The sequence below is a fragment of the Camelus bactrianus genome, chromosome 14, assembly GCF_048773025.1.
Source record: "Camelus bactrianus isolate YW-2024 breed Bactrian camel chromosome 14, ASM4877302v1, whole genome shotgun sequence".
In the NCBI taxonomy this organism is placed as follows: domain Eukaryota; kingdom Metazoa; phylum Chordata; class Mammalia; order Artiodactyla; family Camelidae; genus Camelus; species Camelus bactrianus.
The window spans coordinates 44,427,024-44,715,381 of record NC_133552.1 but is presented as its reverse complement, the minus strand read 5'-3'; the positions used below and the strand labels follow the sequence as shown (position 1 = coordinate 44,715,381).

General features: G+C 39.2%; 1 protein-coding gene and 1 non-coding gene across 26 annotated transcripts; one reads left to right on the top strand and one right to left on the bottom strand.

Annotated features, from left to right (window-relative positions):
• Positions 1-88,802: 88,802 nt before the first annotated feature.
• On the bottom strand, positions 88,803-278,709 carry LMO7 (LIM domain 7). 25 transcript variants are annotated; one of them, XM_074378343.1, is made up of 34 exons: positions 278,573-278,709; positions 277,811-277,881; positions 211,691-211,761; positions 201,182-201,251; positions 178,786-178,892; positions 148,723-148,753; positions 147,845-147,958; positions 144,092-144,290; positions 139,570-139,822; positions 138,931-139,215; positions 138,322-138,600; positions 137,842-138,042; positions 136,275-136,994; positions 135,261-135,290; positions 127,481-127,598; positions 125,207-125,349; positions 123,236-123,668; positions 121,273-121,581; positions 112,382-112,496; positions 111,002-111,163; positions 110,032-110,219; positions 109,000-109,060; positions 106,858-106,914; positions 104,975-105,000; positions 104,596-104,700; positions 103,904-103,996; positions 103,164-103,495; positions 102,052-102,117; positions 99,898-99,950; positions 97,311-97,524; positions 94,164-94,430; positions 92,162-92,270; positions 90,924-91,026; positions 88,803-89,594 (listed from the first exon to the last, which is right to left on the bottom strand). In XM_074378343.1, exons 2-34 carry the CDS (start codon positions 277,868-277,870, stop codon positions 89,572-89,574), a joined length of 5,397 nt encoding a protein of 1,798 aa, XP_074234444.1. In that variant the 5' UTR covers positions 277,871-277,881; positions 278,573-278,709; the 3' UTR covers positions 88,803-89,571. The 25 variants fall into 25 exon arrangements, with proteins under 25 accessions (XP_074234444.1, XP_074234445.1, XP_074234439.1 ...); XM_074378344.1 differs by lacking the exon at positions 278,573-278,709 and adding an exon at positions 278,292-278,307; XM_074378338.1 differs by lacking the exon at positions 278,573-278,709 and adding an exon at positions 89,725-89,772.
• TRNAT-AGU (transfer RNA threonine (anticodon AGU)) lies at positions 111,396-111,467 on the top strand. Its single transcript has one exon. It is a non-coding gene; the product is annotated as a tRNA-Thr (tRNA).
• Positions 278,710-288,358: the final 9,649 nt, after the last annotated feature.

Genomic DNA, 288,358 nt, shown 5'->3' with positions numbered 1-288,358 from the left:
CTTCATAGATACTGCTGGCCAGATGGATTATTTAATCTTTTCTTAATTAATTAATTTCATATTTTACCTGCTCAGAAGGATCTATTTTTAAAAAGACAAGGTGACTTGCTATCTGTTTTCTTTCCAAGTTAAGAGTATACTTAGAATGTACATAAAATCATACAGTGAATTATGCCTATTGTTTCTCTTCTTTTACTAAACTTTGTGAGACAATCACATGATTTCTTAGCATCCTACAATCTTGTTATTATTTTGAAAAGATATGTTTCTATTATGGCTTAGTTCTTTAAAGATAACTGACTAGCATTCAAAGGGAAGCATCAATTTTGGGATCAGAAGATGAAGATTAAGACCTAAGGATAAAATCTTCAGAAGGAAGCAGAAGTAATCGCAACCTAAATTATCCTGATCCCTCACATTTCTGTAGTGATTTCCCATTTTTAAGGCATTTTCAGATATGTCATCTCATTTGATCTTCACAACTACCCTATCAAGTAGATGGAAGAGAGATTGATATCTCCTCTTCGTAAATGAAAAACCTGACCTGCCTCAACCAAAATCACACAGTGAGTGACAGAGCTGGGCCTTGAAATCAAATCCCTTGATTTTGCATCCATAAGACTGTCAGGATAAAACAGAAACCTTAAGTTAAAAGTCAGGGGGAGTGGGGGGGCTTTATAAACAGCCATTAAAAATGTCTGTAAATCTAGGTAACAGAAAGTTAAACATTTCATCACTTGACAAAAGCACATGCCCTATAGGAAGAATTTTATAGAAGGATAGATCTATTGTCTAAAATAAAGAGACGATACTTAGTTATATTTCTAACATGTTTCCCTTTAATAAATATAAACAATATTTTTAAACATTCAGGAATATTTTCACTTATAAATGAATAACTCCTTTCTCACTGACCCAGCATAATTAATTGGTTTTATTTTTGCAAATTCTGATCTTGACTTAACCACTTTCATAAACATTTTACATTGCCCTAATCATAGTCAACAAATCATTTCATGTTTTCATTTAATGTTAAATGGTATATATTTCCATGTTATTCTTGTATTGTTGTAACAATATTATAAATGGTCATGTTTATAAACAGAGCCTTTTCCTTTTATTAAAAAAAATCAAAATAGGACCAGTGGTTCAAAAAGTATGAATATTTAAAGGCTTGCTACCTTGCTTCTCAAGAAAGACTGTGAAGTTTAAGAGTCACAAGCAATGTAAGATCCTACCTCTTTCACCACAACTCCATGCTTTCAGTTACTCAGGCCAAAAACCTTAAAGGCATCCTTGATCCTCTTTTTATCTCATCAGCAAATCTTACTAGACTTACCTTCAAAATGTATCCAGAATCTGACTCGTTCTCACCACCTCTACTGCTATCTAGCCTCTCTTTAGGTTTCCCTGCTTTCATCCTTGCGATCCAGAGAGTCTACTCCCATTTTGTTCACTCCCCACTGTGCTGACAAAACGTACAGGGGGACTGACTCAGAAAGACCAACTATGAGGCTACTGTAATAATTCAGTGAGAGATAATGGTGGCTACAGACCAGGGCAATGGGACTAGAGGTGGTGATGAGTGATCAGATTCTGAAGATAATGAGTATCTTTTCAAGATAAAGTCAAAATAATATTCTAATGGATGGAAGTGAGATGTGAGAAAGAGGTCTATGTTAGAGAGATACCTTTGGGAGTTGTTGACATATAGAGAGTATTCAGAACCATGAGACTGGACAAGATCCAAGAACATGAATGTCAATAAAGCAGAGAACCATGAATAAGGCTCCCTTATTAGGGTACAGGGAACAGTAAGGGAACCAGCAGAGAGCATGAGAAGGAGCCATATGTAAGGTAAAAAGAAAATCAGGTGAGTTTGGTGCTCTGGAAGCCAGGTGGGGAAAGGAGTGAGTGATCAAATGTCAACAAATACTGATGATAGGTCAAGTAATATGAGGCTAGGAATTGAGCAGGGGAATTAATAAGGTGACCTTAAGAATTTGACAGGAACAATTTGAGTAGTGAGGTCAAGATGAGACCCTGACTGAGGTAAGGTAAGAGAGAATCAATGAGCAAAGGTAGTATTTTTGCAGAATTTTGCTGTAAAGCAGAGCAAAGGAATGGACTGGTGATGAGACAAGTATTGAAGGAAGATGTTTTTGCTGCTGCTGCTGTTGTTGTTTTTAAGGAGGGAAACCACCACATATAAACGAGTGTGTTCCAGAAGCGAAAGAAAGAAATGATTCTTTGAAATGGAAGAAGTGAAGTGCTTGAGTAGATGATAAAAAAAAAATGCATCCAGTGCACATGGTGGAGGGATAGGCTTTAGACAGGAGCATGAATATGTATCTCTGGTTGTAGTCAAGAAAGCACAATATATTGTGGCAGATACTGATGTCAGGTAGATGGATGGAGTCTGTGGAGGGTCTTCTGATTTTCTAATTATTTTAGTAAGACAGGAAGCAAGGAGAGAAAGATGGAGAAAATATGTTGCAGGTTTGAGGCAGGACAACAAGGTGATAAATCATCTAGGATGGCGGGAGCAGGAATGATGACTCATGAGACTATAAGGCCTCATAGGATTGCATGGAGACACAGCATGCATTTGAGGTTCAGAGTCAAGGTAAGACCAGTTTACAAAGAGGTGCTTTATCCTCCTGCCACATTTAGCTGCACCAGTTCAGGTGTGGAGTGTGAGGAGTTGAATTTAACCAGGATTATTATTTTGCCAAGCAATTACAAAGAAAAGAAAGAAGGGCAAAGAACTTTTGGGTGTAGTCAATGGAATGGTGTGACCGACAACAGGACCTCACCAGGCGACGAAGTAGGAAGAGAACATCAAGGAATAAGGGACAAGAGAAAAGGGCTGAGATCAATGGACTTGAGGTCCAGGTCAGACTGAAGAATCACTGAAGTTGGGTATCTGGAGGAAGCAGACTGGAAAGATAAGAGGCAGTAGTCAGAGAGTTGGATACATGGAATTGAGTTTCCATGTATTTAGTTGGCAATAACAAGATCTTGACCACATCTCGCATCTGATCAATAACCACTGGAGGCTTGCGTTTGCGAATAAAATAAAAGCTATAGACTTCATGTAAGCCTCAAGACGCCACCCTCAGCTTGCTTTTCCCTGTTTGCCCTGCACCCTCACCTTCCTACTTTTCCATCCTCATCTCTTAAACTCCCCTAGTTCATTCTGCTTCATCCATTCTGACCTCTATGCTGCTCCTTGAGACATGCTTTGAAGTCTTTATATTGGTTGTCCCCACAGATTCTTCCTTCCCCACCTTCAAAGTCTTTGCCCAATTGTCATGTCTTCAACAATACCTTCCCTGACATCCAAATTAAATTTATAACCCATCTCAGGTCATAATGCTCCTTACCCAACTTCCCTGCTTTCTTCTCTCCATAACATTTACCATTTTCCAATACTATACGACATACCTTTTTGTCTATTGTCCACCTTTTCCCTATTGGAATATGAGTTCCATGAAGGTGGAGACTTTTCTTTGTTTTAATTACAATTGTTTTCTTAGCACCTAGCATATAGTAGGAACTCAGTCAATATGCATTGAAGGAATGAGTTACCTTTATTCACTGTCATTATTTAATGTTTGCTATATTAATAAGTATGAAGCTATGTTCTTATTTTAATTTTCTGACAGAATGATAAGAATTGCCTGGGTATCTTCAAGAGTTGAAAAAATTGCCACTTACTAAGAGCTTGGGAAAGGACTGGTCTTAGAGATTACAAATGGCACAAATAACTTAGAGGCAGGTATCACATAATATAGATAAAGAGATAAAATATAGACATATAGAGATATAATATAGATTAATATCCACTATTTTGAAGTTTTCCCAAGGAGCTGAGTTCTGTTCAAAACTGCAGTTGCAGTGAATGTGTGGGTCATTTTGATTTACTAAGTCTATAATTGAGATCTAAAATGTCTATGATAGAATGGGCTTCCCCTTCCAACTTAATCTGTTGCTCTGAGACTTCATAGAAATATTAATTTTTGAGCTGATAGTAGGAAAAACCGTGAAGTTAAACCAAAGTGTCTACTTCTAATTATGAAACAAGCAAACTTAGGTAATTTTTTTTTCTTTCAGATTACAAGCATCTTTGTTATCAGCAGACAGTTTGCACATCACTGTGTTCCAGTGATAACCTATACCACAAAAAAATCTATTGGAGTGATAATTATCTCACTATAGCTGATGCTAGAGAAGGTCACCTTGAAAACTAAATTTGCGTGGAAATAAAATGTATTATCAAAATAAGCCTAGATCCTAAAGACAAAAAGACCTATATATAAATATTGCAATCTAGTCAGTGTTTCTCACAGAGGCATGAGTTAGCCATTCTGAAACTACCTTATATGTATGCTAGGACCGAACAAATAGATAAATATATTGTCAATGGTTGAAGCCAAGTTTCTTACTGTCTGGGAGAAAGTTACAAATAATAAAAGGGGAGCAGCATCTTATTGTGTTAGATTGAAATGAGAGGTATCAGTATACACTTATGAATTTCAATATTTATATAGGTAGATATGAAATAAATATAGCTCACATGGATACACGAATGAGTATACACATACATATTTCCTAGTTTTGTCCACTGAAAAGGCCTAGAAGTAATGATACCCAAATAGCTGTTAATACACCTAACTCCAAGATTGGCTGGTTTCTAAACATCACTCTCCAGCAAAGGAGATCAGGACCCCTTAAAGAAGGCATAAATTAGAAGAGTTTGGGATTAGCAGATACAAACTACCATATACAATATAGATAAGCAACAAGGTCCTACTGTATAGCACAGGAAACTATACTCAACAGCCTGTAATAACATAATGAAAAATAATACATATGTATAACTGAATTACTATGCTGCACACCAGAAACTAATACAACACTGTAAATGACTATACGTCAATTAAAAAAAAATAAAAAAGAAGAAGTAGTAAGTTCCAGGACCGGGATGGGTAAAACATAAGCCTAGATGCAAGAAGCAACCTGAAGGGGCTTCTAATGACCAAAAAATTTTTTAATGAGCAATAAAATCGATAATGATAAAATTGGATTAAAACCCATGGTATAAAATAATTATAAACTTATAATTAAACTTAATACTAATTAAATAATAAACTTATGATAAAAGTTGAATAAATAAATGGGAGAGAGGCTAGATCTCTTCCTTGCTTCACATACAACCACTGTCACTTTCTTTCTTGAGACAACAAACAATATCTTGAGGTACTCTCACCTCCCAGAATTTCTTAAAATTCTGCAATAGAATTCTGGAGAGCCAACAGAAAAGTCTATTTTATCTCTGCACCCAGAGACCTGCCCTCTCTCCTTTCGATGGGCACTAGCTCTGCTTCCCGGGTTGGATAAGGTTTTCCAGGGAATCACTGGCTGGTTTTATCTGTTTGTCTCTGTCATGCCCAAGCAGCATGAGCAGAACTTAGGGAGTCGATCCAGGACGTGGCATGGATGGAACAAGTCAGAGAAAAGGAGAAGCAAGAACCCTCACTCCTGCTCATGGTTTGCATGTCACCTTTCCCTTTTGTGCTACTGTTTTCCAACAAGCCTGGAAAACTGCTTCAGTCTCCATTTGATTTTCTCTTATGCTTTCCTCTATTCTGGTCTTATCCACTAGCCAGTAAAGAGGCCATTTTTCCATCGTCTCACTGTTCTTACAGCATAATCAAGGATTGCCCTGATCAGACCCTCCCTTTGGCTTCCCAGAAGGCCAAAATCTGCCGTAGCTTGAGATGCTCACAGAGGAAGTCTCCACCCAGATCCCTTCTGAGGAAGCTGTCATTAGAACAGCACAGCAGTAGAATGCCTCAGGATGCACATAATTCACCAGAACAGACACAGAAAACAACAGTATGGTGTCCAATCGAGTGGGTTAATGGTACAAAGACAGATGGTCGTAAACTGACTAACGAGCTTGAGGAAGCACAGAATATGAGCTGCGGACCCAAAACTCCAGCAAGGCCAAGGGGCAGCAGGGGAGTCTTTTTTGCTTATGCTGCAAAGAATGGCAAGCTGATCACTTGGAAGCAGAAAACCACCATTCCATGCAAATACAGATTTTGGTGAGCATCTGAATGGCTGGCATTAACTCACACCCAGAGCAATAGCCAGCAATAACAGATTGTCCCAACAGCCAGCCAAGACTCTGAGCCAAAAATGAGAATCAGAGAGGCTCAGTCCTCATACGCTTTCTAATCAGACAACGTATTAAAATACTTCAGCAAAAGTGAGAGGTTCATCTCAAGCAAGAGGTTCGACTCTGGAAAAAGAATCATTATTGTTAATTTTCATTGTAATCAATGTCCTGTAAAGCATTATAAAACTCTTCTGCCTTGGGAGGAAGTGCTTTGGAACAGCTCCTTTTCCCAATGCAGTTTGAATGTATTGTCCAGGTTTACAGAGTGCTCCCTATCCAAATGCAGGGTTACAACAGTTTACTCTTGAGTTCTTGGTCCACTGCTTATGTTTAACACTAAGTTCATGATTTCCCAAGGAAAGAAGCATTGAGCTTATTCCAAAATTCAAGCACATAACATTTTTAAAGAGCTGGCCACACTTACTGTAATATACCAATCAGCTACATTTTGCCTGTACTACAGTGTCATTGTGTTTCTAGGGTTGCTCATAAAATTACTAATCTAAAATTTTCAGTTTCATGCTGCATTTTAATGATGAAATTCTAAAACGCTATGGTGTTTCAGATTCCTGACAGATGGTTCTTTTGCCTGTTACCAAGTGTCTACCCGCTGGATGGGCACTAGGGTGGATTGCACCCCACCATCAGTCATGTCATAAGGCATCTGGTCTTCAAGAGTATAAAGGGATTTGGGTCTTCATTTTATGCTTCTTCAACTATGTTGTACAGAGGTAGGCAGATGGTCTTTTAAAGCAAAATGACCACATACCTATATGGTGTCTTCTGTTGTCAGGTATTTTATTCCATGTCATACAATGAAAATAATAAAAATTGTTACAGATGGATGTTCTTATACCCCTAATACATGATCAGATCAGAACTGCATTGTTTTGACAAACTTCCAAATCAGAGAACAGATAACAGATAACCTTTCAAATTAGTATGAAGTTAGACTGTATTTCCAAGCATGGAAATGGCATTTCTAAGTCTGGTTTCATTTATGGATTTATCAGACAAATAAATATAGCTCCACAGCAATGCCCTGTTGGGTGCAAAATGACTTCTGTTCTATGTGCTCCCTCAGAGCAGATGCTATGTCTTGTTCTGCATTGAGGGTCTAACTAAATAATGCAAATAGTTGTTGTTAGACACATTTACACTTTTTTTTTTTGCTCAGTTTGTGTAAAACAGAAAACTACTTGCATTTACAAATACAGTTGCATCAAGAAAAAAATATCTTCAAGAATTGTTGCTCCTTAGCTGCTTTGGGGAAATTTTGTCCTTTCATAATGAACTTTCAGACCATCTCTCTTTGCTAGAGGTCACTTCTTACATCCTCCATTTCTGATTTGGAACAGTAGAATAATTTTGCACATCCTTAGGTGCCTCTTGGCAACAGTCTTTCATTTTTTTTTTCTATATCACTGTAATCTTCCTCCCAGGACACTAATTATCTGCAAGAAGTAAAAGTTCACAGATTCTATAGCTTTAACTCAAAATCCTGCCAAAATATTCTGATATACTATTTCTCATAGATTAGCTAGTAAATATTGAAATATTGTTCTCATAATCCAGAATTTCTTCTTTCTCCCTACTCTTCATCTTGAAGTACTTAAAAATGATTGACATTTGACTTTCTCTCTTATAAAGTCAAATTTTAGGAAAGTCTCTATGTTAATAATAGTAATTTTTTACTATTATCATTGTTTTTATTATTATTATATGGATGTTTCATATGTGTAAGACAATAAATCAAGCATTTAGCATATATTATTTAATGTAACACAAAGAAAGTCTTAATATTATTCCAATTTCGCAAATGAAGGAACTAAGGCTCACAGAACTTTAAAATTTTGCAAAGATAAGAGAGCTAATATGGAGCAGCAGCATGCTTACAGCCCAGATATGCCTAAATCCAGAGCCCCGTAAGAACCCACATGACCCTTCTCTAGTCCTTCTCCTGTCGGCTTCTTATCCTACTGTTCTTCGTACCTTGAGTATCATGGCCCCAGAAAGCTGTCAACATCTTAGTGAACTCCTCATTTTGACCTAAACCTGCCATGATTGTATCATTGTCTGATTTCTCTGTCCGTAGGGTTGAGACCCTATATATTCAGGCACACGTTTTACCATTCTAGGTTATCATTAAAAAATAGTTTCTTTCTGAGTGTAAATGAAGAGAAATCACCAATTTTACCTGAAAATTGACTGTAATTGTCTAGTAGTGTCCAATATGAACATTTTTCTCTCCATCGTTGTTAATGAGAGCAAGAAAACCAAATAGTTCTTTTCCTACATCTCAGGAAGACTATTTCTAGGATGGACCCCAGTCCCTTGACTCTGCAGATAAGCCATTCCAGCGGTATTTGGTCACTTACCGTGAACTCAGACTCACTAGGAAAACAGAATGAATACATAAACACCTGTGCAATTTGTTAGCAAAAGGACTAAATCCGTTTCTCAGTTTATAAAATAATATTTACCAATACACATTTTGCTCATAAGAAATAGCATCTAAGTAGTAAAAATATCTACCTATCTTTGAGAAAATCCTCAATGCCAATCAACTCTTCTAATAAACAGTAACTCATGGAAATTAAAGAAGTAAGTTTTAGATGAAAGATCAAAATTTGCAGTGAATTGTCTATATTCAGTGTATTTGCTAGAGCAAAAGCTGAAGTGTTTTTCAACAGGATAAACATGTTTTTAATACTCTCATTAAGCAACAAAGGGCTCAAGCTTCACTGGTCAGAGTTCAGAGGTATTCTGAACCACCACTTACTCGGTTTGCAGGAAGTTCTGATTTTCCTAAGATTATCCTCCCCTGGATCTGAGTGTCCTCAGGGCTACCTACCTGTGTAACACAAATATCCCTCACGTTCTGCCCACTGAAAGATCCTAATTAAAGGCCTCCAATAGTCTTTAAAGCTGTATGAAGAATACTTACATTTTAAGTAAATAAACTGTTTCCCCCCTTTTTTTTTTAATGTCACACAGTAAAACAGCAGAGTGCCTGTCTTCATTTTGGCTGCTGCAACAGAACACCACAGACTAGGTGGCTTATATAAAACAGGAATTTATTTCTCACAATTCTGAAGACTGGAAGTCCAAGATCAGAGTGCAGTGTGGCTGGGTTCTGGTGAGGGCTCTCTTCCAGGCTGCAGACTTCTGACGTCTGATTGTATCCTCACATGGCAGAGAGAGGAAGCAAGCTCTCTCATGGCTTTTATAAGGGCACTAATCCCATTCTTGAGGGCTCCATCTTCACAACCTCATCTAATCCTAATTATTTCACAATGGCCTCACCTCTTAACACCATCACAATGGTGGGTAGGGTTTCAACATTTGAATTTGGAGGGACACAAATATTTACTTCATAACAGTCCCCAACAGGTGAGAAGAGCAGCATCTCACACAGAATGCAAGTCCCTAAACGATGGCTCTACAGTCCTTCTCTTTTGACTAAAATTCTCCCTGTGTTTCTGTTCCATTGTCCAACCACTGCTCTACTTATCTCAAGTCTTGTGCAATGTCTTTCTCTATCAGAGTCTACATTCTACCTAGAACCACTGATGTCCTTCAGGGAGTGAATGATCCTCACTCTCCAGTGCTAATGCCTTGGGCTTTCCACCATCTTGCTGTCACATCTCCAGTTTTTACCTTCTTCAAATGTTCAGCCTTGAAAAGGGAATATTCAACAGCAAAGAAACATGAATGTCTGTCTGCTAGAATCCTCTTTATCATTCCTATCAGCGGGGACAGCAATCTGGGAGTGCTACACCAGTTCGCGGTCAAGTGTAGCCTTGTACCACACTTGGAATCATGTTCATTCTGGCCAACCCTATTATGTTTCTTCGTACACTCATATGGTTTTTCTCTCAGGAACTATGTTGCCTCTCCTTACTATATGGCTTTGGTGGGGGCCAGGGCCCTAGAAAATCAGGGAAATGTTAGAGTCTTTTCTCCAAGAATTTCTTATCTTTTAAATGGTTTGTCTTCCCAAAGTAGACACAGGAGCCCTAGAAAGAGTGCAACGCTAACTTTATGTGCCTATATGAATCTCAGCCAAAGCCCCCTCCTTCACTTCTAGTTACTAACACTGCCTACAGAGAACTTTTTCATTCCCAAGTTTTATTTTGAGAGAGAAATGTCATTAATATATCAGCAAAAACTTTTTTATTATAGTTGGGATTCAAGATATAGTTTTCTCAGGAAAAACATACACATCAAGAGAAAGGACTTAAGAGAGCAGGGAGATATAATAACTCATATTCATGAACACATCCCATCAGATGTAATAATCAAAATTATTGGTACATGTCTATAAATTTTGATAAATAATTTGGTTAGGAGTGGAGCTAGGAATAATTCACAAATGTCTCCTCATGTTCCCTCTTCACCAATAACAAGAGAAATTGTGTTCTTCACTTTTGAAGATACAGTGCAATTTTCCCAGTATATTAAAATTAATTAATCATTCTTCTATGTCTAGTCATGGTAGACCAACCCTTTGACTGAGTATAACCAGAAATTCTGGACAAAAAAAAAAAAATGCTTGAAGGTATCAGAGTACTAAGTCAGTTAAGACTGCCTGGCAGAAGAAATAAACTCAGGTTGTCAAGCCTTGTATTTGAGATGACATTTCCACCAGGGGTATCTACCAGTTCTAGCAGAGGGGCTGAGAGTATGGTTGCTAAATCATCCTTTCAAAAAAAAAAAAGTGAACTATTTCTAGCAGATGATAACATTATCCTAGATTTCAAAATTAAGTTTAAAAATTTAGATACAGCATCCATTATTCACTATAAAATAGTCTGGCCCATGTGCAAACAAAGCAATGTTACTGTAAACCATAGAGACACAAACAGACAATAGGAGCAAACACACAGAATATCCAAATAATGGAGCTATCACATAAAGAGTTTAAATATACAATGAATATATGTATATTCATGTATAACTGAAAAATTGTGCTCTAAACTGGAATTTGACACAACACTGTAAAATGACTATAACTCAATAAAAAATGTTTAAAAAAAGACTTAAATTATAGTTATCACAGTCATGAAGATAAAAAACAAGACTAAGGAATTTTTGTAGTAAAGTGTCAATAATAAATAAAACCCAAATAGAAATGCTAGCATTTAAAGAACAATAATAATAGTTAATAAGTTTCACATCAGATTAGACACAGTTGAAAGGAGAACAGCAAAGTAGAAGATAGCTCAGAAAAATGCATAGTTTGAAACATTGAGAAAAAAGAATAGAAAAATAATGTAAGAGACATAAATGTTACAGTGTGAAAGTATACCATATATGCATTGAAGTCTCATTAAAGGAATGAGAAGAGGAAAAATTGGAAAAGTACAATAAAAAAAAATCAAACCACAATTTCAAGAAAACTTACACACCACAAACTGTATCAATACAGAGAGAAGGACACCTCAGTGCAAACTCTTTTAATAAAAAGATAAAAAGGAAACTTTAAAAACCACCACAGGAAAAACTGACAAATAACCACAAAAGAAGCAGCAATTCACACTTAAGGGCTGACTTGTAAACAAAACCAGTAGAAGCCACAAAGGAGTAAAACTTCCATACACACACAAAAAAAATAAATGAATAAAGACAAATTTTTTAATTTTCAGAGAAATATAAACTAAGGATTTATCACCAATGGGCCATACTACAGAATATACAGCAAAGGCAATTTTTCAAGCAGAAGGAAAATGATCCCAAATGGAAGATTGGACACGCTAGGAGAAAGGAAAAGCAGCTTTAGAAAAAGGCAAAAGTTGGATAAACCAAATGAATATTATCTGTATAAGACAATAATCATAACAGAGTTTATTTACTTAATAAACATAATTATACTAAAACATTTGCATTAAAATGCATGTTATGATAAAAAATAAATTTATGCATGGAATATTAAAGCAGAGAGAAGAGAATGGCTAATTCACTCATTTAAAAGACCCTGAAAATTCATCATTAAGAACATAATACTTGGACTGAGTTTGGAGGGATAAGTTTTTTCAGTCGGGTGGATTTAAGAGGACTTTTCAGGCAGAGGCAGTAACCTGAGCAAGGCACATGGACAAGAGACAATCTGGAGTGTAAGTAAACTACATGTGGAAGAACATGAGAACAGCAAAAAGGTATGAGGGTATAAGGCAAGAGGTATAGTGACAAGCCAGGGTGTGGAGGGCCATGTCTTCCACCAAGACATTTTGGCTTATTCTTAACTGGCATAATCTACAGCCTATCTTTCCTACTCAGTCTTCACAATAAAAGACTGCTTTTCACAGGGCATGTAAGTGAATGTCATATCTTTATGAACATGACTGACTTCTTTAGATACATGGCCAGGTCACTTTAGACAATGAAGAACCATTAGCTTTGTGTTCCACAAAGATTTCCCAGCAGTGCAGATGAAGCATGGCAGGGATGGAAGGCAGAAGCTAGAAGCATATCAATTGGGAGACTATTACAAGAGTCTCGGTGAAAGGTAAGGAAGAACTATGAGGAGAGAATCCAAATTGCTTTGAGTCCTCTGTTGGAAGAGTTAAACACACACAGACACACACAGAGACCATTACCACTACACTCCAGGAGCTTTAGGGGACTGCAACATCAATGGAGAAAACACAAGCTCCCAGGAGGTAAGATGTCCACTCACAAAAGCCACCAAGGAGCCTTCAGCCTTGCATTCAGTAGAAACCCACCCCATGGCCCATGAAAATTCCCCAGTTTAATACACAGTAAAACTCTGCAAGGACATCTAGAATTTGCAGTTAGCAGAAATAGTAATAATTAGCTTGGCTCAAATCCCACTTTCAGGATGTTAATTCTGCGTATTTCCAACATCCCATATTAATAAGGGCTTCCACTTGTAGCTCACTGGGGAGCTCATTCCTACCTTGTCATTGCCTGAAGAGGCTGCTGGCCACTCAACACATACAGAATATGATCCAGAATCCAAAAAGCAGAGCCAGGAGGCACTATATGGGAGAAAATCCAAATTAGTGATACCATCTGCCTCTCCATCTAATAATGTCATACCACCCACCCTGCTTTTTTTTTTTTTTTAAATGGAAAAATACCTTTTAAGTTTATTAAAAAATACAGAGCTAATTGGTCCTACTGGATTTCTATTTCTACTTCTCCCATCCAGCAACTCCAGCATCCACCTTCCCCTGGTTCTTTCAGCCTGTAACAGAAAGCCGGGAACTTTGGCTAGAAATTGAAATGATTTCCCAAGACCCACTATCAATTTTCTTCAGCTTTATTTGATTCTGACTCAGTTGGTTATTAATCCAATAAGATCTAAACTTTGGGTCAACTCCAATTTCAATTCCTTTCTCTGCCTTCTCCAATTCTGCCGTTCATGAATTTTACCTCTGCTCATATCCTTGGGTCCTGGTTTCCTAAACTCCATTCTACTGCCCTCCGTGAGGGGAAAAAAAAAAAACATTCAAAATAGCAGAAGCCACAGGGAGCCTAGCCCACTCCTGTCCAGTTATGGCAATCATGAATAAGAAAGTTGAATAATCTGAGGCAAAATACAATAATCCTACAGGATATACGATTTGGGATTTTCCCCTTTTGATAAGGGAAAACAGAAGAGCAAAATATCACTTCTGGCTGCAGCTATCAAGTTTCATGGAGCTGGTGGTATTTGTCTGGATGAATAAAAATATAATAGAAAGACAGCCAAGGAGAAAAGAGTTATGTGAACCAAAGCTTTGGAGCAAGTGAGTGACTTGATCAAGTTCTGTGCAACCATATAAATCTAGGAGGATTTAGGAAGTGACATGAGAAAAGCAGAGAAAAAAACTTGGACTGGAGTAATGCAGAAATCCACTAGAGTTGTTGGGTCACAGTTACAGACTAGCCACCAGTAATTGCAGTACTGAGTGAAAGCTGATTTCAAAATGAAAAACATTTTGCTGTAAAGAATAAGAGTTCAAAAATGTTGCAGATTTCATATCCATAATGAACACTATTGGTATGAATGTATTATATCCTTTTTGTTTATTTGTTTGTTTTTAAAGAATTCTTGAAAAAAAGTGGAGTGTGAGATTTGGCATAAGTGCTTGACTGAATGTCTGAATTTTAATGTGAAATGTCTGAATAGGCAACATTCTGTTTCACAGGCTTTTGTCTGCATAAAGACAATCCAGGGCAAAAAGCAGAATAATTCTCCAGGCGATTTAATGTGGTCTATACATTTGGGTACCTTAAGTGTGAATATAAATATTCCAAATACAAAATTTTGGTATTATAAAAATGACTGCACTAAGAAGAGTACAAATGGCAGGTTACTATTTAGTAAATCACTGAATCAGTATATCGTGTCCAGTGCATTTGTTCTAAGTCTTTCTAGCTGGTCCAACTAAACAAGATGATAATATCAAGCGAGGCTACTCTTCGTGAACACTTACTGCCAGACTATGCATATGAGTCCTCCATAGGCGTTATCTCCTTCATTCCTGTCAGTAAACAGGAGGTCCCCCTTTAACAATGAGGAAACTGAGACACAGAGGGATAAAGCTAGATACAGAGTGAAGAATAAAACAAGGATTGTTTCGAAGCCCGTGCTGCTAAGCCTTCCACTACACTGCTTACATCATATTGTGGTTCAGCCTCCTGGGAGACTGTTAACGAGTAGTGAGAATGGCAAGCATAGGACAGAAGCATAAGGGAGTATATTCATCAGGATTAGACTTGATTTATAAATATAAGAGAGAACCCAAAACAGTGCTTTTTTTAAAAAGACAGAAATGTATTTTTCTCTCATGTGAAAGAAACTCGGAGTTAAACAGTCCGGGGCTAGGAGGGAAGCCTCCCACTGGCAGGCCACCACTCTCCTGTCTTGCTGCTCCACTGTCCTTAGGAGGTTGCCTCATATTTCAAAATGGCTGCTTTGGCTCCAGCCAGGAGCACATAGTAGGAAAGGAGAAAAAAATGTGAAAAAAGGTACTTATATTTTCTTTTAAGAAGCTTCCTAGAAGTTGCTGCATAGCACTTCCACTAATATCTCATTTGTCAGAAATATGACACAGAAACACATGAAGCTGTAAGGAAATCTTGGGAGATGTACTCTTTGTTTTGCACAGCCACACAGCCAGTTAACAAGTGGGTTTCATTACTGAGATAATAGAAGGGAACAGGTGTGGGGGAAGCAACATGGCAAGATATGATTTGACCAATGACCAGACTTGGAGTTAAAAGAAGGGGAGGAGCCAAAGGGGCCCCCAGTGTTCAGATTGTCCCTGATTAGAGGGAAAGTATTTAATCCCTTGAGCAGAGATGCAGTAGGAAGCAGGAGAAGAAATAGTCTTGGGTAACAGCAGAGAGAAGATGATGAAAATGACTTTAGAATTACAGCATGGATGAATTATGGACAGAAATTAAACAAACCTTTGTAACAATTCGTTTTTTCATTACTGTAACTGTAGAAATATGATAGCAACTGAATCCCCTGAAATATGTAAATATTAAGCATTCAAATGAATTTAAGTATTTTTTCCATTGGAGTACTTTTTAAAAATGTAAGTCATTCAAAGCATCGATAAATATTCCAACCATTATTCTTCAGGCTTAATGATTACTGCATTTTTTTTAAAAAATCTCCTTCTTTAGTGGATATTGGGAGGATTCGGTTTCATAAAGAAGAAAAATGAGCATTCTTAGAAACTAGGTATCAAGTCCAGAGTCACTAAAGTCAGCAAAATAAAAGCCTGAATGCCATTTGCCCAAGTTCAAGAAGACCTTTCAAGGAGACCCAGAGGAGTAACACGAGCATGGAGTGATTAACCAGCTTGAATGATTGGTTAACTGAGATTCAGTATTTTGCTCCAGTTCCACCTGGATAGAGAAAACAGCCTGCTAGAGACTGATCTTTGGCCAGATGCACAGGATACTGTCTTCCAATAGATACAGGAAACATAAAGATGCTAAATCAGATCTTTCTCCATCTTCAGTGAAGAAGACTTTTCCAGGGCAGGTGTCATATCTTTCACATCTCTGTTGCCCTTCTGCTTGGCTCAGCAGTTGTCACGGAGCAGTTTTTTAGTATATGTTTGTTGACAGATATTATTGAAGTATTTTGCTGCAATCAGAATTTTGCTTTGTTTCGAGGACCTGAATAGCATCACACCAGCATGTGTATTCCCAGACCTGAATGGAAAGAGGATGTAAAGTTCCTCAGCTCCTGCCTATTCAGACACACCCACCCTTCAGTGCCACTTCTGCATTGAAAGCTTCGCTGTATCAATCTTTCTGTCTTTGGATGCCTTCAGATTAATGCACCTTTGGACCATGCAAGACATTCTCTCGTTCAGCAGTTCCAGCCCAGGGTCAGTTTCACACTGGCTGAGCAATCCGTTGTGAAAACCAAATGTAGACTGAAGACTATGTGATTTCTTCAGTCCTGTGAAAAAAGCCCGTCCTCTGACAGCTTCACTTTGAATTACCTGGTTTTCATTTGTTGGTCTCGTTTCGTTGTCTAACCTGCAAGCTCCATGAGGACATAGACTGAGTCTTAGGTCTCCTGGCTTTTCTCACCCAGCACCTAGCCCAGTGCTGTGTGCAAGGAAATCTCTCTATAAACACAGTAACTGTGGGGAGCAGTCACTACAGTGGAAGCTGGAAACTGTCACCACAGTGGTTTTTTATTAAAGGGCTTAAGATCTGGTGGTTTCCAGACAGGAAAATGACCCAACATACAGGCAATCTTCAATTTCTCTTCCAAGGTACATTCATCTTTAGGGGGATAAAAAGCATCCTGGCCAGATTGCTCAGCAACAAAGTTTATGAGACAACACAAACGATTTCAAGGAACCATGGGATTCCTGGAGCAGTGAAGGAGCTGGTCATTCACTTAGTCTTTGGTACCTTTGTCTGTAGTCTTTTGCTTCCTTTATTTAAAAAGGGAAGAACAGTCCTGATCAAAGTTGCACAACAACGAATTTCTATTAAATTAACTTTAAACCTGCCCCAAACTATTAGGTAAATTGTTTCATACACTTTACAATTACAGTGTATTTGTACTCTACATTTTCTCTAAAAGGAAAATAAGACAAAATAAAAGTTTAAAAAGGCTAAAAAGGATCTAAATGTTTTAGGAGGGGCGTCTCACTAATTAATTAATGTTTAATTCAATAGTGCTTCCAAGACTTCTGGTATTTCAAAAAGCCACTGTTGCCTCAGTAGTCGGCAGGCAGCTCATAAAAGAGAAACCTGGCAGAAGGGCGACAGACAAAAGCCATGACAGGGAAGGATGGTGAGAAATACTGGGGGAGTAGCCAAGCCATCCTATGAGGAGGCTGGAATACATGTACAGCTTCTGCAGAGGTAGTGTCTGATCTCTCCTTGACATTCCACGGTCACTACCCTTGTCCTGGATCACATCATGCCTGGTAGGAACACTCACAATAACAGCCTAAGGAGTTTGCAGTCTCCTCCTTCTCCGAATTATTCTTCATCCTGCCACCAAAGTTGTCTTCCCAGAATATATGCTTGCTCTTACTTCATCACTCTTCAAAGCCCTTGACTAGCTCTTCACTGCTTAGTGGATACAGTCTGAACTCATGAGGAGCAACATAATGCTCTGTGTAATCTCATCCCAAGCTCTCTTTCAACACCTTGCTAATGTCCTTTCTCCTCTCCATCCTCTCTGCCTCCCAGCCTTTCACACAAATCCTAAGCACCAGGCACCCAATTACACTTAACCCAAGCAAACCATAGTGTTCACACACTCTGTCTTGCAAATTTTGTTACACCAATTTACAATGCCCTCCTTTTTTTCTTGAACACTCTACATGTCAGGCATTGAACTGAGTGCTTCCGCAAATCCTCCAGTGCCTTGGTTCTTTGATATGAAAAGGGAGAATAGACAAAATCCTATTCTTTGTTTCAAGACCAACTCAGATATCCTCTGTGACCCCTTCCCCTCTCCTGTCTCCCTCAAGTTAGAATTAATAGAGCCTCTTTGCGGACTTTCATAGTATTTAGTCTATCTACTGTCTAATACTCACTTCAGTCTGACCAGAGTAAATTATTTTCTGAAAATTTTTACACTCTCTTTCCCATGCTAGCCAGAATATTTTCTTTGCATCTAATAACTCTATTCTCTTAGTTTATTACATGAGTATTTTTATTTTTAAAACAGCATGTTATAAACAGTTTGGTTTTAAGTCTTCCAGATTTGTTTCTGAACATATAAAAAATTTACATGTTTGGGACAGACAGTGTGTGAGAGTGTGTGTGTGTAAACAATCATATACTTTAACAAAATTCGCCTAATACTCTATAATATTCATTATTTTATTCACAATTTGTAACTAAACTATTTATAGTATAAATTTGTAAAATGTATAATATTTATTTATATGTAATACTCTTTCATCTAAGTACATAGAGGGCATTTCTACATACAGGAACATACAGAGCTACCTCGTTCTATTCATGGCTGTGTAGTATTTTTGTTGTATAGGTACATATGTAAGTATATATACATACATACCTGTATGTATGTGTATATACATATACATAAAACTTAATTTAACCAATCCCCTAGTAATAGACATTTATAGTTCTCATTTGGAGTGAATTATAAATAGTCTTGTGATTAATATTTTACATCCGAGTACAACTTTGTGTGAAGGTAAATTTCTGGGTCAACAAGTTGGCCTATTTTAAATTTTTATACATTTGCCACATTTCTTGCCAAACATCTAATGCCCATCTCTGTTCCATTCAACAGTGTGAAGAAAGCCTTGTGTCTACTCTTTCATAAACTTTGACAGTACAACAGGTAGAAAATCATATCTCAATGATGTTTTTGATTTGCATTTTTTACTAGAGAAATTAAGAAATTGACCATCTAGTCACATTTTGAGTGGTCATAGCATTCTTTCTTCTTTGAATTGACTTTTAATGTACTTTACTCATTTTTATATTAAATTTTGTTTTTTAAAAATTAATCTCCAAGAGTTCTTTAAAAAGTCCTTCATTATCAATTGGGTTTCAAAATTTTCCCAGTTGTCACCTATTATTTATTTTTTATATAAAAGTTTTCTTTTTTACTATAAACTTGTTTTATTTTTCTTTATGCTTCAGAATATTTTGTTATTCTTTAAGATTTGTTTTCAATTATGAACTTTTTAAACATTCTCTTGTTCTTCTAATACTAATTTTTTTATCTGCATCTTCATGACATTAAACTATTAGTAATTTATGCTTATACTGTGAAGTGGTGAAATCATTTGAATTTTTTTCCAAAACTATCAATAATTGCCCCCAATTATTTTTTAAAGTCCATTTTTATCCATTTATTTGATTTTCCACGTTTATCCTATATTGGATTGTCATTTATCCGTTTTACAGTTGTACTGTCTAACAGAATATTTCTGATGATGGAGATGTCCTACATCTAAGCTGTTAATGGAGTAGCCACATGTAGTATTGAGCACCTGAAATGTGCTATGACTAAAAACTGAATTTTTCATCTTATTCAGTTTTAATTAATTTAAATGTAAATGGCCACATGTGGCTACTGGCTACCATACTGGATAGTGCAGATATAAACTACCTAGTCCTGTACCAGCACTAGACTGCTTCCATTACTAGAGCTTTGTTGTTTGATTTGATTTATAATACAGCAAACAACATCATTATTCTTCCTGTATTTTTAATTTTTGATGTTTGTTTTCCTGGTGCATTTAGTCTTCCAATCAAAAATTAAAATCAGCTTGCTAAGTTAGCAAAAAAGGGCAGGGAGCATTTATCACACTGGAATTAAATGTATGAATTAGTTTGGGAAGAACTGACATCTCTGATATTGAATCTTCTCATCTGGCATGTAGCACATCTCACCATTAGGAAGGTTTCATAGTTTTATAAAACCATCAAGGAGGTTTTATAGTTTTCTTCCCAGAAGTTTGTGAGGTAGGAAGATGAACTGCACATCTAGGAGAAAATGCCTAAATCTCTTGAACCTTAGAGTCTGACCCATCTTTGCTGTGCAGCCATCTATCTTCCCCCTGTTAACATTTTGGAAGCAAATGGTGATGAGATTAACCTCATTATAATTGCTGAGGGAGTGCCTTAAGTGGGACTAAGTTCTGTAGGAACACACAGTAGATGATGTCAAGCAGGATATGCAGAATACACTAACGGGAGCTCGTATTTTTGTGGCAATCATGATGTGGCACACAGTTTTAAGGGCTTTATGTGCATTAACTTATTTAATACTCCACAACAATCTTATTAGATAAAGGTAGTTACTAACCACATTTAACTGATGAGACCATGAGGAGCAGAGCTTGCCAGCAATATGCCTATTACATCAAATCTAGGCAGCCTCCCTCCAGAACATGTTCTCACCACTCAGCTTGCTGTCTCTCTGAGCATGCCCACTGAGGTGGGATTTTGAGAGCTACCCAGCCTTGGTACCACCGAGCTGCATGCAGCAAGGGGCCTCTCTGGTTTAAAACTAAAGGAGAAAGCTGACATCAAATTGAAAGGCTCCTGGATTTTATCCTTTATTATTACTTCCATATTACAAGCATTCTTCTATTGAGGTTAGAATTTTTTATTATATTTTCTAACAAGTATAATGTAAGGTTATAAGGCAATGCTGCTGGCTTTTATTTATTAATCTTATATTTACTAGAATCTTTTTATTTATAATGGGTTTTCATGCCATCTGTAATAAAATATTTTATTAACTTATTAAAAATAGTTAATTTTCACGTCATATGTAATAAAAAAAAAAGTCATCTCTTCCTTTCTAATATATATAGCTTATTGCTTTTTCCTCCCTTTTTATGTTGACTCGAAGCACCAGAAAGATACTAAATACTAATCATCCTATGTGTATACTGAGTGGAAGGAAGGGTCATTTTTAATTATCCATATAAATAATTTGTTCCTTACGTCTATTTGCTCTGTGAGAGTACATATACTTTTCTTCCAGGAGCCTCAAAGCCTCAAACTGGACCTAGGTCAGCCCCATCAGCATGCAAGCTCCACAAATATGGGGTTTCCAAGCCAGCTCCAACTACTCTTTGGACCAGAGGCTATGATGGAACATTTCTGCAAGGACTGAGCACAAAACAGAGCTCCAGCCCAGCGAGCTTTAGTCTACCAGAGGAAACCAGGAAGGAGCATGTTCACACTTTTCTGGGAATTCCCTATGGCCATCAATCATGTCGTTGTAATTGCATGCTGCCTTCTGGATGCAGCAAACACATAGTGAGTACTAATACATACCCAGCCTTGCAAGCTGCTTGGCACGTGCAAGACCCAGGGTTGAATCAGGTATGAGTCTTGACTTCAAGTTATTCACCATCTACTAATAATAACCAATGTAATGCCAGGTATGCTAACATTTTACATGTTTTCTCATTTCATTCTCAAAACACCACCATTTTATGCCCATTTTTACAACAAAGAACTTTGTCTTCATCGCCTTCTACTTGCCAGTGATATTATTCAGAAATCCAGTGATTTTCAGTTACACCCTTTGAACATATTCCTTTTTAATTTAGAAACATTTATGATCTTTTCTTTAGTCAACGTGTTCTGAAACTTCATGGTAATGTGCATATATTTTTCCCCTGTTTTTGAAAGGGGGCATTCATTGGGCATTCAAATGACTTTCTCAGCCTTAGAAACTCATGTCTTTTGGTTCTGGGAAAAGTTTTGAGAATATTTCTTTGATGATTTTCTCCCTTATTTCCTCCTCTTTCTTTCTGAAATTCTTGTTTGGATACTTGGTCCCTTAATCCTTTAATCCTTTATTTCTTATTTTCCACCTCTGTTTTCTTAGTCTACCTTTCTGGGAAATTTTATCAGCTATGTCTTTCGAACTTTTCTTGAACTTTTAATCGCTATGTATTTTGTTTCCAAGAGCCATTTATTTCTGTTCCTTTTTTACTGCACCCAGTTCTTATTCTACGGAGATACCTTTTGTCTTTATGAAGATATTAAGAATATTTTTCTGAGGTTTTCTTTAGCTTTGTGCATTGTTTCTTTTATCTCTGAATTCCTTATTTTGCTTGTTTTGCCTTATCCTTTGTGTAGTCAGGGCTTGTCAACTGGCATCCTTCATTTCAGCATTACTGGGCTGTACCATTTCCTGAAAATATTTAATGTTCAGAACCTCTAAGTCTTTCTTCTTGAGCTGGTCACCTTCCCCAGTAGAAAATCCTAATGCCCTGCCTGAACGGCATTAACTTGGCTGCCTGATTTCTCAGAGGCAAGTGGAGTAAGTTGGATGATGCTATTACGATTCAGCGTGCAGACTTGCAGCACTCCCCTTGCTGTCAGTGTGACTACCCAAAGCCCAGCTCTGCATGGAGTCCCTGAGCCCTGAGTTTCTCTGACTCAGCCCCTTTACAGAGCAAACAACCAGTCTCCTGCTTGCGGAAGGGGGAAGCAGTAAGCCAGCACTGTGGAGTGAAACAGGGCTTCTGGGGCTCTAAAGTGCTTCCTGTGCAGACCTGTAACCAATCTTTCTATACTCAGTCCCTTCCTATCCATGCCCCCAAGACTCCCACTTTCAGGGATACTCTGGGGTTCTGCTGCATGAATCTACATGAACTTAAGTTTCCCTCACTGGTAGCTTTCTCTAGTCTGCTGAGTCTGTTACCACTCCACCATATGCTTTCTAACCTCCAGATCCTAATACTGTGCTTTCTTCCCCCTTCTCATTTTTGTATCATTGTCTCTTTTTATTCATTTTGTCATTTTAATTGGATTTGGTGTTCCAAGGACATTCTGAAGGACAGCCATGACACACATTTACCTCTGCTGTCTTCTAAAATCCCAATATATATTCAGAGGATGGAGATTTCTTACCTTTTCCTTTTTATTTTCTCTCTTGGGTAGAGCATGACAGGATAGCCACGGAATAAACTTTTTTGAATTTAATATGTGTGTTTTAACTTTTTGTTTTAACATAATTTCAAATTTACCCAAAAGTCACAAAACTAGTAAAAAGAACTCTTGTTTAACTTTTATCCTGATTCACCAAATTTAACATTTTGACACATTTTATCATTCTAGATAGGCAGATATATGATAGACAGATAGATGTATAAACATAGATACGTGCATAATTTACTTTTTCTAAACCACTTGAAAGCAATGCATAGATTATGACTCTTTTCACCTTTCATATCTAAACATGTATTTCTTAAAAATAAAACAAATTAACCTACATGTTCATAGTGTGATTATCAAATTCAGGAAATTTCACATTGATACAGGACTGTTATCTAATACACACCCCCTACTCCAGTTTTATCCATTGACCCAATAGTGTACTTTATAGCATTTTTTCTTTCCTGCAGTACAGGATCTAGTCCAGGTTCATGTATCTAATCAGTTATAGTGACTGTTTAGCTTCTTTCAATCCATAAAATTTCCTTAGCCTTTCTTTGTCTTACATGACATGGACATCTTTGAAGAATACAAGTACGACATAGGGTCACTCAACTGGGGTTTCCTTGCTAATATTTCCATCTGAGTTAACTGAGCATCTTTGGCTTGAACACCATTTAGGTGATGTTTGTCGTTCTCAGGGTAAATGATCTGGAGGCACAAGACATGCAATTACCACCAATCAGCTTTGTTACTTTTGATCACTAGGTCACGGTGCTGTCCAGTTTCTGCACAGCACAGCCGCAGCTAAGCAATGTGTGAGGAGACAACAGAGATGATGCAAATATCTTGCTCCTTCTTGAACCTTCCTGCCTAGCCTTAACATTCATTGATAATTTTTGTTTGACTCAATCTTTTAATATAATGGTTTCAAAATAATTTTTTCAAATTTACCACTTCCTCCACATTTTTATTTTAATTCTGTATAGTGTACAAGAAATAGATCTAAATTTATACTTTTTCAAAAAGTTATTCATTTGTCTTAACACCATTTATTTTTTAAAGTTCATCTTTGCACCAGTGATTTAATACATCACTTTTGCAGACAGCTAATTTCCACACAAAGTTGGTTCTATTTCTGGAATTTACATTCCGATGGTCTATTTACGCACCAATACCACACACATTTAATTATATATCTTGATTTTCAATGTCTTCCTAGCTATTCTTGCAAGTTACTTTTTAAGTGAACTTTAGTATCAACATGATCAGCTCCAGAAAAAAATCTTGTTGGCATTTTTATTGAGATTACATAAAATTTATATAATCTTAGAAAGAACTGACATCTTTAATAATACGGAGACATGCTAACCAAGGACAAAGGGTATCTTTCCATTTATTCAAGCATATTTTTGAATTTTTCAGGAGTATTTCCTAGAGGCTGTGAACACTTAAGTTTTTTCTTATATATGTTACCTTTTTGTCACTACTGTAAATGAGATTTTTCTCTTCCATTTTAACTTCTAACTAGTTATTATTGGTGCACACGTCTGCTACTGGTTTTGCATATTAATTTTATATCTTGCTACTATGCTGAATTCTTTTTTTAAATATTTAAAATACTGTTTATTTTTAAAATCATTTCATTAAAAAAACAAGTATCCCAAAGAAGATTTCACAATTAAAGAGAATAGTATCTGAGCTGACCATATTGTCTTTTAACTTTTAATAAAGGCAAAAATACCTGTTCTCTTGCAGCATATGCCGGATTCTTTTATTGTTTGAGTTAGATTTACCTTGATTCTCTAGAATTTTTCAAGTATACTATTACATCATCTGCAAATAAACCTGCATTTCTGTGGAAAAATTCAGATTCATCTGGTCACCAATTTCTTTCAGATTCAGAAGACACAAACATGTGGTTTGGATAATTTACTAAAAGCAACAGAATAGTAATTCTGGGTGTTACTTAAACACACACACACACACACACACACACACACACACACAAATTTATTTCCTTGAGAAAAAGTAGTTCTGAAAAGAAAGGCAAATGATAGTGCTGTTAATAGAATTTTATTAAGAAAATGATGTCTCATAATTTCAGTCTAGCTCATTACAGAATATAGAATTCTGAAATAAATTAGAGAATGACTAGTTCAGCAGTACTCACGGCTATAAAGTGAATAAATCCATGATACATCTGTAGAGAAATGGGCAGAAAGCAATTCATGATGTTTTGGCTACTGTTCCAACCAGTGGGAAAATTACCTATCAAGTAAGAGATAAAACTACAAATTGAGTAGCTTCACCAATGCATTTACCACCAAGTGCCTCACAGAAATGCTTGTATAGCTTTGTCACTTACTTACCAAACTGCATATCTATCAAACTGCTCATCCTCACATCATTAGTCAACCAACTTTCCACTTTTGGAGAGCCTGGCATTAGTTAATAACGTAAGGACTCATTAAGAGTCTAAAGAAGTAGAGGGAGGGTATAGCTCAAAGTGGTGGAGCACGTGCTTAGTGTGCACAAGGTCCTAGTGTCAATCCTCAGTACCTCTTCTAAAAAAAGTAAATAAGTAAATAAATCTAATTATTTCCCCCCAAAAAAACTTAAAAAAAAAAGAATTTTCAAAAATAAAAAAGTCTAAAGAAAATGCCCATATACTTAAGTACTTTTCTTGCATTTTATGTGAGAAACTTATACTTCATTGAAATGTATAATATGAGAGACTCTTGAAAAATCTCAGGATAGATCCCTTAAATGTCAATCATCTGGGGTTTTTTCATCTCATATCTACTATTTTTAAGCTTCACAGAAAAACCTTATTCCTGGTGTATTAGAACTTGAGGATGACCTGTTTTATCTTTACCCTCTTCATATATTTCATGGGCTTTGATTATAATCTCCTTAAGCCTTTTTTCCCTAAAGTGGAAATTTCTCCTTCATAGAACTTTCTCAGACAGTAATAAGATGAAATTAGAAGGGGCCAGAGCTAAGGCATTTAAAAAATTAAAGGATACTCTATCAGAGAGAAAAATATAAAGAGATTATAAAGGGAAAATGAGGAAGAGAACTGAAGTGAAAGGATTAGAAAAGAAGGATTTTTAAATTGAAGGAGAGGGATTTCCCTGCTAGTTTCTTAGTTGTATGGATGATTTCCTTTACTTCTTTCTCATTTCTAGAAATGCAGAGCTATCCCCATGTTAGTACTTCACTAACTACTTTCCTAATATATTGACTGAGACAGAGAACAATTACTCACACATGGCAGAAGAAAACTCTGGAGACTTAACCTCTGATGAGAAGGGATTCTTGCCAACATGCTTTATACCATCTGTTCTGCATGTGGTCACGTTACTTACATACCTAACCAGCATGCAAAAGGCCAGTTTTGATTATTTGACTGACGTATACGTTGCACTCCCATCACTCCCACCAGAAGTGCATCTGATAGTGTAACCCTCTCAGTTCACTACAACCTGTCACTGAAAATGGATTGCCTCCTTCCTGCAAAACTCATATTCAATTCATTACCATAAGAGTAACAGCAACAGCTGATACAAAACCATTCTGGGAAGTGACAGACAACATGGGAGTGGGGTGGATAGCTGAGGAATAAGGTAGGTAAACCAGGCAGGTTCTTACACAAATAAGATCCTTTTACAAAATCTGAGTCACATTCTGGATGGTTTCAGACTTTTCTGAAACAGAAATGATGTCCTACTCAGGTTAAGCACTCAGCCATGATCAGTCTTTGTACCTTATCATCATCCACTCTGATTTGTTCTGAAACCCAGAATGCAGGTGGCCAGTCTCTTATTACAGCTATGGACCACAACATCTTTCTGCTTTCCCATTTCCTACTATCAGGACACCAATTCCTTGACGTCATGAAGTGTTCCAGTCTCCTTAAACTTCTCTCCCAAGCTATTATCTTTCTGGCATTTAACTTGCTTCTAACAGTATCTAGCTAAAATATAATAAAATTGGTTTATGTCACTGAATTTATTTTGCAACTGCCTTTTGTTTATGATACTGAAAGTAATACTGAATTTATGTTTAGAATAATGACAAACAATTTCTAAACAAATTTACTTGGGTGAAAAAGAGTAAATATAAAGAAAAATGGTAAGAAAAATAATAGGTAGGTGTTATGTGGCTTTGGGAAAAGTTGTGAAGATTGCGCTCAACGACAGAAACTTTGAGAACACCTGTCTAGGGGAAAGAACTATGTACTGATGTTAGCAAACCTGATTTCTAGTCCAAGTTCTGTCACTTGCTACCTGGAAGATATCAGAAAAGGCATGTAACTTCCATGTACTTCTGTTGCTTCGTCACAAAAAAAGAGGAAGTTGACCTTCAACAGTCTTGCAGTAAATAATAATAGCCACTGTTATGTGAGTACCTTTACGGCTTGGGCTGTGTCAAGCGCACTACATTGGCACTCCCACTTGATTTAACCCTCATGACCACCTTGCAAAGGATACATTGTCACTCTTACTTTACAAGTCAGAAAACAGACTCAGAGAGATGAAGTAACATTCCCAAGACCGCACAGCTTGGACTCAAGGCCAGGTTTGTCTCATTCCTATGCTGTTTCTAACCTCCTGAGGGTAGCTCATATCTCGAACCCTATTGCAGTACTAATGGCAACTATCATCCTGCAAAATCTCTCTAAGGGACTCAATTCAAAGGTCACTGGAGCTGTGGAGCAGAAGGAAGAAATTACAATGGGCAACATAGTTTTAAATTGCTTTTTAAGAACAAATTCTAGGATTGAAAAAGTAACATATTTATGATATAAAATGCAGGAAATACAAAAAAGTATAAAGGAGAAACAAAACATGACTTCTAATTCTACCACCCATAAATTACTATATTTGGCTATATTTCCTCTCTGCCCTTGTCTATGAATGTATGTTCAACTGTCCTCAGTAAAGGATGAATATAATTTTAGCTGGTATCTTCCGTCGTCCTACTATCCTCTCTGCCCCTTTAGCTAATAGAAGAATAACAAAGGTACATTTGCTTGAGCACCAACTTTATTAAGGTATATTGCTAGATCATTTCATTCTCATGACATCTTTATGAAACAAATACAGTGTTTTTATTACTACTGTTGTTTATACTTTATTAAAAAGGAAACTGAGGCTTAAAAGGAAAAGCAGTCACCTTGCCCAAGGTCATACAACTAACACACAAACTCAAATCAATATCACGATGAAGCCTAGAATCTCTAGTGAGTACCACCTGCATGGCAGTAACTCGTTTTAGGGTGAGCACTTAAAGTCCCTAAAAAGCATCCCTAGTATTGCATAGAAGTGTCCAAACCTAGGTAATCTAGAGCGTTGGCAAAAGTTCCAAATTATTTTTCTCCTAATTCTTAACTGGAGAATACTAAGGTCCCTGCATATCATTTGAATCTTAGGAATAATCCTGGAAAACCAAACCAAAGATTCCCATGTTAGATAAGGAAACTAAACTCTAAATGGTGACAGCTAAACAGCTAAATTGGATTAGCTGTACATAAAAATTGACCTAAAAAATTATAGAACAGAAAGAAAAACTAGGAAAATTACACACCAAAAAAGGGGTCCCAAGGAAATGTCAGAATATGGGTCCAGTTTTGTTGTCACGAACAAAATGACATCTTTTTTTGTTTTTCTTCAACTGTGGACTATCACTGATAAAATACAAAGGTATGTCTCTTCATTTAAACTGGCCTTCTATCCACAAATAGACTGAATCAAAACACAGACACAGAAAATCCATCACTATGCAGTGATGGTTAATAAGCTCTTCAGTATGAGCAGGTGCCGTAACACTGCAACTGATTATACTGAAGATGACTGTCAGAAACAAAGCACTAAAGCATCACAAGCAAAAACTAAAAGAATACAGCAATACTAAACCTATCATAAAAGAAATATTGAAAGGTCTTCTCTAAATAGAAAAGAAGGGAGAACCTATAAAGAATGTCCAATCAGTCCAGTATATGTCGAGGGCAGGTTCCTGGGACAACCCAATATAAATCACCAAACATTCTAAACGTTAAGTCATTAAAATTTTAAAGAATAAATTATATATATAAAAGTTTATATATCTCATTGTCAACATTAGGCTTCTTAACTACACATAGTACAAATTAGTCTAATCACTTATTCCAATGTTGAATCCAGTTTGGGTTTTAATATATGTCAAAATTGAGGAGAAGAAAACAGATTTTTATCAATATCCTTGGAAGTAGTTTAACGCTTGCCTGATTCTATAAATGAATAAATTACTTAAGATTAGTTGTCTCTGAAAAATGAAAACTCACTCTGAATATTTCATTAGATCGTACAAGTGAAAGTCAACATAATTCAGATACACTGATATTTGGACACAAACAGTTCTCGGTGAATTGTTTGTCTTTCTTCATTCCAAATAAAGGACCTCAGTATTGCTGAGAATTAAATTTACTTTAAAGTCATGCAATGAATGATTTACAGGAAATCTTCCAATATCCTCCAATCTAAGTTTTATAACGAGAGTTCAATAAATCAACGGTTGAATGTGCAAAGATTTTCTGTCAAGCATCTCTCTTAAATAAGAGGCTTCTATTTATTTTAATGAGTTCAAAGAAATATGCTCAATATAAAACACCCAGATAAAGTTCCTAACCCAGCCTTGCTTTCTGAAAAGGAATAATGTTTATCTTTAAGATTTAACTGTAGAAAGAAATGTGGTCAGACATGTAACAATAAAGTGCAAGGGAAAAAATGCACAGACTATTTTTTTTCAAACTTCCACATCAGATCTCATTGTGATTTGAAGGCAGTTTTAACTTCTCAACAGTCTGATCACTGTTAGACCAACTGGATTGTCTGTCAGATTCTGAAAGCTGTCACCTAACAGCACAGAGCCGTCATCACTCACGGATTTCAACTTTTCAAGTCTAATGCTAAAAGGGGAAGAAAGCCTATGAGTGCACGTTTTCAAAGTCAAGTAAATTCTTTAAATGCTATGTCAGAATAGAGATTTTTAAATGATTATGAGTTAGGAAGCAAGAGAATTTGGACCCAACTGAAGTTTCAATGTCAATGAAATATAGGCCTTTTAATTTGAATTACACTACCCATTCAGTTGCCTAACTGAAATCCCAGTTTTGATTCCAGGCTGAAATTGATTGTCCCAGCATATCATCATGTAGTAGCTAGCTAGCACTCATGGTCTTACCTCCTCATCAACAAATGCTTGCTTTGGGGAAGATGTGCAATAAAACCCATTTTTGTAAGAATGGGTGTTCTGTGATAGGTTCAAGTCCTTTGTACCATTACACCCCATAGGACCTTGGGCAATTTCCTAAGCCCTCTTAAGCTTCTTTTTTTAAGTCTCTGGCCAAGGGTTTGTGAAATAGCAATTTTAGAAATCTACTTTATAATGTGGTTGTGAGGATTATGAGATCAAATACATAATATAAATGTTAATTTTTATTATTAAATTTTACTGATTTATGAAAGTTTAGTTGAATGTTAGAAAACATAATACTACGGTCTAATACCACTTCCATTTACTGCCTATATGACCTTAAGCAAAACATGTCATCTCTACAAGTGTATTTTCTCATCTCTAAAATCAGAATAAATCAGAATAATAGTATCTGTCTTGCCTGTATCTCAAGAGCGTTGTTGAGAATCAAATGAAAAAAACATATATATACATACGAAAGTGCTGTATAGATAATAAGACAAGTTTTAAGATTTTTTATATGAAACTTTATATATAAAGTCTTTAAATGTAAATCACGTAACCAAATGAAAGGGACAATAGTTTCTGGGGCCCCTCCTCTCCAGACTTTTCTCTCAACCATGCCAAAAGTAACTTTAGAAGATTTTCGAAACACTGTCTTAGAGCATAAAGCCAAGGAATCTTTGACTACTGCTCCTTGGTACAGCCAAGGATAATTTTTAACTGATTTATAATCTAAAAAAAAGGCAGACACAGCATACTTATTTCCTAATAGCTAGATACACATTTCCTTGAATAACTAACTTCAGACAAGTTGTTTTGATCTGTACTCTTCCTTAGAGACATAAACAAATAATAAGGTTTCTTATGATCTGATTCTGTAACATTACTAGTGACCAAAATCTATCTAAAGAAGGGAATTGAGTGGTAATGATGAGAGCAGAAGATGCCAGACGTGCTGAAAATGTAATGGAGAACAGAGAAAGGAAAACAATGATTTCATCTTGTTAAAAAATGAAGTCAGAATACTACACAGGGAGTATAATCTTCAAAATGTTAAATCAGTGAAGGGAGAGAAACAAAGAAAAATAGTCACACTGCTTCAGTGGAGGGCAGAATAGCATAGTGGTACTGGTTTTGGAGACAAATCCATTTGAATTCCTATCAAGGTCCACCTCCCACTGGAATAGATTCAACCTCACCAGTTCTCAGTCTTTCAGTGTATGCACATCAGGAAAAATACTGCTAAAATCTCAGAGTGGCTGTGAGGATCGAATCAGGTATAACATTATGCTTACCCTTAACCCACTGTCAGGAACACACTGGGTGCCGGTATATTGACAAGATTACAACTGAAGTGACAACGGTGATAAATCAGGAAATGGTTGAGTCCCTCTATTTGTTTCCTTGGCTGCCGTAACAAATTGCCACAAATTGCGTGGCTTAAAATTACAGAAACTTATTATCTGACAGGTCCAGGGATTAGAATTCTGACATCAATAGGCCTCTAGGGGGCTGAGTCTGTCCTTTGTCTTCCTCTTCGCTTCTGGGGTCCCCAGCTATCCTTGCTGTTTCTTGGCTTGTGGATATATCACTACATCTATCTGTCATCACAGGCCATTCTCCCTCTGAGTTTTCCTCTGGGTATCCTCCTTCATACTATGACACCAGTCACTCTGGATTAAGAACCCATCCTACTCCAGTATGACATCATCTGAACTCGATTACATCTGCAAAGACCCTATTACCAAATAAGATACCAGGGGTTAGGACATCAACACAGCTTTTCACCCACAACAGTCCCTAAAGAAGAAGACAGAAATGAAGGGTGCACTCTTAGGCTTTTTCTCCAACCCCATTCTGTACAATCCTGGAGAATACTGCATTTGATTCTGGGAAGTTCCTAAGCATAATTAAGCTAAACATTGGAAATCACTCATTATAAATTTCAGGATGTGAAATTTAGAACTGATTAATAAGGAAATCTAGCAAAAGTGAAAAAAAAGGTATGAAGGATGAGCAAAATCCACAGGGAAAGACTGAGAAGTCTGTATCACTCCAGAAATCCAGAAAGAGTGTGATATTATTCAGAAAGGATTAAGAGTAACAAAGGGGATGAAATTAAATGAGAAGATGATTTAGGATAAGTACCAGGTGACTTGTCAGGCTAAGGATAGTTGTAATGAATGATGGTCAGACAGAGGAAGCAGTTAAGAGTATGATTTTTTAGCCATTAAAAATGGGGAACATGGCATAGGAATTAATTATGACTCAGCCAGCAAAAGACATCAATTCTCTTTTACATACACTTCTCTATGAAGGGAAATCCCAGTGATGTGTAAATGCGCTGAGTCTTCCACCATTGCTCTGGGAATGGGGGCCCTCATCTTCAGGATGAAGAGAGCTGGAGTGAGGTAACAAGGAGGAGGGTGAGAATGCTTTACCTCTTTTTCAGTCCACTGTCTTCCAGACCTCACCAGAGCACTAGCTGCATATCCTGGCTCCATCACTGACACCTCATACTGAAAAAGGAGATAATAATAATATCCACCTTCACAGGTTCTTCTGAGAGTAGTGAATCATCCCATGTAAAACCCTTAGCATGGTGGCAGTCCCACGGGGAGGTCTCCATAAATGACAGCTACTAGCTTAGTCTGTGATCTTCATTTTCAAAGCCTATGGTTGTTTTCTTTATTGTGAGAAAGTAAGACAGCTCTTCTGTGCATCAGTCAAGCAACATGTGCTTGCTGAGTACATGCTATGTCAACCAAGAGACCTACTACGTGCCCAGCACAGGGCTGAGCTGAATAAAGATTTAAAAACCAGCACAATGAACGTGCTCTATCTCAGGAAAGTTCATGTCCCCACCCTACCCCTGGCTGCAGTGCTAGCCATTAGAGGCTAATTTTATTGCTTCTGCTGCTGTTTCAACATGGCCTTAAAGTATGTTTTCTGTTTTTGGCAAATTGCCCCATCTTGGCAAACAAAGCAGTGCCAGAAACTTTTTATAATCCATCTCCCTCACGATAAGCTCAGCTAAGGACATCCAAAGGTTCTGAAGTCATTAGGCAAGGCCAGCTGTCTCTCACCCAGAATACCTCTAGAGGCTGGTCCCTCCGCAGTGGCACTGGATATATTCATAAGTGTATGGTGTATGAGAAAGGATCAGGAATTAGGTTTGAGGAGGGAATGCTCTCCATCTATGGTTTGAAATCTTAGGAACTTCATGGGTAAAATCTGAAACTGGTCCCCATACAACCCGAACAAGAAGAGACAGAAGAAAGAGACAGATCACTCCAGATTGGTAGGTGGCAATTTTAACAAGCAAAAGAACTTATGAGACTTGTCTCAGGCAGCTGCAAGACAAGTAGAAATCCCCATGCACCCCTCAGAATCTTAAGGATTTTTATAGAGGCCCTAACTGGGTTCAGCGGGGTAGACCATCCAGATGGTCTCAACAACACATTGCATCTTTGAAGTGACTTCTGGCACAGGAACAGTGGGTGGAGCATACATCCCAAGGACAGAGGATGGGATGAGGACCCTCCAGTTGCCCTGGTCCAACTTGCAGATAAACCAGCAGTCACAGCCTCTACATGCTGTCCTCCAACACACTCTCAGAAAAAATAATTGTCTGGGATCATTAATCCTATCTTTATATGTAGCCCTTCACTGCAGTACAGGGCAGGAAAAAGAGCACAGTTTTTTATTCAATTCTTAATTTGACATGATTACTGCTTTGACCTTAGGCAAACTACTAACCATTTCTTTGCGACAACTTTCTCATAAAAAGGGAGATAATAATACACCACACAGGAAGCATCTAAAAAATGTAGGTACTAGATAAATGTTGTTTTCAAGCAATTCTGACTTAATCATGAAAAAAATCACATGGTAGAGATATTGGTACTGAGAAAATTTCTAGGAGAAAAAGCTCATTTTCTAATTCTACTTTCTGTAAAAAAGAGAATAAAGACAGGAGCATATCTCTAACTCTTCACATTTCCCAACAAGTAAAATTCCTTTTAAGAACTCATTCAGATAGTATGAATACATTGGCTTTACTTTTTTTCCTCAAACCTCTGAATAATAATAACATGAATTTGGTTGCATAAAATAACTGTGATCAGTTTGAATGAAATCAGAAATAGAACAATACAGTTAATCTTTATTCTCTGTATAGAATAATGGAAGTCTGCTAACTTCTGAAATGTGCACAAAAAGATTGGTGCATAATGCCAATTAGAGGAAACTAAATGTATTCCAGCAAAGTACATACAAAAAGGTTACAATTTCTCTAAATCGTTTTAGATTTTTCTAAGAAATTACAGTGGGTTTACCATTTTTTGAAGTTCTGTAATTTAAAAGGATAGAATTTATTAAACAAATATTGTTTTCTCCTTTTTTATTCCTTCTCTTCACATGGTTTACTTCTCATCCCTAGCATAATTCATATTAAGAACCTAGTATATATTTTTCCATATTTTCATCAAAGACCATAAAATCATATGCACACATATGTACATACCCACAAGTATATTTATATGCCCCAATTATATCATATAATTTTATACAATGATGAAACTCTCCTACATAGAAATTATGTCTGTCCCTAGTGGTTTTTCAAAATAATTCTATCAACCATACTCATGCACACAGGAGAAAGAGATTACATAGTACTGAATTTAAAATGAAAAACAATTATTTACAGTCTCATCTTCCCTAATTGCCAAGTGTGCTGGCCAAAAGCAATTTTTTCTGTAAGTTACTTTCACATTTTAAAATAATAGGCTTATATTACTATTTTCTTGATTTATCAGTTTTAGATATCATCAGACATCGACTCTGGTTACGACCGATAGGGATTAGTTCTCTTACATCCACCTCTTACCTTGTGTTCCCAACCTATAAAATTGCTATGTCATATTACTTCAGTTAATTCAGTAAGTGGCCATTATAACTGTGCAAATACTTCTCACTAACTATCAAGCAATGTAGTGTGAATATTTTGCACATCTTATAGAGTTTTCTGGGTTTTGTTTTTTCTGGAGTTTCTAATTGCCTTTCTTTTTTCTGAGCTTTCTTTTCTCCCTCCCCTACCCTTTTTGAACACATGTTTTTCATTCTATCCAACCATGGGAGCACATCTGCTGTTCTACTAACTATCCTTTTTCCTCAGAAATTCACTTCCTAAAATTCTCTATCCTTTTGTTCCAATCAAGACTTTGGGTCCCTAGGGTTGATGCACAGTTGCTTTCCAAGGGCTTTCTTTTGTCACCTTCCTGGGTTTGTTTTCTGAATCCTTTCTCTTCCTCTTTCTTGCTTTATTCTCTTATTTTTCTCAAGCACACCCCCAAATTGTTTCCTAAGAAAGAGTAGCTGGACTTTAAATTTGAGTATTTTCCTCCCTGAAAATATCTACAGTCTCTCTTACACATTATATATTAATTGCTTGGTTAGTGGGATAATTCTAAGTGGAAAATTATTTCCTTTCTAACTGTGAATGTTTTGTTCCACTATACTATAGCATGTAGTTGTAACTGCTGAAATATCTCATGTATTCTAATTCTGTCTTTTTTGTATTCAACTGCTTTATCTTCACAAAAGATTTCATGTTTTATCTTCATCACCAGCGCTTTAAAATTCCAATAAGCTCCATAATATACTTTTAAATTATTATTAGAGATTCTTGTTTGGCCCCTTTTGGTCCCCTTGAGGGCTCAAAATTTTTCTTCTGTCATTTGTCTAAAATGTCCATCCCTTTATTTTCTCTTCTTTCTCTTTCTGGAGCTCCTTTGCCTAGAATGTTTAGACCTCTTAGATTCATTCTCATAGCTATTTTATCTTTCTCTTCTTCCTTTGTGCTCTAGTTTCTAAGAAATTGGGTTGACTTACTTTATAACCCTTCTGAAACTTCTATTTTTGATTTCTAATATTTCCTTTTAATTGTATTAATCATTTTCTATTCAGTCTGTTCATATAGGGTAGGTATATTTCTCATATCTCTCTATTTTGAGTTTTGTGATTATTGCTGTGGTTCCCTTTCTCGTCTGTTCCTTGCATTATCTGTGATTGATGTGCATTTGTTTTTCTCCATTTGCTTACTTATACCTCTCTTTTGCATCTGAAGTATTCTACAAATATGTCATGATCATCGAGTGTTCACGTATAACACTTGGAAGGGTTTGGAAGCTCTATGCATTTGAGCAGAGCTTCATTTTAGGATAATAAGGTAAGGGGTACCTATTTTATAGGGGAATACCTAATGACATTTTGTAAAGATTTTGTTTACTTTCCACCTTGGGACCATGCATTCGTAGAGAAGAACTTTCCAATTTCCTATCTGCCTAATACAGTGGAGGTAGGGGGATTTCAGAGGCAACTGGTGACTGATAATGGTCACCAGCCCATTGAGTGCATTTTGTGATTTAGAAAAAGGCCCACCTTCCTCAAAAAAATGTATACCCATTATTGGAAAATTCTCATAGTAACCTGATTTAGTAAAAGAAGTCACTTTTATATCATCTACTGAAAACCATCATGATAAGCATACAGTGCTGTAATGTGAACGCGGCTCCTAGCATTGAACAGTGCACATACAGGTCAACATGCATGGTGGCCTCACTGCTGGTATTTTAAATGTGGGTCCTCCAGGAAGAAAGGAAGGCAGCAGACACAGACTTCCAGTTAATTTCTCCTGTTTTAGTCCCATGCCCTATGTTCTTCTCTGCTGAATCTCCATGACCCCTACTTCTGCAATCCAAATTTCCTAGGGAAGTAACTTCTGCTCTCCTTAACCAAGTAGAAAACTGGTGCTGTTCTGATTGCCTAGGTAGAGGGAGAGGAGTGAGAGAGGATGACTCTTCTGATTTTCAGCCAGATCCCCTGTTTTTAGCCATGTAATCTCTTCTTTCCCAGTTTCCAAATCCCAAACCTCTCTAAATTTGGGAGAGCAAAATTTCATTTCTTTTGAAAATGTATTTTCCTGTATACATTTAAGGGTGTGGCTTTTTCTACCCTTCTCCATCAATTATTCTCCTCTACCTTATTTCTGTCTAAAAAATAATGTTAAAATATCTGTTCCTACTGTCCTTGTATTTTTTTCCACCCACTTGTGGTACTCTTATTTGTATTTTAAGATGAAACAAACTGAAGCCACTTAGGAACAGTAACTAAACTTCCCCAGACTTACACAAATGGTAAATGGTGAGCAAAAATTTATATTTAGTTCTTTCAGACCCCAAATTTGATACATGTCCCACTAAATCACACTGACTCTTTTTTCCTCAGGTATATCCGGAAGTCTCTGTTATATTCAATCCATAATTTGTCTCAATTTTCAGTGCTCTAATTTGATACCTGAAATGTTTAAGTATGGCCATGAGACACTAAGTTAGCCACAATGTTCAAAATATAACAAGATAATACAAAATAAAATATAAAATAAAATAACCCCCCAAAACCAATTTCAACCACTTATATTAGGGAAGAAAAATAAGACAGTGATTTTCAGCAGAAAGTTCGAGACTAGCATTATCAACTTAATCTTTCATTATAACAAGAGAACTCAATTAACCAGAACATTTAACTAACCAAGAGTTCTGACAATAAAGATTTAGCTGTAATTCTGTAGTTTGTAATTCTTCAGAAATATGATAGAACTATCTGGAGGCATTCAAGTGAAAAAAATGATTATAACTGACATAAAACAGGAATGAGAATATAATTTAGGTTTAGTAAGTCATCTCAGAAGGCTTTTTTTTTAATCTTTCCCTCAACTCCAATGCTAACATGAAAAGTACCAAAATCATCAAAATCAGGTGTGATGAATCCTATTATGACTAGAATTATCATAGAATAATACAATAATGTGATTCAATGCTGATAGCTTTCTCTATGTGCCAGTGAACTCTGTAGTCTTCTGGAATCTGTTCTCCCTTTTGAGTAATTCATAAAGCAAAAGTTTTAGACCCCTATGATAATATCTGGCTAGAACAATTCCTGACACATAGTAGGTGCTCAATAAATGTTTATGGACAAATGACTGGCTCTTACAACTGATACTAGCCAGAGAACTAACTTGTTTTTCAAAACTCCATAGATACATAGGACCTTAAGTCAATCATCGTTTAATCTTAACAGACTCTTTTACTGGCACTAGCAAGATTACAAGCTAAGGAAGATAATGAGAGAAGAGAAGAATTGGGAGTGATGGAACACGTCTTCGAACTCATCAAACTGGGAGTCTTCACCTTCCGCCCTAGGGCAGAGCCCATTTCTTACAGGCTCACAAAAACTAACCTTAGGGATGGCAAAGGGAAAATGTGATACTAATTCAAACCTGAGCTGAACATTAGTGTTTCATATCGTCTACTTTTGCAGATGAGCTTCTCAGAGGACTAGGAATAGTCCAGACCTGGCTGGGGACCTCATAACAAACCTAAGATGTAAGTAGGAGTTACTATTTTCTCTATTTTATCAATAAAGAAGCTGAGCCATGGAGCGGTTAAGCAGCTAGCCCCAAGTCACAGAGCTAAAAAGTGGTCTACTCTGGATTCCAACCAAGGAAGACCAACTCCACTCAGAGGTCTGTCAACCCACGTGGCTGGAGCACAAAGTACAGCTAAGCCTGGTGGGAAATGTTGAGAAAAGCACTTGGGGACCAAAGTGAAGTGGCCTTGGCAGTAAAACAGAAGGATTGTGATTAACCCCACATGAAAGGCTTAGCTAAGGAGAAATTTTTCAACACATGGGAGCTCATGGGACATACTGGGTCGCCAGCTCTCTGCATCGTCAATGAGATGCTATCCGTCTCCTTGTGGTTCATCTCAAAGGAGCAGGCTCCTCTGGCTAGGTCAAACACAGCTCATCCCCCTGAATCTCAGGGACTTTTCCCTTCCCCCCTCCTCTGTCTAGGCTATAGAAGCATAGAAGATTACAGGGTGATGAAGGCTCAAATATTAACTCAGCTTCTGTTTAAAAATGCATAAAGCTATGAGAAAACCTCTTTCCACTCTAATCACTAGAAAAAGTCTGATGGTCTGCAAAATCACAAATTATCTTAAGGCCATCAGAGAGCTGGGGTTACAAGGCACCAAGTGAAATACAAAAGGTGAGCAGCTCCTCCAGGGAGGAAGAGACGCATGACTCTTTCACCGTTAGCAGAGCCTGGGAGGAAGAGTTAGCCACCATGAAATCGGGTAAGGAAAATGCAGTTAAAATTTTAATGAATTCTCAAAAGCCAAATGTGTACTACCAGGAATCGGTTTAGAACAAAAGCTTGAAAGGGCATGGGGAGGGTCAGGAAAACCTCCCATCCCCAGGGCCCAGGTAAAATCTGCTGTTTTTAGGGACAGGAAGAGGGAGAGGCAAAAGTCACTCCACTCATCCCTGGGCGGGATGTCCTTCCTGTCCCCACCCTGAACCTTGCACTGACTAACAAGCACTAGGAGTCTGCTGCTAGGGGAGGGGGAGGGGCGAGGGAGGCATAAAAGAAGCAAAAGCCTTTTGACCTGGGGGGATGGGAGGATGCTGGACTCCAGGATGCCACACAAATAGAAGGCAGAGATGTGATACCAGTGAGACGTGAAGGGGGAATAATCTCCCACTCAGCCAGGACCCCCTCAGAAACAAGGCAGGGCTGGCAGGTCAACCATTATTGAACTGTAATTTAGCCTACCCAGACTTAATCCTCCTCCTAACCTGAATCAACGTATGAGGGAAAAAAAAGAGAACATGAAGCCAATCTTGGGAAGAAACATCAGATCTGCATTTGCTTATGAAATATAGATCAGGCCAACTGTTTCTATAACGGACTCGGGGCTGAGCATCCATGGTGCGACTTCAGTTCCTGACCTCATTCCTATGATCCTACTAGTGTTCTGATCTTTTGATTCCCGAGCAAAAATGTTCTATAATGCAATCTTAATAGCCTGGGTGTTTTGTTTTATTTTGTGGACAAAACTCACCCTTCTGAAAGTTTGTTGTGTAACATTAAAATAATTTTTACCTAATGAAATTGGTTCCATTGGAGAATTTTTGGAACATTCCTGGAACAAATCACTCCCCTGTTCAAATTTTCTTCTTCTGGATTCTGGCTTGCTTTATGACCTTTCCTTAACCTGGAAAGCACTGAGATAGGGTGTGAATAAAGCTGAAGTAAAGTAAGCTTTGCCAAGACCTCCCCAGCTCCCTGCCTCAAACTCACCAATCAACAATCTCGGTGAGAAACTACAGCTAAACCAGGTTTTCAGTTTCTTGCTGTCTCACCCACAGCATTCAGAGCTACCATCAAATATCCTTTGCCCCACCCTCACATCCCTGGCATTTGCAAAGAGAGCAGTTGTTTGTAGTGCAAATTTAGCCAACTTTTTTGTTCCTTAAAGTATACCAGCAACAAAGTATAATTTTTTTTTTTTTTTTTGCTAAGTGAAGAAATCTAAACCCATTTTTTGCAAACTATTTTCAAATGTGAATTTGAAAAAGGCTTAGCGAACATTAACACAGTATCTTCTATATTCGACTCGGCAAGTATTTTGAAATGTGAAATTTTTAACAGATTTAACAGATACTTAACGTAATACAGACAGTCTCTGAATTATGACGGTTCACCTTAATGATTTTTCAACTTTGGTGTGAAAAGAATATGCATTCAGTAGATGCCGTACTTCAAATTTTGAATCTTGATCTTTTCCCAATCAAAAAGATGATGCAGAGAGATGCAGTATGATGTTCTACTGTGATGCTGGGCAGTGGCGAAGAGCCGTGGCTCCTAGTCAGCCATGTGATCACAAGAGTAAACAACCAATATGCTTACAAACACCCTGTACCCGGACAGCATTCTGGTCTTCACTCTCAATAAAATATTCAATAAATTACACAAGATATTCAACACCTTATTATAAAATAGGCTCTATGTTAGATAATTTTGCCCAACTGCAGGCTAATGTACATATTCTGAGCACAATTAAGGCAGATGAGGCTAAACTCTGATGTTCAGTAAGTTAGGTGTGTAGACGAATTTCTAACATACGGCATTTTCAACTTACCTTGAGTGTATTTGGATATAACCCCATCTTAAGTCAAAGAAAATCTGTGTTATAAATGCACCAGACACTGTATAAATATTTAATCCTCCTACCCACTGAGGGCAGGAGACAGATTATTCCTTATTTTACAGATGAGTAAACTGAGTGTCAGAGGGGCAGAGAAACTTACCCAAGGTCCCACAGCTAGTGAGTAGGAGAATCAGGATTCAAACCCAGGCCACCTGGCTGCAGAGGCTGCACAGAAACATATGGAGGAGGGATATGTGGAGGCTCTGCTGGGAGAAACAGCCACAGTTTCATAACCTTTGTAAGAAAATCAGTGAGAATCACAGTGATATGAATAAATTCGAGCATCAAAGCCAAAAGAGTCTCCATTAAATCCTCAAAAACTCAAGTCCAAAATCTCTGGCTTCCCTCAGACCTTGATTATTTGTGATTATTGGTAGAAGAAGAGGTATGAAGAAATACTAGTGGGAAATAAGCATTTCTTGATATTTAGACATAAATGTGGCAAGTAAACTTCAGTCTTATATGAGTATGTATAATTTACGTTCAGGTTAGATCAAAGATAAACTAGTTATGACTTATAGAAATAGCCAATTAGATAAGTCATCCACTTACATGGAAAATTGTTATTTATTCCTGATTTCCTTACAATCACTTGGTGCATCCAAGATGGCAATGTTCAATCTGGAGAAGGAAAGAGACTCTGTTGTGCGTTTTTACTGACCACTCGATGCCAGCATGTCCCCCTGTGCCGGGGAGGGCATTCAGAGATGACTTCCATTGTGACAGCTCTAACAACCTGGGGTTTCGCTACATAGTTTTATCTCCATACATGTTATAAACATCAAACTAATAAACTGTAAATGAGTAGCCTAAATAAATGTGAATTCATACAATAACAAATACACATCGGTATCCATAATCGGAACACACACACAGTAACTCTCAGTGAACCCAAGAAAGTCAAAATTTTTGAGAAATATAAAATGAATCATGTTTGTTCCTAGTCCCCCAAATTATGCACAGCTTTCAGTCTAAATCAACAGCTAATTCACTGAATGACCTGAAGCTAATATCTGATTAACGACTCTTAATTACCAGGAAGCACTTTAAAAACATGAAGAGCTCTATAAATGTTAAGGATATTATCTTCACAAGTCTCTTAAGTGCTTCCTTACAGGCAGGGCGAATAGCTCTTCATTCCCAGCTGCCTCTGCCTTTCTTTTCACTCACCAAGAACAATTCATTCTGTCCTGTGATTTCATTTTTGCAACTCAGAACTAATTCTATGCAGAACTAATTCTCTAGGAATGGTGTCTCCACACTATAGGGGACTGTTTTGATAGCTTGCCAAGTCATGGATTGTGCTTTGAAAAATTTCACAAAACATCCAACTCAGTAGAGTGAGCAAGAGATTATCCACAAATGGTATTATCTGCCAACAGGTAATCAACCAGCTTAGCCTTCCTGGAGGGAACCACCCAAGATACCACACAAACAGGAACAGGCGGAATCGTAAGCGAGGCAAGATGAAGTTAAAGACTCTAAATACAAAGTGCAGTATTCTAAATTACAAAAATATGAAGGGCACTGTTTCATGTAAGTTATTCTTCTCACGCAGTAACGCAGATGTCAGCTACCCCAGTATATCCCCACCTTCGACTCAACTTTGATCCAAACACAGAAAGGAATCTCCTCAAATATCCTCAAAAAGAATCCACTTACACTCCTGTAAAAAGAGAAGTGAGTAAAGTCTATTTCACTGAAGATTATTGTTGGGAGTCCAAGGGCAGAAGCTGAGAAGAGAGAGTTAACTAGAGCACAGATGAAAGTCAACTTAAAAATTCACGGAGTGCATTTTACTTTCCCCCAAACCTCCCCTGGAACTCCCAGCTCTGAGTCTTCCCTCTGCCCTACCCCTGTTTTGCAGGCAACTTTCCTTTCTCATCTGATAATCATGTGGTTATGAGACTACCTTTTCCTTCCTGGGCCTGCACTTTGGGAATCACTCTCCAGACAATTTATTGAATTTCTCCACCCACACAACAAAGTGCTCTCCCCAAATGAAATTCTGGCTAATAAACTTCTCCTTATCTTGTTAACTTTTTTTTTTTAACCCAGACTATCTTGGGTATACACTGATTTGCTTCTATGAGGCTGAAAAGAAATTGAGCCACTATAATATTATTTGTAAAACAGGGATTATTTCTGCTTTGTATATCTCTCACTATTCTCCCATCTTCCACTTCCCAGTGGAATTAAAGAAGATGTATAAAAAAAAAACCACCACTATGGGATAAACCCTAGGCAGCTTGGCTAAAGTGCAAGTGAAGCCAGTAGCCACTTCAACCCCTAGTCCTTGACTTCAGAAGAGTCTTATTTTAAGAACATGCTTTCCCCATGCAGAATTAAAGGAAGACTGCTATACTGTTGGTTTCAGGGAATCATTTTGGAAGAGAGCTACTTTGCAAAGCAAATGCCATATATTATTATCAGATTGTTAGTAGAGTGTTAGTCTGGCATTCCAGTGGGCAGCATGGATCACTTTTGTCTCATAGTTGTCACACTAGATGGGAAACTACCCACGAGTCCTTTATTTCCACTTGTGCATCACTCCATTTGGCCTTCACAACGAATCCTCAACTGACTCAAATCTGCTTAAAACAACCACCAGGTATTACACACACACACATGCGCACACACACACACACAGTGCCAGGAAAGACCAACCTGTAGCTCACAGTCCATGGCAGGCTCAGAGCCGCTGAGGTCTACAGAGTCTGTCTCTGGTTCCTCTGCCTCCTGGGCTGGGGTCCCTGCACCCCTCCCAGCCACACCTCCACAGCAGAGCCTCTCTCTGACTAGCTATGGGCAAGTTTATTAATCTCTCTATTCCTCAGTTTTCCCAAGCATCTAACAAACATTGTACTATTAAACTCACAGGGTTGTACTAAAGATTTAAAATGTGGCAATATACATAAACTACTTAATAGTGCCCCCAAACATAGTGGGTACTCAATAAATGCCAAGTGCCATTATTGTTGTTGGTATCAACTGACTCCTTCCAGATCAAATTACAGAGTAAAAGAGGCCATGGGGGAATGGTTCCACCAACTCCCCTTCAAAATCATACCCCCAGTGAAGGAGCAATGGCCTACCTACCCCAACCTATCAGGACAAAATTCTATATGGAGAAGACCAGCTGACCTAGTTTAGCACACTCAGAACCTTGTGGGCTCCCATGAGACTCAGATGTCTGCATCTGTAACAAAATCTAGAGGGTTTCTTTAACTCTCAGGAGTTCTCAAGTTGACTTGAGAATAACTGAGTTTACATCTTTGATACGTATATTTTACTACTCATAGTTATAAAATGTGAATTACACAAGGCAAGGAAAAAATTGGTATTAGTCAATAATTTCTCTTTATTATGAAATTAAAGATTTTTTTTAAGAAAATTTTAATCTGCTTTAGGCTGAATTCTCATCTAGGTCCCAGATGGTTCTCATCCTATGCGTCCATGTTGAGAATTCTGCTTCTTAATCCCAACCCCTTATCACTAAGTCAACATCTTTGTATAAGCCTTGACTCAGAGTACTGAGTTCATGGGCTGATTTCAACATATGAATATTGTGAGCTGCTGCAGAGAAGGGTATAAATATGGGAGGGTCTCTGCTATTAATAGCTCATACCAAAGCTGGCTCAAGCCTCTTCTCATCAGCAAAGCTGGTGTCTTCTTAGGGTTCTCCCCTCTTCTGGAGTAGACTAAGAACTCTGGGTAGTCTAAGGGTAAGAGGTCAGTCCAACTTCTATATACACATGTGGAGAGTCAGAAAATTCGTGGGCTACTGCCATTGCTTCTCCCCAACACAAAGAGCACTGACCCCCTTCTGACTCAGAAATCCATCAGGGTCCTGTGGATCTTTGAGGGACGATAATCCACTGCTATTCATCTTCAGCAGAGGGCAATTCTGCTGATGGGTTCTTTCAACAGATACCCACTGAGCGCCTCGAGATAAGGAGGAAACAATGGTGAAAAGGACAGCACTGTCCGTACCTCTCTTGCACCAACACAGGACAAGCAGAGTGTCCCCATGGAGCCCTGCCATCTGGGCCTCAGCCACCAAAAAGCAGCAGGGCCAACACTTTCAGGAAAAAAAAAAGTCGTCTTTGATCTCATGTCCTCTCTCTTAATGTTCCTCTGGCACTTTTCCTAGATGGATTAATTTTATTTTATTTTGTTTTGTTATGTTCTATTCTATTTTATTGTGGTAAGAACACATGAAATTCGCCCTCTTAAATTTTTAAGTGTGCATTACAGTATGGTTAACTATAGGCACAGTGTTGTACAGCAGATTTCTAGAGTTTATGCATCTTACTGGATTGAAACTTTATGCCCTTTGATTAGCAACTCCGTTTCTCCTTCCCCCACCAGCTTCTGGCACCACCACTCTACTCTTTGAATCTATGAATCTGACTATTTTAGACACATCATATAAGTGGAATCATGCAGTATATACCACCCTGACCACACCCAGTCTCATCCGACTGATTTTTTAAATTAGCTTAATTTAATTTTCTTCATTTCTATTTTTTTGTATCACAACCATTACAAAACAGGACACATCTGTGTCATCCAAGCATACAATACATTCACTGTCACTTGAAAACGAAATACTGCCCACTGCTGAGAAACATTTGGAACCATTCAAGCTCGACCGATACCCACTGGCATCATCTTATGAAGTTTTACCCACATGGCCTTATCCCTCACAGCTTGTTCTAACTCAGACTCCAGCAAGAACACAGGATGATCAACAGCATCTTCCTATGGAGGCCTGATGTGCAGAGGTAGCAGGGACTATCTGCAATCCCATGGCCCAGTTAAAACATAATTTCATGCCCACGTGCCTTTAAATTCAGAATCTAATTTCATCCAAAGAACCAATCGGCCCTGCTAAATAGTGCAGTGGTGTGAAGGGTAATTACAAAGAAAGGCAGCAGCTCCCCACAGGCTCTGGAAATGAGGACAGTTTTGAACAACTCATCTCATACATATTGTCCTGGGAAGAACAGAGGCACAGGGGCCATGGAGGTGGGGCTAAGCCTGCCCTCCTTAGCGCTCAGTAGTGGCTCTACACACCATCCGCCTGCACCATCTGGGGAGCCAGCTGGAGAAGGGACCCTGAGGTTTTCCTTTGGCTCCTCAGGCCTTGCACACCTGCCAGGTTAGACTCCATGGGAGGCAAAGAGCAAAGAGCCTCGTCAACAGAAAGCAGGCATTATGAATGCATCTGTTTCCCCAGTTCAGCATGGCAGCTGGACTGGGGATTAAATATATTGGCAAACAGTACGACAACTGATGTTACCACGTAGGGACACGGTAGTGCTTGAGCAACATGAATAAATTACTGAGACTTTGAAAATGTAGAGTCATAACTGCAATGAGGCTGGTCATGTGACGGTGGATGGCAGCAGTGACTGAGGCGAGCTCAGGAGCTCACATTTTCCAGTACTGAAGAAGGTTCTTTTCCTCCTGGGAAGCTTGGAAGAAACGGAGCCGCAGGAAGGCCATGGTCTCTGCTCTCTGCCCACAGCCAGACAGGCTGTGCTGCCAGCCGGAGCCTGGGCTCTGAACTCCAGCAAAAGGCGGGGATGAAAGGCCTCCATCTCCAAATCCCAAAATAGGCCTTTCCATGTGCTTAGGCAACTTTGTTTCTTCTGAACATTTGCTTTCCATCTCAAGTCAGCTCCCATGATACATGCAGAATTTTGCAATCTTTCTTTGAAAGGCAGAGTTCACACAGAGAGAACAAAGATTCAACATGGATAGATCAATAGGGTTTACACCTCACTGAAGCCCATTGACTAGATTGATGGAGTTTGGGGCCCACAACCTAAAAAAGTTGTGGTGTGTGTGTGTGTAGCCATGTGTGTGCACATGAGCGTGAGCCTGTGTGTTTACCCCCACTCTTCTTATTGAAGCAAAAGAAACCCAACTACTCAGATCACTGATAAAGTAGTGAAATCCTCTTATTGAGAGCAATGGCTGCTAGATTCATCATAGGTGAAACTATGCATCTTTTGCGTTTCAGAAGGGAAAGTTATAGAAGCCCTTCACTCTGTTCAGTGCCCCACAAAAGGGCTTCAAAGTTATTCCCCAGGACATCACAGGCTCCCTTGCTGGAAGCTTTTTTCCGCCTAGATTCACTAGTTTTCTTTGGGAATGATACTGCAGTTGCCAGGGACACCTGTTTCAAACCATCTACTCCTTGTTTCTGTTTGCAAAGGTGAAGGACTACTTATCTGGAATGTCCATCACCTCTTGTTTCTTCATTCTTCCTGAAATTTCACCTCAACAGTGTACCTGACCTCTCCACGCCTTGACTTGAAACACCAGTGAGCCCAGTTCGTCTCAGGAAGTTTTATTCTCTGACACCTACCAGTTACTGTTAAGACATGTGACATCTTTTATCTCTAATTATCTGAATTTAAACAAACAATAGAGTAAAGCGGTTAAGAACACAGGCCTTAGAATCAGTTTTCCTGGCTTCATAATCCCAGTTGTCCGATTAGCTAGTTGTGTGGATTTGCATAAGTAACCTCATTTTCCCTGTGCCTCAGTTTCTTTATCTGTAAAATGGGGATAATAACAGCACCTACCTCATCAATTTTTGTGAACATTCAATGAGTTAACACAATGTAAGATGATTAGAAAGAAACGGGCACAGAGTAAGTGCTCAATAAAAGTTACCTTTTATTATCCGCACAATTTTGCCAGGTGTGCATGATTCCAGTATTCTAAGTGAGGAAGCTAGCCTGGAGATGTGTCAAAGCCACAGAGTAAATGGCAAAACTCCATCTTAAATCCAGAAATACCATTCTCCAGAGCCTATGCACTTGCCACACCACATGCTGACTCTCAGCTCAGTGGCATTTACAGTCAGGCATTTGTTCTAAGCCTTGATCAACTTCCAGGAATAATTAAAAGTAGGCAACCTAATAGTCAATTGACAATGGTTTGGTAACAGTTATGGTTATAACAGCCTTTGTTTCTCTGCTCTAGTTCCAGCACAACCCTCATCCCCCACCCCCACCACAAGCCGTTCCAAGAGAGAAATGCATATTTTTCATGGCTTCTGCATAGAAGACATGCAGGGAAAAAAAGAGCAAAATAAGAAAAATGGGTAAGGAGGCTATGTGGAGAAGACTTCTCATTTTCTTAAGAGAAAAAGTGTCTTATATTTATTTTTTTTTAATCTTTCCTTATGAGGCTTTTTTTTTCCATTTTGTTTCTTATCCGATTTCTCTCTGAAAATTTGGAAGAGTTACACAATACATTTAATCCTTTGTTTCTTTGGAAAAATAGAAGCTTTTCGAATTATCGTAGGTTATAAATCATTCCTTTATGGTTTGTGCTGTGGGGTCCTCAACAAATCCTTGCCTACACAAAGTCACAGGGGCATATTTTTTGCAGTATCCATTAACTCCACTTTGACCAAAGAGAAATTAGCACATGTATTTTGCTTTCTCTTCTCCTCCCTCTATTCTGCTGCCCCATTTAGCTGATGATATTATCTTTTTAGTGTTTGTTTACCAAGTCCATAGGAGCAGTCCACGCCAGGTGCTAGCAATAAAGACATGCATTGTTCTTGAGAAAATTTTAAAACAATAATAAAACCAACTGGAAGTCAGTCTGGTCATTATTACCACAATGCTCCAATAATACAAGATCAGTGATAACATATTCTTTCTTATATGAAGAGATCACCCCACTGCCACCTACCCCTTTGTATGCCTCTACCAGTTATTTTATCAGGTTTACATAGTATCTTTAAACATTTCAATGTAAAAGGTGAGAAAACCAGCCAAATAATATAATAAACCATTCTTCTCTCTCATTATCTCTTTCCAGTATTTGTCAGGGTTTACAACATTCGTGTGGTGTTCTATAGCCATATTCTTCATATTTATTTTTTTGTGCAATTATACAGATTCCATATATACCACATTTTTCCATATTTACCACTTATCTCCTGATTGGCTGAAGTTTAGCCTTAAGTAATTTTTGAAATGATACATGGAATCAGAATCCCCTGCATTCTAACATGCTCAAAAATGTCTGTTGTCTTAATACAGGAATAATATTTTAGCTGGGTATGAAATTTTTAAATGCTAACCACTATTTTCTGTAAAAAAAAACTCTGAACTTGGACTGTTTTTTTTTTTTTTTTCAACTGAAATTTTTCTTTTACTTGGCACTTGTATTTATCATTCTAGGTTAAATGTTTCTGGAACATAGCATGACCTTTTAAACTGTAGATTCTTCTTTTATCCACAAAATATTCTTGGTATTTTTCTGAATTATCTCCATTTTTCCTCCTTAGAACATCAGTGATGCATATCACTTCTGTCTATTATTTTTTCACTAACCTTTTAAACTCTTTGCTTCCATTTCAATGTGCTCATTTTTATCAGGCCTCTTACTGCACTTTCATCATTGTCCAGGCTCCGTTGGGCTGCTAATAGATTTGCCTTTAGTTCTAGAGTAGTTTCATTTATATTCTATTTCTTTTTTGCTTTGACTCTTTCTTGAAATCTGCCATCTCACAGTTCATCTTCTCATACTCTCTAACCACCTCTCCTTGACCTCTTACATTTCTGCTTTGTCTCTTTTCTATATTAGAACAATTGCCTTGTGACATTTTTCATGAATGGCGAAATACGTGGTTACAATTTTCCCCTGTAATTTATTTCTAGTGAGTATTCTTTTATCAACAATTTGTTTCTCATTTCCTTTTCTTCTCTTTTCTAGTAATGACTTCATATATATATATGTATATAGGCTGGTTTTTTAATTTTTTAGCATTTGAATGAGGTAAATTTTTCAAGAACTGATTATATGAATGAGGATCAGGTGGGGCAGGAGCCAGGCCATGTCTCCTAGTGTTCCATAGTAGAATCCATAGGATCTTTGAGAATTTACTTTTCCCTAGCTGTAGAGACAGCTGTAGGCATGTTGATAATGTAAAGACCCCTACAGTGCCACCCATCACCACAAGGAGAGACTTCCTGCAAACTGTATTCCCTATGTAATTTCTTGTTTTGCCCCCTTCTTCATTTCTGAGAACAAAACTAAGCAGGGGGAATATTTCCACACCAACCAGTGAAGCTTGTTCCCAATTTCCTGGCAAGGGTCTTAGTCTCACACCTCTAAGTGAGGTCCCACCTTAGAAAAGCACACTGATTTCTGGGATCTATCCAGAGGGACATCAAATTCCTCCCATCCCTCTGTTTGAGCACCACCATTGTTACATTCCTTCACCTACTCTGTTGTTCCAAATGTATGCTAGCTTTCACTTTTATTTAAGATATATGTAAGAGAGATATCATGTTTCCATTTCTCATTCTTTTCTTGTTGCTTTCGGATAAGCCAAAAGGAGGAGAGGGAAATGCCAACATTAAATGGAAGGCACTGGATATTCTTATGAAAGAACCAATTTTGCAACTCAAAATGACATTTAGAGAGCAATCAAAAGAAAGAGAGAAAAAGGAAATTCAACATCCCAGCAGAAAATCTGTTGTTCATCAAGAAAACCATAGTAGTCACTACACACTCTTGGGTTCTGGTTTGCTTTACAGACTGTTTGCTATTTCTATCAAGATGACTATATTATCTTCTTTGGCATAACTTGTTAACAAGGAAGTTATGTGACTTCAGTCCCCCATATATGTCATTATAACAAATACTGCAGACCCAATAGCAATTGCCATACATTTTAACTCATAGAAGTAGAGAATAGAATGACGGTTGCTGAGGAAATGGGAAATCATTGATTAACGTGTATGAAGTTTCAGTTATGCAAAGTGAGTATGTTCTAGAGGTCTTCTGTACAACAACAGTATCTATAGTTAACAATCACGATTTATGCACCATTAAATATGAAGATAGTTTTCATGTTAACTGTTCTTATCACAACACACACACACACATACATACACACACAAACACAGGACATTTTTGGAAGTGAAGGTTATGTTTAGTACCTTGGCTTTGGTGATGATATTGCACATGTATGCATCTATCCAAATTCATCAAGATGTATACATTAAATGTGTGGATTTTCTGGTATATCAATCATACCTCAATAAAGCTAAAACACAAAAATAAAGCTTTCTTTTTTAATAGCAATGAGACTATGACATATGTCATGATAGTATTAAATATACTGATTTTTATTTAAAAATAAAATTATAAAGTGAGGACAGAATCATTCAACAGGGCAGAAGAATTAGCTGACACCGACTGACAGTCAGCCTTTTTTCATTTGTGAGTGGCAGGAATGCTAGTGAGATGAGAATTTTCACTGCTGAAAGCATCACAAAAATAGCTGTCACACTTGACATTAATGTTAATTGTGGGCACGCTGAATCTTCTGACAGATTTTCTGCAGCCAATAATTTAGTAAAAGGTGCTCTGCTTTGGAAAGCCAAGAATGTCAGCTAAAGGTGGGTCCCCAGGGCACTGCAATGCCCCCTTTCTGTAACAAGATGTTAAAATTGGACTATTTCTGCCTCAATCTAAAATTGAAGAAAGCAGACAACAGGTACTATGAACCCTTATATTACAAAGTGCAGGGCAAGACCACCTCTGCAGAACTTGCAAAGCAAATGATAAGACATCAGAATTGGCATGGTTCACTTACCAACCCTCCTGAGGGTAAAAAGGATTAAAGTTTAAAGGGATTACAAAGCAAAATTACTGCAGCCAGTTCTGAAAGACTGTAATATTTTTCTCTTTCCACGCTAGAGGGGTAGAAGAGCACAAGTAAGGGAAGCATCTAGTGAACAGCTAAGAGCGTTTGATCTTGACTGCCTGGCTTATCTGGGGTCCAAGACTGGTGTCAGAATCATGCCTGAAAAAGTCTGAGGCAAGAAGCTGACATCCATGACTACAAAGTAAAACCCTACACTGGAAACAAATGGCAATTCTTGATGGGAAAAGAATTTGTGAGCATTTTCGGTGATGAGATGTAGACTATATGGGGAAGAAAGCTGACCTGGAGCTGCCTTAAAGTTAACTCAGCTCAGGAGATCCCCTGATGGAACCCTAAAAGAGAGAATTAGCATGGGATGAGCCACTGGATATGCAGGGGCTGAGACTCAAATGATGACAATTACAACTAGAGAGCCCCAGCAGAAATATTTCTGGGGAAGCCACAAAAGCAGCTGAAAGAAAACTAATCAGTGTTGGGGATCCTGCCATAAACAGAGGGAACCAGTGACAGAATTTCATCTGCACAGAGGCAACGACTGTTCAGTATTACCATAGATTAGTTTTGCTGGTTCTAGAACCTCATATAAATGTGTTCATATAACATATACTCTTCCATGTCTGGCTTATTTTGCTCAGAAAAATGTTTTTGAGATACATCCATGATGTTGCATGTATCAGTAGGTTATTTTTCTTCCTTATTGCTGAGACTATCCCATTATGTAAATACAGTCTGATGTGTTTTATCTAGAAGACCTATATACTTTGTTTTTACATTTGAGTCTATCCTCCAATTTGAGCTACTGCTTTATATACAGTGCAAAGTATGGACTGAAGTCCCTTTTTTTTCCATCCAGATATCCAGTTGTCCTTACACCATTTCTTGAATAGACTCTCATTTGCCCATTAAAGTACCCAGCTACTTTTGCTGCATAACAAATTACCACAGAAACTACTGGCTTAGAACAAGGCTTTTACTTTGCTAATTTATGGGTCATGGATCCAAGACAGGCTCTGCTGGACAGTTTATTCCTGGAGTTTCTCATGTGGATACATTTAGACACTACATGGGACTGCAGGAATCTGAAGGCTCAATTAGGCTCAGTATCAAATATGGTTCATTCACATGACTGGTGTGCTGGCTGTCTGCCGGGAGCTCAGCTGACAGTGTCAACCAAAATATCTACACACGATCTCTCCAGAATGGAAGCAACAGGATAGTCAAACTTCTTACATAATGACTGGTTTCCCACAGAAGGAGTGTCCCAGGAGAACCCGGCAGAAGGTGTGCTGTCTTTTACGACCTTCTCTCAGAAATTATACAGTGCCATTTCCATCATATTCTTTTGGTCAAGACAGACGCAGTACCATACAGATTCAAGTGAACCCCACATTCTGGTGGGAGATGTATCTAAGATTTCATAGTCATCTTTAAAACAATAACATCATGTATGTGTGAGTCTATTTATGGACTCTTTTCTTCCATTTTATTGATTTGTCTATCCTTACATCAATAATAATATCTGATTATAATAATTTAAGGTAAGTCTTGAAATTAAGTACTGTAAGTTCTTTATTTTTAAAATAAAATGGCTATTTTTATTAAAATAAAATTGGCTATTCTAAGTCCTTTGCACTTTCATATAAATCAGTTTGTCAGTTTCTATTTTAAAAAACTGCTTGGATTTCAACTGGTATGAATCTATAGAACAATTTGGGAAGAGCTGATTTTTTTAACAACATGAAATCTTGCAATCCACAAATGGTATATTTTTCAATGTATTTAGGTCTTTTATTCCCTTTTGCAATTTTTTTTTGTATTTTGTGTAGAGGTCTTACACTTCTTTCATTAAATTTATTCTTCTGTATTTTATATTTTTGATATTATTGACAATGTAATTGACCTTTAATTTTCCAATTGTTTCTTCCTTGTGTATAGAGATGCAACTATTTTTGTATATTGACCTCGAATGCTGCAACCTCTCTAAATTCACTTATTAATTCTAATACATCCAATACAATGTTGAAAAGAAGTTTAAGAGTGAACATCCTTGCCCTTTTCCAAAATTTAAAGATCAAATTTTAAACTTTGCTTATTATTTAATCCTTGTTTTTCTGCCTCAATGTCACTCTTCCTTCTTCTGGGAACTCCAATTACACATAAGTTAGACTAATTAATATTGCTCCACAGATTTCTGACACTTCGTTTTTTCAGGCTCTTTTCCTCTAATTCAATTTGGATAGTTTACTCATATTTTCTCCTAAAGTATTCAATCTTCTCTTAAGCTCATCCAATGACTTTCTCATTTCATATTTTTTTCAGTTCTAATTTGTCCATTTGACTCTTGTTTTATAATTCTAATTTCTCTATTGAGATCACCCATCTGTTCATTAAGTATAACACTATTTTTCTTTAAATCATTGAATATACTTATAATAACTGTTTAAGTTCTTTCTGCTAATTCCAACATCTCTGTCATTTCTGGGTATGTTTCCACTGATGTTTTTATATTGGTATAAGGCACATTTTCCTACTTCTTTCTTTAAAGCCAGAGCAGCCCAGCATCTGAGTTGTGGCCCTTCTGGGGTTTCAACTAAATACCTGGAGTTTCAGCAAGTTCTATTTTGGTTGGTCAGAATACTAATGCCACCCTGAACTCTGTGATCCCCAAAATCTCAGCTCAGCCCATAGTTTGCTAAGCAGCTGCTGGCTGTCAGGCTTTGCAAATTCTCTCTATATACATACAGCTTAGTATTTACCTAAAGATTCAAGGGGACACCTATGCAGATGTCTGAAGCTTCTTTTCTGAGCAGCTGTCTCCTTTTAGATAACCATTTCTACAAGTTCCAGCCTCAGCAGTCCCAAACTCGGGCTCCTCAGTTCAGTATGACTGTCATACTTTGCTAGGGTTCCAAATTCCTATGCCAGGGTCTGAAAGTGCCTTCAGTCAGAAACCGAGGGTAACCATGAGGATTATGTGTTTTCCTTCTCTTGTGGATTACAGCCATTGTTCCCTGTTGTCCATCACTTGAAAACAGTCGCTGTATATATATTTATACATTTATAGTTGTGTATGATGGAAGAGCTAGTCAAGTACCAGTTACCATCATGGCTGGAAGGGCCACTGACATTTTATAATCTAAAATTGCCTGGAGACATCAGCGGCTGGCTGAGATTTTAACCTAGTTACAGAGGTGAAATATCCACAATGTTGGAGATAATGAAATAAACTGGTTTTCTACTTGCACCCTATAGCGTTCGACTAATTCAACATACCAGTTACATTACCATTTAAAAAATTTATATATGTGGGATAAGAAATAGAGTCTGTTTGTGGAGCACCAATACTGTACTTTAATTAGGGAACAGAGGAAATGCTGACCCGTAAAGCATTGATTGTAAAGGAATAAATCTGGAGTGGTTCAGGGCAGGGGTAGCCCTGAGGTTGGACTCAGTCCCAACTCTATTCCTTATTAGCATTATTGAGCAAGTCATTTAACCTCTCAAAGTCAATGTCCCCTACCATTACAGCTGGATTATAATACTGACCCCTCCATTTACTCATGAGTAGCAGATGTGAAAGTATTTGTAAAATCTCCAAAAATGCTAGTTTTCGTTGATAGAATCTTGACTTATGAACTATACAAGGTAGAGAAACAAAAGCTGTATCCTAGAATGAGGATACAGATTCTATTCCCAAATCTGCCTTCTCTCAGCATATATAATACTAGCAGGTCCCATTTGTTCAGTGCCTACTACATGCCTGACATTATTTTGGAGATTTTAGCATATTTATTTTCCCCAATAGACTTGAATGACAGGGATTAACATCTTGATTTTGCAAATCAGGGAACTAAGACTATGCAGTTAAGAAACTTGCTCAAGGTCAAATGGCAAGTCAAGAAATCAAACTCAGACCCTTGCGTCTACAAAAGCTAAATTTCTGCCGTTATATCACACTGACCCGCGACAATCACTATTTCTGTAGGCCTCAGTGCTCTCCCCCGTGAAATGAGGATTTTGAGCTACCTGGTAAGTATTACTATCCCTTCTCATCTAAATATGCAAAACTGCAACATCATTTTCTAATCTTACTAAACCTAGAGAGTAAAGAAGTCTAATCTAATTCTAAGTGCATATATTCAGAAATGCTGAATTCTAGGAGTATGTTTGACTGATTTTAATATGCAGCTTCTGATCTGTTATTAACAAAGACTTCAACTTGAACAATAATTTTCTTATCTTATTCTAATCAATCACACAGGATTTGGGGCTCAACTTCTTTTCTCCTCTATGCCGGTCACATACACAGTGCATTTCTAGCTGTATCATCTGTCATTGCTTGTCATGGAGGAAATATAACCTAGGTGGGTATATTTGAAGAAGAGCCCCCAGATTTATTCTGATATGCCCTCTGTCCGCTGAGATAATCTGAATAGTATTATTGTGCTTTTGTGCACAGCTCAGGTCATACAGCAGACATATATTATTTTATACTATGATCATTAGTACTAATTACCATTTTATCTCTTTGTTTTTTTCATGTATACAATCCATGGCAATAATATTACTAATCTGCAGAGTTGGTCTGAGAAGGGAGAAAAGGGAAAATATTCATCTCAACGTCTGCTTTGACAAGATTTGAAATGGGGACATGGTGGGAGGAAGAACACACTTCTGCCTCCCATGTGAAAATAAAGGGGCCAGCCTTTGAGACAGCAAGAGGTCACTCTACAAGCATCAGTGGACAGAGGGCATATTTGAATAGCACATCAAAACACCCACCAAAGAGACATTTGCTCCCTTCCTTGACAATCACCATACTCAGTGACAGATGACACTGCTGGATCTGCACTGTGTATGTGAGAGCCATTAAAGAAAAGAAAGCATTGAGCAATGTGGCCAGTGAAACTGATTGTATGACAGGTTCAGGAAGAAGACAGAGTTGTTTCCAAATGTTTCTGCTATGTGTAGGGAGGTAAAGAAGTGCTGACAGCTCCTCATTGCAGACATTCTCCCAGTAGAACCTGGAGATCCAATGGGGACCTAAACTCCCAGGTTTTTCTGGTCTGAAGAGTCCTTAATATTCTCTAACTTTATTCTCCAAAGATGATGAGAAACTGACCAGCAGTGATGCACTAACTTGGCTGTCACCTCCAAAGCAATCATTTCTTTCTGAATATCAGCCACAAGGGTCACTCACAAATCATCTGGCTGAAATGCAGGCTTTTAAGGTGCTCTGCCTCCTACAGAAATTCAGTCAATCTCTACCTCCAAGCTGACCTCTTTTTCAATCTCTTGAATTTAAAATTAATGCAGCATCACTGTTTACTGCATGATTGAAGATTCCAAACTCTGAAATGTAATCATATGCAAAATGTTAGCAGGGCAAAAGATCAAGGACATGTATAAGACAATTTGACACATGCAGAGGCCAAGTCAAAAAGGCCAAGTCGCAAAATAAATTGCAACTGGCAAGAGCATGAAAGAGCACCATGGCCATGCTTTATAAATATATTATAAGTGTGAGCAAAGTAAAGACTCCTTAATTATTGTGGTGGGAAAGAGAACAGAACAAGAGACAGCAGCAAATTGTTGAAGGTATTAAGCACTGTCACCATCATAAGATACATATCAAATGCTTGTGGAAAGTATTACTTTAACTTCAGTTTTGCCAAAAAAAAAAAAAAAGGATTCCAATAATCAGAATTTCTTTCAATTACTATACTTGAAAGAAAAAGAAAAGTCAGCTTGATTAGAAAGTACTTTATCAACTGCTTACTGGACATTTCCGGATGTCTCAAAGTCATTGAAACTCTACCTATACAAAACAATAATCATCACTTTTCCAACAAAAATTCTTCTCCTGGGATCTGGAACAGGATGGTGGAGTAGAAGATTCAGAGCTCACCTCTTCCCACAGACACACCAAAATTACAACTGCTTACAGAACAACTATCTATCTCTCACAGTGACCTGAAGACTAGTGGAAAAGATGTTCCACAACTAAAGATATGAAGAAAGAGCAACAACAAAATGGGCAGGAGAGGCAGAAACGTGGTCTAGCCAGGATCCACACCCCCAGCAGGGTGACCCACAAGTGGGAGAAAAATCACAATTGTGGAGTTCTCCCAAAAAAGCCAAGAGTCTGATTCCCACAAAGGGCTCCCTGGCCTGGGGATCCTGCACAGGGAAAATGAGGCCACAAAATGTCTGGCTTTAAAAACCAGCAGGCCATTGATTTAGAAAAGCTTAAGAACTGTAGGAAATCAATACACTGCTCTTAAAAGTGTGCACACAAAATCTCACATGTTCTGAGACCCAGCTCAGAGGCCGCAGTTTGAAAGGCACCTGGGTCAGGCCCATTTGCTGAACCTAGAGAGCCTCCCAGAGAGGCAGGAGGCAACTGGACTCCCCCCGAGGATTGAGATGCTGGCAGCAGCCATTTGGGGGATCTTGTTCTACCTTTCTGACAGCAGCACTAGTGGGCACCATTTTGGAATCCTCCATCTAACCTATTAGCATCAGGGGCCAGCCCCACCCACCAGAATGTCCAGTTCACTCACAGAAGTCATACACTGCCAGGATGTCCGTGCAGCCCACACCAGGGGCCTACCCCACTCACCAGAATGCTCAGAGCAGTCATGCACTACAGAGCATCACAATCAGCTGCACTCAGTGCCTGCCCCACCCACCAGTACACCCACGACAATAATGAACCACCAAGCTTCCAAGCCAGCAATGCCAGGGTCCTGCAATACCCACCAGCAAGCCCACAAAAGTCACATGTCACCAGTCCACACAGTCAGCCAGGTAGAGGGCCAGCCCCACCTGGCATCGAACCTGCAGTAGAAATAAGGAAATTATGAAAGGAAAACTCTCATTGTAAAGGCAAACAGACAATAAACGCAGTGGATCAACCACTTATTAACCTAGTAGGAAGATTAAAAGAAATATAAGTTAAATATACAAAATAAAAAGATATATAATATGATGTCAAAAACATAAAATGGGGGGAGTAAAAAAATACAGGGTTTTTAAAATGCATTTGAATTTATGAGATCAACTTAAAATACATGACTATATACTTAGGTCATTATATATGAATCTCATGGTAGCCAGAAACCAAAAACTCTTAATAGATTCAAAAAAAATAAAAAAATAAACCAAAAGGAATCCAAACATAACACTAAAGACAGTCATCAAGTCAAAACGAAGGAGGACAACAGAAAAAGAAACAGAGAAGAACTTCAAAATCAACCAGAAAACAATTAACAAAATGGCAATAAATACATACCTATCAAGAATTACTTTAAATGTAAATGGACTAAATGTTCAAGCAAAAGACATAGGATGGCAGAATGGAGTAAAAAAAATTTTTTAATTAAAAAAAAAAAACAAGACCCATATACATATGCTGCCTACAAAAGACTCACTTCAGAGCTAAAGACACACAGACTGAAAGTGAAAGGATGGAAAAAGATATTCTATGCAAATGGAAACAGAAAGAAAACTGAAGTAGCAACATTTATATCAGATGAAACACTTTAAAACAAAGACTGCAACAAGAAATAAAGAATGGCATTACACAATGATAAACAGATCAATCCAACAAGAGACTATAACACTAGTAAATATCTATGTGCCATTACTTTTATTCAACATAGCACTGGCAGTCCTAGCCACAGCAATCAGACAAGAAAAAGAAATAAAAGGAATTCAGATTGGAAACGAAGAAATAAAGCTGTCACTGTTTGCAGATGACATGATACTATACATAGAAAATCCTAAAGATGCCACCAGAAAACTACTAGATCTCATCAATGAATTTGTAAGGTTTCAGGATACAAAATTAATATACAGAAATCTGTTGCATTTCTATACACTAACAACAAATAATGAGAAAGAGAAATCAAGGAAACAATCCCTTTTATCATAGCACCAAAAAGAAGAAAATACCTAGAAATAAACCTACCTAAGGAGCTAAAAGACCTGTATTCAGAAAATTATAAGGCACTGATGAAAGAAATTGAAGATGACACAAACAGATGGAAAGATATACTGTGTTCTTGGATTGGAAGACTCAATATTGCTAAAATGACCATACTACCCAAGGCAATCTACATATTCAATGCAATCCCTATCAAACTACCAATGGCATTTTAACAGAACTAGAACAAAAAATTGTTAAATTTGTATGGAAATCCAAAAGATCTTAAATAGGGAAACAAGCTGGAGAAAGAAGAACAAGCTGAAGCAATCAGGCTCCCTGACTTCAGACTATACTACAAAGATATAGCAATCAAAACAGTATGAAATGTCCATTGATAAATGAATGGATAAAGAAGATGTGGTATGTATACAATGGAACATTACTCAGCCATAAAAAAGAATGAAATAATGTCATCTGCAGCAACATGGATGGACCTAGAGATTATCATACTAAGTGAAGTAAGTCAGATAGAGAAAGACAAATATCATATGATTTCACTTACATGTTGAATCTAAAAAAAAAAATGGTACAAATGAACTTATTTACAAACAGAAATAGACTCAGATATAGAAAACTAACTATAGTTACCAAAGGGGAAAGAGGTGGTGGGAGGGAAAAATTAGGAGTTTGGGATTAACATATACACACTACTATATATAAAATAGACTTAGACATATATAAATATGTAACAAGGATCTACTGTATAGCACCAGGAACTATATTTAACATCTTGTAATAACCTATAATGGAAAAGAATCTGAAAAAGAATATATACATGTATATGTATTATGTATAACTGAATCACTTTGCTGTACATCTGAAACTAACACACTGTAAAGCAATTATACTTCAATAAAAATAAAAATTAAAAAAAACAATATGGTACTAGCAGAAAAAAATACTCATAGGTCAATGGAATAGAACAGAGAGCTCAGAAATAAACCCATGCTTATATAGTCAAATAATCTATGACAAAGAGGCAAGAATATACAACAGGGAAAAGATCTCATTAAATAAATGATGTTGGGAAACCTGGACAGCTACATGCAAAAGAATGAAACACTACCATTTTCTCATACTATGTAAAAAAAAAATAAACTCAAACTGGATTAAAGATTTAAATGTAACGCCTGAAACCAAAAAACTTCTAGAAGAAAATATAGGAAGTACACTCTTTGACATTAGTCTTAGCAGTAGCTTTTTATATCTGTCTCCTTAGGCAAGGGAAATTAAAGCAAAATAAACAAATTAGACTATATCAAACTAAAAGCCTTTTGCACAGCAAGGGAAGCCACCAACAAAATGAAAAGGCAACCTACTGAATGGGAGAAAATATGTGTAAACCATATTTTCTGTAAGGGGTTAATATCCAAAATATATAAAGAATTCACAAAACTCAACATCCAAAAAACAAACAATACTATTCAAAAATGGGCAGAGGACCTGAATATACATTTTACAATGAAGAATATACATGATCAACAGACACATGAAAAGATGCTCCAACCTCACTAATCATGAGGGAAATGCTCCAACATCACAATGAGATATCACTGCACACAGGTCAGAACTGCCATCATCAAAAGACAACAAAAATGTTGGTGAGGTTGTAAAGAAAGGGGAGCCCTCATGCACTGTTGGTGGGATTATAAATTAATCTAGCCATGAAGGAAGACAGTATGGTGGTTCCTCAAAAAATTAAAAGTAGAACTACCATACAATCCAGCAATTCTACTCCTGGGTGTTTCCTTGAAGGAAACAAAAATTCTAATTTGTAAAGATATACGCACTCATATGTTCACTGCAACATTATTCACAATAACCAAGATATGGGAGTAACCTAAGTTTCCAATGATACATTAATGGATAAGGGAGATATGATAAATATATGCAACGGAATATTACTGAGTCAGTAAAAATAATGAGATCTTGCCATTTGCAACAACATAGATGGATCTAGAAATTATTATGCTAAGTGAAATAAATCAGAGAGAAAGACAAATACCATATGATTTCACTTATATGTGGAATCTAAAAAACAAATAAAACAGACACAGGGTCATAGATATAGAGAACAAACTGGTGGTTACCAGAGGAAAAGGGATTGAAGGGATGGACAAAGGAGATGAAAGGTATTTAGAAGTACACGCTTTCATTTCATACAATAAAGAAGTCATGGAGATGTAATGAATCACTATGTTGTACACCTGAAACCAATAATGTATGTCAACTAAACGTCAATAAAAAACAATTATGCCTCCCCCAAATACTTGCTGTCACTGCCTAATGGCACTACCATTTATTTTCTCAAATCGTCAAGCCTTGAAATTTTTAAGTTACCTTTAACTCATCTCCCTCCCATCTTTAAAGTGTATCACCAACTTTTGTTTTATTGCCTTCAAAGCATGTCTTCGTCTATCCCTTTCTCTGCATTCACTGCTTTTGATCTTTCACCTCACAAGTTAACTCTCACATTGTCTGTGCTCGCCTCTCAGGGTCCCCTCATTTTATCCACATTTATTGTGGCATTTCTTTTCCAAAAGTACAAAAATTCTCTCCTTTCCCACCAGTTTTTCACCCACCAGCATAGTTCAATACGAGATATGAAATCTTACCTGATGTGATTTGCCATCTCAGTTCTCCCATCTTTTTTCCGGTCAATACCAAACCTCTCTGAATTTACAAACCTCTCTCCCACCAAAGGCATGCTATTTTTTTTAAGGACCCAAATAGACACAAATGCCGACTACAAGCTGTTCTTGACCTAGACTCAGGGAGCTGGTGCTTTGGCTCTTGGTTCTGGCGTCCAAGGTCTGATTATCACTAGGCACATGGACACCTTTGAGTTCTGGTACAGAAAGTAAAAGGAGAGAACAGGCAGAAAACCCAGTAGCAGCACTGATGCTTCCAGGAGAATTTAGCTTGAGCCCCTGTGTGCGCTTTTCTTATACAATAAGTAACACTGGCTTATATAACCAAAAGCCCCACATTCTCAGTGACTTAACAAAGTTTATGTCTCTCTCATGCCACAGGTCCAACCTAAGTCAGCGAGGCAGGGTGAGGATGGACAGGCTTGCAGACTCCTTTATTCTTAAAATGCAATGACTTTTTTTTGTTTTATTTTAAAGAGTGGCGCTGGGCCCCACTATGGGGCCGGTGCACTCCTAAAGCGAAAACGAGAGGTTCTGCCCATGCGCCGTGACAGTGGCACCGGCAGCTACTGCGCCCTTTATGGGGGCGGCGGCTAGGGTTCCGGTACCCCAAGCCTCCTTCTCCGATCACTAGGAAAGGCTTTCTCTCTGAGGGTGCGTCGTCGCCCATCCATCGTCTCCCTATCAGGCCCACAGATGTACTCCGAGCGGTGCTGGTTCTCGGCTGCGCGGGGCTGGGTCTGCGGCACCGGGACCCGTGTGGCCAACGTGCGCGTGCGCGGTCAAGGCCGGGAAGGCCTCACGTTCCTCATGAGGAGGTTTGTTGAAAACGCCGCACAGACTCTCATCACACCGCCCAGCTAGCCACGCTCCTCACACGCCCGTCTGCAACCCCGGCTAAGGGGGGAAGCCCACGGCGTGCGCCCAACAACTCAGCTCCCCGCGGCTCGCAGTGAGGACGGCCACGACGAGGCGGCACCTGGCCTACCAGGGGGTCGGCCGTGCCTCACTTACCGTCTGGACCCCCAAGAGAGCTGCCCTCTGCACACGCCACCGCAGTGGGCACCCGAGGGGCTCGCTGGGGACAGATTACCATGCCACCGCTCGCCTCAGGTACTTGAGGGACGACCTGGAGCGCTCCTGGGGCACCAACGCCGAGGGCCGGGCGAGACACGCTCACGCACGCACGGGGGCGCGTGGCTCTGCGGCGGGACGCACTCCCCGCCCCCGCCAGGGGGAGGGCTGCTCCTGGGAGGCAGACGCTCGGGAGGCGAGCGGTGAGTGTGTCCGCTGCGTTCCAGGACCCTGAACCCCGCCAATGCGTGAGCAGGGGGTGGGAAACCGACGGGGCCGGGTTCAGCACCCCACCTTGCACACCACCTACAGACAGGGAGGGGAAGCGAGGGGCCATGGGCAGAAGGAGAAAAGCAGGCCCCGTGGACCATGAACGTTCATCCAGGTGGCTCAGGCTGGTCTGGGAGCGCGCGATATCGCCGCATGGTTTTAAGTGCAATTACAGGCTAAAATGTAAAACTCCACAAATAATAAATGCTGGAGACGGTGTGGAGAAAAAGGAACCCTCCTAGACTTATGGGAATGTAAATTGGTGCACCCACTATGGAAGACAGTATGGAGGTTCCTTAAAAAACTAAAACTAGACTTACCATAGGATCTAGCAATCCCACTCCTGGACATATATTCTGAGAAAACTCTTAATTCTAAAAGATTCTTGCACCCCAATGTTCATAGCAGCATTATTTGTAATAGCCAAGACATGGAAGCTACTTAAGTGTCCATGACAGATGATTGGATAAAGAAATTGTGGTGTATGTATATATATGTGATAGAATACTACTCAGCCATAAAAAATGGTAAAATAATGCTATCTGCAGCAACATGGATGATTTTTTGCAGCAACCTGGTGATTGTCATAGTAAGTGAAGTAAGTCAGACAAAAGACAAATACCATATGATATCACTTATATGTGGCATCTAAAGTATGATACAAATGAACTTATTTACGAAACAGAAATAAACTCACAGACATAGAAAATGAACTTATGATTACCAGAGGAGAAGGAGGGGAAGGATAAATTGGGAGTTTGGGATTTGCAGATATTACTATATATAAAATAGACGTTTATACTGCATAGCACGGGGAATTATGTTCAGTATCTTGTAATAACCTATACTGAAAAAGAATATGAAAAATAATGTACATATAACCAAATCACTATGCTGTACGCCAGAAACTAACACAATACTGTAAACTGACTATACTTCAAAGAAAGAAGGGATATTGAAAAGGGACAACAAAAGTAAATAAAGTGCAATTACTTTTAACATGACTTAACACAAAACTGTCACATTAGTCAGTTGAATCAGGAGGCCATTCTTGCATTGTCTAGTTAGTGACAAATTCTTAATAACAATCAGTAGTAGTATTTTAGGCAACAGCAACAGGCTGACGGAGGAGATGTTTGGAAATTAGGTAACAACCTAGGAAGATTTTGTTATAATCTGTTATAAACCACATATCTGAAACTGCTCTGTTGAGAACAAAAACAAAAAAATCTGCTTTCATGGAACAAATAAATGTATAGCACAATATTAGTTACTATAGATACCATGATGGCTTTGTAATGTATTGATTTGGCAGGACTTAACTACATTTTCTGGAATTCCATTTCTTGTAGCTTTCCAGTTAGACCACAGAAAGATTGATGCGAGGAAAGCGGCAGCCTTTGTGTAGTCATTGACTCCTGGGCCAGGTGTGTGTGTTTATCTCCCTGATAAGGTGCCTTGTCTTCTGCAGGATGCCCTTGTCAGCAAGGCCAGAGGCAGAAAAAATGGACACTGGTTTTTAGTCCATCTTCATGGGGTTCCAGCTCATGTTTGTGGGTTCCAGCCAACCCTTGATCTCCCCACTCTACATCCATCTTCTCCTCCCTGCAGACACTAAATTCCAGCAACAGATGCAGGTGCCATCTATATATGTATATATTTATACGTGTATGATTTCTCTGCTTAAACCCTGACTGATACAGGTACTACGATTTTTAAAAAATCAGATCAGAACATGGGAAGAGGTTGTTTCCAATAGAGTAGTCAGGCAAGTCTCTCTGAGGAGGTAACATTTGAGCAAAAACCTGAATGATACAGTAATTGAGGACTGAGAATATCTGAAGGGAAATTATTCAGGCAGAGAGAACAGCAAGTGCAAAGGCCCTGGGTCAGGAGTAAGAGTCCGCATGTCAGAGAAACAAGAAGGCTGATATGACTGGGTCAGAGAAGGAAACGCTCTGGCTGCTGGCTGGAGAATATACTGGAGAGAGTTGAGATGGAAACAGGGAGTCTGGACAGGGGTTTGGACTATGTGGTCTTAGTAGAAGTTATAAGAAGTATGCAGATTCAACACATATTTTGAAAATGAAGCTGATGGGAATTGTTGATGAAGTGGATAGGAGTGTGAGGAAAAAGAAAAATCAAGACTGATTCTTGATGTTTTGTATTGAGAAAACATATGCTAAGCCTAGGAGGATCTAAAAATAAGGTATTTTCACTATCCTCAAGGAAACAGTCTGCTGTGCTCCATCGCTCCTGCACAGAACCTGTACTCTACATCTCCTGCTCCTCCGAACACTCTTCCCAACCCCTCATTTGAATAATTGTCTGTTTTCCATCTTCACTCAACTTTGCACCCATAGGAGTGGGGATTCTTCATCGTCGTCTTTGCCCCAGTCCACACAGTGCAGTGATTTGTGGAGAATAGGTTTTATTTAAATTTCTTTGTTTGTATGGATTCTGCTTGAAAAAGATTTGAAACACACAATTAGTCATAAGCTTCCTTAATTCCTTCAAATCACATCACAAAGTGGCTTTAAGGATTTCTTTTTTAGAAAGCCAGTATGTGGATTTGTTTACATGTGCTGATTTCTTTTATTTTTTGGCAAATTTCAAGGATTCAAGGATGTACCAGGGATCAAGGATTACAAAAGAAGAAATCCCTTTCTTCCTGCCATTACTTCACAAAAGAATTAGAATTTCCTTTAACAAAGAACATTTATATATTAGACAGATTTTAGGCAACTAAATTCTAATCGAGCCAACCAAAGCCAATTCAATATCTTACATGTGTTGGATATTAATTAACACAGTTAATTAAAGCGATTTAAAATCACCCCTTTCCCGATTCCATTAGCACTGGCTTTTTGAACTAATAAAGAACTGTTCTTAAGTATTATAAATTGTTATGGAAATCACAAATTGCAGAGGCATTTATGAAGGAGAAATAATTTATTCATTAATTACCAAAATTCACTGACCATAAATTTGTCACTGAAATAAAACTGTGGCATTTATGCCCAGATGCACTCATAAATAACTAAATAATTAAACTCACAGCCTCAGAACAAAAGCCACACAATGGGTGCAATGAAATTCAAATAAGTATCTCACAGGATAAAAATAGAGCATGTAATAAAAATTATGCTAATCTGCATCTGACCCCTTCAGAGCTGTTATGCCAGCAGTTTCCAGAAATTTGACTTCACTTTCCATAACTTACTTCCTATTCACTGTCCCTTAAGAGTGACAAAGTATTTGGAACATCCCAAGGCAGATAATCCCTGTCAGCACTGTATGGTTTGTGACAATGAGGATTATGGTCTTCCAGCTCCCAAAGCACATCCTCTCCCAATTTCTCATTTTATCAGCATGGCCACAAGCCTCCTCCACTGAGCATGAAGCCTGGGGAAAGAAAGAGGGAGAGAGGAGAACCAGCATTTACTGCACACCTACTATTCAGTCCCAACTGCCCAACTCCTGTTCTAAACACATTCACTTATGCATCCCTGGCGATAATTGTTTCCTCTACTTTCAAACAACAGAATTGATATTGAAGACTTAATTCGATTGCCCTGGTCACCTAGAACAAGACAAGATGTCAACTCTTTCTGACTCTGAATGCCATATTTTGCCTTCTGAATTTGGCCTAAGGATAGATAGCACTCCAAGTTTCTGATTTGTACCCGTGCTCTGAGGCATCTTACATGGACAGCTATAATAAGGCCTGCAGCTCTGTGTGAGGTCCACCCTGGAGTGACCAGTCTGCTCAGAAGACAGCAGCATCCTTTTGCATCAGGCTGTTTTCCTCAGCAACTTCTTCTTGTCTTTGGAGAGCAGATCAATGTATTGAAGGCAGCCCAGAGACTTCTGACATACCAGAAGCATGTCAACTATAGGCTATTACACACACGTACTGTGTTCTGTAATATTGTATAAAAATACAGGGAGAGGGCCACCCAAATCAGTGGAGGAGTCCTTGGATGATGAGTTAGATATGAGAAGAGTGAGTAAATCCCAAAATAATTAGCTATCTCTGCCCCTTCTTGCTCGGCTGTTTTTTTATTAAAAATAACTGCACTTAGGTCTATAGAACTTCAGTTTCTTATCCTTAACTTTCCCTGTTTCTAAGTTACTTTGTCCAAGACTTTTACCTTACTGAGCCTCTGTCCCCTCATTTGCCAAATGATGTCAATAAAGTCAACTTTGAACAGTTGCTAACGCTCAAATGAGATTGTGTGTCTCTGAAAAGAAGTCAACAGAGTAAATGCAGCCCATGTAGATGTTTCATTTGAATAGCACAGCAGTTTTTTTAAATGTGAATTTGAACTTAAGAGGGTAGTGCGTATCCTCGTTGGCCACAGTCCCCACCACCCCCTAATGTCTTATAACAGGTAGCACCTCACATTAACACTATCTGCCTGGCCTCTGAGGCATTTAAGTTCGCATCTTATTATGTTTGTATGTTTTCTGTGAACTCTAAGGAATTATATGAATGTTATAATTACGGTGTGTTTCTTTGAAGACAAGAAATCATATCTCAGTCTCCTCACAACAATATACAGCAGAATGCTAGGCAAATGTTGAACTCTAGATAGAAGCTTCTGGAAATGAAATCATATTGGTGGTGTCTTGATAGAAGTTGTGGCACTCTCTGTAGAGGATTCATCCCCACAAAGCCACTTACACTGCGAAACACTGGTTTCCAGGGTCCAACACACTAACCAGCCTTCCTTTCTCCATCCAGAGAACACTCAGATTCTCTTAAAGAAAAAATCTTCATGTGCAGCTTGGATTGAAAACCTGTGTTTATATTCTGCAGCCGTGGTTCAGGTCATGGACGTTTTACAAGGAAATCAAATAAGTAAATCAATAGTACTAAACCCGTTTACCCCAGAGCCCAGCTGCTACCCTGTGGTTCATTACAGTACTTAATATTGCCATGATTAGTGTTGCTCCCTTGTGAATCCAGGGGAAAAAACAGTATTTTGAATATATTAAAAGTTATTATGTATTCATCTAAACAGCTTCCAAAGAACCTGTACACTCCACTGACTGTTAGGTGCTGCATGGCCCTGGGGGTCACCCGGTCCCCAGGGCATGAACTGAAGGGCAGGCTGGTTACAGGGAAGGGGAAACAAGAAGAATAGCCATTTCAGCCCACTGCTCCCAATGTTCTCTTGCAGGCTGGTTGTCTTTATTTCTATCTACTAGTGAAAGAATAAAATACATGTAGGAAAATTGTATGTTCTAGACCTCTTACCAGTAATTTACATAAGTAGAAAAAAACCCACCAGTTCACATCAGTGCTATTTCCTTGTCCGTAATTGGACAGTTTTCTCCAGTGGCTTAAATAATACCTTCCAGCCAAAGCTTTCAGATTGTTCCTTCTTATTAACTTTATTCCTCTCCGTCCCCTGTGAGCTGGGTTAATAACAGGAGTACTGGAGTCTTTATGTCGCACATAAAAAGGGAGTCAAAATGATTAACCCCAAGTCCCAACCCAGCACTAGAAACTGGCCACTCTCCCCTGGATCTCTTTTCCTAGTCCCCCATCACATTGTTGAGATGCAGGCTAAAATTGCCAAGGATGGTAGTCAGCAAGATGGGCTCCACCAGATGTAAACACTGGTCGACACAGACATAAGTAGGAAAGAATATGTTTCAGGCAAGAGGCTTTTGAGACAGTGCATCTCAGGGAGAGTTTAATAAACCATCCACTATTCCTGCGTTCACTCTGTGAAGTAGTGATCCCAAATGTGTGGGCCATGGAGCACCTGGAGATTTGGAGAGTTAATACAAAGAGGGTGGAAGAATCTATGTTTTCGAAGTGTGTACCCTCAAACATCGTCGGTAGATTGCATAAATCTCTTACACACATAGCTGCTACTATTTCTAATCTTATATAGAGTATGTGTGCTGCTTTGATTTATGAAATACCACTTATCTGAAGTTCTGTTAGATTAATAGGTCTTGAAATTATGCATTGCCAGAATTACTCTATGATAAATGTGCGAATACTATTGTGTTGAGTGTACTGGGGAAACAAAATGAAGTTTGAAGCATTTAAAAAATTGGGATCCACCATCCTAAATGATAGACTCATATTTATGTTATAAAATACAATTGGATACAAGGAACCCAATTTCTTTTTGAATAATGAACACCTTGAAGGAAACTCTTCACCATTTTTATTCTTTCTACATTTTACTATTTCCATCTTACCTTCATGTGCCCATTCTTTAAAAGATTTGTTTCCCAATGAACATCTATTAAATAATTTATTATTTCATGTTTTTATAGTAGACCTATGCTTTTTATTAGAATTAATATTTTTTTAGAATTTTATTAGTAGACCTATGCTTTAGAATTTTATTAGTGGACCTATGCTTTTTATTAGAATTAATATTTTATTAGAATTAATTTTTTTTCATTACAAGTCTGTTTTCTCCATTCATTAGTTTAGAGACACCTGATTGGGAATTGCAGCTCTGAAATTTTTTAATTTATTTTGTGTTTATTTATATAGTGATTACAGACGCTCCATCACTGGTTTCTCTCTGTTTTGGAGTCTCTGATAAACACAATGAGTATTTAATCCTCTATTTTTATCACTTTCTGACAATAAAGAATATTCTGCATCACTTAGTTTAGAAACAGTACTGTAACCAATGAGATAGTCCTTTGTTTCAGACTGGCTTCAAGCCAGAGAAGTATGATTGATTGTTCTGCAGAAAGAGTTTTATTTCCCAGAGTTTATTGAAGTAATCCCTAAGCAAACTTACAGGCACGATGCTGAGTTCGGCATAGACTTCCCACTGGCCAATCTATTGATTCAAAAACTGCTGGCCTACATTAGAAAACCTGGGAAAAGGGCAATTGTCATTAAGAGAATTGTACTGGTCTTTTTCTATCGTTCAGAAGCCTATAACAGACTAAAAGTTAAGGAAGAGAATAAATCGCAACTCTCTTAACCCAGAAGAAAAAAAAAAATCCTAAGGCTGCTCATGGGATTAGGCGGAAGTCTACCCGCAACAGCCATGAACTTGGCAGCAACGCACCATTGACACTATTGAAATGGTTTATATGGATCATCATTTTTAGTATATATAAATATTATATGTAAATATTATATATATATTATACATAAATATTATATATAAATATATTCTATAATGATGTATTACATACATCATTTTTATTATAATCGTTATCATTTTACACAGAATGAAACCAAGGCTTAAAATTTCACATCTTTGTTGGGCTTACTTATAAAGTCGTACTTCAGGTGCATTATATACACACACAGACACACATACACACAAGGGTGGCATAAATCCTTCTGAATGCCCTCTCTGTATGTCACTTTGCTCAGATAATTGACCTTTATAACCAGAGAAAGAGTCCTGGGTCTCAACCAGGAAATTAGGGAGAAGTCTCACAGAAAAGTAAGACAATAATGGAATATTCACTCCAATAAGTTATTTATCAAACTGATTATTAAAGTCACCCGGAGAGTTTTATTTTAAGAGTGTAGCTTCTTGTGCCCTGTGACTAAAAAGCCAATATGCCTTAGGCAAAGCTTAGGATCTTTAATTTTTTTAACCCACAAGGTAATTCCAGTAACCAGCCAGCTGACCTTCTGTCTTGGGATGCCACATATAACGTCATTACCCCCTCGTATTTTCCTGAGCGCCCACCAGACTTGCCAACGGTGACAGCCATTCCCAGTCTTCTCTGCTACCTCAAGTCCAGGCTAGAGTTAATTTTGCCACCTCGTCCTTGTTTGCTAGCAGTCAGAGAAACAGGAAAGCAAGTGCTTGGACCAATCATATCCAACATTTAATTGACACTTCCTGTCTACATGAGTTGTTTATAATTATCATCTGTTCTGAGGGTCACTGCCTGGGCCAGTCCAGTTGTTCAGTATCTTCCATGTTCATACCCATACTAACCAGTGAGTAAGGGACCTGGGGCCACATTGCGTGGTGGGCTTGCTGTTCTGCAGCGGCTATAACAGGCAGAGAAGCAAAAGAAAGGGTAAAGGGGCCTTTGCTTTTCCCCCTTGGCTGCACTCCCAAGGCTGTCCCCACAGGGACCCTGCAGCAGTGAGGAAATCGAGAGAGGGCTTGGTGAGATCATGGCAGCCTGGTGATCCTCAGCTGGGAACTCACTTTTACTTGGCAGAAACACATCCTCTGGTTGAGTCATTTTAGTTCAAGGCGATACATATTTTTTGTTGTTTGGTTTGGTTTGGTTTTTGAGACTAAAGGCCAAAAGAGTAACATCCGTTCAGACTTTAGCTGAGGTGCCCACTTCTTCTAGAGATCTAGATAAAATCAGCATTCTCACCATGATTTCCGATTCTTCTCAAGCTAGTATGCCTCTCCCCAGAGTTTCTGCAAAAACTCTGGTCTCAAACATTTCATGTATTTTAGCAAAATTTCTTCACGATGTTCAGGGTTGCAGGGAGAGTCACACCATGGAAGAAGACTTCTACCAGTTTCCCCGTTTCACCTTCATCATTCTCACCATCATTGTTCCCGTCCTCCCTCCCACACCCCAACTCTGAAGCCTCAAGGCCAAACAGTACCAGGGTCTGGATATAAGGCAGATAGAACAGAATAAGGCAGGAGCTCTGGAGTCAGACTGCCTGGATGCAAATCCCACCCTGCTCAGCCCTCTGCCTCTGGGCAAGACTCCTGACCATTAGAGATGTCATTTGTTAGCCAAGAATGATCATGGTATCTACTCACTGGGCTTTTGAGTAATGATACCAGACCACACCTTCAGGCACAAAACACAGAATTGGGACCATTGTCGGTGCTAAATATCCCCCAGCAGGCATACTGATCAGCCCCTGTGCCACTGAAATGACGCACCCGATCTGATCCCTGCGTTGAAAATGAGGATCAGAAATGGAATCCAGCTCAGTGGGCACTTATTCAATTCTGGGAGAAATCAAATTCCGGTGGTTTCAAGGAATTTATAGTCCAGTTAGGAATATTCTACAAACACATGAACGGGGAGATCCGAGCAGCAATATACAGGGTGACAAACTTAATAAGACAGAAACTGAAAGCTAAGCAAAGGCATATTCAGAGTTGAGTAGTGATATTCAAGGAAAGTATTTCAAAGGAGACATTTTCAACTTGATGTTAGAAATAAAAAAAAAAAATCCTGATATGTGGCAAATAAGAGAGACGATATTTCAAATACTGGGTATTGTTAGGAACCATCCAGTGATTTATGTGGTTGGAAGGAGCAGGCCCTAAGCTAAGGTGAGCTCAGGGAGGGGTAGGCGGAGAACAGTGGTGGCTGATGGGAGATTCCGTAATGAATCCTGCAGCATTTGCAGCTGTAGGCTCCCAACAGAGAAAGCACAGAGCAACAGGCTGTCCCCTCCCCTTTGGCACCATGTGGAGAGAGGACAGGACAGGAGAGCCTCCAGGAAGCAGCAGGCCATGTGGGAATGTGGGGTGAGGGCCTCCGGGCTCTGCGGGACCTTCTGAGGCAGAACAGGTGAATCCAGCGATGCTCCAGAAATAATGTCACGACTAAATCTTTTACATGCTAACCATCTCTATGGTTTTATGAAATCAGACTCACACAAAGAGGGAAATGTTTCCACACCATCACCGTGCCTCTGGGTGACTGCGGGGGTGGACACAGGGGCATGTGCACCGCTCAAGCAGCTGTGGGAGGAGGGAACTGTGGGAATAGAAGCAGGGTTGGCCTGAGGGGCAGTGAGACCTCCGTTTGAATCCTAGCTTTGCCAGTGGCCAGCTGGGCGATCTTGGGCAAGCTACCTAAACTTGCTGAGTTCCAGGGTCCTTCCGGGTAAATCATGAATAATGCCCACCTTGCAAAGCTCCTTGTGCGGATCACAGGCAACCATGCCTGACACAGTGCCCTGCACACAGAAAGCACTCTATGAATACCAGCCATTATTGTGACGTGCAACACAGGCAGCTGAACCCAAACAGCATGAAAAGTGTCACCTATAGCTGAGAGTCATCAGAGACCGTACCAGAAACCCCGTTTAGTATTTTATTTTATTTTATTTTATTTTATTTTATTTTATTTTATTTTATTTTATTTTATTTTATTTTAAAAACTTTAAACTTTTACATTAGGACTTCTCATTGTTTACTCCTGTGTGTAGGCACCTCAGGGGTTGTATTTGCCTGCCCCCTAGTGGTAAGACAAGCCCACTTTCAGTGTGAGGCAAAACAGCTCATTTTATTGACTAGAACCCAGAGTTTGGAGAGGTAAAGTGACCACCCGAAGGTCAAAAGGTATTAAAAGGTAGAATTGGAATCCAGGTCTCATCACTGCTCTCCATGTTTTGTTTTGTTTTGTTTTTTTCTCTTAGCTACCACTGGGCTGGAGAGGGCTGAGGGAAGTATAGGCTGGACGTTTAATGAATACAAGATACTGGTCTCCCTTTGCCTCACTTCTCTTAAACAACAAGGCAAGTTTCCTTTGGTCATGAAGGAGTTTGGGGAGGCCCTCCGCCCACCTGGCTAACCTTCAATGGGCTCAGGCACGGTGGCTGTTGGAAAACAAAAGGAAGCCTACCATGCTTCAAATGGGGCTGGGCTCTCAGGGGCAGAAGCAGCCAAGTGTACACATGCTATGAAAACCCTGATTTAGGAGTCACCAAGAACACTTTCCACCTGCAAACTGGCCAGAGGAGGACAGAAAGGATAGAAGCCTCCTGCCTGGGTGATCGGGGGTCAAGGATGGCGCACTGGGCTTGTAGCCAGATGAACTGGTTGGAATCCTGACTGAGTCTCTTCTTGCTCTGCGGTCTTAAACAAATCTAAGCCTCATTTGAGACAAATAATTCGTAGGGAAGGAACTATATTTGAGCCCCACATGCCAACATTTTCAAGAGTCAGAGTATTTCGCACATAATAGAGATTCTCATAAATACAAGTTGTTAGCATTTTCCCATCACACTAGAAGGTGAGTATAAAATCTACAACCTTTTAAGAAATGTCACTAAGTCATTATGTTTCTGAGGTGAGGGAGGCTCTGAACCCCTCCAAGTCTCACTTTATTCATCTGAAAATATTCTCACTGGTTACAGGTTAATAATGAGAGTTTATGGCATGTCTGGGTGTTCAGCAAACGTTCATTGGATCTAAAATGAAAACCGACAGCCCTCAGTTTTCTTCCTGTCATTGTCCACCCCCACCCCCCAAACCATAAAATACCCAGAGCAGGAACCAGAGAAGAAACTCAAGTCAGTCCACTTGACAGTTTGGTTAGAAGTGTGGTTGGCACACAAGATAATGATTCTGTGGATTGATGAGTGAATAAACAGCCCTCGGTAAGCCTGGCCCCATTAACATGACAAAGAGTCATGGCTGTATTTAGAAAAATATCTGCCTCTTCTTTTGAAATTTAGGAAAGAGAATTTGCTGATTTCTAGGGTTTCCAAATGGTGTTCTATGAAACAATACAGTTTGGGAGGGTGTCAGGACTCTGGAAAAGAAGGATAGTAATAATATAGGGCAAATAATGGGCTTCTGTGCCCCATCCCTGGTTCAACCTGAACAGGTGAATTTATATGATTGTATATGGAGGGGAAAGTTTCTGCTGTAGGACACTTGTAACATCAGGTAGACTGTGGCCCTGATGAGGCCTGGTGGCAGGTCCCGTCCTGATGAGTCGGGCCTTCTGGCATGTTCCAGAAGGGGCACTCTGAATGCCAATAACTGGTCTATCAGTGAGGACTGATGAGGCAAAGGGTAGGGCCTGAGTGGGCGAACCTGGAGAAGTCAGTCAAATGGCTGACGTGCGCTACACACTTGCTTTGTGCCAAGCAATGACTAAAGCCCAAAATTAACTCAGTTAGTTCGCGACAACTACATGACTTCTGGCACTGAAAATCTGCACACCTACCCCCTGTGCTGTATTGCTTACCCATACGAATGCATAATCGTGTGAATAAATAAAACTATAAAGAAAGGCCGTCAGCTCCAGTGTTGTCAGGAGTGTCACACTGCTAGACAAAGGGTCGTAGGCCATTACAGGATGGAACCTTTAGTCTGAATACATTGCCTTCAATTTCCTGCATTGAGGAAACCCTCACTGTGAAAATATGGTTGCTGTCCCTACAGCAGATCACTGCAAGGGAGAAATTCTTCTGGAAGCTTATTTTAGCCTAAAATTTCACATGCAATCAGCATACTGTATAGATGGGATTTACATATTTTAAAATAGTGCAAAATTAAAATGACTGGTAACAGGGAAACTACATAACCCCACCTCCCGTTCACCCTCCACCACCGTACATCCAATAGTCACCATCCCAGAAGCTGCCATGTTCATCCCATGGTCTCATGTCACTCCTGTTGGTGAAACATCTGTACAAAATGCAAAATCTGTCTGCCGTGGCCTGTTGGTTATGTCTGGGAACTTAGTTGTATTAAGTTATTCTCACAAACAAATCCGACACTCCTGGACCTCTTTTCCCTTCAATGATCTAACACTAGGGCAGCGCTGTCTTCCCATTCTTTCAGGCATGGCTTTTCCATGGAGTTTATCAAGGGTAAGGATCAGGCCCTTTACTTGAACAGTAATGTGTCAGTGTAGTTATAAGGTTTGTAAAGCCTGCAAAAGAAAAATAGTTTAACCACAATCAGTTAAGACCTCTGTCCTGTTTTCCCTCTGATACATTGCCCCTCTTGTCAGAAGGCAGTGGCGTGGCCGTGGGCATTTTGGGGTCTGGATAAGGGGAAGTAAATTCAAGGATGTGTCATCTGTGTGAGGTGTGTCCATGTGCCTTGCAATCACTTCTGTGTGTTGCAGCTGTCTTGATTCAGGAAGGGCTTCTAGGAAATGCCTGCCCTCCTCCAGGCTGACCTGCACTACAGTGTCCCGATGTGAAGATGAGGGCAGAAGTCAAATGAGACAGGAATGTGGTTCCACAGCACCTAGTTTTGAAAGTTTTCAGTAGTAGGAAAAAAACAAGTTTGGAAGTGAAGGTCAGAATATTCTCTGTGGAAAATTCCTCCAGATCTTACAGATCATATTTGAAAGAAACTTTTGAGATGTTTTCCAATTTTAAGAATCTTGGAAATTTACATGCATAACCAAAATGAAATATGAAGCTAAAAGAAGTTTATAAACTGTCAGTAATATTTTGCTCAACCATGCTAGAGGAAAGATTAAATTACCTATTATCGCCATAAAAATTTATTACACCATCAGAATCCTATGAAGAAGCAATCAAAAGTGTGTAGCCAAAACTATAGGAAAAAATTATTTCATCGGTGTATTGAGCAGTTAAGGAATATAAATGCCTTTATTGGGCTTTGATGCTTGCACAGTTTGTCAGCTTTTACAATTTCATAATTTCTCTGGATTTTTTATTTTACATATTCACTTCTATATGTAATTCTGTATTCTCTCTTAAAGAGGGTGACTATTTTTCATCAGCTTCAGGACCCATTTATATGCCCTCGCCTCTGAAATATCCTTACCCTAGAAAGTTGCCTGTTTCACTCCCTCACTTCATCCGTGCCTTAGTCTGCCTGGGGCTGCTGTAACAGAATACATGGGCTGGTGTCTTATAAACAACAGAAACTTATTGCTCATCGTTCTGGAAGCTGGGAGGTCCAACATCAAGATAGCAGTAGATTTGGTGTCTGGTGAGGACCTTCCTGGCTCTTTGATGAACGTCTTTTCACTGTGTCCTCACATGGTGGAAGGGACAAGGAGTCTCTGCGGAGTTTCTTCTATAGGGCACTAATCCCATTCCTGGGAGGCTCCACTCTCATGACCTAATTTTCCCCCAAAGGCTCCATCTCCAAATACCGTCACGCTGGGCACTACGATTTAACATATGAATTTGGGGGAGACACGGGCAATCTGTAGTCATTCAGATGTCTGCTCAGACATCACCACACTCAAGAATCCTTTCCTCGCCACCCTATCTAAAACAGAATCCCCTTCATATCCCATCTCTCTATCCCTTTTCACCACCATTACAGCACTTACTACCTGCCACATTTGTGTGTCATCACCATAAGTTCCATAGGAAGGGCAGCCTGTGTGTTTCCTTCACTGCTTTATCTGCATTGTTGAGATCAGTGCCTAGCTCACTGTGGGCACTCAAGACATATTTGTGGGTTGAATGAACAAAAATTGTGTGTGTGTTTGTGTGGATTTAAAGAAAGAGACAGAGATAAACAGAAATATGCCCAAATCCACTGAAGAGTTTATCTCCCTAATGGAAATTCTTTGGGCTCAATTAACACTGAAAACCCAATTCAGGGGAGGAGCAGGAGGATTCGTCATCTTTCTGCCTTTGCCCAGGCGTGTCAGTTTCATTTTTCATTTTAACAGATGATAATCTACCCTCATCTTTATCAGAGAAGCTCTCCTGGTTTAAAAAAATAAAATAAAACCTTAAAACAATTTTTAAAATGTATTTTAAAAACTAGTAGTTTTTAAAGTCAAGACCCCAAAGTCCTGGCAATCACTGGCCTCTCCCACAGAGTCGGTAAGGGCTGCAGCAGAATCTCCACCGCAGAGTGTAGGTGGCTCATTAGCTGAGGAAGCGGATTCCTGGGACAGGACCGCCTCTCCAAGCTGGCAGCGCCCTCTAGGACGGGCACGGACTTTCTAGACCACTGCTTAGTGAGTTAAAGCGTTCCTAAGTCTATTCCTGGCTGGGTGGGGGGGGGGGGGGGGTAGTTTAAAACAGGGTGTAAAGACCCGATAGAGAAATAAGGACTTCTCTTCTCCAGGTTGCAACAGCCGGGATTTGCTCCTTACTTGCATTGATCATTGACATTTCCTGTTAACCCTTCAGCCGCTGTCCTGTAGGAGTCAGCGCTGGGGTGTGCCCAGACTACTAATACTGGACTGATCGGTGATTCAAAACCTACCAAGAAAGTTATCAAACCGGAAGGGGAAAGGGAAAAAAAAAAAAAAAAAAAAAAAAACCTGGTGGAACCTGGTGGATTTTTTCCCCCCATCTTGTGCCAACACTGCCACCTAGTGTTAGAAATACATAAAGGGCACCCACAAGTACATAGTTGGAAAGAAACGCAGAATTAGGAACGTAGTTGCACTCTCTGTTATTATTTATTGTTGATTATCATCTCAAAAGATGAAATAAAGTTTTTAGAAGATTGCTTACTTATTTTTTCTTCCAACACTCAGCATCTGCCATTCAGCTAAGAGTTAACGTGCATTGTTTATTTCTATTTTATCAACCACTTTTCTAAGAGCTTTACATAAATTGATTAATGACTGTTCTTGGTCCCAAGGAGCTCATGAGATATGGGCTATTAGTAATCCTCACATTATTTATTTTCATTTTACACTTCAGAAAAGTGAGGCACAGAGCGGGAAAGTTACTCAAGGTTATAAATCCAGTAAGCCGCAGAGCCACGGACCCTGTGACTCAACACTGTTGTCTTAACCATCCTGCCCCTCATTCTAAATGCTAATTGCCATGAAGGTGATGCAAAATACTTAGAAAATTTGGATCCAACCATCAAAACATTGAGGAACAAACAAATACAGCTCTTAATGGAAAAATAGAAAATTCAGGGTGAGACCAAGTACTTTATCTGATCACCTCGGCTTTTTACACGGAGGTTTGTGTCTCTGAAAGTTCAAGTTTCTACCCCAGGTGTATTATAACCAAACAACAGAGTGAGTCCCACTGCTAATGCTCCAATCCTCCAACAGATGTTAATGTGTTTTAGTGCAATCCCCTTCACCTAGAGAAATTTTAAAAGATTTAAGGTGGGAAAACCCCAAACAGAACAAGACTCAAGTTCCAGTTCTGGTCTGAAACACGTCCATCAATGTAAACATTTTTAATCCCAACTTTTAAAATAATACACAACCTCAGCTTAGAAAATAATTAAAAGAGAATCACATAGGTCCCAATATTAATATTTACATATAAATCATATATGAGCACGATAATAGAATGTGTACATTAAAATATGCTAAAATGGAAGGTAAAAATAAATATGAAAGCAGTATTTTAAACTACTTAATTGGTATTAAAAAACTTTCCTCCCTCAAAATGTTTACTTTTCTAGATATTTTTGTGAACACAATATTGATTAAATATTCTGATTTTACAAAATATCATGGTGATAAAAGATTGGAAGACTTGGTTGTGGACTAGTGTACAGGCATCCTTGGTTTGCAGGGCTGGCACAAAGGGGCAGGTGGCAGGAGTCTGTCCTTGCCTAGTTTACTGACTCGGTTAGTAACTGACTAAGCCACTTCTCACTGCTCAATGCCACCTACCATTTTAGGCAGAAGTTTCGTTAAAGATGAACTAGTTAAGTTCCATCCTATGACCGTCACTGACTCTTCCTTTTATGTATATTTAAACACACTGGTTCAAATTCTGCTAAAATATATCATTTGAAAATATTGTTAAACATATTAGTTTCTGATGAAAACATATTAGTTTCTAATGAGAATTGTTATATGTGAAATATTTACAGGGCTTTTTGCAACAAAACCATATAACAATGGAAACATTTTACGCATTGATTTTCAAACTATTCTCTTATGGCATATGTCTCTTTTAAAAGGAGTTATATATTTTCTTACTAACTTTAAAATTATCACCTTTATTGTACAAGATTATTAAGGGCAGGGAGAGAATAGCTGAGTGGTAGACTGCATGCTTAGCATGCACAAGGTCCTAGGTTCAATCCCCAGTATCTCCATTAAAATAAATAAACAAAACCTAATTAACTACACCCTCCAAAATAAATAAATAAAATAAAAAATAAAATTAATTTTTAAAAAAGATTATTAAGTTTGTTTTTGTATTTTAAATACCTACTAGGAAAATTACAGGCAGCCACTTACCAGGGAAAAGGTCAACAAATTTGGAAGACTTTTTTTTCTTTTTGCAAATGAAAAAATGCTGAATATCTTCAACTACTGCCAAACAACATAATGAAAACAAAGCCATCAAACATTGTTGCCATCAAGTGTAGCAAAGAAAATACTTGCGTGGTCATTCCCTATCTCATTATAAAATGTTATTTTATTCTGGTAAAGATCCTGTTTTTAGAGAGTAGAAAAGTGGCTGTCAGGGGCTTTGGATGTGGAAGTAGGGAGAGTCTGGAAAAGGGTATAAACTTCCAGTTATCAGATGAATAAGGTCTGAGGATCTAATGTATAATATGGTGACTGTGTTGATAACACCGTATTGTATGGCTGAAATTTGCTGAGGGAGTAGAACTCAAATGTTCTTATACACATACAAAAAGGACAAATATGTGGGGTGATGGATATGTTCACTGACTCCATGAGGGAAATCCTTTCATAATGCATATGTGTATCAAATCATCCCCCTGTATACTTTAAATATTTGGCCATTTTATTTGTCAATTATACCTCAGTAAAGCTGAAAAAAAAAAGATCCTTTTTCTATAAAATAATCCACATTTGCTAATTTCTGACTACAGTTTCTTTGAGACTACAACTTGCAATAAATGATGCAGTAGAAATAGTATGGTAATAATGAGAATATATGAGACTTTATTCTGCAATCTTTTTTTCTATTCCAAAATAGCCATTCCATCAATGGGTAAATGTACCCAGTTTTACCATAAATTATTGTTTTTAATAAAGAAGTAATTTACTGTTGAGTATCTGTCTTCTAAAATATTCTTGATGGCTCATAGTCCTTTTTGTATGTCATCACTGAAACAGAATTTAGGAAATACCATAGGCTGAGATTTGGTGGAGACACCTGTATTGGGTAGCAGACCTCCCGCGAGCGCTCTACCACTGAGCCACACCGATCCCACCCCATCGTCCTTGTTCCTTCTTGACTTCAGTGATGCTCTCTGTGCTTTTTCAGCACCGAAATTTGCTGATGAAAGAATACGCTTATGGCAGTTTGCATGTTATTTTCAGTATATTATTTCAGCCATTTCAGCCTCAGTAGGAAGAGCAGGGGGACTTGCCTTTATATGCATCTGCTATTATGTTGTGTAAGCTCAAAAGATGCTTCTAAACATTTATTATTGTATATGGTACATAAAGGAGAGATTAAATCTTATTGAGTTTAAAACATCACTGAACAAACTGTAGAGGTTCTTCTCATGCATACTTTTTAAAAATCTCACTTGCAAACTGATGACACGAGGAAACTGTAACACATCACAGTGTGCCAAATGGAGGCGCCGTCATCAACCCCGCCATAGTGTGGGATGGCCCTTCACTCAGCCCTCAAGACGCCCCGTGCTACACTGCGTGTTCTCTGTGCTACGTGCCCCTAACAGCCACAAAGACAGGCATGTGTGTCCCTTCTAGAAAATACTAGAAATGCTTGCTTAAAATTTTCCTTTTCAAACACGAAAACACATATAAGTAAATGCTCTAATATATTATTTCTACAACACAAGGGATTCTCCTGCCCCTCATTTTGGAGACGGTGCCCAAAGAAATGAGGCAAACCAGGCAATGCAGAGGTTGTTGGAACCACCACTGTCTCGCTGAAAATTAAGTGCACTGAGATGACAGATGCCATTTTATTACATCTTTTAATAAACTTGAGGGAAAAAACCCAGTATTTTTAGTTAGCATCTTCCTAATGAACTCTCTTTAAATAAACAGAGACATGAGGGGGAATATTAATTTCTGGTTTTAGTTGGTAGGTGAGTATCAACGTGACTGCGGTATGCCGGGTAGCGCCCCCATCCTAATTCCTGGAAGCTGTGGGTTTGTGACCTTTTATGAGAAAGAGACTCTGCAGATGTGATTCAGGACCTAGGGGTAGAGAGGACCTTCAGCTGATGGTGCAGGCCTACTGACCCAAAGGCGTTGCCTGTTTCAGATGAAGGGATGGGTGCTGATGCTGAATGCGGGTGGGCTGGGCTGCACAGGCCTTCCAGCCATCGATCAGATGGGGAAGTGGACGCCCCGGGGGATCAGGTGCCCATCATGAAGGGCAAGCCAACCAGGAAGAGCAGACAGGACAGAGGTGCTGCAGTGGCCATGGGCATGGAGGCCAGTGAGAACAGGTGCTTCCCCAGGCCCACCACGGGGTCACGACTCTGTCACTGTGTCAACAAGGCCAAGGTCAGAGACCAGCCATGGGGAGACTGGACTGATATCTGAAAAAGCAGGGAGAAGAAATGGACAAGACTAGAGTTTTCTGCCTTTAGATGGAACGGAAGGGGTCTAAGTAGATATTAATTTCAATTATAAAATTGTAAGTAATTCTAATTATAAAAACGTTCCTTCTCACAGCTGAATTCAGTTATTTTATAGAAAGAAAATGCCACACTTGCTGTCGTGTCCCTAGTAAACCGGCCACACAGTGAATACTCGGTAAACACCTATCAAGGTGAACTCAGGTCGTGGGAGAGGCGCGCTCTCTCCACTTGCGTCTGGCCTCTGGCTGTGAGCCATGCTCATGACGCTGGAACTTAAATGTGTTCAGAATGAAGGCAATATGGACAGCCTAGACCTCACCATACATCCGGACATCCACTGACACACACTCAGCGGTTACAGGGTGAGAGGGCAAGTGAGCTTCTGACAAATGTAAGAGGAACTCTCTGTTTAGCCTGAAACGGCAACAGGAGATCGATGCCTGCCATGCAGGTCTGTGACACTAAATTCACTATGGATCCAATAAAGCTCTAGCCCCACCACAAATAAACAGATTTTTAAAGGCAAGCAGCATACAAAAATATGTAAGTTGAAAGCCTGAGTGTAACCTCAAAAGCACTGCTGCCTCCTTTTCCTGAGTCTGATCCGTCTCGCCCATGGAATTTCAAATGAATCTTATTTTTTTCCAATCTAATTTTAACAGCAAGGAGTTTTGATCATCTTTCACAGGACTGTGTTATAAAATTGGTGTTGAGAAATACTGTCTATGAAGCGCTTGGAGGCTCTTTATAGTAAGCTTTAAAGAGCTTCACACCAAATCATCAAACAGAATCATCAAGGGAGTTACTGGGTCAACTACACATGTTAAACAAATATCATGGGATTACAGTACTTAAAATCCACAACCTTAAGTTTAAAATTTAATCATAAAATGAGCATTTAACCCATGATTTCTTTTCATAAACTTTTATATAAGAAACCTGAAAAAGTATGAGACTATTTTTCACACCTTATATTTACAAAGTATTCAGAAGTATTCAAAAATTATCCAGGTTACCAGAGGGAGGGTGTAGCTCAGTGGTAAAGTGCATGCTTAACGAGGCCCTGGGTTCAAGCTCCTGTACCTCTGTTAACAAAGAAACAAGTAGAATAAATAAATAAACCTAATGACCTCCCTCCCCTCAAAAAATCACTGTAAAAAAATTATGCAGGTTACCAGTTTTTTCACCTCATCACCACCATGAGCTGATCTTTTATATTTGCTTGAATGGATCAGACTTTCACATGTGAGCACTCCCTCACATCATCCTTGGTAGGTTGGAAATATTCGAAGGAATATTCAAAGGAAATATTCTTGTCCCTCCCCTGTTCTCCCTATATTGTTCCTTAAGAAACTCGCTGACTTACAAGGTTTTAATTTTGAAAGGCAGGGTCTTACATAATGCAAATACTCAATTTTTAAGAGAATTCATGAAGACTGATAACTGTGGTAAATGTTGGGGTGTCAACCCAACATTTTGTGCTTGATACTCCAACGTTTACTCCACCAAACCCCCATTAGTTAGCAAGAGCATGATTGGGAAGTTGAGCTTCACTTAAGGAGGCCCCTTGTTCAAAGATGGGCAAAAAAAAAAAAAACGCAGGCAGGACCAATGATAAGACAAGGCTTCTGTAAAGTTCCCCCTACGTACTGAAGGGCAGTGAAGGATCAGTCTGTCTTCCCAGGGAACATGAACAAAAAGCCTGAAGCCCGTCAGCCCTCTTGCAACCATGGCCGTAACCAGGCCTTAGGATCAGCCAGCGCTGTGAGGGCCAGACAGCCGGAGATGAACAGTGTGGGTCTTGGGTAACACTACTAAACTGCAAGATGAACTGACCCTCTTGACTTTCTCTCAGGTGAGGAAACAGGCTTACGTTTAAGTCAATTTGATCATGCAAACGAACAAACTTTAAAGGACATTTCTTTCTCCTATAAAGTAAGGGAGGCATTTTGGTGGGTAGTGGGTTGATCCCAACTCAGAAGTGGTATTTTGTTCCTTCTGCACACTCCATCTGCTAAGATTGCATCTGCCCTTCAAGATGCGGTTCAAATACCAACTCTGCTGTGAAGTTGCTTCAGTTCCCTTCGTGTAAATGTCTTGTGGATTCCCACATGCTGCACTTCTCTCATAGCCCTGGTCTTTTCTGCCAGGCACATGTGCCTTTCCCTCCGTGAGTGCATTCATCAGATATACTCCCTACATGTTTCATGACAAGAATCTGAAAGCTTTCTACCTGTCCTATACACGTGAATTTTAAACACACATTAGGTTTCTTTTAAATGCCATTTTTACTGGCATAAACCGGAACTTGCCTTGGCATAGTCCTTTTAATGCCTCTTCCGGATTGCAAGGATTGAGGTTCAACTGCTAAAAGAGACAAATAAAACCCCGACCCTGACATACCCTATTAGATATGTCTCTCAGCTCTGTCGGGCAGAACTTATGACTCCATGCCTGTTCATTGGCATCCAGCTAGTTTCTTTCTTTCCTCTTTTTTTTTTTTTTTTTTTTTTTTTTTTTGGCTAGTTCGCACTCCATGATCTAAATGAAAATTAAGTAGAATACCAAGATTACATTCTTGAACAGGACAAATTTAATTTTCATGCTGAATTCAGCACTGCAGAGGCCCCGGGTTTTCATGGCTATAGAGGGTAAAACCATCCTCTCCCCTTCTCTTCTGTCATGCCTACCCAGAAAATAAAAATACTTTATTTCTCAAAAATATTGAAGAAATCATCCCTTCTCTACTCTGCTCACTCACTCCTCCCCATTGGGGGGAAGAGTGAGAAATACTACATCTTTGGAACAGACTGAATGTTAGAATTTGCCTTCTTTGACCTTGGCTTTTGACTGCTTGCCCACAGGCCATGCATAGTCCTCTCCCCTCTGTATGGTTCTCCCACAAACATAGAGGACAAAGATCTCTTCTCTTGGCTACTCAGTGGTTAAGCTCAATTTGAGTAGGAGGAAGTAGGGTGTTTGCCAGCAGAAATGAAGCTGCTATTTTTTATCCCTGCCTCTTGTAAAGGTTCCCAGTGGACCCAGCACTCTGAGGAAAATGGGGATTATTCCTCACCATACACACACATACGCATACACACACACTTCTCAATGTGCAGACCAAAGAAATCAGTGGCTAGAGAATATATCTGTACTGACTGCCTCTTTAAGTCAAGGACATAAAGAGGTAGTTTTCAAGAATATTTATGAAATTTTTAAATGTAGAACTTTCTTATGTCTTAATCTGGCATCTAGACAGCAATTTCTGACTTGGCCTCTCCCTGCTTCCCACAAAGGATACATGAAGACACTGAAAGTGATGAAAATCCTTAAGACAGAGATCGAACGCTGGCAACACTAGACTCTGGTGGTGTGGGGAGTGTGTGGAATTTCAATCAGCTACTCTGACATTGAACTATGGATCATATTTAAGAAACAAAGCTTGTCTGTAGCGTGAAATAAGGCAGCATGACAATGGCTTGGACCTCAGCTGAGAGACCCAAAGTCTGTGTACCAGAACTCGGCAGAACCGAACTGCCACCCAGTTGGCTGGCTCTGCCCCTGGAAGTAGCCCGTGTACTCCAACCCCAGCACCTTTCTGTCCATGACCTTCTGAGGGTCCCCTAGAAACTACAGGGCAGGTGGTGAATGGGAAGCACCACGTGGATCAAGGGAACTCACAACATACTGGGCAGCACAGTTCTGGCTCCTAACGTATCATGGGGAATTTATACCCCTAATACAGAACATGCCCTGGGGATGGCTTTCCAAGCCCTCCTTCAGTCCATCCCTCTGGGTAAACAGACAGAAACATCAGGACAGTGAGAGGCTGCTAGGCACCGAAAACTGGGTTAGGAACTGTATGCATGAAAGCCCCAACTGAGTATCTGAGGTGGTCAATCCACCAACACCATAATGTGGTGAGAATGAGGCACTGGCAGATTATATAGCGTGTCTATGTATCTCAAAGGTGAAGCAACAGAATTTGGTGATGGATTGGATGTAGCATGAGAGAAAGGGAAGAGTCAAAGTTTAGTGTTGTCCTGAGGAGCTGAACGTGGTAAGGTGGCGGGCAGACAGCCACGGGGACAGATCTGAAGCTTGTCTAAGCTGGTAGCATCTTTCTGGAAACCAATTTGGCAATATGTATCATGACAGCCTTAAAATGATTAATCCTGAGCCAATCATCGCATGCCTATGAAAATAAATATAAAGAAATAGATATGATCATGGGGAGTCCATCATAATTCACATTAGAAATATATATATATAACTATATTCTATATATTAAAATGCTAAGTATTAGAAACAATTGAGATATACACAGTAGAGGAATTATCAACTAAGTATTAATAGAACCAAACAATGGAGCAGTATGCAACCAGTAATAAAAATAAATAGAAATGATTTTAAGAACATGGAAAAATTTACAATCCAGTGTTAAGTAGGAACACAGGAACTATGTATGGAATGAGTTCAAACAGAGCTCTTGTCTTTGAAGTCTGGAATTGAGAATTCTACTCCTTATGCTGTAGGTACTTGATAAATTTTCATCAAAAAACACACATTACCTTAATCATCAGAAATAAAGAATACTGAACAAAAATAAAAACAAGATGGGGGAGGGATATATTGGGAGTTTGGGATTAGCAGATACAAACTACCGTATACAGAATAGATAACAAGGACCTACTGTACAGCACAGGGGACTATGTTCAATAGCTTATAATAAACTATAATGAAAAAGAATATAAATATATGTGTATAACTGAATCACTGTGCTGTACACCAGAAACTAACACAACATTGTAAATCAACTAAACTTCAATAAAATAAATAAATAAAAATGGGAACTAAATTTTTAATTGGAGCTTCATATATTTCTAACCTATTCCAGTATGGTTTTCATATCCTGAAATTCTCTACTCCAGTTTCATTATTATAAAGGATCCAAGCAATTTATGTTTTTGCTCAAAACACAGAAAGTTTTATATTCTTGCACACTCACTCCAGATTTCTAAAACATTCGAGTATATATTTTTTTGCCCTATAGATTTTCTAAACTTACTGTTATAGTCTCCTTTTATCACTGAAGAAACAAAAGAATATGTAAAGATTCTATGCACATCATCCAACAATTTACCATTCACTTTACCTCTTACCATAAAAATTCATTGCATTCAAAAACAACTTTCCAGCAAAAATAAAAATAAAGTTCCTTGTTAAAATTTTCCCAGAAAAACAGTATCACGATTACAGTGATACTTTCCTGGATTTCATATATATATATGTATATGTGTGTGTGTGTGTATATATATTATATGTCACATCTTGTCATTGTATAATTCAAATATGTGCAGTTTACTGTATGTCAACTTGTACCTCAGGAAAGATGCTAAATAAAATATAATATCCAGAAAAGTCACACACTGAAACATGATTAAAAAGGTTGGAAGGATAGTCAGACAGACACACAGAAGAAAAGGAACCACTCCTTGAATGCATCAGCAAGTTTATTTACAAATGCAGTTGAACAGAAAGGCTCACTAGTTTCTGGAGAAAGCCTCTGGCATACAAACCATGAAGATCTTCCATGAATGAAAAGAAGCAACTTTCTACTGGGAACTGCTTAGCGACAATTCTGGTGAAGAAAACAGAGCTCCCCTCATCAAGCAAGTAAAATGTTAGGTAAGTTAAAAAAAAATTGTAATTGCAATATTACATAGATGAAAAGAAGGATACAGAAAGCAAATTTGGGGGTGGATCTCAGTGAAATTTTCCACATGGTCCTGCATTAATTTAGCATACATGACAATAAACAGAGCAAATGCAGTGACATATTTATATTAACTATTTCAAATAATGTTTCAGAACCAATAAAAAAAAAAACAATAAAATAACCCTCTTCAGAACACCACTAGAAAGTCAAATTAGATCATTATCGGCCTCAAAAATATTTCGATATTCTTATTTTTTTCCCTGGTGCTTTGAGGATGCTGAATTCAGAAAGGAAATACTGTACTTCCCCCAACACACACACACACACACACACACATAATTACCTTCTTATAAATAAACAACAAAAATACAGGTTCTACCAAGAAAGAGTATAATGCTCTGAGGTACTCTAAAGAGGCCAGGAAAAGTGTTATTTCTTAAGGAAAAAAAAAAGCAAAAGGACATACAATAGACATTTATAGATCTAAATCAGCAGCAACCACCTCTTCTTCTATCTGCAACAGTGCTTTCGTGTGGAGGCTTACATCACATGGCGGTTGGCCGTCCAGCTGATCAGGCAAGGAGAGAAGAAAGAAAAGTGCTTAGATTCAGAAACACTGCAATATCGCCACCTGCGATAGGTAGCAGTCACCACGCAGAGAACAACCCCACGAGGTAGAGAATAACCCTGTTACTCACTTAGGCTAAAGTGAGGCAAAAATCACAGCCTCCCGGTTTCTGGAAGTCCTCATTTGCAAAAAAAAAATGGAGAGAAAAATGAACTGCTGATATAGAAACAGGTTACACTCAACTCTCTGTTATTTGTACTGGAGGAGAGAAAAGGCATGGGCAGATTTCTCCATGATGATTCCAAAAATCAATTCTATTTGGCTTTGGAATGTTGACTCGAGAGAAAAGCCCACACACATACACACGCTCCCCGCACCCCTGCTCCACGCCCAGCCTTGGCACCCTCCAACCTCCGTGGTGGCATCCAGGAAGGCACTGGATCACTGGGGTAAGAAGGCTCAAAACACGCCAACAGATAAAAGAGAGTTGACTGGGCTTAAGCCACTTCCAAAGCACTCTTCACATAAAGGCCATACAAATACCTCAGAGCTCAAAAGCATATGGTTTTGCTGATACCACTTGTAACAAACACCCTTTCACAATAAGGAAGAAACACATGTTACCAGCATCAAGGATCAAAATATAAAGAGTAATGGTTTTCTTTATGTAGCTATGAACAATATGCAGCCTATGTTTTACAACATACTTAGATGAAAACATGCTTAGACACAAAGTAGCATGTGAAGTCTTCAAAAAACTAAATTTTTCCAAAAATGACACTGAAACACTGAATCAGAATTAATGCTCTCCTTTTTAGAATATTATATATATTGGTGGTCTGTTTTATATAGCAAAAAAGCATAAACTTACTATTATCTTTTTAAACCACTGTTTTCAAAGTTGGTCATATTCTAAATCATATAATCAAAGCCCACTGGTAAATAACAGAAATCAGCTAATGATGAGGGGCCAATCCTTAGCCAAGAAACAGATTAGAGTCTATACAGAAGATTCATTTGAATGGTCTGTCTCAGTTTATTGGTCTCTTTGAGTCATTAGAATTTTCTCCAGACCCTGAGCAGACAGCACCGTGCACTGTCCTGACTCTCCAGTTCCTTGTCCCCACAACCCCTCTCTCATGTGGCTGGAACCCTGAGCACTGACCCACTCACGGGACCCTCTGTGAAGAGGACACACTGAGGTTCCTAAAACCTGGACTTCTAGGGCAGGGAGCTTGAAGGGGAGAGGGTCGCAGGCTCAATGAAATGCATGGGAGCCCGCGGTCTCCGTAAAAGGCAAGAAATTTTCTCCCTGATTTGCTCTCTTACATTTGAATCTGAGATAGCAGTCATTGCAGTACAGCTGGCTGTTTCGGATTCTGACTTCGGCTCCTGAGGAAGAGCCTCCGAGGTCCCGCTCACAGGCCGTGCACTGGGAGACAAAAGAACAGAAACAAGAAAAGGAAACATCCATACTTAGCTCAAGAAATCTTGGGGCACTCCCAGAAAGGGGGAAAAAAAAAAACTGAGCAAAATGCAGCCTCTAAACTCTTAGATATATTTCAGCAAAGAAATTAAAAAAAAAAAAAAAGGCCAAAGGATAATTAGATTAAAATGAAGCCTGCTAGATGAGACATTAAAGAATTCACAAAGCCGATTCTCAGAGCCAAGATTTCATTCTAAATATACCAGGAAAGTAGAAATGATTCGTTGATTGGCTTAAAGAAATTGAGTCTTCCTTTCTCCCAAGAAACTGGCAGAGGACAAAGCGCCCCAGGAAGTAAGCAGCAGAGGGAGGGCGGGCGGGAGGGATGGCAGGAAGACTGGGTTTCTGGCTCTCCGTCTGGGCTGGGCATCCCCACAGCGCTGATGTGACAAGTGTTCACATGTGCGCTTTCCCTTCGAGGCTGGGGAGTTTGATTCCACGTGCTCAAACAGTAATTTGCTCTGCCTGGGAACAACCCAAGCCAGAGACACACAAGCTTAAACAAGCTGAGGTCCGCAAGACTCTGGGATCAACAACTGGACCAGCCCAACACAAGTTCAATAAACAGATGTGTTTCTAAAGACAGATACTGCAAAATAAGGTCATTAGATAGCCTTAATTCTTTCTTATGTGCAAGATCACCTCAGGTGCAAGCAGGCTGTGCAACTGAAAAAGCATTTGCAAAATTTTCCCTTCCCTGCTCTCCCTATTCATAGCTAGACTTTTGGACACTTTTAATTGCCCATCCCCATGCTGTTAATCACCTTGGTGAGCTACTTGTTAAATATGCCTATGATGGCATCTTAGAGAAAGCATTTATGCACCATAAATTTTACTTATAGAATCTTAGCAAATGAGATAGGAAGTGCACAGTGCTTCCAGGCTTAATTTTTGAAACCAGGTTCAAGGTTGGAGGACACAGCAGCAGTAACAGGCAGTGTGTGATTCCAGGTGCAGCACAGACCAACACAGCCAGCGCCTAGCTTGTTAGTGGCATGTCCACACCCAGCGCTCGCCAAGAAGCCATGCGCTCTCCCAGCCAAGCGGTGCGGGGCCTGCAGGCTGTGCGGCTTGGTCTCACCTTAAAACAATGTAAATGATAACAAAGACCCAGGGACTCGATGATCATGGCGGCTCCTCTGCCCAGAATGTTATCGCAGTAGGAACACACGCGCTTCCCACTGACCGACCTAGACGTGGGACAAGGACAGGAGGCTTTCATCGGCGCAGCTCAAGGTTCTTATTTAAAAGTCACCGTCTGGTGTTAACATGGATCATGGTTCTCCAGGAAGTCTTTATGTATCTGTGGGAGGGAAACGTCCACCAGCCAACCGAAGCATGCCCTGGTTATACTGGGCCTCGAAGGATCTCTGTGAAGGCTCTGGAACCCTCGACACCTGTTCATACATGTGAACAGTTCCAGCGGCATCAGTCCCCCCTGCACTTCATGCCACTATCCCGTTCGGACCACATCTGTACTCAGCAAACCTCCCTCTCCTCTCATCCAGCCGATGCCTTCTTGCCAGGTAAATCCACCAAAGCTCAACCCGAATCGTGTCGTTCTGCCCATCAGAACAGCAGCCCCAACCTCTTCCAAGAGGCACTGCAAGTCTGTTCAACCTACCATCTCAACCTTATTTTCTCATTTACCAGATATTCTAGTTAAGCGGAAGTTATCAGTGCTTCCCGGACTGTGCCTCTGGCTTGCAGGACTGCCTCTGTGTAGAACAAAATGAAAACTGCCTGCTCGACAGCTACCATTGAGACAGGGAAGGTGAGTTTCTCCTTTCCTTTGTTTACAAGTCTTATCTCCTCTCCCAGGTGGAAAGGTGAAGGCTACTTCTTATCTTTGCAACCACAGGACTGGCACAGCACTTCAGTGACACTGGAAAGGGCATAGGTGTCTCATGGGCACCATGTGCTCTAGACAGAGACCTTTTCAGGGCAGAAAAGCCCCCAGCCCCTTCTTTCTGCTTTCTGAGGGTGGGGTTCTCAGTAAGGAAATGGGTTCTCTCTCCTCCCTCCCCTCCCCCATCTCTATGGCCCTCATCTTCCCTCCAAATTTACCCTAAGTCCCCATCCCTTCTCCTAATTCAAACCCCCTGATACATGTTCTATATATCTTGACACAGTAACATTTTAGCTGGATATAAAATATCTTCATGTAACAAAATCCTTTAATTGATAGCTAAAAAAAAAAAAATCCCAATATTAATCATTGTGTTTCCACTTTGCAATATTTCATTGGTGACCAAAGGCAGGATATGCCAACAGAACTCCCTTCAGGTCTCAGCAGAAACACTGCTGTATGTGGCTTCGGGAGGCATCACCGATCTGTGGAGAAGCCACAGAGATCTAAAGCTCTGCACACATTGATCATCTGAGCTTTAGTCCAAACCAAAAGGCAAGTGTCACGATCATTCACTGTAACGCTTAGCGTTCCCGCAGCATATGACCTGCAGAATTCAGGTGAGGTTGTCTGACCAAGGTGTCAGCAAATCAGATAAGAGACAAACAATGGTTTTGGAATTCAAAAACCCCCCAAAGCATTATCTGGCTTAAGACTTTTTTTTGTTTGTTTTTTAATCTGCCTCCTTAAAAGTTCCACAGATGATGGAGCTTGGTGATAAGGTTTTCCTTCTATGCTCAGTTCCTATAAAATGAGTTATAACATAGTCTCATTAAAGCTGCCAGACCTTTTCTAATATGGCTTTTACTCATAAATTTGTTATACATTCATGAGCCACTGTGTATTTTTATGATTCCCCAGTGAGAACTATTCAGGTACGTCTGCATCTAAGACACTGACCCCAGGCACAAGCAAACAAGACAGTGGCAATGATCTAAACATTTCTAAGGCCTCCAGTGGCTTCAGGCGACATCTATAAATGCTCTTGGGTTGGCATGGGGTGATATTAAAGAAGCCTTCTTCATTGATTTGATAAAGGAACACTGAACTTGACACATTCAAAAAGGCTTGTTTTTCTTTTTCATTGGAAAGCTGGGACAAGATTTTGGGAAATTTTGAATGAAAAAGTACCCCGAGACTAAGGAAAGAAGTGCAAAAACCCAAAGGGCCTCACCTGCTGCGTGGCTGTGGAGCCACAGGGGAATGGCTGCGCGGTGTCGGGGTAGGTGGGGCGGTCTTCACGGAGCCAGCTGCAGGAGGAGGTACGCCGGAGGATGGGTTTCGCATGTAGGCACGGTTGGATGTGGACACCAGCTGTGGTGGGGGACGACTGAAGTCTTGGACAGAGGAAGAGGCGTAGACCCCTGAAGGCTGATTGAGCCAAGAGGACTGTCTCCAAGAACTAGTTTTTGGGGAATCCAGGTTATCCAGAGATTCACCTCTGAAACATAGAAAGGATTCATCAACATTATAAAACACATTCAATTAGACATCTATTTAACACCACGACAGTCATTAAAATATCCATGTTATGTATTTTATGAGCAGGTATGAATCTAACAAGTCCAGTTACATATAAAATTACCTTTAACCACTAACGTTGCCTTTCATGAGAGGCATCATGTTTCATACTCAGTTAACCTTCCTTTATTTTTATTTTCATGTACTTGCTGCTCAGAAAAAAAAAAAAAGATGCCAAAGTAGAAAGAAAAATACTAAGAAAAATATTTTAAGACAAAATATTAGGATAGAGAAGACATACACACATCCGTTAAATCTTCAATTGTTTAGACTTATCAATCTTAATTTTTTAAAACCCAACCAAAAAAACACCTTTTTAGGCATTTACATATGTCAGGTATTAAAACACTGTCACAAAAATATTAAGTTTATTTAATCTTTACAACAGTACATGATTTTTTTTTTTCAGATCTCATAGAAGGTCCCTTGCCCAGTTTTACTAGCTAGTGAAAAGAGCTGATCAGTGGTGGTATTGGCTCTCAAACCAAAGTCTCCCTGATCCCAAGGTAACCCTGGTCATTCCTACTGCGCAGCCCTCATCCACTCTCTGCCCTAAACTGGGAAATGAAACAACCATTTAATGTCCACAATAGAGAAGCATTCTCCAGCCACTTCTCTTAAATTGAATATGCAGGTAAAATAGCATTTAGCTCACTAATTGATTTAAATACAACTCTGGAAAACCTCTCTTAAATGAAGTTATGTGCTTAACATCAATTCTGATCTACAAAGTTTGACTCCAAATTACGTTTTTTTTTCCCTACCTGGTCAATTTTGTTACTACTTTTTAAACCTTCTCTCTTATCCCAAGTTTGAAATACATGTTTCTTTTCAAATTATAAAAGTACTATATCATCATGATGAGAAAGAGCCAAGCAATACAGCAGGGTATCTGAAGGAGGAGTAAGGTTCCCCCACCTCTTATTTACAATTTACCTGCCCCAGCCCCCCGAGTAGCCACCGTTAACTGTGTATCCTTCTAGACTTTTTTCATATATGCAAGCACATATTTGCATATACATACAAATTTAAATAAGTATAGCCATGTCGTAATATACATACATAACATGTTCGTGTGTTTTTCTTGAACAAAGGGGATTATTCCACAACACAGATTCTTCATAAACTTGCTTTATTCCACATAATATGTGCTTTCTTAGAACTGTCTTCATGTCAGTGCAGGTGACAGATGGTACTTTGGTGGCCCCCAGTGGATCATCTTCCTGGTATCCATACCTGTGTGTGGTCCACTGATTGTGGGCTTGGCCAGGCGACATGTTGGTTAATGGGACATTAGCAAATGTGACACAAGTGGAGGTTTAATAAACACTTGCACGTTAGGGCTGATCCTCTTGCAAGGTTTCCTCCGAGTCCAGGTGCCATGTTACGAGGGAGCCTGAGCAGCTGTGTGGAGGGGCCTATGTTCCCAACCAGCAGCCCTAACTGAGCTCCCAGTGGAGCATCTACACCAGCCCTCTGCCAGGATACACACAACACATGAGCTAAGGGCATTTTATACTTTAAGTCATAAAAAAATAACAACAGAAAAATACATGACAGAGACATATGTGGCCTTCAAAACCTAAACTACTTACAGTCTGGTCCTGCACACACAAAAAATTTGCCAACCTCAGCTCTAAATATGCCCTAACCAATACCAGGCAAAGAACTGCCCAGCCATCACTCAAAATTGTAGGAGTAATGAATTGTTATTTTAACCTACTCATGTTGAGGGGGTATACTATGCAGCAATGTCTCTTCCATTCCTTAACATCTGCGTAGCGTTCCACTCTTCAGTGTGCTGCTGCTTACTTAATGAGCACTAAGTACACTCTTATCAGTAGATATTCTGATTGTTCTTTTTTGCTATCGTGTATATCCTTTGAGATATCTGTGCATACTTATCCAAATATACCCAGAAGATAAAGTGCCAGAAACTAAATTGCTCACATGGTATAGACAAAAATTTCTGCTTAATAAATACTACAAAAACCAAAATCAAAACAAAAAATGTGTTCCCACCCAGATGGGAAAAAGAACCCCTATTTCCTTATACAATTGTCAACGCTAGATTTAATCAACCATTTAATTCTCTACACATCCCGTAAACCAGGTATATCATTGTTTTAGGAGTAGTGTTGATCTGATACATGCTTATTGACTTTGTTCCTTTTTCTATGAACTATCTGTTCCTCAGTTTGTCAGCTGTGGAAACACTAAACAAAAGTACCTCCAGTATTCATTCACCCAGATGCATCTGTCTAGTTCAAACCCTCACCTCTGTTTAATTTATATCCATATATTTTCCTTATAGTTACAGAGATTAGGTGTCCACACTCTGTCATGATTCCAATCTGTTATCTCGTTATAAACAGAGGTTTAATTTTTTAAGTTCAGCATCCAAGAAAGCACCGAGAGCTGCACAAATTATTAAAGTGCCTGAACCCCACCCCCTCCCTTCAGAGTTCCACATCCAGCTTTGCAACCTCTTAGCCATGTGGTTTTGTCAATGCATTCCTTGCTCGAGCCCCAGTTTCTTCATATGGAAAAACAGAATTACTGTCCCTGCCTCAAATCATTTTTCCCGGATTAAGTGAGATGATGTGGGCAGAGCGACTGGCGTGTGTCTGGCAGCTAATCAGTGCTCCAGGACACGCCCAGTGACACCTGCTCTCCTCTTTCTCCACTAAATCTTACACAAGAGAAGAAATGGTGACAGCTCTTCTGTCCAAAGGAGCCAGCACATTAAATATCTGCCCCACAGCAGAGAACAGGAAATAATTCCGAGGACGTCACACACCTTCTCATAATTCCAGGCAGACAGATAGGCTCCTTATTGACGCTGGAACTGCGCTGTCGGATCCAGCTGTTGTCATCGTAAAGGGATGTTCTCTTCCTCATTTCTTGAAGGATCTGTTGTCTCTCCAACTCTGCTCCTGATGGAACTTGTTCCTTCTTGGAGCTCTTCTGTGATGAGATACTGCTCCCAATTCGGTCCACATATCTATTACTTCCTAGATTAAAAACATAAAAAAACTGCAGGATTAGCATATAAAAAAGGAATAGTGGGTAAATCTCCAAATACAGTGGAGCAAAAAGTTTGACATTGTGCATGTCATCAGTTCTCAATGAGACTGCTGCCGAGGACCATAAAGTAATGGGCTCCCAGCCCTGGAAATTCCAATTCCACACCCAGAGGCGTACTAGGGGGCCCACTCCGGGATACCAAGGAGGTCGCCTGAAAAAGAAATAGCCAGCCTCGACTTCAGCAGTATTAAATTACAAAATGCTCATCTAGAATTAGTTTCTCTTCCACTATGTCCTTATTTCCTAAATTAAAATCAACCAAGCACATGCTCACTGAAATGCCTGCTGTGACAACTCTGCAAGGGAACAGGGAGCTCTGTTCTTTCAAAACACATACCTTCCCCCTGGGGAGAGACAGAAGACATAAGCGCATGCATCTCCAGCTGGCATGACTTGAGTCTTCATGATTTTAAGTCACAGAATAAGTCATGACCAAATCATAGGAATGAGAGCATGTTCCATCACCAAAATGGCTTTTGTGAAATTGAAAAATAGCTAAGTAATCCGAATGATAACCAAGGAGTAGTATCAGACTTATGTCTCCTCTAAGAAACTGACATATCTGTAATTTGAATGTTGAATTTATGAATAACAGTTAAGTCAGGTTTTATCCTGAAGGCTTTGTCTCCTTAGATTTTTTTAATGATTAATTTCTGATTTTGGTAAAACATCCATAACTGCGAAATATCCTCCCCATCTTAATTAGGGTTAGATTAATTTTATCTAAGGATTTATTTTCTTTCACTCTCAGGGTTCACTGCTATTGTTACTCTTTCAAAATTTATTCTGCCTTAGTGTATCTTCTAGTAAGCAATGAACAAGGCCACCAAAGGTTTATTATACACACCTATGTTTACACTCCTGTATTACACATAGCTTATCAATTTGGTCAGATTCTCAATGTCTTCTATTTTAAAGATGCCTTATTAGCATACTCAGGTTTTTTTCAAGAAAACGTTTGATAAAGTCTAGTGTCTGCTATTCAGGAGCTTACAGTTAGTAAAGGGGAGGAAACAGACATGCAAAAATAAGCAGATTAATAATGCAAGCCACAAATATTAACAAGACTATTTCAGAAAGTTACATTTGCTATTACAAACAGGTCACGTGTTTAAGTTCAAGAGAAAATATGATCACTGCAGGTTAAAAAGGTTTCATGGCAGGTTGAAGTACTTAAACCTTCATTTTAATAATAGCTTAGGGACAAGTTCAGGAGAGGAAAAACTGGAACTCCAAACAGGTGAGACCAGAGGAACCAGATCAGAGAGCATCTGGTAAGTTGGGAACTGAGAGAACAATTTGGCTACAGTTAAGGGTTCCTAATGGGGAAAACAGCAAAATAGGCTGAAAAGTTAAACTAGGGCCAGATAATGGAAGGTCCTATGAGTTAAGGGAAAGGGGTGGTCAGAAAACCTATCAGGAACTATAAATTCTACAGGTTTCAGCCGGAGGTTATAAACTAGCTGCCCTCAGAACGCTGGGGCCTGTGGATATTGTTTGGCTCACAGAGGGTTATAAAAATTTTTTAATTCCTTGTCAAACACTCAAAAGATAATATAAAAATCCAGACTTTTTTTTTTAAACTTCTATGTTACAACAGAAAGAGCTGGCAATCACAGGTCTGCATCTTCCCACACGGAAGTGACAGGCCGGAGCAGGGGAGCAGCCATCCACTTAAATGGGCACGTCCACCAAGTTCACCTCTATCCTCACCTGCATCACTGACCAGCACCCTACTTCCTCAAACCTGGTATGCAAACCCTGCTGGAAATGGTGTTTTTGATTACTTCTCCTCTCTCAGTTACACATCCCTGTAAATACAAGTTATACTAAAAATACCAGGTTCCAAATTGTTTTTCCCAAGTTTAATAAAACCATTATCATTCTGAGTTCTTTGACAACTCATTTAAACATACAGTTTCAGGTTTATATGCCATTTCAGATTTATATACAATTTCCCTAATACTCTGCAGAAAACTTTTCTGTCCCAATTCTTTGGCAGCAAGACGAACTCCAGCAGTAAACTCTAAACGGTATCAGCATCACTTTGCAAAATTTCCACATATTTTCTTAGCTTCTTAAAACCATTTTAATCTCTCAGCACTTCCTTCACCATAAAGTAAAGCCAAAACAAGCACAAGATAATTTTGTTCTTGTGCAAATGCTAAAAATCCGTAGTATTTTAATTATGTGATCTTAATGAACCTGAAATATCTTGACCTTAAAAATACTAATCATAGTGTGCGATAGCATAATTAAGCAACCGTGCAGAGGAGTTTTGAAAAAAAAATCACATTTACCATTTTTATTTGTGGGGTAATCATCCAGCTCAGTAGTGGATCTGGATTTATTCCTAAAACACAGAACATATTGCATACGTCACATTAAGAATACCCTTTTCATATTTATTAAGTAAGAACACCAAAAAGATTACTTTTTAAAGCAGTTGATTTATTTCACATGCCTGTTGAAAGCTGAATTTCTTTTCATACCAAGGAATTTTTCATGTTGTACAAACTAGCAGAAAACAGTGATATATCTAAAGAGAAAAGAGCTTGATGGTAGAAACAGAAACATGTGAAAATCCTCTCCAGTCTGATCCTGGTTAAAGTCTACGATTTTTAAACAACTTGAATGCTTTCACTCTCTTCTATTTCAGATCTCAATCTCACCAGGCTGTATGAAGCCTCTGTCATCTGATCACCTCACATCAGACTGTCAACACTTCCTTCGTGCTGCTGCTCAAGGGTCAAGAAGTCAACCTGTGGGGCTTTTGATCTGAAACAGCCACTCCCCAAATGCTATCCTAGCATTCCAAAGAAGTACCGGAGCACGCAGACACAGGCAGCTTCTGAAAAGGGCTGACTTTGTAATGATAGACCTTAGGTCTATCTGTCAACACTTGCTGATCTCACTCTCACCCTCCTAGGCACAATAACTACAAATAGTAGTAATAATGAATAATAATACATAATACACATTACCACACATGTGCATATATGCAGACAACAGACATAATGTATCAATATAACATATAATTATATGCAATATACAATGTATCACAATAGTCATGAAGGTTTCATGTGTATTAATGTAGAAGGGAATACTTTTAACACATGATGTCCAACTGCACTCCTTAATGCCTCTAGTGCATGCTTAATCACAATTGCCTGGAAGTGTTTCATATTTTCCAGGATTCCTTAAGTTTCCCTTCTCCTAATCTAATAGTTTTCTCAAAGTAATGAGCTAAAAAGCTTATTTGAATATATAAATAAACCCATAGCTTTAAAAAAAAAAAAACCTATACACATTTTAATGATCTACAGTTACCCAGAAACATTCATTATAAATAAGGTCATCCATCACTAGAATTTTTTTCTAGCTTAATGTCAGCCCATTACTAGCTGTATGTACATTCCTGTTCTTTTCCCTGTCTACTCTGAGCCCTAGTCAGACACCTTGATGGCCTATATAAATGAATCTTTCCTTATCTGTAAGGCAAACTTCCTAAAGAAGAAATTTTAGCTGTGAAAACACAAATTAATGGTCATACACTGGATGTATATATAGACACACTGTTTAGAAGGCCCAAAGTCCCTAGTGATTTTGAACCTGCAGAGCATTTTAAAAATTACTTTAAAGCATTAAATTGAATGTTTTAGGACATTTTAATACATGTGTAACTTTTCAGGTATCTGAAATTCTATCTTCATTCTCTGAAACTGACCAGTAGTCCTAATCAAACTAAGAGAAAGGCTATTCTCATTTCGGATGTCCACATGTAACTTTTGGTAAGTTTACGCCACTGCTTATAACTTCTTTAAAATAAACCTTAAGGTAGATGACAGAAATGAACACAACCCTTCTGTGTCCATTGCCCTTGCTCTGTGACTTTTCCCATAAAGAGGTAGAGGTTTTCCTCCTCTCTGTGAACTTGGGCTGATCTTGTGACTTGAGATAACAGAATGTGGCAGAAGCAGTGGTGTCTGTGCCAGTTCAGACCTCAGACTGCAAGGTGCCTTGCACACTTCTTCTGTTTAATTCTCTCTCTTTTCTCTGTCCAGCCACCATGCAGAGAAGACTGCACTGGCTTGCTGGATGTTGAAAGACACATGGCCTGTTGCTCTCATTGGCCCAGCTGACAGCCAGTCAACTACCCAAAGCAGAACTGCCTAGGACACTGGTGGTAGATGTACTGGGAACCCAATCAACTGAAAGAACCACCAATTGAGTTTAGTCGAAAGTGCTGACCCACAAAATCATAAGTAAAGTCACAAAGTTTAGGGGTAGTTGGTCACACAGAAAAAGCCAATTGATAACAAAGTTCAACCAGCAGGAACTCTTTGTATCCCACAAAAGAGCTAAAGTAGTCCCACAGAACACCCAGGCAATCCCTTAAATATTCATCTGAAGCCAACTACTCCAGGCAAATTACAATTAAATGCTCCACACACCTGTCACTGGGAAGCAGCCCTGAAGATTCTTCCTCTCTGTTTGGTATATCATAGGAATCAATAGGCCTAAAAGATGAAAAAAGAGTTTATGGTCAAAATATTAGACTTTAATGCCCTGAGTTTAAGAAATCGATATCAGAATAATTTATTCTACTCTCTTTATGAGAATAGTCTGAGTTAAAAACTAAACATAGAGAAGTATTTCAATCAACCCCTGCAGAAAACAGACCTACTACCACCAACAGACATTTGCAGTTCATTCAGTCACAAATACACACTGAGTGCTGTACTGTTCCAGTACTGTCCTTGGGCTGGGCTTCCGAAGTAAACAAACTTATTGTCCTCATAATACATTTTAGTGCAACAGGCAGGTTAACAGATAAGAAAATAAATGCATAATGGGGAGGATACAGCTCAAGTGGCAGAGCACATGCTTAGCATGCACGAGGTCCTGCATTCAATACCCAGTACCTCCTCTAAAAAAATAAATGAATGAACCTAATTACCTCCCCCTTCAAAAAAGAAAAAAGAAAAAGAAAAGAAATGCAAATGCAAAGCAGGGAAATATATACTGAGAGAAGGAGTGGGGAAGAGGCAAGTATTTCGGATAAGGTATTCTGGAAAGTCTGAGCAAGTGATATAAGAAGCCTGAGCAGAGACTTAAAGAAAATGAGTAAGACATACAAATACGTGAGGGAAGACTTCTCTGGGCACAGGGAGTAGAAAATGCAAAAGTCCTGGGGCAGAGTAGTTGGACATTTTCATGGAAGGAAAAGGAGGCCAGTGGGACTGTAAGTGACCAAGGGAGAAGAGTGGTCGGAAGCCGGGTAGACCAGAAGGCCGAGACCCAGCTCATACAAGCCTTCCAGCTGTGGTGGGGGCTTTGGATGGTGTTCTAACACGACAGGGAGCCATATGGAAACTGAGCAGAGGAGTAAGGTGACAGGATCAGACTGACAGCGGGATGGCTTCACTCAGCTCGTGTTCCTCTGTGTAAAGTGAGGGTAGTGGGAAGCGGCAGGACAAATCCGGTACCTCGGACGTGGGGAACGGATACAGCGAAGCCACGCCAACTGAAAAACCCCACCCGCCCTTCGGCCGTGGGGATAGACCTTCTGTACTGGTATATTTTGATGGAAGTTTCCCTCTCTCTCTCTGCCTGGCGCTTCTGCTCGTCGGCCTCGGCCTCTGCCTGATGCCGCTTCTGCTCCTGCTCTTCCTGGTACCGCTGCTCCTTCAGCTTCCTCTCTTTCTCAAGAGTGAGCTGTTCCAGCAGCTTTCTGCTCTGGTCCTCATTCAGGCCTTCCTCGTGCTGCTGCTGCCTGGTCTCCTCCTCTGCCCGCGTTCCCTCCGTGTCGGGAGCCTTGGACTCTTCACCCCGGCTGGCGAGGGCAGGGTCCCGGGTGGAGAGAGACAGGCTGTTGGAGTTCAGGACCATCAGTTCCTATGGGACCAGGGAGAAATGAAACCCATCTAAATCCGTGCACTTCTCTAATTTCATAGAGCAATGTCTAGGTTCGGTTTTAAATGATACTTATTGTTGTTGGCCCAGGATTGCACTTGAAATAATGGTAACGGTATTATCGCTAACAAAGCCACCCGTGGCTGGTGGAGCCGTAACACAGAACAGGAAGATGCACTTAGGGCCCACTGACAGAATCATTTAGTGATACTGCAGAGAAACTAGGAGGAAACATCAAAGCAAAATTCTGACAAACCAGAGCCTGGTATTTTCAAAGCGCTACATAGGTGATTGTGTGACAAAAGCCAAGTGAAACGGTGTAGCTCCCATTGTACAGCCAATTTCACCAACGAGGCAGAGAAGGGAGAACAGGGTGTGGTCCAGTACTACCTCATTCAAGTACTTGAAATTCTCTCTCTCAGCCTCCTGCTTAGCCCTCTGCCACTCTTCCCTTAGTTTCTCCTGTTCACGTTGATATTTTTCCTATAAGACGAGACGGCAAGTTAATTAATTAATTAATAAGTTAATGATGTTAATCTCCCATTCACATTTCTGCTAGCTCTACCCTTTACCCCTATCTTTAAAGAGAGGGATATTGGTTTACCCAATCAGATTGGCATCCCGGAAGAAGAAAATAGCTTATTCTGAGCTAAAATGCAGGCTTAGAAAGGGCAGGCACTCAGGATTGAACCCACATCCAACCCTGTAATTCACCGACACCCCTAGCTAACTGTAAGGGGCACTGAATTCCTCTACAACGGACCTAGTGTACAGTTTACACAGGTGGAAGTGCTTACAAATCCGCACACCTCTCCTGCATAAGAAAATCCACAAAACTAGAGAGCCACACACTCAACCAATCTGCACGGGCTAATAAATAATTTTAAATGGAGGACTCTGGAAATCTTCAAGACGGCAAAGTCATCGTTTCATATAAGATGCGCTCCATATCAAAAGATTTGTTAATCATGAGGTTATTGGCTTTTTAATTTTTTAAGTTGCTTTCTCAACGCAGGCTGACACAGCAGGAGACACAGTCAAAGCCAACCCAGTTCCTGCCGAACCATCCTGTCCTGCTCTACCTGCAGCAGGCGGTCCTGCTCCTTCTGCCACCTCTCCTGCCTCCTCCGCTCCTCCTCTTGATCCCACGCCCGGCGACTCGGGGCGCTGATGGTTGGGACTGGAAGCTGCCGGGTTATAAGAGAAAAGATGCAAACAGAGAACATGTTACTTCATACTGGCTGGAGCACCTTTGCACACATACATTATTCATGTCACCCTTGACCTACGCTGTACCAAGAGTTGGCTTCATATTTCAAAATAGGTCTCTGCATCTCGGAAAGCTTACTCCTGGAGAAACTCTTATGTAGCTTAAAACAATGGTAAGCAATGCTACTCTGTGCTAATTCAGCCCCACCGAGGCCTCCTGCTTTATTCCAACACCAAATGAGTAGGACTTACATCAGGCACCACGGAATCGGAGCTTCCTGTAGCACATGGGCAAAGAGAGAGAAAAAAAATACAGCGTAAGTCTTTGTTTCTATGAAATCATCCTTTTCAGAAAGTTGTATCACTACCTATTTCCATGCCAGTATACTAAGTGAAAATACTTTTTTCAAACAACAGTCAGTTTCTCTCCTTAGTTCCACCTGTTTGCTATGTATCTTCCAAATTCAAAGTCAGTAAAAAAGAGTAAAAAGAGATACTGAAGTTACACCCCAGCTCTACATGCTCAGCTAGATCACTGGTGTATTTCTAAGGGGTCTCAGGGTTCTTTTATTAATAAAGTGCATAGTATTCTCAAAGCTTGGCCTAATAGAAGGAAAAAACAGAATTATAAATGTCACAGTATCAACCAAACCCAGTTTTTTCCTTGCTGCTACTCAGTTACCTTGTGACCCCTGCAAATAACATTTTTTTTCAGGTCTTAGGGCCAATGAGCTACTTTTCTGAAATAAGCCACCCACCATCATGTTCAAGGAGCATTTTCCTCTCCTCTATTATTTAAAACACAAATATTCAGACTACGTGTGTAAACTTATGGGCAGAGTGTTATTTTTTTATTCTTAGCGGGTCTACATAATTGTGTGTGTTTGCATGTAGGACAATGATTATAAACATGTAAAATAAATGTCATAAAATACACTAACATTCAGTATTTTTTAATTTTCCTGAAACCTCAGCTATCAGACAAATTTTTCACTTACACATATTTTTAAGAAAACTGCTTTGAGATTTAGGAAAATATTCTTCCCTAAAATAGCCTGTTGAAGAGAAGTAAGTGAAAATTAAGATGGAGAAAGAAAAGGAATTGCTTTATTTTAGCCAATTTGAGCTAAGAATATTGTACTGTTTCAGTTAAATGACCACAAAAGAACAGTTGTTTAACCAAAAAATATCACAAACACTAAGGCACAAATAGATCCTTGCACATGCTCTTTCCATGTATGGTCAAAAAGAGATCTTAACTCACCACAGGAAGAATATCAGGAGATTAACACAAAATACATGAATCCAGTAAGTATCATGTTATAAAGCAAGTTTGTAAATATTTCTGATAATCTTAAAAGTAAGGAAGAGTAACATTTCAGACACCAGCAGCACACTCCCCACTGCCCGTGCCACTGCATCTCAAATGTTGGCTATTACTTTTAAGTTCTTGATTGCGAAACACAGAGGGTGAACTGCATTCACGAGACAGAGCATTAGACAAACGTGAGCGAGGAGAAAATGCCACGTGCACACAGCACACCGAAAAGCAGCGCTGCCCAACTACACCAACACAGAGGCTCGCAAAACGCGCTTGTTCGCAGGTGCGGCCACAATTTACTTTTAATTGACTTCAAAGTCAGCAGAGCAGTCCTGTTAACACTCCAAAGCCATCATCCCAGTAGCAATAAACAACTCTGCTCTTTACTAAGAGCATTTTCCATAACCGGAAATTTGACTCTTTAAAAGCCGGCCAATTGTATGTTGGTGTAATCTAATCTTATGCAATTTGTAGGAAGCAGTAAGGTATAAATGAAATTCCTCATTTCTTACTGTCACCCAGTGGCAAAAAGTGTGTGTTTAAACAGCATCTCAATTTTGTTTAATTAAAAAAAAAAAAAAAAACTTCAGAGGTATACAAAGGCACGCAAAGACCCATTACCACAGAGGTAGACCCATGAACTGTAAGAAAAGCTTGACGACCCTAAGGAAAGAAGGGAGATGGGTTACGTTGCCCAGTCGTAACGACAGCCCAGCTGAAGAGGCTCAGCGCCCAGCACCACAGAGTATGAGGAAAGACTGGAGAGTGGGAGCAAATCCATGAAAGACCATGAATTCTTAGCTCAGTAGTTTACCTTGTTCAAAAAATTGTGATCGCCTTTTTAAGTTTTTCAAAGAAATAGGTTCAGATGCTAGTTGAAAAATACAAAAAAAAAAAATTATCAATACTATGTCATTCATTTTAATCTCTCACCACTGGAAAACTAAATGATACTCAATACATCTTTCCAATCTGTAGCAATATTATTTTTAAAATGACAAAACGAATAGCCATAGAAGATAGGGATTATTTCAATGCATAAAGACACACATAGTTTTAGTAATCTATACTACGTTCCAATTAGTAAAAGGAACTAATATTTTGATTAATGAATTTTAGAAAATAGCATCATAGTTTCATAGAAGCTGAAATACCTAGATCACGCAGCTTTGGGGAAACAGAAATTAAATTTTTTTTGCTCAGGTTAATCAATTCAAATTCTCTTTTAGTCCAAGAAGAATTGTTTGTAACTAAGAGCCTGTAACTAAGAAATGTTTGTAACTAAGAGTTCATAAGTGAAAAAGGAACTAAAAAATAATGGGGAAGACGATAAGAAAATAAATAATACCCAGAAAATGATTTAAAAATGCTAAAATTAAAACTTTCTTCTAACTAGACTATTTTGCCCTAGTTTCCAAGATCTTTCAGCCACTAATTTTAAATAAAGCAAACAGAGTTCAATCAGATAAAAAAGAAAAAGAAAATATTCTGACTTCTACAGATCTGTCTCAGGATTATGGCAAATGATTATTATACTTCCGTTTATTCATAAAATGTAAATGCAATTATTATTTGATACTAATTGGTATTTATTTATCTAAACAAAACCCTCAAATGACAGGGCCTGTGTCCTGCCCTATAGTTACTAACGGGGGCTCTGCCTGAGTCACTGGCAGAACGGGACCTGCATGTCTTAGATTAAAACATCATGAGATAAACAACAAGTTCATACTGAATAGCACAGGGAACTATATTCAATATCTGGTAGCAACTTATGATGAGAAAGAATATGAAAACGAATATGTATGTTTATGTATGACTGAAGCATTGTGCTGTGCACCAGAAATTGATATAACATTGTAAATTGACTATACTTCAATTAAAAAAAATACATATATAAAAAAAAGACCTTGGAAATAATTTAATATCATTCTTGCTGATAAAAGTCAGTGTTAGACCATGTTAACCTCGACAAAACTGTTCACTCTCATGGCTATTAATGAGTTGAAATAATGCAATGTTATACCTAGGTATATGATGAGCCTTAATCATTAAAAAAAAAAAACTCATGAGGGAAAAATAAGTCATGTTCACTTTTAAAAACCCTTTTGATAAAGAATGCTATGTCCAACAGTTAAAACATAGTCCCCTCTATCAGAAATTAAATACAAAGTTAAGTAATCCATAAAGGAGGGGAAATGTATACACTCGGTTTGACTTTGATGTAAGGTATTGCTGAGAACTGGCAAATGCAGATTCAAAGCCATCAGTCTGCCGTGAAAACCCAGCCCTGTGCCTGGCAGCCTAGTTTCACGCTGAGAGATGTTTCTTCTTCTCTGGGTCTCTTTCCCTGCCTGTGTGGACCAGATCTTTCTTATTTATTTTGTATGCCTAAGGAAAAGCATGTAGTGTGTGGTAACTAAATCATTTAGAGAGGGCCAGGAGGAGAAAGAGAGGGATAACTCCATAACACAAAGCTTCCCTAGATGTTATGTCTGCTTTTTTATTACAAATGGGTACTTTTACAACAACTGTTATTGTCATTGACAGTTCCCTCTTACAAGCTGCTTCCAAGCTTGTCCCTTTCAAAACAATAAAGGGGAAAAGGAAACCTCATTCGTTGTTTTGTATTGAACTAAGATTCCCTTTGTCAGCACACCATAGCAAGAAGGCTCATGGCCTCAGGAAAACCAGTCTTAATTATTTGGCTTAGACACACAAGCACTCAGAGCTCTTGGACACACTGCCAAAGCTTTGTTTGCAGTTCCTGGACTATGCAACACTGGAACTGAACGCCCTTCCACCTGGCTGCAATTGGATCTGTGTGCTAACCTTTTAGTTTCCACTTGCAGTGGATCAGTTTTGCTTTCACTCATAGCTATTAATTTTTACAACAGCAGAACCTGAGTACTGTGACTTCTATATTATAAATGCAAGTTCTAGTGGTACTGTTTACCTTTTGATTCAAAAGTATTGCTTTCCTCAGGAATGCCATTGATTTCCTTGGATTCAGTTTTCTGGAGAGGATAAAAATGACAGTTAACAGCATTCTCTCCCTTTGGACTTTGGGCTTAATAATGCATCTTCCCTTGGTGAAAATATCTTTTAACAAGATGAGGTTTTCAGGATACTAATATATTCCTGACAGCCTTTTACAAATAATAGAAACTATTTTTTTCATTGTTCTTTAATACTGGAGGAAGGATTAATGACCAGCTGCAAGCATGGATGGCTGTAAGTTAAATCAGTCAGTAATTTTCCAAGAAACATGATGGGCCAAATAATCATTAGTCCATTTGGCTTATATTTATGAGTAAGCAAAACAGTCACATAGGACCCTCTAACATTTAAACTTTTCTTACATTGTAGCAGCATCTCCTTTTTGGATAAAAGAGAGGATCTCAAGATAACAATTGTATGTAGAGAATCAATATAAACACTTATTTAAACATATAAGTTTAACGATTGCTTTGATACTTAATGTCTACATAATTATTTTTATCAATTAATGTAAACTATTTCAACCACATATGTAAGTCTACCCATCAAACTCACCTTCACAAGAACTAAAACCCCTTCATGAGGCTTTAAATTGCACACAATTACTATACTTATTTCACCAGCGAAGAGTAAAGAAAGCATAGAAAAGTTATAGTGTTTAATTTTACATAATTACTACTTCTCATCCACAAAGATCTGAGAGATGGGTATAATGATGAAAGACTGGTAAGGAACACCTGCAAAAAAACACTATCAGATCTTTTGATTTTACCATTATATAACTCACCATCACTCTAAAGTATTAATGAGTAATGCCTTATGATTTTTCAAAAATATATTTCACTCTCATTACTATAAATTACCTTATTCAATTATCTGTTTTTAAAGTAGCATCAAAATTGTTCAAACAAACTAAATCCCCCCTACACACACACTACCTGAAGTTGCTTTGCTATACCCAAATACTCTCACTTCTCAAAATACTTACAGAATGCCAAAGGCTTTCTGAGAAATCAGTTGTCATTGATAGATCTGAAGATTTGTCTGAGCTGTAAATTCCGGAAGTTGCATCAATCCACTTTGTTTCAGGTGAACCTACAATTTTGGTAGCCATACTGGTGAGATTGAGGGTTTTATGCCGTGTAAATGGCAGGGAAGGTTGGTCTGTGCCCCAGTCTGATTGTCACATGAAGATCAAGAAATGAGTACACAGAAAAGTTGAAGTGGAAAGAACAAAGTTACTGAATGTACATATACAAAATACACATACACAAGACAAATAAATCAGACAGCATGTGAAAGAAATGAAGAGTTTAGGGCTTTTATCAACAGACCACCTTCCAAAAACGCAGGATTAGAGTATGTTAATAATGAAAAGATGGGCAAATTTGCTGAATCCTTCTGTAAGCCAGGACTGGATATTATATTTTGATATCGTAAGTTGGTAGGTCTGGGGAGGCTTAACGCCCCACCCCATGTAACCTCAACAATTAAGAAGCACAATGGTGAAATGCATATCGGAAGTTCCTTCGGAAGGAACAGCCAGGATACTGACCTACTGTGTCCTCTCTTACACCAGTTACAGCCAAGGTGCTGCAGAGAAAGTGAAACCATAGTGCAATTCTTAATATTCAACATTATTATATGACTCCCAAATGCAGATACAATGACAAGAGCCTTTGGTTGATATCTGCATTCAAAGCCAGCTCAGCATATAAATCAGTCAATAAATAATGCAGAATTCAGTAAATTTGCTAGCCAAACGTTTTCAGACAGAATATCCAAGGAAGCATCATTCAAGATTTGTCTCAACATAACCACAAAACATCTTTAAGCCAAAAAAATAAAAAAAGTAAAATGAAAAGAAAAAAAAATTATTGAAGCAAGCTGTTATGACTACTTGCCAAAGACCAGTTCCCAATTTAGAAAGCCAAACACAGTGGTATAAACTAGCTCACCAGACTTTCCATGGCGCCTGATATCCATTACTAGGTTTCCAGCTTCCTGAGCTTTAGCCATGGTTTCCTCCCACTCTTTTGTGTCCTTATATGAACACTTGGTGTTGTTGACAGCAATAATTTCATCATCTACCTGTAGCTGAGAAAATTCTGCTGGGCTACCTAAATAAAGTAAAATAAATTAAATCACTGATTTTAAAAATCCATGTTCTACTAGGCATTGTTATTTAAATTAAGGCAAAAATGACTTCTTAATCATTTCTCCTATTTTTTCAGGTGGAGAAGAGTCACAAACTTTCTTAAAGTTATCAAATATTTGAGTAGCTACAACATTACAAAGCAACCAAAGGAGGCTTTTTTTTTTTTAATTCTATAGTATGTAACTTCTGGGGGTGGGGGTATAGCTCAGTGGTAGTGTGTGTGCCTAGTATGCACAGGGTCCTGGGTTCAATCCCCAGTACCTCCATTAAAAATAAATAAGTAAATAAACCTAATTACCTCCCCCCCACAAAAAAATTCCATGTGTAGCATGTATCTTCCTTAACATTTAAAGGAGAAATGATAAACCCATGTGTTCACTAAAATTTCTTTATTAACCTCCTAAGAAGACAATTTAAAATTATTTTTAAGTTAAAGATGTGAAATATATATTGTACTTTAATTGAGCTTCCTAATCCAAATGCATTCTGGAATGGAGAAGAAAACAGGGCCACTTAAAACAGCTTAAAACCACTACGTACCATTATCTAATTAAAGCAGTTCTGAAATTTCAAAGGAATAACCAGAATTAGAACGCATTTTTATAAAGTTAAAGTATGTAAATGAGGAACTCCTCATGAATACATTTTAATTTTAGGCCTTGTAATATTTTGCTAGGAGTTCCTGGGTTTGATTTGGTATAACCCTTGGTGAGGGAGAGGCGATAATTTTGTAAAAGTCCCAAAGCATCCTGAGGAGTCCACGGGCAATAGATATATTGGGATGCTCAGAAAACACTGATTATATATAGCACCTCTCTACCTACTACAGACACAGATGGTCAGGGAAAGTTCTTTCTGAATCTTCAATTAAGTATTGTTTGTTAGTATTTCCAAATATTAAGACTAAACTGTTGATAAATGAATTCTGCAAAAGTCACAAAATTAAGACTCTTCAAAACTGAAATTAATTAGGCAAGGAGAACAAACAGTATGTACTCTGTAACCCCAACTACTAGTCTCTGGGAAGAGGATGCACTGCCCTGCTTTACTGCTGCATTTTTCACGTGTTTTCTCCTCTATCAAACAGACGAATTCCTGGGGTTGTGGGGGTGGGGTGGGGTTGAACAGCACAGGACAACAAAGGAAAAGAAACTTCAGCAGAGCTGAATCTATGATTTACCTGCTTCGACTGATGCTACGAAGATCCCGGAATAAGCCCATTTTACTGTAAACCCAAAGTCAAGACTGTTCCCGGGCGTCTGGTTTATGCTGATTCTCATATCACTGAACTGATCCTGAAAACAAACATGAAACGGTGGGATCAAGTGTCCCTGGCACCCACGTGGAGGAAAGTCTATCTGTGAAAGGAGGGAGGCTGCATGCAAGGGGCACTTGAATTATTGCACGATAAACCAGAAGCCTTTCTTTTCCCTTTGGGTTTGGTAAAACCTTCATTTATGTAAATATCACTGACTTTATTATTCTGCTGTTAAAATATGGGAAACCTTCATATCCATAGATATATTTCTTCATATTAATACTATAAATCAGTTGGTTAATATTGATAAAGCTTAGACCTTTGCCCACCATACCAATGGGTCTAATTTACAGACCATTAGTTATTACCCAGGAATGAAGCTGAGTGAGATCTGTTGTATATATACACATGATGGAATATTATTCAGCCATGAGAAAAATGACATCCCGCCATTTGTGACAACATGGATAGACCTTGAGCACACTGTGCTAAGTGAGGTAAGTCAGACAGAGAAAAGACGAGTACTGTATGATACCATTTATATGTGATATCTTAAAGCCAGACTCATAAAACAGGGAGTACAGTGGTGGTTACCAGGGGATGGGGGTGAAGGGATAGGACAAACATTGTTTAAGGGTACAAACTTGCAGTGAATAGTAAATAAGCCCTAGGGATCCAATGCACAGTCTTGTGAATATCAGCAATATCCTATTGTAATCAAACTTGCTGAGACTAGGAATTATTCCAACCACTAAAAAGAACAGATAATTACATAATATGAGAGACATTATCACTACAGTAGCAATATTACAATATATAAATGTATCAAATTAACATTGTATATTTTAAATTTACACATTGTATCTCAAATACATTTCAATTAAATGGCATTTTTGAAAATGCAAAAATTAGTTAAATCATGTATTTTTAAAATGCCACCGTACTTTTAAAAATTACCTCTAATGTTGAACTTATTTAGGTAAATAATTTTTGAGGGGTTCATGGACACAAAAGAGCTGGTACCGCCCCTTTACAGGCATCTGAAATTCTGTCAAGGCATTTCTGCTTGCCCTGCTGCTGCATGAAGATTTAGGGGTCAGGGCAGAGCTGTTATATCTGCTGCAAAATGTTCAACTAGCTCATCCCTGAGGAACCACCAGTAAGATGCCAAGAACGCTCCAATCAAGACGCCACAAGCTCCTTGAAGTAACATCAGCCCACAAGCTCAAGAACAACAGCCTCTTGGACAGATGACAGCTACAACTCTATTTCCATCTCCATCACTGTATACAGCACACAGCAACAAATCCTCAGTTTCACGGACTACCTTAAGCTGTTTTCCCAAACAAGTGTCTCATGTTTTACAGTGCATGATGTGAAAAATTTAATTATCTGTCATTATTTACATTTTTTGTTTTGGGTAAACAGCAGACATAAATTTTAGCATGTGTTTCCTATATTAGTGTTTCCAGTTCTTTGATTCATAATTATCAAGAACTTAGACATAACTGTTGAAAAAGAAAAGTTCTTCCCAAAGCCACTTGATTTTCTGGAAAAAAAAAAAAAAAGACCTACAATTTCTCCATTTTAATTTGGCAGTTAAACCCAAACCTAGGACTGACTGGGCAATTCATAAAGACTTATACTTAAAGTTTTCCATCTCTAAAATAAATTTAAAATCCAAGTGACTATATGCTGAGAAAAACTGTGATATGACATAAGAGTTAGAAGGAAGACAAGGAAGGCACTGAGGACAGGATCAAGAACTGACTGTGTTACGTGGACACAGGCGGTAAGCGCTGTAATAACACTCACTCACTTATTCAACATACACTTACTGTGCATCTATTCTGAATAAAACACTTGGGAAAGAAGGATGAAAGAGGCCTGGTCCTTGCTCTCAAGAAATAATTATTGACTCTTCAAGAGTGGGTATGGAATTCTTTTAGGGAAGAAACATTTATAGCTAATAATATAGAAATGTTTTCATCAAAAAGCATGTAAAACTGTTTAAATATGGGAACCCAGAGACAAACAGTGAGAACACTCATCAATAATCAGCCTGATGCACACCAGTCTCTAGAACACAGTAAAATGCTATGAATAGAAAAAATTACTGGTTAGTTCTACTCCTTAACCAAAACCACCACACACTTAAATTAGAGATGACTCAATGAAAATAAGCGGTCATCTTCACCACTCTTACCCCACCCCACCCCCCAAAGAATTCTGACCTAAAGCCAACAAGAGTGCAGAATCAATTGCTATATAAGGGCACAGAGACAAATGATGGGGTAGATGCTCCCAGACATTAATTGAGGTTTTTTTATCTTGAAGAATAAGAGACAGGATGGAGTTGTAATAAACAGTTCCAAACTACAATAAAGAATACTTTGTGGGAGACAGCCAGCGAACATTATCCTTTTCCACCAAACATAGGATAAAAGCCAACGAGCCGAAGCCACGGATGCAGGAGTCTCACAATTGTATTAGACCAGAAGACCTGTCCTCCCAAGGGCCGCTCTCACCTTGGAGATAAATCTCTGCTGGGGCATAATAAAAGGGCAGAGAAGCACCTCTCAGAAATAGTTAATAGAGGAGGTCAGCCTCTCAGTGGCTACAGCCTGGAAGCCTATGTGGGTCCTGGTGATGCACACAGGAAAGGAGAGGAACCGCGTGAGCAATTCTGCCAACAGCCAGGCAGCCTCAGGCAGGTCACTGAGTCTGGCAGAATCTTCCCTCACAATGACACTGACTTGAAAGCTTTCTGTTTTTCAAAAGCCTGTTTTCAAATGAAAACCTTATGGTGACCATCTCCCTCCTACACCAACATACAGAAAGGATTCAGGTGGGTGCTGTAGCCTTAGGGAAAGCGCCCCAGAGGCCCCTTTTAGATGGCTTCCCCCATGACAGCCCCTCAGGCGTCTCTGGAATCCACAGTTCTTGGGCTAGTTTGTCCCTAAGACCATCTGCAGGTGAATGTGTCTATAATTACAGTCAAGCATAAACTATTCAACGATGACTTCACTTAGGATTTCTACTTCCTTATTTCCCTCTGCAAGACATATGCCATGTGAATATTCCACAAAGGATCCATGCTTCAGAAGACAATATTGTGGGAACTTCCCTTTGAACTAGATGGAACCAAGAACATAAATTATCGGGGGAAATCTAGAATCTTGATGACCGATAAAGAACTGTCTCAAGTGGCTTCAGTTGTCCGCACCGGGAGAGATTAAACTATAGTTACCAGCACATCAGCATCAAAAGTGAAAGTAACTTCCCTCCAACTGGACACAATTTTGAACAGAAGTATACACTTCAAGCTGAGGTTTTTAAACAAAAACGTGGTAACCGGGTACAGCAATGAGAAGATCTATTTTTGTGAGATCTGGTGAATTAAGATTCTCACGTCCCCACAGATGGGAAGGAAGAACAGGCTCAGCGTGGTGTGCTAACCAGCCAGACGTCGATTCTCCTCCAATGTTTTCGCCTACTTAAAGCCTACTTATCTTGATCAAATCAAGTAACAAAAAATCCATGAAGGCTGTAAAGTCATAAATAACAGAGGAACTATACCACCTTTGATTTTTGCACACTGGTTCTTAGTGTCGTTTTTTTAAGGGTCTTAGTGGGATGAGAAGAGAGCGAGCAGCCCTCAGATCACTCCTTCACCAAAGAGATGTCTACACCCGCCCTCCCCGCTTCACCATCCCCCATCCCAAGGAAGCAGGTGGTGTTTTCAGCTCTGTCACTTGATTCAACCCATTCCCAAGCTTCTCTCTTACCTTCCAAATCCACTGTTGGTCTTCATCCCATCAGGCACTACCAACTGTTCTTGCTTCTTACGCAGTCTTCTAAGTCACCCTTCATTCCATTTTCTCTTGCCTTTTCCCCCCATCTCGCGGGCCACCTCTCAGTTTCAGTAGTGTGTTTTTTTTTTCTTCTATTTCCTTTTTGTTGTCATTCCTCCTTCTGGACTACACCCCACCTTCTGGACTACATGCTTTCCTAAGTAAACCCCATGCACTGTCTTCAACTACTATCTAAGCCCAACATATTCAAAACTGAATCTGTTATTTACCTCCCCAAACCTGCTCTTCCACCTCTTGCTTTTCATATATTGGTTCATCATATCACTACCTAACCAGATGCCCAAGTTAGAAACATCAGGTTCTTTCTGGGTCTCTTCCTCCTTCCCTCCACTAACTGCTCCCCACCCCACCTCCACACAATGGTCCCCCACGCACCACACACATGCACTTAATAAAGTGCTGGCAAGTCCACAATCCATGAATCCGTCTTGAACCATTCCACCCTTCCATCCTCCTTCAGGTTCTCACCTTCATTCTGGTCCTGGTTTCCCCTGTAAATTGCTGCAGGGCACCTCCTAATTGGCCCTTCCACCTCCAGCCCTTCCTTCCCTCCAGCTTCTTTCTACACAGCTGCCAGAACTTTGGTTACAGAAAATGCCGAATCTAATAATTACACCCAGTTTTTAAATTGATGGTAGTGCCTTATTGCCTACTGGGTAGATTTCAAAGTCTACATTTCACAATTAGATTCAGTTCTGGTACGTTTCAATAAATAGCTACCTTTCCTCAAATTAATTTTAAGAGTGATTTTCCCTTTATGAACCAGAAGATACTTCAGTCCAAATTGGCTCCAAAATTCTAGAGACATGGCAAAGTTAAAATAAGTCAACATTTGGTGTTTTAACTTGATATAAGGCAGTTCTCAAATTTAAGCATGTTATATTTAAAAAAAAAATTGGGTCAGAGAAATTTCAACTGTGACCTAAGCATTTAACTAGCCAGTGGCATACTGCATAACTTTCAAATCTCCAGTATTTCCCTGGTAAATGGGAGGAAAATACCACCCACCTTGCTAGGGTATTGAGAGGATTAAATGAAACATTTAAAAGATGCCAAAGCACATGGTTGATGCCCAGTAATCATCTTCTTTTTCCCATGGAAACAACATTATAAATGGTAATATATGCTGGGTTAGCAATTTCCACATCAGCTACAGAAAAGCCTGTTTAACTTTCACACACTTAGCTCTAAAGCCAGCAGAACCCGGTCAGCGTTCAACAAACACTTCAGATCCAGGCACCGCACTAAAAGTGAGCACGACAGTCTTGCTCGCGACCTTTAGAGAGAGGAGGTCTAGTGATGGTGACACGCAGGTGAAGTGCACAGGAGGAAGCTGTGACAAGGCAGACCCTGGGCACTACTGAAAGGGGCACCGTCAGAGGCTTGGGCACTAGGATGTGGACCTGTAACAAGCTTCCTTCCTTCCACCTGTCATCCTACTTCTGGTACGGCTTTAAAAATCTGGGTCAAAGGTCCTGAAATGTGGACTGGGATGAGATTTGAGAGCAGAGGGTTCTGACAAGGCAGAAAACAAAAATCTGTAGGCAAGATCAATTTGGGGGAATAAAACACATCTGTGAGGCAGCTGGAGAAGGATGGAGGACTCTGGGAGCCACACTGTCCCCTCCTGTTCAGGGTCAGCCCCAGGACTGCCCTGGATTGGCAATGCAGGCAGGGAAAGAAGCAATACCATGACAGAAGTATGGGAGAAAAGGGACTGGAGAGAAAACTCCAGATCAACAATGCGGATGGGAAAGAAATTCCTGGGCAGATTTTATATGAGGTCATTTAAGTTCTTCCTTCATTCAGTCTTCGCTCCTTTATGTCATGAACTCCCTTATTACCAGGACTGTGTGGTAGGCTCCCAGCCTTCTCTGCCCCCAGGTTTTACTTCTTAAAAATAATTCTATATAACATCAGAGTGCTTACATTCCCAAAACACCCCTTAATCTTAAAATTCCCACACTCAAGATCCTATAAGGACCTAAATTACCTGATGAATAAAGTTCATACTTGAGTCTAGTCATCAGAGCCCTGAATGTAATTCAAGCCAGGGAACACCTGAGTGCTAACTATGGTAAAGGCTATGGAGGGTATAAATACCAGAGAATGAGAAATGAATCTATGGAACAAGGAAGAATTCAGTGAATGAAACTCTTGTTCAGGGTGAAAAGTTCAGTTCCAACAAGGGGGAGGAGATATCCTGACTCACAAAGGAAGTGACTCTCCTGGGCTTTGAAGGAACAGGAAGAGTTCAAAATACAGAGATGGGTGAAATGAACATTTTTAAATACGGTAACAAATGAGAACAAATATGTATCTGATGTGCTCGTGAAAGTATATGGTATGTTCCAGAAGAAGCAAGCGGTCCCCTGTGGCTAGATGTCACCTGCTTCCTTCTCTTTCTCACAACACAGAGCTGTGTGGGGAACCTTGAGTCAGACTGCCTGAGTTCAAATCCTGACTCTACCACTCAGTACACCCTGTGTGGCCTTGGACAAGTAACATGACCACGCCATGTCTCAGTTTTCACGGCCACCAAACAGCGATTAGAGGGTCACTGTGAGGATTAACTAAGGTAATGCCCTGCATAGCCGGGCTCAGTAAACATTAGCTGTTACGGCACTACAAAGGGAGTCTGGGACCAGTCAGCAGGGGCCTCAGTGTCCCCCCGAGTGCTTTGAACTTCAGTGAACAGACCATAGCGTGCCCAGAGGGCTTTGAAGCAGAGAAATTACCAAGTACAGCCTGGCATCATGCAAATTAATCTGGTGCCAGCCTTGTGTAGAAGGCATAGAGACATATGACTATTTACAAAGTGTTTGCATGGATGGAGAAAGGGCCGGAATTAGGGTAGCAGAAGTGGGGACAGAAAAGTGTAACATTAAGGGAGGCTGCAGGAAGGAACGAAGAGACATTCCAGCGAACATCGAGAGGTAAGAAAGACGACCTGAAGGACAGTCTTTCACAGTTTCCGGGACATCCACCTGCAGCTAGTGTAACACTGTAAACCAACTGTGCTTCATCTAGACTTCCAGCCCCACACTATTTTATTTTTCTGTTCTCTGAACTCCTAGAATCAGATAGTTTGGAGGAATGTTGCATATGCCTTTGACATATTGGTTCACAGCCCTTTTCCCAAGTCAGCAAGCTCCTTCCAGGGACCAGAGCAGGGCGACGTCACATAAGCTACCTTCCTCAGAGGACAGAAGTGGACACGCCAAGCATCTCAGGGGCAGGCAAGTCACCAGAGGATAAATACATTTGTTCAAGAATTCTGGTTGCTCCACTTACTAGATCACGGCTCATTTTGCTTGGTAGCATTCCATTTCAAGTTGGGTGACTAAAGAGCTAAATCTACTAAGGATGAAACCTGAAACCAGGCCGCGTTAACGCAGGTACCCCTGAACTGCTCTCACCTGGAACAAACCCACACCCACACTTACCTTCTTCCTCTTAATCCCACGGATGCAGCTAGTCAACTGCCACCCTGAGGGAGTTTCCACCACCTCGCACAATACATTAATTGGCTGTTTTGTGGGATTTGCTATTTGAAAAGGTGAAGGCAAAAAGGCACGTCCATAAAACAAAAGACACCTTGCTTCCCTTTTTATTATTCATCCACTGTTACCTTATGTTCCCCAAGTATAAAATAGGCTATTGTTCTCATCCACTGAGACTTACGATGCTAATTACATGTTTTCCAATTCTTTAAAATTGAAGTTAGAAAAATAACTTACAAAAAAATGATTTTAGCAATCTGATGAAATTGGTTTTAGATGTTTGTAAATATGCATGGGAAAACTGGAAGAAATATACCTAAATGTGAAAGGATATCTCTAAATGATGGGGTTACCAAGTCATTTTTGTTATTTATATGTTCCTGCATTTCCAGATTTTCCCAAGCACAGAGTACTTTATAGCCATGAAGGAAAAAAGCTTACTCTAACTTGTTAAGCTCTCCTGCACTAATAAAAACTAATGATACTAAAATCTGCTATATCATATTTCACAGAAAGGTATTTCATTAATATAACTGAGGCCAGGTTACATGCTTGATGTTGTGCCCTGGGGGGAAAAACACCCTAGTAAGGCAGCAGAGAACGCAAGACTACGCCACAGAACCACAGAAGCATCTCCATGCTCAAGGGTCCCAATAACTATCAAATTGTTTAATGAAGGTTTTTTTTTTCTGAAAGAGAAAAGCTTTCTTTCTGTTCTGTAGACAACCAACGACGTTTTAGCCTACATGTAAAATATACCATAAAAACATTCATTGCCTAATGATTCTCTTAAAGTCAGCTATGGGATTCTTAAGTAGGAAAAGTACAAATACCCTGAGTCATTTTTCATCTGATGGTATACTTTGTTTGGACTCCAAATGTTAAGTAATGCAACTGTCATACTGTCACTAAGCCTCAATATCCCCCCTACACAATTCTGGGCTTTCCAAAGTATAAACTCGTATTAAAAGTCACGAGGAGGTTCATATGGTAACCTAGAAATGCCATGTGCCTAGAGGCCAGTACCTCACATGTGCACCACGTTCTCCTTGGGGTCAGTTCACTTCCCTGAGAAGGAGCTTTTATTACCCATCTGTCTACTAGATCTGCACCGAAAACCTCCCAAGTGAGCCCTGCACCTGCACCCGGACCGCTAAGCACAGTGCAAGGCAACAGCTAGAGGGAAAACCCATCTAAGCCCCAAGGAGATGGGTCCAAAAGTCTCCATCCGCCCATATCACAAATATAATCTGGACCCATAGACTCAGAGTTGCAAGAGACCTACTTCCTCCAAGATCGGTTAAAAAATAAACTACAGTATCATTTTCTACATTATCAGCCCAGACTGTAATACCTGGAGGTGAGAAACGTGGCTTCCAGATTTAAATATTTATGTTTCTGAGCAGAGAGTGATAAAAAGCCTTCCCAAACTCACCTGTGGTCTTGAGACCTCTGACTGTGGGGAGCTTCTCCCTTCTCCAAGCTCAGACATTAAATCAGGACTGGATGTTGAAGATAATGTGTCTTTAGAAGCGGCAGCATGGTCCTGGGAAGGAGATGAGACGGGGGGTGTAGGAGAGGGCAACCTCATCACACCTTCTTGGGAGGCTGCTGCCTGTCCTTCGCTGGATGAGCTGGGCGCCAGCTGGCTTTTGTCCGGTTTTTGCAGAGAGGTGCTAACCAAATCGCTTTGGGTTCTCTTAACGCCTCCTACGTCTCCATTATACTTCCAACCATCATCCATCTAAACAGGAAACATCACTTTAAACTTGGTATTCTGTTAGATCTCTGTTTTAAAAGTGTGTGCATTCAATTAATATTTTAAAGTTATGAAAGGAACATATACCTCACATAGCAAAGTGACCATGACTAAAAGCCTGGAGCACGTTCTTACTAACAGATGTGCACGTAGGTAGTGGAAGGGTTCATCGTTTTTACAAAAGTGTTTATGTTATAAAAGGACCTACTTATTGACCTTTGCTTGTTTACATCACTCCTGGCCAACAGGCAGAAATCTAAACTAGTTCAATTGTTGAATACTTCACAGTATGTATAGCTATAATTTATTCATTTGATATGCATTCAGTGTTGCTTAAAATTTTCCGAAAATAATTCACATATCTTTATAACCAGAATGTTTCTTTTTAGAGCACAGATTCCCAAAAGTAGACTTGCTGGACCAAGGAATATTTTATATATGCAATATAAAATATGTTTATATATACATTTATATATCTTTTTCTAAATGTAGTAATGCACTCCCAAAGTAACGTATAAGAATGTCTGTTTCTCTGCATCCTTGCCAATACTAGACGTTTTGAAGGTTTTAAATCTTTGTCAATCAGATGGAGGAAAAGCTGTCCACCTCCTTCTTGCTCTAATAAGACTGAATATGCTTCTGTGGTGCTTTATGTTACCAACCATTTAAACTTCCTCTCCCTTGAACTGGCTATTCATTTCTATATCCATTTTTCTACTATATATTTTTTCCTTACCCATTGTAGGAGCATTTTAAGTCTTAGGGATATTAACCCTATATACAAAATACATTTTACTGATATTTTTCTGAGCCCATATAAATTGTCTTTTGACTAGTTAATGGTGTCTACTGTATAAATTTGATTTTTATGTTGTCAAATATGTCTATATTTACTTAATATAATGGTCAGAGTTTTTCCTGGCTACTTTAGGTGGGCTTCCTTCACCTTGAATGTTTTGTAATAGAATTTTTCTTGTTTTAGAGTTTCAGGATTCCACCCTGGCAGAAGTAGAAGGAATTTGAACACTGATGTTCTCAGACTGTACTGCTTCCTTTCACATAGTTCAAATTAATCCACTCAGTTTCAGGTGTGTGGTACTGCTTCATTCTCAGGGCAAGTGATTCCATATTCTATATTCTTTAAAATATGTATTTTTGAGCCATAAGATACATTTTAATAACTACATTCAAAGATATCAAGTTCTAATGAAGTGGGAAATCAGGAAAAATAGAAATTTGTACATAATCACCTGAAAATATTTAGGTTAAGCCACATGAAGTTGCTGTTTAGCAGGTCAAAAAGAACTTACTGGCAACTTCATACTGTACAACCTAATAATTTACAGAAGATATATCTGAGAAAATATGACACTAAAGAATAAATGCTCTGCCTTAGAATGGGGTTTATTTTTTTAAATGTATTGGCTCTACTTCCATTGAATTAAAGTTTAATCAATTCTGCATCATTGCTATATTTTAAGCATTAAATATCTACTGAATCTACACTGGCTAAAATAAAACTGCTTTATATATAAATTATGTACATTTTACATATCAAGCATCGGCACTCAAACCTCTGCACAAGTTCACCAGTATTCTGCTCTGCAGAACAGGCTAAGTGAACTGGGAGCACATTTACCGTGTAGGATCTTGGGAGTGATGAGATTCCCCTTGACTGAGAGCCAAAAGGTCTCGGTGTGACCACAGATGTTAACCTGGCCGTATCAGATCTCTGGTAACTTCTGGGGAGAGAAGCTGAAACTCGATTCGACTCCACTTGTATATTCAGTGAATGCTGAGAAGACAAAGAGGCTGGGTGGTGTTCCTCCCAGAGGCTTTTAGAAGGAAGCTGAATTTCAGCTGTTACAGCATCCTCCCTTTTGGCAAAAGTTGTAGAATCTTGTTTAGAAATTTCTGCAGGATAAGTTGTCCCCTTCTCTTCTACCCTCTCACTCTGGTAACTTGCTTCTGACATAGTCAGTGTAGGGGGAAGCTTTTCTTCAGTGAATACGTCATCAGAAGAATACAATCTCCTCCTTGATGTAGCTGTAGGCATCTGACTTTGGGACTCCCTTAGCAGAAAGAAACACCACAACCACAAAGTTATGCATTTGACACACAGAGATGGAGAGACAGATGTTACTTTGGTCATTAACATAAAAAAAAGTGGATGGGAATGAAAAGACTGCTGACTTCATATAATAATACAATATTAACAGAAAGTGAAAATAAGTACATGCAAATTTTTAATGCTACAGAAAAAAGATTAAGAGCTTAAATTTTTTTTCTTAAAGAGGCTAAAAAAATACCCCTGAAGTAGTTGACATTGTAAAGAGATTTTTGAGATTTGCAGATACTAACTAACTAATATAGATAAAATAGGTAAACAAGTTCATGCCGTGTAGTGTGGGGAACTATATTCAATATCTTGTAGTAACTTATGGTGAAAAAGAATGTGAAAATGAATATATGTATGTTCATGTATGACTGAGGCATTATGCTGTACACCAGAAACTGATGCAGTATTGTAAACTGACTATACTTCAACACAAAATATATATACAGAAAAAAAAAGAAAATTTTAAGAAAGGATTATTTAAAGTTTCATCCACAAGTTTATAATTCCTCCAAAATTAATGTTCTATAAAGATAACTGACAACCAATTTGAACCCTCCAAATATATGGATTTCTTAACAGCATTGAGAGTTTTCCTGGATACAATTTATAATAAAAGTTTAGTAAAAACAGAAGACCACACAAGACTCAGACTTCCATTAAGATCAAGTTAGTGTATGATTTCATATAGCTTGGTAGAATTTGCATGGGCAATTATTGCAGATTAAAAGTCATCATTTCTATAAATTATAGAGAGGTTGACGAAACAGTCTCAGGGCTACCATTTAGTAAGGAGTACCTCTCAAGCCAACTCTGCTGCACTTAAGTGAATGAAACTGTGTTTACCATTGGCATCTAGGGCACAAAGGAGCTTTGTTTAATTTCACCTACCAGCACATTTCCTTTTTGACAGTATTCTTAAAGCATATTTGCCTTCTCCCTGACCTGTAAACATCTCAAGGTTTCACACAGTAACTGCTCTACAGGCAAGTTTAAATTGGACCTTTATCTTGTTATGTTGCAATGCAAAAAATAAACCCTCATACTGATGTTTATATAGTCTTCCTTTAAAAATACAATGTTAATTGCACCACTAAAACACAAAAAAGAACTTTGCTATATTTTTCACAATTTATTTAGGAGTGGGAGCTGGTTTTATTTGGCCATTCTATTTCTCAATTTACTTTAAAAGGAGAAAAAGTTGTTTATTTTCTGCAAATATAGCCAACACCACCCAATTCTGCACATGAATATACAATGTAAAATGAAGAAATAATGTACACCAATTTTAAGCACTCATTCCTCCTGTTAACTTAAGTCACTATTTATTACAGCAATACTTAGCCTTTTCACTGCAGAGTAAAATGCTCGAAGTTTCATGCATTTCTGATGACAGTTTAAAATCGGTGCACATGTATATCTCACTACACTTACACAAAATATCTATTTCTAACACTCATATCTCTGATCCTGAGATGCATTCAGCCTCATTACCTGTCCTGCAGCATTTCGTTAAATGTCTTAGATTTTCTCTCAGACTTCTCAAGCGCCAGCTTCTCAATCTCTTCCCTCTCTTCTTTTTTCTTCTGCAGATCTGAAGTGTAGCTTTTTCGACGATCTTTCCATTTTGCAAGGTCCTAACAGAAGCAAATCACATCAACACAGGCACACCTGAATTTCTACACACCCTTCCCGGCAGTGAGAGCCCGCCAGAGGATCCCATTACGTCGCTGAAACTATGCACTCCAACTTGATGCCAAGGTGCCCTAATTTTGCTTTTTATAGCCAGCGTCTCTGTACCAAGCCTTTATCTCCTGCGTCTGTCTAGAAACCCTGACCTAATAAGATAGATCCCATTTTTGTTTTCCCAGAAAGTGCCTGCCTCCTTGCCCATTTCACAAAGGGTGCTAAACGCTTGTAATTAGATGCCAGCTCAGAAAGATCAGGAACTGTTTCAAATTCATTTCCATCTCACTCTAATCATCTGGCTCTTATGTGACATGACGTTTCACTAGTCAAACTGGAACAGAAACATGACTGTAAAATGGCTAAGCATAGAAGCACACCCGGTCTTTTGTTTAACAAATACTGAGTTCAAGCCCTGCTTTGAGGCAAGGGGCCCATAAACACACAGATGAATAAGAGGTGCTTCCCCTCAAGGAACTCTCAGTACAGAGCGGAAAGACAGACACGTAGTTAAAAGTGCAAAAATGAGTGTTGTAGGATTGCATGAGAGAGTGGGGGTCCGAGAGAGAAAGTAGTCAATTTCATGTTAGGCAGGGGAGGGCCAGGTTGGGAAAGGCTCAAATGGGGGAGCCAGACTCAATGTGTGATTTCAAAGTGGGTCACCTCCACATAAGGACAGGGCAATGAGGAAGATCACACAGGAATCAAGTGGACATCTGCTTCCCATGCCCCCAGGCACTTGAGTCTCACCAAGCTGGGTGACCCCAGGACAACGAACCTAACTCACCTTTAAAATTAGCCCTAAGAGCTTAAGCTCGTTCTGACACCCAAGGGGTTAAGACAGTCTGGATGGTACCAACTGTTCTGTCACCAAAACAGAGAAATAGCATGCCAAGAACTGCTAGGGGTACTCCAGCCCAAACAGAAGCCTAAGCAAGATCTCAAACTAAAGGGGCACCTCACCCCTGGGGCACATAAATTAGGCTTGATTTCTACTTTGGGGGAACAGACAGGGCCATTCCTGCTTTAAAGAACAGCCTGAAACCCACATGAACTATTTCCAGAAAGAACAAATCAGTGCACATTTTAGTCCTATAGGATAACCACTGTGAGTTTTAACCTAATGGATAATCCCCTAATACCTCTTCTTTTCATACCTAGTCACCATGTATTTTGGCAAACTGACTTTGAATTTTTGTTTTTTGACAATCAAATTGAGTTTCCAAGTAAAAGAGACACTCGAATTTAGAAACACAGCCAAGGCAGAGGGTTCATCTTCATTTCTTAACCTTTAATTCCTCTGAAAATTAAGATTTACTTTTTTTGTTCAAGATTCCACTCAACTCTCTTACCATCAAGTTGTCCTCAGAATTCTTTGGGTCTGCGCTGTATAGCTTACCTATTGTATTTCCTTACACTCCCTTGTAAACAACTGCACTTATAAAAACTAACCCTTTTTTTAAAAAAAGATAGCGCTTCCTTCCACCAGGGACAAAACTAAAGATTAAGTCTTTATCCAAATAGACATCTGGATACATGTCAGCTCTGTGAAAACACCTAATTTTGATTCACATGAGATAACTGCTTTTTCAACCAAAATGTTACTGAGTTATAGTTCATATTTCTCCCCAAGCCTCCTCTATTAACTCTAAAAACCCTTTCATCTCTCCCCGCTGTTGCCTAGAGTCTGTGCTGGACCCCGTTTGCCCTAAACCTTGAGCAAAGTCTCCCATTTCACAAGCATCAGGAACTGTCATGCCCCAAATTCAACCACCAAAGCAAGTAAACAAGTTACCTATGCTGTCAGGAAGCAGCTTCTCATTTTTGATAACTCACAAAATATATTAGAAGATAAACACTCTCTATTTTTCACAGTGGCCTTTAAGATATGCAACAGTGATAGACCAAAATGGGTTAAAAATCATTTTCCAAGAAAGTTGATCACCTTTCCTACAGAACTGAAATCTGGAATAGCAGGGAAAACCATCTCTGAGAAAACCGACTTTGTTTTTAGAGAAGTAAGAAGAGTCAAACAAACACATCCTCCCTGCCTCCCCATCTCCCAGGAGGAAATATACTCACATCCTGCCATTTCTGATCTTGCTCTTTTAATTGTGACTTTATTTTCTGCATCTCCTCGTAACGCAGCTGACGCAAGTTCTGAATGTCCTCCGCGCTGACATCACTCATGGACTTACTCCTACGACAAAAATACCCATGGTAACCAAGGTTCACATGACTGGATTTAAGGTTAAAACTGGAAGGTTGGGCTTATATTTGGAAATTCCATCTAAATTTCTGTGGTACTACCTAGATGCTTTAGTGATAATATCACAGAAATAGCACTACAGAGATAAATGGTGTTTTTCCAAAACACAGAAACAAGAGCCCAACACTCAAGCGTGAATTCTTTCACAAAATGGCTAAAATGAATGCTGAACAAGTCAGGAAATATAATCCAGTCCTCATGTTTACAGTGGTCCATGCAGTAAAAGATTACTTTAGAAAAAAAATAACTATTTGGCCTTAGAATCACTTGTCTTTATTTTTCTATCTCCTCCAGAGATAATCTTTTAAGGCTTGGCGGCCTTTTCTGAGCGCTTATTAAATAATTTAATGATTACTTGATATTTTCTCCTCAAGTTCGATACCGTGAATAAATGTGCTGCTGCTGCTCAGAGATTCTGTTAAGACCTGCCTCACCACTGCAGTGGGCTTGTTCTCAAAGCACCATGGGTAGTTTCTAACAGCGGGTTACAATATAACCTCCGTTATAGTCCCTTTTTTTATTAAGGTACTTTTCATGTCTTCCATGGGTGACCCCTACCATGAGGATGTACTGAGCTTAAACTAGAGTAGTTTGAGTGGAGTCGGGTGCTGGACACCATGCACACGTGCTGTGTACATGCACTTAGAAGGGCACGGGAAGTACACTGGAGAAGGGGAGGCTGAGGGAACCCTGCAGGAAAGAGAGGGGTCAGATCTGAACACTGAACAGCAGGTGGGATTGAGAGAAGAGACATAGAGCTTTCGAATGCGAGCTGCCCAAAATGTTCTCTCCCACCCATCTTTCAGAATAGACTTCTGATTTTGTTCATTGCTACTGACTCCACGTGCAGTTATTTAAGTGACTCCACATCTCCTTCGTGGGCCGTTAAACTTTGCCTTCCCCCAAGATTTTGCCATCACCACATTTTTCAAGTAACACACTTGCTTTTAGCTAGCTCAGGAGTTCAATTACAATCTCCGTGCAAACCTCTCCCATATCTACAGCCTGGGACCAGTCTCTCTGACTCAATTCCAACTGCTTGTTGAATAAACATCTCTGCATGGATATCCCTTAGGCACCTCAACTGTAAAAGGGCCAATTAAATAATATCTAGAAAGGATTTTGTAAGTGGTAACTCAGTAAACACATGGTTATCGTTGACATAGCCAAACTCAATTTTTCTCCAAAGTTGCCTTTCCTCTTGTTAACTGTGTTAACCTGCCCTCCAATCATCCAGATTTGACACCAAAGAACCATTTTTCGCCTCTGTGTCTTCCCCTTCTCCCTGTTTTCAATTAGTTATCAAGTCCTCTTATTCAGTGTCTTTTTCTTCCCATCTCTATTGCCAACACCCTAGATCAGAGCACAGTCAACTCTTACCTGGACTTTTAAAAAGCTTCTTATCACCCAGCCTCCAGATCCAGTGAAGGTCTTTCCTGAACTGTCCCCTCCAATTTGAAAGCCCTTCACCAATACAGACGCCTTTTTAAATGCCACTCATTTCTCAAGATCCCTGCTAGACTCAAGTGTGGTTGGATGTATACAACTTCCTGTTCATTCTCTGCTTGGAAGTCTAATGGGGCAACTCAGACTTAACTTGTCAGAGCAAAGACTTGACTGTTCACCCTGTAATCCACTCATCTCCCACATTCCTCATCTCAGTAAAAATCAACTCCATCCTTCTGGATTACAGGCTAGAAATCTTTGAGTCACCCCAGAGTCCTCATTCTCTCATACATCAAAACTGATCCCACCAGGAATCCTGTCCTCTACCATCTAAATATACCTAGGATGCAATCACTTCTCACCACCTCCCCCAGTGCCACCCGGAACCAAGCCATCCTATCTTCTGCCTGGGCTATTAAAATAACTGGTATCCCTGCTTCCATCTCTTCCTGCCCAACAATGTGTACTGTATACTCAACGTATACACAATGTATACTCAACACATACTCCGTGTATACTCGACACAGCAGCCAGAAGGGTCTTTCCAAAACTGCACTCAGATCATGGCATGCCTCCACCCAGCACCCATCAGTTTGTTCCCATCTCACCTGAGTTAAACACAGGTTCTTCCAAGACCTACAAGGTCCAACATTACCTGGCCCCTCGCCTACCTCTCTGCACATGTCCCCCACCCTGCTCCCCTTCACACATTCCGTTCCAGCCACCTGGTTTCCTTGCTCAGGCCCAGCTTCTTGCTTCTCCCCTTGCTCTTCAATCTGCCTGGAATGCTCTTCACCCGAACATCCACATGACCTCTCTCTTCCAGTCAGCTGCTTAAAGGTTACCCCCGGGTTCCCGTCCCTGACCACCGTACAAGAGTAAGTAATGCCCCTCTCCTGATTCACAGTATCCCTCTTTTTCTCCATAGCATTTATCACCATCTGAAATGGATGTTTATTTACACATCACCTGTCTTGCGCTGTAAGATTATAAAGCAGGACTTTTGTCTGATTTGTTTGCTGCTGTATCACCTGTGCCTAAAAGAGTGCCCAGCCCCTGGCAGGTGCTCATAAATGACCTCAAAAATATCCTCCTGCTTTGATAAAGTCTTCCTGCAAAAAATGATGCTTTAGCTGTACCTTTCTATTGCTTCTTAATGCTCAGCATTATGTCATATGTAGTGGGCACGCATGTGTGTGTGTTTAGCTTACCTCCCTCACAAGTTCACACACTGCTTGGGAGGAAAACACATTAACATAGCACAAGGCATACAGGACACATTCATTTAACACCTGTGCTAAGAATCAAGTATGTCTCATCATATTTATTCAAGCAAAATAAACTAACCATAAAATGTTTCTAATTTTGCAAGAAATTGTGGCTCCTGCTCCAAAGCTTTATAAAGAAAGCTTTGTAAGATTTATTAAAGAATATTAAGGAATTACGTATATGAGTATATACGAAATTATATACTGAGCTATTAACATCATATATATACTTAACCACGTAAGACTATATAAAAAACTGATTTGAGAATATAAATTTACTTAGGTCATAACTGCAAAGAATAAGGCAATATCAGTTAATATTATAACAGACTCACCAAAAAGAAAATTTTTTCAGGATCAAAGTATGAGGGGAATCTGGGCACCCAACACATGAGGTTACATAAATTCCAGAACAAAATTGGGAACGTTAAGGTTTTTAAATAATCTTATGGTTGGGGAAAGGCTGGACAGTCTCAACTGGCCCAGACCCTTTTTGCCCTCACCCTCTTGCACTATGAAACCTTGGCTTGTGTCTTTTCAGAAAACATGGTCCCCATGGGCAAAGGCTGCATCAGCCTCTGGGGAGCTCACAGCACAGAGCCTGACACACAGCAGGTCCCTCAAGATGAACAAAGTGAGCCGAACACCAGCTGGGGTAGACAAGCGCCTGCATAAGGCAGGAACGTGAGCCCTCTGTGTTCCCTGGGACATACAAAGTTATCTACAGAAAGTCTGGGCACATTCTGTACAGGCTGAGCCAGGCACCAGCATGAGACAGGAGGTGAGACCCGGCAGCAGCACCGATCTTCACCCCCACCGAACATCACTGAACTTTTCTCAGCCTCGGTTCCTTGTCGGCTAAGCAAGGGAGGGATGGTTAGAACTGGGTCAGCTTATGTTGACTGCTTTTCAGTAACAATCTGGTGGATACACCAACTACTCTTATTAATGCAAATATGACTGTGTGGGATCTCCTGGAAAATGACTCCCAAAGCAGTTTCAAATTAAGAGAGGTCACCCCAGGCCAACTGATAAAATCTAGACCCTTCTAAGTGGAGGAGTCTTCCAGCCAGATCATGAAGAATTCTCTCCTTCCTCATCACAGTTGACAGAACAATTATTTAACTTCTGAGGGCTTACTGTGTGCTGACGACACTGCAAGCAGTCTATGTATGAAGGCCCTAGGCCGATTCCACCATCCCACCAGCTGCACGTCCCAGGGAAAACTTCAACGTCTGTTTCTAAAATGCACGTGATACCTACCTGCCTACCTCACCAAACTGAGATAAGCACCAGAGACAGTCCCCAGAAGACTGTTTGGGAAAACCATACAGGGCTCCACACCTCAGGTGTTTTGTGGAATGAATGACTCTTCCCTGGCAAATCACAATTCTCTCACAATTCATTTGTTTACCACCTTTGTGTTTCCTTATTTGGAAAGGCTCCAATTCTAGAACTGCACTTGGATTTTTTCCAAAAAATACAGGTCTAACACGTTGTATTTTCAGTTGAATAGAACCTTATTTTTAATGGCAGTGAGGGTGAAGAGAGAAAGAAAGGGAAGCTTAAGAAAAAAGGTACAGATTTGTAAAACAAGATGACTAAAATCTTATTCTCTTTTCCCACAACTCTGGGACTAGTGTTATGATGGTGTTATTTTAGAACTCAATCTCAGGAAACTTATAAATGAATATCTAAGCAGTAAGGGATCAAAAAAGGACCAGCATGCAGCAAAATTTCCTAACTATAAAATCACTGATAACCTTATCTGGCAAATAGAAATTCCATGATACTAAGTTTGGGGTCCCCAACTTTCAAGGGAAGATATGAACAGACCTGTTTATGTACCTACCTCTAAACATATTTTCATTAGTGTTGTAGGAATTCTCTGAAGAGCAATCAATAATAAAACCTGGGTAAGGAGGCTTTAGAATTACCGTAAGTTAGAATGATAAGACAACATAAGAGACTTTTTGTTTATAGGTTTATGGTCTAAATCAGAGTTTCTCTGCAGCAGCACAATTGACATTTTTGGGCCAGCAAATTATTTGTTTTAGGGGGCTGTCCTGTGTATTGTAGGACATTTAGCACTATCTTTGGCTACAAATGCACTAAATGACAGAAGCAATCCTCACCTCAATCCACCTACAGTGACAATCAAAAATGTCTGGGACACTGCTAAATGCGCCCTGGAGGTGAAACCCTCAGAGAGTTAACTCACATCAACTTTGTTTTTCCTTCCTTTTTCTTGTCTTACATGTCCTTATAGTTCTACAGAATTTGTTTTAGCCAAAATAGGTAAAATATATGTGTCTTGATTATTTTCAATTACAACTTCAACTTGAATCAGTGTTCATTTCCTGTTGATACTGGCAGTAGACTCAATGGCTTAATCATATTACAAAATTGTAGCTAGGTACTGTTACAAACTTCTTTGTCATTAACAGACTCTGCAAAGAGGCATCATAACCAGATTTTCAAATGTCATGGGACTATAAGACAATCATGCAACACGAAAGCACACGTGAGAAAATGACTGCAAAGTGTCATATGCATGACTGCATACACAAAGCGTCTTACTGAAAATAAAGTGACAGGTGTTAAATGCCAAGTAAAAAGCCAGCAAGAAATTAACAATCTAACTAAGCTTTCAAAAGGTAGTGCACATTTCTCTTTAACCTGGATCTTACCAAAAAGAAAGCATTCATGTTACAGGCAATTATTTTTCGATCACAGGATGTTGAGCAATAATGATTTTTCCAGGTAAGTATTCCAAGCTTGACAAAGTACATGTCTGGAGAAATATCACCCAGAAATGCCACTTGTTTCATGTTTGTAAACATTTACAAACATGTTTATAGATACGAAAAAAGTTCTAGATTAAAAGTCCATACTCAATCCAATTTAATTTTTTGTTTTCATTGCAGATCATTGGTAACTGATAGAATATTTTTTTTAATCCTATATAATAGATTTTAATTGCAAGTAGTCTAAAATGCACTTGAGTTTTGGAAGGCCTATCTGCATTACTTTCTATCATTTGTCAAGTCAGGTATTATTCATCAGCCTCAGTTTACAAACAACCTTGCTCTATTTGTGTTACCTTAGCAATAAACTGCATAGGGAATAGCCTTTAAAATAAATAGTATACTATACAAGCAGCAATCCTGAAATAGTCTCCAGAAGGCATTTGCTGCTCCCGGCAATAGCCCAGAAAAATCCTTAGCTTGCTGAGCTTTGGCATTTCATTTCTCTCTTCCTTCCTTAACCCAGTGATACAATGTGTCCCTAAGGGGGAACATGGACAGTCACTGAAATAGCTGTACGTGTTTACATTCCCACCAAGTATTTGTGCTCAGTGTACTTGTACACCCGTTAAGAAAAACAACCTGTTTATGTCACAAAGCCTTATTTACCAAGGAAAGTTCCCCTGAAAGTTATCATTCAAAATACTTGAAGCTGCAAAGATTTTTCATCAAGTGAAAACGGTTTTCCCACGATGAACTGAAATTAGCAGATGCTTAAGTGTCATGCTAAAAATTGCCTTGTTCGCCCTCCCTGACAGAAATGCTGTAAGCACACATGAGGAACCAGATTGGAGATAATGTGCCTTTGCGTATGCAGCACACTGAAAGCCTGCTGGGAGTCTGATTTTTTTAATCAGTGGCTGAGAAGTACTTGCAATTAGTTGCCCATCTCTCAATTACATCTTTGACATTGACAGTGGCTACATTGCTTTAAATAGTAATTTTAGTAACTTCCAAGATCTCCAAACTATCAAAATTATCCAAAGCTTTCAAAATTAGAGAATCTGAGAGATGAAATAAATCCCAGGAGGGGAAGATACTTAGCTACTAAGGCTTAGGCGGATTAGAACACTCGACATACTTAAATTGTCTTCTTGCTAAAAAGCTATTAGCAGTTAGATTCACAAAGTTACAGGAAGTTTGATATGAAATATTAAGATGTAGCCACCTGGTTAGTCTCCACTAAGAATGAATGAGTCTACATACAGTGAGTGTGTGATATAAGTAAAAGAAGTTTTTACTTTCACCCTGTTAATCTAGAAATGTAAAATATTTTCAGAAAGTTACTTTTATAATATTTTCTGTCTACCAGGTGACTAGAGTTAAACGACAGCACAGTCGTCCCTTGGTTCCAGGACGTCTATCTATGACACGAAGGGCCAACTGTAGACAGAAACTGGAAATGAGATATAAATACAGTCCTTGCAGAAAGATTGGGAACTACCAAGACTTTAACTTTCGCAGTTTTGGAAGGCCAATTCCGCTCTTCAGTGCAGCCAAATCACAGATTTTTACCCTAACCAGGAATCTTGAAAATGTTTCCAAATTCTAAGGAAAGACTAACACTACTCACTATCCCAACTAACAAAGCACCCCTTGAGCTAAGAGTATACAGATAATGTCAACTGCATGCATCCCAGCCTCAAAGTAAATGCTAATACTCTTTTTCATAGATTTTCTAAAACATAGTTATTTGGGCTCTGACATCCAGAAATGAGAGTTTGGGTCTATGCAGCCATCAGATACCAAAATAAATACACCTAATCTTAGGCAAGTGCTTTTCTTTCTTTTAATCAACTCCTTAAAAAAAAAGTAAAAGGACATGAATTTTCAACTTCTAATAAAACAAACTACTGCTGTCATATAGCACTTCATGCAATAGGCACTCAGACACAGAAACATAACCATTAGGCTGAAGAATTAAGAAAAGTTTCCCATTTTTTAAGTCTCATGCACAGCACAGAGCATCCCCATTTAGTAACATGCCAGGACAGAAGTGCAATGACATATTACACCAAGGACAAACAATAGGCAGAGATTTTTTGTTTTTTACTGTGAACCAGAAAACTTACCCATTCTCACCATAAATCTTTTGAAAGAGTCTAAGAAATCAGAAAACCAAAAATTAAAAGCCATTTTTTTTCTAGTTGCGTTAGTTTCTAAATGTTCAACATCATTAAGTCGAACTAGAGATGGACAAATCTCAAAGAAGGTTGCTTCTTCAGTCACATTCTTGATCATCTCAAATTCTCACTGATCTCACATCTCAAGGAGTTCAAATTAAGGATTTCCTGATTTCCCCTGAACCAACAAGTCCATTTTTTAAAAGCTTCCTGTTGCCAGGAACTAATAAGAAGTTAGATTTAAATCTACTAATTTTATTTAACCTAGTATTTGTCCATCCCCAAGTTCAACAAACTGAACACCCATTAAAAGGCAAACTGCATTACACATAAATGCAGGCTCATTATCAAAATGGCCATAATTACACACATGTAAAGTGCAACAGACAGCAAATAACATCCATGCATTTTAATAAAGTTTGCACTGAACTTTAAACCATAAATTTTAAAAGCTACACATTGATAGTCAAGAAACCTAGGTCAAAATAAAAAATCAAAACCAAGTTAAATGAAACTTGCAATGCCATATTTTAAGGGAAATTTTTACCCAAAAATCATATACTTTGAAATATGAGAAACACATGAAACCAAACTACAACCAGACTGTTTCAGAAATGCCTGGACAGGAGAATAAAAGTCTGTAAATGTAAGTGAAAATCATTTCCATGAAACATCATACGGCAGAATAGTATCATAGTCTTCCTCAAGGCCAAAGGCAAAGTTTGTGTAGATACCTTCTTAAACGGATCTCAGACAGATGATTTTGAGATGTGCAAATATGGAATTGCACTTTTTCCATGAAATGATGGAAGGTTTCTCAAAGCAAAATCAATTTTTTTACAGGAAGCTTCAAAACGGCTCATGACATGCAGGGTTGGGCAAGACGAAGCCACTTACTTACACAAGGAAAGTCACACAAGACCATCCATTACAAGCCACATCCTTGCAGAAACACACTCTGACCTCTCAACCATCAGCCGCTTCTTGTGCCTAAGCCTGCTGGCCTCCCGGATGGCCTCCCACTTCTGTAAGTCCGCCGCACTGCAGGGACCAGGCATGAAACTGATGGGAGGCACAGTCGTTCCCAGCTTCCAAGACTGGATCTTCCGAGCCAACATGTCATCTTTCTTCTGCCTACATGAAGGAACTAACAGTCTACAGCTACTACTTTTTTCTTTGGGTGGGCACGTCCTTTCAAGGACACAGAGAAATTTTGCTTGAATTTCCGGAGGCAGAGTCCAGGGGTCAGGGAACGGGACTGGCTGGTATTTATCCGGGGCCCCCGACAGAGGAACCTCTTTCTTCTGTGCTGGAATGCGGCGAACAATCATATCATCTTTTTCTAGGTCTGGAAGTACAAGTTCACCTTCCCGACACTGCAGAATTATATCTCGCTCGACAGGATCATCTTGCTCAGAGAGTCTTCTCAAGTCGTCAAACGCCCGGACCACACACGGATTTGCATGGAAAGCCCCAGTCTTTCTGACAAAGAAATCATCATTCTCTAAGTCAGGATCCAGGGCTGCCATCTCGAGGTCTTCTGGTCTATACCCTGGTGCGTAAGAGAGGTTCTTTCTGCGTGTTATGAGCCTTGGGCCAGCAGTGGGATCAGTTTTGACATTTGTTTCAGAAGACAGGAAGTCATCAGAGTATGTCTGGAGGGCCTGAAGCAATAGAAACTGACTGAAGCATAGAAAAGAGAAAGGAAGGGAGAATCTTATTAAGTTTGGGGAGAAAAGGTAATTAGGCAGCCAGTCACTGTGGGTGAACTCTTTTAGGGTGCCATGGGAGGGACTCTTGCTGGGAGGAAAAGACTAGCATTTAACACCATCACCCATGACTCTCCTTTTACCATTTACAGAAATAAGAGTGGAGTGTACTTCTCAGGAAAGGTGGGCACCACTGAGGCCAAGTGATGGAGCCAGAATGTGAAGAGAGTCCAACTCCCTGATACACAGTGTTCTCTTCACCCCTTCCTCATTCCACTGGCAACAACGACCAAACCCCCTGCCCTGAGAAGCAGCAATGTTCTTGGAAAGTTTCAAGAGCTGAGCAAGGAGCGCTTTATGCAGCAGGCACAGGTAGTCCACAGAAATTAAATCAATGCTCTGAAGCTCTCTAAAAGCCTCTGATTAATCTTTCCTTTGCATTTCCCACCCATCTTGCCTGTCCCGGTGTCTGTCTCCAAGTTATTTCCTTTCTCCACAGCTCCACACATAGCACAACTGCAAAATTAGGCCAACTTTCTAAAAAGCCTTTTAAAAATGGTTTTCCAAAAGGACTAACTATGCCACCCATAATTATACACTCTCTGGTACACACTTGTGCTGAAGAATATTTCGTCCCCTAGCTTTGCGAGCTCATACTCCTGCGCAGAAAGCATTATGTTATACATTATGCTTTTATAATATTAAGTGAGTGAGGGCTCATGATTCAGCGCATCATCGTCAGAGGTTAATGTGGTAGCAGAAGTTGGCACAGGTGTCACAGGCCAGACCCACGGCAGGCGGGCTCATGCAGACAGGTGCACCTGGGCTCATCCGCAGCACCACTGGTTCTCCCGGCTGCATGGGTGTCCTGGGAGTTTCTGGCCCGTTTGATAGCCAGTTCCAGCAAGAGTGAACGTCTTTGACAGTTGCTGTCTAGCCTGGGATCTGCGTTTTGTATTCTACTAAAAACGACGGGGCTTCTGTCAGAGCCTGAATCCTCATCCTCAGAGCCTGAACTCCTTCTACCGTGGAGTGACGCAGAGAAAGGAAAGAGGAAAGAAGACAAAGGATTGGAGAACAATGTAACTAAAAACAAGGTCAAGCTATGACTGTGCAGAGAAAAGGACTTTTTAGGATCCAGATCCCAAAGTTTAAATTTAAACAACATTTTTTTTTTTCAGTTAGCAGGTCTATAGATGTTGGAAGGAAATTAACCTCGCTCATAAAAAGCACACAGAGAATGCACCCTGCCGGGGTACTGAGTGGACACTGGGATAAAAGAAACATGCACAGAGACAAACCTGAATCCCTGAAATTCTTTATACCAGGGTTTATAAGTTTCCCTTTTTATTCGTTTCCAGTTCACATCTTCTGGGATCCAGCATTTGGGAAGAAACTGATCAAAAGCGTTCCCTGGGCTTGGCAGGATTGGACTTAGCTTTCGCACATAAAGATCATCCTTTACAGTGTTGGGTATGCTTGTCTTTTCTTCTTCCTCTTCCAAGTAACAAGAGGAGTTTGAAGTTTCTTGTGCTGTTGACCAGTTCTCCACGTTTTTTCCCCAAGCTCTCCTCTTGTTACTGTTCAAAATATCCAACCAGTTAAGATACTGCGTGAGCAATTTGTGACACAGAACACAAGAGGCATGCTTTCTGTCTCACAAAGTTTACACCACTGTGGATGCAGCCAATTAGTTCCCATTCTCATCACTCCAGCTCCTACAACAAAGTTAAGGCATTATAACAGCATCTCATTTTAATTAGAGAACAGCTCGATACAGAAGGGCCAAAGACAATTATAAAACGTGTTAAAAGAGAGAGAGACAAATTGCAAACAATCTGGGGTGTTACTTTATGTATCAAACATCAATAGCATAATCGACATTCCGATCCAGGAGAAATTTTTCTGACCTCGTCAATCTGTATAGCCCAGTGGCTAATGCGTCAGCAGGAGAAAAGATTTGAGAACAAGACTTAGGAGATGTGGTTTTCGAGATGAAACCCTCAGGCCGCTTTCTCACTTGGAATCTACGGTTGGCTAAGTCATCCAAAACTACATCAGGCAACCTTCGTTCCTCCTCGGAGTCCGATCCACTTTCAGAACCGTACACCTCCTTCTGATAGGAAGCTGGATTTGAAAAATCACGCTCTGCTCTGCTGATTTGATGGGAAATTAAAGGATTCTTTTTTTGCCCGCTGAGCTCAATCAACACAGGAAAAAAAAAAAAAAATGGAAGAAAGCGACACAGCAGAGCTCACAATGAACAATGTAAGTCATCCAGGAAGCTGAAAGATAACCAGCGAGCTAAGGCATGCATCTAAAAAAAGAACCGGCAAATCATATGCTGACATTCTAAAATGAAGAAATCTCTTCAAGAGATGGATGACTAAAAATATAGGTAAGAGAAAGAAACGTTTTCATTAACGAAGTTTTACGTTATCTATGAAATACATTCTAAGGGCCATTCCTTTCACCAAATTTAAATACCCCAGCAAATTCACAAAGCATACTGGATTTTAAAACTCAATCGTCAGCTCGCATCCCAGTACCTTGGAAACGTTCCGTCTGCTTCTGTGTAGGCTGGGCTTGCCCAGCTTCTTCTGTTATCCTCGTTTTTGTCCAGCTTTTTCTTCCTCAAGGGCGCCGGCACATAGGACGGCTGTCTGCTCTTATTGGGTAAAAAGCGATTGAATGGTAAAGCAGACTTTGGTTCAATAGCTGAAATCCTTCGATAGGACATGTCATCTTTATTGTGATCCTGCATTTTGAATGTAGATTCAGAATCTGTGTCACTTTCACAACCTATTTAAAAAATAAAAAGGCACAAGCATTTGCTCTACTCTCCAGATTATTCGTCTAACCGAAACCCACACAGCCCGCCTGCTTTGTCTTCCCCTTGGAAACCCAGTGCTCTGCTGCTAACTGCATGGAATATTTTTAGAAATTTGTCATGAAGTTGTGATAAGATCCATTAGGAGGAACTTGCTTTGCATACTGGAGGCTCAGGCAGGACTTTCTTTCACTGTTGCACGTTCTAAGCAGAGAAAGTCCCATTTATGGCTGGACCCCTTTTCTTCTCCAATCTTCCTTGCCCTTGTGATTTTTTAAATAACATTTCTTGATGGAATATATGTGAATAAAATCCAGCCATTGAGTCAAAGACGCCTAAAATGAGATCTAAAAGTAATCTGAGGGAAACTCAGTCATTTAAAAGAAAGCATGTAGTCCTGTAAAATTTCTGTGAGGTGACAGATAAGGGAAGATGAAGAAAGAGATGCAAAAAGCACAACAGCACAAAGAAGTTTGATACATCCTTGTGACACCCCTGTGAGGAAGGATCACACATTAGATATGCGGTTGGATTGCATGATTTCTAAAGTCCCCAAGGGATGTAAAGTCTTACGCCTAAATGAGAGCACAGAACTCAAGGCATTTTCCGACAGTGGTCATGGAAACACTGGGAACCCTGTACTTTGATTCAACATCATTTACAAAAAATTTTAAAAGAATACACTTTGATACACCTCAAGGTCAGATAGATACAAACACTAATCTGTTCTCAAAAAAAAAAAAAAAAAAAGAGTCAGTCTGTTCTTTTAAAGACACAGGAAGAAAAGAGGGAATAAAACACTAGCACAGATACCAGCTGAGTCGTCTCCTTTCTTGCCCTTTTCTTCTTGCCCTTGTGTATTTGTAAAGGAAGTTTGCACATGTTTCCACCAGAACTCTCAGAGGCCAGCTGTGCCCAGCACCTGAGTACCCGAGAGCTGGGGGCTCTCAGCAGAACACTCGCAGGGTAAATCAGAGCAAAAGTCCATCTTGTCTCCTCCCCTCTGCGTGGCAGGAATCCACAGTCAGTACCACTGACAGTAGCCTACCAGAAGTAGTTTAACACGCAGCCCTGAGCTCTGGAGACCAGAATAGGGAAGGAAAAGTCACGGCAAAAAGGGAGGGAGTATAAGGAGCCATGACTGGGAGGATTAATAGTCAATCCGCTTTATTTTTACTGCCTCCTAAATAAGTACACTTTTTGGATATAAGAGAGAAACGTCAAGGATTCTTGCCAAAATTTTGTACGTGTGAAATTTTAAATACAAAGATTTTTGGATGTTGAAATTTTTTTAAGTTAATGTTTTTTTAATTTGTGAGTGCACTCCAGTATCCTGCAGAGTAGGCAAATATTCTTGATATGGTAACAGGTGTGGATGAAAAATGTCACCTGCTGTATCAGTAAAAGGATGTTGCGGCCATCGAGCCATCAGCCACCACAACCTCTCCAACTGTGCAGCCTGAGGGGACTCAGGATGGAGAAGAGCAGGATATGGCCCCAGATAGTTAAGGTGCAGATCAAAGAAATGATTTCAATGAGCCCAGACTCTTGCATCTTCCCACACATAGAGAAGCACTAAATTCATTAACTTGAGATAGCTGGTTTTTCTTTAACAGCAATCTTTTGATGTTCCAACTACCTGGTTTTTGTTTTTTGTTTTTCAAAACTCCTATATATCCTGGTTCCTTCCTCACCTCTTTGGAGCAGTCCCTCAGAGCTATCTGAGAAGCTGTCTTCCGGGCTAAGTTCTCACCAAGTCTGTCAAATAAAACATAATTCTCAACTTTTAGGTTATGCTTTTTTTTTTTTTTCAGTTGACAGAGGCTTCCTATAAAACTAAGGAATTTGATTTGCAATTCTGTTAACCTAAACAGAATATCTTATCCTCAATATTATACTGATCATCAGTTCAGGACTACAACCTGGTAGGCAGCAGACCTTTAACATACTGATCACAAAAAAAGTTTTCTCATCCTGGTGGCCCCCAGGGTTTTCTTTGGGTTTTTTTTCCTTCTAGGTCTTCACTTACACACTCTTCAAACAAGAACTACAACTCCTTTCCCAAGATCAGGAAGCAGCATGACCCTATGCTTTTCATCACAAGGACCAGACACCCAGCTCAACAAGTATCTGTGGAGAGGATTTCAATTCACACCACTGGACCACTGCATTTGAACTGACTGGAGTCTGTATATTCCCACATGCCTTCAGTGTGTGTCCCTTTTATTCGTTGTTGGCCAGATATAAATTTAAACATTGCACATGTTAGGTTCTTCAGTCAGGACAAAGTAATATAGTGGGTTGAGAATTTCAGCCTCTGTTTTTACAGCTTTTAATCATCCAGATGAATTATAAACTCAGACTCATTTCCTTAAAACTATCATAATAGTCATCTAGGCTATGAAAATGTTACACCTAGATAGCAAACAACCAACAAATCCAGCAGTAATTACAAAGGGTCACTCTTAAATAGCCATTCACTTTTTAAATTTTTAAATGCCTCTACTACTCTGAAAGCTAAAGGATTTGGCTTTAGTTTTATTTTTGAAAAAGAAACTCATTGTAACATTGCTTTCGTTTGTAAATTTACATTAAAAGACCAACAGCAAATAAAGGTTGAATTCTAGCTAATGATTGCAAGCTGAAGCATTTAGGACAAGTGTAAAGTACTCTGAAGTGACTCAAAAAATAAGATGGATAATTAACGCATAGAGAAAGAGTTAGGTATGTGATAAAGCAAGCATGGCAAGATGTCATGGTGGAACTAGGTGGCAGGTACACGAGTATTCACTAAAATTCTTCCAACTTTGCTGATGTTTGAAAGTTTTCCACACTAAAAACTTTAGATAAAACATTTAAAAATTTAAAAAAATCAAAATAAGCAACGTAAAATCTCTAATAATCCAGCACAAACTCACAAACAGAACTCTCAGTTTTTTCGCATTGATGGTGAAAGGACAGAAATATTTCAAGAAACTTCACTTGTGGTTTCAATCTCATCAAATCTGAACTGCGAGGTATACAGTCAGAAATCTCTGACCCCATTCAGTAGTCACAGGAAGAAGACTTGCATTTCAATAACAGACTTGACCATGATATTGGGATTTTGAAAGAATGCTCCTTCTCACAACAGAATGACTCACTCACATGTTGCTTTCACACAACATCCTGGGTTTACTCTGAGCCTACCGAAGCAAAAGATGTTTTCTGACACAACGGTAGTCTTGTTACTTATCTAGCAAAGTTTAGCATAACACTCTATCACGACAGATATCAATCATTTCTTCTTTTGGACAGAGGTAATTATAAAAATATTTTTCCTACTAAGTGAGGTCAGTCAGACAAAGACAAATATCGTATGATATCACTTATATGCAGAATGTAAAAAAAAAGATTCAAATGAATTTATTTACAAAACAAAGAAATTGACAGACATGGAAAACAAGCCAATGGTTACCAAAGGGGAAAGGAGAAGCGGGAAGGGATAAATTAGGAGTTTGGAATTAGCAGATATAAACTACTATATACAAAACAGATAAACAACAAGGTCCTAATGTATAGCTCAGGGAACTATATTCAATACCCTGCAATAAACTGTAATGAAAAAGAATATATAAATGTATGACTGAATCACTATACTGTACATCAGAAACTAACACAAGAGTGTAAATCAACCATACTTCAATAAAAAATTTAAAAATAAAAATATTTTTCCTGGTTTTTCTTAGCAGCTTTTTATCTTTTACAGAAAAGCAAGGGAAAGAAGAAAATCATTCAGGAACTGGAATAGACTTTTATAAAATCCCATTTACTTTCTTTTTTATGGTTAGATATACTGCATATTAGGCCTCAGATGCACAGATTATTAAACCTAAATCTAGAGAGACAAGAATTAGGATAGATTATCACTGATAAAACAGGTCACAGTTAATTGTTTCCTCCCCAGACTTCTCTAAGAACAGAGAAGATTTTTTTTTTTAAGTGAAACTAAATGAAACTATCACCCCTCTAGTGGCAATATAGTGAGGAGGAAATAAGAGAGAAAGACAGGGAAGGAAGGAAGGAAAGAAGGAAGGAAAGAAAAGATACCCCTAATTATATTTCAGTATCTATGAAAATCTTCTTCTTGGTGAAATTTTTGCCTCCATAGTTTTCACTCCATTTTTCTCCTCTCTCCCATTCCCAAATTTCTCTCAATGTGCAAAAATAAAAATAAACTGACAGTCCAAAATGCAACCCACCTTCACGTGGCCCCCTCAACGTGGTATCAGAGGAGCAGCTTGTGAGTGACCTGGACCCCAGAGAGTCCAAGCTTTCAAATGAATCTTCTCTCTTATGGTTGCCTGGAGGAGCAGGGAATTCTCCACGCTCAGCACACCAGATATCACTGTAACCACTATCCCTGCCACTCCTTTTCAGGCAGCTGGAGTCTTCAAGGGCCTAAAAAAATTGTGTAAAGAATAGTAAGATGGCATAAACTTCCAAAATGCAATCAGTTATTACTTGCTTGCATAGCTCAAGTTGCACCATATTTGACAAGTGAGGCAATGAGATTTCCTTGTTAAACTTCAGAACAAAATCTGATAAAAAGCAGAATATAAATCCGTAAAGTTTTGCCACGACTAATACTTGCCACTCATGTAACAATAGGGAGGTTTTCAATATTATTTGATAAAGGAATATAGTCTATTTAAAAATAAGGGGGAATATTTTAATAAAAGAAAAGCTATGAATAAGAATAATATTCAAATGCGAAAATCAGTAATATTTACTGGTTTTGGCAATAAACATGAAAGGAGTCAAAGAGAAAACCAACTTTAATTCTGATATCCAAAAGGAAATAAGTTAATAAGGTTATATTCAGCCTACGTCCAGGAAATATTAGGGGTCATTTCTACTAAACAAACAAAAAATAAGAAGTTCCTTTAACAAAAGAAAAGTTTTAAAAGAGAGAGTGGGAAGAAAGCAGGTACACACTTTACAGATTCATTCATTTTCACTGATTTTGAAACCTAGATCTGAACCATGGAAAGCAGACTTGTTTGTTGATATATAAAACATCTCCTCTGGATCTAAATAAAGCATTTGTTTGACTCATGTAAGAGTAACATAGAAATATAGTCAATGTTATTAACCATAGGTTTGTAAATCATACAGAACTTACCAAAAGAAGCATTTTAACTAACATTTCTCTAGGAAAGTTAGTAGCAAAATACAACTAGACTTCTTAAAATTAGCATTTAAGTAAAATTTATAAATCCCTTAGCATAGTCCTAATACATAGTAATCAATGAATAGCTAGAAACTCTGTATTTTTTTATGATGAAGGTAATTTTGTCACTATAGTAAAAATCAGAAATGTTACTTCCAGATGAACATACCTACAGAGACAGGAATTCCTGGTTCTTTAACAACCTAATGTAATACATGAACCTTCAACAAATCATTATTCAGATGAAAAGCTTCAAAAAAGTTGGGAGACAATTTGGATGTTCCGACTATGACCTGGATATTAAATAATGGGGAATACTCATCAATGTTCTTAAGTACAGCAGATATTGTAGAGACATGGAAGAATATTCTTAACTGTTAAGAGACGTCTGCTGAGTATTTAGGGGTGAGTTATGTGCAATTTACCTTAAAATGATTAAAATCACGGATAGATACACAAATAGTCAATATGGGACATGCTTAATAATTAAATCCAATGGTACATAGCTGGCTGTTTGCTGGACTAGTCTTTCAATTTTTAATTATGAACATTCTCAACATATGAAAAAGTAGAGAAACGAATGTTTACAATAAATAATTAGCAGCTGTCTCAGGCATACTTTTGGTTAAGACTCGATGCCAATTTGTGGTTGAACTGTTTGACAAGTGTTTAAGTGCCAATAAAGTCTAGTAGATTTATGTGCGATTTCATATATTTCAGATGCTGAATACCCTGGAACAGAGTTGACATCCTGTCAAGAAAAAGCAAGTGTCTACCTTATACCCTATTTGCAAGCAGATGGGGAAGCTGGGGCCGGTGCTAGGACCACCAAAATACTTCTCAAAATATATAAAGATTTTAAAATTTTAAGTAAATCTTTAGATTCATCAAGTTTCTTGGACACATCCTGTTGAAGCCTTTTAACTCACAGGAGATGATTTTTGACCTCATAAATGTTAAAGTTGCGGATGACGTGCCACCACAGTTATAGAAGAACTTGAGTTTGGCCCTGTTTCCTGGTCCCCACACCCACCCTCACCAAGGGTCACTGCTTGTCATTTAGCTGACAAGTCACCTAAAATGAGTCATCTACAACTTATTGGATGACTCAGGTTCAACAGCTTCCTGCAATATTTTTTCTTAATTTGTATTTTGGATTGGCCAATAAGCATTACCTAGTTAAGGGAGCAATGTACACTGCACATGACGATTTTGATTTTAAAAGAACAGGTGCCCAACAGCTCATATATTCACACACTTCTCAGGGCCCTCCACCCTCTGCAATAACGGAATGGTACCACAGCTATGGTTTTACCTATCAAAAATTATTTTTTACCTGGTTTCGACACTGGTGACAGGAAACAGCTTTCACTAAGGCATTCCCAGCACAAACACTGTACTAGGATTATTGGACCTGAGTCACAGTGCCATAAAAAGAACCAAAGGCTGCAAAGAGAACACTAATGTCGGAGCCCAAGTCCCACGTTATTTTTACATGGGTGTGTTCTTAGCTGACGTACCAGGAAGGCAAGGCTCTGCTCCTGCTCGAAGCCCCTCCACACCAGTCCGTCAGGGCCACGCCTGCCTCAGCTGCACTGACCCTCATCTGTCCACATCGGACAACCCTGCTGTGAGGTTGGGCCACTTGCCTTGCGCGAGTTTTTCCCCAACACTTAGTACAATGCTTGTGCACGATATTATCTCAACTATTACCTGAATGAACTCTTTTAAGGAATTTAAACAGGGCACTATCGACTCTTTCCAATTCAAAAATAAAATCCTGGAGGGAATTCCTTAACCTTCTAGACTCTATAATCTCATCTTTATCTCACGTACGTGGCTGGGCTCAGGCAAGATTATTTAAGGATGGGGTAGTTAAAAGGCAAGGTGATCATTTTTATCCTGGCCTAAAACTTCTATCTTCCAGTCATAATAACTAATATTTGTTACATCCTTAAAATGTGCCAGAGACAAATGGTAAATGCCTTCCTGGTACAGCATCATTTAACCATCATAAAAACCCATGAAGCAACTACTATTAATTAGATAGTAACATATTATTTTGACAACACATTTTCTTCTGAGCACTGCAAATTTCCCTTGCATAAATACCCCCATAGCGAAGTTAATTTTCCCATCTGAATCTTACAAATGAAGATTTGGCTGGCTACGGTCAGCCCTGGCACTCAACCCTTTTCAGTCTCTAAGCATTCGAACGTTGTGACACTGATTCCAAGATATGGAGTGTGTTCAAAACAGAATATTCAAACTTTAAAACTCTATCACATTTCACATCACAGCATTTACTACTCTTTAGGAAACAGAAATAGTATGGTAGGATTGTGGGGATATTAGTGAGAGCATTAGAGATATAATGGCCCATGACAAGATATTATTAAGAAATTGAGTAACTTCCACACATTTGAATAGCCCTGAAGCAGCTCTCTATGACAGGTTGAGTTCATAATGAATATAGAAACAGTCAGGTTATATAAAGTGTCTAAGAAAGAAAGTAAATAAGGATTTCATCGAGTTACCTAAAATTAAGAAATAAATTCCTATACGCACATCATATACTCTGGAAACTGCTTTGAAATAGACTCACTTACTCCTTCGTGGTGGCACACGAAGCCAGCCAACGAGTAAATCCTCCCCATCCAACCCAGTGGGAGCCACCACATTTGTGACAGAGAGAAGTGGAAGGCAGAGGGCACGTGGAAGGGGACGCTGGGAGGAAATATTAGTTATAGTAGTCATCTCATACAGACAATCATTTCCTTACCTTAGTCAGAGCTTGTCCTAAAAGATTCTCAAATGCTTTCAAATTAAGACAGGGACCATTATAGTAGGGGTTACTTTGTGCTTTTCTTCCCAGCCAGTACAAAGTTATTAAAACCTGTTAAAAAAAAAATCCATAAAACAACAAGATCAGTCTATTCAGTGCCTAATGGCAAACTACAACGCAAGTGAGCATATCTATCTGTGGTTGAAAAGATTTTCTTTTAAATTATGAGGAGAAGCGTCATTAAAATTGTTAAGTCTTCTTACATTTCCATCTCTGAGCACATCCTCAGACCAAAAGCCTAGAGTCCGACGGGTATTTGTACTTTCTACTAGCATATACGAAGAAGAAAAACATTTATAAGGGGAAAACATAAATTAAACTTTTAAAGCAATATTTTTTTCAACAAACCTACAGACTACACACTTAAAATCTAAGTCTCAGCTTCCTTAATAAGGATATCAACCTCATGTTTTTCAATAAAGCTGTCACATTTTAAGAAATTCTTCTAATATGCAGAATATTAAGGTAAAAGTCTGTGTTAAGCAATTATCCAGAGTTCTTAAATATTTAGTGTTTTTCCTTAAATTCCCACTTGGTAGTTTCTGACTTACTCTCCTAAAAATCCCGCAGTGTGTTCATCTGCCTTTACCACGTTACTGACATATAAGGATCCAGTCCCTAGATTTAACCTACCTTCTTATGAGGTCAGAAAATACATGTTTCAATCATATTTAAACATATTTAGAGTCTGTTCCTAGCAAAAGTTCCATTAATAAAAGGATAGAGAATATATCAGGTAATTTTAGATCCCACTACCTTATTACAAAACATGTAAGTAAAAACCCATTTATAATGTTCCATTAAATACATCTTACATTTTTCACTCTCCTGTCAGTCTCTTCTTGCCTGTAAAGAAAAAAGAAAATACCTATTAAGTAATATCTATGAACCTCACATTGTTAATTATTAACTAGAAAAAACTCATTTTTACTCTAAAGTCCTATGAATATTAATACCACCTGGAAGTTCAAAAACCTTAGGCAGTGTATTATCCATCAAAAGGACTTTTCCATATTCACTGGTTTCATGAAATATAATGGTCTGCTTTCTATAAAAAAACAAAGTTGTCTTTCTTCATTATTTTATTCATTACAGTCTGATTTTTAAAATGCATTATTTACATTTTTGTATTTTCATTTTAAACAATGTTTAAACCCAATCAAAAGGGGGAAAAAACCCAATATGTGCTCATGGCAGGAAAAAAAAAAAACAACAGGAAACAGGAGTGAAAAATCTTAAAGAGAGGGAAGAAAGTAATCTTGCACCAAGTTTTCTTTTCCATTATGCACAGGGGTTTTTCACTTAAGTTTCCCAGACAAAACTGCTCAGAGACCCACCCCCTGCTGATGTTGAAAAGTGGGGTTTAAAAAATAGCCAGGAATCTCTGCCTAGGAGATTTCGCTCTATCACAAGAATCAAGTGTTTTTCCCCTCACCTGAAAAAGGGTCATGGGTTTTGTAGGAAAATTTAGAGACAGACGTCACCACAATGTTGAAGATGAAAAAATATGAGTTAATTAACAAACAGATGGGTCACCCTAAACCAACGGTACTTTCCATCAGAGACGTAAGCCAGATCCGCGGTGCTTCAGAGAGATGGAGGAGCCTGAGCTAGGTGAACTCTTAACATCGCTTTCCAGTCTGAGAGTCATAGGCAGTACGTGTATAAGGCAAAAGAGACGCTCACGTATTGTACGTGTGTCAGACATACAGAACACACACACACACAACATACCTACACAGGGAGACAAAGGAAAGGGGGAGAGAACGAGCACACAGAGACACATATTTAACTTAGTTTTCAAAGAATCCACAAAGACCACTATGACCATTCCTCCCCCTAAAACAAACATGAACTGAAATGAACAGTACGCGCCTCCCACCTACTCCTGAAATAGCATAACAAAAACAAAGCTCCCACACGACTGTGGAAAGGTAAATCGGCACAGCTACTTGAACACATTTGGTAGTGTCTGTTCAAGCTGAACACACGCTTAGTCTATGACCTAGAATTCCATTCCTAGATACGCACCCAGCAGAAAAGCTTACAGATATTCTCCAAGTCGTACAGGAGCACCTTTATAGAAGCACCATTTGTAATAAAATAAACAGGATCTACACCTCTGTCTTTCACAGCAGAATGGGTAAATTACAGAATATCCACACAATGAAATATTCCATAGCAATCAGAACAAACAATCTGCAACCACACGGTTCAATCTCACAAACAAGGGGAAGCAAAAGAAGGCAGACAGTACAGACTGTTATTCATCCATGTCAATTAAAAAACAGGCTTCCCAAATGTGTGATGTCAGAAGTCAGGACAGCGGTTACCCTTGTCGGGGAGGATGGACGTGACTGGAAAAAGGTGAGGGGCTTCTAGGGCGCCGGTGATTTCTTATATGTTGATCTGGAAGTTGGCTACACAAGTGTGTTCCAAATCTAAACTCTGTGAATTATATATTTCTAGTATGTTTCATTTTCTATATGTATATTACACGTCAAAAAAAGCAAATAAATTTCACAGCCCTAGTGCTTATATCATAGCTTATCTCTTGAGTAAAAAGAGATTTTTAAAAAAAAAAAAATCTTTTAAAAAAAATTTTTTTTAAAAAAATCAGCATTTAATTTTAGAAGTAAGGAGGATATCTAGAAGCTGACAATATAAATAATGGAGTTATAAAAATATATAGCCTCTGTTTATATTAATGACCAACATACACACCTCAGCTACTAACCAAAGCACAAAAAGCCATCAGTCCTCAATGCAAAAGACATACTAGGCTGACAATCACAGTATTATGAACATTCAGTGCAAAGCACCCTGCTTTTATCATAAGCACACTGACAGCAGAAGGAACAACAGAGCTCACTTGAACCCCCTGACCTCCTTTCCACAGCCCTCTCTAAAAGGTTTCTAATCCAACACATTCATTCACTTTTTATTTTGATATAGCAATAACTATAAATACAAGACATGCCTTATTTTGCAATTAACACTCATAAAGCAGTGACCTTGGCACTATAACCTTTCTCTCACTTTACATTCCCTTCCGAATATGAGCATTTATAACATGCTCTTGAATACAGTGACATACAGGCCAGCCAAATTGCAGTTCTATCACTGAAATGTAATGCCAGGAATTCAAGTAGTCAATGATTTGCTGGAGTCAACAGAGGCCAACTTCTGACACACAACAAACACATGCCACCGCAGGGAAGTCAGTAACCGGCAGCTTCTTCGCCTGCTGTGGCTGCAGGCACAACCCTATGGCCTTTCAAACAGAACAAGTGTGAGGGCGGAGGGGGAGTTCACTTGACTCTCCATGAGCCACCAAAGATACTGCCCAACCCATCACACCCAAAAATAAGACAGTCCTATCCACAAAGCTGTCTAATTCCCTTATAACAAATATTTTAAGAGTTGATATGGTAATTCCATGTATAAGAGCAGGGTCTTTGGGTCAAACGTGGGTCCCGTTGGTTCATCTCATCAATTTATTTAACTCTCAGAGTTTCAGTTTCCTTCTGGAGGGACCAGAATGCTGTCCCCTAGTTTAGTACATTATGAGAGAAGTACACAGGACTTGGTAGAGTCCCTGGCCTCATGGTAAGTGCGCATCAAGCAGCAGTTACCACTAGACTGAAAGTTACATGAGGGAAAGCCCATCTTACTTACTGAGGTACCCACAAAGGCTTCCTGGTGAAGCTGGGTATCACTATTTAAAATTGCGGCCAGCCTGTCTGACATTTCCCATCTCTCATCCCTGCTTTATTTTTGTATTTATAACCAACTACTGCATGCATTCATTTACTATCTGCCTCTTCTCCATAATCCAAAAGAAATGTTTGTGGTTTTGTTTCCTAAATGTCCTAAGACAGAGTTTACCACTTGGCAGGCATAAAAAATATTTTATTAAAAATGCCTAGCACAGTGCATGGTACACAGAGGCTCTCCAATATTGATCTGAATACATTTATTTAGCTTACAGAAATGTAAGTTAGCAAGAGAAAAGCAGAAATGACAAAAAGCTCAGGAGATACCTGATAAATATTCACATGATGTCAAAGAACAGTTAAACTCCATGAGCTTAACTTAAAACACCCAATTTTGACTCGAATTGTATTGATACTCATAGCTGGACCGCTTTTTAAAGCTATTTTCTTTAAAATTGCAATAAAGGGTAATTCTTTTTTTAAGGGAATTCTTTGTAATTATAGATCAATAACCCAAAAGAAGGCACAGATTCAAAAACAAAGGCCAGCTTCACAGTGCTGAGTACAAAGATTAAGCGCTAGTCTCTGTGATGAAAAAGCTTCCCAGTAGAGCCCTGAAAGACAAAGGCCAAGGAATCGAAATCTTTGTTGAAACCCAAATTTATCATAAAAAGGGACACAGATGAAACATTAACAGTCTGAAAAAATGACCATGTTGAAGATGTTGCTAGCCTTCTCGGTGTATTATACACTAATTTAAATATTGTGTGTAATATTCAAGAAATAGCAAGTATGACACAGTTATCATCTTCCTCCCTGTTAATGGAATAGCTCAGGTAATTTCTTCACTACCTGACAAAGGTCCAGAAGATATGTACTCATCACAGAGCTCTAAACTTTCCGCCAGAAGTCAGGTAAAAAAAAAAAAAAAAAAAGAGCCACAAACCCTCAAGTAAGTCCACCAATAAACAAGATCTACCTGTAACCACCTCATCCTAACAGCTTTAAGGTATACGAAGAACCAGGAAGCTCTAGGTCTGATTCCCCCTTTCTTTATTCAAAGCTATTTTAAAATACTAGTACTAATCATCCATCAAGAAGCACCATCTCCAATCAAAGAATCAAGGAAAGAAAATCCATACAGATGTTCTGGCCTCTTCAGGAGATCCATGCCAGATTCTTCATTGAGGTGGCAGCTCAGCTAAGAGGCCAGGCTCTGGGGTCAGACCTGCTGGGTGTGAATCCTGGCTCCACTTTACTAGCTGTGAGATCTCGGTTGTGTTGTTTAATTCTGTCTCCATAGTCTCACCTGGAAACAACATACCAGTCTCACTGGGCTTAAAACCGACATTTGAAAAGTACTTAACCAAAGCAGATCAAGTAAAGGAGACATTTCAAGACTACCCTCTGATTATCCATCCCAACCACCCCATATGGTGGAAGGGGAGTGGCCGGAGGACAGTCAAGTTTCCCCACACAGAACATTTTCCCCCTAGAAGAGGCATTTCTCTGAAGCAAGGTAAAAAACATTCTTTCATGTTATGCTTTCCTTTTCCTCTTTCTATGGGAGGCTTTGAAAGAGAAATTATTTCTAGAATAAGGTCAAACAAAGGGCAAAGCAAATGAGTGTGGTATTACTGTTGTTGGCCAACCACCCATGTTGGGGCCGAGCCAGCCCTCCTCACCCATTCTTTATCTACTAGGGACTGCCTTGGTCAACACCCTTCAATTTTCTAAAAGCTCCAAATCTGAGGGGAAAAAAATGTGGTCAAAAATCTAGCTCCCTCATGTCTGATAGCACAGTTTGGGAACAGAGTGTTAAAGGATGAGATTCTAGTTTTACCATAGTTTGGTGCAGCCAGCTTGTTCTAGGGCTTGAGAAATATTTCCAAATATCTTCTGTTTAGTTTATCCAAAGAGTGAGCCCTGGGCCCACCCGTGTGCACCCAAGTCAGCCTTCCTCAGAGTCTCCTGTGGTGGACTGCGGAGACCTGGAACCCCACACCTGACTCACAACCGTCTCCCATAGTCAACCAGAGGCCTGGCTCAGAGCCACCAAGCTTTCAAATGTTCATATGGAAGTTACCTAAAGCCACTCCCAGAGCCAGTCCAGCAGACCCAGAACAAAGAGACAAAGGAAAATTTCCCCCCAAATAAAATAAAGCTTCATAGACTCTGAAACCAAATCCCACTTCTCTGTTTATGTTCTTCTTCCCAATCCTGATACACCTTCTCCTCAAGGTACCAACTTCCTCACTGGCAGCACTGTGAGGCTCAATCTTCTCATGTTCTGTCCCAAAATCATAATCCCCAAGCACTGAATTCTCCATGCTCCAAAATCATCTTTCCTCCCCAAATCCCAGCCCTCATCCTGCCCAAACCAACCTCAGTGACGATCAAAAATACACTTGTCTTACTGAACCATCATACAAGGAAACGTGATTAAAAACTCATGCTGGAATTTCTGACAAAGTGGGAGCATCTTTGCCCCAGGTACCACGGGGGAAGACTTCCCACATCCCAACAGGAAATGTTGTTTCCTATCCACTACCCCATTCTTCTCTGGCTACACGGAATCTGGAATTCAATACGAGAGGCAAGTATAACTTCCCACCTAACCCAGTCTCCTCCCTGGCCCACACATGCATCCTTCTTTCTACCCCTCATCCTACAGTCCCCATCATCTCCTTTTCTTGGTGCAGAGTAAGTTTCCTCAGAGCGACTGCGGCTCACTGGGTGATTATGTCCCCAGGCATCCACTTCCTGAGGCCACTTCCCAGAGTAAGTCGTGGACCCAACCCTTGGGAGCCAGTTCTCACCCTGCCCTGCCCTGCCCTGCCCTGGGCGGCACCAGCTGACCTGGATGTCGCCACTTGGGAGAAACTGGGCTCACTGGATACTTGATACTTCTCCAAGCCACTAAGTAATTTCTGCCCTCCAGTTGTTGCTTATGAAGTCTGGCCACCTGTTCACAACTTAAAAAAAAGTCAAGAAATGAGGTCTTGAATCATGATTTCATAAGCAGTCCCAAGAAGAAAAAAGTGTGTGGACTGTATCTGCTTTCAATCTGTTGGATGTGCATGGGTTTAGGGAGGAGGCCTGTGTGCAGCCGGGGCAGGCGGCTGAGACGGTTCAAAGCAGATGTCCTTCTCACGACACAGCGGCATCATTTTATGTAAGGAATGAGACAGTCTGCCTCCAAGTGGGAGAGAGGAGGAATTCTTAGGGTTGCTCAGAATACTGAGTGAAATTTTAAGCAGCATAGTGAGAAAATAAATTCTAACGCTACTGTCTCTGAGGGAAGGGCCTGTTTTTATTCCAAAAAAGGAATTTATGACTCTATCAGGTAATGGCTTCTTTTTCTGTTAACAGATATTTTTATAATGGAAGCTCATCCATTGCATTATTTTTGAAGGAAAAAAATGCAAATCTTTCTCAAATGACTGTCAAAAAGAAGGAAGAAGAGATGTGGGGATAAAAGTTAAAGATGAATTTTTGAAATACTGCGCTTATTTTTTCCTTCTCTCAAAAAGTAAGCTGCAGTTGAAAAGATGAAGTTGAAATTCTTCCTTTCCTCCCACCTTCATCCCTAAAAAATGAAACTGTATTCCTATTTGACAATCTGCCAGTAATGTTAGACACTTGTGACTCATAGCTTTTAATCTGCCATCGCTACAAAACGCAGCTCTACCTGATTGGGGAAACTAAAAATGGCACTTGAGAAAATAACACTGTATCTGGAGATAATTAGTGAGCACAAAGAGATAAACTTAATGGTTTCTGTACTTACCTATGTGAGAAAAAACTCTTGGAAATTCAACAGTTTTTGCCCTAGCAACATAGTGCTTATTCCAAACAAGACAAATGAGTAAGTACCCTCTCGTTAAAAATAATTTGTTATTAAATTTCACACCCCTCCCACATAGTACTAAGAATAGCCAAGTTTCACATAAAGAGAAAGGAAAAAAAAATGCATTCGAAGACACTGGCACACAGTTTCACTTAAATAACGAAACTGAAGAATGCTGTTGCTGGAGATGAAAGGTGGGTTTTGTTTCTAACTCTCTCAACCACACGCTCTTTCTGTAACATACTTTTTTGTATGTTTGCTATTACATAAAACTGACTTCACAGCTGAGACTCACACATGCCTATCCCCTGTTAGACTGTAACCCAGAAACAGCCAGTTCCTGAATACAGAATTTAGTAGCCATGATGTACGCTCTATGTACTAAATGGAGTTATGACATTCAGTTATATCAAATGCACTGGGGAGAGGCTGGAGGGGGACCAGTGACAGGCTTCCCCATCATTTCACTGCTATAGGCATCAATCTGGGCAGCAGCAGCAATGGGGACAGTAGGTTTTGGTTTTAGACATGAGAAGTTTGGGGCACTTCATAGACAAAGTAGAAATGTGAAGTAACTGGTAATTAGACATAAGAGTAGGGTGTTCAAGCTAGAAATCTGGGTTGGAGATATAATCTGGGGAGTTGTCTGTATAGAGATGAAGTGTGAAGTCGGAAAGCAGCAATGAGGTCACCTAGAAAATGAGTAGCTAGAGAAGAGATCTAGGGATGGAGGCCTGGGAAACCCAACACAGAAGGACTAAGGAGCAGAGGAGAAACCAGCAAAGCAGACAGAAGGAGCATGCAGTGTGCATGCAATTACTGTTGTATTATTTTCTTAACCCTTATATTGTCTTACACAAGTACTACCCCCAAGTACTAAATGACTACTTCTTTTCAAAGGAGGAAAAAGAATGAAGTATTAGCATCAACAAAAATCTTGTCAAAACCACTGATGCTTCTAAAATCAGCAGTTTAGGAAAATATTGGGCGTGACATCTCAGGTGCCCTTCCAGACTTTGGAGCCCATGCTCAGCAAGGTCAGTAAGAAATTCGACTGTCAGTATAACTCTTCTAGTCTTTAGCATCATGATATTGGAACAATAACGTGCCAGGTGAGAAACTTTCCAAGTCAGTGTTTCTCTAACTGTGTATCATGAAATATGAGAAATCGGTCGTTTGAAAGGGAAGTAAGGTCAAAACTTTTTGCAAAGTACTCCATATTTTCTTCTTAAACACACATAATAGCAAATGAAGTTCTGATAAGTAAGTCCTCTAATAAGAGATCCATTTTACTTTTACTTTAAAAAATACACTTTTTCTTATTTTTTGGAGTTATTAAATATTATTAAAATGTTAAGGGACATTGGTATTAATGAAGTATTTTCCAATTGTGTTCTGTTTAAGTCCACTTTATGCTTAATTATATCATCTATATTAACAATAATTGCCTTATATTAAGCACTTTATATTAATCACTATGTTGACCATGTTGCATTATCTCCTTTAATCCGCTCAACAATCTAATGATTTATAGATCAGGAAACTTGGACTCCAAAAGCTTAAAAACTTTCCCAAGGTCACAAAACTATTAAGACTTGATGTGATCCATACTTTCCACAGACTAACACCCTGTTTTAGTATTAGTGTAGCAACCCTTTCTACCTTAACTTATTTTTAATAGTTTCCTTCTTTCTTAATCCTGAAAAATAATTCTCTTTATAATATCCTGAAATATGTCTCAATTGTCTCTCAAAGTGTTGGCTCAAAATCTATCTAGGGCAACAATAATTTCCCACCTAAGTCTGTCTCCCAGAGAAAAAGGTAGAAGCTCCCCATTATCACATTTTCTGGCAAAATTAGATATATATTCCACTGTCTTGCACATACAACTCATTATGGGATTCCGCAGATGGAAAATTGCCAAAGAATTTTTAAAAAGACTTCCTTCCAAGTAAATGAAATACATCACAATAATTCTCATAGTGAGAGAACTGTGAAGCTGAGATTCCTCGTACTTACCACTAGTAAGCTTTTGTGAGTATGGTTTCTATGAGATAAGTACCCATCAAATATAAATAATAAGACTATAAATTAAACACAAACAAGATGAAATGGGAAAATCTTTTGGTTAGTTTCCCAAAGGTACATTTCCTCAAAAAAAAAAAAAAAAAAAAAAGGAGAAAACTGTAACTACTTCAAGGTTTGTGAAAATAAACAAAATGTATTTAAAGTGACTTGCATGTAAATACTTATTCCCTTTCTGATGAACATGAAAGTTCTCTGCAAAGCATAAGGTGTAAATTGTTATTAGTAAGTTATTGTATCATTACCCCAAATCCTTAGCTGTTATTAAATGTGCTATGTGTGTACAGTACAAACTTCACATTGTCAAAGTCATGCACACCAAATTATTTATTCATGCTACATATTCAGAAGTCTCCAAATTGCTTATAAGTCCATTATTCTCCCTGGTCTATAAGCAAGACTTGTTTCAAAATTTTAGTATCCACCATGGGAAAAGTCAGTACCATGCTCCCCCCACCAAAAAAAAATCCCTAGTCCAAGTATATCATAAATCATTTTAGTCCCACATTTTCCCTGTTCTAGGTAAGCCTCTCTTATAGTGTTTATTGGAGCATTTCTGACATTTTAAGAAACAATTTTTCATAATTTTATCTGATTCAAAAGTTCATAGAGGCAATGCAAATTTAGAACAGGGCTTCTTGACTTTGGCAATGTTATTATTTTGAACCTTCTAATTCCTTGTTGTGGGGGATTATCCTGTGCACTGTAGAATGTCAAGCAGCATTCCTGCCTTATTCACTGGATACCACTCTCCTCTCCTTAAGCAGTACAATCAGAAATGTCTCCAGTCATTACCAAATATGCCCTGGGGGGCAAAACTGCCCACAATTGAGAACCACTGTTTTAGAGGATCTAAGGATTTAACTGATTCCTCTTAATAGAGTATACTCAAGGTTCCATGGACCTAAAATTAGCTGAAACTAAAACCAATCTATCTCATGAATAGAAGTGAATGAAGTCTGAGGAACTAATTGTCCAAGAAAGATAAAATATTAAATTAAGAACATTATGATTTATCTTCCTTGCAGTTTGTATAAAGCTACCTGTCTTTCATTAGAAAATTAACACCATGCATTATTTTAAATTTTCCACTTATATATACCATTGCCATTTCCTATTTAGCCTTGCATAGAACACTTCAAATTTCAGAACATTATCGAAGTATCACCAATCACCCTATATAATTCATTGAGAAAGATTGGTCATGCTTCAAAGGAACAACATAATTGCCTTTCAAATTCAGATTAATATAACCCTACCTTCCCAATTAACTTTCAAGTTCAATACACATCCCATCCAGATGTCCTTCAGAGTGGTTTACATTTATTGCAATCAATTTCAATTTTTCCATTTTATTTGTGAATACCTTTTTGAAACTTCCAAGACAAATGAATCTAATGAGTTTTTTCTTCTTCTCTCTCCTCTTCACCATATTTAGTCCAAACCAAACTCAACTAATACGTCTCAGGCAATTTTTCTCAAATTTTCCCTTTATATTCCCATGATCGTTATCCCAGCTCAGAATTCAAATTTATTAAGTCTTCTTTAGTGCATGCCTACTCTCATCCCCAAGCCTGTTCCTCCTTCCACATGCTCTGCCCTGGTGAAGGGGCCCCAGTTTCAGAGCCAGAAAGCTAAGCCTAAACCAAATAACTTCCTCTCCCTCAAACTCTCACTTCCCCACCACCCAAACCGCAGCAATTCTATACCTCTCTGGAATTCACCTCTTCCTTCTCAGATGTATTTCCTGTCTTCAGACTTTCCCCACTGCTCTTCTTCTCCACAGAGACTTCCTAATAAACTGGAATCCCCTCCATGTCTTATTCTTGAAAATCTATTTATTATGGTTTATATCCCTCAAGTAAAGTTCAAAACATGGCATTCACAGTGATGATCTGCCCACACGTGGTTACCTCACTTTTTGACCTGTCCCAACACAAACTCAACCTTCTTCCTGTAAAACAGCCCCCAGAACTCTCTCAGCACCCTGATCTCTCCCACCTCCATATGAGAGATAATAGGAGGTTTTCTCTTCCTAAAAGCTCTTGACTGTTCTCCCCCTCTTTTGAATTGTTTGTCCTTTCAGATTCAATTCAGATATCACCAGCCTCCAAAGCCTTTCTGTCTTCCAGGAGCCTCTCTCATGCAAGTCCATGGACGCCCAGCACAGAGTGCTTTTAAAGCATTCCATTATGTTATGATGTATCGTGGATGTCTGACCAGTCCCTCTCACTGAACTGTGTTCCATGAATTCAGAGACAGAATGCTGTTCATCTCCAGCTAAGTACTTAAAATATAGGCACTAAAATAGTACTAGAAAGAAGAGATTAATCTTCAGCCTCTTCTAAAAATCTGTGCTACCAATTATCTAGAGTCATTTTTAAGGGGCCATTTGGACCTTTCCATTTGCTCCCTCTCATCCCCACTAAATTAGAGCTTCCCAGGCTTGAATTTTAAATTTAATTTTAGTTACATCCCCATTTCCATCTTTCAGCCATTTCCTGTTGCATTCCATTCTATTCTGACTTTAATCAAACAAGTCTAACACAACAAGACCTGTTTACTCTCACGCCAGAGCCAAATATTCCATTCCTTCAGCCTAAAACGCCCAGAATCTGTCACACCTTTAACTCTTAAAAGTCAACTTCCAGGAAACTCCCAAAGCATAATGCCATGTCCCTGAAACACCATCACTTTGAGACCCAATAGCTCATACAAATATAGAGCTATTCATCCACTTCTACCCGTTACTGATGTTAATACACTTTGTGTATCTGTCTCACTGCTTCCAAAGGAACTTCGAGGACTAATCTCCTTTCCTTCTCACAAACATTTTATACACAGTTGACACTTGAACAACACTGCACATGTAGTACTGTAGTACATATTTACTTACTGAAAAAAGTCCACACGTAAGTGGACCCTCACAGTTTAAACTCATGGTGTTCAAAAGTCAACTGTACTGAGAGTTTTGTTGAATATCTTTATAAGATGAAGTAAAAATATCCTTAGGATAATAATGTCATATACCCGCTCTCTGAGTAGTTCCCATTGATTTATCCCCTAGAAGAGGTTCTCAAACCATGGTCTCCAGATCATCAGTAGCTACAGTACCATGGAACTTGTTGGAAGCAGAAATCCTCAGACCCTGCTCCATTCCTACTGAATCAGCAACTCTGGGGTTAGGAGTCCAGTCATCCGTGTCTTAGGTGAGTCCTCTGGGTGATTCTGATGCATGCAAATGACCGAGAGCCACTGCCCTAGAAATAACCAATATTAAAATGACAGCTTAACTGAAACTACAGCTTCAACTAGTTTAGCTACTTCTCTTAAAAAGGAAGTTAGACTGAAACATAATTCCTCTAGACTTACCCAACCAGAACTTAAAACAAACAATAAGAAGCACAAAGAAACCCAGAGTTAAAGTGAAAAGCCTAGAACTGCCGCCAACGATTTCCAAGTGTTGACCGGAAAACTTCAGCGTGCTTCACCGGGCTTGGGTGTGTGTAAGAGAGCACCACAAGAATGTACTCGATTTGTTGCTGTTGCTGCACACTCAACTGGCTCTTAGGATGTCCTGGTTTAGGGATCTAAAGAACAGGGAAAGTCACTGAGTTCATTGCTTAACACTCCATAAGAACCAACATTCCATGAGATCCAGAAGAGAATACCTAAGCACAAAAAACATGCGCCGAGTCCACAGAACAAGATGTTTCAAGAAGCACAAAAGTGATTTCTCTGGAAGTTTTCTGAAAACTTAACCACTGTCAGCTTTAAAGGAATGAATGCTACTCAGAAGGTTAAAATAAGTCAATTTGGTTGCAATCATTTTATGATTTCCCCATAAAATCACACATTCCTGTTCTATGTCTCTGATGAAGGATAATAGGTGAGAAACCGGTCTGGTCATATTTTTGTATTATCTAATCTCCAATTTGTTTTCCCTTGTTAAGAAGAAAGTCTGGATTAAATGACATTGGACTAACTCATCTGAATGTGGCGAAAAACTAAAACAGCATGAATCTAAGGCCACCTTATTAGAAACTCCTCCCCATAAAACTATAATACCAAAATAGCTTCCATAAAAATGGTTGTGTTGAAACAGAGTTGCAAGGTACCATGCACAAACACTGGCACAGACCAGCTTGTTGAGAAAAGGTACAAAACATGGATAACAAAAAGTGGACAGTGACTGCACAGACATATTAAACTGCCATTGGTAAACTTCCTTCTTTAGGTTCTAAGATTTAAAATAATGTGAACATATTCTGGTCTGTGGATTAAAGCAGGTCAAGGTCGTTACCTCTGAAAATAAGATCTAGCCCTTTGGTAACTTGAACATTCAAGCTACTAAATCTGCAATAGAATAAAAAACTAAAATGTGGATAAAGTACCAATACTATATAGACAGTCACTCACTGAAATAAGAAAAGATCAAAGCTAAGTAAAATTAAGTATTCCTCTTGTTCAAGTCTTTCGCTGCTCTGGTTAAGCTGGGAGTGAGACAGAGGGGAAATAACTATACCCCAACCAGGAGATTGGACTGAAGTCAGGACTCCTGCCTTCGCTCACTGAGTGGCCTTGTAATAGCCCCCTGATCTCTTCTGGATCACATTTGTCCTCTTCTGTGCAAGGACTGCATTGGATGAAATTGTGCTTTTAGTACCTTCCAGCACTGACTGTCTGATTTTTACCTCTTATAAAGGAATACTCCCTAACAGTATGTTTCTCAAATTAAATATTCTCACTACAGTTTTTAAGTTGATAGGAAAGGCAACATAGAACCTCCCTAGAGTCTTCTGGTAAGTGCAAATAAACAGTGAACACTCACATCAACTGGATGACATGACTAAGCATTTTGAACTAATATAAATAAATGTTCCCGTGTACTCCCTTGATTATAACTGTGGGATAATGTGCTCCAGAGTTGAAGGCTGAGAACTTTTTGAATATAGTATTTACCTCCTCATAATTTTATGTCAACTTTTAAAAGGCTTGTGAAATTAAAAATTCTTTTATAATCACAAATGAGGTAATTGATAGCAGAAAATAATAAGTTTTCAAAGTCATTCCCTTAAAAGCAATTCTCAGACATAAAAAAAAGCTTTCAAACGATGTAACCCCAAATTTCTTCTTAAACTTTCAATAGAACAACATAAAAGGGGTCAAACATCAGATTGCCAAATTATTTATTCAGGAGGGAGAGAGGAGGAAGAAAATCATGAACAACGTATTTGAGAGAGAAATGAGTATTTAGAAGTGCAAAAGTTTACCTAAGGTTATTCCTTCCCAACCCCATCAGTCTGTTTTATGAATGAACAAATAAGACTTGACACCTTTAGACAAGATGATTTACTACTAACTTCTTGGTAAGATAATGCCTTTCCTACTTCCATAGTTTTCTTTAATACAACTGTTACTAAAATTAAGAGGACAAATTATCCACTTATAAGTCTTTAAGGAAATAGCAAAAACAATCACTCCTAATAGAAGATTAAAGCAAGAATAAACTGTTAGTGGGCTATTCAATTATTTTTGCTTTCGTCTTAGAACACTGTTGAATATTATGTTTATATAAAATAGATCCAAATGCTCATCGTTGTTATCATAGTAAACAAAATATCCAAAGATTATGGAGGGGGAAGGGTATAGCTCAAGAGGTAGAGCACATTCTCAACATCCAAGAGGTTCAATCCCCAGTACCTCCTCCAAGTGGAAATCAGTGAATAAACCTAACTGCCTCCCCCTCATAAAACAAACAATACAAGCAAAGATTATGGAGAGATCATTAGTTTTCCTTAAATCTTTAATTTCTTAAGATTTAAATTGGTAGATACTTTTCCATTGACTCCAAATATCAAAGAACAAAAAAGAAAAAAAAAACCTATCCTCTTCACACATAAGGGTAAGAGTATTTAAAGGTCCTTCCTTTCCTATTATCTTATGTTGCACAGATTGAGTCTATAGGAGTGTCACATGGGTCACCCCATTCTCTCCCAGCAAAGGAGTCACTCCAGTCCCTCTGCCACACTTTTCCTTTCTCCATATACACTGCTCTTTCCCCCCCACACCAGCTCCTCGTATGGCCAGATCCTGTATTTTCTCTTCTGCCTTATTATCCCAAGGATAAAATCACATTGCTTAGTTCATTCAAGAAACACATCCTTACGATCTTTTCTTAAGACCCACCCACAATTTTTAACCAGAAAGTCATTTATGCATCTTATTAAGGTGTTACTGGGAATTGGAGGCTAAGGTTTCCAACTGAGGAAAACATACAGAACTGAATGATACTGTACACTGTATGTATGTATCACATTTTCTTTATTCATCCATCGAGGGACATTTAGGTTGTCTTGTCTATCGTGAATAATGCTGTAATGAACATGGGAGTGCAGAGAGCTCATCAAGATTCTGATTTCAATCCTCCTGGATGTACACTCCAAAGTGGAAATACTGCCATATGCAACAACACGGATGAACCTGGAGGACATGATGCTAAGCGAGCCAAGCCAGTCACAAAAGAACAAATACTGCATGAGTCCTCTTAAATGAGGTGTCCAAAATAGTCCAACTCTTAGAAACAGACAATAGAATGGTAGTTGTCAGGGACTAGGGCAAGGGGAAATGGGGAATTGCTGTTCAGTGGGTATGTGGTATCAGCTGTAAGAGACGGGTAAGCTCTAGAGATCGGCTGTACAACATTGTGCCTACGGCTAACACTGTATTGTGTCCTTAATCATTTGTCAAGAGGGTAGATCTCATGTTAAGTGTTCTTACCACAATAAAAAGGAGATTAGTATGAGAAAATCCATAAATTAACTCATACTTAAGAGAATGAAAAAAAGAAAGAAAAAAAGGCAGCAATTCAGCAGTACTTTCTCTCAGCACCTTGGGTCCAGCCCCTCCTCTCACACACGTCCTGGAAGTAGACAAGAACCATCACTAAGTGTTCTCTGCTCCTTCCACAGTGTTCCTGCTCTCATCTGACAATCAGTCACCCAATATTTTATCAATCACCCAATATTTTATAATTCCATCTAGTTCCGGATAGACTAAGAGTTACGAGTTAAAAATCTACCATAAAGGTGAAAAAAATAAAGTAGGAAATAAGCTATCATGTCGATTATACCCACCATGATGTGCAGAGAACAAATAGCCTAAAATTTTATCATGAAGTATCAATAGCAGTTAATAGCTAACACATAAGGAATATGCGTTATGGGTCAGGCATCTAAGCTCTTTACTGTAATAACTCACGTAACACTCACAGTGATACTTGGGCCACAGGTACTAGTGTTGTCCTCTATGATATAGGTAAAGAAATGGAAGGACAGAGAGGGTAAGGGAACTGGCCAGAGATCACAGTCAGCACTGACCGACCTGACATAACCAGGCATTCAGCTCCCTCTCCTAATGAGGGAGGACTTCCTGGATGAGGCATTACAGAGCCTGGCCTGCGAGAACGGCTGTCCAGGGGAGGAAGCTGACCTAACTGGTTGACAAAGCTTGTGTGGAAAGGCCATAAAAATGCAAAGGAATAAGCAACAAGCGATTAGAAAGCAGAACTCCATAAAAGTCTCCAGTGTACTTCGACTTGACCTTTGTGTACGTGGCAGCCATGCTGGGCTCCTGAGTGGAAATACATGGTCCAGGATACAGACGAGATTTGAGGACAGTATAGACAAAATCTGTAATTTCTTTACAAAAATCAAGTCAAAATACCGTAAGCATTTAATTATCTGGCCAAAGCAAGCTTCCCTGAATTCAAACCATATAAAAAACTTAAAACAAAAAGTCGATTCATTTGTGAGGGTGAACTCTAAATGCAAAGCTACAAGCCCTGCCAGCCAGCAGCCTGCCAGGTGGGGGACAGGTGCAGAAGAGGGGAGGCCTCGTGCACACACACGCAGATGCACCCCAGCCTTCAGAGGTTAACGTGCCTCCTTTCAGACTCGGCACTTTAAAACACATCGAAGCTCCACGTCAGTGAGCTTGTTTCAGATCAGTTTACCAAAACGCCTTATGATACTAACAGAATGTAACACTAATCCCAAAAGCTAGTTTTAGTACTACCTTCAAAATCTATTGAATGCATAATTTTATCTAAAAATATGCTTAAAATACCATATCAAAAAGAACCTTCTGACATCTCTCTCCACACCTTGATTTATTTTGTTTCATAGTCCTATCACCACCTCCCATTATCTTCTATGTTTAATCATTACTGTCCTCCCTATTAGAATGTATGCCTAAGAATGGCAAGACTTTGCCCTTTTCACCATGAAACTGAATCCCAATTCCTGGAACGGTACTGCCATGCACATAGTAGGAACTCAATAAATATGTTAAACTCATTCATTCATCCAACCAGTTATTGAATCAAATTTCCTGGTGTTACACATGCCGTAAAATGCTGCTATTTTTCCAACTTTGATGGATAGACGTGGAAGCAGTTTGGGGTTATAAAATTCCATCAGGCTGAATCAGATGTTTTGCAGACTCTGTGGGCTTGTTTTTCAGTGCTGTTATCTGGGAGTGGGGTTTGCAAGGGCGGGAGGAAAACACAGGGCGAGTAAGTACATTTTGTTGTATGAATTCAGATGCAATGTGCCTGAAATGGTCTGTTCTTTGGGGGATTGCACGTATTCTTGTCTGGAATAGTTGTTTACAAGAGATGCAGAATTTAGATTTAAAAGATGTTGGCAAGAGAAAAAAGTAAGCGACAACTTTTGCTCATGCTGTAGGGGAATACACAAAGCAAATGAGGGAGGTTAGGTATGGCAAGCACTGGCCTGGATTGTGGCTACCACACAGAGGTATTTAAGGCTGGACCCCAAGGCTAGGACATGTTGGATTCTCTAAACTGATTTAAATATCCAACTGGGTCCAGAGGGCAAGCCCATGGTGTTTCCCTTGAGGCCATGACATTCGCCCTGGAGTTACTCCAAAGCAAAGCAGTTCCTCGGACAAGAAATCCAGCCAAACATTTCCAGAAGGCACTACAGAAAACAGATTTTGGACTTAAATAAATATTCCCTCTTTTTGTTGGAATTTAAAAGGAGTGAAAAAGACCATAATTTGATTATATGCATTGACAATTCCAACATTTCCATTTGGATGCTCTACTGTCAAGTCCAAAGCAATGTGTTAAAATCTCATTTCCATCTTGCCCCCAAGCTAGTTCCCATTTCTGTTTCTGCTAATAGATGCACAAACTCGAAAGCTGGTCCTTCTTGCTCCTTCACTCTAATCAACTCCCATCAGGTCTGCTTCAAATATCTTCTCATTTACATTTTCACAACGACTGCGTTCAGTAGTTGGCATCCTTATCAAAACACCCATGAACTGCAACACTTTCCTAACATCTCCTCCAGCCTCCAAGCTATTTCTCAGTCAATCCATTTCATACTTCATTACCCCATCTTTCTAAATCTCTGCTTTTAACATTATAACCTTCTGCACCAAGCTTTTGGTAATAATCCCACCACCTAAGAGATAGCTCAAACTTCCCCAGCCAGGATACTCGAGGTACCACTCAAGCTGGTCCCCACCTACCATCATCCCACCTCCAATCTGCCAGGCTAGACTAGAAACTCATGCCTTACACTCCCACCTCTCCCCCAGATAAGTGTAGGCCTCAAGAGTGACGATCTTATTTAACTTTGGTCATTGCTTTGCATCTAAAGGGCTCTGTAAAATGATTAAAACTTCTCCCCTCTACGCCTTTGGATGTGCCATCCTTCCTGCAATGGTCACCCACCTCACTCAAATCCTACCCAGCTTCCAGATCCACACTCAAGCCTTACATCTCCCTCAATATCTTTGTTAAATCCTCACTCCAGGGTGTGATCACTATCATTTACTGCCTAAATCCCTGTTACTCAGAGTGTGGGCCTCATTGGCATGGCTGGGGAGCTTGCTAGAAATACAGACCTAATGAAAATCAGCCCTACCCAGACCTAATGAAAATCAGAACCTGCATTTGAACCAGATCCCAAGCTGTTTTATATGCACATTCAAGTTTGAGAAGCTCTTGTTTTAAACACGCTAACTCTCAATAAAGTCTGGGTAATTTCTCACCTGTAACTTCAAAATATTACAAATTTCTATCTCCAGAACTTCCTTCCTACCCAACCAACTTCATGGAGCTCCTGTCTGACAGATAATACACATTAACACGTTAAAATTTCCTTTGTATGATCTTCCTATCTTTTTGCAGAACACTCTTAGAGGCAGAATTGTTACAATGGAAAGAAATCGGGTTTGGAGCCATAACGAGGGTTCCCACTTGCACTAAGCATATGACCCTGAGTGAGTCACCAAACCTCTCAGTTTCCCTATCTGTAAACTCAGGCATCCACCCTTTCTTATAAAGAGGTCATAAGAGTACAGAAGGCATTAAGCAAAGCATTCAAACAATAGTTTCTTTCCACTCTCCTCCACTCCCTCTCTCAAAAGGGGTATTTTTCCTCCTTTTATGTAGTCAATAGCCTTAAAACAAGTGTTTTCTATTATTGTAGCTACCCCAACCTATTACTTTTTTAAAAGGAAAACTTCCCTTGTTTGTATTCTTCTATGTCTGTATCTAGGGCTACTATTAGTTTCATGTATCTTTAGCCTTCTAAAGCATCACATTCACAAAATAAAAGTTTAGTAAATACTTCTTCTTGTAATGAAACGTTTACATTTAACAACTAGCAAGAAATCACTTCTAATGACTTGGCAGAAGAAGTGATCAGTCCATTTGCTGTTAAGTCTTAGTAAAGGAATTCTCCAAGTGTCGCTGTGCTTAAGTCATTTCTTGGACTTTGCTTCTCTGAGTCACTATCTGATCCGCCAGGAGTTTCATCTGACTGGAATTAGGCTGAGCTATTTATTGTTACACTTGGTGCTCTATGTTTACCACCTGTTTCAAACTCTCCAGTGGCTACACTGATAGCTGGACTTCGGGCAGTGTACTGAAGTAATTCTTCCTCTTCAATACGCTTGGTAATATGACTATAATTTATCTTTTTGCTTATAGCTTGAGCTTTCAAGCAGGACTTCAAATTATTAATCATTAGGGTTTTGTATAAGATTTAATATACAGTGACCTAAACTGTAATGAAAATATTATTTATATACATTTATAATATTATATATATATAATTTATGAGCACTTATTCCCAGCCAAGGATGTTCAGAGGAGGTAGTCATGGTTTAGCTTGGTTTTAACAAGTAAAATAAAGTATCAAAAACTGGTAAATAAATAATTTATTTAGAATAATTTCTTACCAGTTCTATTTTTAAAGACAGGTCCCATGCCAGTGCTATAAAGGTCAAAGTGTTGTAGTATGATCTTGAGCAATTTAGATTAGTAAGGTTTTACAATCCACAGCCTTTAACAAGAATGTTCCATTATCGTGGCAAACACGATCGAACATTCATAAATATTTGTGTGAAATCATAAAACCTATAAAGGCATTTATGTGTGCATACCAACAAAATCCAAACCCTCTGTTATTTCTGTACTACCCCAGGTGAAAAGACCACACACGTAGCATATTTCTTCTATTTTAAGCACACATGTGTCCATTTAACATTCCTAAAATTGAGAGCTCTTATAATCACTGATCTAGATTAGATGGCATGTTGTACTATTTTATCTACATGAAGTTACTTAGCTCACAAACTAGAAAAAAATTTAAATTATAACATAAAGATATTTGCTATGTATCAAATGAGATAATATCAGTCATACACACAAATCCACGTGTTATACAGCTGGCCTGGTTGAAAAGCAGCTCAGACAATTTCAGTCCCATAGCACTAGAAAGAATACCAGCAAGTTTTTAAAGACTGTTCAGGGCTATTTAGACAACACAGTGGAAGCAGCCCAAGCTCTGCAGACTAAGACACCACCTGAATCTAAATCCTAGCTCTCTTATTTGCCCAAGGTCAGAGAGCTAAGCAAGTTTCTTTTCTCTCTGACTCCCTTCTTTTCATTCATTGAAAGCAAAATGGAAACAGCTGGCTGGGCTGTTACTAGGTTAGAAATAACTAAGGTAAAACACCTGACAGATGGCTTGTATCACCCAGTTTGTCGAAACCTAACCGAATATTTCTGAAATACTCTGGACACTCTAGTACAATGGTGCCCTCACCTTGTTGCCATTCATCACTCCAAATCCATCATTCCCTTAGAGTTGTCAACTACAAATCATTGCAGTGCTCCTCAAGAGACGAAAGCATTAAGACTGAAGAATGCTTTTTCATCTTCTCCACTTAGGGTTTTAAGATCAAGGTAGAAGAGGAGTAGGTCATGTGTCTCTTCTACCCACACAGGATTCAGGGTCTGTATGCAGCGCATACCAAATATCCAATGGATGCGGTTGACAAGCTACAAGATAAAAAGCTCTACAGGTGAGAGAACTCTGCCCCTAGGCTAAGCCTCACATACCTGCCATCCACCCTCTGCAGCCCACGGGACTGTGCTGCCTCTGGCTACCCTTGCGGCAGTCATCGCCAACTCCAGCATCAATGGATATCAGTCTGTAAGGGATTTCTTTTTCCCCTGCCTCTTTCATGTTAGCAGAATGAAAAAGAGAATGGGAAATACAAGAAATGACATAGAGCTCTATTCTTTAACCTGGGATTGGCATGCTCTGGACACCTACATTCAATCAGCATACTAGTCCTACTTCTCCTCCAAGACAGGGACCAAGCCCTTCTGGTGAAATGAATTCTTCATCAAAATAAACAAGGATCTAAGGACCCTCAAGATCTGGTGCCTAACTCTTTGAAGCCTTACACAAATTTTCATATATTCTTGGTGTGTGTGCTCTACTGCACAACATTTTTGACATGAGTACACACTATACACAAAATAGAGCAGCAGCTACCTACCTAGTAAAGATTCTTCCTTCTCAATATTAAGTCAAAAGAAGTCTGGTAACATGTCAGCCAAATCGTCCACCCAGAGACTGACTCTTTTGAAGATTATTTCTGTATCTCAGTAATGGAAAAAGAAAAAAGTATACGGAACAAACGCATTTCAACAAAGTCTAGAAGCCATCAATGTTATTACAATGTAATGAAATGGTGAAATGTAATAACAGTGATACTTGATATTTAGGGATTTCTCCCCAAATTGCTGAAACTACACAGAGCAAGCTCTTATTAAACTGATAGTGGTTAATGCAAACAGAGCTTAACTCAAAGCAGCTGCTTCTCCCAGGTCACTCAGATCTCCCACTTTTTCCTTTTTTAAGAAAAACTGGCTTACCTGAGGTGTGTTCATTCAAAGTATGTTTTTAATCTATTTCTTTTTTAATGGAATTTTATTACATTAACATATACATTTAATGTCACAAGTGTACTTAAATTTATACGGCAAGTGTACTACCCTTGAAACTAAAGGTTTCTCAGTAACACTTTTGGAACATGATTTCTTAAGCTTACTGTGTACATTTGATCAGTAGTGTCTGAAGCAATGGTAAGCTCGTAAGAAAAAGTGATGGCCCCTCACCTTGCCTCCCAACTTCAGGAGGGATGATAGAAATAAACCAATAAACAAAGAAAAGCTGGGATTTGGATCTGTGTTGTAGGATTGCTTGTGCTTTGATTTTTTTTTTCTTTTTTACATATGGAAATAAAAACTTTTTAAGGAAATAAATCCAAATCAAACTAAAATATTTATGATATTTCAGAAAATATACTGAAAACTGAAGTCTCAATGATGTAATAAAATTGTATTGGTCTCACATACACAGGGGCAAGAGCAGCTAACTTAGCTGTCTGTTCTCTGGTTTCTAGCCTTGCTATTCCAACAAAATAGAAAAACTGATAAAAGTTGACTAAACATAAACGTCATAAAAACATCTATTTTAATACCTGCTTCCTAATTGGAAGAAGACATAAATCCAAAAAGGCCTAAATTCTTATTAAAAATAAATAAAGAGTTTACAGTTAATCATCACAATTTAAGTAGCCAGGGGCCAGGTTTTTCCCTCCACATTCTCTACAGGGTATACATATCTCCATAGGGTCAAGAATTCAAATTATAAAAATGATCACAATCTATAATTTAATACCATTTACTGAGCACTACTATATGTCAAGTACTATGCACTACATACATGACTTTATGTAAATCCTTACAACATCCTTGTGGGTAGGACTCTCCCCTAAATGATATTTTTGCTAAGCTCTAAGACAGCAGCAATTCCATCTCTCTTGTTCACTGAGAAGCAGTGTAATCACAGGAAGGAAAAATAACCTGGCTAAGGTCATTCAGCCACCAGGCAAGTGAATGGGCTGGGATTACACCCACATCTGGGGACACCTAAATCCCTGCTCTCTCTAAGAGGATTATCTGTTCATGACAGTTAATGCACATCGACTGAATTTCTGTTGCATCCTGGGTAAAGGTGTCTAAGAAACTCAGCCTCGTGTACACTTGGAACAGTTCAAATGAACTGTTAAGAAATCTTCCCGTTTCTGTGTGCTCCTGTTCTTCAAATGGCTTTTATCATGCCATAGTCAAAGGTAACTTGTGAATTTTTTTAAATTGACTTTGGCACTAAGCTAGGCAAAAGTTAAGAGGTACCAAGGCAGATTGCCTGACTGTGGAGGAAACAAGGCTTACTGTCAACGTGTTGGCAAAACTACTTCCACTATTGGTCCCTGCTTTTAAAAATTGCTATTCCTTCTCCTTGAGCTTCTACAAGAAATTCCAACTACCTATATAACTACTATATTTTTCTACCCAAGTCTTAAGCATACATTTAGATTGGTGATGACATGAAAACATTAAAATGTGTCTAAAAACTTCATATGAATGTAAGCACGGAACACCTCTCAAACGTCAGGTAAAAACAGTATCAGTATTTACCATCTGCACATCAGCATAAGAATTAAAACTTCCACCAACTACTTTGGAAGGCACATGGTCCAAAAGTCCAATTCTAGGTTCACTCATGCAACTGAGCAGAAACACACATTCTTCTTTTAAACTGTACAAATTTTAGATTATGCTGTCATACTCTGGAATGATATGTGAAAGGCAATACAGAACTAAAGTTCAGTGACCGCTTTACCAGATCTGCTTGGCATTCTGAAAGATAAGAAAGAAAGAGAGGAAGACCTGGCAAAGAGAAATCAGTTTCCATCTTCAAAGCCTGGTTTTACGATTTCCAGGAGGTCTTCGTAATTAAAATCTGACTTTCAAATAAACATTTAAAACAAGGTATCAGGAATTAAGGAGACAAAGGGAGTAAGTAACACATTATCTCTGCCCTCAAAAAGTTTCAAGTCTAGATAAAAATTAGATACAGGTGGAAACAAGAAATGCTTTGAAACCCCAGATGAGAAATCAGTGTCACCTCTGGTTAGAAGTGTTTCCCGAATAAAAAGCTGAAATGACTGTTCATCTCTGTATTCCCAGAGAACCCTGGGTGTTTAACACAATGTCTTCTAACTGAACTCGTGAGGACATTTCCTCCATTATAATGTGAACCCCGTTAAGGGCAGGACTCCATCTATGTCTGTAAAGTATCGGCCACAGAGAAGATGCTGAATCAACTGGCAAGAGACTGACTTTTCTGAAACCAGAATTTCCCCTTACTGGATTAAATGCCACTTTCTAGGGGGAGAGTATTGCTCAAGCAGTAGAGCACAAGCTTAGCATGCATGAGGTCCTGGATTTAATCCTCTAAAAAGAAAATAATAATAATAATAATAATAATAATAATAATAATAATAATAATAATAATAATAATAATAATAATTTAAAAACCTAATTACCTCCCCCAGAAAAGAAAAGAAAAAAAAAATGCCACTTTCTACCCTGTAGCTCCAGAAATAGATGTGAGCTCACACACCTCACACCTATACCCTTCACTCAAATAATCAGTTTTTTTTTCAAATAATCAGTTAAATCAGACCAGAATATAGCAGATAAAAAAGCAATGCCTAATACCTCTAGTCACTAGTGAATCTCTCATTTTCAAAAATGACTGATAGGACTACGGGTATTATATGTATGTAATTGTAAAAGTTTGATTAATTCCACACAGGCAGCCCAAAAGCTAATTATGTGAAAAAAGAATCTCTTCCACAAAAATAGCTCTTTCTTTGGTTTAACTCTTTGAAGGACCCTGTTATAAAACAAATGCTATCTGATCAGGGAAGCAAGTGCTACCACCCTCCCATGACTCAGGACAGTCGCTAACCAGGTGCGCCACTAAGTGAGATTCTTTGGAGCAATGAATTTAGAACAGGTCACTTTTGAAGATAAAGATCTTGGCCATAAAAGTCTACCATATGAAGTCTCACCTAGCAAGCCGAGACAGAATCAGGCCCCATGGCTTTTTGGATTTGAGGGAGTTAGGGAGCTGAGGGAGGAGAGCTGGCATCCAGAAACTTGTTGATTTGTCCAACAAATCAATTAAGAACTAGAAACACGTACCAGACAAAACTTCAGTTATTCTAGAGTTTGTCCCAGCAGACTCGTATCTCACAACCTTTCTCTGCAGCTAAACAGACTCTTAGATGTTCAAACTTTGCAATTAGAGACCGTTTGAAAACGTGGCCACAGATTTTTGCTGCTGGCCTTAAACAGGGCCTTGGCAACCCCGAACAATTAATGTTCCCCTTTCAGTAACTACTTAACACCAGAGAATGACTGAATGGGAAAAAGATGGATGCAGGGCAGTTAACTTCCTCTCTGTTTTATTCTCTTCTAATTACTTGGTAGGAAGGGAGGGAACATTTTTAAATAGTAACATGAATTGACAGGTGGAAGTCACCGTGCTCAAGTTACAGATCCAAGTTTGGTTATCATTAAGTTTGTTTTTCCATTTTTTAAAACTGATTACGATATTAAGAAATACATTTGAAAGACACATCTAAAAAAAAAACCAGGTTTAAATCAGAAAAAGTTGAAAATTATACAGTTCAAAGCAGGTATATTTTTACTTACATGAATAAAAACCTAAAATAAATACACATACATACTCATCTCTCACGTCCAATTTGGCACACTGTAAAAACGCCAGCTGGGGACCCGCTTCCTAAGACATGACTTTACAGCATTGCTGCAAAACCAAGCACCCTTTTGAACCTCTAGAGAACAGTTAAATCCTTAAAATATCATTTTGAGCCTCCTTTATTTTTCACAAGGGAAATATGTTAACGCTAATTTTGCTTCCCACTGCTGTTCCTTTGGCAACTAGCACGTGTATCTGTAAAAATAACAGATTCTTGATTTCTCTACCCTCCATTTGATAAATAGAACTTTAAAAAAAAAAATTCAGTCAATAGCATTTCAAGTCACGTTGTATACCAAATATCCTAAATAATGAAAAAGTAAGTGTGTACTAAAACACACTTTTGTTTTGCATGACTGAAATACTGTGTTCAAAAGCAATGCCATCCTGGAACTGTATTGTGAACAGAATGTATCTAAGGAAGTGCGAAAAACTGGATTGGAGTGGTAAGGGGGTGGAGAGAAAAAAACATGTTTATAATCTGTTCAAATTCTCGGCTTAAAAATTTCAATATATAATTTGCTTAGAGCAATGGTTTAAGGACATGACTTAGTTTGAGTCAAACTGCTAGAAATAAAATTAAAACCTTTACTGTTCAACCCTACCTTTCTGCCAACTTCAATCCCCCCAAGACAGGACGTCTGGGCTACTCTGTTGACTTGCTGTCCACAGCGAGTGACCACGCCTCTTAACACCCAGATGCCTCCACAAAGACCATGGTGCTTGCTACGGGAGCCCTCCCAAGGGCATGGCCTGGTGTGCAGGCCTTTCATAGAAAGAAAGTAGGTGTGCAGAGGGAGTCACGCTCCCCTCGTCTCTGTGGACTATGTGTGTTTCTAAGTTCAGTATGGATATTTGGTAAATGGTTAATAATAGGATGCAATTAATCATCAGTGCAGAAACTAAATTTCGTGACCTCAGTAAACGTCTCATCTAGGATAGGTTCAGCCTCAATCTACCATTCATGGAGGCTAAGTCACCAATTTGCTTCCTTCCCTTTGGGGAAGAAAAGTAATAAAGATAGACTCTTAATTTCGACATTGCTAACTTGAATGGATAAGAGTCTCAATTGACTTTTGTGTATATATAGCCCCGAAATAAATGGAATAATTCAAACGTATTTGGAAAAATTCAAACTGTTACTTCCTGCAAGAAGTAAAATAATTCAGTTAGAAAATTAATATGTGTAATTACAGAAATATAAACAGTATCCTAGCTGTGTTTGACTAGTGAAAATTATTACAAATTAAAATAGTAAATCTCAAATTGTTGGAAAATAAGCTTTGAAGTTAGGGTCCACATTATTGAAGCGAGTCAACAGCAACGGGTCTTTAAATTAATGGCTCTTCATTCTCACATACACACAACTCTCTGAGGCTGTGTGTCTTCTATGCTTTTGATCCCTGTTGTCCACTGACAAAGAAATACTTCCCATTTGCCAACATGTAGGTATGAACTGTCCTTTCCTGTTGGCTCTCAGTATGTCCTGCAAACATATATCTTAGATTACACTTTCAGCAAGACCAACAACAGGTCTGTGAACAGTTACTGCAGTCTAACTGGTTGAATTTTGATAGAGCATTTAAAGTTATAAATAGTTTGCCACATTTTTGCTAATTTTAATGCATACAGACGGGCAGGATAATGCCAAAGTACTCACACGTTACTGCACACTCCAATTACAATGAGCCTCTCCTTTAAATGAACAAATATACTAACAAAGAAATACCTAAGTTATTATATATTTGGTTTGTTTTAATAGAGGCACTGGGGATTGAACTCAGGACTTCGTACATGCTAAGCACACGATCTATCACTGAGCTATACTGCCCCATAAGTTATTATACTAGCAGGTAAAAGGTTATATTTCAGCTGAGTGTAAAAGTTTGGGGGTCAGTATCCTACCTTCCCCATGGTTACCTTGCTGGCAGAGTGGAAACTTAAAAGACTATGTCAGGGCCTCTCAACCTGAGCACTGTTGGTATTTGCGGTCAGCCATTCTTTGCTACGGGGGCTGTCCTGTTAAGTGAAGGGTATTTAGCAGCAACTCTGACTCTCTGGATGGCAGTAGCACCCCCATCCCAGCTAACAACCAAAACCATGTCCAGACATTGCCAGATGACCCCTGGGGGGCATAAAAATGCTCCCAGTTGAGAACCACAGGTCTAATCAACACCAAGTCCTTTAATCTACAATAAGGATAAGACAAGATCTTTGACCTACAGGAGTCTCCACATTACATAAGAACAGAAACTAAAAAGAAACGCATTACGATTTCATAAGCAATTATTTGCTCTCCTTCACACCCGCCTCCTTTTATAAAAATGCTATCTCTGGGCATAAGAGCTCAGGCCAACATGTTTAAATGAGCCATTTGCTAGCTTCATCGTGTCTCAGCCCTGCCCTTCCTTCCCACGGTCGACCCCTGTGCTCCTTGGTCCAACAGGATGGAATTGTCACGGGCAATCGACGCTCTTAAGAAAGCTGAGGTCCTCACTGAGGCATTCTCACTAGTACTATGTGGACACACCTCGCTTTTATGCACTTGTGGTTTCCACTGAAACAAGTTGTTCTGCATACTTCCTACTACCGCCGTAACTACGTGACCTCCTGGTTTCAGTTTGTCAGTAATTTAATTTCATTGAAGGCTGAGCCCAGATACTGATTTTTCCTTAGCACTTTAGATGCAATGTCTCATGAAACAGGCTCCAGGCAAGTTTTGCTCAGAGTGCTCTTGGAATTAGACGCCAACAAATATGTTTTACTTAGTCCACAGCCTACTCAAACATCGGCTTTAGAGTTTCAAAACAGTATGATTCCAGGGGCAAAAGACATTTATTCTGAATGGACAGCAACAACTTAAGAAAAACACTTTCAAAGTCAAAAATTTCTTTGCCCATCAGATAGATCTTATGAGAGAATGCTGATTAGGAAAAATAAAATAAATTCGTCCATATAGATATTTTTCATGGAAATTAAACATGACCTCAAACACTGCAGAAGTAAACATGCCATTTTGGTGATGAAACCTAGGATCTCTCAATTGTCTTCCAATTAATCAGAAATGCTGATTGACTAGTCCCTGCTAGGAACATATCTCTGCTGTGTAGTTCAGAAACCCCTTATTCAAAAGAACCAGATGCATATAGGTTCAAAATGTTCATATAAAAACATATAGTTGCTTTTAAAAGATAAACCCTACCCAGGTTTTTAGGTTATACTCCCAAGAGACAATGTATACTATAAAAGAAGTTTATAGACAGGGTTACTCTTCTTTAGAAAAAAAATTGGCCATATTTAAGATTTTATAGTCAACTTTTTAACAACTATTAAAGCAATTACAACAGGGATATTAACCATTCAAATTAAGTCTTTGAATTGGCAAAAGCTAATTTTTCCATTTCTATTATTTCTATAGCTAGAGTAAGATGTTTATTTTTCCTCTTGAAAAATGCTAATTAGGTTTAAGAGCCATGATAAGGGGAAAGCCATTATTACAAAATTAAATCATTTTCCTGTCACGTTTATCTGGCAGCATGGGTTTATTATGATTCACTGACAGCGAATTCAATTTGTAAGAAAAAAAAATCTCACAAGAGTTTAAAATGAGATTTTCTGAAACCATATATACTAACACACAAACACCATTTTCCATCTAAAACACACACAAACACCTGTTTGCATGTTTTCAAGCCCTCCTCACTTTCACTTTCTCATCCATATCATTAAAATAGTGAAAAACAGTTCATTTTTCAAAATCAGTGACGACAGACCAAGGTCATTAGTGTTAATGCTGGTCCCAGGCACGGCTGCCTTCCAAATATTAAGTCTCTTTTATCACTGTCCCACTCTCATTTTTATGCAAGCAAATTATGCCTTAATCTCAAACAATTCTTTTTACTCTGTAAGCTATCATATAACCTCACCATTAGCAACCAAACACTACCATGTTGGACTAGCATTAAAATATAAACTACTATTTCAGTTAGTACAGAGATTTAAAATAATAACATCATGGTCTCGATTATAGACAGCTTCATACTCAGTCCCTAAGCTCTTTTCTTAAATGCTGTTCTGGAATGTGAACACAGGAAGACAGAGGAACGATCCTTCAGTAATCATGAACTCTCAGGAATTCTTTACACTTAAGCTACAAGCCCTAAGTTTAAAATATATATAGAAACCAGTGAAACTTACTTGACAGTGACTCGATTTGATAAATCCTGTAGATCCCCAGGATGGAAAAGCTGGGCTTCTTTCAATCCAATCTGTTCACAAGCTTTCAAAAAAACGTTTATATTATCCTGTGAAGAGAAGTGGAAAGTGATTGCTTAGCCTCTCTCAGACAAAGGTTACAAATTTTTATGATATAACTTCCCAGCTTCAAAGTCCAATTACAGCCAGCAAAAAAAAAAAAAAAAAAGAAAGAAAGGAAAAGAAAGGAGGCAGCAAGACCAATGCATTCATGTATTCAAAAAAAATAAGAATACGTGGGCATGTGTAGCCTTTCCGTCTCCCAGAGCATAAACAGAAGTGCTCTCTTATGCTGGGCATATGCCGTTTCTGTGATCTTTGTGACTGGCACGTTAAACATTACCTGTTATAGGACAAGTGCCTGGCCACTGAGCAGTCATCTACACTTTGATGTCAGCTCTGCTCTGCAAACAAACGCCCTCTTCCCAGCTTCGCACGACAAGCCTCACCTCTCCTCTTTAAAAATAACTCCAGCTACTGACATTCACCCACCCAGAAACTGTTGGCAGAGAAGAAATAAGAGGAGGAACATTCTGTTTCTATGATTACAAATTACAGAACGACTGTGGAATACCACACCTGGAATCCGGGGTTGGTTGCTGGGCCGGCTCTTGACAGACAGGGAAAGCACACTATGGGACCCGGGGGAAGCCCAGTGCTCATTGGCTGAATGGCAGGGTTTAGTTGCGGTCCATTACTCATGCCCGGCCTGCACCTGCCTCGGGAGCTGCCTCCACAACCTGAAATCTACGGTGCCCTCCTATCTAGTTTCAAAAACCAAATCCTCCATTCACAAACCCATGCTTTTCATTCACGTAAACTGCTACACAAACACTGACTACAATAGGGACATCGGGTGAACAAAATGAGCTGGAGCTTCGCTCTTTACTTCCCTTAAAAAAGAAAACCCTTTATGGGGCTGAGCTTGTGCAGATGCCTGTGATTCTCCGCCTTTTCTTTGTGAGAGTTCTCTGGTAAGAGAATGGCCTCCAGGCATGCCAGCATGGGAGGGTCCACTCACACCTGGCAACGCCACATCTGGGATGTGAGCCTTAGGGCCCCTGAAACCTCACCTCCCTCCCTACCAGCTGGCTGTGAGGGACCAGAAGATGACCTCTCACTTGGAGAAAGGCAGTTACTCTTTCCCATGTTGGAAAGCTCATCCCCACAGGAAGAAAAGGCAGGGTGGGATAGCAGAGTTGTGGGGGAGTGACAGGAAGGGAAACAAAGGGAAATGAAGAGGCAAAATTCAACAGCTTAGATTCTTGGAGAGGAAGGGTGCTTAGGGAAAGGGGAAGCAAACATATGGCAGAGAAAAGCAATACTGCTAAGGAACTCAGGGACTTTTTTTTAAGTCTATCTGAAGAGGTAGGAAGTTACTCTGGTGTACTGGCAGTAAAAGGCAGTGTGAACCACCTAGCTGAAAGCTGCAGTCCATGATTCATTTTAAATGAGGGGTCAAAGATTAAAGGAACTTAAGTCAAAAGTTGAACAGCTCAATGGAAGGCATTCAATCTGACTTTGTGGAAAAACGGGAAGCAGTAATGTATCGGCAAGATTCCAGGAGGGGCAAAAGTGATGATTTTCTTAAGCTCACATAATTTCTAAAACCTATGTTATCTAATTACCAAATTATTCAAATGAATGGTTCTAAAACTGACCCAACAAGAAGAAATGATTTGGCATACAAGTACCCCAAATCCTACAGGAAGCAAATCCCACTCCAAAAAAGGAAAAATAATCCATCAGGAGCCTTCCCACAAAATCAATTTGGTTCTGAACGTTTAAAATGTTATAAAACATAAATTAAATTAAAAGTAAACCTATTGAGCAGACAACCCAAATAATTCTTCACACATTTTACAAAAATATAATAGCATTCATCCAGTTGACAAATACGTACAGATAGATAAGGAGAGATAAAGTCACACACACCTCAAACCCATCCAAGTATTTAGACAGAAACCACTTAAAATCTAAAGTGACTACATTTCACTGAACACAAAGGACAAAAGACAATGAATATGATTAAATTCTAGTTTTAAATAAAACCTCATACTAAAAAGAATCTTCTAAACAGTTCAATGATGCTCAGGTTTAAAAACAGACAAACGTTATGAACAAAGTCACACATGGCCTATGTCGCAGGAACAGGTTGCACCAAGAACAGAATTGTAACCTAAATCATGCTTGCTGGACTTGAGCCCGCTGGTAATTTTTTTTTTTTTTTTTTCGTAATTTCAAAGGGCCTAGGCAGAGACTTGCCTAAGGAGAGATAGGAAATTATTTTTTTTTCAACAGTGAGAATTTTTAATGCTACAAACATGTTGGAAAAATTAATTTAACCCTACAAATTCTGCACCAACAAGATATCCTACGCCCAGGATTTTACTGAAGGGAAACGAAGGTTCACAAAAAATAGGTCCATAGCAATTTTTACAGTTCACTTCTATAACTGATTTATAATAGTTTCCAATACTGTCTTGAGAAATGGGGCCTAATGAATATTCAAACTAAGTAAAAGATTCCCCTCACTTACTACATTCCTTTCACCACTAAGAAGACATAACCCAGGCATTTGCAGAATACAGAGAAAGGTCATCATTTCGTGGTGTGATTTAAGAATTCCAGTATATTTTAGATGAGAGAAGTTGACCATGGAGGAGTTCACTCTTGTGCACAGAATGAGAAGTTGGAGGAACTCTGATTAAAGGAGAGGCTTACCCTGCTTCTACTGGCTTCAATGCAGCTCAGGTGTTGATCCTTTGAAATGGATGCCTGAGTGGAGGGGAGGGAAAAGCAAGTCCTTGATACCTAGGCCCAACCCTGAGAAAAGGATTAACAGGTCTTGGTGCTTGGTCCCCTGAATGGTTTGAAAATGCCCCTTGGGATGTGTGGATTCTGATGACCTCTTCCAGGAACTTGAGCACTTTTAGCATCTCTGCCATCTCTTCTTCTTTAGACTGTAGGAATCTTGGACCAGTTCTTGGACCAGAGAATGGAGTTCCTTCCTCAAAAGCTCGTTGACCCTCATCATTTTTCTGCCAGTATCAGTGAGGCTAAGTATATTTCATGAATCTCTGTCAAGCCTGGCATTCTCTACAGATGTCTCCATGCCAACATTCTACTTTTTAGCAGCACAAATCTCATCAATGAGTTGGCATTCCTCCTCAATCAGTGCAGCCAGCGTTTTTGCCATCTTCTATTTGTGTCTCCCATAAAGTTGACTTCTACAAGACTGAGCAAGTCTGAAAGTACCTGAGACTTCCACCAATATGCTGATGACAGGCAGACATGCCACTGTCTGCCCTTCTAGGTTCTGGAAAGTGAATCGTGAACTCAGGCCTTTGAGCAGCAGCAACACCACGGCCTCACTCAGCTTCCCAAAGAAGAGCCCTAAGCCAAGCTACACAGAGGATGGCAGCCCCTCCATGGCACTGATCCACCACAGGGCTCTGCCCTGTTACCGTGGATTCACCAGCCACAAGAAGCTCCGGGGAACACACCAACATTCCACCTGGAACCTAGACAGCAACTGACATCCTGGATAGGGCAGGTATCTTGTCAGTGTTGGAGGAGGGGTTGCATCAGAGGAGAGGTTTGTAACAAAAATGTGATTCTCTCCATTAGGGTCTAATGGTCATTTTTTCCTTCCCTCTTTCCTTTTGTGTTGATCTCAATACACAACACAAACGCAGGGAAGTGTATTCATGTTAAGTTTATGGTTTCACACGTCTTTAACCTTCCTATTTCTTTTAATTTTATTTTATGAGTTATAGTCAGTTTACAATGTTGTGTCAATTTCCAGTGTAGAACTAAATTTTTCAGTTATACATGAACATACATATATTCATTGTCATATTCTTTTTCACTGCTAGCTACCACAAGACCTGCTGGGGGGAGGGGGGTGGGAAGGGACAGACTGGGAGTTCAAAATTTGTAGATACTGACAGTTATATATACAATAGATAAACAAGATTATACTGTATAGCACAGGGAAATATATACAAGTGTTTCCATGTCTGGGCTATTGTAAATAATGCTACTATGAACATTGGGGTGCAGATGTCATCCTGAAGTAGGGTTCCTTCTGGATATATGCCCAGGAGTGGGATGACTGGGTCATATGGTAAGTCTATTCCTAGTCTTTTGAGGAATCTCCATACTGTTTTCCATAGTGGCTGCACCAAACTGCATTCCCACCAGCAGTTTGGGAGGGTTCCCTTTTCTCCATAGCCTCTCCAGCATTTGTCATTTGTGGACTTTTGAATGATGGCCATTCTGACTGGTGTGAGGTGATACCTCATTGTTGTTTTGATTTGCATTTCTCTGATAATTAGTGCTATGGAGCATTTTTTCATGTGCCTATTGATCATTTGTATTTCTTCCTTGGAGAATTGCTTGTTTAGGTCTTCTGCCCATCTTTGGATAGGGTTGTTTGTTTTTTTCTTATTAAGTAGTATAAGCTGCTTATATATTCTGGAGATCAAGCCTTTGTCAGTTTCATCATTTACAAAAATTTTCTCCTATTCCATAGGTGGTCATTTTGTATTGCTTATGGTTTCCTTTCCTGTGCAAAAGCTTGTAAGTTTAATTAGTTTCCATTTATTTATTCTTGCTTTTATTTCTATTGCTTGAGTAGACTGCCCTAAGAGAACATTTTTGAGATGTATATGAGATAATGTTTTGCCTGTTTTCTTCTAGGAGGTTTATTTATCTTATGTTTAAGTCTTTGATCCATTTTGAGTTTGTGTATGGTATAAGGGAGTGTTCTAGCTTCATTGATTTACATGCAGCTGTCCAAGAAAATTATTAAATAAAATTTTCATCTGTTGAAATGCCAAGAAGCCATAACCAGCTCAACACATTAAAAGTGAACAATTTAGTCCTCATTTAATGGAATCATTTTCACCTGAAACTAGTAAAGATAAATAAAAGTGAAAACAAAGAACAAACTTAAAATGAATTTTATCTCATTCACCTGGTAGCCAGGACTCCAAGTTACCTCTGCCACTGACCAACTGTGTGGCTTTGGAAACATTAGTCAACCTTTCTGGCCCCATTTGCCTCACCTGTGAAATGGGTGGTTTGTGGATCTGTAACCCATTACCAGGGACAAACACCTCTCTATCAGAGGAGGGAAGCCCGGCCCTGCACACAAATATTTCACAGCCCAATTTACATAAAAATCTTCAAATCAAAAGCTGGCACTAAACATCTGCAATTCCTACACTTCGAGGACCAAAATAAGCTTCACAAAAAAACAAACAAAAAATGATGATCCCTGAAGATCTGGAACAACTCCTTTTAGTTTTAAATTTGTCTAAGACCTGAATAAAACCAGACACTATATAAACAGAAAATGATGTTTTCTGAAGATTCATATTCTCACCAATCCCTCCTCCACCCCTTAGGCCTGAATCAATTATAATGGCAGTCAACAAGTGTCGGGTGGAGGGAGCCAGGGTAAATGAGAGATTAATGAATCAGGAATGGTACTTGCTAACAACTGAGGCAAGATGAGGAAGCTATGAACATTTACCAAGATTCCCAGATTGATTTTATCCCATTGTGGTATCTCTATTGATAATCTACTGCTTCACAGCAAGTTATCCAAAACTTTGCAGCTTAAAACCATAGACACAATTTTCACAGTTTCTAAAGGTCAGGAATTCGGGAATGACCCAAGTAGGATGGCTTAGAGGTCTTTCATCAGGTTGGAGACAAGATGTCAGATGGAACTACAGTCAAGAACTTCCTGGGGCTTGAAGGAGCCACTTCCAAGATGGCTTATTCACAGCTGTCAAATCAAGGCTGATTGTTGACAAGAAGCCTCAGTTCTTCACCAAATGGACATCTCATAGAGTTGGTTGACAAGTGATTCAAGAGAAAGCAAGATGGAAGCTAAAGTGTCTCATGACCTAGATTTTCAAATCACATTTCATTATTTCCTCAGCATCCTGGTTACAAAGGTCAGCCGCATTCAATGTAGGAAGGACTACACAAGGGCATAAACAGCAGGTGGTGAGATTCATTGGAGACCATTTTGCAGACTTGGTAACACAGTTTACTTTCTGGGCCCCAAGATTCATGTCCCTCCCACATGCAAATACATCAAACCCCTCTCGAGGCACTAAAAATTCTCATCCCTTAACAAGGTGAGCTCCAAGTTCAGAATCTCATCATTGAAATCAAATCAGATCTATGTGGGCAGGAGGCACCTCAGGTGTCATTCCTTAAGGACAGCCCCTGAATACAGTTCCTCTCAACTCAAATGCCAGTGAACTAAAGCAACAAGTTACCTGCCCCACACACACCCAATACACAATGGTGGGACAGGTGTCGGGTAATGGCTTGACATACTCCAGCTCTATGTGTGGAGAAATCAAACTCACACTCATCCACAAAAATTCTGAAATTCTGCAAAGCATAGATTAGTAGGTCCTTCATTAGGATTCAAGGTCAGAGAACACTTCCTTTACAGCTTTTTGCTTCACCCTCTGGACTCTTGGTTCCACTTTAAAAATGATCTTTCCATTTCCTTGAAAGGTAGCTTGTGTTTACAGAAGTGTAGCCTTCTCAGTCTGCTTCCTGCCTGTGGAAGTTTGGAGGACTAAAAGTCTTTTTATTTTGTAATCCTTTGTCCCTTTCAGTCTAAGTTTACAAAGTTTCTGCAAATACCACTCCCTCAAAAATACTATACGTCTTCTGTGAATCTTATCGGACTTCATTAGACAAAAGCCACAACCACAAATCCCTTCAAGACAAGCCCTTCTCTACTTAGGTCTGCTGAGGTGACAGAGCGATAACACCCTTAAGCTTCTTAGAAGCCCTACTGCTAGACTGGACAGATTTCCAAGGCACTGCTTTGGATCTAAGATCTTAAGGATTTTACAGCCACCCCCTCAGCTTCATCTTCAGACCACCTTATTTTCCTGCCAGTGCTTTGAATTTGATCTTTGCCTGAAACCATTTCTCAATTTTCTCCATTTTTTCTGGAAAAACTCAACATTTATTAACTTAAAGAGGCTGGTAACTCTCAAAACCTGCAATTCCCGTGCCCCCTTGTGTTTCTCAGCCTGCCCTTGACTTTATCTCTCACATTTCACTGTAGTCACCAAGAGGCCAGGCAGCGCCTTAACACTCCACCTGGAAATCATTTCAGCTACACCACCTAGTTAATTAGGTACTATATATATATATATATAACATATATATATATGTATAACAATCACTATGTTGCACATCAGAAAGTAACATTGTAAATCAACTATACTTCAATAAAAATAAAATTTCCTAAGTGTACGGGGTCAGTAGCTGTCATAAACAAAAATGGGTTCTTTAAGTAAAGACAAGATTAATAAGAGATTTCAGAAGCCCTGATAAGATCAAAATCCTAACTAGTTCTAAAGAAGAGTGAAGCTGCGCTCAGGGCTGTGACCTGAGGCGCATACAAGCAACACCTTAAACCGAAGCTCCCGGAATGGTATCACTTGGAAGTGTTTCCCATCAATGAACCAAGAGCTCCTCCCGTGCTCAGTCTGACCTATTATTCCCAGTAAAGTTCTAGGCCTACTTTAAGCAAGATTTTTCAATTAAAAAAATTTTTTTTTAAAAGAGCGTGTTATACAGTTCCTCCAAACCTGAGCACATGGTGGTGCTGATCAATTCATCCTGAGGCCAAGAGACTTGGCAACCTTGATTTCTTTTTTTTTTTTTTTTTTAACAACATGGTACCAAAGCCTCTCTACTTCTGGAACTGACAGTGCCAAAAAGTTGGCAGTTACGTGCCAGTAATCAAGAGTTTGTAATCATTGCTGGAGGCAGAGAAACTGAACTGACGTCCACACTTTAGAATAACGGTCTCCAGTTAGCCATGTCAGACTCACCAAAGGGGCACGCAGAGTCACCGCCTGGGTAATGCTGATGCACAAATTAAAGAATTGCTGGCTTAGCCTCTTGCTACTCAATGTGTGGTCCACACACCATCTGACAGGCCTGTCAGAAATGCAGATACCATAGCTCCACCCCAGGGCTACTGAATCAGAATCCACATTCTAAGATACTCTTCCAGGTGATTAGAGTCTTTGTAGACAAGTTTTCTAGCAAATAACAAAATGAGGAAACTATTTCCAAGTATGATTTAAAGCCGTGTTTCTCCCGGGTGAATGTGAGTCGCCTAAGGATGACAGAGCTCCCCATCAGATCATCACCAAAAGTACCTGAATTCCGTCCTTATGATACACTAATTATGATCAATCAAAATTTTTCGAAAGCAACTCCCAAACAGCAGAGTGACAACAATATCTCCAAATCTGCATTTTAAGTATACAGTTTCCGTTAAGAAAGCAGTTTAGTCACAATTTTGATCAGCTGGCACTAATTTTTTTAAAAAATTATTTGGGAGAATTCATCCTCTATTTTATGGCTTAGCTAATAAAACATAAGCTCTGAAGCAGCACGCCAACAATTCATGACTATAACATGCAGGTAAACACATAGATCCAGCTCCCACAGTTATTTGTGAAGAAAATGAACAGCTGGTCTTTAAGTTTTCCTTGGGTCCCTATTCTCCCCAGAAGAAAAAAGGCTCCATCATTTGCTGCTAAGAAAAGAACTGAGGACAAGGAGAGCAGCCACGTTTGGACACATGTGGAAATAGGAACAGGAACCCACCAGGAACACTTAGAAGGAAGTGCCCAGTGACACTGAGGGTCCGGGGGATTATACGTGACAACTACGCCAGCATCCTGGCGATGTGATTTTTCTCCAGCACTGCTCTGCAGAGCAGGAGCAGAGACCAGACCGAGAGAGACAAAACGGAGAGCTGGCAAGTTAGGGCAGCAACAGATCAAAGAAATGCGGGGACAGGGGAGGAGTGAGTGCTCTGGTAAATGGCAGAAGAAGTTATTGAAATGCCTGGTCAACTCGGTTACAATTAACTACACAGGAGCAGTAACCAGCTTTGTCAAACTGAGGCATGAATTAAGGTACAGTCTTGCATATCGTTCAAACTAAACTTTACATCAAAAATGAAGTAATTCTAACACTTACCTCCTCTGTTAAAGAAAAAAAAATGCTGACATAGATGCTTAAGAAGTCATGTCAGAGAACAGATTTTGGCGGTTGCCAGATGTGGAGGGTCGGGGGACAAGATGGGAGTAAAATCAAAGTTCTGTCCTCGAATTATCCATGTTGTATGTTCCAAAGTAGAACAAGGAATTGCTTAAAGAAACATGTCGTAATGATGCTAAAACGCATATTTTATGAATCAGTAAAACGTCTAATGAAGGAGAACTACTCAGTAAAATTTTAGAGGCTGCTGGGAATTCATGCTCATCAGCGCAGCGGCCCCCACCCCCCTTGAGAGAATCTTTCACAGGTGATGTGTCTGCCCTCATTTAAGCCTTTCCAGCCCCAGGGACTCCCTGCTTTATGAGGCTGACTCACTTTTAGTCATTTCCATAACAAAAAAAAAAGTCCAAAGACTCCCTCACTGTAATTGTAAAACACATCCTAACTCTGTTTGCTAATGCAAAATACATCTTGTCTTTCTCCCACAGGAGAGCCTCTGAGCTACTTAAGAGAGCTCTCCTGCCTCACACAATCCATGTGTTCCCCCACCTCACATCTCTTTAAAGATCCCTGGTTTCCTCCACATCCCTGGTCCCTCATGTGACACATTTTTTTCAGTTCTCATATTATCCCAACTGGCCCTCCAATTTTAATAACAGCTGATTTTCCCAAAATCCTCAACTTCTCATGAAAAGAAGCTTATAAAGTCTTGTTATTCATTTTGCACATGGGGAAACTGAAGTGTAAGAAGGATATGACTTGCCTAAGGTCATACAGTAAGTGGGGGAGCTGGGATTCAAACCAAGCAGTTCAGGTCCAAGCACTGTATTAATTTCCCATTGCTGCTGTAACAAATTACCACAACTTAATGGCTTAAAACAAGATAAGTTTACTGTTCTACAGTTCTGGAGGTTAGAAGTTCAAAATCAGTCTTGCTGGGCTAACGTCAAGGTGTTGGCACTGCTGCATTCCTTCTGGAGGCTCCGGGAGAAAACCCATTTCCTTTTCCTTTCTGAGGTCCCGTTCCTCCATCTTCAAAACCAGCAGCCTTGGGCTGAGTGTTCTTCCCACCACCATCTCTCTGGTTCTCACTCCCTCTTCCACTTGTCAGGACCTTTGTGATTCTACTGGGTCCAGCTGACTATCCAGGCTCCTCCCCCTCCTCAAGATCAACTGATTAGCAATCCTAATTCCACCTGAAACCTAATGTGTCCTCGTCTTGCAACATACTCACAGGTTCAATGGATTTGAGTGCAAACACCTTTGAGAGCTGTTCTGCCTACAACTACCATACCTCCTGAAAGACAGGTTCCTGTGTGTTACATCCTCCCTTCTCAGAGAGAAGCATCTGTGACTCAAAACAGGACTCCAGGTGTGGTTAATCAGAACAAAGTGCCAGCACAGAAAAGGTCAATAATAACGGTCATCCTGTAAAATGAGGATAACGGACTGACTGTGGGGATGGAGTAAGGAAATAGCACACTTCCTAGCATATAGTAAAGGTCAGCAAATGGAGAGAATTTACCCAACTTCTTGTGTTACAGACCATGAGTACTTTGCATTGTGCCACCTATATTACACTGTTGGCTGACTAAGATCACGTGCGATGGCAGTAGCCAAGGCTGACAATGACATCACAGTTCACAAGATGACCTATAAGTTTTAACAGACCAGGAGGCTAGATTCCAGATTTCAAATCTGGAATAAAAATAAGGCGGATAGAAAGAATATGAATTGGAAACCATGTGATCCTATTAGGTGTCATGGATAAAGGCATAAATGCATGATTTACTTTGTAGACAACAATCACTGGATTCATGTGATTTTTTTTCCAGCTAAAATGCAGTTGAAATGTATTCCTGATAAATATCCTTTTGAAGACTGAGGCCTATCAGATAATTTTTAATTCCAGGTTTTGATACCCAATACATGAGCTATGCCTCATTGTTCTAATATCTATGAACTAGACTAAGTACATTTCCCATGTTTTCACCCCATCTTTTTTCTTAAAATAAAAATAGGGCAAGCATAAGCCCTAAGGCAAACTGCCAGAAACCTCTCTCAAGTTTACATGGATTTACATTCTGGTCCTTAAAACTGAGCATTTTAACTCAACTATTTGATTTTACCTCCAGACTTTATTATCTGGTCCACTTTTCCATCTCAGCGATACCAAGGCCACAACAAGAGACACTTTGCAGGAATTAAGGCGGATGCCTAAAAGGAGAAGGCTGATAATATGAATAAATAAAATATACATGAATAAAACGGGCACAGTGTTGAGGAGATGACAAAAGAGAACAAGGAAATCAGAGACCCCCGTCCTGTACGGGACACACCATACAGTGGTGGCCTTCAGGGAATGCAGGCCTGTTACCAGATTCACTGAGAAGCCAGCGATGAGGATTTTATTTAAAATCTGACAGTATGCAAGTATTGGCTCAAATTTTAAAAACAAGCAAAAACAGTTTAAGTCAAACAAAATCCATCATGGGCCATTTCATGACCTCTAGCAGGTCTCCTGAACCCCCCGTGGGACCAGCCCAGTGATCTGCTGCTTTAGAGACAATTGCCTGTCATGGGCAAGGCTGGCTTCTAATGATTATTTTCCTTCTTATTAATTAATCACAAACCATCCCTTTAAACATCTTTTCCATGATGCTGCCAGGGAACAACATCTGAATCATCATTGGTCACTTTTTTTTTTGACATTTACAAATCTGCCAACCCTGGCAAATTGCCTCATCCTCCACAGATTCTCTCTTGATTCTGTATTTGTATCTTCTCAAGAAACTACAGATACAAAAATCCTGGCTTCTCTGTCAACCCATAAGTAAGTCCTACACACTCTGTCCATCAAAACATTTGAAAACTCTGATCACTTCTCACCATTCCCAGTATTACCACCATCCTCTCTTGCCCAGACTGCTGTATTAGTCAGAGTTCTCCAGAGAAGCAGAACCAACAGAATACAGAAAGAGAGAGAGAGATTTGTTGTAAGGAATTGGCTCATACGATTATGGAGGCTGAGAAGTCCCACAACCTGCCCATCTCCAGGCTGGACGCCCAGGAGAGCTGACGGGGTAGTGCTAGTCCGTGGACAGAGGCCTGAGAACCAGGAGAGTCAGTGAGGTGGTGCGAGTTCCAGTTCAAAAGCCAGCAGGCTTGAAAACCAAGAAAAGCCAATGTTCCAGTTCAAGTCCGTCCAGAGGTAGGAAAAGACCAACATCCTAGCTCGTGCACTCAGGCAAGAGTAACTTCCTCTGACTCACAGAAGGGCTGGACTTTTGCTTCTAGGCAGGCCCTCCATGAATCAGATGAGGCCCACTCTTGTTAGGAAGGGCAACTGGCTTTACTCAGTCTACCAATTCAAGTGGTGCTCTCATCCAGAGCATGTCACAGACACACCCAGAATGATGGAACAACATCTGACCAAATATCTGGACATCCTGTGGCCCAGTCGAGTTGACATGTAAAATTAATCACAGTTACTGAACAGCTCCTTAACTGGCTTTTTCTGCTTCTCGTCTTAATTTCCTTCAATCTATACTTCACACACCAACTCATGATCTTTTTCATTTTTAGGTTTTATTCAGATATAATTCTCATACTTTACAAATCACCCAAAGAGCATAATTCAGTGGGTTTTAGTGTATTCATGGTAGCTGCACCCTTTACCACAGACAACCAATGATTTCTAACAACAAATTAAATTGCCCTCAAAAGCACCCCAGGGCTTCTCATCACACTTAAGAGTGAAATGCAGCCTACTCACCAAAGCCCACAAGGCCTTAACAACCCTGCTGGCCGACCTCTCTGCCTCAGACCCAGAGTCCTCTATAATAGGCCAGCTTGATCCTACCTTGATTCCCCACTCTTTCCCTTCTGTCTGGAAAACTCCCACCCATCCCCATATCTTCCCACTCCCCGACTTCATTCAGGTCCCTCATCAAAGTTCAGCTCCTGAAATAAGATGTCCCTGAGCACCTTCTCTGAAATTTTTCTCACACATGCACTCAATCATTCTCTACCTATTCATCCTTTATTTTCAGTATAATCATGGTAATTGACAAGGTATTACATAGTCATCATGGTAATTATTGGCACCTGACAGGTTATTATGGGCTTATTGACTATGTCCCATTAGGGAAGAACTATCTCTGCCTTGTTTGTGGCTGTATCTCAAGTTCCCAGAACAGTACCTGGCACAGAGTAGGTGTTCAATAAGAATTTTTAGGAAAGGAGGGATAGTCATGGGCCTAAAACCCAGCAAAGTGACCAATGCCCTGATACCAGTCTTACACCTGGGTTCTCTTTCTTATTAAACTTACCTGCTCTTCCCTTTCCAATTTCTACATTAAAAAGGTGCCAAAAGAGATGTTCTAGGTGTTTTTGTACCTGAATAAAACTGTCATATATGACATAATTTTACTCTGAATCAATTTTTTTTAACTCTGCAAGTTAATTATAGTGTTGCTTTAGGAATTCTAAGTCATTAATGTTTTGAAAAAAGTTGCCCCTGAGGCTGACAGTTGGCATATAAATGTTCATCTTAGATTTAAAAATGAGTAAGTTTTGGATCTCTAGGGAAGTGTTCCTAAACTTGTGCCAACGTCATGACTAAGAGATTATGGCTAAGAAAACAGGAGTTTCCTGATTTACGGTGCTGCATCGTTACAAGAGCATGGGAACCAACTTCAACGTTGACGCTAAGTTTCTAAGTTTCTACTCGGTGATGCTTATCTTTAATTTGGAGTTGCAGAGAAGTAGTGTGACAAGGAGACTCTTGAGGAAATCTGAAAATACCTTACAAATAACTCAATCGTCATTGGCTTATTCATGTGCCATTCACATGGAGGTGTTAAGGCATTTAGATATTAAATATCTAGTATTGGCTACCTTGAAGACAACCAGTGTATATCCCCTACAGTCTATTTCCTCAGACTTGATTACTCGATAACCCCAAAACATTTCAAAGTACAGATAGTGAGCCACAGAAATTCCAGTAAAATATACATTAGAAAAAAATTATTTAAACTACAACCAGGGAAAATGTCATTTTCAATGCATAAAGTGATCTTATTTTTAGTAAATGGCTAACTTTTATGCTATGATTTCTCATACAAGTGTAATAATACCTTTAAAAAATGGCAACACTATAGTACTCTCCTACATCTTTATTAAATCAGGAAAAGTACTCCTTGATTTTGTTATTGCTGTTTTGTTTTCAAAGAAAATAAAGAGGTTGGGAGACTAGAAAAATAAGAATAGCTTAAATTTTAGTGTTTGAGGCATAATTACATAGCTTGTAACAGTGACTCGCCCTCTCTTTGAAATAAAAACATTTCTTTAATGTAGTTTAAATCATGAGACCATAATTGTGCAATTTTAATCAAGTTTATTGCTACAGTTTAAATTCACTATCCCTACTAGGAAATGAAAGAAAAGAAAAAAATCTTTTAACTCAGTGAAGCTCCAAGGTCTGATCCAACGTATATGAAATTGTTTCAATACAGTAGTAGGTGAGAAATGGTAATTTATAGACATATCTAGCCTTCGCAATTTACCAACTGTGAGGAAATGAAGAATGTGGAAACTAAATAAGAGCTGAGACAAAAGTTGGGTTATAGGAAAGGACCTCAGTGTTGACCCCCATCCATTTAAGGATGGGGATCATGGCAGCCAGACTCAGCCCAGTGTAAATGCTGCTCTTTTTGGCTAAACAAACAAATCGGCAAGGATGAGTGAACCAAGAAGAATTTGCTTAGTGGAAGACTCTCCCAGTGTTGCTAGATGGAAGATCGCCTTCAACAAATCTACAGAATCAGCAATAAAATCCAAGACCAGAACAGACACTTCTGATCTTACCACTAAGTGGTTATTTTAAACTAGCTCTGCAACACCATCTTCCCCTCTCTTCCCATGCGGTCGCCTGTTATTAGTGTTCTGTATATGCCAATATCCAAATATTTTCACAAATGAATCTTGCTTGTTACCAACTAGAGAGATATTCCCTCTGAGACACACATTGGGTTTGACCCAGCACAGAGCAACCCTCAGTCACCACTCTTTTAAGCAAGGCATATATTTATATTGGCTACTCATCCAAGTCACAGTCTAATATTCCTTAAGTATTTTCTCTTCAACCATATAAAATTTATTCCTGCTTCTTACCCAGAAAAGTGCCACTCTTGAATAAAATAGTAATTATATTTGTATTTCTTATATTATTTCAACTTGGATGAGAAAGGAGTGGAAACAGAGTAGGCTTCCCCCCCCCCCCGAAAACACTCTGCCTTGAGGTCTCACATTTTGGTTTTATTTGGACAAAGAGCTCACAAGCTCAGTGACTCACAAACCTCCCCTCTCTCAACCCCTTTGTTCTCCTATCCACGCATTTATTATATTAAAATTATTTTAAAGGGATAAATATAGTTACTGCTTAAGAGTGATTTTTTTTAAAAGCATATGATAACCTGGATAAGAATATTCAGATTTTATAGTTGATTCCTTAGGTGAATTTTCTATTACAGCTAGAAGGGAACAACTAGATGTTTCAACAGTGACCTTGGCACGGACTAGGTTGCACTACTTCGCTGACACCCAAGTGTATACGTGAGTGAAGAATGAATCAGAAATAATTTTACAGAGATACAAGAACACTGACCACTAGTGACCTTCTGAAAAAGGGCAGTAAAAACAGACCCACAGATTTGCCTTATTTCTTGAATTAACCATTATGAAGGCAGAGGAAAATGACACAGCCTAAACTAGCTGGCATCTTTGCCTGTTCCCTGCATTCCTGAACGAAGACACAACCTTCCCAGCCACTATCGGCACACTTTGCACATTCCACTCTTGAAGGAATCTCAAAGAGTAACTCTTTAGAGCAAAGATGTTCAAATTCAGACCATATCTTATGCGAGTGTGGATATACTGAGGATTTTTCTACTGAGCCGACTGATAGACACAAACATTTAAACAGACAAATGGTTCAAAGTAGATTTTTCTGAAATACCATTGCTTTTCAAAGGGAAATTGCAATTGACATGGCAAGTATGAGCAGGGCAATCAAATCTCTACTTGGTCAGCAAACCAGACTATGTAAAAAGGGTAGTGTTTACTTTCTTGATCCTTTAGTTCAGTGGTTCTCAGCCAGGCCTGATTTTACTCATTGGCAATGTCAGGAGACATCTTCAGTTGTCACAAGTAGGAGATGGAGGGCGTGGTGCAACTGGCATCTAGTGAGTAGAGGCAGGGGGGCTGCTAAACATTCTACAAAGCACAGGACAGACCCCACCCACCCAATGACAATGAATTATCCGGCCCCAAATGCCAATAGTTAATAGTGCCAAGGTTGAGAAACCTGGCTTTAGAAAATCAATTAAATCATTAGGGGTCCAAGATGACTGTCAGCCTTACAGTTATTAACTTCCTTAATGTTTTCTACGCATACTGTATTACATGCACACTAACGCATCAGATGGTAAATATTATTCTGGTTCAACGGCTCTTTTCACCATCAGAATATCTTGCCTGTTTCTCAGGGTTTTGTTCTGAGGTAGTTTTTTTAATTCCCAAATAGAGTTTTGGTTTTGAGTTTCAATGATTTGAACATACCCACATTTAACACCAGCTAAGTTTTTAAAAGACTCAAACTCTTGGGTTAGAATTTTTTTGCACGGCGTTGTAAAGAACAAAGAGAATTTAAAAGATAAGGGAAAACGTATTTCTTTACGAAACTCAGCCAAATGAAAAAAGCGGTATCTCTAGAAGATCTATAAGAATGTGGTTACTGCCTTCCTAAAGAAAAAATAATCATATAATCATGTGAATGTTTCAAGCAAAGCATTCAATATATTTCTAAATCATCTTAACATCCCCCTCTGAGTGTTGTCATTGCTCAGAGGATATTCCATGTGTTTCACACAGCTCCATCTGCCATGGGTAAATCCACTGCTTTGGCTTCAAGGCTAAATACACATGGTAGCTGACATGGAATGGATGAAAGTCATAGCTGAAGGAAAGAGAGTTAGAAAGGAGTAATGGAAGAGGGGGCTTGGAGCACTAAACTCACATAGCTTACCAAACCCTTACACAGAAATCGTGTAATCGTCACTGTGTTTGACTGATTTTGGTTTGTCTGCCCCACACAAACCTCATTCATGGAAACCACTTCAAACCAGACACCTGGACAGAACAAGCCAAAGGAAATCAATACTCCTGACCACAGCCCACTTAGCCAGGACCATTTTCTCCCTCAAGGAACTCATCTCCCAGCTGGCTGCTGACCTGTGGTATCTGTTGCCTGGAAAGAAAAGGTAATCTGATCCATTCGGATTCCTCTGTTAGGAAACTCAACTAAGGGATGCCATTTCTTGCTAGAAATGAGGCAGGAAAAAGTAATTGTGAGGAATTCATCTGCCACGTTTATGCCTGAGCACTAGGTTAATGAGAGTCCTCAGGAAAATCCTTACAATAAAACACTCTTCATCTCATTAGCTCGAAAGCATCTTTGCTCTTTGCTACTAAAAAAGTATTAACTACACGCAAAATGGGTAAATCTGATTAAAATCTTTGAATGTACCAGTGTGAATTCCTGGTTTTAATATTGAACAGGGTTATGCAAGATGTTACCATGGGGGAACCTGAGTGAAATGCACAGAGGACCTCCTTTACTGTTTTCTTGCAACTTCCTGTCAATCTATATTTCAAAATTAAAAGTCTTTTAAAAAGCGAGTATTAACTAAAACATTTATCTATCTGTATATGTTTCCCAGGATTGCCATAACAAAGTACCACAAACCAAGTGGCTTATTGTCCCACAGTTCTGGAGACTAGAAGCCAAAAATCAAGGTGTCCACAAGGCCATGCTCCCATGAAACCTGTAGAAGAATCCCGCCCTGCCTCTTCCGGCCCCTGGTGTTTTGCTGGCAATCTGTGGTGTTCCTTGGCTTGTATGTGCCCGACTCCAACCCTCGGTCATCACATGGCTTTCGTCCTGTGTGTATCTGCCTTCATATGGCCATCTTCATACAAGGACACCAATTAGATTAGATTAGGGTGCCTACTCTACTCCATTATGACTTCTGTTCCCGTACTCCATATGACAGCCCTACTCCCAAAAGGTCACATTCTGCGGCACTGCAGTTTAGGACTTCAATATACAGGCAGACCTCAGAGATACTGTGAGTTGATCTCCAGACCCCCACAATAAAGCAAGTATCACAATAAAGCAAGTCACACAAACTTTTTTGTTTCCTAGTGCATATGAAAGTTATGTTTACACTATACTAGAGTCTATTAAGTGTGCAATAACATTATGTCTAATAAAAACAACATGCATGCCTTAATTAACAAATACCTTATTGCTGAAACATGCTAACTAGCCATCATCCGAGCCTTAGGAGAGTCATAGCAGTAACATCAAAGATCTCTGATCACAGATCACCAGAACAAATAATAATGAAAAGGTATGAAATACTAACAGAACTACCCAAATATGATCCAGACACATGGAGTGAGCAAAGACTGTTAGAAAAAATGGCGCTGATAAAACTTGCTTGATGCAGGGTTGCCACAAACCATCAATTTGTTAAAAAGTGCAATATTTGCAAAGTGCAGTAAAGCTAAGCACAATAAAACAAGGTCTGCTTGTATATTTTTTCGGGGGGGACACAACTTAACCTATAACCCATCAAAGGCCTAATTCTAAGCCTAATATTTTCACAATGGAAATCCTGTTCATTCATTCAAAAAAAATTGTTGATCTCCTATATGTTCCAGTCACTATGTTAGGTGCTGTCAACACAGAAATTACTAGTATGCAGAGCCTGGCTCAAATTTTATATCTTTTTTCTATAAATGTTAAAAACTAAAGCTTCTGACATATGGCTTTTGAGGACTTCTTAGAGGTCAATCTTCATAGTCCGACGACAGCTGCTCATGGGTACTCAACAAACGTCAGTCTACTGTAATTCTCTGCAGCATGTTTATTATCTGGTACTTTCTTGCTCATTTGTTAATTTATCTGCCCAATCCCCACTCCCCTACTAGAACATAAAGTCATTGACAATAAGGTCCTTATCTATATCTGTCTTTTCTCCTCCAATAGACCCCTATAAATCAGAAAAATTATTTGTTAAAAGAATCATTTGTTTAAAGAATACATGTGATACAAAAGAACATTCACTGAACATCTGTATGTCAGACTATCTACATATCATTCCTTTCCATCCTCATAACAACCCTACTAGGTAGACGCAGAAACTCTAATTCATACTTGAAATTGAGGCTTTAAGAAGTTTTGATATAAAAACCATCCTGATACATAAACATGAGAAGAAGAATTCAGATGAAGTTACCATGAGGCATGATAACGACTTCTGACCTGACTGCTCAGCCCAGGTCCAGGTCTGTGGCTCTGGTCACCCTCCTGATCCTACGTCCAATTGAAAATGCTCAATGTCCCGTATTTGGGAAATTATCCTATTTAATATACCAGAAATATATTTCATTTTAGTTTCTAGGGATAAAGTCCAAACTAGATAGAATTTCTGATGCTTGAAATAGAAATACTTGGAGAGACCTTTGGACTTAAATATAAAATACATTTGTGCTTTCATCTAATCATAGAATCAGAAGATTAAATAAAACCTCTCGTGGCCAACAACAATAAACCAGCACAATTTAAGTGTTCCAAATATGCAGAGTGTTTGGAATCAAAGGCTAGTTTTATTTTAAATGCATGTAATTGATCCAAGAAACGACAATTTAAAATCTAAGCATTAAACTATCTGAGAATAACTCAAGCCATTTGAAAAGACAGAAAGTACTTTCAATACAATTCAAACTTTTAATCCTCACAGAAATTACTTCATAAAAGTTATTTTCATATAAAGCTTATTTACTTCATTAAACTGAATATTTCTTCCTAGAGAGACTTCAGAAACCAAATTTCTTCAATTTTACTGCTTAAATAACACCTCTGACTTGTTATATATCACTAGAAGTAAATCACATATATATGTATATTGCAATATATGCATATATATGAAAGATTTTTAATCAAACCAAATTTGAGACCAATAAAAATATCACGTCAGCTGCTTACTCATAATAGAAATAGAAGCAACAGGATAAGAAGGGAAGGAATTAACATTGAGTCCAAGTGCTCTGTTGACCCTTGAACAACATAGGTTTAAACTGCACAGGCCCACTTATACATGGATTTTTTTTCAAGAAATATATTGGAAAAAATTTTGGAGATTTTTGACAATTTGAAAAAACTCACAAACTATGTAGCCTAGAAATTTCAAAAAAATTAAGAACAAGTTAGGTATATCAGGAATGCATAAAATATATGTAGATACTATCCTAAGATAGGTATAAGGTAAGTGATATTTAATATAAATTAATAACGTATTAGTTTTCTTCCTGTGTTTTATAACTTTGTTTTCAAGTACACTGTGCCCCATTCGCTGAAGAAACTGCATATCAGCCTATCAACACAGGTAAGTGTATTTTTAATGTAACAACATTTCTAATACTGTATTACGATTACAGCTGTAACACTGTATGCCATAAAAATCGTATAATGATTCATTCGTTAGCATACACGCTCAGCTACCGTGAAGCAATCATATTGCTGTTTCTTTGTTATCAAAGAATGAATCGTATAAATAAAATTAATTACACCAAAAAAAATTAATTAAATTAAATTAAATTTTAAAACTTTAAAAAAAAGAATGAATCGTTATACCTCTAAACCAATATGAATTTCTTCTTCACATTATTTTGTTCATTTCGATGTCCAGTGTTAGTAATATGTATAACATTTATACTATTTTGTATCATATAAGACAATATCGGCATAGGTACTGACAGATGATTCATCTTGTAAACAGATGATGTAAACTCATGGTATTGATAAATACAGTACCATACTGTAAGTGTAACTTTTCATCCTTATGATTTTCTTAACATTTTCTTCTAACTTACTTTATTTTAAGAATATAGTATATAATACATATAACATACAAAACGTGTTAATCGACTATTTATGTTATCAGTAAGGTTTCTGGTCAACAGTATGCTGTTAGCAGCTAAGTTTTAGGGGACTCAAAAGTTATATAGAGATTTTCAGCTGCACGGGGGGGTCAGCAATCCTAACCCTCGTACTGTTTAAGAGTCAACTGCATTCTATATTTCAAAAGAAAATTGTAATTTTCTGAGCTTTTAAAGAAAAATAAAAGGAAAAAACTGTAAAAATTCTCTTCTTCTCTCCTACACAGTTATTTCTAATAATAAACACTCTGCAACCAACTTATTCCTGTCAAAATTTTGATAAGATCTTCATGTCAGCTGCAAACCCAGAAATTTTAGTACTGCTACTTTTAATCAGGTTCCCGAATGTATTATAAGCAGCTTGACTATCTCAAGGATAACATACATTTTATTTACATCCCAGTTAATAACTGTCTCAAACTTGAGTGTTTTGGAAAATTAATTTTTTAACTGACCCCCTATCATCAACCTTGATCCTTAGGGATTGCTAACATTTGGAAAAATATCTATCATTTGTACTTAATTATAAATTACTTATTTCCAGACACATAGTCCCACCTTATCATTGGTCTCTCAACGGTCTTGACCCACCAGAGTATCTATATAATGAAAGTGCAGGGTATTTTTCATACACACAATTTTGAATTTAAAGTCAGAAGGAGTCTGGAGAATCCCCCACAACCATCGTATGGATAATATTACTGAGGTAAAGAGGAAGACAGTGACTTGCCCAACTTCACACAGGATGTTGGTAGGAAACCAGAAGAGCTGACAGGTCTTAAGTATGTTGTAAATACACTCCAAGGTCTGCATGCTGAGTGAGGGGAACGTAGAAGCATGAAGCAACTGAAACGTAACATCTCATGAACATCGGACAGTTTCCCTGAACTGTGGTCAACTAGCAAGCAGTGTGCGTAGGGCCGAACTTCAGAGAGAATAGGATCCTAAATAAACACAATTTGTGGAAGAAATAGGCCAAGAAAGCAGATATATGAAGTCTGAGGGCACAAAAAGCAAAACAAAAAAAAATAAACAGAATAAAGCCTCCAGGAACTACAGGTATAAGGAGGGGATCACCAAACACACTTTGCTTGAACAAAAGACCCCAAACCTAATTTCTATGATAATTCCAGATGAAAGAAGCTTTTGACACTTCAGAAACAGAGAAATCTAGTTTTGAAGGTAATTTATTACTTACCAAGCCTGCTATCGGTGTGGACAGTCTATTGATCTTCTTAATGACACCAGGTTTAAGCTTATTAATCAAACTGAAAGTAAATAAATAACACATGCGGTTATAAGAAGGCCAATCTTAGTGTTCTTTTTAACATCCTCAAAAATCACAAATGTCACTAATCCATCCCCAATATTTGTTTCAGGTCCAAGAGCCCAACAAAAAGCAAGCCACCAAGAAAATAAGTCAAGAAACAGAGAACAGCACTGGGAACAATGGTGAATGGACCTCTTGGAACATATAGATGCAATTTTACATTCAAAGCTATGTCTTTAAAAATAGTTCCACATTTGTTAAGGAAAGGTAATATTTGATTCTGTTTCAACAGTCAGTTTTAGAATCTCTTTCATTAAAATTTAGATCCCTAGGACCAAAGAATATTTTTTTCTATTAATCATTTTCATTGATTTTTGTTTTCCTCAAATTGATCTATGTTTTAAAGGTAGCTTCAAACCCTATTTTTTGCCAGATTTAAGGCATGCAGTGGAACTCATCCAAATAAGCAACTAGTTCCCATTGGTAACTCATTCAAGTCTATGACTGATTGCTTTGTTACCACCGCAGAATGCATCAGTAAAAATTAAATGTACCAGAACTCCCCAAAATAGGCTAACAGTTACCTCAAAATCCAACATTGAACAAATTTATGCTGCTATTACAGAATCTACAAAGATATCTGTAAATCTTTAGACTCTTAAACACTTTTAGAACCCAGCTTTGACACTTGCAATTCAGAGTACAATTTTTGGTTCTAGATCCTAGATTATTGTGAATTCTATTTTTTTTTTTTTTTTTTGCTGTTATTGCTGTGCGCTGATAACAGGGCCAAGCCACGCAGAAATTTAATGCTATCAATTCTAGTCTGGCTAATTAATCATTAATCACTGCCAGAAAACAACAATTTGAAACATGAATTTTCCTATTCAATAATGTTTCCACAAAAAACAATTCTTTACTCTGTAACAGAGCTCCAAAAGGAAAGCAAATATTGGAGAAAGAGTCAAACATTCTTAATTCACTGGTCTCTTCACAATGGGCAACAGAAAAAAAAAATCTGACACTTGTGGAATGTCACTCCTTCAACATTCCAGAGATTTATATATATACTTGAGTGTGCTAAAAATAAAAAAAGACAAAAGTCTCAATTTAATATCCTTCAGAATGTTGTTCAACAGGATTCAAAATTACAAAACAGTGGCTTATGAAGATTTAGCCTGGTGAACAAAAGATGTTTTTCTGTTTTCATAGTTTCTTCACACAAAGATCTCTAGACAGCTTGATGTAGATGATAAAACTGCTCCTTGACTGCATGCATTTCCTAGAACTACTCCTCTTCTGACTCCTAATTTCTTTTTTGTGCCACTGGAAACCATGTAGGAAGGCAGGCTTTCTCCCTTCACGGCCACAATATTTTTCTTTCACCACTATCTGAGGAGCTAGAAGAGAAGATTTTTAAGAAATGACAGTTTTAATTTCATTCTTCTAGTTGTTCTCTATTAAGCAAGTGTTCCTTGAATTCCACTATCAGCGGCACTCTTGCAACGCATGGAACTAATAACCAAAACATTACTTAGCAGAAACGTAATTCGTAGCAGCTGTTGACCACTAGCTTGGCTGCGACTTCCCTATAGGAACTTGGATCTTAAAATGTCATCTTTCTGTGACAGAAAAAGTCAGACACCAAGCTGGGCTGGAGCAACTTAATAAAATGTCACGGAAGTCTGACATCAGTTGTTCCTTATTAAAGGAACAATGTCATAAATTCCTCCTCCACCCATTTGAGTCACTGGTGACTTTGGCGAGATCATTCAGTTCACCTGTTTACTTCACTTGTCATTTCTGTATTACAGCATTCGTAATTTCAGGATAATTTTTTTTTAATACAGTTTCTGGCGTGGATAATAGCATAGCCTACTCTCAATTAAGTCAGCCAAAGGAAGCAAGGGATTGAGGCAAAGGAAACAGCACAGATAAATGATGTCCCCAATAATTATGAGGTTAATGGACACCTCCCTCAGAACATTCTAGACCTACTATTTAGAAGCAGCATACACAGTGAGTTGGTGTCCTCCGAACCCAAGCCTCCTCATACGTGTACAAACACAGAAATAACCACAAGGTTAAAACAATACTCTGGATAACATGCAAACTGCCCTCCAAAAAGCCAAGTCACATGAGAGGAAAATGCTATTTTAGGTTGTCAATTGTTAAAATGGTATCCATTCTAAGCTCTAGAATATGGAGAAAACGTACCTACAGTTTTGGCAAACAGTGAACATCCAATACAACTATGAATCATGAGTAATTATTTTCATAACCAATTAAAGAACAAACTCTTAGGATATTTCAACTAAGGAGAAAAATAGGTTTTATAAAATCTGAACTTCTGTGAAATTTAAGTCTACCTAAAGGAACAGGACATTAATCTAATGTTACATAAAATAAAACAATAGAGCCATACAAGAGAGACACTTCTCTCTTTGACAAACAGAACTTCTTTGCGGAGCAAGTGCTCTTCAATTACACATGTGGAGTTCCTAAAGGCAGCACTGACTTCGGGTCACTGGCTTTATTCAACAACCATTCCAGATAACCTTCCAGATACCTCTATACACAAGGACCCAGAGGCAGCCAAGGGACCACTTTAACTGCCTTCGCCCCATGGCCCACCCCCCTAACCCTAGGTAGAATCATACCTCAAACCCCCATCCCTCGGGCCATGGCATAAACCTGGCTATGTGCTCTGCCAGCACGTCAGACGTGTGTTCTCTTGGTAAGATGAAAACCAGAAGAGGGAACACCCGCCGTTTGCATTCCTGCCACTAGGCCCATGACCTCTTCCCTTCAGCTCATTCCTCCAATTATTATCTACTTCCTTTTCTTCTCCTCCCCAAAATGTATCGCTCCCTCCCTCCAAGGGAGTTGAGTTACACAACAGACACTAGGAAGTTGCCTCTGTTCAGAAACCTCATCCCCAGTGAATGTGACCTGACTTTAAACATGACTGAGAGGCGACAAGCCAAGAAGACCACACAGAGAGCTCAGTATGGCATCCAGCTCGCTTATAAAAAGTTTCAGTGAGAACCAGAACGTGATGCCTGTCTCTTGGTCTCCAGGAACTAGTCCCAAATGCCAACCATCATTTCCCCTTAATCAGAAAGCTCTTCAGCAGAGAGAGAAAATTCAGACATCTTTCATTCAACTTCCCATTTCCAAAGATTTTTCCAAATGGACCAGAAAGACTGAGATCTGAGAACATTATCAATACACTGAGGGTGAACTTGTTAACCTACGAAGTATTTAACTAGTCATTCACACGTACATATTTCTAATATCTCTCTGTCGACTACATTTTCTAAATATATACCCCCACATTATTCAAGCTTTTCCTATCAGTAACTAAATATTTATTTAAGAGATACAATAAAGATATTGTGCAGTTCCTTGCAAATTAATGCAAAATGCCTTGTTTTATCTATTATTCGGCACTTAATCATTTGCCTGGGTTTCTTCTCGATGCAGACTCAGCTCAACAAACACATGAACACTTACTAAAGAGAGAGCACTGTGTGCTGGGATCAGCCACAGAGCAATCAGGCAGTGAAGATGCTAAGTGCAAGGATGTTCTTTCATTTCAAACACATCTCTTCACAGTACCGAGGGACGTGGCATGTCAAATATTTTATAAAATCCACTGTCAAACTTTTAATGTAGGAATTCTTCTGTGAAAGATTCAAAATCTCTATTTTCTTTGTAGAAATAAATTTAGAAGAAACTTTGGTTTCATGCAAATGCTGGCAGTGATGTTTTGCTCTTCCTAAAGAGGATGTCTCCCCTTTGTTGTTTTTTTCCTGTTGCCAGACAAGTTAAACATTAGTGTTCTCTCCTAATTGTCAAATGTAGATCAAGAGAGTAAACTCTCTATCAGAGATATTAATTTGGAATGATTATCTTAAGTAAATCCCTTACTGAGATTTTTAATTAATTATCTCCAGCTAAATTCATAAGTTGTAATATTTTAAAAATAAAAACCACACTGAATAGTGATCAATATGGTACCCATCACACGTCCATGGGTAAAGCAGTAAGCATATGTAACTTACAGTTTTAAAGTTTAAAATCATTCAATACAAAATTTTACTATCACTTTAGTATTTTCAGACTGGTAGCAAAATTAATACATATTTAATTTCTAAAATTCCTGTGGTAGTAATTTTGAATACTGCTGAATTAGAATACAACACAGATAAATGGTTAACAAGACATGTTAAGATGGGAGAGTGTGGAGCAGCAACAGTCAGTTCCAAGGCAACTGATCATCATCACTTTGTGAAGACAGGACTTTCTTTTCAGCCTCATTGTTATGCCTGAAGCATCCTGAAGTGAGTCTAGCAAAGCTCTAGAGCAGTCTGACAGCGGATTCCCCTTTTCTAGGCAACCTCAATAGTCAGAGCACTACCAGATCTTGCTGAGTAACAGGACATTCCCCAATACCACATCAACAGCAAAAGGCGTTGAGCAGGAGGACTTCAGCTTCCTGTCCCAGCTCCGCTCTTACTATGAAGTCACATTGCTAAATTCTGCTCCATCCCTTCATATAAATGAGAGGATTCTTGCAGTTGAACTTAGGTTCTTTCCAATTCTTGCCACTGTACAAATGCTTTGCTGCATGTCTGTATGTCTATCTTTGTCCATACTCCTTACCATTTCTTATATACTACTTCTAGAAATAAAACCATCAGTGTCAAGCTCTTGGTACTTGTCTGGAGATACGAACCAATTTACTTTTGCCCCAGCAGGCAGTATTCCTGTGCCCACCTCCTGGCATGATACAGCAGCACCACCGTTTCGCTCTGCCTGTCAGCTACCCATTGCATGATCTCCCCCAGTGCTGCAGCCTTTATAAGGATGGCTTTTAAGGGATGGAAAAAATTTTACCGATCTTTATGTATCACACTTTAGATACTTAAGCTGTTTTTGATATTTTCCACTACGAGGAGGTTTGATATATATCTTTCCCCCCCATTTTGTGGTTTTTTCCTTAGATTCTGCCCCCCAAAAAAGGATTATTGGGAAAAGTCATAATTTTATGAATAAATATGTTTATATTAATAAATAAACTAGTATATAATTACTCAATAGATATTGCCAAATTGCTTTTCAGAACTGTACCATTTTATATTCAATTGGTCATTTTAAGAATGTTAAAAACCAATCTGACACAATATGGCCATCATTTTTTAAGATTTTAAATTATTTACTAGTTTCAATTAAAAAAAATAGTATCTGACTTTAGCATAATCATTTCTTACTAATGAAGCTGGAGATTTTACTATTTATTTCCAGTAGAATTTATTCATCTGTGAAGTATTTGGTCACATCCTTTGTTCATTTCTCTACTGAGGTTTTCAAATGTGCATCTTACCAGTTTATTTGAATTCTAGACAATATTTAAGTCATTTTTGCTTAAAATACTTTTATCAGAATGTTATTTGCCAGAGTATCAATTTTATATAGATTCTAATCTATTGTTTCCGGGTTTTTTTCCCTATTCCTTAAAAGCTTACAATTTTAAACTGCCTCCAAAGCTTTTTTTTATTTCTTCCATTTTATTTTTTCAGCTTATTATTTTAATCTAGGTGATATTCTGGTATATGGTAAGGTTTTGCTTCTTGAATTTTTTAACTGAAGTATAACTGACTTAGTAATTTATATTTAGGATGAGAAAGCCCTGTAGCTGGAACATGCAAGTTCATGAAACAAGATTGAAGCTTTCTACATTCAAGTTTGAGAACACAATTAAAAAAAAAACCTTCTGCCAAATTTTCAGTGAATCTATACTATACGATTACCATTATAGAAGTGAATTTTTAAACTGGTGTTTGCCAAGCTGACCTTTAACTTGATACGCTACTTTTTTTAAAAAAAAAATGGTGTTTTGCTATATGCGGAAATAAAATTATTTTTAAAAATTGACTGTGAAGCTTAAAAAAAGAGCATACAGATGGCAACCATAAACCACTGCCATGAAGAGACAGCAGTTCAAAAAATTTTAATTATCTTTATGAACTTGAACACTTGCATCTTTGCCTGCAGTTACTGGGTTATCAAATAATATGGAGAGTTCAAAGTTTATATTACTTCAAGTGAAGAAAAATAGTTCTTATTACTCAATTTTTAAATTGCTATCATATGGATCAGGATCAGTGGATGGTGTTGATGTGCTGGAGAGCTGTGTGAGTGCACCTGTCCTCCTCGGGAAATTCAAAACCAGGAAGAGCTCTAAGAGAAAAACTTCCACATCACAGAAGGGCTCTGAGCTTCACACGGAGCCCTGCACAGAAGCCCCAAGAACCCACTGATGTCACTGTCACTCAATGTGTGAAGGTCTCCAACTCTAACAAAGGACAGAGCTCTCTGGCATGAATGAGAAGCAACAAGGGCCTCTATCTTATCTGATCTCTTAAAACAGTCACCTGAGTATCCCATTGTAAACTAACAGGAGTATTTTTTAATAATTTTTTCTTCTTCTATTGAGTGCATTTTTAAGAAAAATGTGATGGTACTCTTAGGGTAGACAGCATAGTATTCACATAGCTGATATAAATAGACACAGGATTTCTCAAACCAATAGGTGAACATTTGCTCCACTTTTTCCAAGCTGCAAACCATGGAAAGGAAAGCCTGGTGACAATGTGAGAAGGTTTTCCTCAGTAATGTGAGCCATGAGTTCAACAAGGCATAAACTTCTGCTGCATGGCTGACTTGCATGGGACAGAGCAAAGACTTAGGCACTATTCCAGGATGGGAAGTACAGACTGGCTAACCAGAGACACACCCAATAAGATTACCTTCAAATACATCTTCTTACTTCATAAAAATAATAAAGAATGTTTTCATTTGCATAGTTTCAAGATTGCTATCGTTAAGATGAGTAACTGTGAAATTACTAACTCATATCACTAGCTGGATATGCCCCAACTAAATGTGTTTAGAGAAGAGAAACAATTCTGCAGAACCACAGAGCAAGAGAGGATTGGGGATATTTATGTAGTGGGAAACCTCATATTCTTAAAAATACCTATAAAGGTGGGCCTCACGAGCACTTGTAAACACTGAAGACAGGCAACAGATGAGTGAGTTGTAACAAGGAGCTGACACCACCTTATAGACTCTTGTCAATCCTTTTACAAATTAGAAAAACCTCCAAATTAGATTTTGCTCCCATTTCCCTGCTTAATAAAACCAAGAGAGATTATGTGTGTAAGGTATACAATAAAATAATTACTAGAACAGACTTTAACCAGGCAAGTATTCTTTTGCTCTCAACTCATTGGATCCCACAGTCAGTCAAACTAAATGATACTAAAATGATTTACAGAAGATACTAATTTCAATAGTCAATCAGATTAAAAGGCAGTAACTACCCTCATTACTCTGATGTGTATCTTATTGGAAACCTCAGTGCAGAGTGTATGCCCAATTTAAACTCTCTGAAATGTCACTACTCGCCCAGTTTGGGGAAAGCTATAATGAGCTCATTTCCTCCACCTCTTGACTTTGATATGCCAGAATGCCAGTTCAAAGAGGATAAACTACTACTAAAGCACAAAAGACTGCTGAAATTACTAGATAAAATAAGAAATTTCTTTAATGGTGATAATGAAGTAGGATGACTAGAGATTTTTAAAAGGCAACAAGCAGATCCTATATTTCACAAGAATCAGTAATTTTTTGGGCAGTGAACCCAACAGAAGTCAGCCTTTTCCTGTAAGAAAATGAATTCAGATTTTTTTAAAATATCCTAATTATATTTCAGCTAAAACTTGAGCTCCCTGATAGGTAAAATGTTCTCAAAGACAGACCGCTCACTATATTCACCATTAATTTAAAAGCTAGGGCTTACAATACTAGGCTTCCGAACAGCAGATTTTGCTTTCCTCTTAGACATTTTAATGACTCAGGCAGACGTGACCCAACAATGATGTTTAATCATTTTGTAACCAACCAGCTTGGCTTTTCCTCAGTTATAAATTTATACAGGATATAGTCACCTGGACTTTTCTTCCAACAGTACATCTTTTAGATTAAAATGACTTAATTAACCAGTGACTATAAATAATATGACTCACCATTAAGCGAAAGATTTTTTTAATACAAACATCATGCAGTATTTTGGGGTTCCATCGTAAACTACAATTAGTGATCACCATGGCTTAATATTCACTTGCACTACTTTTGGGAAACACTCATTTACAGAATACTGGGTACTAAATAGATTGATTAGACTTACCTGGTAATTCACAAAACCCCAAATTGGCGCTATTTAGTTAGGAAACATCTAAGAATGAGCTTTTGGAAGCTGTGAATTAAAATGACATTTTTTTAAACCAATGTATCTCTAAACGTGCATCCAAATGTCTGCTGTGACCATTAAGGTAGCAATTAGATGTTTAATCTAACAGTACTGCCTTTTTTTTTAATCATCTCTGAATATCCTCACCAGTAACAATATGCTCGCCATTATTCAGGTTGGATATAGTTCTTGGAAATCACCTCAAATCAGCCACACCCCAGGCTGGTGCAAAAACTGCATTTTGAATAAAACACTAAGTATCACTATCAACTATGTTTAATGACCTACTTATGGAGGCGAGGCCCCCAAAAGGGGATCCCTAACAATGTTTTGAGTAATAGTTCATCACTGAAGTATATAACCACAAAGTGATTTCTTTGAAAAGATCACCTGTTTGGGTTGGATGCTCTCATATGTCTAAAAACAACTCTGTGCTTCATAGGCACACTTCCTACATAAACTCACATAAACTCCAACCTTGACTTTTGGAGCTTACAATTGACATCAAAGTTATTTTGCTGAAAACTTCTAGTCTGTACTCACAGCTAAGGTTGATTTCAGATCACAAGCATCTAACAGTCATTTTTTTCCCTCCATCTTCTGAACACGTTAGAACACATAAATCATAGTTTGCAAAACAAGATAAAGTAATTTCCTATAGTGACCAACTGAGCTGACCACATGGCCTACTAATATTAAACACTATTTGGCTACAAATTCTGAATGTGGCATTAGAAAAGGAAAAAAAAATCCCTTAAACTTCACTTGTGGCCCTTATGCATATGCCTGCCCTACTACATACTAGGCAGAATCACATGAAATTGACATTTCTGTAGGTCACGGATGGTTGAGTATCAACACTTCATATGATTCAACTTAATAATACTGCTCTAAGACAAAGAAGTTTGAACACCTACCAACAGAGCTGAAGAGATTCAGGCTATTATCTTCATGGTCATCTTCCTAGCAACAATTTGTATTTATGCAAAGTTTGATAGTTGAAAAAACCTTAATAGATATATTATGGAAATTTGCAACCTGGTGAATTAGGCAGAGCATATACACTGATCTCCACCTTATAGATTAGAAAATAAGGCTCAGATGTTAAGTCACTTGCTCAACTGCCCAAAAGTAATGGAGCAAGGAATCAAACCTAAACCCTCTGACTCCCAATCTTTGCTGCAAACAACCTTCATATCAAAGGATAATCAAAATCATCAAAGTTTGAGTACACACACTCCCAGTTCTTGCTTATGGACAGATTCCATAAATACTAACATGATAAGTGTCTAGATTGGAATACTTAAGAGCTTTCAAAAATGTGGGTGCATATTCAAGTACATTCTCGTAATTTATTTGCTCAAGTCTGCAGTCTGCAATCTCACCCAGGACTTCATCCTTACATTCCACAGGCCCTCCTGCCCCTCGCCCCCAAAGGTCACCACCTGGCTACCCGTACTCTGCAACCCCTAGGCAACAAAGCATTACACTAAACATACACTGTAGGCTTCACACCATCAGTCATGGCACCAGCCTATTTCATTTATGATAACCAAAGCCTGTGATGTGATTCTCAATAATATATTAATTGAATAAATGGCTGGCCCATGACTCAAATTGATTGTGGTAATGGAATGATCCCACTGAAAGTTTAAAAGAAAAATTTGCAACAGCCTAAATTTGTTCTACAGTCATCATTATTTATTGATGAAGGAAAAAATTTGATATTAACTTCTAAACCAGACAATTCTATACATTAGAATATTCACAGTAAGTGATAGCTCGTGCAGTGTAATAAGGCTTTCCCCTCAAACACCTGCCCCTACTGGCCCTTCAAGCAATAATAGTATCTTTCTTATTCACTAATTTAAAATAATATATATTTCACCAATGCTATCTTTAGATACAGACACTGATAACCCCCTCCTACTGTCTGGTGCTGTGGGGGTGTCAGTTTGCAGGGATCAAATCTCACTTGTCACCAAGAAGACATATCTGTGACTGTGGTGTCCATGGAGGCAGAAATGAAGACGCCGCATAACGTGCACGTGTGCACACATGCACACACCCCCACACGCTTCCCTTCTGAATTATTTTAAAATGTTTTAAATACTTACTCACACAACAGAACACCATTCTCTAGAGAGGCTCGAAAATCCTTCGTTTCAAAATTCTTCTGTGTTACTGCCTGAAAGACAGATTTGGGTATTAATTTTCTCCTAATGAGGGATAATACACAAGTCAAATTCAGCATGAGATTAATTAATATGCACCTAATGTCACACTTCAAGAATGTGCATATTATCACCAAAAGTTGCTCCATATAGGAAATTCTATGCGTGGTTCTATGTTACAAAGAGAAAGGTTAACCATTTTGGTATGAACAAATATAAACAAAAAAACCCCCAAACGAGTGTTTTCTATAATGTAACCATTTTATGGTTGATAAAAGTTAGAAGCTTAATTTCTAGCAAATTTTCTATTAAAAAAAAAACCCACTATGGGCAATCTACTCTACCAAGAGTAAATAAAACCAGATTAAGATATAAACTTGAAATACCAACTATATACCACATCATTAATTTCAACTCCATCCTTAAATTCCTCAAGTTTCATTACAAAGCTAAATAGCAAAGGACATGACTCTCCTTAAAGGTATTCATGAAATGGCCCTGATCTGTGTAAACAGCTATTTACTGAGACATTCTAGGGAGAAAACTATTAAATCCTGACACAGACAAAAGACAGAGAGGGAAGATGGGACATATTTTAACCAGACAATTCCCCACTTAAGGCTCTCACATATGAACAGACCACCTTCAGGTACCACCACCAAGGTTCTTACTGAAATGCTAGAAAAGTGTCTACGGATTCTGTCTTTCTCTGTCTTTCGAGGTGGAGTGGTTGGGAGGAAAGGGGATTCCATAGGGAAAATAGGAGCAGAGAAAATGGAGGCCCTAGTGGGGAAAAGCTGCTCCAAGAACACCCTGGGACTGGGTCCCCAGCCAAGGGTACGACAGGTGCTTCGTGACAACACCCGCCCTAAGGATGGACCCACCACCTGTGAGCAGAGTCCTTGCTCCACCTGCCACTACAGGAAGACATACGATCTTGGAAACACAATTGGGAAATCACCAATCTTAAATCCTCGGTGAGCTTCAGAGCTCCTGTTGTCCCTGCTCACTGCCGCAAGCTTTGTGGTCCACCAAGAGTCCCTATACGTGCTCGGCTTCTTTCCCCAGTTCCCAGCAGTGCCACACCTACACATAATAATGGTTAACTGGCAAAACAATGGGTATTTTTCAAGTTAGTTTCTCATAAGCTGGTTCTATAAATATGGACAGGAGCTGGGTCAGGAGGGGATACACTCAAATACACAAAGAAGTAACATTCTTTCCTACACAGGGCATTAATCTACAAAAGGACTACATCACTGCATGAATTAAACATTTGCTAAGTGTCTCCATTACATACACTTACCTGGATACTGGATGGAAATCTAAAAAAAAAAAAAAAAAAAAAAAAAAAAAAGCAAGGAGCTCACAGCCACATAAGCAAAACATACACAAATGAAATGGCACATTCCTTTGAGGATAACCTTGAGTGGCCCGTGGATTATCCCAGGGAACAAGAGCTGCACAAACTCTTCAATTTTCCCCAAATAGATGCAAGACAAACTCAAGGTAAGCGCTGATTCCCAACTAGTGAAAATAGAGTAACATCTCATTTATCTGAGAATGCCTATCCAAAGCTAAAAAAGCATGAAAAAGTCCCAGGGCCATTCAAAGCAGCTGTCGAGTCCATTCTCTCTAGTCATGGGAAAGCCCCTCAGAGCTGCCAACACTTAATTATCCACCACAGAAACAGTCTGGAGATTACGTTCCCAAATCAAGGTAGAGTAGAAGCAGCGAGTTAGATGAAGGATTGAGCCTTACAGACATACAGGGACCAGTGAAGAGTGACAGTCAACAGCACGGGATGGGCCATCCAGAGGGCAGTGTAGTAAGCAATGAAATGGAAAGAGAAAGGGCTCAAGTCAGACCAAAGCATATTCAAATCCCACTTTCCTTATCCAATAGCTGTGTTATCTTAAGCAAGTTAAATAACCTCCATGAACCTCAGACTACTCATCTGAAACAGAGTAAATATCACCTACTTATTAGCCTATAATGTGCAATCCAGCGTCTCAGGGTGGCTCACAGCAGTATATGCTTGACCTCTTTACATGCATTGACCTCCCAGTAACATTCTGACAACACACTGCAATAATTAATTCTCAAAGGAAATCCTCTGTACCATATAGACAAAGCTGAGTTAGACTCAGAATACTAATTAAAAGTAGAAATAATGGAATATACAGAGACATTCAGAAAACCCAACTAACCGGAATGGTTCATTTCTCCAAAAAGACTACAAAAAGGCAAAAATCCCAGTATGCAGCAGATTTCAGACCACCTCCCTCCACATGTCAAAATATTAACATACTCTTACTTTAATAAAGTATATATGTACAAAATATTAATGTTCATATACACTTACCAAAATCTAAATAATGATAAGACCAGAGTCCATTTATACTGTACTTACAAAGACAGAATGTAGAAACTAAGCTGATTCTTAAATAATAGTCTACATTTGAGGACATGGGAATCTGGCATCTCTGTACACTATTGAAGATAATATAAAATGGCATCAGCATTTGAGAAGGCAATTACTGTGATATGCGTCTGAAGTCTTCAACACGCATACTCTTGGGCACACAATGTGCAGATCTAAGAATTTATACCAAGACAACAGGACAAGAACACAGAGACATCAATAGAAGAACTGCTCCACAGCATTATGTATAATGGCCACAACTATAAACATCCCAAATGCCCAACAATAAGAAATTGGATACATTATGATATAACTATAAAACAGAAAACTACATGAAATTTAAGTTCATGTCATAAAATAGATTTATCACTTGTAAAGAATACTTAATATACTAATTATAAAGCAATTTACCAAACAGTACATGGAATATGATCCCAATTCCTATAACTCTATAAGGATGCGTTATATAAATAAATATAGAATATATTAACAGTAATTATTTCTAAATGGTAGAATTAAAGCTCATTTAAATTTTTTTTTGCTTAGGTATATTCTGTAACAACGATAGGTGTTTCTTGTACAACAGATACAAATTAATTTATATTTTCAAAGAAACATTCAAAACAGGTCAGAATCCATCAGATTTGGGTCAATTTCCTGTATCGCCTACATTTAAAGGATAAAGGAAGAAAAAGACACCAGTTTTCATGTAGGTGTTTTTTTTTTCATTATCTATGACATACACACAGTCCTTAAGTTTAATAATCCTTACTGTTCCCCTTTCACTAGTAAGAAAGTTGAGGCTCAGGGAGTTTAACTTTGTAGAAAGTTCCAGAACCATCCACATGCAACAGATACCAAAAACTTACAGCATTTCACAAGTACTCAATAAGAGTACTCTCAATTGCATCAGATAGTTTTTCTAAACTTAAAAAAAAATGAAGCTGTCTTCCATCTGTATTTAGATTTTTTTTAAATCTTAATTAGTGTATTTTACCATGGACTATGCCATGGATTCAAAAATAATCCTCCACTGTTAAGGGTATAAAAGGTTAACTCAGTAAATTTAAAAAATGTTCAATTAACTTTTTCTCAATTTTCCTGATTAAAAGAGATTTGTGTCTTAACACATAATGAATGTGTGTGTGTGTGTGTGTGTGTGAGAGAGAGAGAGAGAGAGAGAGAGAGAGAGAGAATGGCACTCTAAATATTAATAAAATGAAAACTCTGTAAATGATTTAAGTGTTTCTCTTGACATTTTCATGAGCATTACAAAATGCTCATCCTGTATATACCAGCTACCTCAACTTCAATAACGAAAAACATCTGATCATTGTAAACTAAAATTTTTAATTAGCAGTTTATATATCCATATAAATACAAACTCACCTAAGAACCCACCTAAGAAATTTAAACACACAAAAAGTTTTTCCACGAGTTTTAAACAAAGAAGAAAGCATAAATTCATAGCAGGGGTTTTCGGTCTACAGCAGCTACCTGGGGCATGTTCCTTAAGAAACACACAGCATGGCACCTCCCACGGTCAGGTGAGGTCAGGGCTGTGAATCCCCACTCTGCCATTTCCTACCTGTAACCTTGGACAGGGTGCTGAACGTCTTCCTTTTCTCACAGGTTCGATGGAGATACAAAGTACATATCTCACGGGGCTGCACAGAGAATTAAATGGGATTCTGAATATGAAGCCCTCAGCACTAGCCTGATTGAGGAAAAGCCTTCACAAATGTTAGCTCCTGCAATTAGCTGTTACTATCCATCTGTAGAATGAATATTATAAGTTTCATCCTAGCAAAGAGAAAGTCCCTGTTGCCAGAAGTAACACCCTTTACTTAAAAGGAAGAAACTGAGTTACCACACTATACAACTCCACTCGACTACCTTCTATATCCTGGAAACGATTTAAAAAAAAAAATCATAATAGAGATCTATAAAGGACCTCAAAATACAGTGAAGGCAGTTTGTTTCAAAAAATGAAATCATGCTTTAAAATGTGAGCCCATCTGTATTTTAAGAATCTAGTATGCTAAAAGAAATTCCAGAATTTCTAAAGAGCTATTGTTTGTCTAATGGTTCTAATCTAACAATTACTCACTGCATTTTTCAATTATTCTGAGCCACACTCATTAGCAAGCTATTTGAGGTGTGATACATTTTACGTAATGAGGCTGTGAGTCACAGGAACTAAACAGAGACCACGTGTTTCCCACCAAGTTATCAACAGTCAACACAAACAGGAGTAATCACTATGGAGTCAAACAGCCACACCTTGCCTTTTATAAAACTTGTTCTCTTCCCTCTTCCTTGTCCCTTTCCATAGTTTCCTAAGGCAGTTAAATTAAATCATTTCCACCTGAAATATCCTAAGACCTACATCAAATTTCATCTGGGGTTTAATCCTGGACCCATCTCACTCTACATGCTTCTGATAAGTACTGCTTCATCCCCTCATTTTTTTTTTAATGCCTGGGGTGGGGTGTAATTTAGGTTTATTTATATATATATATATATATATATATATATATATATTTTTTTTTTTTTTTTTAAACAGAGGTCTTGGGAATTGAATCCAGGCATGCACTCTATCACTGAGCTGTACCCTTCCCCGTCTATCCCCTAATTTTTAATAGAAAAGAAGTATTTGCTATATCTACTTCACAGCACACAAATGATATGTGAAAATATTTACCCCTCCTTTAAAAAAAAAAAAAGACTACATACTATTTTCTGTTGGAAAGACACTAAGAAGCGAAACGGCCAAGTGCGAGGCTCTTGGACGAGATGCTCCCTGTGAAGTTATAATTACTCTCCCCAAGCACGTTAAGGGCGGAGCATCGTGCCAAAAGCACTCTCTGCACAAACACTGCTGCCAAACCTGTCTTACCACCTGTAGCCTCCAGAGAAGTCCTTGATACCAAGTTTTGAAAAGGCGTATGTTATGGAACAAAGTATCTACCAGCCAAATATACCTACAATAAGTGCCAAGTTCCCAAATTTCAAAAAAGCAATTTCTTTTCAGACAAAATATATTAATTTAATAAACCAATGAGAATTGTCTTCAAACCCTTTACTGTTTCGTTTATAGTTTTATTTTAATCCTCTTGCTGGATGAGATTTCCCACCAATATTAGCAACAAGTTTCTCTGAAACTTCACCTCTCAGTTCCAATTCTGACCACGTAACCCACATGTCTTAAATCCCAAACATTTGGGGAGCTTCTCAAAGAACTTCATACCAGACTGGTTATCAGCAAAACATTCAATAATGCCAAATAGCAGGCACTCACCTCGTTTAAAATTTTCAATTCCTTTAAAGTAGCCACTTAAAAGACGTTCAGAATCCCTAAAGCAGTCTTGACCATATTTTTGTGTGAATAGCAGAGCAAAAACACAGTGCCCATTTAAGCATGTTTTAAAAAAGGGGAAGGGATGTTTGCTGACAGAAAATGAGGCTATGAGATTCAACTGGGCTCACAGTTGATTCCAAATTAGGTTACTAAATTGATTGGTTGGTCACCAGATCATGAGATTTAAGATACACACATATGATCATCATCATGCCAATCATTTCAACATAAGCAAAGCAAAAAAAAGAAAAAAGAAAAACCAAAAGCCTAAGAAATCTTTACCATCAGAAGCCACTGTGCAACACAAGAACCACACCATGAAACAACTCATAAAAGATAGAGCTGCCTTAATTTTTCTATTGGGGGACATAACCTAGTGTTCACCTTCCAATGAGAGAGCCCTTATAGGGTATGGCTTCCACAGACAGAAGCCCCAGGCCAGCACACACTAAGGAGCTGCCGTGTTTTCAGTCTCTAAAAAGCTGTCAAAGAATTTAAAAACACCCTCCTCTCCTTTTCTTCTATTAAACTTCATTTTTGAAGCAATTATTATATGACGCCCATGGCTCCACCCAACAGGTCCAATTTTTATAATGAATTCCATGAGACATATATATCATTATTTATCATTCAGGAACTTGGCCAACCTCATTGATCCCATGCTAAAAATCTACAAATGCAAGGATTATGGCACATAGTCAATAATATTAGGTAAAAACTAAACATTTAAATAGAAAAAAAGAATGTCTACCTCCTAGCTTTTTCCTGGCCCAGAGTAAAATTATTGAAAAGGTAATTCACCATTTTAGAGAAGTCAGTTCTTCCCCAAAGAAAAGGCTCTGTGCTTTTTAAGCTACCCTGATAAAAATTTGAAGTCAGAGAGCTGAGATGGGAGTCTTGGACTTCTTTGTATAACAAAGATTTAAGTCTCCTAATTTCTCCGGGCTTCAGTCCCCTCAGTTATAAAAGCGGCAGCCAACACTTATTCTGTTTACTTTGTGCACAATCTTCCACAGTCTTCCCAGCAACTCTATATAGTAGATGCTTTTACTCCATCTTGATATGAGGAAACTAAGTTACAATATGGTTGCTTGAGTTGAGATCTAGGTTAGTCCCTACATAACAGGCAGTGAACATCTAATGAGAGTGCCTATGAAGGAGCCGAGTGAAATGCACAATGTAATTAGGAAGCTCCAGCTCCAGCCCCAGCCACCCCAGCCTACTCTGCAATCTCTCAAGGGCAGGACTGCCTTACTCGCCTTCTCATTGGTTGAGATATGGCTTACACATACTAGTCACTCATGCTAAATCTAATTACTCTTCCTATGAATATTTGCACTACAAAGAGTTTAAGCAAGGCAAGAACAAGACCGAAAAAAAAAAAAGAAAAGCAAAACTGATGGTTAAATTTCAGGTGTACTGGTGGCAGATGGGGATTGGTTGTGTTTTAGAAGAACTTGCCTCAGTCCCCAAAATCATTCATCCTAGCTTTGTCGATAGCTCAGAAACACACACACAAGAGAGTCCGTGGCAACATGTCACTCTAGTGGCACACATTTTTAAAAGGAAATATTCTTACATGAAAATATCAAAGTCAAGAGCTTTGCAACACTGATTTGGTACATAAGTTTTTCTCCAGACTATAAAGAATTTATTAAAATTCAACTTTCCGTTTAAATTATCTTTCTTAATCTTAACTGAGATATTAGGAAAGTATTTAGTTATTCATTCATCCAAAAATCATGTAATGACAACTGCTATGCACATAACTGGCATGGTGCTTGGCCCTAGGAACACAAAAAGATGAAGCAATTCTTGGAAATAACTTCTTTAAAAGTCTAACCCTGTTTTGAAATATGTGGTCAAAACGGCATTTTAAGCCTAGGCAGTTCTCTAAAATGTGGTTAACCCTCTGAATTACAACATGTGCTTGGTTAACTTGTATATTCAGCAAATAATATTGCTTTAAGTGACATAATTCTCAAGTCACTGGCCTCTCTTGTTAAGATTTGGCATTGCACTACATAATATTCCAGGGTGTATACCAGGGCTGTTTTTGCCAACGCTAACATCACTTGATAGCAAAACCAAAGCCAACTCACAAGTCTTCCAAGATAGTGGTATCAGAGTTGCACCGATCACGAATTCTAAATGAAATCCAGAAGGCTCTAAGTGGTCAAAAATCTAAACATCTTCTGCCCCACTGCCCACTGTAAGCCCTTGGTCTCAGTGGCTAGTGTAAATTACACCTCCTGTTCCTCCTTCTCTTGGGAAGGCCCACAGTCTACACAAAGCCAGGAAGGGACAACAGACAGCAAAGTGCACAGCTCCTCGTGTGTTCCTGGATAATTAAACGCCAGCTGTATTTATAAATACTCAAAATTCTCACTCAATCATCATTAGGTCAAATGCCAGCTACACTCAATTTGGGGGGCAAAAAAAAATGAGTTTAAACACAATTTCTGGTCCAGGAGAATGGCCACTTCCCCATACCATTACCAACTTTGAGCTCACAGTCTCAAATTATTTTTGCTAAACCACAACTATTAATAAGCCACAAATGGAAAACAGATGGAAAGAACTAAATTAAACCAAAAGAAGAAAGGAAGATTTGCTCCAGGGCTGACGATTTCTGTGCCAGGTTTCATCTAGATATGAAATCCAAGACAACCTGAGCCCTATTAGCAGCTAGTTAAATTCACAAAAAATCACACAGAAAAACGTGCTCAAGTTTTACAGCTCTACTTTGTTCTGTTAACAATCACAAAAACTACTCCTAAAGAACAAAGTGCATTTTGTCTATGAATACCGGCTCATATTCCAACTTACGCTGTTTCAGACAATAGGGGAAACACTGCAAGGGAAAAAAAGCCTACCAAAAGCCTAGTCTAGTGCATAAGTGATTTTTTTCCTCCTAGATCAAGGAGTCTTTAAATAAACAGCATACAAGGCACATGGAGATGGGTATATCCATTATCAGGATATTTTAAATAGAGTCCAAATGCTTAATATAATCATGGGTTCTCAAGAGTCAAGAGACATCATTGTTTTGTGCAGAAATGTCTCACACACACATTAGCAAGTCTCAACAATTACCTGCTTATCTCCCAGTGAATTACCATGAGAGAGATCACTGTGGGAAACATTCATTTTGGGAAACAGTGTGTCTCTATTCCAGGTGAGAGTCACTACTTATTTTATATGAACTTCAAATTGATAGTTACACCCCTGGGACCTAGCATACACTCTACTCCCCAGTGTAAGTTTGGCATTGAGGGATGGAGTTAAGGTGACCTGTGACACAGGAGTTGCCTAAACGATTCCCTTTTTTTTTTTTTCATTTTTTTAATTGACGTATATTCAGTCTACAATGTTGTGTCAATTTCTGCTGTACAGCATAATGTTTCAGTCACACATACATATACATATATTCCTTTTCATATTCTTTTTCATTATAGGTTACTAAAGATATTGAATAGTTTCCTGTACTATACAGTATAACTTTGTATATATATATATATATATACAGATATATAGATATATTTTATATATAGTAGTTAGTGTCTGCAAATCTCTAACTCCCTATTTACCTCTTCCTACCCCCATTACCCATAAGTAAACCATAAGTTTGTTTTCTATGACTATGAGTCTGTTTTGTAGATAAGTTCACTTGTATCCTTTTTTTTTTTTTTTTTAGAGTCCACATATGAGTGATACCATATGGCACTTTTCTTTCTCTTTCTGGCTTACTTCATTTAGAATGATGATCTCCAGGTACATCTATGTTGCTACAAATGGCATTACTTTATTTTTTATGGCTGAGTAGTATTCCAGTGTATAAATATACCACAACTTCTTTATCCAGTCATCTGTCAATGGACATTTTGGTTGTTTTCATGTCTTGGCTCTTGTAAATAGTGCTGCTAATAATGAATGCATAGCAGTATTATTTTCATATTAGCCAAAAAATGAAAACAGCCCATCAATCCATCAACTGCTGAATGAATAAACAGAATATGGTATAATCATACAATGGAATATCATTCAGCCATAAAATGGAATTAAGTACTGATACATCTACATCATGGACAAACCTTGAAAACATGAGGCTATGTGAAAGGAGCCAGACACAAAAGATCACATATTGTATGATTCCATTTATGGCACATGCCCAGAGTAGGCAAATTCATAGAAATAGAGAGTATGTTAGTGGTTGTCAGGAGTTAGGGGAAAGGAAGAATGGGGAGTGAGTGCTAATGGGTACAGAGTTTCTTTTGGGGTGATAAAAATGTTCTGAAATTGGGCAGTGGTGATGGTTGCACAACTCTGCAAATATACTGAAACCCAATGAACTGTCCACTTCAAAAGAGTGAATTGTGTGGTATGTGAATTATAACTCAATAAATATGTCCTTAAAAAGCCAATAAATTGTATACTTAAAGTTTTGTGCATTTTATTTAAGTTCAATAAAGATGACTTTTTAAAAGGCCTTCCATAACATCTCATACCCCATACACAAAAGTAGTTCAATATAAGTTAAACCATTAAAGTAATTTGGTTTACTATCTCCCTAAATGCCTATCTTCCAAAAAAAAGTTATATATAATTTCATAGGAAGAGGTCTAAATTTGCAAGTTGAAATTTCCAGCCCACTACCTCACATACAAAAATGTTTTAATTATGGTATTTCCTTTTATATATTTGCATCTATCTTTCTATTTTTAAATGCTTCATCTTTGCATTATATCTAAATAATTCCACAACCCTAAGTTTTCCTAAATGCATTTATGGCCTTTTATATATGGTTTCAAAGAAGAAAACACATGAAGGTGTGACATAAAGGGCCACAGCAAACAGGCTTGCAGCATCTCCACATTAACTCCCATTGTGAATTAATTACTGTCCCCATACAGAATTGTTAAGAAATCAGTTTTCCTTAGCCAACTTGTAGGAACAAAGCTTCTCCTAGATTATTTCAAGGGCCTTGATAAAGTTTCCAGCTTATCTCAAAAGCAGATATTGCTGATGGCTCCCTAACATGTCTGATGATTAGTTCCAAATATCCTTGACTGAGTAATAATTTTACTTCTTTGTTTTGGAATCATCTGTTTCAAGACTGTAAAAGTTGAAGCGTTGAGAATAAAAATTTTAACACTATAGTTTGCCATCTGCACCTGAGGGTTGGGAATCTGTAACCCACGGTATATGGGGGACTAGAGCAGTCCTGGATTCAGGGATCCCAAGGGGTCCTGGAACTAATCCCCTGCAGGTACCAAGAGACAACTACATTCTGGTATAAGACAAAAAAGTTGATATGAATGTTCCCTGCTAAGATACAGAGGGAAGACTCAAACACATACAAATGAATGAGGTTGTTCCCCACCCCCCAAAAAAATCACTGACCTTGAGAACTCAACATCAGGAGGTCTGCCTGACCTCCCGGACGCAGTGTTGAGGGCTCCCTCGGCCCCCACCGCATCTTCGACTCCTCGGGGACCGTGATGCTCACATCACTGCCTAGCAAATGTGTATTTGCCTTCAGGGCCCCCCTACTGGCCCCAGGGCCTAAAGGAGATATCACGGCCGACAGGTTGACTCCAACCTGTGCACATGTTTGGTTTGGCCCACACAGAATGTTGAAGTTGGGAAAATAGGAAGCAAAGTTCTGGATTAGCAGCTTCTCTTTAAAAAAAGAAACAGTCTGCCAACGCTGGGCATGTATTATCTCATAGCCACAACTGGGTGCCCTGAGTTAATGGTGGGCGGCCGCAGAGAACACACTCTCCAGACAGCAGCAGGGCGCGCTACACTTCCATCTGTTGCACCCACCCTTCCCTCCACTCAGTCACCACCTGGCTCACCCCGCAGGTATGTCATTTTTGAAAACATGGGATTTTTTCATTGTATCCTCAGGGCCCAGCGTAAGGAAATCCTGCCCTGTAGGAAGGAGTCCCACTTGTTGACTCAGAATTTTGCATGTAAAAGAATCACTTGTGATGCTTGTAAAACAATACAGGGGCCATTCTCTAAGCAATCCTGATTCAAACAGCCTGGATGGATACCTAGAAGTCCATTTTTTTTCTAGAAGCAGCCTTACTGAGTCTTGGTAAGAACAGTCTCTGATAAACACGGCTTTAGTGTTGGGTATCCAAAGCTCTTGTGAGTCTTGATTTCCTTATAAGAAAAAGAATTTGGACTAAATCGTCACTACGACCCACAACTCTAAATGTTTTCTTTGGTTCTTTATTGGAAAGCTAAGGAAACCAAGGAGGAAATCAGTTCCTGTTCTCTGCTACCACCTGCTGGCGAATTCTTGGTACTGCCAAGGTATAAACTGCAGTCCAAAGATTACTGTCCTCCATTTTTAATGGCTAGATCCAAGCACATTTTTTTAATCAACAAAATAACTTAAGAACTTAATATCAAGCTACACTTGGTGAAAACTAAAAAGGGAAATATTTTATAATCTGTCGATGATACTTCAATAAAGCTGAAACAAAATTAAGTAATATAACATCAATAATCTGTCTCCTTTATTAATTCTACAAGCTTCTGGTGTGTTTTACAAAACTGATTTTGGAACACATAATAGATTTTGAGACTTTCTGTAGAAAAATCTGCACAGTATAAAATCTGTTTCATTGTAGACGCAGGACCCACTAAATAGATCAACTCTTTACCATAAAAAAAAGTTCCAAAATGGAACGAATGATCGGCATTTTTGCAGAAAGTAAAGTGCTGATATAGAAAATGCTCAGAGACTAAACACATGAGTGAGATTTCTCAGATTCCTCTCAGTACTCTGGATGATTGCTCTCCCATCCACTAGAGCAGCAGGGAGCTCACATATCTGGGCTCTGTGAAGCCTAGCTTGTACATGGATTCTGCTCTCCGAGCCTAGAACCACACTTCAAAAGGGAGACAACATGGGCAGACCACCAAGCATAACGAGTTGACAATTTGCCTGAATGTTCAGGCAAAACCCGAGGAGGGTCCAGGGCAGAGGGCAGCTGGGCGTGACAGAGCGTGTGGGAGGCAGGAGAGCACGGGGTCATCTGGAAAGCCTCCCCAGAGGATGACTTCACCCTCCTCGAAACTGAGAAGCTTGACTTGCCAACCACTCCCTCCAAATTCTTCGGTTCACCAGGCCGGTGCTCCTCCTCCACCTTCTAAACTTTGCTCTTTCAAGTACAAACCCCAAGCAGGTACCCCTAGGTGTACAGCCCTAGTCCTTCCCTCGAAGCGCCCCTCCGGCCTCACACTGACACGACCGGGTTGAGCGTTCCCCCTTGGGCGCCTCTTCCATCACCACGAAGCCGCATGTGAGACAAGACCTCACCCTCTCACCCAAGGCTGAACTGCCACACCTCACTTCTCTGCTGAAATCATGATACCAGATTTCTCCCAGCCACCCAGACTCAAAACATGAGCATGAACCTTCCTGCCCTTCCAAATCCATGTCATTCTCTCCACCCCAGTTCGAAGCTTCTCCTCTGGGAGACGCCACGATGCAGAAACAAGAATCCCAGGTCAGACGGATGGAACCGACACTGGGGGAGACACTCCGAGGGCTTCTGGCAGCAATGTGAGCCCCAACTGATGTCTTGAGGGGAAACAGAAAAGCTGAAAACCAGAGTTAACTAATTCTTGCTTCCCCTAACTGAGAATAATGACAATGACCCCACATCCTGGAACAGAATGGAGTCAGAAGATGGAAAAGCTGGAGGAGAAGGAAAACAGACTTGCTAACAGCAGGGAGCGGGGCCGGCAGTGCCGCATGAAATAATTATCACCCCGGACCAAAGCCCAGCCAGATGGCAGCCAGGACAATGGAGACCCACGCAGGCGATATGAAATTTTGATGAATTCCTTAATGGCCACACAATGAAAGCCCATGTTCCAGAAACAGGCCAATAATAGAACAAATGTCAGTGCAGAACAAAAAGCCTTAAAATCACCTGCATTATTTACTCCTTTATATTTGTAATATTTTTTCAAAATGTGGTTTTTTAATAGGTGTTTTCACTGATGAGAATGATCATTGTTTATGTCACAAACACTGTCACTTTTTTGAACCCTAAGCTGATGCTCCAGGCTACTGTGTCCATTGCATTATGTCAAAAGGTGGGGTCACACAGCTCCCCACACACTGGACTCAAAATGACAGCAATTGTGGATCAGGGAGAACCATACACTTCCACACACATCTCAACATGAGACCTCAAGCAAAGTTACAGCTCCTACAACATGCTCCTAGCCCTCAGAATGAGGAGACTCACTTACACAAGAGCGTACACAGTGCCTTATGAACTCTAGCATGTCTCAGCAAGCCAAGATGCTTCTGAACTGCATCCAGTCAAAAGCTAAAGTCAAAATGAGCCTGAAGGTCACGGGTCTTATCTGCCTTCTACAAAAGCCTTGATGAAATCACTTAAACCTCCTGGAGAGGTTATTCTCCAGGAAAACACTGTTTGAGAAGGCACGACCACGAGATAAATGGTATGAAGTAAAACTCCAGGTTGAAAGAGCTAAAACTTGACTCGATAACCCTGAAGGAAACTGGGGAGCTGTATGCACCTGTGCGGGATCCCAAGGTAACTTGAGAAGAATTCAGGGAATTCCAAAACTCCTTGAGGGATTTCCTGGAGCACTCCTGCAGGTCATGGGCAAACAACCTCTCAATCAAGAGATACTGAGTGGACTAATGATTCTGAAACTAGTTGGGATCTGTTGTGACCCACTCTACAGAACTAGAGTCTGGGCAATCTGGAGTTCGTGCAGATGGAGACTGCCTGAGCAGACTGTCAATGGTTGGGTTCTCCCCGGTAGCTGGGAGAGGTCAATAGAGCCCGTCAGAACACACTGTCAAGAAAGTGGCTCACTAAGCAGGGGAGAGAAGTAAAGACGGGCAGTTGGTAAGAAGGAAGAAAGTAAAGAGGTTTTGACTAAGCAGGTTTAGCTGATGCCGCAAGGTAAGATGCCAGGCAAGCTGTAGAGTCAGGTGTTGGGATTTAATAATGCAGAAGTGAAGGCCTCCCAGGAAATAGCTAAATTCAGGATTAGGATCTCAAAGAAAGTGGCTGGAGTAGAAAGGGAAGTCCTGGATCGGGAGGTGAGAGAACTGGACGGGACCTCCCAGTCTACCCTGTATTACTCAGGATGATGGTAGGGTTAGGGACGGAGGGAAGCAGTGAGCCAAGAGCTCAAGTCTTCGCTGAGTTAAGAAGCGCAAGTGAGAGGTCCGAGGTCAGCAAATAATGCAGAGGAGGGACACTGGACAGTCTAACCAACTGGTGTAAGCCATAGATATTCCTGTGTGAACATGTCCTGCTATCTGGAAGTGGCCACTTCTTCGAGCCCTGAGGTAACGCAGGAGGTGGTAGATGGCAAACTCCACTGCGGAAGGTGACAGGAGAAAAAGAGGACTGGGTCTCCCTTATGGCAAAGAGGTAAAGGGAACGTTTAGAGAAGGGGTAAAAGTTGGGGTTCTCACTGTAGAATTGTTCCAGGGGACAGAATGGAAAGGTCTGGGAGGAAGCAGGGCACTGGGCCAAGAAGCTAAGCGTTGGGCACCATGACGGAAACTCCTCCATCTTGGGTGGTACAAAGGCTGACAGGAAGGACACATGAGGTTCACTGGCTGCAGGGATGACCTCGATGTGATACTGAACATTCCCGTTTCACATTTAACAGAAAGTAATTTGTGACACTAAGTCAGGCCAAGACCAGACAAATCCTGCAATTTTTTCTTATGATAAACCATCCTGCATTTTGAAACTACACTGAACAAACACCCTCTATTCAACACACACCCAGAAGATTGATGGGATAAATAATACTTCAAACATTAGGTCACTGGTCTATAAACAGAGAGAGATTCTGTCTATATTCATATTACCTGAAGCAAAACCAATTTTTTAAAGCTTTTTAAAAATATTCTTCTCAGTCACAGTTTGGCTTAGAAAAACTTTCCAGTTTTGCTTAAAGAGTACATGCCAGACTTATCAAAACTTTTCATTTACTAAAATCAAATCTCCAGTTGTTAAGTGTAATTTAAATTAAATATTTACAAACACAACATATAGACGATCCCTTACATATCCTCTGAAAACTTCGTTGAAGCATTATAATTATTATTCGCCCATTGGAAACAACTGTTCCTCATTCAAAAAAGTACGTTCAAAGTACATCAAAGGTCATCCAACAAAATCAATGTACTTTACGCATCTGCTTAACACTATGTTAAAACAGTATGGTAGACTAAATAACTTATAAACCTCACTTATTGAAAACCACATCTTAAACCAGGTATGGGTAAACTAGGACCTGTGGGCCAAACCCAGGCCTACCACCTGTTTTTATAAATAAAGTTTTATTGGAACATAGACTTCTATCAGCTGCAACAAGATTTCTCACTACAACAGGCAGAAAGTTGAGTAGTCCTAACAGAGACCTATGGCCCACAAACCTAAAATATTTACTATCTGACCCCTCATAGAAAAAGTTTGCCAACTGTTTTCACTGACAAGTTATTAAGTGCTTTCATTTATTCATTCAAATACATTAGGGCCAAAATGCTGGAATAGACAGAAACATTCACAAAACAGTGTGCCCTGGAAAGACTTCAAATATAGGACAGAATACAAAATTAAGTATCAAATTAAATATGGGCTCGGGCTCCTGGTGACACTTCCATAGGGCCTGCCAGGAGGCCCAGCGTGGGTGGACTGGGCCAAAGAAGACCCCGGACAGGCCCACACTTTCCTTGGAAGGGACAGGTCAGCGCCTTCCCAGTTGTTTGGTGAGAAAGGGTTTCTCTGTCCCACCCCAACCTAAGTGAGGAGGTCAGAATGCTCCCCATTGAGAAGATGGACCATTTAAAATCGCTGTATCCTGGAAACACCTATAGTTCATGGAAAAGCCAACAGGCTGGAAATGCCACCTGGGACTTGACCACTGAGACCTGTGCCAAGGAGGGAATTCTTCCCACACTGAAAGGGGAGTGAGGTCCCCCTGCAGAGCCCGCAGACTTCCAGGTGTGCAGCCAGGCCGGAGAAGGCATAGCTTTCTAGAGCTACTCGCATGAAGACTTGGACTTTAAGAAGAGAGGGGGAGTGGGCTGCTTCCTGCAGGCCTCAGTTAAGTGACACTGTGCTGAACTCTGAAGATGAAGCCTGAACTCACAGGAAGAGAAAGATCAGATAATTAGAAAAACAAATCTCCGATTTCCCTTCAGATGGACCAAAAACTGAAACAGAGTCACATGTAAATGCATGTGAAGTGTGCCCTTCTGGAATTTCCTTAATTATGGGGGATCAGTTTCAAGAATTGCACAAAAATCATTCCAAACATAAAACCCCAACCTCAAGATTGGGAAGGGAAAGAGGTGTGGAGAGAAACTCTCCAGAAAAGATAAGTTGAAGAATGAAGGGGCATCTTGTAGGGGACAATCTTTAAAGAAGGCCTAGTGGAAAGAACATATTCAATATTTTGGAGTCTGTGATAGATTTGAGAAAAAGAAAAGAAAAAAAAAAAGATAAATTAGGCCTTTAGGAGTACAGACCAGGCTATGGACGAGTGGAATATGGAAAAGCCTGGGGTACTTGGAAATCGACTGGCTACCCCAGAGCTTGGTATAAAAATGGTCAGAGCTGTTGCCAGCACCAACTTTGTAAAAGCCAAAAAGGATGCTGAAAATTCACAGGCTGTTTGAGAAAAGAATAAACTTGTCTGGGTGGGTTGAAACAAAGAACAGACAGAAAACCAAAACAGTATGAGATACATGTCACTTGGCCAGTGTCCTTCACTGCATGTGTGAGCTCCAAGGGCTCAACTTACTGGGAGGATGTCCCTGCTTGTGCTAAAAGTGTCAGGAAATGGACAGAAGCAGAAAAAATAAGCATTAAATTGGAGAGTTAATTTATGGAATCTTTTCAATGTTTTTCAAAGGAGTTTACATTAATAAAATGAATGAAATGAAGTTTTCTTTTTCTAATTGAAGGACAGTTGATTTACAATGCTGTGTTAGTTTCTGATGTACAGCATAGTGTTTCAGTTATACATGTATATTCTTTTTCACTATAGGTTACACAAGATATTAAATACAGTCCTCTGTGCTATACAGTAGGACCTTGTTGTTGAAGCTTTCTGTTATTTGTATAAAAAAAGCAAACATGCATGTGAAGAGAATGATAGGATTTTAACATATACATCCCTACAATGTAAAATCCATTTCAGTTTTCATCCGTCTGGTATAGCACAGCCAATGAGCTTCCTCTATTTTAACTCCGTCAAACAGTACTTATTCTAAAATTTCATTTTTAAGATTGTTATTTGTTTATAATGGATTAGTCATAATTGAATGAGTCTCAATTGATAGTCTTTGTAAATGACTTTAATTACTTTAATGTTATAAAAGTATTGATTAAATCGCTTTTGGGGAGGGGGAGTTAATACTTCAAAGCCACACAGTAAAAGCAATTAATTTTTATGTTTCTTCAAATAAAGGATTTAAATAAAACAAGAAAAATATAAGTGCTACATAGAGATATTATGTACTGAATGCTGCGGAATAACTCTGCTTGGGGAGAAAGGAAAAGATGGAGAGACAAAAAAATGACTATTTATCGGTATTATCCAGGTAGAGAAAACGGGGATGAGTCAGGAACAAAATCAGTACAAAGTTGTCTTCAACCCAGGGGCTGCATCCTTTTCCCACAGTCCACAGTAGCTTCTGAAATAGGGACTTCAGTAAATAGTTGTTGAATGAATACCGCCCTCTGGTGGCCTCGAGGCGCTATCCCCTATCTTTCTTCCTAATCATCCCAACTGTACTGTTTTCTAGAACTTTCCAAAGCCTTTTCCTTCTAAACTTACCCAAATCTTATTACACACTTAAGGCTTTGATATAACATGAGAGCCAAACATTTCTGACAAAACAAATCCTCATATAGTCCAGGTTTAGCCCTCCCACGCAACCGGTAATCACTTTACAGAAACATCCTGGAAAGTCACTGACGGTAAGTCCAGAACAGAGGGAACAGCAGAACCTGGAGGGGGTCCCCCAGCCCCCACAGGATGACCAAGTGCACAGGTGCCTGCTTTCTCCTACATGTCCCTCCAGTTCTTACACTATAAGGATTCATTTTCAGGTATTTCTACAAACTTCACCTAGACCCTAAGCACACATTCCATCAGTCTGTCATGTCTAAGACCCCCTCCCACAAAGCCAGGTTCCATGGATTTTATCCCCCACTGTGGGTAAAAGGAGGTGAGAGGGAAATCTTGAATTGACGGAGCCTCCTTTCTCCCTGTTTCTCACCCCTTATTTCATACATGTGATTATGGCTGATAAAGTTAATTCCTGTATCAGGACCCACAAGACGGAGGCCACCCCAGTGGCCGGGCCCCCACCACAAATCTAACCCCAAGTCAGTCTGCATTTGCAGGAAACAATGCCAGGGACACCTAAGATACCACAATCACAATCCTCCAACTCGGCTGCAGCGAGCTCAGCTTACCCAAGAAGACAGGACCTGTCAGCCTTCCCAGGAAATCCCTGACCTGCTGGCCAATCATGCCGTTTTCCGCATTGCTGCTTGCAGCTCTCTCTAAACTGGCTCTTGCCCCAAGTCCCTCAGGAACAGAGCCCCACTCCTTGTAAGGCACTGTGCTCCCCCACACCATGGGTACACTGCCCTTGAATAAAGGACATCAAACTTGTTACTAAATTGTATTATTTGTTGTTATTTGACACAAACCACAGATATTCCCTCTATATCCAGGCTCCTAAGAGCTCCCTCCAACTTCTCTCATTCTTGAATGTTTGGATATGTCAGCCAACACCATGGGCCTCACACAGCTATGTGTTCAAAGGTGACCCGGGAAGCATGGTTTTTCCTTTGACTTGTTCTTCACAAGCTGTTTTGGTACAGGCCATGAAGAGCTGAGGACTGAGCTCATTTCCACAGGACAGATCTAAGTAAATATCCCATGGGCCCTGCTGCTTCCTCTCCCTGAAGGGCCTGGAGGCCCCCAAGACAGGCAGGGGAGAAGATTAAAACCCACTGCCAGGCTACCATCTTTTAACTGATCTCTTTCTCGGGCATTCTTTCGGAAGACAACAGTGTGGGATGAGGCTTTAGTTTCCCTCCACTTGACACAAACTGAAGTCAACTCTCTCCAGAAAGGGAAAAGAACACTAAAAGATGTGGTGTGACCAGCAGGGTTCACAGAAACTGCCAGTCCGGGTTCCTCCAAGTTCAAGTCTGCCTTGTACAGGATGTTTACTGAGCCTGTGCAGAAGGAAATAGAGGCAAATTCCATGCAAGAGCTAAACGAAAGGAAACTCAGAGGTAAAACTTTTTCTTATAATTTAACAAGGTCTGGGGAAATTGTCTGTGGGATGAAAGACTGGAAAGTTACAGAAAACAGGCTTAAAATTTCCGATATCACTGCTTCTACACAATGATTTACAAATAGCTAAAGATAGGTGGAATTTACCAGAATTTATCCAATAAATCACAATATCATAAATGATCAAACCTTGAAGGGGCCTTAATCTTAGGATTACCTAATAGTTGACAACCCAAGCTCTTTGTAAACTGTAAATCACTACATACAAGATGAAAAAACTAGGTTGTTCGCTGAAAGAGACAAAAGCAAAATGGTTAGTGAAGAATGGACAGTATATAGTAAGTAACAAGCACAAGTTCTGGGTCAGACAGCTGCTGTCCAGTTCGGGCTCTGCCATTCTCTAACCAAGTCACAGAATTGCTAAGCCTTTACTTCTTTCTCTTACTAAACTACATTTTCATAAAAAGATTGGCCGATTCCTATGCCTTCCCCAGAAGACTTTCTGCCTTCCATAGTAAAAATTTTAAAAAAAGACTATGAAATTTCAAAATGACAAAATTTGGATACATAACAAATATCCTTTTCCACTACTCCACACTGCCAATGGATATACCTGATACTGTTTGTGGGTTTAACGATACTGAAGAAGAATAGCACAGCTGGACAGCATCCTTAAGAGAAAAAGAAGTATGTGATCACATTATATAAGGATGACAGATTTCAGGAAGATGGCGGAGTAGAAGGATGCTCGCAGGTCACCCTCTCCCACAGATACACCAAGACCCACAACTACAGACCCACTCAGCCAACCAGAGCACCTGTGGAACTCCGACAGAACATCACCCTCTTCAAAAGATAAAGACGCCAAAAATCTGGTAGGAGAAAAGGAAAAAAGAAAGAACAAAAGGCAAAGCAGCGCGAGACGGGTCCCGCGGGGAGGGAGCGGCAAAGGAGGACTGCCGCTCGCTCGCTGGGTCTCCCCTCTCCAACTGAGAGGCCAGCGGGACGGAGGGGGAGCCTCCGAGGCTCAGATCTGTACAGAGCAGCCCTTGACTAACAGAACTAAGTTAAACGGGCACAGAGCGTCCCCCCGACACCCAGCCTGAGACGCGGGCCAGCAGCCGCGGGCAGGGCCAGGCTGCACAAGCCGGGCGGAAGACGGAAGTGGCTGCACGGAGGCAGCCCCCGGGGATCGCAAGGGGCTGCGCGCAGTGGCTGTGGGTGCACAGGGCAGAACAACCTGGGCCCTCCATAAAACAGCAAGGTTGATGTGCTCTCCGGGGAAGGGTGCATACCCACATCTCTGAAAACCCGCGGAAAGTTTTCGGGGGAAGAGAGGCTGGGCTCAGGCACAGCCGCCATATCCTCCGTGCTGAGCACTCAGGCGGGGGCGGGGGCGAAACCTGCATCCCCACCGAAGGGCTTAGCAGCCTCAAAGGCCAGACTGAGACTGGCCTGCAGCCTGGGGCAGATAGGATCCTTCCATCCTGGTCCCTCAGAGAACTTGCTCCACAAAGACAAACAAGGAGCTGGGTTTTGGCTCGGAGCAGGGACAGGGCTGTCCCTCGGTCTTCCCCAGCCCACCCGCGGAGCGCCGGCCAGGGCGGCGGAGCGCGCAGCCTCACAGAGCAGCGGAGCTACCAGCGGCGGCGCAGGTAGAGCGAGAGCGGCCCCCCGCCTTTCGGGCAGGAACACAGCCCCTGACCGAGGTGCTGGGAGGGGGCACGACCCGCCCTCCTACCCGGCCAGTCTGCAACATCTGATTGCGGCATCCAGAGGGGCAGCGACCCGCCCGCCCACAGCAGAGAGCTGCACCTGACCCAGTGTTAGGAGGAGGCGCGATCGGCTTGCCGACAGGTGCTGGGAGAAGCACAGAAGAGGGCGCCAACGGAGGGCCTCTGAAAACAGCAAGCTGAGTTTCCAAAACAGGACGAAGACAGAAAGACTTCACATTAAAAGCACACAGACAGGAGAACACCGAAAACCCCCCCTTTTTTTTTTAAATCTGTTTTTACCTGTTCTATTTTCTATTACTCTCTTAATCTTTACTTCTTAATTCATTTCTATTTCTCTTGGGTTTTGATGTCCTGCTATTGATTAGACACAGGTTTCAAATACATCTATTCATCTCCCCCCCCCTTTTTTTGTAAAGGTTTCAAAAGGACGTCTCAACCCAATTAATACTCTGCTTCAACTCACTCTTCTATTATTCATTATACACTGTTTTCAAACCTTCTTTCTCCCTTCTTTTAAAATTCTCTCTCTCTCTTATTTTTTTTTTCTTTTTTTCCTAAGTTCTATTCCTAAATAGGCATCAGATAGATAAAATCCTTAAGGACCAAAATAAACAACTGATACTCCATAAACCACAGTGCCAAAGAGGTATGAGCAAGATGAAGAAGCAGAAAAACCTTTCCCAATTAAAAGAACAAGAGAAATCCCCTGAAAGAAAGATCAACGAAATAGACGTCGATAGCCTACTAGATCAAGATTTCAAAAAAGGAGTGATCGAATTGCTGAAGGAATTAAAAGAGATAGTGTTTAGAGATATAAAATATGTCAAAAATGAAATTGAAGCTATAAAGAAGAGCCAAGTAGAATGGGTAAACTCATTGACAGAGATGAGGAATGATCTAATAGCTGTGCAAAGCCGACTAGATAATGCAGAGGAACGAATTAGTGATCTAGAAGACAGGGCAATAGAAAGCACCCATTCAGAAGAACTACAAGAGAAGCAAATAAAAAATAATGGAAATAGCATAAGGGACCTATGGGATAATATAAAGCGTCCCAATCTTCACATAATAGGGGTCCCAGAAGGAGAAGAAAGATCAAAGGGGATTGAAAAGGTCTTTGAAGAAATCATGACTGAAAACTTCCCAAACTTAAAGAAGGAATCAGATATCCAAGTACAGGAAGCTCAGAGGGTCCCAAACAGGAAGAACCCAAATAGACCCACACCAAGACATATCATAATCAAGATGGTCAGAGTCAAGGATAAAGAAATGATTCTAAAGGCAGCAAGAGAAAAGCAAAGAGTAAGTTACAAGGGAACCCCCATAAGGCTCTCAGCTGATTTCTCTACACAAACACTACAGGCCAGAAGGAAGTGGCAAGATACATTCAAAGCCCTGAATGAAAAAAAGATGCAGCCTAGGATCCTTTATCCAGCAAGGCTATCCTTGAGGATAGAAGGAGAAATAAAGAGTTTCACAGACAAAAAAAAAGCTGCAGGAGTTTAGCAACACTAAACCCATGCTAAAAGAAATATTGAAAGGGCTATTCTAAATAGAAAAGCAGCAGGATGCTACAGAAATGAGAAACACACAACTGGAAAGGTGATAACTCATGAATTACAAATAAAGTAAACATGAAATTATAAAAGAAGACATACAAATCACTGAGAGTGGGAGAGGGAGGCAGGGAAATATAGAATATTTTTTTCTTTCTTTTTTAAATTTTGTTAACAGTAGGATGGGTTTGAGATCATGTTACTATCAGTTTAATAAAAACAGTTATAGTAATGGGTTGATAGATTTACAAAAAAGGGTAACCACAAGCCAAAAATTTACAAAGGAGTCACAAAAATTAAATAAAATCCATGATAATACAAAGGAAAATTACCAAACCACAAAAGGAAGAAGAAAGGAACAAAGAGGATATACCAATTCAACTGCAAAGATAAGTTCAAAATGGCAATAAACACACATCTATCATTAATTACTGTAAATGTTAATGGACTAAATGCTCCAGTCAAAAGACACAGAGTGGCAGACTGGATAATAAAGCAAGAACCTTCAATATGCTGCATACGAGAGACCCACTTTAGGGAGAAGGACACATATAGATTGAGAGTGAAAGGATGGAAAAGGATATTCCATGCAAATGGAAAAGCCAAAAAAGCAGGTGTTGCAGTACTGATTTCAGACAAAATAGACTTTAAAACAAAGGCCATAAAGAAAGATAAAGAAGGACATTTTATAATGATGAAAGGAGTGATACAAGATGAGGATATTACACTCGTTAATATATATGCACCCAATATAGGAGCACCTAAGTACATACAAGAATTACTAACAGAGATAAAGGGGGATATTGATGGGAATACAATCATAGTTGGAGATTTTAACACTGCATTAACATCACTAGGCAGATCTTCCAGACAGAAAATAAACAAGGCAACAGAGAAATTAAATACTACAATAGAAAAACTAGATTTGGTGGATATTTTCAGAGCATTACACCCCCAAAAAATAGGATATACATTCTTTTCAAGTGCACATGGAACATTTTCCAGGATCGATCATGTACTTGGACACAAAAGAAACCTCAACAATTTTAAGAAGATAGAAATTATCTCAAGCATCTTTACTGACCACAGTGCCATGAAACTGGAAATCAACAACAGAGAAACAAAGGAGAAAAAAAGGAAAGCATGGAGATTAAACAATATGTTATTGAAAAAACAATGGATCAATGAGGAAATCAAAGCTGAAATTAAAAAATACCTTGAGACAAATGATAATGAAAGCACAACCATTCAAAACCTATGGGACACAGCAAAGGCAGTGCTAAGAGGGAAGTTTATAGCGATACAGGCCTTCCTCAAAAAGAAGAACAATCTCAAATAAACAATTTAACCCACCACCTGAATGAATTAGAAAAAGGACAAAAAGCCCCAAAAAGCAGCAGAAGGAAGGAAATAATAAAGATCAGAGAGGAATTAAATACAATAGAGATTAACAAGACCATAGAAAAAATCAACCAAACCAAAAGCTGGTTTTTTGAAAAAGTAAATAAAATCGACAAACCTCTGGCCAAACTCACAAAGAAGAAAAAAGAGAGAGCACAAATTAGCAAAATAAGAAAGGAAAACGGAGAAATTACAACAAACAAAATAGAAATACAGAATATCATACGAGAATATTACGAAAAACTATATGGAACCAAACTGGATAACCTAGAGGAGATGGACAAGTTTCTGGAAACATACTGTCCACCAAAACTGAATCAAGAAGAATCTGAACACTTGAACAATCCGATCACTAGAAAGGAAATAGAAATAGCAATTAAAAACCTCCCTACAAATAAAAGTCCAGGACCGGATGGCTTCACCGGGGAATTCTACCAAACATACAAAGAAGAACTCATACCAGTCCTTCTCAAACTCTTCCAGACGATTGAAAAGGAGGGAATACTCCCAAACTCATTCTATGAAGCCACCATCACCCTGATACCAAAACCAGGCAAAGACACTACAAAAAAAGAGAATTATAGGCCAATATCACTGATGAACATAGACGCCAAAATCCTCACCAAAATTTTAGCAAATAGAATCCAACAACACATAAAAAAGATTATACATCATGACCAAGTGGGGTTCATCCCAGGGACACAAGGCTGGTTCAACATACGCAAATCAATCAGTGTAATACATCACATCAACAAGAGAAAGGACAAAAACCACATGATCATCTCAATCGATGCAGAAAAAGCATTTGATAAAATTCAACACCCATTTATGATAAAAACTCTCGCCAAAGAGGGTATAGAGGGAACATACCTCAACATAATAAAAGCTATATATGACAAACCTACAGTCAGCATAGTACTCAACGGTGAAAAACTCAAAAGCTTCCCACTAAAATCTGGGACAAGACAAGGATGCCCACTATCACCACTCCTATTCAACATAGTCCTGGAAGTCCTAGCCACAGCAGTCAGGCAAGAGAAAGAAATAAAAGGGATCCAAATTGGAAAAGAAGAGGTAAAAGTGTCATTATATGCTGATGACATGTTACTATATATAGAAAACCCTAAAAGGTCCACATGAAAGCTACTAGAGCTGATTGAAGAATTCAGCAAGGTAGCAGGTTACAAAATTAACGTTCAAAAATCAGTTGCATTTCTTTACACTAACGATAAATCAACAGAAGAAGAAAGTAAAGAAACAATCCCCTTTAAAATAGCACCCAAAGTAATAAAATATCTGGGAATAAATCTAACCAAGGAGGTGAAAGAATTATACACAGAAAACTATAAACCATTGATGAAGGAAATTAAAGAAGACTTTAAAAAATGGAAAGATATTCCATGCTCTTGGATTGGAAGAATCAATATTGTTAAAATGGTCACACTGCCCAAGGCAATCTACAGATTTAATGCAATCCCTATCCAATTACCCAGGACATATTTCACAGAACTAGAACAAATCATAATAAAATTCCTATGGAACCATCAAAGACCTAGAATTGCCAAAGCATTACTGAAGAGAAAGAAAGAGGCTGGAGGAATAACTCTCCCAGACTTCAGACAATACTATAGAGCTACAGTCATCAAGACAGCATGGTATTGGTACCAAAACAGACATATAGACCAATGGAGCAGAATAGAGAGCCCAGAAATGAACCCACAAACTTTTGGTCAACTCATCTTTGACAAAGGAGGCAAGAATATACATTGGGATAAAGACAGTCTCTTCAGCAAATGGTGTTGGGAAAACTGGACAGCAGCATGTAAAACAATGAAGTTAGAACACTCCCTTACACCATATACAAAAATCAACTCAAAATGGATTAAAGACTTAAACATAAGACAAGATACAATAAACCTCCTAGAGGAAAACATAGGCAAAACATTATCTGACATACATTTCAAAAATTTTCTCCTAGAAGAAATAAAAGCAAGAATAAACAAATGGGACCTAATGAAACTTACAAGCTTCTGCACAGCAAAGGAAACCAGAAATAAAACAAGAAGAAAACCTACGGAATGGGAGAAAATTTTTGCAAGTGAAACCGACAAAGGCTTGATCTCCAGAATATATAAGCAGCTCATACGACTCAATAAGAAAAAAATAAACAACCCAATCCAAAAATGGGCAGAAGACCTAAACAAGCAATTCTCCAAGGAAGACATACAAATGATTAAAAAGCACATGAAAAAATGCTCAATATCACTAATTATCAGAGAAATGCAAATCAAAACTACAATGAGGTATCACCTCACACCAGTCAGAATGGCCGTCATTCAAAAATCCAGAAATGACAAATGCTGGAGAGGCTGTGGAGAAAGGGGAACCCTCCTACACTGCTGGTGGGAATGCAGTTTGGTGCAGCCACTATGGAAAACAGTGTGGAGATTCCTCAAAAGACTAGGAATAGACTTACCATATGACCCAGGAATCCCACTCCTGGGCTTGTATCCAGAAGGAAATCTACTTCAGGATGACACCTGCACCCCAATGTTCATAGCAGCACTATTTACAATAGCCAAAACATGGAAACAGCCTAAATGTCCATCAACAGGTGACTGGATAAAGAAGAGGTGGTATATTTATACAATGGAATACTACTCAGCCATAAAAACCAACAACATAATGCCATTTGCAGCAACATGGATGCTCCTGGAGAATGTCATTCTAAGTGAAGTAAGCAAGAAAGAGAAAGAAAAATACCATATGAGATCGCTCATATGTGGAATCTAAAAAACAAAAACAAAAACAAACAAACAAACAAAAACAAAGCGTAAATAAAGGACAGAAATAGACTCACAGACAGAGAATACAGACTTGTGGTTACCAGGAGGGTGGAGGGTGGGAAGGGATAGACTGGGATTTCAAAATTGTAGAATAGACTAAACTGTATAGCACAGGGAAATATACACAAAATGTTATGATAACTCACAGAGAAAAAAATGTGACAATGAGTGTGTATATGTCCATGAATAACTGAAAAATTGTGCTGAACACTGGAATTTGACACAATATTGTAAAATGATTATAAATCAATAAAAAATGTTTAAAAAAAATAAGGATGACAATAAGCAGTGCTGGACACAACTTCTACTCTTTGAGAGACACTGGAAAAGAATCAAACCACTGGGAGAAATGTTTGCAAAGTACGACTGATAAAGAGTTTGAATCTAGAATATAGAACTCTAGAAAACAAATAACCCGGTTTAAAAGATGAGCAAATAATCTGAACCAACACTTCATCAAAGAAGACATACAGATGGCAACGAAGCCCACAAAAAATGCTCAACATCATTAGTGTAACAAAAAGAAAGACTCAATGTGGAAAACAGTTCATCAATTTCTGATAAAATTAAACGTACACTTACAATAAGACCCATCAATTCCACTCCTCAACATTTACTCAAGTGAAATAGAAAGCTTGTCAAGTGGCTTCATAATTGCCAAATACTAGAAACAAACCAATGTCCTTCAAATGGGAATCAATAAACTGCAGTACATCCATTCCAGGAATACAACTCAGCTATGAAAAGGAATGAAGTCATGATATAAATGACATCACCAAGTCTCAAACGCATTACACTAAGTGAAAGAAGCCAGGCTTGAAAGGTTACAAACAGTATGATTCCATTTATACAACATTCTCAAAATGACAAAACCACAAGTACCTGCAAGGACAGAAAACAGATCAGCGGTTGCCAGGGGCAGGGGTGAGGAGGAAAGGGTTGGCTACAGAAGGTGCCTGAGGAAATCTGGAGGGTGATGAAACTACTGTATCTTGATTGATGTGGCAGTTACACAACTGTGTGCATTTGTCAGAACTCAATTCACTGTAAATTATACCTCAATAAAAAATAATGAGACCATGACGTGAAACAGCTATCAGCAATGTTGCCACTGTCTGAGCTGACATTAAAAGAGGTTTGAGATAGTGATTTTCAAACTTGATTCAGTGCATCCAAGGTGGAAGCTGGGAATCTGCAGCTTTAAGAAGCATTCTAGGTTATTTTGATGCAGGTGGTCCAAAGACTACACTTTGAGGTTGTTACACAGCATGATCAAAAACTGATACAAATACCCTCGCACCATTTCTTCATCTGAATATGTCTTGCTCCTCTACAAGACTCAGCAACTCTAGCTACTTCAGGCAAAACCCACTTAGTCACCAAGACAGAAACAGCTGTGAAGAGAGGGAAGGAGGGCTTTACCACCGGCAAGAGTGAGCAGAATAAACATGATCAAATGCCAGGTGCTATATACAGTATTTCCCAAAATTTCATGTAAGAGAGCTATGGATTTCAGATAATCATCTGTTTAGTGTCCTTAACAGTTTTACCAAGCTGGAAAGATAAGAAAGAAATTAAATTCACAGATGAACACATTACAATATGACAACAAAGTTAACCACAGAATATCTAAACCACTGTATCTAAGGCAAATTTCAAACAAACAAACAAAAAAATTATCCATTTTCTAACACTCATCCACTCTATTTATAACTTAAAGTAGAATATTTCTTTCTAAAGAAATATGATGCTTAATTTCCATGTGTAAATAGGAGTAGAGTTGGTCTAATAAAAAGGTGGGTGGGGGAGAAGATTCTGAACATCACTGAAGAGACTGCAAATCCCATCCCCACCCCATCTTCCAAAGGTCATCAGGGAGCTCTGCTCTGCGGAGCCCTGTTAGAAAATATTGCTCAAAAAATAAGGTTGCAGGGATAAATGCACAGACTTCTATTAGGACCCACAGGAAATCTAGCTTATTTCCACTATAAGAGTTTCAGTAAATTCAGTAAATCTGGCTGAATTATGTAATAAACTTAACACTTACAGTTATTCTGCATGTCTGTCTGGTTTCTTCATTAATATATTCCCAAAACCTACAAAAGTCACTTGCCCATAGGAGGTACTCAAGTATTTATTGAGTGAAAGAATACCTAAACATAAATTAGCTTGTAAACATCAATGCAAAACACATCCACAATGTAGCCAAAATCTGATTGCAGATACTTAAAACTGAATGAAAATGGTTAATTCTCCCAGAAAATAATTGCAGTTAAAAAAAAACTCAATAAGTAAATGAATCTCTAATTAGTCAAAAGTATGAAAGCTGACTTTTATAGAGAGGATTTTCCGAGGTCTGTGTCTCCCACCAGCAGTCACGTCATCACTCCAAATATGCCGGTCTTTGTTAGTGTTTAATGTATTTATGATTAGCTATGTCACTTCTGAATTAAACAAAATTATGAAAAACAAATCTGGGGCAGGGCGGAAATACTTGGGCTTATTCTATACTATAAGTAAGAGCTTAAAAGCCTTTTCTAAAAAAGAAAGAAAAGTTGCTCTTATTTGGGCACAAAAATAAAAGCTGAAATATTAGGATTTGATCCAAAAGTAAAACTTCATAGCTTTCATATTAGCTTCATAGCTTCAATTATAGACTTAAAGTAATAATTCCAGTTAACAATTTTAAACATTTTATAGGTAAAAAGCCCTTTAAAAAGGCCTTATGGACAATCATCAAAGAATTGCCACCTTGTTACAGACAAGTATTACCCCCTGAATAGTTATTTTTGTTTTTAAAACAGTGAACGGCGAGCTTCAGCTTATTACCTAACACCCTTCTTAGTGGCTAAGAGCTTTAATAATGCAATGTCTTCTCCTCTTTGTCAGCTAGTGAAACAAGGTTTAAATTTCACATTCAACTGGTAGCTGCTGCGGAATGCATTAAATAAGGAATGTTTTATCCAGGGCAGAACAAACCTAATCTTCAGGTGTGGATTGATATAAAGAGAGGGACATTCATGGAATTCAAAAGAGAATCAGCACCTCACAAATTCTTGCTCCCCGCCCTGGTGTTACATTACCTGCTACACAGTCTCGAAGGTTCATTCTCCCCCTGCAGTCAAAAGACACTGAGAAGGTATTCACAGCAATGTAAAGAAGCCGGCTTCTAGCACTCGGCTTCTTTGTGTACAACTTCGATGCAGAAGGGCAAGCTCTGAAAAACCTCTTTTTGTTAACTAAAATTCCACTGGCAATCACTGAGATCAGTGAGTCTCTGTTTCATCAAGCCAGTCAAATATTCAGTCCGGGGAAAGTCACGTACGTAAAAACTAATATGCTGTACTCAGCAGCATAGTTTTATTCACGCATTCCATTACCATTAACTGATGGTCCACTCTGCTCCAGGTAGGATGCTAAGGATGCTCTTAACAGGAACATGCCTAAACATCTAACAGTGCATATATGCTTACGGGTAACTTGGTTTTGTATGTGCAATCTTCCATAACCATGTGCAGGTTTAGGGAAAACTCTCTAAATTTTCCCATGTGTTTTATTACTTTGCTTCTTCTAAGAGGCACTGTGTAAATGACATCCTACTGTGTGTGTGTTTTATAAGGAGGAGAAATTTACGAATAGGGAGGCCAATTTATAAAATGTTCTTCAGTTTTATGTGTTACAAGCATCGTGTCTCATTGACCACCTTCCTCAGCTAAGTGAATAACTCATTCTTTGTCTGTGTGAAGAACAGCATTCCAGCAATGAATGGCCGGGTAACATTTAGATACAGAGCTCTCTCTCAGAAAGCTCACCCACCACCTCCTGAGCTTGCCTCCAGCAACAAAGATGGTTTAGGAGTTATCTTGTTGGTTCAGACTTCCATCAGTACCTTAGAGGAGAGAACATATTCCAGCAGAGTGTTTAAGTTTATTTTTGGAACTTAAAAAAAAGACTGCTAAGATTAGGAGGGAGGGAAAAGGGTGTATCAACCCAAGGGAAAAAAAAAACCAAATTTCCTAAACAAGTTTATTTAAATATTGTTTCATAAAAATACTTGTTTTACAACCATAGAGGCTAACTTAACTCTGGTTTACAAAAGATTTCATACTGAAAGGACATACAGGATATAAACATGTTTGAACAGCCTTCTGTTATAATTTAACCTGAAGATAAAATTATAAATAGCAGGGAGAGGGAGCTGAAGCTGACTCTGAAAACATGTGCTCACCACAACTATTTGCTGTTGCCGGCAGATTCAATGCAATAATTTCAATGAACTATTACTTGTATTCCCTTTATAATTCAAGCTCTATTTTTTTAAAGATTAGATACTATTTATTTCATTACCCTCATCAGAATATTGTCTGTGAGCTGAAACCAAGTGGATCACTTCCTTGGAGGTTTCCTCTGCCTCTCAAAAACCAGGCTAAACCCAGTAAGAAAACCAGCATATGTGGTTCGAGATGCCTTCGTATTTCAGGGTAGTTCTGTGTACACCCCAGCTCTCATGTCCAACTTGTGGAAGGCCAACACGTTAGGAATAAAAACTAAGAATTCAGTCCTGCTGTTTAGTTGCATGCTTCCATTGCATTTCAGCTTCTGCTTTGAGTTTGCCCACATACACACACACACAGAAGCACTCTGACCTCTGCTGCCAGAGATTGGAATTTTTTCCACAGGCGTTTTATTTCAGTTACATTTTCCTGTGAAGTTCATAGTATCCACTGCAATATTCCTCAGAGTGTAATCTACAGTAATTTTCCTGATGGCCCACAAATGCTGGACATCTGCCCCTTATACCCTCATCCAGGCAGGAAAAGAGGGAAAGGATAAGAATAAGGGGTTATGCTTTCAGTCTGTCCCACTTCACCACGAAGGCAATAGCTCTCCTGGAAGCCCCGCCCCGTGGTCATCTGTGACACATGGCCACACTCAGCACCAGGGAGTCTGAGAAGACAAGTCTTTTCATCTGGATTTACTGACATTCTCATAAATGTCAGGGTTCAAAGGTGACGAGAGAAGAATGTATATCAGATAGACAACTCGTAGTATGTGGCATAGGTAGATCACGTTTAAAAAAAAAAAAAGAGGTAAATTCACCTGGGTATGCATCTGATGGAAAAATAAAAATAGAGGCATAGCTCATGCCTTAGAGTAAGCGAGTCCCAGGGAGATCAAGGATTTTAAAGTATAAAAGGTGAACCTACAAAATAACCTGAAGAAACTAGGAGGTTTTTGTTCTCTAGAAATGAGAAAGGTCTCTAGGACACAAAACCCAGAAACCACAAAAGAAAAAACTAATAAACTCAACTACATACAAATACCGTCTCCTCATAGAAAAACAAAGTCAAAACAAACCAACACACACAAAAATAAAAATATTTGCAATTCACATCCTAGACAAAGAGCCAATTTCCCTAATAAATGAAGAGCTTTTACAAAAAGGAGAGAGAAAGATAAAGATTTAACAGAAAAGACACAAACTGGTTTTAAACATGTTAAGAGATGTTCAATCTCACTTATCAGATTAATACAAAATTAAAACTACAAGATGGACATCTTCATCTTTCTGACTAACAGTCTAAGAACAGGGGTGACAGACCCTCTCTTGAGGGGCTCGTGGGAGTGTTAAACTGGCAGGCCCTCTAGAGAGGAAAACCAACAATTCAGCTGCTGGGAATCATCCTACGGTTATAACCGCACACGTGCGAGATGACGTATGCCCAGTATCACTCACTGAAGCATTGCTTATCATTATAAACATCAGAAAAAAATAAAATATCTATCAAAAGAGGACAGGTTGGGTAAATTCTAGTTCATCCATTCAATGAAATACAATAATCGCAAATATTAGATTTTGCAGATATCAAAAAATTTTAAAGCCCTTTCTGTGCCAATACGTAAGGGTAGTCAAGCTATATTGTTACGTACCAAAATCATGGAACAGAATAGTGTGTATGTTATGTTTCCATTTGCACTTTTAAAAGTGTACGGAATATGCTGATTATCCAAAGCATTCAGACTTTTCAGAAGCCACGTGAATATTTTTCCCACTTACTGTGTGCGGGGGACCTGCACTTCCCCACCAGGCAGTGACAACTCGAGGTGATGCACAGCTTTCACAGAGGGGAGGAAGGCAGATGGTGGCTATGGAAATGGAACTTCAGAGCTGACTTGATATATTTCACTCTTCAGCAAAAAGCATGAGACGGGTGGGGTCCAAATGTCTTTACTGCAAAGTTAGCCAACTACACACTCATTTCTTAATAAGTTCCTAGAACAGGAATCAAATGTTGATGGAGAATTAGCTCTCATTTAATCTTTGGTCAAGTATTTTCACCATTATCTGATGTGAGAAGCACAGTGACACCTGACAGCTTCATTAGGACTGGAAGGAACAAGAAGACTGTGTGTTAAGGGAGCTGGCTTGGGTGAGGAGGGGACACTGGGAAGCAGGAAGGTTATTCTGCTTCTCAGTGGCTGAAAATAAAAGCAACGATTAGAGGAGCCACAGCAGTTGCTCTGCTCTTTTATTGAAGGACAGCAGGATGAGTTCAAAAAGCCACACCATCTCCACTTCCTTTTCTCATTCAGCCTAGTGTCTTCCCATCTAATCCCATCTCTCTCTTATTACGAAAAGGGGCCCAAGGTTGAGGGGGTGGAGCGTGGCCAGGGGGTAAATATTTCCACACTCCCCTACTTCTCCTGGACAAAGTTTTGAGGGCCTTTCCCTATTCTAAAGGCTTACGGAAGGGTAAACCTTAGGAAGTCAAGCCCACAGTGCACAGCAACCTGGAATCGCCCCAGGGACATGAGAGCACCCGGGGAGAGCTGAAAGGGAAACCGTGAACCAGAGATGTTCTCTACACCCTTGGCAGTGGGACCACTGTTTCCACCCAATCATGGCCCTATCCTGTATCCTGAAAACTCCACCAGTGACAGGAAGCCTTTACCTTACGCAAAGTACAGTGAAAGTGGCATTCAAGGAAAGAACCCTCGAACTAAAGGGAAAAAAATGGATCCTTGCTGTCACGGAGCTCCTAACCTCCCTGGGATCAGAAGCTACGAAGGCACGCATGCCAGCCCACACAAGCAGTCTCGAGAGTCCTACAGCAGAGCACTTTTCACCAACTAAAGATCTTAGGACGTAAGCACGAAGGGGATCATGTGGCAAGGGGCCTGCGACACATGAGGCCAGGCAGGGCATCGCTACACTTTTCTTAATCTCATTGCCTCTATCATGTGATCTCCCCCCACCTTATCAGCCAGACTTCCTGTGAGAGAATTCTACACTCCCAGGCCTTACCTTGGCATCTCCAACGCACTTCTCAGTGAACTCCAGTGTGTCTTCCACTTCACTCTGAAATTGCTTTAAGCCACAAGTGAGCTCCAAATTTGAAGATAAAACAGATACTTTTCAGTCATTTTCCTGAACTTCAATTTGATACTATTTCAATATTTAACCATTTGTAAGTCATAACCCTTCTTGGAAATCTGATGAATGCTATGAACCCTCTCCTCAGAAAAATCATGTACACACACACACATACACACCTCCCCCCCACAGATGGTTCAGAAAACCCCTCGACCCTTAAACTTAATCCTGGATCAACTGGGACAACAGATCCCAGGTTAAGAACTACTGACCACTAGCTTAGTTTCTGTAGCAACGTTCCCTTACGAATTACAGTTGACTTAACTGTATATAAACAGGAGGGACCAGCAGCAGAGTGACACAGTCAGCCCTCCAAAACTGCTGATGTGAAACCTGCACATATGGACCAAAGTGACTGTACCAGGCTGCTTTACATAAGGGACTTAGCATGGGCAATGTGGGTACCACGGGCCCAGGAAGCAGTCTGTATCACACACCTGTTTGCTAAGGAGAACAGACGCAGAGGGCTACAGTCCCCAGGCGGGGTAAGTTCAATGGCCTACACATGAGTCTTCTCTTAACACCCTAGGACTATTTACTGAATGCACATGAATCTGAGGAGACACTGAAAGGACCAGTGTGCTGCCTTCCCATCCCTGCGGGAAGGCTGCAACGGCTTTAGGACCAGCAGCCCTACCCCCTTCCAGGTGATCAACAATATTAAACACCTCATCCTAGAAATAACGGAGAAGAAATGAGAACACTTTAGGAAGATTTCCACTTTTTAAAGGTTCTAAATCCTGACTCAAAGAATTAAGACATTGGAAAATCTCATTTCCAAAAAAAAAAAAAAAAAAGATTGCATTACATAATTCAACAGTCACAGTAATATCCATCTTCTAAATAGAAACCAGTTTATTGTCAATTTTTAAAAGGTATTTCAGTGTAAGTTGTAAGCACGGTTTCTATCAATACCAATAATTGAAAAAATTTCCAAATTAAAGAAATTAAGTTTTCTATGACCCCAAATGAAATCGAAAGCACACTAGAATATTCTTGCACCAAAAATTATTGGGAAAAAAAATCCTAATATTTTATGATATTTCACCTAAATATTCTCTCACAATTTTCTCTCCATAGCCCAGAAAATAGTATCTTATATAGGAATACAACATTTAGTTGAGCAACTATCAAGGCTTATAGAAATCCCTACTATATTAACTACATTAGCCTCCAACATTGAATCGTTACAGAACATATAAAATGTAGGCCAAGTAGATACAAACTACCCCTGAATTAGAATTCTATCAAGTTAATTACTCCACTCAGACTATAATTTTATTAACTTACAAAGTAAGAATCCAAATGTGAATCTAATCTTTTCCCATAGTTTACAAAATATGCAAATGACTACTTCTAAATATCCAGAATATATAAAGAACAATTACCATACTATGGAAAAAAGGAAACTATCAGAACCTGTTTGTTTCTGAAATTTAATTGCTTAAATTTACCTCAATCAAAAAATTTCAAAGTTTTCTGAAAGCTTTAAATTTCTAAAGAAATTACTAAAAAGAATCTAATAGGGTATTCTACCCAAGGATGAGAGCATGGAGAAAATGTTAAACTACTACAAAGCATGTAATACAATTCAGAGTAGCCATTTTATTTCCTCAAAAACAAACAATACTAAAAACAATTGATTCTATATACATATCTGACCCTCCTGCCATTATGCTAATTTAAGGTAGGTAACAGAAAGTGTATTCTTACCAACTCTAGGGCCCCAAGGAACGATTATGTAAATAAGACTTACCATGTTGGCTACAGAAATATTATCTTACACTGATTCTGTACTATGAATGCAGAATGTGTAAAAAAAAAAAAGTGGGTGATGACATCAAGAAAAACATAATCCACATAACATATGTCTAATTGTCTGGATATATTAAAGTGGAATTAAAGGACTACAAAAATGTTCCTTTCTAGTTATATAGTGAGCAAGAATTCTAGCTTGATGGAGAGGATGTGAAGAAAAGGGAACCCTCCTACAGTGCTGGTGAGAATGTAATTTGGTGCAGCCATATGGAAACAGTATAAAAATTTTTAAAAACTAAAAAGAGAGTTACCATATGATCCAGCAAGCCCATTCCTGGGCATATATCTGGAGAAAACCCCAATTCAAAAAGATGCATGCACTCCAATGATCACAGCAGAACTACTTATAATAGCCAGGACATGGAAGCAACCTTAATGTCTATCGACAGATGATTGGATAAAGAAGTCGTGTGTGTGTATACATACTACTACTCAGGCAATACTACTCAGCCATAAAAAAAATGAAATAACGCCATTTGCAGCAACATGGGTGGACCTAGAGATTATCATACTAAGTGAAGTAAGTCAGACAAATATAAATATCATACGATTACTTACAAATGGAATCTAGAAAAATGATACAAAAGAACTTAATTACAAACCAGAAACACACTCACAGACATAGAAAACAAACTTACGGTTATCAAAGGGGAAAGGGGAAGGGATAAATTAGGAGTTTGGGATTAGCAGACACGAACTACGACATACAAAACAGATAAACAACAAGGTCCTACTGTATAGCACAGGGAACTATACTGAATACCCTGTAATAACCTATAATGAAAAAGAATATGTGTGTGTATATATATGTGACTGAATCACTATGCTGTACACAAGAAACTAACAACACTGTAAATTAACTCTACTTCGGAAAAAAAAAAAAAGAAGTCCAGCTTGAGAAGAGGTCATGCTCCTATGTTCTCGTAGCCAACCTGAATAGTAAAATTTAAATCGAAGCAACTTTTTAGTTTAAAAAACAGCATTTAAGAATTTATTGACAGACTTCTTATATTCACCTTTCTCTATCCCAAAATCTCATTTACCAAATATAAACACCAAGAAAAAAAATCAGAGTCACCACTGGAGAGCAGAGAGAAGATATCACGAAAGAAGAAAAGAGAGAAAGAGAGAAGAAAAAAAGAGCACTGAGAAAAGAATCTCAGCACAGGGAAGAACGTTAACGGAATTTCTGGAAAGAAGATTAGTTTAAAAAAAGTCTAGAAAATAGTCATTCCTGAAAAAAAGATATATGTGTTCAAAGTAGATAAACCACATTTTAATCTATCTGTGTGTCTAATTCAAGAAGAATTACTTTCAGATTTTCATAATAACTAAACAGAAATGAGGCACATATATGCTTTTTCTAATTGAAAAGAGTATTTTTCAGCTATCAACCTCAACCATGAAACATACATTTTTCCCAAAAATTATGAGCAGAAACACATATATCTATTGTTGCTTTACAAAGATATTTAGAAATATCCTTTCAAGGACCAGAAGTTATCTAAATTAAAATCAACCTTTTCTTTGGATTTCACATGTACTATGCAGAGTTAGTAAAAAGAAAATCAAACTTTTCATTTGGTAAACGTTAAGTTCTAGGCTGAATACATGAAGACAAAGATATTAATTTGTCCCTAGTCATTATGGTACTTGATTTATTTTATATAAAAAATCATATTCATGTAAATGTTTCCAGTTTTATGAGAAGTGATACGGAAGTTTTTACATCTTAAACATCTGACGTAACATTACCAGAACTAAAGACCAAAATTAAAATGTACTAGTATTCACCATTAGTATTGATGCTTCCCAAGATTTTGAAACTTAAAAGATCTTTATTTAAACATCTGGAAATCCTACTTTGGTTCTTAAAAACAAAACAAGCAGTAATTAAACTTGTAGTGCAATGAATTTTCATTATACCTCAAGGAAGAAGAATTGTTGTTGTTTTTCCCCTTAAACAGGATGCAATGTCTTTTCCTGTGTGCCTCAGTATAACAATTTGTAAATGATTAGCTTAAGGATAATTAAAGGTAAATCTAAATCCATTTTATCTTACTATTAGCATCTGACCCCACCTATGCTAAAACTAGTAGGACTAGCCCCACCAAAACATTAACCAAGGAGGTAAACAAAAATATCAGCATTTTATTTTAGTAACTTCAGCATTATTATGTACACTGTTTTAAATTCACATTTCTTAAACTGATAGTTCAAAACATATTAAAACTTTAAAACTTTTATTCAAAACTCTAAAGTTATATTGGATTAAAGAAGCATGTAATATAAAAAGTTAAAAATTGTGCCTGAACTTTGGGGGAAAAAGTATGACTAAATATTTTACAAATCTAAATTTAAAATACAGATTATTTCAGAGAAAATCCTTATAGAAGTCTTACACTTCACAAAACACATTTATAATATCTGCTATGATCAAGTGAATGATATACATAGTAACGAAGAGGAGCACATTCGTAATCAATATTCATATCCCCTATATATCAAGTCATCTCAGTTATCATCAGAATCAAAAGTAACTGAAAAACTTAGTGCATTGGTCCCTTGCAAGATATTATTTAGCTAAAGGATACTGCAAGTACTCATTTAAACGCTCAGTATTAATCGAACTCAGAAAATACACAGAGAAAAAGAAAAAAAAGGTTGGTGGGCTAATTAATGGAATTAATAAGAGGTTCCCTTCTTTGTGACCAGGGGCAGGTCTTGGTTCTATTCCCCAAGCCCAGCTGCTTTCCTCTCAGGGATGTATTTCTCTTCTTTCTCCTATACACATACCAGGAAATCAACAAATACTAAGTTAAAATTGAATATTTAAAAACTTGACTTCTATTTTTTATTAACAACTGGAATAATCTGCAGGAAAATATACTCAATCCATAAATGATATTAAGATTAAAGTCAGAGGCCCTCAACTCCACAACTTGGAAGCAGTGTATAAGTTCCTAAGTGAGCCTGTTTCCTCATCTGTAAAATGGGAACTTCATCTGCCAATCATAGCAGAGACGGGTTCTGGAAAGATCAGATAAGAACATACAGGAAAGTACTTGTTAAACCTCAAAGCACTAGCATCGAAATGAGAGATGTGAACCTGGGACACTTAAATCAACATCTTTGCTCACACAGTCCTCTTTCAAGGGGGCCTTCATGGGATCATTTTTAAAAGCGGTCTAATACCTCAGGAATGTAAAGGTAGATGAGAAAGCAAAATAAGCAGCTGAAAATTATAGTCCTTGTGAAATTATCAGCTTCTAAAAATTCCATGAGTACCACAGAGAAGAACGCTGGGAACATTAAGAAATTTAGTTCAACACATGATTAAGGGTGAGTCAGGGTCAGGCATGAGTACCCATTCAGTTAAACTGTGTTACTTTTTACTTAATATTAAAAAGACAAGTAAAAAAGAATCTGAAAATCCGAAGAAGAAAATTTAAACTGGCAGGTAAATAAGAACTGGAAATTCTAAATTCCATATACAAAACATTTGTAATTTACAATTGCTGGCAGCAGTAAAGCAAACGCATTAGGGGAAGAAAAAGATTGTTCAACTGTAGAGGTAACCCTACATAATTATGGCGATGCCACGGGGTAGAGGGGATGCTTAAGAATTTTTAACAAAGCACAGGATTTTTATGGAACATAAGTTATACCTCAATAAAGCTGCTAAACTATAAAATAAAAATAAAGCATAGAAGGAGAGCACAGATGCACTCTGAACGTGACAGGCTGGCACTGGGACATCATTCATGCCTCCTACACTCTGCCAGCAAATGGAGGAAGGCAAACTAGAAACAGGTGGCAGCAGTTGGAAGTCGGGTCTGGTTCCGAGTCACTGTTTATTCCTTTGTGTGCTCCCAGTGTCTTAGTTACCTTTTCTGGAATTTGGCCCTTTTCCTTACTTCTGGTGTCCACATCTTCACATTCCTTAGTTGCTCCAGTTGAAACAGCTTTTTACTTGTCTCATCTCATCCCCAGAACCCCATGAAGCAGGTTTTACTACCATTTTGCAGTAAGAAAACTAAAGCACAGAGAGTTCAGTCACTCACTCACGGTCTCATTGAGCAGTTTAAAAAAGCACGTTCATGTATGCGAGTTTTTATTCTTGGCCATCCAAAGTCAAGAAGCTACCTTTCTGTCTAAAATTAGTATGTGACGATATTTAGTTCAATACACCTCAACCCTTTTGGGCACATACTGTATATGTATGGGAAGCACAAAGATGAAAATACAGAGCCCTCTCAGCCATTCAAGTGCTCCCCCATTAGGACAGGAGAGGAAGCCAAGCAAAAATCCCTACTTTAAAAGAGATGGGGGTGTGGGGGCATAGCTCAGTGGCAGCCAGTGTGCATAGCATGAGCAAGGTCCTGGGTTCAATCCCCAGTACCTCCATTAAAGAGATAAAGTAAATAAAATCAAAGAGATGGCTATCTACACCAGAGGTTAAAATAAAGTCGTAGCATAATATGTAGAAGGAAGAATTACTGCTGGAGAAGAAAACCTGTTACCAGGTTTTCCCCACCAGAAACTCCTGATGAGGGAAAAGGCTTCTCTTCTTCTACTCAAAGGGGGACTCAGAAATAAAATATCAAAACCTCCAGAGAATGGGTTTTTAAGGGCAGAAACCATGACAAACTAATGGAGCATATTTAGGAAACAAAGGTATGTTCTACCCATGGCACAGCCTGTAGCCAACTCTGCAACTTCCGGAGACCAAGGTGCCCCAAGCCCACTGGCAAGCAGAGGGAGCTGAAGAAAAGCACAAGCAGTGGCCAGTCCCCGAGACTAGAGGAAGGGCAAGACGCACTGGGTCCCCCAGGGCCATAAGTGAAGGCACGGCGTCCCATGGGCTGGCAATTTAAGAAGCTGGAAAAAGCAAGAGTAAAACCAAAACACAGGAAGACTGATATTAAAGGAAGGGCAGAAACAATGAAATGGAAACCTCATTCCCTGCCTGCACGCCTACCAAAAACAGAAGCAAATAAAACCAAAACTGCTTATTTGCAACCATCATCAATAAGATACACGTACCTCTAGACTGTGTGGTGGGATTTGACTTTAAAAAAAAAAGGGGGGGAATCATATGAAATGCCAAAATAAATGCAAGAAGAAATTGACTTTTAATTAGTCCTTCCCCAAAATGTGCCCATTCTTAAATGTTTGTACACATGACAGAATAAGAAAGAAAACAACACAAATAATTTTTGTAAGGCTAAAAAAAATCTATTTCAAATCTAACACACACCCCCACCAAAAAAAGCAGGGTTAATTCACTTGAGAATATAAATGAGAAAAAAAAATCTTAGAAAAATATCAAGCAGTAAAAGCTAACAGAATATTTTTTAATTATCATCACAAAGGGTTTATGACAAGAAAGCAAAGGTAGCTTAATATTAGAACTTGTCAGTATATTTCACCACATGAATGGATTGAAGGAAAAAACTCACATAACTAAAAAGACACCAAAAATTTTTATGTGATGAAGTTCAACATCTGATTATAATAAATCTTCAAAAAGCCAGGAATAGAAGTGCCCATAAATTGTTTTTTTAATGATCTGTAACCCAAAACTGTAATTTACAGTAGAATAGTAGAAAAGAGAAATCTTGATGCATTCCTATTAATATAGGAACAAGTAAAAGATGCACATAATCCTGACCAGTGTAGTTAAAAAAAAGAGAGAGAGAGAGAGAGACTGGAAGAAAAGCAATAAAGTTGTCATTATCTGGAGATGACTTGGTTATCTACAGGGAAAAATCAACCAACCCTTAGAACTAATGAAGAGTTGAGTTCCCAAACTGAAGGTAAACTTCTCGCTAGCATTTTCTACACTAACCAGTTAGAAGATATAATTGAGTAAGAAATCATTCAGAGCAGCAACAAAACTATGAAGTTCCTAGATTTCACTTGATAAGCAAGAATATCATCCATCATTTTTAAACATATTAAAGGAATATGAAAGAAGACTTGAAAAATAATTATACCTTGTTCACAGATAGGATAAAACATTGTAAAGATGCCAGTTCCCCAAAAATCAATCTCGAAATTCAAGCGGTTTCAATAAAATGCTACCTGGATTATCTCACAAACTCTCTAACTCCAAAGTTTATATGGAAAAATACAAGTCTACAAATAGCTAAAATAATTTTGAAAAACTGCAGAAAGAAAAGATCCACACTACCTAATATCTGACAGAGCTCAGAGTCAATAAAAAGCAATGACACCAGTGCAGTGACAGACCAGTAACAGAGAACTCAAAAGCAGAGCTGTGCATGTGGACCTTGGTAAGTGTTCAAGGGAGCAGTGAAGCAGGAGGAAATAGATTACACAGCACAGACAGTCCCCAACTTACGATGGTTCGACATACGAGTTTTCAGCTTTCTGATGGTGAGAAAGTGATACACATTGAATAGAAATTGTACCTTGAATTTTGATCTTTTCCCAACCTAGTGTTATGCGTACAATACTCTCTCTTGAGTCTGGGCAGGGGTAACAAGCCATAGCTCCCTGTCAGCCACGAGGGTAGACAACCAGTGCCCTTACCACCATTCTATACCCAGACAACCATTCTGGTTCTCACTGTGAGTACCATACTCAATAAGTTACATGAGATATTCAACACTTTGTTATAACATAAGCTTTGTGTTAGATGATGTTGCCCAACTGGAGACTAATGTTTCAGAGTTCTGAGCACGTTTAAGGTAGGCTAGGCTATGCTCTGATGTTCCATAAGTTAGGCGTATTAAAAACATTTTCAGTTCAAGATATTTTTAAATTAGGACGGGTTTGTCAGGCAGTAATCCTAGCCTAAGTTGAAGAAGATCTGTATATGGTGCTAGGAATACTGGGGGAAAAAACTGTGCTTTCCCAGTTGACTACCTCATGCCATGTACAAACACAAAATCCAAATGGATTAATTACCCAAATGTGAACATAAACTTATAAAGATAACAGAAGGATATATAGAAGAAGGAAACACAAAATTCTTAACCAGGAATGGACAAATAATGACATCAAAAGCAAAGAATTTCTGTTTAACTCACAGACATAGTAAACAATCTCATGGTTACTGGGGGGAAAGGAGGTAGAAAGAGATAAGTTTGGGAGTTTGAGATTTGCAAATATTAACTACTATCTATATAAAAATAGATAAAAAACAAATTTCTTCTATATGGCACAGGAAACTATATTCAATATCTTGTAATAACCTTTCATGAAAAAGAATATGAAAATGAATCTATGTATGGATATGTACGACCGGGACACTGAGACACTGTAACTGACTATACTTCAATAATTAAAAAAAAAAAAGAATTTCTGTTCAAGAAAGGATACCATAGAACAAACGAAGTAGATAGCTGAAGGCCTTAGAGAAGATGCTTGAAACCCAAAAGGTATATGTAGAGATGCTCGACTTTGCCTTTAACCAGAGAAACGCACATTAAAACAACACATGGCAGTCTTTGCGAACTACTGTGTCGCCCTCGAAAAGAATCTGACTCACTGTATAGGTTAGTATTTTTCCTCTCTTCTATTCAGCAGAGTTCTGGGTCACAAAATCTGGGAGTTCTTGTTTTCTTCAAAGACTGTAGTCCAGGACTCTCAGAACTATGGTTCAGGTGTTACTCTGCCGGATCATTAAACTGACTGCTGGTGTCACCCAAAAACACTCACACACACAAGATACCACTTCACACTCATGAGACTGGGAAAAATTACCAAGTGGACAATATCAGCGACAGTGAGTGCATTAGTTTGCCAAGGCTGCTATAATAAAATACCATAAATTGAATGGCTTAGAACAACAGAAATTCATTGTTTCACAATTCTGAAATCTAAAAGTCTGCAATCAAGGTGTTGGCAGGGATTCCCCCCTGAAACCTGTAGGGAAAGGATCCCCCCTTGCCTCTTCCTAGTCTCTGGTGGTTTCCTGGCAGTCTTTGGCGTCCTTAGCTGTGGACTCATCACTCCAACCGTCTGTCTTCGCATGGCTCTCTTCCCTCTGTGTGTGTCTGTCTCGGTGTCCAAATTTACCATTTTTTCAAAGGATACCCAACATATTGGATTAGGGCTCAACCTAATGACCTCATTTTAACTTTGTTACCACTGTAAAGACTACTTCCTAATAAGGCCACATTCTGGAATAGTTGGGGTTAAAACCTCAACCTATCTTTTTGGGGAGACAATTCAACCCCTAACAGTGAGGACAGGAGGTAAGAAAAGAGAAGTTCTCCTTCTCATTCAGTTCTAGCAACTGTGTAGCTGTGGGAGCCTCTTGGAGGGCAATCCGGCAAAAGTTAATGGTGAAAATAAAGGTGTGTACATCCTGTGGTCCAGCCGTCTCTCCCCCGAGTATGTATCATTGCCCAGGTTGACAAGTGTGAGGATGTTTATCACAACACTGCTTTTGTATATGGTTAAATCTTCAACCACAAAGCTCAGTGAAACAAAGAAACAGAATGGGATCTAAATATGTAAATTTAAAACACATAAAACATACATATAGAGAAAAACACCATCTATCTTATAAAAACATTTACAAGAGTTTATGGATCAATGAAACACATCAGAGTGGTTACCTACAGGCAAAAAAGGATTGGGAATAAAGAAGCTCGAGTGAACTGTGCTCACACACCATGAACTCAAAAGTGCTATGAATCCAAATCTCTAGACCTGAGGTCCGAAACGGGACAGGAAAATGTACTAAAAAAACAAAATATAATGACCACAAAAAAACTAAAACAAAGCTGAAGCTGACTAAAGCTTATTTTTAAATGACACTTAATAATCAAAGTTCCTTGTGGGTAACAAAAACTTTAGTAATAATTTCTGTCCCCAATGATGAGCTCCTATGAATTGGATATTAAATTTGCTTTTTTAAAAATATATAAAATTATACCTGCCTATCAATACTATTTGAAATCATCAGGGGACAAGTTGGTTTTTCTCACAAAAGGGGATAAAAGAGTTATCTGAAACAATCATATCAAATCTCTCTCATATATTTCTTTGGTGCAATCCATGTATCACCAATGCGTGTGATTCCCTACCCTGATATTTCCCATTTACCTGACCAGGAGAACTGCTGGGCAATCAACAGCGAGTTGGGCTTACACAAGAGGACACAGCTAAGAAATCAGGTAGAATTCCTAACGTAAGCCAGCATCACTTGTTTCTTTGACCCTTGGAGAATATATCTAGGTAATTACACTATTTTAAACTGTATTTTATGATTAAGATACATTGCATTGCCGCACTTCATGAATTAATCCTTAGAAGGAGACTACACAGTCCTCATTATGTTCCCCCCAACAGCGCCCAGAATATCAAGTTGTTAGCTGTACGCACTGCTCAATTTGTGATAAAGCTATCACAACCCTAACTTCCAGACACACAGCTCTCTGCAGGAAAAGAAACAAGAAAAATAACTGCTAAGTGTAACTTTTCAAGTACTAAGTGTAATTATAATTTTTGTGAATTACATTGTGCCAGAAAAGCATTTGGGGGAAAAGTCTAGACCCAGGAACGGGATTTCTTAACTTTCACACTATTGGCGTTGGGGGCCGGGTAAACCCTTGGTAACGGGGCTGACCTGTGTGTTGGAGGATGGGTAGCAGCATCCCTAACCTCGACCCACTAGAAGTCAGCAGCACCTCCCACCCCAAGTGTGACAACCAAAACTCCAGACATGCTCCAGTGTCACCTGGGGGGCAAACTCACACCCAGAAGAATAAGACTATCAGTTTGGTCCAAAGGTAACACAGAGCCATGTAATATAAAAGAGGGGTGCCTGGCTCATCCTTGGACTGTTGACTCAAGAAGGAAGGGGAAAAGAAGGCAAAGATCCTAAAGTTTAATCTTCTTCACAGGGCAGTCCTTAGAGAGGCTGCCAGTGGGCCAGTCCTGAGCTAAGCTTTTTCATAGCCAACAGAATTGATGTAACCCTTCCAAGAGCCACACATTTTATGTCCAAACACAACTTGTTGGCTAGGATTTCTCTCCACTGGCTCTAACTATAGACATTCTATAGTCTACTAACCACAGGCTAAACATGGCATCTCTGAAACCATAACTATTGACAACCACTTAGTATACAAAATATGCCTGCATTTACTCCAGAGTCAAAAGTTAAGAGAAAATGTTACAGTCTGGATTTTGAAACGTAAAAACATCTTTATGCATTAAACAATGCTGAAGTTAAAAAAAAAAAAACAACCAAAAACATTTAAATATATTGTAAAGGTGAATAACCACTCTGAATTGCTGAACAGATGTTCAAAAACATGATAAATATTAATAGTGCATCTATATGTAAATCAACTATATTTCTATTTAAAACAAAAATAGTGCATCTACTAAAGCATTTTTAAAATACACTGGAGGTTGCAGCATATTGAATACAGCCTTTTTCCTCTCCCAACTTCAAGTCCAAGCCACACATCTCCCCTGGACACACAGTTCCAGGCCAGGTATCAGGCCCCCAAAGAGTAAATAAGGAGTTGTTGCAGGACTGTCTCCCCTTCAGCATGAGAAAATTGGGGGACCAACCAGTGGGAGAGCCCCAGAGTAAGGCTCTGACCAGAGCGGCCTCCAGGAAGAAGAGACCCCTACACAGACCTGTATCCCTAAGAGAACAGCACCAGGTTCCACAGGTCCCAGGAGGAGAGCAGGTAGGGATGTGTCCCCGTCATGCCAGGGCAGAAGAGCATAAAGACACCTAGGAGCACAGAAGTTTCCTGCTGGTGTCCCAAGATAGAGAAAGGAACCTCCAGCAGACTCACTGCCTGCCACGTGGACAGAAACCAGTGAGCCTCCAACATACAAGGTAGCCTGGAAGCTGGACCTGAACTGCAACAAGGAGATAAGGCAAGATAACTACATACCTGAGGGGCTTCAGCAGCCAAAGGAAGAACAAGCAAGAAAAATCTTCCCAACTCCTAAGACACAGAGCTACCAGGGGACTCGGGTGACACCTTGAGCAAAAAACAGGCACTTCAGGAAATTCAAGTCAATACCAAAAAATAATAATAATCCTCTTTGTAACCTAAAAAACTTATAATTCATGAACTAAAAACAGTATCAAATGAATTGAAGCATCATTCAAGATCAAAAGCCTCAAGGAAATACCAACCATGGAGCAAAACTACAAAACTACAACTCCATCCCCTTTTAGGAGAGGGTTTGGAGACCTACAAACCAACTAAAGGAGGTACATAAAGATGGGAGTGATAATTAAACACAGAACAAAATTTCACTGAGTCAAATAAAATCTGATATTTTTGATCAAAATACTATAAGAAAAAATGTAACAAGCTACTAGACAAGAAGAACAAGCTACAGCAGACTTCTCACTGACAACACTGGAACTGAGAGGACTGTGGAACACCTCTGCAGACTTCAGAGGGACAAGGTCTGTGATCTAAAACTCCAGCCTTGAATATATGCATGTATATGCATGACTGGGACATTGTACTGTACACCAGAAATTGACACACTGTAACTGACTGTACTTCAGTTAAAAAAATTTTTTTTGTATAAAATCTCCTAAAAACAATAAAATAAAATAAACTCTGGCCAGACAAGCAACCATTCATCTACCAGGTGACAGTAAGATATTTCCAGATATACAAAGATTCAGAAATTTTCTGACGGAAAATAAGACCTAAGAAAAATATCTGAGAAATAAGTACAACCAAACATGCATCAGAGGGTTTTGAGACCAAAGATGAAAAGAGGAAGAAACCATGGCCGACCAAGATCCTGAGCAATGAGACTGGGATATACAGTAATGTTCAATAAAGATTCTTAAGATGAAAATTCTCAGTCCAGACCTAAAGTTGGGCTGCAGGGAAAGAGGCGGGGAATAAATGTAGTCTATGCTGGTTAGGTTTTTGCTCTCACCTACCCCAATCTATTCTGTAGCTTCCCCCAGATCTGATTACAACCCCTCTTCCTGTCCTCCTGAGGACTGCATCATCTTGGCTGTTTTGCCAATTGGCCTCTGACTGGCTTTAGCCAACAGGATGTATCAGATGAAGGTGACAACGAACAATGAAAGAATCAAGATATTTCTTCCCTGTTTCCTCCTGCGGCCTCGCAAGAAACTTCACAACTAAAACCCAAATCTGCCGGCCCTCCTCAATGACCCCAGGTTTGTTTTACTCATTTTGGCAACAGTATTTCCTTCTCTAACCTTCTCAACCACCTGGGAAGATGACTTCCCACTGTTGCTACGTTCTGTGCCTTGATATCTCTTGTTGGCTCCCTTACCTCTTCTGACACAATTGTAACGTCTTCTTTAACGTCTCTTCATTTGAATCACGTGAGTTCTGATCTGTTTCCTGCTAGAATCCTGATATTGTAACCCAAATTTCTTATTTGGGGAAAGGGTAGAGGATAGTGTAGTAATGATGAAAATGAGAAAGGGGTACTTTCCATACTGGGGGGAAAAAACCTAGATTCAGTGTTGTCTGACTTCATTACATTCGCCACAGAGAAATCCAACATCGTTGCAAAGAAAAAGAAAAGCAAAAAAATGAACTTTATTTATTTGCTAACTTTAAGGTCACTACGCATTATGTGATTAGTAAAAACTAGAACTAAGTTTTATCTGAGTATGATATAAACATCTCTAATATTCCTCATCAAGTTGTGAACTATCTGTTTGACCAATGGTGCCAGAATTACAGGTCTAAATTCACTAGAATAACAGAAAACGATTCACTGGGCTCATCCGCAGAGGCTTGGAGTACACTCCCCTTAACCACAAAATACCAGCACCATTACAGACTGTTTCCAGTTGTCCTGATGGCTTTCCTTCTCTTACTCAGCACTTCTTTCCTCCAGAAGCTACATCTCTCAGTCATGAAGCCTCAGGTCCCACTCAGTAAGAATTTATAGTACCGGTATTATGTGCAAAGCACTAAATTTGTTCAACATTTTTTCTTTCAGGAAAACTCTACTGAGCCATCGTTAAGGGTCTAGGCACTGCGCCCAGTCCTAGGTGGTTTGGCAACTGCTCTCAAGAAGCTTATAGCATGGCGTACAGCATGGTGACTATAATTAACAACACTGTATTGTATCTCTGGAAGTTGCTAAGAGAGTAGACCTTAAAAGTTCTCATCACAAGATATAAAAATGTGTAACTATGTGAGGTGATGGATGTTAACAAAACTTACTGTAGTGATCATTTCATAAAATACACACATATCAAATCACTGTACTGTGCACTTTGACACAGTTATACATTAATTATATCTCAAAAAAAACAGAGAAAATAAAATAAAATATTAAATCTTTATTAACTAAAAAAAAAGAAACAGCTTATAGCAAAGACAGGTAACTAATTACAACAAGGGAAGTATCATTCTCATCTAGAGAAACATTCACAAAAGGAGAATCATTGGAAGCAACTGTGACGCCCCGGAAAGGACAGCAGGACTGAAGCCAGGATCTGGGGGGACCATATGCTTTCCCTCAGGCAGGTTACTGAGGCTGTCTGATCTTCTTCGGTTCTCTTACTTGTAGAATGCAGTTGTTTGAAGGGACCAGAACCTAAGTACTCAGTATATGTCAACTTCCTTTTTTCCCTTGAAGGGACAAGTTTTTTCAGAGGTTTAAGAAAAGAAACTCTGATTTATTGAATATCTTTTACATGCCAGGCACTGTTCCTTCCCTCCCCCCATACCCTGCCCTCCAGGTGAGTGAAAGAGTGTGCGTAGAAGCCAGGCTGTGAAAGGCATGGAGGAGGCTGTGATTCTGTCTCTGAATCAACTGCTAGAAAGATGAAGTTTACGCCCCATTACTAGCACAGGTACTGGAACATGTGGCAGAAACTGCAGCTCATCTGTGGCTTTAGTTTATCTTTCTTATGCTCATCTTCTGCTCATCCTGCATTCACTATATTTGTGATTTAAATGTTGCCTCATTACAGTGTAGAGATTTAAGACTTATGCAAGTCCTCTCAATTCAATCTTACAATAAGATAGGATTTTTTAAAAATTTAAATAAGGTGGCATTTATTTTACTAGTGTGAAATTCACCTAGGCAATAATTCTCATCTTCATTCAACCCACGTTTTTCTACATTTTTATTCTCTCTCTTATACACACACACACACACACACACACACATACATACACACACAGGACTTCTAGTTGAACCCAATGAACTGGCTACACATTTTTGTCCACTGCCTCCCAAAACGTCACCAAAATGATAGCACAGAAATTTAAGGCATTAACCCACAAAAACAAAGGGAATCTGAAAAGAGATAACTGTAGAAGAAAACTTTGAACGAGTATGTGGAAACAGAAAGTAGACGGAGGAGTGGTAACTGACTAAACAGAACGGAGGATGTTTCAACTTTGGGGCACACAAAGGCATACTGTGGAACCAAGGCAGGCAGGCAGGTTCCCCCAGAAAAGACTCAGATCTGGAGGCAACAGGCCCTTCGGGTAGGGAGGTTCATAAGGAACATGGCTTTATACACAGAAATTGGCAGAAAATCTGGAGAGCAGTTGGACAATGACCATCAGAGGTTTAAGAGAAACTTTCAATTTAGAAGTGACCAAAGTCGAAAGGGAAAAAACAGAAAAGCAACTTGGAAGAAACAGACAATGCAGGGAGTAGGGGGAAAAAACTGTAATATCCTCAGAAAGCTAAGACACTAGACTGCAATCATAACAAAGCAAAATGATTTAAGAAAGGAACAATCAGAAAATAAGTGTGGCAGAGATTTGTCAACCCAACATTGTCAACCTCTTCCTTAGTAACAGAACCCCCATATCACTGGAAGCAGTGATGCGGCAGCCTGCCAAAAACATTTTTCAGACTCTTTTGCAGATAAGGGTGATCAATAAAAAGTTAAATAGAAATATTTAGGTGGGCTTCCAAGAAAATTCTTTATGACACTAGCAGAACTTCTGATGGGTCTTCAACTTGATCTCCTTAAGGCACATCATATGCTTGTGCTCCAAAATGATCCACCCAAATGCATTTTTCCCCATAATGTTTCAGTTCTACAAAGGATGTTAACATCACTTTGGCCATTACAAGCACAGAGAGAGCGACTGTAACCAAACTGAATAATGAAACCTTAATTTTAAATGACTTGGTATAATTAAGGAGCCAGAAATTCATCTGGAGTTTATTAAGCCAAGTAGATTCATTTCCTTATACAAAAAGGATTACTGTAAATTGCAGTGTGGTTGTCAACCACATTCTTTTACCAGAACCAAGGCCAAAATTCAAAAGTATCAGCTATTTGGCAAGTTATATACCTTTCAGGATTTACAAGCATTTTCCAAGTCTAAAAATGTTTGCAGACTGGCTTAAAAACTGGCAGCTGTATAAACGTTATCCTTTGACTAAAACACCTAAAAATGCATTTCCTTTCTTCATGAAAACTATAAAATTATAGCTTCTCTTTTCTAAAATAGCTCATTAGGCCCATTTTTAGGAAGACATCACAAGATGTCCTTCTTGGAAAGATCTTACAATTGGCTCTTCTAAACTGAACACAGCAGAAAAGCGAAATTAATGAGATGACTCAGAGACAGACACACACGACATGAAAAGTAACTTACAGGATAAAAAAAAGATGCATAAAGAACAAAGAATAATTGAAATAACAGTAATGTATAGAGACTTGAAAAAACAATTTATATGAAAGGAAGCTTAACGCATGTAATCCACATATGCTACTCTCTGATCTGAAACTTCAAATAGATGGTAGCTGAAGGGAAGGGAGCAGGGAGGCCAGAACATATGGCAATGTTTTCAACAGCACAATAAATATGGAATTAGGTTCCTTCAACTTAAAAGGTCTCGGGCAAGTCACTAGCCTTAGATTTATACTGTAAGTCCACTGACAGAAAAGAAATCAATAGCAAAGAAGTGTTCAAACGAACATGAGGGTCCCTAGAGAGAAGATGGCAGAAGCACCATCAAGAAACAGAATTCATTACTCGTAAGGCATTTGTTCATTCTAACCTCAAGTTCTTACAGATGACAGGACTTTTATTACAGCTTTCGAACAAGATAGAAGGGATGGAATATTAAGACCCATATTTGAAAATCAGAGGTTAGAATAAACAGCAGGTTATCTAAGTGCATTGTGGGCTTCACACACACACACACATACACACACACACACACACACACACTTACAATTAGCCATTCTAAGGAAGATAAAAAAAAGATAAAGCCCTTTAATCATCTGTTTTCTGACTATACACAGAGGCAAGCAGGATAATAATAACATGGGCACTTACCATTTGTTCAGTATCTACACATTTTCCACATTTTTCTCTAAACCTTATCACTACCTTGCAATCCTCACTTTACAGTCATAGGAATTTAGGCTTAGGGATGCTCCGTGCCTTGTCTATTCCCACGTCTCACTCTGGGACCTGCCCTGTACGAGCTACGTCTGTGCAGTATGACCCCAAACTCTGCTGCTCTTCCCACTCGTCCACGCTAGGACACGGCAAAGAAACAGACACAATGTGCCGAAATTGTATATTTTCATGGTGACTGTGTGTATCAAAAGTCAGAAAAATTTTATTTCCTCTCCTCTTACCATCTGTTCTCAGATTAATATGACTTTAAGCTTCTTTGAGTCACTAGATCAAAACGATTAATACATATTTATTCTAAATACTACAAACAAAGTCACTTCACCAAACTATAATCAGCTAAAAATCCTGGGGACAAGAGAGACAGCTCCCCTGTTTAGGAAAGAGGAAATAAGTTCAGAAGATGACAATGGTTTCCAGATGATTGTTAGCACATCCAGGTCAGAGATTTCTGAAACAGAGCAGCAGTGTGCTTCAACTTCAGTACTTCACGTAGCAGACCACAGTGATTCCATCAGAACTGCGGTCTGAGAGTGTACTTCCCTTAAGCATGGAGAGTCCGTACCTCTAGTACAGGTAAGCTGGGGGCTGAGCTGGTAGTGTTAACACAAACAAGGAGAATACAGATTTGGAAAGCTCTTCCTACCTTTTCTCTCACGGCATGCCTGCTCCTATGCAAAGACTTTCCAAAGGGATTTCCTGGAGTTTCATTTGGCTCCCACACTAACACTCCAAAGCTGTACTTTCAACAAGTGAGAGACTGTTCTCTTGCCAAATTTGATGGCCTTGTTCCATTTTCTCTTTCCTTGATCACTTTTTTTTTTTTTTAGCCCTGAACACTGTTGATAATCCTCTTCCTTTCTATCTGTCAAGGAACTAAAACCTCCCTTAGGATCCCTAACCCACCCCTGGTTTTCTGACTAGCTTTTTGACCACGGCCTCTCTTTCCTCGTCACAGAAGACATTTGATCCCAAGGCTCAGGCTTTGATCTTCCAGGTTACATGGTCTTTCCCCTCCAATGTCCCATTCTGTCCCAAGGGTTCCAACATCACCTGATGTGGCATTTATAGAAAAAAATTAATTTATCCACAATTTGGGCTTGAAATTCTCACTGCCTTCAAATAAGCACCTTCCACACTAAACAGACTACTAGCTTCACTGTCCTGCCAACAGAATCATCCAAGAGGCCCTTACTCACACTAGCACCAGCTCTACGCAACTCAACTGCCCTGCACGTTGAGTTCTGCCCATCGTCTTTCTGGTCCAGCTCAAAAAGGACCTTCTTTAATAGCTTCTGAATGCTTTTCCCATCTCCCTGGAGGTACGCTGTCCAGCTTGTTCATGGTGATTCCCATGCTGCTCTGTGACTGTCTCTTCCACATCAGGACGAGTCCCAGAATGAACCACCAAAGAGAGTGCCCCCATCATCCCCTTCCTCACCACACACACGCTGTCTCTAAGCTGTCCCACCCCAACGGCATGAAGTTATTTGACGCTATCTACCTACATCTTAGTGTGAATTTACACTACATTTATATTAAGCCTTAGCACTTTCTTACGCTTTTTAATCGTGAAATAAGAAAAAACAAGGAAGACAGAGGCAGACGTGGGGAACAGTACATCAGAGCGTGTACGTGCCAATACAGCAGGTACAACTACAGAGGAAGAGAAACAGAGGAAGGTGAATGAAATGATTGAAAGCTTGAGTTTTTCTGTTGGAAAAATCTAAGTTCAAAAACTGGTTCTATCAGCATCAGCAGTGTTGGAAAAGAAACTTAACATCTCTGAGCCACTCTTTTCTCATCTGTAAAAAGAAATTCTATTTAATGGATTGTAACTAGACTTGGGGTGGTGATCACTTTGTAGTGTATACAGATGTTGAATTCTAATGCTGAATGCCTGAAACTTACATACTAAAAAATCATATTTCTAAAAAGAACACTATCACTGAATTCATATGACAGCTAGGAGGAATAAATTGTTTTAAACACATTAAGAGAAAGTCAGTTTGCATCAAAACAGACAAAAAGTTTCAGCTTCCCTTTTCCCCACATTTCTGAACAAAGCTCTTTTGAAAGCTTGCAACCCTCGGTTTTGTGTGCCATTTCAGAATGATTCCTGGAAAAAAAAAACTGCTATAAAGTGCAGCACTCTGGGAGCATGAAGTAGACTTTGACATCTGAGCTGGCACAGAAAGGAGAAGTGTTCTTGTCCTCAAATTTTTAATTGCTTTCTTTTGTTGCTAAACAAGGTAGAGCTATTTTCTGCTTCTCTGTCTATGTTAGTCCCTGGGAACAGTCCACGCTCAGGCTGGAGGATGCCAGTCAGTGAGCTGTATGACATTTTTCGTGGCTAATACCCAGAGTTTCATGATGATGCACTACTGTCGGGGCAAGATATTCAGCTAAGGAGGATCCTCTTCAAATTTTCTGGGATGTTTACTGTCTTGTGAGACCTGCTTACCTTTGGGCATCTTTATAATTGGTTGAACAAAATCAATTTCTCATGGTTTAAACTTGCTTTTTTAAAACCCTGCTTTGAACTTGCTCAAACCAGAACTGAACTTGAAGGAGAAAGACAAAACAAAGCAAACCTAATATAACAAAACCAACTTGTCTTGTTGAGTGAAGCACAGCCAGAAAGTCAGTCATATCAAAACGCCATCAAATATAGGCAATTAAAAGACATTTATTCATTCATCCATTTATTTATCCAACGAATATTTATTGAGTGCCTACTAAAAACCTGGCACAAGTCAAGGCTTGAAAACGAATCAAGCCCTTGCATATAAGACACTCATATTCTTGTGGGTGTAACAGCCGAATCAGAAGGCATATAACACACAACAGCAAGTGATGACAAGTGCTGTGAAATGTAAGAGTACGGAGTCACAGGGATGATTATTTTATGGGGGGGAGGAGAGGAAGAGGTATCATTTAAGCTGAGACCTGAATAGGTGAGGGAAATATATTCACACAGAAGGAACAGCAATGCAAACGCCCTAAAATAAAAACCTTCTTTGCACATTTGAGGAAAAGCAGGAAGTCGGTATGGCTGGAACAGGGCAAGCAAGATGAAACATGGAGCAGAGGTGAGAGAGGCAAGCAAGGAATAGATCGTGTGGGGCCCTAAAGACCGTGGGTTAAAAATTCAGATTGTATTCACAATGTAATGGGTAGCCATTGTGGGGGGCAAGGGGAGAGGATAGAGGTGAATGTGCAATCTCAGGGTCATATTTTTTAAAGAGGAAGCTGGCTGTTACTTTGGAAGCAGGGAGGCAATGATGGATATGGTAAGAGGTGGTCAGATTCTGGATGTATCTGAAGAGATAGCCACCTGGATTTCTTGACAGACTGGATGGGGGGTGTGATAAAAGCAAGAGTCAATAATGACCAAAGTTGGGAAACTGAGCAGGTGGGCAAACAGGGTGCCATTTCCTAAAATGGGAAACATCGAGGGGATGAGTAAGTAGGTGGTAGGGAGAGAGAGGGATTAAGAGTTTCATTTTGAACAAAGTGTGATGGGCCGATTTGACCTACAATTGGAAATCGAGAGAGAGAGAGAGAGAGTATACACATAAATATATGAGAAGAGGGGGAGGGTCTCAGAGACAAAGTTGGGTCAGGAATATAAGTACGGACGTTATCAGCCTACAGAAGGTGTGCAGAACTACGGATCTGATAATATCCACAAGGGAGAGGTTGTAGACAGAGAAGACCTGAAAGATGAATGAACCCTGGGACACTCTAACATTTACTCATGAAAATAATTAGGATTCAGCAGAGGACAGTCAGAAATATCAAGTAAAATTGGAGAAAAACCCAGAGGGCAACTGAAGGAAATATTTCAGGAGGGAAAGGGTCACCAACTATGTCCGATGCTACTGATAAATTGACAATATTTTCTTCAGGCAATAGGGTAAAGATCCAAACTGATTAGACATCACTCAAGAAATGGGGGTATAATAAAATAAATCAGGTATTTCCTTCCCAGCTCAGACACCTAGGTCAAATTTCAATCTAGTCAAGAAGGCAAAACCTTTGATCATGATCTTTGCTTTGATACTTACAAGTCTAAAACACTAACTAGAAAGTACCCTCATCAAAAATATGACATCTATTTTGAAGCACTATACAGTAAGACTGTACAATCTCTGGGATGGCATAGACTCCTGAAAATTAGGTCACATGAAAGGAAAACAAATTGAGACTTTTATAAATTGTTTAGAGAAGAAAGTAGTTAAATACAATTTATCTCTTACACTAGCTCAAAGTATAACTCAGTTTTATCATATAACACTTTGTAGGGTTTACTGAGCACTAAGATACACCAGAACATGGTCGGCAATTGCTCAAGAGTGTCCATCAGCAATTCTGTTGTCTACATAGTAATTGATTATCTTGAACTTTCTAGGCACTAATCACAAGACAGAACCTGTTGTGCGTGCAGGACTTGTCATGAACAGAAAACAGCTAATCTTACAGTTTTAGCTGGAATGAAGACTGAGAGCCTGTTTTCCCCCTAATTTATAAATCCTTCACCATGATTTACTGACCAATGTCCCTCTCAAGCAGTAGAGGGTGCTGATTCAGAAGGCAGGCTGTAGAGTCACATTGCCTGGGTTCAAATCCCTAACCGCCAACTACTGGTTCTAGTGTTTCCTTGGGCACATTATTTTCCCCCTCACCCTTCTTTTTCCTCATCTGAAAAAAAAAAAATCCTTGGGTAATAATAGGCCTTCATTGTAAGAGCACGTGGGTATAGTGTTCTAGCCACATGTCTTGCACATGGTTAAAAAAAAAAACAAAACTAGTTGCTTTAATTGTCCAGTACTCGCCTACTCTTGCAAAACCTTTCCTAGGAGGTAACTCATCCTTCAAGACAGCCCATCCTGGTGTAGGGCAGCCCTTGATCTATAGAAGGCTCTTCAAAATACTTGTGCCAAAAGTCTCATTGTGCCCAGTTATTACCAGTTCTGCCCTCTGAACCCACAGAAGACTTTTCTAAAACGTCTCTCCTTATGACCATCCCCCATGTACTGAAAGGCAGATGTGACATATAGGGCTGCACACCACCATCTAAATGTACTTAAGCACCAAACCGAGCACCTGTACCTGGGAATTAGAACCTGTCTTCGAGAAGCCTATCAGGGAGGATTTTAAAATCTTTCAAAAGGCTGTTTTTGTGGCTGTGTGGCAAGTCACCTGTAAAATTCGCTAATGCCCATCCCTCAAAAGCAAAGTGACAGAGTGAGTGTGTTAAACCCCTGTCCTCAAAGCTGTGCATACAGGACAGCTATTATCCTTATTAAGAGCTTTGAGTACATCAAAAGTGTATTTAAAGAAACATACCCAACAATTACCTTTGGAAAGAGCAAACACAGGTACACATAATTTATCATTTCCCCAGGCTCAATTATATTTTTGACAGTTCACAGGTTTAAGGAGATGTAGAGACATCAATTAAATTGGCCAACCTTTTGATTGGACACAAAACATTCGTTTGTTCAACAAGCACTTGAGAACTTTCTGTCGGGGCAGCAGGACACAGGGACGACGTAGACAAGTCAATCTGCAGATGGTAACAGATGAAAGCGTTCACTTCTAGTCTGTCTTCTCCAAACTAAAAGAGTCAGGCAGGTTTGTTGATGTTGCTTTGTTTTTCTTAACTAACGTTCTCAAAACTCATGCTTTTCTAAAACACAAATGCTGTTATGTTGAGGAGTAGTTTAAAAAGCAAGGAGGAGACAAAAGGAGTCAGTCAGTCTCAGGAGAAATCCCTGACCACCTAAAGCACTCTTGGCATCCAGAGTCCGCACAGGAGGACAAGACCAAACAGGCTGAACAAATCACACACACTCAGGACATTACTCCTCTCTCAGCGTTAGGAGCAGCTTTAAGAATTTCTGTGCTTTACAAATGGCTGAAGCAACACCCAGGGGCTCAGCTCCCTCACAGTGGCCAACTGTTCCATTCTTCATCTCCTGATGATGCTGAGAGCTCAGCCAGTCTATCCCAAACAACCCAGAAGCGAAGCAAGACAACCCAGGAGACGCTTCCTCAATGGCCCTACCATGCCCATGACCTTGGAGACTCACCTCACCAGGCCAGGGGCCCTCTGAGCCTTTTATGACCTCATTTAGAGGAGGCAGGACCCTCCCCATTTCAGCTTCACCCTTCCTCACTGGAGGAAACCAGTGAGTCATCTGTTAGATAAATATTTAACATCACGAGTGATCTGAGAAAAAGCAGAACATACATCTTTCATCTATTTATTGAGAAGGAGAATGCAAATGACAATTTCCAATTCTGGTCAGAATATGGAAAGGCTGGGGTCCCCAATCTATGCTCATGGCTACAAATGAGCACAAAGCTTTCAGAGTGTAACTTAGAGATGTGTATTAAGAACCAGAAAAATCATTCATTTCCTCTAGCCCAGGGAGTTCATTTCTCTAGCTGGTTCAAGGACACTGTTTTACTAAAGGTACAAGTTCTTGGTTATTTTTCCCCACTTTAAGAAGAGGTGCATTTCTAGCTTTCAGTGTGCCAGCACACTGGGGGATCCAGAATGACTGACACTGTGCTAGAATCCTCCCAGTTACTCAGGAAATACCTTGCCATATCTGCTTCCATTTCCTGGAGTCAAGCTACTCTAACAGCAGCTCTGCCCTGGTTCCTATTTGTGTGAATCCATTCCTTCCCAAGAGAATTTTGTGAATGCCCTCATCTCTTGCCACTCCTTCTGTCCTAGGATGCTTTCTTTTTTTGCTAAAAAAAAGATGACGTGTTCAAGAAATAGTGAAATGCTGCATAAAGAAAAAAGAATTGACATCAAGACACAACTTGACTGTTCAAAACTGCCCTGAAGAAATCTATAATACTAGAAATCAGAAGAGTGGAGGAGTAAAGACTAAAGTGTCTTTCTGGAAGGAAACTTTCTTGAGTGATAAAAATATTCAATATCTTGATTGGGGTGCTGGATATGCGGGTCTATACGTTTGATAAAAGGTATTCCTGCAACTCTACACTTAAAATATATGCATTTCACTGCATGCAACCATTACCTAAATAAAAATAAACTACTCTGAGCAACTCCAGAAAGTTGTGCGGTATGCAACTTCAAGATCTCCCAACAAATTACCAAGTTATAACGCTCCAGCACAGTGGGTAAATGTGTTAGCCCCTCTCCAGCCTCAACTCAAAGGCTGTGAGCTCAGGCTGCCTCCTAAATGCCATCACTACACATTGTGCAAAATTCCATCACAGTGATTATCGGATGGTGCTGCAGGGTCTGCTTGTATGTCTGCTCCTTTGGAGGTCCTAGAAAGAGACTTAAGAATTTGACAAAAGAATCCGTAAGCCCAGCAAGTGCCTGGGACAGAGGAGACACATAATATGCATTTTTTCAGACAACAAAGTAACTGAATGTAAGTCCCCCCGAGAGAAGCCATTAATTAGAAGGCAGGAGTGGAGTGACAGCACTCAGGAACAGGGCTGGGGCAGAGGAGGAAATACTGAGTAAACAGGCAAGCGCACGCTGGCACCCTGACCAAGGCACATCTTGTAGTTGGTCCCAACCAGTTGCCCAAGCAACGAGCTCAGCTTTGGGCATTTCCACTGGGAGAAGGAATGAGTCCAGGTCCTCAGGCTTTGCTAAAGCTACAGCCTTAAAATTGTACTTATATGCAACAAGTTTACCTGCCCCTGTACTAAATCCTCAAGCAAAAGATAAGATATTGATCCTGCCCTCAGGCAGCTCCAAGTCTAATGTGGAAAATGGATGTAATTATATATACCACAGAGTGCAAAAAGAGAGAAATCCACACAAGAAACAAAGGAGAGGGAGAAGTGTGTGGGTGGAGGCCTGATGGTTCCAAAAAGACTTCACATAAAGGCTGACTGTAGAGCTCAAAGAAGGAATAATGAGGAGGCGTAATGGGTATTTAAAGTAAACAAGAAATAATGAGCATTCCAGGCACAAAAGCCTGGAGGTGAGGAGACGGCATCCTGTGTGTGGGGAAACACAAGAAAGGACTGGGGAGCACTAAGTCCGTCACCATCAGCACCTCATTCAACGGGCACAACCACCATGGGAGTTTCAAAGAAGAAAACTGAGGCCTACAGGATTCGAGTAACTGAGCCAGAACTTGAACAATGATTGAATTCCAAAATTGTGCTTTTTTTTTCTTTTCAGTTTTACGGTATTTAATTGACATACAGCTTTGTACAAGTTAAGGGTGTACCACCTAACAATTTGACATATACTGTGAAATGACTGTCACAGTAAGTTTAGTTAACATCCATCTTCTCATATGTTACAAAATTTTTTTTTCCATATGATGAGAACTTCCAAAATTTAACTCTCTCAGGAAGTTCAAATAGACTTTACAGTGGTGTTAATTATAGTCATTGTGAATTGGATGATGGTGGTCAAAAGGTACAAACTTCCAGTTATAAAGTAAATAAGTTCTGGGGATGTAATGACAAAGGTGTGCTCTTAATATCTATGCTATCTGGCAACTATGCAAACAGTAATGGAGAAAATGATCAAAAATAAAGATAGATTTTTAGACAGAGATCAGATTGTAAACGGCTGTGAATGCCATGCTTCACAGCTTAATGTAAATGTGGACTTTAAAAATCTTTTCATGATTCCTCAGAAAACAAAAAACAAAATGAGGTTAATATTTTGAAAAACTAATTTTACTTGCCAGAGCCAGGATAAGAATTGCTTTCTAACATTTAAAAGTTTAAGCAAATTTTTACCATCACAGTCTTTTTGAGTTTAACATCTGTTAATTGAAATTATATTTAATTACCAGAAATGCTTCTATGAACTCAGTAGCATTTTCAAGTGAATGTCTACAGTCCTCTACATACAGAAAAGTAACAGTTCACATTGAGGAGAACTTCATTGGTGTACAGACAGCACTGCTATGCACTGAGGATTCCAATGCACCAGGCAAACACTTTCGCACCAGACCAAAGGTTGGAAACCACCAATAGAAGGGATGCAGTTTATACAGAAAGAGGGAAATCACTTAGAAAAAAATTTCAAATATTAATAGGGGACCCACAGAGTGCAATTCTTTAAAAATTTAGGACTAAAGGCAAACAAAAGCAATCAGCATACAACCCTGAAGGATAAAAATGAGGCAGGTAGAGAAAAAGACTGGTTGGAAGTAACTGGGGAGGGACCCATATTCTGGTTCCAGGCTTGGCAATGAGTTCAAGTTGGCATCCCTTAGGTCCTTCTACAAGGTGACAGTGATAATGAAAATATCGAACCCAGAGATAACAGGAAGGTGGCGAATCAAGTTAGCCTGTTCTGTTCCAGTCATGAAAATTACCACCGTGTTCAAACTTGAACCTGGATAGGCGCATTAACTCACAAACTGGAAATGGGTGACCAACCAATGCAATGAGCAAGATACCTAGTTTCCCAATCTCACTGGTATTTTGTTATGACAAGGCTTTTAAATGCCCCTAAACAGAGAAACAGAGACAACTATTAGGTACAGAAAATTAAAAGGTGCTGCATAAAAGGACTAAAATCAGAGCATCCAGGCTGCATTTGCTACCACTTCATCTCCTACTCCATGACCTTGCTAGAAACAAGCTTCCCCTCTCCCTTTGCCTTCAAACCATTACATTATTTGGTTTTAAACCAGTGTTTAATCATAAACCAGCTTGCTACATTATTAATATTCCAAACCACATTTCCAACCAGATAATAATCCGATATCACTATGTTGAATTACCTTAAAAGGTCACATTCCTACATTTGTTTTGATTTCAAATACGAAACTAAGGAGAAATATACATACATACACACTTAAATATCTAAGTAAAACTTGAAATACACAAGAAGAGTCATAAAATTACCATAATTGGCAGAACGACAAGCACTGGTCCTCACTTCACCCTTTCTTCTCCTCCTCCGAAAAATAAAACAAGTAAAACTTCAACTTTGGTTGTGGGAAAAAGACATTAGCTATTTAAAAACTGCTGATGGAGACTGGAAATGGCAAGGACATATCAACGTGGAGTCTGGTCATTTTTCAGTTTTACAAGGTTATTGGAGTTTTTTTTACCTTGGGCTACTCAAAGCTGCAACTGAGAATAAAGGTAGCAGATTGTATTATATGTATACTACATATAATACATATAAATGTATATTACAGTATATACTAATACACATGTGTTTATATACCTATATTATATGCATATACATAAATGCATGTGAATGATATACTAATACATACGTTTATATGTGTGTATTATATGCATATAGATAAGTACATATATATTAGTAACTCACTTGTGGTTCAATGCATGCAGAGGAAAGTATGATAAAAATGGAAAAATGAAGCAAGAATATTGGTAAGCAGGAGAAAGATTTACATAATAATCTTCCTCAATTTCCAAAATACTTTATAAAATACCCCCTTGTAATCAATATTTTATCTTCAAATTAGGGGCTCTCAGAGTTAAGAGGTTGTGGTGATGAGAGAGTTGTTCACTCTGCTTCTTTTGGTAAGAACAGTATTTTTGAATCTGTGCTTTGGTTGTAAAGGCAAAGCTGAGGACAGATAAATTTGGACACTCACTGGAGAAATAAAATAAACCCAATAGCGAATACAACATTGTCACTTCAATGTCCCGAGTACACCAAAAGTATACATGAATATGTAAATTATTCACATATCATCAGTGAATGTACTGCTTTGCTCCCTGTGGCACTAGGAAAAAAGTCACTTCATTTTTTTATCCTGGGGGCAGCTGGATGAGTCACTTAATTTTAATTTCATAAGAGTTAACTATATTAAAATATGGCAAAGCCTTTAGAAAGATTCAACTTTCTGCTAATGATCAACAAGACACTTTACAGAGTTGCCAAATCATTGCTGATAAACACTTGGACGGAGTGGGATGGGAGGGGAAGTCAGGCATTTACCGCACACTGTGATGTCTTTTATCACAACACACATTCTCAGAGTTTAGTAGATACAAATTTCTCACAGAAATCTCACCCACTTATAAGTAAGCTATCACAGAGGAGTAATGTTTAGATTTTTTAAATCTGTGTACTAAAAAAAGAAAGGATGTGAAGTCAGCCATAATCACAGATTTCCTGAAGCAAATACAGAACATGTAGATACAAACTCCACACAGGAGCCCTGTCTGACTGAAAAAGGGTCCCCGTATTTCTTCCCTCCTCCCTCTCTCCATCCCCAACACAAACACAGAAGGGCAAGTTTAATTTCTTTTCTAGAATTATGCAGAACACACACTGCTAATGGAAAATTACCTTTGGAAGCCTTGACTTTTCAAAGTTTGTGAATGGGGGAAGTTATTTCTCTTAACTACATTGCTGGAATTTTTCCACTCTCATTTCAATTCAGAATACAGTGTTTATTGTCCTACCAACCTCCCTCTCCCCTCCCCTCACACCTTTCTAAGTCACCTTCAAACCAGCTCAAAGTTTCAGTACAAAAAGACACCAAAGCTGATTTCTTAGACCTACCCCTTCACTACCTAGCGGGTAGCGATAAATCCAATTTCCTTTAGTGTGAGAAATGTAACATTGAAAGTGTATTCTCTTTTTCCCGCATATATGCATTTATTTCTTTAAGAAGAAATGAATTATTTTAAAATACTGTTTGCTTTGGGGTTCTTGAATATGTTGTTTTCCCCCCTGGAATAATCTTTAATCCAAATTTGAATTTTTACATACGTTGAATAAACCAACACGTGGCATCAATAACACCTACATGACTGACGAGCTGGTAAAGGCAACACTTTTTTAACAAGCAATGGTTCCTGCCTCTCATATGCTCAGAAGACTTCTTTAGCATCATTTTAAAAGTCACTTTTCATTTCATAGGGGTCAAGTATCATTTTTCCACTTTGGATTGTCCAACTAAATCAGGAATACTTACTAATATTTATTAAAACAAGCAAATTTATCTTAAAACATAATAAAAGTCGTTCTTTCCATCCAGTGGAATAACGGCTTGAAGTCCTGGTGTTAATCTTCTACGGCTAAACGTAACCCTAAGGCGTTGATGAAGAACTTCCAAGACACCATCTCCTTTTTAATGGGAAAGAGAAGAATGGAAGATCTCCTCTCTGAGGCACAGCTGGGAAAGTAACAGCTCTTGAATGAGTGATCCTAGGATAGCTTAGTCTTATCTCATCAAAGTTTACTTTGTTAAAAGTATCTGCCCTGACTCCCACCCCCTGGGCTCCGGATGCTGCCTCTGAGAAAGTATCGCTCCAGGTGCGCCACAGGTGTCTAACCTCTTCCATCCGCCCTACCACACAGCATACACTTAATACACGCCCGTGCAGGTGTGTTTTAGGCATCTCCATTTCTAGCCACACCCAAAGAAACGCACCCCAGGAGCGTGGGCCGCCTCTGCCCTGCAGAGACATTATGGGCGTCCTGGTGCGGACGTGGGCTGGTCCACAGGGATGTGCGGTCCGCAAAGCCGGAAGGCCAAGCTCTCCATTCTGCCCTGAAAGAGGAGCTCTGGGAGAGCCAGCGAAACCGTCGTGGGGAGGGCAGCGCGAAGCTTCGCTGGACATTAAATGATAGGAGACTCAGAACTTGCAAAGTCCCTCAAACTGCACGCGCAAACCAACCCGACGCGCTGCGCCCGCGAAGGTCGAGGGAGGCGGCTGAAAGCAGAGTGGCAGGAGCGGCCCTGGGGCCGCCTACTCGTGCGGAAAGGAGAGGAGTAAAGGCACTCACCTCCACCCATCTCTGGGCCTCGGCGAACGCTAGGGCGCAGTCGGCCTCCGCCTCCTCCATCCCTTCCAGAACTAGGAGGGAAAGGGGGAGAGACAGAGACGTGGTGGGTGCGCGGAGAGTCTGGGGTCCCGCGCGCGTCCGGCCCGCCGCCCCTGCCTCTCTTCAGCTGCGAGACGTCTGGGCTCTCTTTCCCTTTGTTGCGCTCAGTAGTTCTGTAAAGTTTCGAACCCAAAAGAACTTAAAGACGTAGCTTTCTCTAAACTCCCGAAAAAGCCCTCGGGTCCTCGGGGACACCGGCAGCCCGGCAGAGCGCGGGAGGTGGAGAGGGCGACCAGAGGCGGCGCGCGGCACCAGCACCGACGAGTGTTTGGACTTCAAAAGTCGCAGCGGCGGCCACCGCCCTCCCGAAACGCCCCGCCCCGACCCACCCCCGCCGCCCACCCCGGGCCGCCGAGTTGACGCTTCGTCCCCCGCCCCCTACCCCTGCTCCCCAGGGCTCCCGGCCGCAGCCGCCTTTGTGGTCAGACAGTCTGGGCCAGGGGATGCCACCGTCCGCCAGGAGGCCGGGGCCCGGGCCACGCTCCCGCTCCCGCGCTGCCAGCCGGACCGCCGCCCCGCCTCAGAGGGGATGCGCCCCAGCGCCCGCATCCTGCCCGCATCCTTCCCTCCTCCGCCCTTCTGGCCACCTTCCCTCTCCCGGGGCCCCGGGAAGCCGCGCCCCGCCATCCCCCGGCTCTCGGTGGCCTGGCCCGCCTGACATACCAGAAATAGCTGCACACAATTGCACCTTTCCGGGCCAAGAAACGTCCCCCGCGGTGGAGCGCGGCCCGGCTCGCCGCCCTCACCTGCCGCCCGACCTCGCGGCGCGCAGCTCCCGCTCCGCCCCAGCCCCTTGGCCCGCTGCGCGCCCGCCCGCCGCCAGGTGCGCGGCCGTCTCCACCCCCAGCTCTCCGCCCCGCGCCGCGGCCCCGGCCCTCCTGGCGGCAGGTGGGGGTAGTGGCCTTGGCACGTGCCGCTCATTTCCCCCAACCTGGGCCGGCCCCTCGCCTCCCGCTTTCAGGTGGGTAGGTGGAAGGTACCTCCACTCCAGCCCCGTCTTTCAGCGAAGGGTCCTCGCGTTCTCCCGCCCTCATCCTGAGCGTCAAACTCGCCACCCTGCGGATTTCGGAAACACTCAGCGCAGTAAAGTAACAGGTTATTCCTCATTCGTAGGGCACCTGGGGTAGGTGCGCGGGACTGGAGGGTCGGAGGCTCCTGGGTTGCCTTACGAGGGTTCTTTTCATACACAGATCAGGTCTTCGGAAAGAAACCTGCCCACCTATCTCGGCTCCCTGGAACCTCGCTCGACGCTCCAGAAGCCCCATCCCGGCCACACGCCGATGGCGTCACCATTGCAGGAAGATAAAGTTCGATTCTTACTCCTGTAAAAAAAAAAGTAATCCCTTATTTTTTTTTCCCTAGTTGATTATTTACTCTTTATGGTGAAAGACAACATCAAAGAGCAGGGAGACCAGAATAATGAGTCAATAGCTAAAACTTACTTTGCTTTATTTACATCACCACCTTTTCTGCTGAAAAGATTCATATTATATTTCCTGCTTAACAATAGATATTGTATTTCACCTCTAAATAATATACATCTCGTTCTTTAAAAACATTTGTTATAATAAAGAACACAACCATATTATCATTTTCACTAAAGCTAATCATAATTACTTAATATTAATTTATGCCCAGTTCAGACTCAGATTCCTCTAGTGGATTCCAAACTGTCTTTTACAGCTGACTTAGACCAGAAAAACTGACCACACATTGTTTTTGATTACCTGTATCTTTTTTTAGCATAAAATAGCCTCCTCCTCTCCCACTCCCACTTCTTTTTAATTTTTTTTTTTTTTTTTTTTTTTTTTGGAATGACATTGTCTTATTAAAGAAACCAGGCAGCCTTCTACAGTTGTCTTATGGCTTCTTCGTGGTGATTCAACATATTTCTCTCCCCTCAGTATTTCCTGCTACCTGGAAGTTAGATCTAAAGGCTGGATTAAACTCATTTACACTTCCAAATAAAGACTTCACTGGCTTCCTTCCAGATTGAGGTGACTTCTGGAGGATGGTGTTTAATTTGTTACATTTATTTTCATTCAACTCTTTTTTCACTGGCATTGTCTGTAATCAGTGAGTCTATTTAAAAGAGCTCATAACTGCTCTTGCTAAAGTGGGAAATCATTGACTGGACCATCTCTGCCTCCTGGCTACACCTATGATCAGGACAAAGCCAAAATGAGGATGGAAGGATAAAAGAAACTAAGACAAAATTTCTTTCTGGCTATTCAAGACCTATTTATTAAATATTTAGTGAGCACCCTCTGTGTGAAAGGTGCTAGCTATCATAAGTGATACAAAAATTTTTAAATTTTAGACAGTGAATCCTATGGACTTCCAACCCAGTAGAAGGACAGGCATTCTGTAAGCTTCGTGAGAGTTACTATTACTACAGTTATTATATATATAAACTATTTAAAGCCATTGCTACGTAAGTTGACTTATAGCTTTGGGGGCAGCAGCCCAGAATGGCAAGGAGCACACGGGGCTGGGAATCTATATGACTAAGATTCCCAAGTTACCAAAATCTCTCAGCTTCAATTTCCTCATCTGAAAAATGTGGTGATAATTATTTGAAAGGATTCTTGTGAGAATTAAATATGATGGTGTCTGCTAAAGCCCAGGGCATTGCCTGGCATGGAGTAGGCACTTAAAAAAAGATGTTTATTTCCCATTAGTCTCTCTCTAACAGTCGTGTGTCAAATACGGATTTTCTCCTAATAAATGGGAATTTCATTTATGTGCTCAAACACACAGAAAGAGCTGTTCGGCATTGCAAATTCTGTTTCAGGTCAGCTCAGGCACCAGCCACTTCTGTCACTTTAGTGTTGCAAATTTACGACTCAGAAGACCTAAATCCGATTCTTTGCCTCCTACCATCAGTCATTATAGAGTGTTTTATCCCTCTAGAAAGATTTATACAGCTCTATGCAGAAAGGTAACCTGCCTTAGGAGTTTAAAATGAAATTTATAGTGATAAAACATCACAAATACTCTGTATTTTCTGAAAGAATTTTACATACCTTTTAATATTTAAAAGCATAAAATAGTACAATTGTCATGTTCTTTTACGTTAGTGATAGAATGAACTGTTAGTAGGGGAAAGTAGCACAATCCTCCTGGAAGATCATTTGACAATAAATACTAAAAGTTTTTAAAATGCTTGTGGTCTACTGCAGTAATTCTAACTTTGGGAATTTGTCCCAAGGATATGAGTAAAGATACATGCAGAAAATGAGCATCTCCGGTGGACACAGAGATGCACTAGCCAGACTTCCCTTTAGATGTCTGCCTGGCTGCAGAATGCAGCCTCACCTGAGGTCAGTCCCCTACCAGAGCAGCCTTGTCTGCTGATTGAGTGACCTGAGGTTATAAAAGCCCAGTCATTTCCACCCAATTCAGGACAACTCTGTGGGCCCTTTCTGTAGACATGAAGTTTGTTGAGGTTGTGAGCCTGTGTCACAGTTCATCTTCCTCCTGGCCCATTCTTGCTCTTTCCCTCTTTGGTTCCCAGGGGTCAATCCCTAAGAAATATCTTATGCTTCAAATGGCATTTCTGTCAGCTTCTGGAGGACTTAACCTGTGATGGCATTAAGTGTGATTTGTTACGAAATGAGACTCTCAAAGCAATCTAAACAATAGGGGTGGTGGAGTAAATTATGATTCTTCCAAAGAGTGAGATATTGTGCAATCATTCAAAATAAAGGATATTCAATGACACAGAGAGATGTTTAATAATATATTGCAAAGTAAAAAACAAAGCAATCTCTAAAGCACCTAGATTTGTGATTGTATTTTTAAAATGCGTAATTTTTCCACATAGAACAATTTGGAATAAACTCCACCCAAATGGTAATACTGGCTATTTCTGAAAAGAGATTTCATACTTCTCTTTTACAATTTTTTTGCAAGAGACATGTATATTACTTTTATAAATGGAAACATTTGTATGACACAAAGATATGTCCAAATCTGACTTTTTATCTCAGCCCACAAACTTCAGCCTCTTCATGCCTTGCCTGACTTGTAAATGATACCACATCTAAAGTCTAAGGGTCATAACTAAACTTCCTCATCTCTCACCTCTATGTCCACCCTGTTCCCAGTCCTGTCCTTTTGGTCCCCTCAATTTCATTCCAATTGGCCTCTCTTTTCCATCCCCACTTCAGGCCCTCCTTAGTTCTCAGCTAGATTTCAGAAATTGTATGACCCTCCTAAGGTGTAAATCTTACCATGCTACCAACACATCCTTCCAATTAACAGCTCCTTCAGGGACTCCCAGTTGCCAGCTTAAGGACCGTCTAATGGTTGCCAGCACATAAAGTGACATCCTTCAGGACTGGCCACTGCCCTCTCTAACCATGTGTCTTGACCCATGTTTTACCCTTTGTGAGAAATGTGCTTCTCTCCCTTTCTTTGCCTGGTTTTCTTCTACTTATCCTTCCAGGCTCAATTCAGGCCTCTTCCTTCTTAGAATCCTTCAAAAAATCTTTGCAGATCATCCTGGGCTATATTAGGTATCTCTTCTTTATGTAATCATAGCCCCTTCAATCACAAAGTATTATACTGTCTATTTTCCTTGTAGAACCATGAGCAACTTAGGAGTGCCTGGTTCAGTGGTGTTCAACAATTGCTTATTGATTAGAGTCCATGTTTGTATGAAATATATAACTCTTGATGCACAGAAGTAATAAAACACTGACAGGAGCAGAGTAGGAGAAAACCAATGATTACTGAAGCTAATACAAGAATTTCTTTACAGCAGGGTTTCTCAACAGAAGTACTACAGACAATTTGGGCTGATAATCCTTTGTCCCAGGGGATTGTCTTGAGCATTGCAGGATGCTTAGCAGCATCACTAGCCTCCACCCACTAGCAGCACCCCTGTAGATGTGAAACCAAAAATGTCTACAGACATTGCCAAATGTCCCCTGGGGGCCAGATCACCCCCTGTTGAGAACCACTGCTGTATGGGAAGAGACTGGCTGTGCTTTGATACAGTAGAAGTATAACTCAGACTCAAGTTTCTTGAAGCGAGTGGGTGGGGTAGAGTAGAGAGGAGTCAGGTGAATTGGGGGAAGGAGGTTATTCTGTGTTAGGAAAGAGGAAGGGGCAGGAGAGAACTGGGCTGAATGATGCCTGGGGGCAAAGATGATACGAAAGAAGGGACCTGGTGGCTGGAAAGAACTGTAAGAAGAAACAGATACAGTGGAAATTCTTCTATTAAAAGAACTGAATTTTGCATTGTGGTTGGATATGGTTCATTAAAATGTCAACCCTTATGGGTTCATATAGCCAATATCCAGATTGTAGGTATATTTCTCATGCTTATAAAACACCTTTATTAACAGGAAGAATCACTCCTAGAAGGTAGATGAGAAAAATATATTAAATATAATAAAAATTTGCTCTGTTTGCAGGTATTATCTTTTTTTTAATTTGGGGGGTAATTAGGTTTATTTATTTATCTATTTGTTTATTTAAATAGTGTACTGGGGATTGAACCCAGGACCTCCTGCATGCTAGGACTGCATGCTACCACTGAACTATACCCTCCCCAGATATGATCTTACATCGAGAAAATTATGAAGAACCCACTAAAAAGCTTAGAACTAATAAAAGAATTCAGTAAAGTTGAGGATACAAAGTCACCATACAAAAATCAGTTGTTTTTCTATACACTAACAACAAACTGTCTGAAAAAGAAAGAAAATAAGTCTATTTATAAAACACTAAAATATTTAGATTTAACCAAGGAGGTGAAAGGTATCTACACTGAAAATTACAAGAGACTGAAAATAAATTGAAAAAGACACAAATACTAAATGAAAAGATATCCTGTGTTCATGGATTAGAATAATTAATATTGTTAAAACGTCCCTATTACCCAAAGTTACCTGTAGATTCAATGCAATCCCTATTAAAATTCCAAAGGCATTTTTCACAGAAATATAAAAAACAATCCTAAAATTTGTATGGGATCACAAAAGACCCTGGGTAGTGAAAGCAATCTTGAGAAAGAAGAGCAAAGCTGGAAGCAGCACACTTCCTGATTTCAAATTTTATTACAAAGCTATAGCAGTAAAAACAGTATGAATGAGCATTAAAAACAGACACATAGCCCAATGGAAGAGAATCAAAAGCCCAGAAATAAACTCACAAGTATATAGTCAACTAATATTCGACAAGGAAACCAAGGATCCTCATTGGAAAAAGATAGTTTCTTCAATAATAATTTCTCCAATAAATGGTGTTGGGAAAGCTAGATACTCACATGCAAAAGAATGAAATTGGATGCCTATTTTACACCATTCACAAAAATTAAGATGAAATAAATTAATTGTAATACCTGAAACCATAAAACTCCAAGAAGAAAAAATAGGAGAAAAGCTCCTTTTGACATTGGTCTTGGCAATGACTTTTTTGGATGACATCAAAAGCACAGGCAACAAAAGCAAAAATAAACAAGTGGGACTACATCAAACTAAAAAGCTTCCGCACAGCAAAGGAAACAATCAACAAAATGAAAAGGTAATCTACAGAATGGGAAAAATTATTTGCAAACCATCTATCGAATAAGAAGTTAACATCTAAAATATATAAAGGAATCATACAACTCAATAGCACACACCAAAAACCTGATTTAAAAAATGGGTAAAGTTCTTGAATAGATGTTTTTCTAAAGAAGATGTACAATGGCCAACAGACACATGAAAAAAAATTCCCAACATCACTAATCACTGGGGAAATGCATGTTGAAACCACAGTGAGATATCACCCTACACCTGATAGAATGGCTATTATCAATAAGACAAGAGATAAGTGTTGGCAGGGATGTGGGGGAAAGGGAAGCCTGTGCACTGTTGGTGGAAATGTAAATTGGTTCAGCTACTCTGGAAAATTGTATGGTGGCTCCTCAGAAAATTAAAAATAGAACTACCATACAATCCAGTAATTCCACTTCTGAATTTGAAGGAAATGAAATCACTATTTTGAAGAGGTTATCTGCAACCCCACGTTCACTGCAGCATTATTCACAATAACCAAGATGTGGAAACAATCGAAGTATCCACTGATGGATAAATGAATAAAGAAAAAATATGTACATAACCCTAAAAAGCCAAACTCATAGAAATAGAGACTGGAATGGTGATTGCCAGGGACCAGGGGCTGGTGGAAATGGACAGATATTGGTCAAAATGTACACACTTCCAGGTTTTAGATAAATAAGTTCTGGGGAGCTAATGTACAGCTTGGTAATTCTAGTTAACAATACTTCATTATATACTTGAAAGTTACTAAGAGTTTAACTTAAGTGTTATAACCACACAAAAACAGAAGAAATGGTAATTATGTCAGGTAATGAGGTGTTAACTAACCTTAAGTGGTAATCATTTCACAATTACATGTGTATCAAATCATCACGTTGTACTCTTTAGGCTTACACAGTGTTACATGTCAATTATATCTCAATAAAGCTGGAAAAAATAAATAAAAGTTCACATAAACAGAAAAAGAATATACCTATATAATGATAAAGTCCTAATTATCCCATCTCTATCCACAAAAATACATCCTTCAGTGTTAGTAATTAGACTATGATGTTGTCGGTACTTATATAATGATATTCACAAAAGTAGGTTCAGTTCTACATTTGGAAATGGAAGCCAGTGAGAAAAAGGTAGCCACGATGTTAGAGATAATGGTTCAGAAACGAAGGTAAGAGGGAGGAATGCAGATCTGCAAGAAGCAGAAGCAGGGAAAACACAAGGTGAAGCCATACTATCACTCCTCGAAAAGGCAGGCAAACCCTGAGGAAGTTTTCAGTACAGCCTTAAGATGATGGTGATGAGTGCTTTGCTTAGTGAATGAAGGCAGCGGTCCTAAATGTGTCTTCAGAATCTGCTGGATGGCAAACCCAGATGGGATAACCGAGAAGCCCTTGGTTCTCACTGACCTCCCCACTGTGTGCACAGACAGCTCATTAAGAGACCAGCAGAGATGGTAACTTTCAAAACGTGGGACCAACCCCATAATTTGAAGAGCGGTTGGTTATTTTCTTCCTACTATAAAGATCTTAAGGGTTTGGGGTTTTTTTGTTTTGTTTTTTAAACATGTATGAGTTTCCTATCATTGAACTCAAATTATTTAACATAGAATCTGAGGCTTCTCTCTCTCTCTCTCTCTTTTTTTTTTTTTTTTTTTTTTTTGTTAAGGTCCTACATCCTGGCCAGATTTGCAAAACCACATTATAATCCTCTAAGTGATAGCAGTAAGATCAAAAGGACTTACCCTAGAATTAGTTTTAAAATAAACTATTGGGGCTTCTGGGAAGGAAGAAGGAGAGAATGTTTACTAAACGTCTCTTTCTGCAACCCAGTGAAATGGGTAAAATGAACTCTGTATTTTCCCTGAAAGGATAGCTTTAGTAATGATAATCAAAGATAAAAATAGTCAAGCCCTGTTTTCGCTAAAACATTTTTTTCTTCATGTTTTTATATTTTGGTACAGAAGTTCCACCTGAACTCTCCTTAAGTTTACTTGAAAAGAGCAACAATCTTACTGCCTATTCAACTTGTTCTGCTAAAAAGGCAGGGGGAAAATTAAGCACAGCACTGACTATATTATTCATTTAGACTTGTAAGAGCCATTTTTTTGCTTATATTTTGAAACTGACCCTAAGAGGAAAACAGTCATCCATTATAGGAAACTTAAAAATTCAAACTATAATTTTAAAATAACCCCTTAATTCTCCCTATTCTGTAATACTGGGTAGATATCAATAATATATTAGCTTCAAAAAAGAAAGGATTTAAAACCTGCAAAACGGACTGGCCTGGGAAATAAACAAGAGGTCCAACTTGAACTCCTAGGTTTACTCCTGGTACTAGTCTGGGCCTTGGTGGCAAGGTCACAGTGATTGTTAACACACCTTCCTCTCATCTTCACGCAGAGTGAAGAGACCTTACAAAGAGCTATGAAATGAAGGCCTTGGCTATTGACAGTTCCAGCACAGCTGTGAGATCTCGGTCTACACAAAGGAGAGTCAGGTGTTCCCTCAAGGATTGGAAGTAACCCACAGAAGAGGCCAACTTTGGACCCAGCTCTGTCAGAAGGTTCTTTGTAAAACAAGGCAAAAGGATTTCCTTGAATGTAGGGATCAGTTTAGAATGCTCACAAGGACCATAAACAAAACCAGATGGTCTCTGAAGTAAACCTTCAGTCCACCAGGAGTTCTTGGACTAGGAAAGGTCAGTCCATGAGTCTATTACAAACTCCTGTGGACAGAAATAGACTAGTCAGGCCAAACTACTTGTACAATCCTATGTAGCCAAAATAAAATTTTTTTAAAAATCCATGCCATTGGCATTTTCTTGGGACTGGGAGAGAAGACATCAATCTACTGCTCCATTTCTGCGTACTAAGACAACTAATTCGGGGGCGGGAAGTGGGAAGCCCTGCCTAAGACTTTGGTATGAATCACGGCTGCACACACACTCTCATCCCCACAGATTATACACATTATCCCTTCTTCTGCCTGATCTTTCAATAGCTAAAGTGCTCAGGGCTATATGGCTCTGTTGTTTGAAGACGTATTAAAATGGGCTCCATTTTTTTTCTGCAGAGACAGAACTCTGGGCGTAGTCTAGATAATCAGAAGAATATGGGAGGGAAAGGCCTGAAACTTTGCTGTGTAACATGTAAAAGGCTGTTTCTACAGTCAGGAAAAATTCTTTGCAAGATGTATTGGCTTTAGAGGTGTGCTCCCTTCCCTTAATATGCACTTAGATTATCCAGTCCCTGAGAACAATTGCTTGACCTTGGGAGATCTTGTGTGAGTGTGTGCTTTACCCAAAAGGCACCCAGAGGGGATTGAGAGACATCAGGAGGAGTAAGAAAGGCTATGTTTACTTCCTATTGGCCCAGGGACCTCAACTTAGAAAGCATTTGTTTTGCCAACAGCCATCCTGTATTGTCCTGCTATAAGTATTCATGATCATCTCACCACTGTCACCAGAACTCAAACCTTGGAATATGTACTCATGTGTGCATTCTTGTGCCTAATGAACCCTAGATGGAAACCAACTCCTATAGGTAACGAGTGGAATATTCTTAAAGTAGGATGGAGGTGGGCCCTGTGAAATACTTATGAAAGGTGTTTTTCTCCGACAAATGAGAACAGGGTGGACCTTGATGTAGGGCAGAAAGGCTAGGAAGCTGGATATACCTGCAAAGGGTTTCTCTCTTTGGCCTTAGATTCCAGAAATAGTTAATCTTCTCCTGAAGTATGGAGACCTTCAGTAAAGCTGGATACACAGGTTTATGTTAGTGGTGCCTTGGAGGGCATGGTAATGTCCAGCATGAGGCAAAGTGCTCCCTGGGAAAGGTCAATGTCTACCACAGATGAGAGTTGGAAACAGAAATTGAGAATTGAGCAGAAGCACA

Excerpts from the sequence above, each read along its gene's own strand:
- LMO7 (XM_074378343.1), bottom strand. The coding sequence starts at position 277,870 with ATGGAGGAGGCGGAGGCCGACTGCGCCCTAGCGTTCGCCGAGGCCCAG. Across the intron at positions 138,601-138,930 it reads GGGCTATACAGATTGACGAG|TAACAAGAGGAGAGCTTGGG; the intron begins GTCAGAAAAATT and ends TATTTTGAACAG. Across the intron at positions 125,350-127,480 it reads AAGATCAGAAATGGCAGGAT|GACCTTGCAAAATGGAAAGA; the intron begins GTGAGTATATTT and ends TGCTTCTGTTAG.